The sequence below is a fragment of the Strix uralensis genome, chromosome 3 (genome assembly GCF_047716275.1).
Source record: "Strix uralensis isolate ZFMK-TIS-50842 chromosome 3, bStrUra1, whole genome shotgun sequence".
NCBI classification, from domain to species: domain Eukaryota; kingdom Metazoa; phylum Chordata; class Aves; order Strigiformes; family Strigidae; genus Strix; species Strix uralensis.
Window position 1 is genome coordinate 70,688,234 of NC_133974.1, and position 288,358 is coordinate 70,976,591.

A 288,358-nucleotide genomic window follows, 5' to 3' on the forward strand; every position below is an offset into this window, starting at 1 on the left:
AAAAGAAGCTGTACAATATCTTAGGCTCAATTTTGGAACATACAGTTTAGCTAGAAACCATTCTTAATACACTACTCCCCAAAAAATATTATTTTCTGCATAAATTCAGTGGCTACTGTTCATAAATTTCAACTGAATAACTACTTGATTTGAACATGCAGACTTTTGTTCTTTATGATTTGTTTTGTAGTTATTTACTGTATAAGAACCTTGAAGATATTTAAAGGAATTCACTGGTAACCTAGGTATTTTGCTAACCTTACCAAAAACAAAGGTAAAGGTTGCAAACTAGAACTAAAACCAGTCTCAACAGCAAGCCTAGAAAAACGTCAGCAAATAAATTACTTAGAAGAGATATATCCCTTTGGATCATGCTAGAGATGCTACAGACCTATAAAAACATATTCATGGCTGTTACCACAAAGATATTTGATAAAATAGATAAGCCACAGAAATTTCATCTTACACTCAAAAAAAAAAAAAACCCAACCCAAAAAAACCTCTTTAACTTGCTTATTGTCTCTAACAATTTGCTATTTATCAAACCCTTGCCTTGCGGGTTTGATTTGCCTATGCTGCTAAGTGCACCCATTTATGTAAATAGTTTTAAAAATATCACATGCAACACGGATTGAACAAAAGGCTTTCGATTCAAGGTAAACAGAAGACAACACACAAACTTCCTAAGCTCTAAACTGCTGAACAAATCACAAACCCCCAGTAAAACTGCCTTCCTTGATCCAAGAGGTACAGACCACAAACAAGCAATGAGTTTACATTCAGAATTCTTCATCTGGGAGCAGAAAGTACATTCAACAAGGGGGCTTTGAAGGGCTTATATCTATTCATAAGGGAACACTGAACCCAATTTGTCTAAAGAAACAGGCAAAAAGACCATCTGGTCTCCATAGTGATTGTGCAATGGTTAGGTAATCCTTTTAACAGAGTGGGTAGTGAGCAAGCTGCTGTCATGAACCTCAGAAGATAGACATTCAATTCGTCAAGGCTCGAGCTGCTCCTACAGGGTCCATTGTATGTGTCTGATCCAATACACAGGTCACATAATGGGTGAACGAATAAATTTATCTCAGGGTACAATGTCTACAAAACAGTGTCTCAGTCTGTGCAGGAATCAGTCAGCAGTACAACAGAACAGTCAATAAATCCCACAGAAATAGCCCTGAGGGATTTTTCTCAGCATCCCAGCCATCCAGAAAGCTATGGTAGGCTAAACATTCACGGGCGCTGCGATAGCCAATCTGGGCATCTGTGAGGCTGCACAAAGACCATCACCCTGAAAATCAGCTGCAATGGCTTTCTCTTGCCTCACACTTCTGCGGAGCGATTTTCTTTCTGCTCATTACAATGGCGGGGAGGGGGGGAGTGGATCGAGTCAACTTGTGCCCAAAGGCAGCAATGACGCTGGGGCAGGGGGGCCAGTTGTGGACAAGTTCTGGCTGTGCTCACTCCAAACACTCACATATTTTATACTATTTGAACTGTGGAAGCACTGGAAATTACAGAGCAGGGGACAGAGTTCAGTTTCCCCTATATTTCTCACAGCAACCTACCACCACAGACGACAACGTGCTGTTCTCCTTTCCTGTGCAGAGGGATGAATACTTCTTGTAAGCAAAACCGGCTTCTATGAATATTTTCTGCAATTATAATCAGTATATTTAGAAAGCAGCTCACTGTGCCTGAAGATGACTATTAAGAGTTTTATTTGCTTTCAATTATACCCACATTCCCTAAAAAAGACATTTTTAATCTTCACCCTGGTTCCCCTTGACACATTCAAAAAACACAGCTATGCAAACATACTAAACTGGGAATCCCACCATCCCCACCACACCCAATAATTAACGCAAATCATAACCCCAGAGCTAAAAACATATTTCCCCACCTTGGGGCTTCTCCACATAAGGTTCCCCTAGACTTTTTTGGCTCCGAAAAACAAACACACGAGCTCAGGAGTTGTTCTGGAGAGGCGTCTGCCACCTATATTCTGTCATTAATACCACCACAGCTAGACTGCTTTATAAATACTAGAGGGGAAAACACCTTTCTTAAGATTAAGGTGAGTGCACATACAAGTAGTGCTCTGCAATTGCACAGGTGCTTTCCTCCGCAGTCCTAATCTCTCAAAACAAAGGTTTAAAAAGCTTGACTCTCTAACCATATTGCAAGCAAAACTGAACCATAACATCCCAGTACTAGGTTTGCTTTTGAGATACAAGGAATTATTATATTACGAATTAGTGGGATATCTGAGCCAAAAGAGACAGGCTCCTGTGCTAGTCTCATCTGCTACAGCAGGAACACACACCAAACATGATTTTGCTACTGCCACCCATCTGCTTCCAGTACAGTCACACCAACCAGGCTGAGACTCTCTAAAACTACAGGTCAGAAAATGGGAAGCTCCAGACCGACAGGAGGTGAGCACAGAGCCATAAGGAGACTGAATGCTCCACAACCACAGCCAGCATTGGACAGTGGCCATGTACTAGTTAAAAAAGGCAAGAGATTGTGGTAGCATCTTCCTAGGGAGGTTCAGCAGACTTCCTTGACTGGGACTGACAATCTTGCCACCCAGAATGTTTGTTGTAAGAGTTCAACTAATGTCAGCCCTAGCAATGTTAAGCTTTCGCCTGGATCAAGAAATTACCCTCATCAGACATGAACACATGCATCAAAGCTATCTCTCTGATGTATTTTGATGCCTTTATTCCTTTGGATGGCTGATGACAACGACCCTTCACTGGTAGATATATAGCAAGTGAACTACAAACCATTTAATCCCTGCTGAAGCTTCCCTGAAAATCTACAGATGAGGTACAGGGAACTCGATTCTCACTTCACTAAACATGGCATCAGTGCAAAAATGGCAAAAACAACAACAAAAAAACCCCCAATATGGATTGGTCCAGATGAGGATCCATCATTCCATCAAATTAGCACCACTGAGTGAGAACTCATTAAGAAATGCAGGAACTCATGAGACTCTTTGGAGTTACCAGGAACAATAACTATGCACAGCAGAAAAGCTTAAATTTAAAACCTCCTGTCTTTAAGAAGAAAAAGGCTTTTAACAGAAGAGCTGGAGTAAGAGCTAGAAAATAGGTAAGAGCTAGAGCTAGCTGACACACCCCTAAAAATGAGAGCCTGCAGCTTTTCAGTTCCTTACGACATACCAGGACACAGTTTAAACTTTTTCAGAAGGCCCTTCCTTGAGGAGAGGACAAAAAATTATTCAAGAAAGAAGATGATTAAGTATTTTCTTCCTACTTGTAGCTTACACAGCAACCATGTGTCACAACCTCTTAAGACCTTCTTCAACAGGAGGATTGTTACCTGCACCAGTGTGATACCTTTCAAGAGGGCATAGGACCAATTCTTGAGTCCCTGCCACCAGGCACAGTCCCTCACAGCCACCCACATGGGTATGCCTGCCAAAGAAAGGCAGAGCTTCAACAAACTTTGTGGTGATAAGAAATATCAATACAAAGGCCCTTTATATGCAAAGGGCGGAGTATATCCCATCAACTACTCTCTAGTAACAAAGGAAGAGGAAAGCGCCATGTATGCTTTTTGCTGTTTGAAAACCGTATTTCCACAAGGGCAGGTAAGGGCTCCCAGCTGCAGAGCGGGACTGTGCGCAGTGGAGCGGGGAGGCACGGAGAGGAGAAAAGGCAGCGCCACGGTCTTTACACAGGCAGCTGCTCTGAGTGCGTGGTTCATAAGTGCACCACAGGAGACTGTCATCAGGATTAGTGGAGCTGGGATAATGGAGAATCTGAAAGTATTTCAGAGCAATAAAAAAGGAAACAGAAAGCCCCATCATTTATACGAAGTGATCAACTTCTTTTAATGGCAGATCTAGTTAGAAATGTTGCAGGCTTTGATGTACAGCAACTATGTCAGTGGTTTTTTACATCAGGAAAAGCTTTTTTGTGATTTTTTTAAATTGACAGAGCAATTCCTATTTTTTCTTTCAAACTACTTTTACATTCTCTTTCACCTAATGCTTAAAACACCGTCCATTTTAAATGGCTTATAAAGTCTTAGAAATTGTATATAACTATCTTTCAGATACTAATGTGTTCATAAGTTTTGCAAAGAATCAATGTGCTTTGTGAATTCTTACAGGGATACAGAATTACAGGTTAGAAGTCTTAATTAACTTTTAATCTACTTTGGTTTTTAATATGAAAGTAATAGAGAATGCTAGAATGTGAACCTGCCCTCCCATTCCTGCACTGCTGCGTATGGACAGATACATGAAATTAATGAGGGAGGCAGGTTAGCACAATGCTGTAGCTGGATTAAATGCGGAGTTTCTTACTGGAAACAATTTATTATATTTTTTAGAACTACACTCTTTGGTCACATGCTCCCACAAATCAGAAGCAGATTTCTTATTCCTGCAATCTCAATCATATTCCTACTACAAAAATATACTATAATAATTATACCATGGTATTCTTGGCAGGATACTTTACATTATATACCACTGTATTCAAAGAATGAATAACCAAAACACCACAAATATGCCTTTCTTTAAAAAAAATAGAGCTACTTTGCCTTAAAAATCCAATTTGAAGCCAGAATTCCTCACTCACTCATTAGTCTCTTTAGAGTTACAGCCTCCTGTATTAGGAACTGTTTGGTAGTTCACAGATCAAATTAAACCCATTGTTTTTCCCATTAAACATGAAGTATTCATTATGACTCCAGACACTTCTTTTCATGCTGTAAATCGTATCTACATTGCATATAGACTTCTAATTTCACAGTTTAAGCAAGAAAGGGACAATCTCCTTTTCTGGTTCCTTCTCTTAAAATAACATTAATCCCAACAGGTCTAAACTGCATCACAGATATATTGCATCAGAATTACACATCCCATACCTGGGACATGATTCCTTCTTTTGCTCAACTCATTCTTCTGGGCCCAAGACACTAGCAGTTTAATTAAATTACACTTTATAGCTTTCAAGTTAGCGCAATATGGAAGGGTACAGTCAAGCCTGAAGATCCTTATCATATTACACCAGTGCTGATACAATCTAAATCTCTAGGGACTTATTTTTCTTTGGCAGGAAAAACAAATTTCACCATTTGTAAATCTTATTGAATTTATACACAATGGCTAAAGTGCACATCCATTTAAATAAAAGCCATTAAGCTTGTTAAAAAAAACCAGGAATGCCAGCTAATATCTTGGCTTAATGCAGTAGCTGCAGTAGTTAAAGAGTTGATATGTCAAAAGGGTCTATTTCCTGCCCTTGAAGGGGAAATGAACTCTGTGATCTGAAAGGTCTTTTCTTCTCCACCTACTCTGGTTGTAAGCATACTGGCAGGTCCTGATGCAGATTAATGTGGTGCTTTCAAGGGATTTCAAGGCCTGGGGCCTCAGGCAGGGAGGATGGTGCACCTGAAAGGAGCCAAGATGCTCCAAGCAGGGAAACCCCGGCTCCAGTCTCACTGCCCACCCTGGGCTGTGGAGGAACAACACTTCAGAGACTGAGCTCAGGTCTGCAGACTTCCTGCCTGAGCTTAGACAAACTCCTGAAGAGGTATCTGCATCAGCCCTCCTTACTCGTGATAACAACAGGAGGTGAGACTGGGGCTTTCTGGTCAAACTGGGATTCCCAAATTCCCACCAGGAACATCTGTCCTTTTCCTCTCTTGTTTGCTTCAGTAGAAACCAGCTCATGCTGTCAAATACAACCATAGTCAGCAGGCAGCTACAGGGACATTCTCTCACAAGTACCCACCCAAAACTGTAGGTGCCAAAACATCAGCTTTGGAGAGGGTAGGAGAGAGGTTATTTTTGGACTAGGACACAGTTTATAACAGTGCACTCTGGGCAGCCCTGTAGACCCTACCAAAAGAAGAAGTGAACGGCAGCAAGGACGAGCAATCCCAGGCAGGAACATTAACCCCCAAAGACCCTTTTTAGTGTAACACTTTCCAAGTCTATTGGACCAACTCTTAACCCTTGGCACCAGAGAAAAACTTCCAGTAGCAACCGGTAGAGACAGCGTGCTTCAGGCTGAGGGACAGGGGCTGGGATGGCTGCAGGACTCCCTGCCTGCCACCTATTACACAGTCCACTTCACAAGCAGGAGGGGGAAACCACGCTGCATTTGGCATAGTCTTTTTCTACTTCTCAGTTTACACATTCATAAACACCTGAGGGTGTCAATTCCAAAGTAAATGCTTTCCCACCTTCAGCCCTGGGAGTTCCTAAAGAGGACAGAGGATCTGGGAGTTGGACACCAGAAGTAAACTTGAGACACAGTCCCTTGGAAAATTAAAAGCAGATCTTGATTTTTGCATGCCAAGAGCCCTACAGCAGTAACACATCTTAGGGCTTCCTTTCGTTTACCCCTGTAGTACCGGCATGCTACTCACACATTAAAAGAATAAAAAAGTACACTGAGGATTGGGTTTCCCCACTAAAACATTTGCTTTGCAGCTTCACAGCTACAGAGTGCCCTAGTCAGAGAATCCTCTCTTCCTGTGGAAGGTGATCAGATAAAAAATATCCCACCCCTTGCCTCCAACTAGTAATTTGCTATACATTGTATAATGTTATCAAATCATCCACCCTAAAGGGAAAGAAATACACAATTTCCAGAATGAAGTCGTCAGTGTACAAAATTAACTCCTGACCATATCATCAGCAAGCATAAATGAGGTAGCAAACTTTGGTTGTATTGAACAAGCAACTAATCACCCCTCTTTAAAAAAAAAAAGCACTTCTCCATTTCTTGGGTATTTCCCTCTTTTTTATTTTTTCTGTGCCACAGAGCAGAGCACTTTCACAATTTGTGTACAGTTATGTATTAAAAATCTATGCAGAAAGATCAAAACCTGTGCAGGACCTACCTCTGCCAGATGCAGAAGCTTCAGTTTTCCATACCATCCCAGTTCAGTAGCAGTAGTAGTGTTGACTGAAACTTTTTCCTTTAACATTACGCAAACATATAACTCTTGCTTGGGCACACTGTCTATTTATTGAAAGTTATTTTAAGTATTAGTGAGAATAGACAGAATAATACAAAAGAAAAGATTCAGAGGGATTATTAATCATACTGCATTAGGAAAGTCACTTTAATACTGCAGAAACTGTAGCACTCTCAAACATACTTTCTCATACTTTGCCTTAAAAAAAAAATCCAGCCCTGCCATAGCAGAGCTGTAAAATGATCCTAGTGGTGGTTTATTTAGCAATTCAGGCAATTGAGTTTGACAGATGACCACCAAGAACTGTTTTCTGGAGGAAAACCATTCATCTCGGGCACAGCCGGCAATAGCAGAGGCAGCACGGGGGCTGCAAGTCCTGGCGCTGCAGCAGCCCCCCTCTGCCCTCCGCTTTCAGAGGCTTCCCAAGTCTTTCCCTACTTTTCTTTCAGTTCTCCAGCTGTGGCCGGCAGCCGGCGAGCAGAGGACTGACTGCTCTCCCCCAGCATCTCCCTCCCTGGCTCGAGTCCCCCTTCCCACTCCTGCTTACCTTCCCCAGGGCACTGGCTTCAGCCTCCAGGCTGCCCCAGCTCTGCCGCGGGGACACGGACACGCAGACACAGGGACTCTCCCTGGCCTGGGCATGCCAGGAAACTGTGCCTAACACTTCAAAACGCTCAGCCGTTAGGAACTAAAAACAGATCCTGCGCGAGGCTGGATATATTTTTGTCTGCAGGCTACACACCCTCCTCCCGTTCAATTTTTTCCATTGGTGGAACAGCATGATGCAGACTTAACCAGAGGGTGGTTTTCCACGGGCCGCCTGAAACGATTACGCGGGCCAGCCTGCCACGATGCCGGACAGCCGCCGGGGAATACGCCGTGACTGGGCTCTTGTCTGACCCCACATTCCTCAGCCGCCAGGCTGCTTCCACAGGAAAGCTGCTCAGAATGCTGCTGCTGAATGGAGAGGAGTTCACTTGCCTGAATGTAGCTCCAGGGTCCTCTCTTTTTTTTTTTTTTTGTCTTTTGGGGTTTTTCCCTGGCTTTTTTTCTTTTTCTTTAAACTTGCTAGGAGGGAGTAGGTATTCCTAACATCCTTGTGTGTCAGATGCTGGCAAAAACATAACTTCCCAAACCACAGCCGGAATGTTGTAGTCATGAAAACTCACTCTTAAGAGCGGCTCTCAGTCGCATTCAACGACTCTGCACAACGGCATCACATATACAACCGCAAACTCTGGTGCTCTCTTCCTTGCTGCTTTCTTTTGTCAGATGTTTTATACTATCCTATGGAGAGAATTAGTTTTTTTTTAGTAACTGACCTCTGATAAAACGGATCTCTCTAGATGTGAATGATATCCCGAAGTTTTGATATACAGAGCTAGGCTGTTAAATCTGTAGTCTAGGCACATAAACAATTGCTTTATTATCAGAAAAGTTCAACACTTCATTGATTGCAGCAACAGTTGGTGAACAAACTCAGCCAAAAAACAAGGCATTTATTCAAATATTCTAATAAAATTGCAGGGTCACATTCAAGTGCCAAGCGTGAAAATACAGCCAAGTTACACTGCAGATGACGTATTCAATTGAAAAGAAACACATGAATGCTATAATAAAAATCATTAGTAACCCAAAAAAGCCCCAAACCAATATTTATGTCCACAGAAACAAACTAACGATTTGCATAGTAACATAGGAATTGACACCTGAAAGTGGACCTCTATTTCACTGCATCCACTACCCTGTCTCATTACAGAGCAAACTCCAGAACCCAACAGCTTCGGAGTAATTTGGAACAAAATTCTATTTCATCTCCAAAGCCGTTATAGTTAACTCCTCCACTGGAAAACATCAACTTGGATTTCTTCTCAAACTTCACAGATTGACAATATTAGCACTGAATCTGCTCTCCTCATCACGGCAAAGGTCAAAATCCTTTTTTGAATTCTACTGACCTCGATTAAGTTTTCCATAAGCGAGTTCCACAGGTTAGTTTTTGTAAAACCTAATAGAGCAGTACATGACTTATGCCTATACTCCTAATCCTATACCTGAATATATGTCTGGGGGCTTCACATCTGCTTGTTCTGGTAACAAATTGGCTCTCTGTGAAAAGCAGACTGTTTTCTTTTTCCCATTCTTGGTCCAACTATATTCTCTTCAGTTAGTATTACTTTGGTCCAACTATTTCATTAACAGGCCAGATCCAAGTCCTGGGACTAATGTGGAAGCAATGACAGCTCACGAGTCAAAGCACCAGGTCTCTCTCAGGAGCAATAGTTGGCCTCTGGTCCCATTCCCCTTCTCACACAGAATACTGCATTTCCCCCACGAGTCTACATCTTAGTTGACTAAATAAACCATGTTCAAATGATTCCTTAGGTAACATTAGCCTCCAACAAACCCAGAAGCCTTTCATCATCACCTATTTTGTTGAATTTATCTTTCTCAAAGGTGAATGTTCAGAATTATAAATACTATTCCCAAAGATGCCTCTCCAACACCCTGTCCAATAATAGTAATTCTTCCCTAAGTCAATGGAAAATACCTGGGCTGACATAACCTAGGACCTAGCTGAATCACGTTAGTGCCTCATAATCTTCTAGCAAAGGGTAATAAAGCTGTCCATTGCCTTCCTCTTTCATTTTCAGAGGGTGACACCCAAATGTCAACAGGCATTCTTGCTATTAGTGCAAAGCACTCTACCCTGTATTTTCTCCTTCTTCAAGTTCACTGCATTTTATCATTCCAGTCTTAGGGGTCATTCAGCTATTTACTACATTCTTTCTAATCTACCTGTGTATTTACTATGTCTCCCACTTTTTATCAGCCAGTTTCATCAAGGCATTCCCACTTTTTGTGACAAGCCAAGCAACACTCATTGTTTGGTCTCAAGACTCCAGTTGATATCCCCCAGGTTCTTTTATTTTTGCTTCCACCTTTAACTGATTACTTTTAGCACACTGACACTACATGTTGAAGACATAATTTTCTAACTTCCACTTGACTCACATGGAGCTTTAACTTCCTCCATCTCAGGGCTGCTGTGAGTGCCTCCCCCTGACCATGGGGCTTCCTTCTGCCTTGCTCTTTGAGGAGCTCCTTCGGAAGCAGGAAGGACAGGCTGATAGGGCTTTAGTACAGTCTAGCTCGTGGGTTACAGCATGAGGGCCCTCCATTATTACACCCCCAAAACCTCATCCCCCTCTGTTACACCCCCACATCCATTTTGCCCCCCTTTTCTCACCCACTGCCTTGCTGTTATCAACTTGGGACAACCTGATAATGAAATATTCTCTCGAGATCAACAAGAAGTAGGCAAGCTCCGTGTTGAACACAACAGATTCATCTCTTATTACTATGTGAAATATTTATGTGCCTCACAATCTTCCACAAACGTATCATCACAACACCGCTGGGAAGGAGAAGGGTGTCATTATCTTAATTTTCTAGAGAACTGCTAGGTCACACAGGAAATTAAAAGGTATTTCAGTACAGTAAGAGGGAGCTCCGTAGCTTGTGTTAATGCATGTCTCTGCTAGCTTAATGGCTCTTAACATCTCTGTTTTGCAGAGAAAACAAACTGTAGTTTGCACAGAGAAGTCTGTAATGGAATTAATAATAAAAGTCATGCTTTGGATAGCAGGTTGGCTACATAAACACTCTAGATTAAAAAGATGTTATGAAGGTTGCATGTTAAGAATGTTCTATAGAATGTTTTAAAGCCAAGAACTTATTTTTATAGATGGAGATAAATGTATTATCAAAATTAAAGACAGCTATTTTAACCTATGTTTTACACTACTTTTACACTACAAGAATGTTAAGATTTTACTTTGGAAGTGCTAAGACATCCCATTGACACCACTGTTTTGTTTTCTAAGCAATGGAAATCCACTAAGAAAAACACAGAAAATGCACATATCCCCAGTATTCATGCTAAGATGACAACACACCTCCTTCCCTAAAGTCAGCCCACTTTTATAAACACATGCCATCCCTGTAAAATATCTTTTCCTAGACACAGTCCAGTCTGTTTCTGAAAGGCCAGTTCTCCACTTTGCCTCTTTGCCCTCTCCTGCCTGGCTCACCTGACAGCAATACAGCTGAGTTGTGTGAAAATCTCTGGTCCATAAGGTCTCTCAGCTGCTACTCAACAGACGGGCACTGGATGGACACATGTGGAGAGATTTCAGTATCTTGCCAATCATGGCTTAACCACAGACTGACAGATGTGTACAGAGATTTCCCATGAAATCCAAAGCATGTTCTCATGTTCTCTAAAACAGAATATGTGTAAGAATTAAAAAAGTCTGAAGTAGGAAATCGCGTTTCTGGAATCAGAAATCTCTAATGGAGCTCTCAAGAGAGCTGGGAAGTTGTCCTATGCTAAGTGTAACTGAGCTGCTAAAAAATAATTACATGTTATTGTCAACAAGACAATAACCAGAGATGAGTTTCGAAGCCTTCTTAATTTCATGACTAAAACATCTGAATCACGCAACATCTGCTAGAGAAATATTCTCATTAAACTGTACTAAAGGTCCATCCTTGGTATCTTTGGCCTTGAAGGGGAACTTCACAAGAAATGCAGCAGTTTCCCATTCAACCAGCAGTGAAGGGAAACTTTACACAACATGAAATTCCTCTAGAAGACGTGAATTCAATTTCTGAGAACTTCTCACCTTTCTGCAAACCAGTGCTCACACACTTGGCTTCCTGGTCTCATCCCCAAATGTTTGTCAGATAGAAAAGGACAAAAATAATTGAGGCCATTCATTACTTAATTCTGATTCAGAGGAGTTTGGGAAAAGAGTAAACAGGAACCTATGGTTAGCACGTTCTTTCTTGCCAGAGCACACAGATCCCAGTAGGCCATTTCATTTACTGAATGACAGCACCAACACAGGTCTAACAACTCCGGCTATAGGTCAGAATAGATGTTAAGCAATGAAAAATGATGCAGATGAAAACAATTTTATACACTCAGCTATCACTGAGACTTACAATACTCTAAGTGGCTACTACCTTCCTGTCAGAGACTCCTGTTCTCCCTGTGAAATGCTGTAATACAAGAGATCAAAGGGATGCTCCCCATCCCCATCTATCTGGGGAGCCAGCATGCCCTTGCCCAACTCAGCAGAGAGGGGCTGCTGTCCAGACACTCTCCAAACACAGCTCATGATCCTCTCAAATGGGTTTTCCCAGCATCCAAAACAGAGAGGACCCACTGATACTTAAGGCGTGCGATAAACCACACCTGAGGTTTAGAGCAAGATGAAATTTTCCTTTATTTTTATGTTACATGGTTCTTTAGCACCACTGTAGACATGGGTTTACTATTTGCTATCTATTTTCAAGCGAGTTCTAGAGAATAGTTGGGGAATCAAAGTGCCTTGGTTAATGTCTTACTAATTTCAGTATAATTACATGAAGAAAGATAAAGTATGATCACGTGATGGCAGGACATGTGGCAGAAGCATTACTGAAAAATGGGAAATCAATTAGGAGAGAAAAAGACATGAACTGTGTATGCAGCAAACCCATCTCCTCAATCTAGGTGACTAAGCACACTGGATATGAGAAGCCTGGCCTGCAATGATCAATCAGTATTCCCGCACTGGGTCTAGCTAGGATGCAGTTCATTTTATTCATAGCAGCCTGTATGGTGCTGTGTTTTGGATTTGTGACCGAAACGGTGTTGATAGCACACCAATGTTTTTGCTATTGCTGAACAGTGCTGACACAGCATCATGGCTTTCTCCATTTCTCATTCTGCCCTGCCAGCAAGTAGGCTGGGGTGGGCAAGAGGCTGGGAGGGGACACAGCCAGGACAGCTGACCCCAATGGACCAAAGGGATATGGACCAAATGGTCCAAAGATCTAGTGAAGTTATGCAGTGAGAACATTAGGAGAGTCAAAGTCTAGCTAGAGCTCAACTCGGCTACAGCTGTTAAGGATAATAAAAAATGTTTCTATAAATTCATTAATAGCAAAAGGAGGATTAGGGAAAATCTCCCTCCTTTATTGGATGCAGAGGGAAACATGGTAACTAAGGATGAGGAAAAGGCTGAGGTGCTCAACGCCTACTTTGCCTCAGTCTTTAGCAGTGGAACTGGCTGTTCCCTGGACACCCAGCCTCATGAGCTGGGAGACGGGGAGGGGAAGCAGACTGAGGTCAGCACAGTTGAAGAGGAGGTGGTCAGAGACCTGCTACACCACTTGGATGCACACAAGTCTGTGGGACCGGATGGGTTACACCCAGGGGTGCTGAAAGAGTTGGCAGATGTACTCGCCAAGCCACTTTCCATGATTTACCTGAAATCATGGCTAACTGGAGAGGTCCCATTGGACTCGAGGGTGGCAAATGTGACACCCATCTATAAGAAAGGCAGAAAGGAGGATCCAGGAAACTCTAGATCTGTCAGTCTGACCTCGGTGCCAAGGAAGGTCACGGAGCAGGTCATCTCGAGTGCCATTAAAAGTCATATAATGGACAACCAGGGGATCAGGCCTAGTCAGCATGAGTTTATGAAAGGCAGGTCCTGCCTGACAAACCTGATCTCCTTCTATGACAAAATGACCTGACTATTGGATGAGGGAAAAGCTGTCGATATTATCTACCTGGATTTTTGAAAAGCATTCGACACAGTTCCCCATAGGATTCTCATAGAAAAACTGGCTGCCCATGGCCTGGATGAGCGAACGGTCTGCTGGGTCAAGCCCTGGCTGGATGGACGGTCCCAGAGAGTGGTGGTCAATGGAGCTAAATCCAGCTGGCGGCCGGTCACAAGTGGTGTTCCTCAGGGCTCGGTGTTGGGACCATTTCTGTTTAACATCTTTACTGATGATCTTGATAAGGACATAGAGTGCATTATCAGTAAATTCGCAGATGACACCAAGTTAAGCGGGAGTGTCAATCTGCATGAGGATAAGGAGGCACTACAGAGGGACTTGGATAGGTTGGATTGGTGGGCCAACGTTAACGGCATGAACTTCAACAAGGACAAGTGCCAGGTCCTGCACTTGGGCCACAACAACCCCATGCATCGCTACAGGCCTGGGGAGGTGTGGCTGGAGAGCTGTGTGGAAGAGAAGGATCTGGGGGTTCTAATTGACAAGCAACTGAACATGAGCCAGCAGTGGGCCCAGGTGGCCAAGAAAGCCAATGGCAACTTGGCTTGTATTAGAAATAGTGTGACCAGCAGAAGTAGGGAGGTGATAGTCCCTCTGTACTCTGCACTGGTGAGGCCACACCTTGAGTACTGTATCCAGTTTTGGGCACCTCAATACAAGAGAGATATCGAGGTGCTGGAGCGAGTGCAGAGGAGGGCAACGAAGCTGGTGAAAGGCCTGGAGAACAGATCTATGAGGAGCGATTGAAGGAGCTGGGACTGTTCAGTTTGAGGAAGAGAAGGCTGAGGGGAGACCTCATCACTCTCTACAGCTACCCAAAAGGACATCGTAGAGAGGTTGGTGCTGGTCTCTTCTCACAGGTGATTAGTGACAGAACAAGGGGGAACGGCTTTAAACTCCAACAGGGGAGGTTTAGACTGGACATTAGGAAAAAAATTTTCACAAAAAGAGTGGTCAGACAGTGGAATAGGCTGCCCAGGGAGGTGGTGGAGTCACCATCCCTGGATGTGTTGGAGGATATGGTGTAGGGGAGCACTTTGTAGAGTAGGGCTGATGGTTGGACTTGATGATCCCAAGGGTCTTTTCCAACCTGAATGATTCTATGATTCTATGATATCCCACACCATGTAATGTCATGGTCAGCAATAAAAATGGGGGCTTGTTTTGACAAGGTTGCTATTGCAACATCCGTGACCAACAAGGCCCTCACAAGGGTTAATCTCTGAGACCAAGGTGGCACTCAGAAGCAGTGGTAGCTACCGCTACAGGGAGGCTCACCCTGCACAGCCTCAGAGGCTCATACTTTTAATAGTCTTCTTTTATTTAGAACTCACAGTAAAAGCTTCATTTTTGTAAAACAAAGTGAGAGAGAAATACTGATACACAAGATCAAATGGGAACTCCTTCTGAGCAGTGTATGTTACTTTCTATATCACCAGAGCAAAACTGATGCATGTTTTTTGACAAGCACCCTACTTCAGTGATACACTTTTTCAATACACAATGGACAGTAACAAATTTCAGTTAACTACATAATTTTAGTTAACTAGGTAACTGTATCTTCTTTTACTACAACAGATAGGCATTAAAATGCTCTCAGTTTAGGAGTGTTACTTTTCAGGAACAAAAATCTAAAACTTGGGACAAATCTCACAAAAATAGGAGTGGAAAGGTTTTTTTGAATGCATTAGGTTAAAAAATGCAAACTGAACCCTTCACACATGCCATTAGAAGAAAGCACATCTATTAAACACGTAAAAATATTTGAAGTCATTTGTCATAAGAATATACTAGGAGATCTTACAACATAAATATTTATAAAGCACAGATGTTATTTCACATTGCATTACTACATAGCTTGTTCCATTAACTGATCCAGCAGACCAGCTAATTGCTTGTGCAAGATTGACTATTTGCTATCACCCATTCAAGACAGAAGCGCAAACAGTTGCCGGGGGGCGGGAAGCTTTAAGGCGTTGCTTTCTAACCAAACATATTAAATAATTTTTCATTATACTACTGATCATTGGTTCATCAATTAAGTTAGAAAAACCTGCAGACATAAGTAAACGTTACAGAAGGATAAGTATGGCAAAGTTTCTAAGAAAATTGTGTCAAATCAGTGTTTGCTTCAATAGCCTGCACCAAAAGGCATATAAAATAGATCTTGTTGCATAATGAATTTTAACTAAAGTAGTCCTGTATATGATTTTATAGGAAGTTTCAAGTAATGAATGTTTCTCGTGAAGTTTCAAATCATAAGGTTAATATGAGTATACAGCAAATTCTGCCTGACAATACCTCTAAACCTGTTTGTAGAGAAGCACTTCAAAATGCAAAATAAGGAATTAACACAACAGAAGGAATATTAAAGAAGTCAAATTGGGGGGAGGCTGCCTTTTTTTTTTAAGTCTTGAATGTGGTTTCTCATTATAGCTGGCTGGAAAACCTACTAAAAGTAGTAAATGGCAGTATTAGCAGCTTATTACAATATCATTAAATTAACTAAAAGAAATACTGGGGTATAAAAGCTAGGAGTCTGGCTAACATGTGTTGATTACACCCGCACCCACCGCCTTAACAGAGAGATGCACAAATCCTGTAAGAGGCTGCAAAGCTATTTGCCTGAAGCAGAGCAAACAATGAGAACAAGTTCAACATCTGCCAGGGTGACCAACTGCTCACAACCATTTTTCTGGTCAGAGGGGGCTTTGTTTAAGTTGACAGGTTCCTAATGGTCTGAATTATTCAGCAATTCTCAAAAGACTCTTTCTACTCATTAGAGAAGAAAATGCAAACCACCGCAGCCAGGGTTCCCTTGCTCCCCAGGAGCCGATCATGCTAATTGAGGAGAACATCACAATGTGTCCCATTTTAATCACATGAGTTAAGCAGACTTCTATTATCCCCACCGTACAATGAAAGACGGAGGGCAGGCTTCCGCAAGGATACACACCACAGTATATGTCTCAACATTTTTTAAAAACCCCACTTCAAACAAAGAGGAGATATGTTGCTGATAAGCACTGCACCTACCAAACGAAGTAAACAAGTAAATTATATTAAAGAGAAATCTAAAACATGCTGTTTCAAGCCTGAACACTAAGTGAGCAACAGTAAGCATCTCAACGTATGGGAAGTTATGGGGAGGGGGAGGCAAAATAGCCTGATATATTGATTTTTCTTCTCATCTGCCATATGATAAATGGCAGGTATAAACAAACTAATGTAGCAGCATGAGAGGTTACAGACAAATGACACTCAAAGAGTCATATCATTCAAAGATATTCCCACTTCCAATATCTATAGAAATGAAGGGGAACACTACTAGTAAGGAAGCAGAATAACAGCAGTTTTACTTATGATGGATTATTTCTCAGTCACTTACCTAAACAGGAATCAAACACACTCTGCAGCAGTTATTATCTCATGCAATCCTAGCCTTTCTGAACAGGGAAAAAAGCGCAACAGTCTTACAATCAACAGGACTGTCTTGTTTTCTTCACAGCATCAGGAGACCTCTAAAATTTGGAATCCCTTCAAAACTGTAACACCTGAACAGAGTTCCTCATGTAGACTTTGTAAAGCATATTAGTGTAGCAATTACAAATGCCTGCAATAGACCTCTATTACCAAAACACAGACATGTGTGAGAAGAGATTTACAAACACATTCAAAGTCTATAAGGGAAGACATGCAAATATTTAGTAGATTACCATATGGAACAAAACAACTATAGGGAATTGCCAGTTTGATGGAAGGACAAATGGAAGGAGAAGACTTCAAAATTAATTTTATTACTTCTGTTCCTAAGCAACCACAATGTGGATAAGAAATAGCAAAAATAAATTACCTTAATGCATATAATAGGAGTTTGGGAAATTCCTTTCCTATTCTTTAAAAAGATGCTACAGAGATAAGCCTTTCAATTAAAATGAACAAAAAGCAAGCCAGCAGTTTACATAGAAAAATCTATATTTTGTCATCTGTGTATAAACACTTCCAGAAGCAGAAGATTAAGTCAGCAAGCTAAATGAAAAGACATAAAATATTTTGCCAGCATGACATTGTGAATAAATAACTAAAAGCCCAAAAAAGCAAAGAAACAACACGATGCTAGCCCATTCAGCCATAAAATTCATTTCCAATAACCACATTTCAGCATGCAGCTTAGATCATACATAACATTTTCCTGTTGGAGAGCATGCAAGATTGATTATTACGGGCTCAACTGTCCCATACACAGGCAAACAACATGTAAGGAATAATTAAATCAACAAGATTCCCCCACTGAGCCTCCTACACATGCTTACACTCAGGCAAAGGAGATGTGGGATCCCTCACAAGAAACAAAGGTGTAGGATTATGTGAGAAGCCTAAAACCATCTGCACAAAGTCATGTGGCCAGGGATTTCCTCTTCCCCTTGCTGTGTACAGGGCATCCTTTCCCACTTCCAGTCTGAGCCGCGTGGAGGGCAACAGAGTTGGGCTTAATTCCCAGCTTAGGGACAAAAGGGAATCAGGGACCAGGGGTTTCTGAGGTCCTCTTTGCCCATACTCAGTGCTTTCAAAGTTAAGCCACTTAAGGATGTAATCCTTAATAACCCAATGTGCAGATGTTCATAATGTCTGGGTCACTGTGAAATTCTGCACACCCTGGTCCCAGCCCAGGCTCACTTGCACCCCCTCCAGCATGCTGCACTCCCCCTGGAGCAGAGCTGGCCAGGCATGGTCACCCTCCTGCCATCCGTCTCACAGGCACAGGGGCAAGGGGCTCTTCCCGGCAACCATGAAGACTGCAGAAAAGACACAAGCCTTTCCCCACATGCATCCCAGTTTCATGTGAATTAACAAGCGGAGCATTGGCATTTTTTGTTTCCTATTTTGTCTCAACTAATTTGAGTTCCTTTCTCCTTGCCTGAGGTAGAAAACTCAGATCAGGGAAGAAAAATGTTCTTGACCTCAACAGGATATCTTGTTAGGGTATGGCAGCCTCAAGGACTCTTTCCTGGCATCTGAGAAGGGGGTTACAATTAACGTTCCTGTTGGTTCACTTTTTCCGTGAGGCCCAGAGGGGAATTCTATAGCATTTTTCCATATATAATGAAACATTAACTCTATTTGCAGTAAAGGCAACTCACAAAGCAATGTTTGGATGCTCTTTGACTTTGGTATCCCTAAGCAATTTGCAGAAGCAGATCTGTTTTTCTGAAGTGCTCTACGCTTTCTAAACAACACTCAAGCCTGTGTGAACAGTCTACTCTGAAGCAGCAATTTCTGAGTCCTGCCTGCTTTCTCCCACCTTATCAAGCTGCCTTTCAGCTTCCTGAAATATTACTGCTGACATAATGGCATTACGAAGATAGAGCCCAATCCAAGCCAACCGCAGATAATAAAAAGGCTCCCACTGACTTCTGTGGGCTTTGGATCAGGCCGAAAGCAGTGAAAGTACCCAGAGGATGAAGCCACACCGATCTGCTTTTCATTTCAGTATGGTCCTTAAAAATATGCCTAACTTTAGGTATTGTATTCTTGACTTTATGCTGGGCTGGTGAGGTACACTGAGCCAACATAATAAAACATATCCCTTGTCTCAGCTTAAATTCACATTATTACATCCTTATTTTTCTGCAAATTTGAGATAATAAAGTAACAAAAAAACCCCTAAAATCAAGAAAAGGTTACCTTTACATAAAGCAAATTATCATTTTGCTTAACTGTGCTAAATACAGAAAAGGAACACTCTGCTCACCCAACACACTCACTACATACTGAGTTTATCGATGCTGGCATTAGTTTTGCAATGTATGAGACAGTCTGCAACCTCTTCTTGCAGGCTGTATTTGTGAAATGCAAGATGACCTCAGGGCCATCCCCAGGAAATCCTTAACTCTTCTCTATTCATCAAAGATATTAGGCAGCCACTACCTTTCAGGTCCAATCAAACTTTGTTAAATATCCCCCACTAACATATAAATTGGTCAACCTTCCAATGCAAGATTCATGTCTGGACCTAATGTCTGGATCTCAAGACTTTACTTAATTGTTTCTGGAACAAATAAAATCCACAGTCTAGTTTGCATTTCAGCTCTACGTTTTCAAAGTGGTTCCAGTGTAATATTTTAATTTGGACAAATAGCAACTTTTAGTAATTAGATGTGCTTGAAACTTTTCAAAAATCATGTGGTTAATAAAATGCTTTTCTTGAAATGTGAAATTTTGGAAAAAGCAAACACCATGTAATAATCTGCAATATATTCTGGTGACTTACCATTTTTCAACAACAAACTACTAAGGTTAATAACTATGAAACTGATAAATGAACACATACACACACAGGAACACATGCAGAGCACCTCATTTTCAGTGTGGTGGTCTGTATTTGTAAGGTTAAGATAAACTGTCAGTGCTCAAGATCCCTGACAGGCAGCAAGTCCTCTCTAATGGGGACACCTGTTAGGACCACCAACATCTAAAGAACTGAGTGAAAGTACACCAATAGGGCAGCAACAGTACATTGCTTTTAATAAACCAGATTAATCCTAGTTATATAGTTCGTAGCTGTTACAGCTACAGTTAACACTTCAACATGAACCAGAGTGAAAACTCAGCAGTGACCCTTGCAGAGATTGCAAACATTTTTGAGTTTGTTCCTTGTTACTTTGTGAAGGTACACAGAAATAAATTATTTAAACTATGAGCAATTCTGTTACTAGTAAATAAGAATGGTCAACTAACCAAGAGTCATGCCTTACAGTTTCCTGATGTTCAGAGGGAACCTCCTGTATTTCAGTTTGGGCCCATTGCCTCTGGTTCTGTCACTGGGCACCATTGAAAAGAGCCTGGCTTCGTTCTTTTGGCACCTTCCCTTCAAGTATTTATACATACTGATGAGATCCCCCTGAGTCTTCTCTTCTCCAGGCTGAACAGCCTTTCCTCATAGGAGAGGTGCTCCAGTCACTTCATCATCCTTGTGGCTCTTCATCGGACTCTCTCTGGTACATCTATCTCTCTTTTGTACTGGGGAGCCCAAAAGCGGGCACAGTACTCCAGGTGTAGCCTCATCAGTTTAGGGAAAGAAGAACAGGAGGACTGCTTGTTTGGTGTTTTTTGGGGTTGGATTTGGGGGGGGCGGGGGGTTGCTACTGTTGCTTAAGAAAATTGTTACTGCTGCAGAGGCAGGATTCAGAAGTACTGACAGAAACATGCAAGAGAAGGAAGAGGACCAGAAATTTGTCAAAGCTCCACACCTATGGCTGCCTTCTGGGATGTTTGGACAAGAGCAGAAACAGAAACTCATCTTCACACTTTCTGGCAGAAGCAGTTGAGAAGCCTTTAAGCCAAATGCCTATCACCAATTGCTAGCCACAGTCTAATGGGAAAATGGAAATGTCGGCCAGCCCCTCGGCAGGAGTCTGACTAGAGCTTTCTGGCCAACAGCTGTGCTGCCAAGCTCCCTGTGAGGCCAAAGCTCCTCCGCCTTGGCACGGAGAGAAGCCCAACATCATTATAAACCAAAGCTAGTAAACATAGCTCACTGGCTCACAGATATTTGGTGCCCTTTTTCATGCCTGCTTTCTACATGTTTCTGTGGTAGATACCTGGTCATTACAGATGGTGAAAGAAAGTAGATGCTCTATTTGCATGTAGCATGTTATCTAGCAATAACAGGCAAAATGTCTTTTTCTCCTTGACTCTTAAACACAAGAAGTTACAAATGAACACAAATGGATGCATATGCATTTCCTAAAGACATGATTACAAGTCAAACTTCATTCCTCTGAAGAACATCCAGCTCCCTTCAGAGTACTCTCTACAGAAGACTCTCTCTTATTCTGCAGGTGCAGGCTGGACATCAAATTTGACCCATCACAGTATGCAGCACTTTCCTCCTGCTTTGTACCAGCATAAATGAATACACAAGACAGAAGGTTCTTGAGAGATGTTCCCTGTTTAAATCATTTTATGTTCAAGAACAGAGTGGAAACAGCAGGTCTGGTCTTGCCTTCTGTCATTTCTTCTTATTGGTTGAGAAAATAAGAAACAGTTACAATCAAGCTTGTCTCAAGTATGATCGGCAGGGAGAGTAGTCTTTTCAAAATACTGCAAGCCGGGTTAAATAAATACCCAAGTTCAGAGCACAGACTCAGAGGATGGCATTTCTGGCAAATGTACAACATGGACTAAGAAAACCATATTGTGTTGTTAATCTGGGAAACAGAATTTCTGGTGACCCCAAAAGTACCATTTACCAACCAGGAAATACAATTTCCCTGGAGAAGAGTGTTGTGTGGCTCTTCTGCTATACACAAATTTATGTTTAGAACTATGAATTTCTCCTTTCTTTCTGTATTATTGCATTTCTCATACTACACCGAGCTTTATGTAGGTACTCCTAGGAAGCCCATAAACAGCAACCTTCTTCCTGTGCTCGGCTCGTACCACTCAGCCATTGTACTGCTTTTTCCTTTCTCCTCCCTGGGGACTAGAAACACCAGTTCCTTTCACTTTCCCTTATAATGCATGTCTTGCTCAGTATTATTTTTTCTGTTTTCTATTGTTATTTTGCACTCTATGAGGTGATGCAGCTATTTAGGATCCAAATGAGGTGGCGGATGAAACAGCAACTTCATCCCACAGGCTCCAGGTTGATAGCAGAACTAGGGGCTAAGACTGCAAAATGGCAAACCCCTTCTCAGCAAAACTAAGTGCAAAATCTCATGGATTCATGTCTGGCTGACTAAACCATGAACCCATATGTAAGATTTTTCTTTTAAATGGATACTAGTTTTTTCTTTAAAATAAAGTTTAAAAAAAAGACACTTCTGTGGTATTTTAAAGCAATTTGGTTGGTAACACCCTACAAGTCCACCTGCGTGACAGACGAAGACCGCCATAATGATGCCTGACCAGCACCTTTATGTCAGGAATAACTCCAATCAAATCACTGCAATTATTCTGAAGCAAAGAAAGAAATGCTGGAGAAAAGGACAACCAGGCTGTTTCACTGTGTTGAATTCATCTATTTCATATAGTTTCATCTGTTTCTCTTCTTCCTCTGTACCATTAGCTGAAGGCTGAACCTGTGAGCACACTGGAACATAGGGGAACTAAGAAACTTGCATTTCAAGAGCATGTGGAAGATTTGCAGGACTTACATAAGTCAGTTAGGGAATGGGGGGGGGGGGGGGGGGGGGGAGGAGAGGAGGGATCTATTTCTGTCTAAAAAATGGTCACGCCAGATTTTTCTGAACACAATGAAGGCTATGTGAAATGATGGACTTTAAGGTCTCTTTTTTGCTAGAGTATTCAGTTTTCAAGCTGTCTCTGTCCCTTTAGAAAACACAGTGTAAAGCTGACAAATTGGAAAACAAACCCAAAACATTTCACTTACAGAATATTAATCCAGCGGGAACTTCATGAACTGAACAAATTGAAACTGTGGCAATTTCCCCCTTGCCCCAAAAAACCCCACAACAGATGACAGAAGTATCAAAACTGTCTCATTTTCTCACTAAAAATGCCTGAAACCAGATGGGGTTCCCCAAAGACATATGGTCTGGGCTCCTACTTATATTAAAGTAAAATTCAGATCTGATCATTTTAATCCACCATAGCTAATCCTATTTGCCTAACCAAGAGTTAAAATAACTAGCACAGCTTTCCTTCCTCTGTTGGTTCGATGGGTGGCATCTACTCTGCTTTTCCCTGCTTTAAGCATTCAAGATAAGTAGTTCTTAAGAGCCGCAAGTCATTACTCTATAAAATATATAACATATATATTCTTCCTTCTTCAGCTTTTGGGAAGAAAGTTCTCCATTTTCCTTTCTCATCTGAAGCTATGCCTTAAGAGAATGCATCCCTGGGTTGTTGGGAGGTTGTGTGGGGGGTTTTTTTGCAAAAGCCACATCTGTGGAAGTTTTAGTTACACCACCGGCAGACAGAAGAGGAAACCTGCACCTCTAGTAACACAGGTCATTAATCAGTCCATAAAACTGTTGTCAAGACCTGGACTAAGTTCACAGACTGCTCAGTGTTCATAAAGTATTCACCGAACATCTGTAGAGTGTGTGGGGGAGTCTAGAGCACTTAAGACAATTGATTTCGCCAAGATTAGGTAAAAAAAAAAAACAAAAACCAAGCAAAAAAACCCCACCACTGGTGTTCAGATCATGTACCTTAGTGTGCCTCCTTTTAACTTACTTTAAGAAACATCTTCCACCTGGCAAATTTTAATCTTTTTCCTCAACTCTATCCTGAAATACTCATTGCTGTCATACTCGCTCCTTTTCTTCCACAATATATCCCTCTTTGGCCAAAATCACATGCCTTCCAGGTATCACTTAGTTGTCTCCATACTTATCATCATTTGCTCTTTTCATAAGGAGCTGGAGGCCAGGACACCTCCAGTGCCTATGGACAGGGGTACAGGAATGTTAGGGGCATGATGATTTATAGCTTCTCTCTCCATCAGCAGCAGACCACCTGGCTGGCGTGGAAGGGGCTGGGAAGGAGGGCAGCAGAGCTCCACTTCCATGAGTCTTTTTAAGTAACTTTTGTTAGTTCAGTTAAGTAACTGCATATTTTGATAAACTTTTTCCATTCTCTGCTTGTAGCGACCATATAGAAGATGTTCTGGTCCACAAACTAAAATAAATACATTGTTTATCCATTTTAAATATAATTCAAATTTTTAAAAAATACAACTTGACAAAATTAACAGATTAACCAGCCATGAAAATGTCATGTGTAAATGTACACATTAAAGTGCCAAATTAAGAATTGGCTAAAATTAGGTACAATCATACAAATGTTTAAATAAGAATGATTCGGTATAATGTGACTTAGTGATATGCAAAAAGGTAAGTATGATGACAACTTCTCAGTTCCAGAAGAAAATTCTTCATGGCAAATAACCAAGGAGAACCAACACAGCTCTAGGAAGACAACTAGTACCCAGTACAAAATCAATTTAACACACTCACTACTACCACACATAGGTGACCCTCAGCACGGCAGCACAATTCACTCCAAACCCTCCCATGCTGATGAAGCCCCATTTCCACATGTGTATGGGATTTGAACACGGCAAAAGCCTGCTGTCAGAGACATCAGATGCTGGTCTGGTTTTCTCCTACCCCAAATTAGTTCACATTTAAAACTCTGGTTTACCACCAGGGAGGCAAGTGGGTTGGTTCGCTCTGACCTCCTTTCCCACTTCCCTCCCTAGGCCACACATGAAGGTAATGTGATTGCATAATAAGAATCAGACGAAATGCCATTTACTGCTTCATGCTCATACAATAGCTGCACTCGTTCAGAGGCCTCTTCACACAGGCACTGCGTGAGCAGGCAACACAAATCCCTCCTTTTCCAAGACTGTTCCCCTCAGATGGCAGTTAGATGCAATAGTACTTAACTTTGAGGCACCTTCTATCCACCTGAAAAGACAACTAATGCTTATTGTTGCTATTTTTCCAGAACAGAATAAACTCAATTTTCAAAAGAGGAAGAAAGGTCACGCACAACTCCCAAGGGCAGGGTACAGTCTCTTTACACCCATTCATACAGCCAGGGAAGTGATGAATTTGTGGCGCTGCTACTTGCAATTTAACTGGGCATGAGTCACTTTCTAGATGAAAACAAATACTTTCAGTATGCAGCTAACCACTCAACTACAGATGAGGTACCTCAGCAGCAGAGAAAAGAACATTAAAGGGCTCCATCTTGATACCCTAGGCACCAATTTCACTTACAGTGAAGCATGTACACTAGCATTTACAGGACAGTAATCCCACCGGAGTCTAAAGAAATAAAAATATTGTTATTCCAAGTAAAAATCAACCAAAATTGCTGAACATAATAGCTGCCCTTCATCCATGTACAGCTTTTGGAGCAAACCATTTGAGCTGCAAGGACTGCAAATAGAGACTGTAAGCAAGGCCACTCAGCAGCCAGGCCATGCATTTCCTGGGAAGACGAGCACATCTAGCCCAAAATATCAAACCAGCAGGTGGAGGAGGCTGAAGAAATTCAAGGTCATCGAGGGAAACGCTTTTGTCCTGGCTCTGAGATAAATCAAGACAGTGCTGTCTCAGTAAAGTGCTAGTTGAAAAGAAGACTGGAACGTTAAGGAAAAGCAGAAGATCAATCCTAATGCCTCCCGCTGCCGGATTCCAGCTGCTTGCTGAAGGGGGGACTTTATATATTCACCATAAAGGAACAATGCTTCCTCAAAGAAATGCTTAATTCTTTAGGTCACTCTGCTTCCTAATGTAAACAACCCCAATAGCAAACCAGCACCAAAAGGCATGCCAGTATTTTACACAGGAAATGTTACAGAGATGAACTGCTGACTTTCATTTTAAAAAAATAGCTTAAGGACTGTTATCTGTTTGTTGGTCTGGCCTCTTGGGTCCTCGAATTCACTAACTTATGTCCAAAGAAAAGTCTTTTAAGGACACTTTAAAATATATTGGCACATACTTCATAACGGAAAGTTATTCTTTTGCTCTTCATTCCTCTGACAGACAATCCCAGGAAGCTGCAACTCTTGAGATCTCTTGATCAGCTTCTTCTGTAATCACAGTCAAGCAGCAAGGTCAAAAAGGAAACAGTAGTTACAAAACAATTTTTAACATTACTTTTAATTTTTGACATTTTTTTTTGTCTTTAAGAATTACACTGTATGGAAGACTAGAAAAAACATGCACAGTTTCTCTCAAAAGGGAAGCATTTATCCACTTAGATTTCAAAGTCTGTTCTTTCTTTTTTGCTTTAATGCTTTTTTCCTTCCAGAGAGCAAGAAGAGACCAAAAAAAGAGAAAAGAAATGTAAGTGATGTATTGTGATCCCACCCAGCTTCCTGTCCTGGTTTGCATCAACAGTGTCATGAAATGAAGAATGACATAACATGCAATAGTTCCCCCAGCTTTGAAAAACATATGTTAGGGTGGCGCACACACTCCAGAATACTGCAGCCAGAGTACAACAACTGGAGCACTCAGGTTTCCATTTGTGAAAAAACCTCAGAAAAGCATTTTAAGCACAAGTTTAACTTTTAACACATCTTTATCCTACTGAGGTCCTGTATACTAAACTAGTGCTTAAGGCTTAACTGATGCTTACTCCCTTTAAAAAACACTTTTTTTTGATGAATTTACTTTCACATTCCTAAAGGTGAAATACCAGCTAAACCAAAATTAGCATGAGGTTGCTTACCACAGAGCCAGGATTTCACTCCCAGCTATAAATTTTCTTCAGATTAGCTTGGGACAAACTGTGTCCCCAGAGTCGTGACAGTATTAGATAAATGGTATAAAACTTGTGCGCCCTCACTGCACACCTCTGCCTGCAGTCCTCGCAAGAGGGTTGTGCTGTGTTGGGGGGAAAAGACAGCAAGAAGTCCAAGGGACATTAGCTAAAGCCTGGAACTGCACAAATGAATGACAAGCAGGTTTTTGCCCACTTTCCCTGTAAGGTCCCCCCACTGTTTTTTTCCCCATATTCAAAAATCATGAGGGAAGTTACATGCAAGTCCTTCAAGAGAAGAGCTCAGAGACTCCCAATATGAGCTGGTCCCTCTTCCTCATCCTCCCCAGGCAATGTCCTAAGAACTTGGGGACCTAAGCTTTGCAGAAACCAGTATAAATCAACAACTTTCACTGTTGACAAACTTTTTTTTTCATTCTTTTTAACTATCCCAACTAGTTGGTACTCCAGCAGCTAGCACACTTGGGTTCTTCTCTTGTTTTCATCTGTGGCAATTGTTTTTCCTTACTGATGTCTGAGGAGGCATAGGAGACAGCAAAGGTGGTCGGATTATCACTTAGCAGTCCTAAACTGCAGAACCCCTTATTTTTATATGGATAAAATTATTTTACATGTTATTTCCTGCATTATGCAGCCATTAACTGGAACCTGGAGGAGCTGCATACTGGACAGGAACCAGGGAGAAGGGAGATGATAAGGGTGCTCCAGATGATGACTTTCACATGGCTGCAAAAGTATCATGAAACTCAGTGCACGTGCACTGTATGGGGAGGGGGTGACTGAGAGGAGGCAATAGCTTTAAGTCCCTCTCCATCCTGCCTAATAAATCTGTGTCTGACAGATCCCCACAGGCCTGTATATCATTTTCTCTTTCTGTAATTAGGAGACCAGCTGCAATTCCTTGGCCAGAGCCCAGTCAAACTTCCCAGGCTCCTTCTATAAGCTTCTCCAACAAATAGCACTAAGAAGCAAAGAAACTGAACACAAAATTTAGCATGTGACAAACTCTTCCATGTGTGACCTCTGTACCAGGCAACCTGTGAATCCACATCAGACTGACTTTCGGCATAAGGTCATGACAAGAAAAAAAAAATGAATCTGGACAGTCTATGAACTTAATTTCCCACCCAGCCTTTCCCCTCTTCCTATCTCTCCAAACGTCATCTACCATTCCTGCTCAATTTGAATGAACAAGAAACCAAGTCCCAAGATAAGTATGTGCCATCTATAGCAGGGTAGTTCCTTGTTAATTCTGATGAAGATGCAGCTAGTTAAATATTTACTGGAGGGAAGCATATTGACCCAGAAAATATTTTTACTGAGCATGAGAACTTAATCCCAGAAACAGGGAGAGGCCAGTGTCAGAACTCACTTCCCTTCTCTATATCCAAGATAATGAAATATAGCTTCTCACAATGCTTCCCCTTCCTCTTTCCTCCAAGAAAAAAAATTACTCTTTCAAGAATTTGCTGGTATCTTGAGACTTGCCTCTGGAAGTAGCAATTGCTTGCAAGAAGCTGGAAATGAAGAGTAAATCTAAACGGTGCATGCCAGTCTGCCACCAGTAAGCTTAGGAACCAAGAAACTTTAGCTGCTGTCCTGTGTATCTTCCATCTGCTGCTCCTCCTATTTCCCACCAGAACACTCCATTTAAAATAAAAATTTAAAAAAAAAAAAAATCTGAGATCAAAATTATTCCCCCCAGCAGGCACTGAATTTCTGTGCTATATAGGTAACTGAGGTGAAGATTTGATTAAAGGCTGTGAGCTCAAGTTACCCTTGAAGTTTGGCACTCTGATTTTTCTTCTTTCAGAGAAAAGGTAAGGACCAAGTGCACCTAGGGACTGCTACAGCACTGCATGGAAACTTCCTCAGTCTGACCGCTGCCACTTCCAGTGCTGCTCTGCTGTAGTAGCTCAGGAACCAAGACTTACTCATCCAAGTCCATGCTCTTTGGAAAATGACAGTGGGGATGCTCCTAAATCCATTTCAGAGCTTATTTCACAGCAACTCTGTATAGTTTTCATGAGAAGCAGCAAATTTCATCATCAGCCTAACTCTGAAAATGCCAGACGGTGCTGAAGTAGCTTCTTATCAGCACAGTGAGCTGGCAGTGCAAACACAAACGGCTGAAATCATTACTCCCTCCTGCTCTCATCCTGAGTCCCACATTCCATTTTCTCACTCTACCTTCAATCACATCCCCAACGTGTTCACCAGGGTGCAGTACTCAATATTAAATCCAGGGCCTCTTCAAACCTAACTGGATGGCTAACAATGGGTCATATTTTACATGAATCTTGAGAAAGACCATTCAGAAGAGATAGAAGGACAGTGGAAGAAAAAATGCAGGTAATAAACAACCTTTGATTCACCTTAGCTTTTCAAGGTAGTGATCAGACAGCATGTTAGTTTTGTACAGGATACAACAGGAGCATCATGATCCACACTCCTACAGACTGGCCTGATGCTCTGCTGTTACACTGGTAGCCTCAGTAGCCAGAAATAGTTAAAGAAAAAAAATAAAAGAGAGGACTGCTGGGAATGACAAGTCTCTCAAGCTGCTAGGGAGCGCATTAGGCTGCTACCAAGCCTAGCGCCCTTATCAACAGTCCATGCCATGATTCTTTGCTCTCTCCTATAACAAGATATGGCAGATGACACGATTGCTGGAGACAGAAAATATTGGTAAAGGGTCTTTCTAGGTTTCTTGACAGATGCTTTAACCTCTCCCCAAAGCATGGCAGGATAGTGAAATCATGTTGCTGTGTTCCTCTGGTAGGAGCACACTCCGCACTGGGGTGCAGGAGTGAGCGGGGGCATGGGCAGGCTGGACCCTGCAGCTCCTGGACCCCTTGAGCACCTGGATGGGAAATGGCCATGGGGCAAAACCTGTGCCTGCTGGAGCCATCTCGGACGTGCCAAGGGGGAAGGCCACCATGGCAAACCAGCAGCTGGGTTGGCTGCCCCACAGGGGCATGTTCACCAGGGAGCAGAGGGTGAAGAGGCAGACAGGCGGTGACATGGGGCTACCTGGTGTGCCACAGTAATGTCCTATTGCCACCACCTCACGTGCACCAGGGTTCCCTGAGCATGACCGTGCAAAGATGCCAGCTCCTGGTCTTTCTCGCAAACTCTTAATTCATTACACAGCTCCAGCCCTCTATAGCTGCATGCAGGCACAGCAGATAACATGGCAGAAAACAAGAGCAGACCCCTAGGGTGAGATTAGGCTTCACCTATGCCTTAGAAGATCCCGGGCCCATCCAAAATTGCCCTAAAGAAGTTAGCTGAGGACTTAGGTAATCAATTTGGTTCGCTGCTCAGACTGTCCTTTGCCCCCAGTTATTCATCACTGCCCTGCCTAATTCACCATAAAGGAATTCCTGAGGAACTGCCCTGCCTTCAGGAAGGCTCTGTTTATTCAAAGACAGACCAAAAAGCACCAATAGCTGAATGCTTTCACTTGGCACAGACTGCTTAATTTAAGTAGATTTCTTTAGCAGAGCAACAGCTTGGGGAGGGGGGGGGGGGGGGGGGAGAAAGAAAAAATAAAGAAAAAAAATAGAGAAGAATTAAGATCAGGAATAATAAAGGGGTTTTTTATTAGCCACCAGAAAACAGGCTCCAAAGCTAGGAGAGACCATGCGCAGCAAGTGCCGTGCTTTGTTGCAGACCCGTCAGCGTTCCTACAGAAAGCACACGCTGCAGCGAGAGGAACCATGAGTTCAATACTGCTGGTCCCCTTCAGCTTTAAACTTTATACCACGTTTCTGGAGTGCTGGGGGTGACTGGTGGAGAAACTGGTTCCTGTCCATATCTTTTGATTAAACTTACATTATTTTATCTTATTTTCATATTTTAAGATGGGGCCCTTCCTGTCACAAAATGTCTGAAATATATTGGCTGATACTGGCAGAATACAAATTATTATAAACAACACATGCATTGGCACTCATATTGTCTTTTTAATGTATTATAGCAGTACAATGATATTTCCCTTCCTCATCATTTTCTAACCCATTTTATCCCCACTGCAAGCAACAACTCTACGTATCAAAAATACCAGCTGCTATAAGGCAAACAAACTGTTTACACTTGCAAATGGTATCAGGACTCAATATTTGCAGAGCTGTGGTATAAGATGTTAAATAGAGCTTTCATCGCTCTATTTGGGTAATTTCTGTTTAACCTTTTTATTCCCCCCTCAGAATTCTGAAAAGGAGAGTGACAGGCCAAAGCTGTAGCAAAGCCTCAGAAAGAAAGGTGTACATTTAAAGTATTTCAACTCTAACCCAGTGATTATAGTAGAAACCTAGCATTATATTTCCCAAAACATAACACAGGACAATATGAGACTAAAACTAAATAAAGAGGACATTTGATAGAAAGCCAGGAAAAAATTGGAAGCATAGCCCACAAGTTTTGCAGCATAACGACCTCTCTGATAATATCTTCCTCTTCCTTACGAAGTTACATTAAAACATAGGTTGCATAGACACAAATAGATATTCCTCTACCACAGCCACTTGGCTTTATTATATCACTGAATTTAGCATTTGACACTAGTCACAGCATCACTGTAGGAGTTCTTTTCAAGAAATCTTTCCGCAACATGTTGTTCCTGGCCTGTACCATGTACTTAATGTCAGAGATGCAAAATAATCTTTTCCAAATTATTTGTATGAAAGCTTCACACTCTATCCATTAAAGCAGGAAATGGGATGTTAAAGAAAAAGCCCACACTCAGATTTTCCATAAAACCTTTGCTATTAATACACCCAGATTCACTCCATGCTGTGTTTGTGATTAGAAGCCTTTGCGGAAACATCAGCTGGTTAATAATCATCTACATCTGTCACAATATCCCATTTATGCCTCAGCCTACATCCTTCCATTGTTTTATTAGCTACCTTCAATAAATGATTGTCAGAATTATTTCCTCTTCGTTTGCAGAATAATCTGAGGATGAAAGAGAATAAAATAAAATCCAAAAAGGTGATGCTGACTTGTAGTACAATTGGGATGGCAAATAAAGAAGATTTTTAAATGTCTCGCGTGTTGTTCTGCCAGTAAAACAGGGTGTTTATTAACTAGATTTTACAGCCCAGCCCGTCCCCCGAGTTTTTAAGGGTCTGACCTGACCAGCCCCGGGTGGTTTGCCCTTTCTCAGGGTTCATCCCGGGAGTGAAGCCCCACAAGCCCGGCAGCAGAGGGCACAGCTGCTTCACCCAGGGACCCAGCACTGCCGGCCAGCCGGCCACTGCCCCAGCAGCTGGCAAGGGCTGGAGGCAGCAGGTCTCAACAGGTCCCCAAATTAAACCTCCATCCTGGGGATATTTATATATAAATCATGATGATATAGCTACCTATAGCCTGCAACAGGGACCGAGCGCAGAAATCTCTGCAGATGTTTGTCAGGTTGTTTCAGTATTTTCATGACCGGTGGTCACCAAAATCCCCGTCTGATAAATTCTTTAAGTGGACCAAAAAAGCTAGAGATCTCAATTTTTCCACAGACTGAAATAAATTGGTAGGACAAAAATGCAGTCTGTGACTTTGACAAGAAAAAAAGGGAGGGAAAAGGACAACATACATTTTGCAGGCAACAGAGAACTAGGACCACACTTAGAGCCAGGCCAGTTTCCAGACTGATTTACCTCATTGCAATCCTCATTTTGCTGTTTTAAAGGACGCATGCTACCATTTTCCTACCAGAGGTAACACGTCCTCCTCTGATCACTCAGGAGCCTGGGCGGTGTCCTGGTGGGCTGAGGAAAGGCCAAGAAGCCTGAAGGGGCGCACACAGGCACAAGGCTACATGGCCTTCGCTTTGAAGCCCTGTCGCAGTTTTTACAAGGAGAAAAACCTCTCTCCTGCCTACCCTGCAGGGACCCCTGCTCCTCCCTCCCGGGGCAGGGGAGCAACTGGAGCACTCTGCTCTAAGGCAGTTTGGGCTGACGGGTAATGTTACCCATGACAAAATGCTGTAAGATAACAACTACCACTATTGAAAGTTAATGAATAGCAATGATAACGGAGGTAACATTTCCAGTGTCAGATGTCCTCCTTTAAAAAGCCAGACTGCAGAGTTAGCCAGAGGCAAAACATGTTTCCAGCTGCCAGGTGAGAAGCAGAGGAGAGACAGTTCTTAAATACATACAACGGGTGTCCAAGGGTGATCTGCAATCTGCTAGAATTACTCAACTGATCTACTAAAAAGCCATTAAGCGTTTCAGGCTGCTTGTCAGGCTAGCTTTTGATGATGCCTGCTGCATAGTAAGGCATTTTTGATGTACCCAAAAAAGCAGTAAAAGGAAAGAAAACAATAACAATGTGCAGAGTATTATCTGAGCCTTCATTTGTGAGCAAGATAAACACTCAAACTGCCTCATGTTTTATTTTGCCATTGAAAAAGGCAGGCTCTACTTCAGTTAATTTTCCTGAGTGCTTTAACTAATCAAGTCTTAAACACAAACATTTGACCAAGAGAGAAGAAAGCATGAAAACAAAACAGCATTGTTTTGCACAGTGCGAAGCAGGAGAAGTATTTGTGAAGTGCAAATAATACACCCGAGAAAACAGCATGTTCTGTGCTGGGGGGACGAAATTGCCATTTTCCCTGACCCATGTGGGATGCGACCCACACATCTAGGCTCATGTTGAGCAGTGAAGGTGTTGCTATTTTCTAATCGACAGGTATTCAGATAGTTCAACATGACTCAGAGTTTTTCCCCATAAGTGGGGGTAGAACACCACACTGCCTGGAGCTGACTTTTGGGTAGGTACACAGACAGGGCAACAGTACCTCCTTGATCCTTGCCTGCAAACAAAAGCACTTGCTTAAAACAAAAACCTTTACCAACATACCTGAGAAAGAGAGGAAGAACTGAGGAGTAGCCAGAGGAGACAAGAGTAAGAGAAGAGTATGACTGCCTGATGGCACCCAGCAGGGAAGGGCAGCAGCAGACAGTCAGCTGCACCTCCAGACCTTGGCAGCACTGAGCCCTGCAACCCGCACAGCATTCTCCTGCTGCCCGCGCCTGCAGGGACCACACAATCACTCTCCTCCTGTTACGTGTTCGCTTCTAGTGACGTGTGAGTCCATGATGGCATCGTCACAAGCTACTCCAGTAAGAATAAAACCATACTATTTTTTCCCCCTTTAATTAAGTTCACACAAATGTTCCATTCCAATTTTCACCAAAACTTAGATGTCTCTGAAACAAATATGTTTCATGTCGTTCCCCATCCTTCCTCCTCTCTGTTCTTCTACAGTTTAACTCTGAGCAGCCTCACAGCAGGAGGAGCATGGTTCCCAATGTACAGAAGCCAGTCCACGCCAATCCTGGGCACAAGCAACTACACAAGCAAGCCACATGCAGGCAAGTAACCTCAGAGCCAAGGCTGGCCACCAGCTGAACACCAGGTACGGCCATGACCACTTTTATATGAACATACAAACCCTAAAGCGGCTTTGGGAAAGGAAAGCAGAAGCTGTCACTGTGGTGCAGACCTCCCCAGGCTGGGCCTAAAAGCAACACAGCCACAGTAGCAGATGTCCAATTCCTGACTGCAGCAAAATGCAAGGGAGAAGTCTGTAAGATTGTGCCATGGCCAGGACTGCTCCTCTGCACCCCAGTACCTCCCCTGCACTTCTGCACCCTGGGAGTGACTCAGCAGCCCACCCTGGGCTCCCTCCAAGCTGCACAAAAATGCCCTGGGAGCTGCCCTGGAAACAAGCTACTCTGAAAAACAAGAGCTGGAGACTCACTGCCCATACCAACAAATATTGTGCTTCTGAGCACCATAACCACATCATTTAATCCTTCTCTAGGATCTTATGAGGTAAGGAGAGAGAGGCAAGTACGTCCTACAACAGTTAAAGCTATTGCTTTGATCAGTATTTCACAGAAGAAAGCTGTAAGGCAAGAGCATCTATTCAGACTCCTGATGTCCTTGTCAAAGTTTCAAAATAAACCTGAAGAAACATCCAGTTCCTGCACGCCCACTCAAGTACGCAGCCATAACAGGCAGCAGAGAGTGCCTTCCAACACAACAACTTCTGTGTTGAATAAGCGAATGGGAAGATTTCAGGCCTTACAGTATCCTTCAACACCTACATAACATCTACCTAAATCCTGTTTTTAGATTAATTTCACTTTAATGAACCATGATTTGAGAAACCACAGTTACAAAAATGGAACACACACACCGAACAATAAAGACTTGCTCAAAAGACTACCCGTGCAGGAAGCAGCTCCCAGCTTCAAATACCAGATTCAATACCAGTGGTTCACACCTTTGATCACATTTAGCTTCCACAACAGCAAACTGAAAAGAGTATTACTTAACCTATCTGGAAGGGGTTGTTAAGACTGTTTGATTAACAAGCAGGTCTAACAAGGCCAGCCACATAACTGGACAAGACCATTTCTTTGTAAATACAGCAGGTAACCCCATCTTTATGAGCATTAGCTCAATAGATGTAACATATTCTGCAAATCAAAGATAATTCATATTATAATTCACACTGTTCATATTTATACTATAACTCATCATAAATATCTCTAACTACCATTGTTCATGCAGTCTATCAAGAGGCATCTCAACAGAAGTGTGATTCACAGCTTCACAGGAATGTTGGCGGAAGGTTTTTTGCTATCACTGTGAATGCTGATAATTGTATTAGCCTGAGAATAACTTGCATAAAGGCAGTGCACAGTAATACTAGATGAGTTTTCTGCATCTGAAAAAGGGAGAGATTTCCTCTTCTGAATCCACTACAAATGTATGAACCTCCTGGATCAGTTTCTAATCATCCCTCTCACCACTGTGTAGGTTTACGTTTGTTGCTAACATGTCAACAAGCTGCTGTGGTCTGTGAAAACAACTCCTTGGAAAACACCACCTTGGAAATTTTCAAACTTTTCTTACATAAAGAAAAAAAAAAAGTATCTGTGTTAACCAAAGGTTTTGATTAAACTACTGGTTAAGACCTGTAGGAAGTACAGAGTGATAGATCACAAAGCAAAAATGTCATAAGAAAATTAAAAATTAGAATTAAAAAAAAAAAAAGGCAGTATGTCTTAGCACAAATGTTTGTGTGCTGTTTCTGTGTCAGACAAATGCTCTGCAGTCCCTCACACACCAGAACAATGGCTCCCCAAGTGACGGAAATGGCACCATCCAAGAATCCCAGCAACATTAATACTGCAGCGTTTCCTGAAACCACTACAAGCCATAAACAACCATGAAGAAGTCAGCCTGAAACGCCATTTTGACTCCATCTGTGCAGCAATGAAACAGTGCACGAGAGCCAATATTTGCTCCTACTTGGAGATGGCATGCGGCTCTGCCACGCAGCCCAAACCTTGCCAAAGCGCCGCCCAGACACCCACGGAACGGCTTGTCTGCACCGAGCACCTCCAGCACTGAGGAAGGAGGGGGGTGGGATTCATCTTCTCTGATCTGAGCTAACTTGGTAAAGTAATCAGTAATCCAAGTTTCTGCTACAGTTAGTGGAATGACCCAGACATTTCGGAGACAAATTTGTCCCCTTTTAAGTAAGTGCCAGAGATAGCTGGATGCTCATACTAGCTGTTCTCTGCTGAGTAATCTTACAGAAAACATATGCATGCCTCCTCTCTTGCTATGAAAAGACGATACAAGCTACTCTACAAGGTTGTTTCAGTGGTTTTTTTTCCCCAATAACATACTCATTGACACTTTCAACTGCTACTTTTCCTGGAAATAAGCATTTCCTCTTCTGTGACAAGTTGCACATCTTGCAGTAATTGAAAAAAGGAGAGCACCAGATAAGGGTATCCTGACTGCCTTGAAATAACTCTCCTACTTCCTTTTTCAAGAAGATAAGAAACATCTGCACATATGAGCATTATTACACAAAAGCTACCTCTCTAAGGAGAAGCCTAGTTGAAAATTCAAATAATTTCTCCAGCTAGAAGAATCATCATGGACATAGCCTCGTGTAGTAATTCATGTATGTTACAGCCTAAGCAATGAGGAGGTGCCGTTGATCTGTCCAAATTATGTGCAAGCTTTCTCTCTCATTCAGAGACTAATCTCATAGTTGCCTTTTTGCTCACCAAGTAATTATAAAACACAAACTGGATCGTGTATTGATTTTCTTTCCCATGCTTCCTGGATACTTTTTCCAGCTATTCATCTCCATCAGCTCCTCTTCCCATCTTACCTTACTCTCAAATTAGCGCCGCAGATTTCATCTGCTGAACAACTATTCTCCATCCCCACTCTCCACCCGCAGAAGTCCCTCTTCTTTGACACACAGCTGCTCCCTCCGACCCCTGCCAGCCACCCTACCTGCTCCTCCAGTCCCTGCTTCCCACTCTGACTGCAGCCCAAGAATGAGTCCCCAGAACCCATCCAGTTATCCATGCGAGGCAACGTGGCAGGTCAGGTCATGCCCGCTTGGTTCACCTCAAGCAGCTTTCCGCTGAGGGTGCTGGTTTCAAGCCAGCTGCCCAGGAGCATCTGCAGTGAGTGGGGCTGAGCTCCTCTGCCGCACGGCCCCAGCCATCACAACCGCCTTACTCTCCCCACACCCTTATCTCACAGCATCACTCGGCTGTTGCAACCTGGCCTTTAGGATATGGGTAACATTTTCTGCTACAGTTGCCTTCTACAAATCTCTCATACACGGAGAAGTGAGGACATCTGAGCCGGTGCCTGCAAGACAGCCAGATGGCCGTGCTGTCATCCTGCGGGTTTATATGGGCTTCTCCCACTCACATCCTTGGACTTCCTCTCCCCACCCCAACTAGCAGGAGCATCAACTTCTGTTGTATTTCTTTATTCCGTCTATGCTGTGGCATCAAAACTAGCTTTGAATAGTCTTTGAACAGATATCTTTTCTTCCACTATAACAGCTTAGTAAAGAAAACAAAATGAAGCAGTGAATATGAACTATTTATTACACAGAGAGAGCATGGATGCACTGAAATCAGACAATAAGTCAAGATCAGTTTTTCCCTGCAACAAAGTTATTTGTAGCTAGCTGCCTCCCTCTCTCTGGATAGCCTCTGAGGCTAAATGCACCGTGACACCCGAACTGCCAGTTTTTTGTTGCCCTGAAAATAGAAAGGACAAGCACAAACGCATCCTAACCACTAGGCAAGAGGAGCAGAGGGACTCCAGAGGTGATGTAAACAATCACGCAAGTGCGGCATACAGGTGAGTGGAGAGCAAGGTGCTGCCTGCCCGGCCCTGCTCGCCTTCCTGCCTGCACCCCTTGCACCAGATCTTTCCCCGACCGCTTCAGAGACTTGAACCTGGGAGAAGGCTGCCGTCAGGCCCTTTTCTAAGGGCAGTAAGAATGGCTTAACCAAAAGACAACTCTTCATGTATTTTGACACCCCGCCTTCCAGGGAGAGTTATATTCCCACCAGCTCAGCCCCTGCAACGGGCTCTCCAGCGGGTGCCAGCATCATAGGGGAACTCCAGGACAGACCCCCTTTCCTGCAGCTGCTCCAACTGCTCCTGGCTGCTCTCTGGTGACCCAGACAGAGCTCAGTATTGGCTGCAGCTGCCAACAGAAACCCCACCCCAGACCACTGCTGCTCCCTGATGCGCCCAATACTGCACAGCCCATCTCCAAATGCTCTATTATCTTACCAAAAACATCTGAATGCATTTTCATGTAGGAACTCTACAGCAGCACAAGGTCCAAGACCCCAGTTCTCCTTCTCAAAAGTGCAAGGAGAGAGATTTGATTTGTAGAAGTCAGGTACAGATACAGGTACAGGTACAGAAGTCAGGTACAAGCCCCATCATCCAATTAAACAGATAAATGCATCATAACATTTTATAATTATATCCATCTACCACCTTCCTTTCTTAAGCTAGCAATATCCCTACTGTGTATTTGCACATTACATTGCTGAATATAGGTGATAAACTTCGCTGAACATATGACACGTTCTTGATCTTTACCAAAACAACAGCTCCATCCTGTATCTTTCACACTGGTGCAATTGAGAACCAATATGAAGTCCACATTTTTCCATTTGACCAAAAAGCACACCTTACAAATATGTCACAGAATAAAACATCATGATGACAACAGATAGAAAAAAAAGTGATGAGCTTTGAGAGTAGCTCAATTTCCTTAAAATAAACGGAAATTAATTTACATTTCTTCTCCTCATGCAAATCATAATATTTGTGTTGCTGCTTTTATTTATTTATTTCAGTGTATATTTTTTTTTTCAGGTGTGCTTGAAGGAAGTAGGAATGACACTAAGACTAAAAAGATATAGGCACAAAACAATATGAGTCAGAAATTTTTTAAACAAAATATATTCTTTGATTTCTTAAATGATTAAAGAATAATTCTATCATTAATGTTGTTATAGAGAACTACTTTGTTCATTTACTTAAAAGAAAGGCAGTTTGAACAAATGAAGAAGGAAGGACAAACCTCTTCAGAAAAAAGAATAAAAAATGGAAAGCAGAATATTCTTTCAGTATATAAAAGGCTGTTATAAAGAGATTTGGGATCAGTTGTTGGCCAGCCTCATCAAGAATAGATGAGAAATAAATCAGCTTGATTTTCAGTGAGGAAGCCATTGTATAGATGTCAGGGAAAGCTTTCTAAGTATAGGGACATCTAAGACCAATCCACTTTAGGAAGATTACATATATAGACAAATTAGCCAGAAAAAAAAGGCAACGTGGGAGGGAAATGACGTATTATCCCTTACAATGGTGCTAAAAGCCTCCAGTAACTGACCGTGCCAAAATGAAACAAAAAATGGTTGTTGCAAGTGTCAGCAGGTTGGATCCATTTTTACAGGAAATAGGCAAAAGCAATTATGTCCAAATAAATAATGCACAGTTTACAACTAATGGCTTTGAAACTTTTTAATACTGAATTTGCTTTAAAATAGCTCTTTCAGATTTAGACTACATTTTGGGAAAAATCATAGTATAAATTTTCCATATGCTTCTTGCAGAAGTGTTTGGAAAAAAAAATCCACTAGCTGACAGTACAGCTTTGCACTTTTTTTTTCCTAAAAAAACCTGATCTTCATTACAAAGTTGGTTTTCTGTATGACATACAGAGTATTTTGCTACTTTTTAGCCAAAAACTAAGCTACCACTTCACAGTGTAACACTTGCTCTTTTCTTTCACAGCCTAGACAGAAGCAGTGACTCTGTAACTAAGGTTTCCAAATCACAGAAACACAGAATCACAGAATCATCTAGGTTGGAAAAGACCTTGAAGATCATCTAGTCCAACCATTAACCTAACACTGACAGTTCCCACCTACACCATATCTCTCAGCGCTATGTCGACTCTACTCTTAAACACCTCCAGGGATGGGGACTCTACCACCTCCCTGGGCAATCCATTCCAACACCTAACAACCCGTTCTGTAAAGAAATACTTCCTGACATCTAGTCTAAACCTTCCCTGGTGCAACTTGAGGCCATTCCCTCTTGTCCTATCACTTGTTATTTGGTGAAAGAGGCTCATCCCCAGCTCTCTGCAACCTCCTTTCAGACAGCTGTAGAGGGCGATGAAGTCTCCCCTCAGCCTCCTCTTCTCCAGACTAAACAACCCCAGTTCCCTCAGCTGCTCCTCGTACGACATGTGCTCCAGACCCTTCACCAGCTTTGTTGCCCTTCTTTGGACACGCTCGAGTAATTCAATGGCCTTTTTGTAGTGAGGGGCCCAAAACTGAACACAGTAATCGAGGTGCAGCCTCACCAGTGCCGAGTACAGGGGTAAGATCACTTCCCTGTCCCTGCTGGCCACGCTATTTCTGATACAGGCCAGGATGCCATTGGCCTTCTTGGCCACCTGGGCACACTGCTGGCTCATGTTCAGCCGGCTGTCAATCAACACCCCCAGGTCCCTCTCTGACTGGCAGCTCTCCAGCCACTCCTCCCCAAGCCTGTAGCGCTGCTGGGGGTTGTTGTGGCCCAAGTGCAGCACCCGGCATTTGGCCTTATTGAAACTCCTACAGTTGGCCTTAGCCCATCGCTCCAGCCTGTCCAGATCTCTCTGCAGAGCCTCCCTACCCTCGAGCAGATCAACACTCCCACCCAGCTTGGTGTCGTCTGCAAACTTACTGAGGGTGCACTCGATCCCCTCATCTAGATCATCAATAAAGATGTTAAACAGGAGTGGCCCCAAAACCGAGCCCTGGGGGACACCACTCGTGACCGGCCGCCAACTGGATTTAACTCCATTCACCACAACTCTTTGGGCCCGGCCATCCAGCCAGTTTTTTACCCAGCAAAGCCTCGAGCAGCCAGTTTCGCCAGGAGAATGCTTTCAGTTGTAAATCCTTTCAGTTGTAAATCCTTTCAGTTGTAAATCCTTTCAGTTGTAAATCCTTAGTTTTAAAATTTCACAACATTTTAACTAATGACATGGTTCTGACCAGGACTGTCAATAACCATAACTGTTTGTTGCAGGAGGCAATCCTCAGCACTACAATCAGATTGCCACCTCCGTCCCAGTAGGGCAAATCTTCCTCAAGGTTGCCAAGGGCAAGGGGAGAAATCACAAACCAGCAGTGGACTGAATGCTGACCCAGGTCTCATTGATGGTAAAATCCCAGAGTGTTCAGTGATGCCAAGACTTTGTCTAGGGAAATTATTACAATTTTCCGCTATCGTAACTAGTTAAAAAATCAGGCTGTTTACTGCTGAATGCCACCTGCTACTGCCTGGCAAAGCATGTTCAAACAATTACACAAGGCATATTATCAATGGGGCTTTTCATTTACAAATCCAGAAGTGCTGTGCTGAAGTGGCATTGTTATCCCCAGTGGAGGGTGGTGGGGGAAGAGAGGGTAAGACAGGGAGGGGCTTATGAACAAGAGGGCTTCTCCAGGAAGAACAGTGGCCAAGGGATGGATGGGGCTCAGCTACCCCAAGCTCAATTGCTGCATCTTCTCCTATAGGCTGCACACTTAATTCAGCAGGAAAGGATTTCACATTGTACATTGTCTGTCAAAATACATGCAGAAAAGCAGCAGCTGGTAAAGCATCATATATTGCTTATTTCATCACATTCTGCAAGAACCTGGAAGGCCGATGGTTAGGCTTACAGATCCCCACAGGAGAACCAGGCTTCAGCAGTGACCAGCAGCAGCAGAAGCAAAGCAAGGTCTGGGGAGAATTACAGAAAAACAGTAATTGAGAAGCAGTTTATCAAGGATTGCAGCCTATTTTATTTTTTTAAAGCAAAAATATATGAACTAATGTTTCTTTAGAAAGAAAAAAATTGTGGTCACGCAACCTGTGTTATTCAGGAAATCAAACTAGATGATCACAGTGACTACTTCTGGCCTTGCAATATATTAATCTCAAAAAATTGTCAAATGTCAACTTCATTCTCTGTGTTTTTCCCCATGAATTCCAAAGAACTTAGGAAACCCACCCTTCATCTCCTAGATTTTACTATAAATCTTCCTTTACTGATTCTACAAAAGCCTTGGAAATCATATATCTTTTCATTTCCAACTTCTGTGAATAATCAAAACTTTGTTCAACACTATGGCTTTTATTCCAACACAAATAAATAGCTTCTTGACTTGCACAAAACCTGAAACCACTTTAATCAATCAGCTATATATAGTCTGGATAAATACTGATTTTGAGACTCTGGGTATACGGCCAATCCTGTGCTATTTGCTAATACTTTGATCTAAATTCACATTATTTTAAGAAGAAATGAAAAATATCTGGGGAGAACAAAGACAACACTAAAGAAATTACAGCCTGTAAAAGCTAGAGGATATGTACATTAGCTAAAAATTCAACTTGTTCCAAAAGCATTTCAGAAGACAGAAATACATTTAGACTTATCACAAAATGAGACACAAATATCCATAAATTTATTTAGTTACTCCCACAGGAATTCACTCTTGATTTTCCAGAAATCTACCACTATATTAAGTATATTTAATAGCATTAGTAGACAGCACTACAGTGTCATTGTGTGTGTGTGTGTGTGTGTGTGTAACCTACTGCTCCATTTTCTGTGGCAGCGTTATAGCGCAGGTGATTTATGTCTGTGTAACAGAAAGAGCTATTCTGTAAAAATATCACAGGAAATGACACACAGGAAATAAACCAACACAGACATCTTACAATCATTTCCTAAACCCTAGCGCAGAAATCTGCTGAGCTCCTGAAACAACCCAGATGCTGCTGACGCAAGGAATGAACAAGCACCAAAAAGGCTTCCCTCTCCCAGAATGATTTCTGAGTCTTGAGAGGAGAAAAGGATAAACAAGGCAACAAGCTATGGAATAGTTAGTTATTTGCCACCTGAAAATATGCTTTATTGGGTATTAACTGTTCAGTACTGTCATGGTTCATCTACAGTAGCTATGGACAGATTGGGGGAAGCTGCAGTGGCTGTGAAAACAAGTAAGCTGAAGATGTGTGGTGAATGCCCTAGTAATGGCTCGGGAAAAGAAGGCCACATGGAAAAAAGTCACAGTAAGTCTCATGTCAGAACTTTCTAATCTTCTCCTGTCTGTCTCCCTCATGAAAGGGGGCTTACAAGAAAGGTGGGAATAGACTTTTTAGTCAGGCCTGTAGGGCCTAGGACAACGGGTAATGATTTTAAACTAAAGAACAGTAGATTCAGATTAGATATAGGATGAAATTTCTTACAATGAGGGTGGTGACACTCTGGAACAGGTTGCCCAGAGAGGTGGTAGATGCCCCATCCCTGGAAACATTCAAGGTCAAGTTCAATGGGGTTCTGAAAAACCTGACCTAGTTGAAGGTGCCCCTGCCCACTGCAGGGGGGGTTGGACTAGTTGACCTTTAGAGGTCCCTTCTGACCCAAATCATCCTATCATTCTGTGATTCTATGAACTACCCCCAGTTCCATTCAGATACTATCCCATTAGCACATGTTATTCTGCTCTAATGCTCAAAAGCATGCATTCCCTTCACATAAGCTTCTACTGCATCAGGTGGTGGATGGAGTAAAAATTCAGTCCCTGCCCTCAAGAGCACTTAACTCAGGTTACAGCAAGATATCAACAGATGTAAAGAAATAATAGTGTTTCAGTCAGGTTTGCCAATGTGCAACAGAAGACCACATCCTGGAAGCCAGATGAACTCAATAACATTTTAACATGGATTTCATTAAGGAATGCTAGGATATAGCTCATGAGGGTTTAACTGAACACACAGTACAGAGACCTGCTTTTCATCTAAGTAAATTTTACCAGTTAAAAATAGCCAGAAAATGAAGAAATCTCTCAGACTACCATCTCATTATTGCTCAATATTCTACTATTCCCACTCACTCTTCATACAGCCTTTTAAAGGAAATTAAAGTATACAAAAGTCACATATGCAGATATGTATACAATATATTAAAAAACAACGTATCTGACATCAGTGTCCTAGGCTAAGAATCAATATGAGACATCTTTATACTATTATTTTCTAGGAAAAAAGAGCAGAAGTATTCTACATGAATTTGAATACACAGAGGTCTACACAAGCAGATTACACTGACACACACATTAACTGTAATTATTTCTTGCCATTTTTTCCCTTACCCACTAGAGGAATTAGTAGGGCTGTTTCAAGACAGCAATCAGGAGAACATCCATGTCATTCTATGACATTTTTTGGGTTTTTTGAGACAGAAGTCTTGTCCTCAAAAGATTTCATGTGCAGTTCTACCATTAAGTACATTGAGGTCACACAGCTGGTGAAATGCCTAAAGCCTATCAGCTAAGCAGCAAAGAAATATAAGATTCGTTTACTACTGTATAACTTAAAAGTCAAAAGATATTGTTAATTTTTGTCTTAAGTGAAAGTCAAGTCTGCAAGTAAAAACGCCTTTTCCTGTAGACATAAAAAAGGAAGTTTTGAGAAAATCAATACAAAATTTGCAGTAACTAGGTGAAAATTCCCACTGTAAAGATAAGTATAATTTTCTTCAGGTAACTGAAAAAGATACCTAACACTTTTACTATTACCTACAAACCAATGAATCATAAAATGCACACATGCTGTATAAACACTCAAACCATCTTAAAACACCGTGGGTGAAATCTTGGTCCCATTAAAGCTGATGGCAAACTTCCCACTAATTTCAATAGCAACAGAATTTCATCCATTGTGCCAACTCATAAAGCAGAAAAGGGTAAAGAAAAAGCTTTGAAATATAAAACTAAAACAATAAATAAGATTGCTTTAATCACCACTTCTGATGCCTTAGATCTTCCACACAATTTCTGCCCCTCCTTCTGATATGCCAACAAGATGAAGGTTCAGCGCTTAGGTAGTTGATTTATCAGTCCCTGTGATATAGATTTGGACCATGCCCTGCCCTTTCCACTTTCTCATGCCCAGCAAAACACAACACAGCAGCTCTTACACCAGTTGCATTTTAATTGTTCAGGAAAAGATGCACAACATTAAAACTCGGTTTTGCAGTAACTCAATCCAGAGCACTGCACTTCCTAAAACTGGGGGTGCGGTGCGGTGTGTGTGTTGGTTTTAGTTTTTTCAGGTTAGAGGGAAGTTCCTCAGCAACCAGTGTGCAAGATCCCTTATCAGTGATGCAGGAAAGTGGGTGGCACCATTTGGTTTCCATTCAAATTCCACTCCAGTCCCAAATGAAAGGGAGTTTTACAATTATGTTGTCACCTCTTCAGATACACTGCAGAGACTTTAAAGGAAGAACATTTCTGGAAATCAAATGGCTTGATAGGTCCAAAGGGAGAAATATACCTAAAGGCCAAATGTCTTTCATAAGATACTGGACTCTAACAACAGCTGTTACTCATAAACAAACTACCCACTTCTGGGCAACCTAAACAGCAACTCTATCAGTATATGAAAAGCAGAGCTTTCACTCAAGACCTTAATGAATGAGCTGAGGCTACATTTACTGGTCCAGCCATCTGAAAACTAAATTCTGCAGCACTGAAGGAAGGAACTTCTACCAGATTAGTGTTGCTACAGGGAACTCCAGAACTACTGAATATTTATACATCACGTTTTCTTTTTTTACAAAAAAAAAAAAAAAGTATTTTTAATTATGTTTTTAAAAATCTCAAATTTAGCACACCTGTTTTGTTCAGTTCCATCAATAAGTATTTTTTAAATGTCAACAACAGGCCAGACAGAAGAGCAACTAAAATTTCAGGTCACAACAATGTATGCAACATTTGGACTGGACTAAGCAAATATGAAGAGGCAACATTTTCTTAAATGTTGTCTTTTAGAGAGAAAAAATCCCCCACAAATTTCTTTTTAATATTGTTCACAATGCTTTTATAAGACATCAAAGGTTGTGCAAGGCATGAGCATGTGAACAAGAAACATTCACTCTGTTTTCAAGTGAGGATACTCAATATCCACTAGCTATCATTTTCTTTTCAGGATCTTGTACTTCCAAGACCATTTTGTTACCCTATTTAACATTACCCTGTATTACACAGTTAATGATTTTGAAATCTGTCATTCTCCAATGTGAAAGCATAACATAGTTTTCAAGAGATTAGCTCCATATGCAAATTGAGCTGAAGACTGTAGATAACATTTGATGTACATAATTTTAAGAAGAAAAAAAAAGACCTCTGACATATCAGGATAGAAGATGATATATCAGTAGACCACACTGTAAAGTTTCACAGGACACTGGAAAGACGGAGCACAAATGAGAGCTCATCCTCAGCAGGAGACTACATCTCTGAGCAGACAAAAAGCAGTGGCTGTCAGAACCTTGAGCAGGGATGTTGGTAGTCTGTTGATGACAGTGGTAAGGCTTGGGTGAGAGAACAATGATCTCCCCTGACTGACAGTGAGCTCAGTTAAAATTCTTCTTGAAGAAACACAAATACTTCTTCTGCTCCCATGCTCATATGCAAAGCACCACTGTTTCTGCTCAAGGCCTGGCCAAACAGACCAGGAAAAACCTGGGGTGGTGCTCACTGCTTATCAGCTGCACTACCTACACATACCCTGCCACCTTGCGTTACAGCGAAAGAGGATGAGAGCTCTCCAACACAATGGACAAGCTGCCTCTTGCTGGCTGCAGAGCAAGAGCGGGCACACAGGTAGTTATCCCAGTGGGGACGCAGGTCAGCACCCTGCGCTCCCCTGGGAAGTTGCGCTCCCCTTCCCATAGCATACTCCAACAGCTCCATGGGGAAAAGGTGCCACTGCGTTCCTTTCATCCCAGCATCTTGCCAGCAGTGCCGGCTCACAGAAGTGTCAACATGGATATACCTAACAGGGAGAGCTGCCCCGTGGCTGGAGGGTAGCATCATTAAACTTCATCAGGCATGCCTAACTTTTTGGTGCCATCTTTAGTAAGGCTGATGATCCTTGCTAGTGGTGCAGTCAAGCTATGGAGCAGTGGAGGAAAGGGCTGTGACAGAGAACACCATGGCAACATGGAAATTAATGTACAATTAGAAAATAAGGGAAGGCAGTAACTACAGCTAGCCAGCTTTGGAGATAGGAATATTATCTCAACTTGAAGTCTTTAGGGCCTTATATATTCCTTCTAGGGTTACACTGCAAAAAATGCATACACCAGATTGATTTTTTAGGAAATCAGTAACTCAGTTTTACTGAGTTTATCCACTGTTGCCTGTCAATAAGAAATTGTTTCCTGAATACAGAGCTTAAACAGCAGGCCACAAGGCTTCCCTCAGTAGACTGACGTTTTTTACTGCTTCCTCAGCCTTTTTTGCACTTTTCGTCTTGTACACTATGCCTGAACATCAGTCACAGGGGCTTGCCCAAACCGCCACAAAGCTTCCTTCTGCCCTGTCCCTAATCCTGTTTTGCATGAATTACACTGTTGGTACCAACTTTATGTTATAGAAAGTGGTTTTAAGATAGCTCTGTTCCATGGTTTAAGTGAAGGCACTGGTGTGTATTCTTCTCCTCAAGTTTGATTAGCTTCCTGATCACTCTATTACAAATTTGGGGGTTTTTTCCCCCCTGGGTCTACAAACTTTTGTTTGGCATTTTCTCATCCAATCAACCACATGATAAGACTTTCACTTGGAAAGGAGATAAAGAACCAAGCCTTCTTTTTAATTACTTTAACCTAGGAACAATTTGTTGCAAGAGTCTACAGATGGAGTTATGATCATATCTTAATCGAACATCTGAGTCCACAGTCTTAGTGCATATGCCAGCAATGCTGGTCCATAATTAAACAGCTATTAAAGTAAGCACACAGTGACCTACTTATCTCAATTATGCATCAGCTTTGCTTCAAAAGAGGCTCTTCTGAAAAATCAGGTGTCCATCTTACTCAGGCTATACCACCATTGAAGATCCAGAGTGAATACATACCCATAGATACTTCACTCTTCCCACCTTCAGCACGTTTGTATCTCACACCAACCAGATCTCCTCCTAACTCAGATTTTCCACACCTCACGCATGCACAACAAATCACTCTCCAGAGCCACTTGAGTCAGTGTGTAGTATGGGTGTCCATGCTTCTGTCTTCTCAGTGGTGACAAAGGCAGAGAGACACTTTGAAGACTATGTGCAATGCTCATCAAGCAGGTTCTTTGGTCGCATGAACCAGAAGCCCACAGACCTGGGGAACCAGAGCACACCACCCTGCAAAGGGAAGAATCCAGGTGCCTCCATCGAGTGGGAACTCCAGCCAGACAGGAAGGGCTCACTCTGGCAAAGACTGGGGAAACACACCTTGCCAGGTACCTTCTTAGTGCCCAGTCCCTTCCCAAGCATGCTCTAAGCTGATAAATCAGCACAGGGCCTGCAGGGTATCAATGCCTTCCTCATGAGATTAAGTTTTAAACCACCTCTCCCTCTCCAGCACATACATTGCTGGAATACTTAATGAAGTCCAAGTAGTTATTAACACTGACAGAGTCAGCACAACTCTGCCTGTACGGGCTGGCTGCTGTAACAAAATTCAGCTGCAGCATAAACGCAGGAACAATCAAACTTGTTACTGCAATTCAATGAGTAATTTCAGGTTGTAAAACTGAACAGATGGCACTTGTGAGCTTTATTCAATATCTTGGACTTTTTAATTAGATTCCTGTTCAAGTCAGTCTGCTAGTCTACAGCAGGAGACCCCAGGTTTCAAAATAACCTTAGGAATCCCACTGCTCTGTCTGATAGAAACCACTACACCAGGGAACTGCTGCAGGCCCAGCTCCTGCTGCTTCCACCCCAGGAACCAGTCAGCAGGTAATTAAAAGAGCAGAATTAAAGGGATAGTCCAAAAATGCAGCTACGCCTTAGCCAAAATGCAAATTAATGCTTTAATGCATCACACTGCTTTATAATTTTAGGATGCTCTTGGTATGTTTATCATTAGGAATCTGTATGCCATAATTTTCTCTTCCATGTCTTCACATGGTTCTCAAATTCACCTTCTTCCACTGACAAACTTGCTCTGGGTTTTCAATGCTTTTTGGAAAGCTGTAGGTGATCACAATCAAAATGAAACAAAATGTACTGACTGTTAAAAAGCTGAAGAACGTGCAAGGCAATAAATAGTGCATCTACCCCACAGCACTGAAACATGGCAAAAACCACCAGCAGGCTCTGATGGTTGTACGACCCAATGCCCCATCAGACGTTAAATCTCATTAAATTTTCAAATCAGGTCCAATACTTCCTTTTACCAATACAGACCAAACAAAACAAAAAAAAAAAAAAACCACCCAAGCCCCCAACAGATTGACTAACGTGACAAATTAAGACTTTTTATGAGTGCTGCAGCGCATAAAATCTCAGTGACACTTTTAACCTGAGGCAATACAGCATGGCACAAAACACTGGAACAATAAGTCTAGTTGTATCAATCACAATGGCACACCATCACAGCTGTCCTTTTAACAAAATCAGTTAGAAGCTGATTATTTTGAGGTTGTTTGTTTGTATTACTTTACCTTTTTGAGGAGGGAAAACTCCAAAATTCAGAAGTGCTTCTAGACTGTTGTAATCATGTTCAACATAACACTGATCACTTCTGCAAATGCGTTTTTGTTTTATAATATATCCTGAATGTATAAGCTAGTATTAAAAATAACCTGTCTGTTTTAGAAAATAATGGGCCAGGTACTCTGCTAACCAAACAACAGCAAATGCAGAGCTTGTGCATATTTACTTCTGTGGCATTGGAGCCCTAAGTTCCTTTCAAGTGGCAACTCTAAAGTCATTACAAAATATAACAATAATCCATTATATATTGATTTTAAAAGAGATGAGTGGGTTACAAAATAAACTTTATATATATATATTTATTTTTTTTTCAACTGTTTGAATACTGTATAACAATCAGCTCTAAGAGTCACCTGCCTGGTGCATGTCAGTTGGAAAAAAACCCTGAAACTTGTAGAGTTCCATTGTTTATTCAGCCCAATTTTGCCCTGAAGTATTTTGTCATGCAAGAAAAGCAATCCTGTCCTAGCACAGCATGAGACTGAAACCCTCTGAAACTGCAGCCCTCGCCAGTGGATGCGTCAGACAAACTCCTGGGGAATGAGGATGAACTGGATGCATTGAGGTCCAACCTTACTCCCTAGGACTTTGTGATGCACAGAACTGCCCATAGGCTTAAACTTCCTTCAAGGTGGCTTTGTCAGGGTTATGCAGTGGATTCCTGCTACAAAGCTCAAACACATCTGGATTTTGTGTTAACTAGTAGCATACATGGTGTAGTAGATAGCATAGTATCGACAACAATGTGGGGTTTCTTCAATTAATAACAGTAAACAATGCTGAAGCAATTAAAAATAATGAAAAGTTGAATAAACACTCTCATCACCCTTTTATACAACATCATGATTAAGTCTTTAAAAATCTCTAAAACAACCCCTTTATTTCACATGACAAAACTAAAGGGAGTGGAGGAAACCTGCCCTCCCATAAGCTCAGTTGCACCAGGTCTTTCAAACCCTCAAAGGGTGTCTCTCTCTCATATGCCACACGTAAGATTTGTGACTACAGCAGAAAGACATCTGATGATCACCAGAACTAAACTTTAACACCGCTCTGTCCTTTGGGGACAGTGAGAAATTTTCTGTCTAATTCTGGAATGATGCAGCTGACACTAGAAACTGCTCATCCATTTCCTCTCCTTTGATAGACAGACATCTACCACATCATAACACTCTTAATAGCTGGGCAGGAAAAAGCCTAAACTCCTCCCTCTCCCTCCTTAAGTTAAGTATAGAAAAGTGCATCTGTGCTATTTACAGATTTGGATGCTTGTCTGGACTGAAGCTTTGTAAATACAACCTATTTTGAAGTCAGAGGCATTAAGAGTTGGATGAATGCCTTGAGAGAAACAATTCAGATAGGCCAGTGCTGGTGTTCACTATTGGTTGACTCTAAAACCTCAAAGGCACCCAGCCAATATGAAACGTTAAGATCCAGGGACTAAAACTAATTTTTAGATTGTTGTATCTGGACCTTGGCCTATAACTGTTTCAAAATCCAGCTTATACATTCAGAAATAAACAAACGGACAAAATAAAAACAAACAAACCTTGCATAATTCATTTGTTCTCCACATACCTTGTTTCCCTCTGCATCCTGGGGTGAAAGCATGGGGGGGGAGGGGAGGGAGAGGCGTGGATTCTCAACACTGTCCTTGCCACTTCATGAGCTGAAGACTTTTTTGCTGGAAGTCTCTGTCTCTGTAGCACTGGCAATCTGAAAAACAAAAACTGTTTTGTTAACACATGTATCCCTAGATACATTAGAAATAAGTTTCGTTCTGAACCACTGCCAACTAAATCATTAACCTCTCCCATGCAAAGCCAACAACTCACATGCAAAAAAACCAGCTAGAAACATCTCCACTCGATTTATACCTCACTTAACGTGTTCTGCACGGACCGCTCATGCGCAGCAGCTAAAAACTTATTTCTATATACAAAGGGAAGTTAGAAACTGGTAATGCAACACATTACAAACACACGCTTCAAGAGAAGTTTTTGTTAAGCTGTTCAGGTTTCCATTTGAGAAACATGCAACCTGGAAAGGCAGCTCGAAATGGGCCAGTGACGTCACAGTTCCTTTTCTACAGTGGTGGCACGGACTGTGAATGGTGCCTGTATCACAACAGGACTGCAGTCCACACAGGAGCACCTTCAGGTCTGTTCCCATATGTTCTTATTTAAATCTTCTCACATCCCAGGCCCAGACAGGCTATCAAATCCCAGCCAGGACCTCTGCAAAATAGCTGCGCATCAGCTACAAAGATCTCCCATGGAAGTTTTCTTGCACCAGCTGAGCCAGGCTCCGAAAAGCCAGCCACTGCTTTTGAGCAGACCAATACGGAATAACCAGCTGCTCTCTTGCCCACACCATCTGAAACCAGTAAGACAGAAGACAGCCACCCTTCTTACTCAATGCTAATACACTGAAGATGGTGTCTAACTGAGCTCCCAAAAGCTGGCAAGGAGCACTCCGTGCTCTACAAAGTCTGTCGTTTTCATGCTGCAAAGTGTCAGACTGTATTACAATATTTTCTGTGATGTTTAAATTGGCACGGCTGATTTTCAACAGCTTCTTCATGGCACACAGCACCTTGTCATAAAAATATCCTTATTTCTACAACAGTTAAACTGACATACCACAGAATTAAAACTAACACGAGAATTTTATCATACGCATGCTTCAAAAGGCAAATTTTACTGAAAAGCCTGGTGATGGAGTCAGTATACAACAAAACAGATTCTCAACTAAAATGTCACATGTAAACATGTAGAATAGAAACTAGGGCTTACTCCTCCATCGAAAGCTGTCAAGCATACAAACAGGGAAACATAGTACTAGAAGTTTTCTTTTCATAAGGTTACTCAGTGAAATTAGGGCAAAGTCCCAAACTGACTTCACCAAAACCAAAGGCTGTCCCATTAAAATAAAATGCAGACAAAACAGCAAATAATACAAGCTGCAAAACCACCACACAAAAGTAACAAATTAACAGTGGGCCAGCAAAGTAAAGAGCAGTATCAGGCTGCAAGTTACATCCAAGAGGAAACATGAGTAACAACGTGTAAGTAATATTTTTCTTAGTTGTTACCATAAAACCACTTGTAAAGTTCCAAATACAAAATAGAGACTTGCTTTGCTGGGGGGGGAAGGGTATGTATCTATCTAAACAGAACATTTAGAGCACAGACTACCAAAACCCTCCTCACTGTAAGAGACAGAGAGTCAAGCGCTGCGAGTGCCACAATGATGGTGTTCAGATAACATCACCGTGACTCATGTGTCACAGATCCCTTCTGTCGCAAAGGTCAGAGCGCTGCTACCATGCTAACATGTATTTTTTGTCATACGTACTTTTCCTACACAATGGCACAGCATGGATCCACTCAAAGAGACACAGTGCTTCGTTCACCATGGTACCCAGTTCCCAAACACCAGCAACTAAGACTCAAAAGACTTGGACAGTAGCTTGCTCTCACCCACATGATTGCAAAATCCCTGAACTGAGAAGTGCCTTTTTCCTTCCCATGTTCCAGCTCACTACAGAAAGCTGCTCAGGCATTTTCACCTTCCTGCTGGAACCACTTTTCCAGCTCTTCACAGACCTAGTATGTCACTAAATGCAAGACCCATGTCAGTATATCCATGTAATTTCAACAGTGTAGAGTTAATCTCTGCCCTCATGGGCAAACCTGACCCCCCTGGATTTTTGCTGGTACATAACTATAGTGGAAATGCAGCTGGCTGTTAGCTAATTACAGCCGCGGTGACCTCATGGTACTAACACTCAGTCATCCCAGATTTGTAAATGTACAGCTAAAACATTTTAATCTGGGCAAGAACGGGCAGAAATGAGAGCACGTTTATAGCAGGCAGATGGTGTACTACTTTTGATATAAAAGAACCAATTTATGGCAAAGTAATCAAGACCTCCCTACCAGTCAGGCCTTACTCGGAGACTTATTAAGGACGATATCCTGCTCTGTTTGAAGAAAACTTCCTGGCCAGGGAAGAGGGCCAGATTTTCTAAAGTACTTCCAGCACTCCCAGCAAGCTGCCTCCCAGGGAGGTCACGATGCTCCCCTGCAAACAGTCCATCAAATGTTGAAGGAAGTTTGCCATGGTGAATACAAACTTACCAGCAATGCTCTGTCAGCTCTGTGATACCCATTTCCCCATATCTGCACAGTCCTGAATAATAAGGCTTAACATAAGGAAAATCTGTAGGCCTCCAAATAAAGGGTAGGATGTTGCTGCACATGTATAGAGCTTTATCCTCTCAGGTATCTTTTTTATAGCAGGCTAGGAGGAAACAGGCATCTTACACCAATGATCTTGCAACACTCCTCTTTCCCCTTTCCTAAAACAAGTATTTTAATACCAAGGATTCTCATCAAACTTCTACTGAGGGCAAAGCACTTCTGAAGGAATCAGAAAAAAATCATCTGAAAAAAAAATCTTTCATGTGTCAAAAAAAAGGGAGAAGGGTAAAAAAGAGAAAGTAGTACTTAAAAGATAAAGAACTACTTTACTAAAGTAACAGTCCCATAAACCTCACACATCCCAGGCAGAGGTTCTAGCCTCCTGTATGCTAACAACAACAAAATTCCATGTACTAAACATGGCAAAACCAACATCATAGGCTCTGCCATTTAGTTAAAGACAGACAGGTAGGCATAGCTGTGAATAGATTAGGCAGTAAGTGCTATGGCACCAGAACTTCAGTTTGTCATTAATCTCGTACTCACGTTTTCCTGCTGAATAGGGGGGTACACAAAAATAAACACCAGCAAATGGCTAGCCAATATGGCAGTGAAGTAAAGACATTAGTACAATGGAAAGGCTGTGGATGTTGTCTACCTTGACTTTAGCAAGGCCTTTGACACCATTTCCCACAGCATTCTCCTGGCAAAACTGGCTGCTCGAGGCTTGGATGGGCACAGGCTTTGCTGGGTAAAAAACTGGCTGGATGGCTGGGCCAAAAGACTTGTGGTGAATGGAGTTAAATCCGGTTGGCGGCCGGTCACGAGTGGTGTCCCCCAGGGCTCGGTTTTGGGGCCACTCCTGTTTAACATCTTTATTGATGATCTAGACGAGGGGATCGAGTGCACCCTCAGTAAGTTTGCAGATGACACCAAGTTGGGTGGGAGTGTTGATCTGCTCGAGGGTAGGGAGGCTCTGCAGAGAGATCTGGACAGGCTGGAGCGATGGGCTAAGGCCAACTGTAGGAGTTTCAATAAGGCCAAATGCTGGGTGCTGCACTTGGGCCACAACAACCCCCAGCAGCGCTACAGGCTTGGGGAGGAGTGGCTGGAGAGCTGCCAGTCAGAGAGGGACCTGGGGGTGTTGATTGACAGCCGGCTGAACATGAGCCAGCAGTGTGCCCAGGTGGCCAAGAAGGCCAATGGCATCCTGGCCTGTATCAGAAATAGCGTGGCCAGCAGGGACAGGGAAGTGATCTTACCCCTGGACTCGGCACTGTTGAGGCCGCACCTCGATTACTGTGTTCAGTTTTGGGCCCCTCACTACAAAAAGGACATTGAATTACTCAAGCATGTCCAGAGAAGGGCAGCAAAGCTGGTGAAGGGTCTGGAGCACATGTCGTACGAGGAGCGGCTGAGGGAACTGGGGTTGTTTAGTCTGGAGAAGAGGAGGCTGAGGGGAGACCTTATTGCTCTCTACAACTACCTGAAAGGAGGTTGCAGAGAGCTGGGGATGAGCCTCTTTCACCAAATAACAAGCGATAGGACAAGAGGGAATGGCCTCAAGTTGTGCCAGGGAAGGTTTAGACTGGATATTAGGAAGCATTTCTTTACAGAACGGGTTGTTAGGTGTTGGAATGGGCTGCCCAGGGCAGTGATGGAGTCCCCATCCCTGGAGGTGTTTAAGAGTCGGGTTGACATAGCGCTGAGGGATATGGTGTAGGTGGGAACTGTCAGTGTTAGGTTAATGGTTGGACTAGATGATCTTCAAGGTCTTTTCCAACCTAGATGATTCTGTGATTCTGTGATATCATGGGCCCTTCCATTGCATTGTAAAGTATTCTTCCTTCTATGTAAAGTAAGAGTGAATTACATTATATGCTCAATAGCAACATTCAAGTGACAACTGCTCTCTGGGAAGGGCTGTACAAACTCAGGGTAGGTGCCACTTGCACAAATAGGGAACAAACATCAACTGTTGGATTTTTTTGCTTCTGGTTTGCCAGACATCTTCAGTACAAACTATAGCACCTGGTTAAAGCCAGTGTACAATGACCAGGTGCTAAGCAATTCAGGAACACAACTCTACAAACACCTCCACTTGTTTCAGCTGTAGTACACCTCCTATGCCAAAAGGGAGGTGTGAGATGCTATCAAATCTCAACAGGTCTGGAAAGAAGGAAGCAGAGAGGTGACACTTGTTCATGGGGTTCCCCTGGAGGGTTAGCTGCTTGTATAATGACAACACTGTGCCCTCCTATAAAGTGGACTGCAAACAGCTCTCCAGGATAGTTATGCACAGTACATACATCCAGACCCTGATCTCTTGATCATCAGACAGGAGAGAGATTTTAACTTCTTCTGTGCCATCTATGTTCAACCAACACCGAGTGAACAGCCTTTGGCACCTGTTGTAGCTTTCTGCAACAGTCCATCAGTTTGCTGTATGTGGTTTTCTTGGATTTCTGCCCCTCCCCTTTCCCCTGAAGAAATTTGAGAATAGTCTGCAGATCAGATGTAATACCATGGAAAGCTGTTCCTGCTTACAGAATTAAAAAAGAAAAATCCCAGAACTTTTTCAGCCCCACTGAACAACCCTAAATGTGCCAATGTACTGAACACACAGATTCAGCATATATTCAATATAAGCAGCAGCACAACTCCTGGGAGGCCAAGCTGCCCGGTGGCATACTGAGCATCAGCTCTGCTTACAGGCAGCAAACCCCCAGGTCCGCAGGAAGGGACCATTTGCCAAGTGCATCCATTCGGCCTGCCCGCCAAGGCAGGGCTGGGCCACAGTGCACAGCTCTGCCCAGAAGGCAGAAGCCATCTGCACAAGGAAAGCTGGACTTCACTTCCCTGTGCCTGGGTGTTAGTTTCAGGAAACTTCACATTCCCAAGCACAGTTTCAGGATCTAACCTAACTGCTCTGTCAGACGCAGAACTGAGACAAGCAGGTATGTATGCCTGGGATGATCCAAGGTGTCTCTTTCCCCATCTTTCTTGCTATTTTCAGAATGTATTTCTGAAAGCACTTGAAAGTATTTTTTTATTTTTGCTGATGATTTACATTTCAGAGGCAGCACATGAACAAAAGTGCTGACTTCTTTCCTAACCTTTGATTCCATGAGAAAAAGGAACACCTTGTTAACATTACTTACCATTAATTCACTGATTCTACACAAAACTAATGATTATCATCTAAAGCCTCTAACTCTCTACTCAGCAGTTTAATTAGAAAGATGATCATTGATTAATCCACTTGAGTTACTCTAGAGAAGGTGTGACTGAACAGAGATCACTCCACCCCAGAGAAATGTGTATTCATTAGTTCTGCATTAAACTGCTTTCCTCTTTATTCAACTTCAAAAAAAAAAAGCAAAAACCCACAACAAAACAACAACCACCAAACTTTCAGTATTAAATTTCTGAGGTACTTTTTATTTTACTTTATTCTTTAGGAAGTCTCACATTTTCTTGCCTTGGATTTCATAGCCATCTACTTTTTTTTTTTGAATTATTGTGTTTTTACAAAATAAACCCAGGCTGGAGGTTCAATATGCATTTGCAAAGCCCTGCCAAAGAACTGCAGTCATGAATTAGTTGGCTCAGGCAAGCAATGAAAGATGATGCTGATGCTTGACAGGAATGTACGGAGTGTTACATATATACCACAACTGAAACCAGGTATACTCCCATACAGCAAATGGTTTCAGTGTCCCAGCTAGGAAGACAACCAAAGAGAAAACCTTATTTAAAGGTTTCCTCACTCTTTTTTAAGCTCTCATCAAATTTTCTCCAGCTACAGGCTGACCTACAGCCTGATCATGATTCTTTTACCCCTGAAAAATAGGTAAGCCTTCCTTAACCGTATCTTGCACTCCAACTCACACTGTCCTTAGTCTGGTAAAGCTCATGCTTCACCTGCCCTTACAGTCACAATTCTGTCTGCTGATGCTCTGAACAACAAGAAGCACTAGCAAATTTTCCTCTTTCCATGAAAATCCCCTCCCGGTCTCTACACATGAATAGAAAGCATCCCCATGGCATGACCGTCTCCTTGTCCACTGCCCGGTGACCAAGGAGGAGGCCATCTCCTTCCTAAAGATCCAAGGACAGAATGGCTGATCCCCAGGTGATTTCAAGCAAATAATCCTTCTGCTCCATCTACCTTTGCCCACGAAGGTCTCCTGCAAGGTGGCAGGTAGTGTTGGTGACTCAGCTCTGTGTACAGGAGCAGCCCAATCCTTCTTCTGGTCACCAGAAAGTGACATTAGGAAGGCAGACATGGGGCAGACTGGACAGCCAGGATAGGCAGGGCAGGGAGGGAGGAGCAGAGCTTTCTCTTCCACATCCTAAATTACATGCTTCATATCATCTCTTCTCTTGTGTATGCTTCTTCCTGTACTTGGCATTATTTATTCACTTCCAAAGCACAAGCCACCACACAGGACATATCACAGCCCCGCAGAACTCCCGGTATGTGGTTAGAAAGGATTCTTCCATTGACCTCTGTCAACTTAATACATAACCGATATGTGGCATCAGCAGAAGTCAAGTGACAAAGCTGATACTACATCAGCATGCCATTTTAAGAACATCCAGAATCAATCCATTGTGAAGCCTTTCTCTGTTGGCATGTGCCTGATGGTGGAAAGGTTTTTTTCTAAAATTGTTTATTTCAAGGTCACATCATCATCAACAAATTATGGAGAAAAGAAGATAAGCCTATGTTGTTGCAAAGGACTGGGACCGAAAACTAAATCTTACTGAGGCTTCTGACGGTCTTGCCAACACCCATAGATCAGTTCAATGATGCAGACTTAAGCAGAGGGTGAACTGATGGGGAAAGGACACAGGAATACCAGAATTGAGCCTGATCTATGTGAGGGCCATCACAAAACCACAGCTTTCTAGTGGTGAAGGGATTAGATCCACAGAGACTGCAAGCAAGACCCCATTACCAGCTTGGGACTCAATTTCAAAACATTTTTGCAGTTGAACAGCTCAAAAAAATAAACATTCCTAGCCAGGCAGAGATCAGTCATAAACCTTTTCTGAAATGGAGATGAACTCTCTTATTGTGTATTTAAAGCAACACTATAAACCAGGCCATATCTATATAAAGCAATCCTGTGGGCTTAAAGTAACAGTGGCATTATTCTCTGGCAGAGCTCAGGCTGAATACCCCAGGAAGGACCCACAAATGGTGCTACTGTTCAGGACCACAAAATAATAATAATAAAAAAATCCCTTCATTTCCCAAGCAAAACTTCAAAAGAAATGAAAACCTTTTGCAGAAAAAAGTTAGAGTTATTAGTTAGCAGAAAAAAGCTATTTATGTGAAACCCTCCATGAAGCTAAAAAAGAAAACTAAGAAGTGTTGCATGTAGAAAGGTGAGCCTCAGATTTCCATAAAGCTAGCAACATTATCAACAGGTTCACATTTAGTGGTAGATACCAAATTCAGCACTTAGATATCAACATTTTACAGATAACATGCTGTAAGAAATGCTTCAGAATATACTGCATTATCTTATATTTTTCCAAGCACTTTATTTTCCCTTTTCTAGCACATTCATCTTGTATAGTTTTTTAGTACCTTATGCCATGCACAAGAAAACATCCTGGTATTTTAATTCTGCATTTTCAACAGGACATTCATAACTCATTTAAAGCAACAGAAACGGTGGGGAAAACTGACTTCAAAATATTAACCTGAAATACAGGCCAAAATTCTGTCTTTTTTCTTAAATATGTTTGTGAAAAATTCAGCACATCAAGATAAACATTTAAGGGAAACACTGGAGTTCCTCCTTCTTACCTCTGTACTCAAACTCTCTGGGAAGTCACCCACCATTAACTCCAGCTGCCAGGCAGACAAACATATAATTTACCACACTGATTAAGTCTTATCTAAGGTTTTATAACACAGGATCTTGAACTGCTCAATTGTTTTAGTTCACTCTACAACCCATATGGGTTTTTTCCAAATTAAGAGCATAAAGTTGACGCTGATGATAACATTTCCACTCACACGAGTTTTAATTAGTGGCATTTTTGTTGGTGGTAGCAAGCATGCTTTGAGACGGTCAGTCTTAGTGCTAAGGAACAATCCTTATAGAATATTCTAACAGCCTGAATAGGCTGAAAATGCTAAATGGTGTATCATGACTGCTGCAGGTTGCTAGGACATCCATGGTAACACATTCGTCTTTGGGTGTGAAATGTGAATGCAAATCTGAGGGACGACAAAACATCATTTGTCATTGTGGTTAGCACAACAGATTAGCAGAAAGATTGTAAAAACAATCTAGTCATTTATACTCAGTAAGCAATTACCTATTTGTTGCAATCCTGAGCTACTTCTTAGCCCACTAACTTGGCCAACACTAAAGGCTGGCAAGTGCTTCCCTCTCCCTTTTCACCTCACCTGCCCAAATATAAACTCTCCCTTCCAGAAAAGCTCCTGGCACCTTTCAGGGATCACAACTGAGAAAGCAAAGATCTAAAGCACTTCTCACTTAGGAGGAGTAATTTGTGCCTTCTGAGTGAGCTGAATATTTTTTAAAAGGGCTTAAGATAGGGAGAAGCAAGAGTTATCAATGCCATTATGTGAAAGAACAAGAGGAACATAGAAGGAGGGAACCCAAACTACATGAAGCCGTTAGACCCTCACTGGAGCAATGCTGACATCAGCAGCAACTTCATTCCCACCCTGCAGAATGACTCAGACCTGATCTTAGTCTTGCCATCAGCCTCAGGTCATCAATCCGTGTTATCCTGATTTCTTCAATAGCTTAAAGATAACATGCATTAGATTCTTGGTTTTGTTGTTCTATTTCAGCCTTCATAAAACTTCCCAGTACTATTTTCATGCCTAGCTGTTTTTAAATAAAATCAATATATCCCCCCCTTCTATAGAAGTCATGATGCCAAGAGCTGTGACTCTAAAATAACAAAGAACTATCGGTAAAATCCTAAAATGTAGCAGTACTAGAGCCTCCCTGTAATCTGGGTGGAAGAAAGGTAGAAGACAGAAAGTTAGTTTTCAAACTTTGTTCCCAAACTTCAGGCATCACACCTCCCATCCTAGGCACTCCTGAGAGTTGTATACAGACCAGAGTACAAATTCTACTCCCAGCTTCATCAGAAATTAACTGCATGAATAATGACTAGTAAAACAGTAGTGATTTCAACTGCTTTTCAATTATTGTCTCAAGTACGCCTTGGCATAAAGCTTTACTGAATTTGGAAGACTATTATACGCCCAGATACCTTCTCCTCTGACAAAGCAGAGGCAACAGGAGCTACCCAGCTGGGGGCCTGGTACCACCCATCATACTCATCACCCCAGGCACAGACAGAGGCTGGTGAGGTTGAAGCATGTTTTTATGAAGTGGGAGTATTCGAAGATTTTATCAGCAAGACTCTAACCTGCTCCTATGAGCACGTGCAGATAACAATTTTCACCAACTCAGGTAGGTTAGTAAATTTGCAAAAAGCAGTCTAACTCCCCCCTCTTCTCCCTGAAGGTATAACAACTTTTCGAAGGAACGGCTGGCTAAATAAAGTTGACAAACCTCTCTAATTTTCTGTAATGCGTTCTTTTAAAAACAGTTGGATGTCTTCTGTTCAAAACCTTTCCAAGAGGTTTCAGCCTGAAGCAGTAAAAAAAACACTGTGAAAATTTTTTGTATGACTGACTGAAGGCTGGCAAGAACTAAACACAGGTGAAAAATATGATGTTAGAATATGGGAGGCATGCTTAAAGGTGCTCCTACCATCTCTATCTACCATATTTTATAAATAATATTCTATAATCCAGTTGGAAATGTAAAGGCATATTAAAACAGCTTCAAAACACTAATGGCCCACCCCTTCTGTTATTGTTGACTTGGTATTTTAAACAGGGGAAGGCAGGATTACTGCAGTTTTAGCAATATAAAGTATGAAACATCCAGATTTCTGTGCTGAAAATCCCTCTCTTGGAATCCGAGGCCAGGAAGGGACCACCTGGTTCAGCCAGTCCTGCCACAAGCAGTCAGGCACTACAGAGATCTGGTCTGAAGAGTCTGTGGATCATATAATTCATCCATCTACATCATGACCCACAAGACACTTCATGAGATCCAACATGAAACGTGCAACCTGCAGGAAGGGACCAAAGCCAGAGACACAAAGCGTACAAGAGAGTAAGAGAGACTGGAGACCTCACAAGGGTCCTACTACAAGATTTTCTATACTAAAGGGCACAGCTCTATCGCCAACCCCCATTATACACAGAGAAAAGAAAGGTGAAAAAAAAAAAAAATCAACCTGCTAACTCCTAAAAAGGAATTTTTAAACAAATTATGTATGGCTTATATCACAAATTGCAGCAGGTCCTTTGCCTACCAACCACATCCCTCTGGGTTCCTAAATCAGTGCACCCTACACCACCCCTAAGGCTAACAGGGTGGGTGGGCGGGGGAGTCACAGCCAGAAGATGACAGTGAGCAAAATCCCCTCTAGATATGACCCTCTCCACTGTGCACATGAAGAGAGTGGAAGACCAAGCTCCTAATTTAGGCACCTCAGTAGATTGCTTGCCTGAGGTAAACCAAATTTGAACCATAGAGTATCTTTCCTACCTCTTTTTGAGCACCAACAAAAAAAGTAAAAAAACAAGAGAAGGAAATATTTTTTCCAATGGAAACGTAGTTTAAGAGGCTCATACCCTGGTAAAAACTTAAAGTTATAATGAATTCCAGGATTCATTCAAGTACTCCATTCTTAAAAAACACAATAATGAAAGGCTTACATATGAAATTTAGTAGTAATAACTTTGGGGTCAAATCCATAGTGATTTCTTTGGCAAAGCTTTCACTGACGACACTTAAATGTGATTTCAGTGGGTGTTCTGCCTGAGAAAGGACTTTAGGATTGGCCCACACTCTGTATATTTAAGTCACCCCAGTCCCAGTATTATACAGCGCCAACCAGTCACACAACCTAGCATTATTTAAACCATTTGGATGCCAGGATCTCCAATTGCAGGGTGCAAAAGCCAGCAGGAAGCATTGATCATTCCCTTAGTAGCAAACAAAAATGCAATCTTTTTTACTTGGCTTTCTTATTATATCATTTACCTTCTATAATAGCAATTGCTTTTTTTAAAACATAGATTTGCACAGTATTCAATTTGCCAGTTTCCCCATATAGATGTATATTTACTGAAATAGCTGTTCACAAAATCCAAAGCCCAAGGGTGGAGCCCTAAAAATAAATATATGTAGTTTAAGATCTTTTATATCCATACATGATAAGAAAACTGGTTCTTTTCTGGAGAGCCATAAAAGGGGAAGAATGGGAAAACCACAAACAAGCAAACAGAAAATAAAAATCCTTATCTTTTGCCCTACCCCCTCAAAATTGTAGGGATACCTCAATACAACCACTTGGCTAAGTGTTTCAAATGTTGGTTTTTCAAAGTATTTAGCCATATAAACTACCCTTTTGTTTCTGTTGGCTTCAAATATTCCTAGGCTCATGAATTCTTCCTTACATATTATTATTCAAAAAAATACAGCCAACATTGCCTTTATGGAGCAAGAAAAACCTGAGTATCATTTTCCAGTTAACTCTTCTGGATCTGCATGAAAGTGAAATCAGCAATACCAATTGCAGAAGAGGTTTTCTAATCATTGCACCTAATCACCACCATTTTAAAGTATTTTATTTCTCAAGTAGTACCACAGAAAAATCTCTACAATCACAATGCAAACTCAAGTCACAAGAGTAGTGGAGCACATACTCTAAAAATTTATAATGGTCTACATACCCAAAAAACCAAGAAGCAGTAGTAGGCAAGACTTACTGCCCCACTGAATGCCACAATCCTAGAAATACTGCAGACATAAAGCATTTCTTGGTTTAATTTGAAAGACTTAACTAAGTCAGACCTGATGGTGATCTTCCACCTTCCAAATTCAAGTATTTCAGTGAGCATAGCCTTCACTGGCACTTCTGTGCTGTACTTTTACACTATCACAAAAGGAAATTTTATAATTGTCACCTTCTTAATCTTGCAAGTATTTTTTCAATCTTTTTTCCAGTTTCTCTAATCTGAGTTATCAGTGAATAAATAAGTGATTCACCTCCACTTCCATATTTTCCTCTTATTTAACCTCACACTCAGACAATGAATTTGTGACATAGCTATTTCCACAACAGGTCAATGACTTCACAGCCAACAGCTGTCAATCACTGTCTAAACAAGTTCATGAAAAGGCTGCTTCAAACACCAGCCCCCCTAGCAGGAATAAAGACAACACAAAGCAGTGAGGTCTCCCCCCTTAAATACCACGGGTACATGATTTGCAGGTCTTTCCCTTCGTTCCCCAAGACCTTCCCTTCCTGTTGCATTCTTCAGGACCAGAAAAGCCAGCCAGAAGGAACTCCAGATGACTCCAAACAGAAACATATTTTCCTTTGCAAGCATCTAAGTTTCTCCACCCGAGCTGAGGAATGAACTCTGCAACACAGCAGTGAAATTTTGCACGCCGTTATTTTTCTGAAGAAGCGCTGCCCATCCCAACAATCCCTGGATGAAAAAACAGCATTCAAACTACAAAACCATAAGCTTACAAGTTGACTCTTTAGTCAGAGAAACGTGATTTCTTCCAACTTTAAGGAATGTGACAATAACAGCAAATCTGACCCTGCTTGATAAGTGGCAGGCAATTCTCCATATAAGGTGAAAAATGTGCTAGTGCAGCTCATGCAACACTGCTAATTCCTTGCCTGTTCTCAATATTCAAGAACATAAATGAACATATAAATCAATTTTGTAAGCAAACCTTTTGCACGCTTACAGCTATAAACCATCTAGACCATACTCAGCACACAAGGAATTCTGAACTTAACCATTTCATCCCTTTTAAACACAGAGTGCATTTATGCTTGGTATGTATATCGCCGTAGCACATAAATGAATGTAAGTCTGAGACATCCTGGCCCCATTCATTTCCTAAATTCTCTTTATACTTTACTATTCCCCAGTCATCCTGTGCATTCCAATCCCTGACTAACAAACTTGCTGCTGGCAGCGCAGCCAGCGCACCAGGAGAGCAGCCAGGAGGAGGGCAAGGAGGGGACCGAGGGCTGGGTAAAGCCCGGCAGCCCGGCACAACCACCAGTCACTCGTTCTGCAGAGCCCTCGGGCTGATCTATGGTGGAAGCACCAGCATATCGGCACAGGACTGCTGCTACTACTGTTCAGCATTTTTTTCTTAGCTCTGATCATCCAATAATCTCTACGTAATACGAACAGAAAAATAAGCAGCATTTAGCTAGTTGCATTTAGCATTTAGCAAGATTGCAGGCATCCCTCACTAAAAGACTGACGGAAAGACTTCTATTGATTTCAATGAGCTCTACACCAGGCTGTAATAGCAGAGAAAAACTACTTTATATGATCCCTTTCCCACAAAGCAAGTTATATCATCTGCAAAAGATGTAGCACACCGGGTAATAAAATCCACTTTGTTCTGAAGTCAGACGCAAGCCCCAGTCCCTGCCATTTCACTGTTTTTTACGCAATGGTGTCAACACCATTAAGAGTTATCTTAATAGTCTTGACAAATTGCCCAGTGAACCAGCTGGCACTCCAATGGATTTCTTTTTTCTCTCTTTTTTTTTCTCCTTTTTTTAAGGGATGAAATTTCAATGACCAATAGGGCAGAAAAGAGAGGACGTTCAGAAAAAGTCCCCAGGGGTCTTTTGGAAACCACCCAAAGCTGATGGGATTATCAGGGGACAGAGGACTTTCTAAAAATCTCGCTGGCAATAGGGAGAAAAAAAACCAAAAGGATTAATATAATTAAATTTTAAAAAAAAACAACCACCACCAAACCAAAATCCTGAAGTCCATGAACTAGTCTACAGAAGTTGTACTCTAGAAGTCAGTGACTTGTATGTGAGTCACAGAGGGGAAGTTTCCACACACATCGCACATATACATATAAAATGTGGATGGGGACAGTAGGAAAAAAGTTTGTAATCTTCTTGAACCTTTATGAGAAGACATGGAAAATTTTCATTTATTTTAGCCATAGAAATTTCTTTACATCAAAGAAAGATGATGGTTTCAGATTGCCAGCTTTCCTAGTTTATCTATATTCAAGCAGCTTGCAATACTCCCAAAGCAAGAAAATGAAACATGATGTGCTGAGAAGTCATCACAGACTGCTTCACTGCTAGCATAAATGTAGGCTTCTATTGCATCAAATACTTAACTGCCAAAGAGTGAACACAGCCAGGAAAGGAGAAGCAGAATACATTTAAATGTCTCAAACAACAGGGATGAAAAGTGTGATCGGCACGTGAGTTATACTAGTCTTTCACAGCTTTGCTTATTGCAGGTCCCATGAAGTTCAGATTACTGGTCTGCAGACAGAGCACTACATGCTGCAATGTCACAGCTACTAAGAAACACAGCAAACAGGTATGACTGGCTACAGTGACTTCTTCTGACAGGTTTCTCTCCATCCATTAAACAACAAACACCTTGTCAAAACTCTTCCATTTTTCCTTTAAAACATTTTTTGTCTCATCCGAAGGACCAGCTTCGTGCACCAGGCAGGTCTTCAGCCTCTCCATGACAGTGACCTGACACGCACACACTCTAGAACTGAAGGGGTTGAAAATGAAGGAAATAATCAATGTATATTTACCAGCTAATTATCCTGCATTTGGCTAATCAAGGTAGTATTAAATCATTTATGTTTTCTGACAGTGCCATGCCTAGCTTGTATTTAACTTTCTGCATCTCAGCTTGCACATCTGTAAAATGACAGCACTGTCTGGTCTGCAGATCTTGAATGAACTGCCACAATCTGTGACCCATCCAGTACTGCTACTGCTGCTGGGCTACTTCACTGTTTACTCTCCAGAAACACCTTGAAAATTTTGCATCCTATTACTGACCCTTTATTCCTAGGATGATTTCAATATTTAATCAATTCTAATTATTAAAATAGTCAATGTAGTATACCTTGATTGGCAAGTTACTTTTGAAGAGATTACTTTGTTACTTGACAAGTTTAGACTAATTTCCGAGACGTAACTTGCAGAATTCTACTTGAGGAAGTGCTAACGAATCCACCAAAACCCCCGAAACAAACAAACAAAAAAAAAAGCCCAGCCTTGTTGACATGATCATGCCACATACACTTCACAACCTGTCTTTACTGACATTTATGAAGCATTAAGAACATAGTTCGTAATTCAGAAATTTTCCCCCTCTACAGTTTTGCACTTCAGAAAAAGGTAAATATGTAGTGTAATATAAAACTGTTAAAACCTTAAAATATAATGAGGAGGTTTGTACCAGACCTCATTCCAACCATTCGCAGAATGGACTTTGTAATACAAAGAGAGCCACTGTCTTAGTGGTTTCAAAGAATCATAAAACTGCATGCAGCTTTAACAACAAATACCAAAAAATACATCCACCATCAAGAAAAGAAAGGATGCATCAGGAAAGCTTGATGGACTAGATTAACAGCTTTGGGAGATTAATATGTTTAATACGTTCCTTGGAAACAGAAAGCAAAGAAGGGGTCTACTCTAATTACAATACTTATTTGCCTGCAAAAGTAAAAACAAACCTATCAACAACCACAAGAACAACAAAACGCTTGAGGTGAAACGTGTTTCTTTTTGCAAAATAAGTATAAAACCAAATGGGACTGCTAAACTGGATAACAAGCTGATATTCTTCTGTCACATGAGCTTTAAACCAGGGAAACTGGTAAATATGGACATAATCCCAGGCACAAGTCTGCTACCATCTAAATCACTGGAAATAGTCACATTTAGCACTGTGTATATACTGGGCTCACTGGAACAACCAATACTTTCATTCAACTAAAGTCACTATTATAATTAAAAACATAAAAGGATGCATCAGAAAGAGCAGTGTTACCATGTGGACAGGCAGAGAGCGCCAACATTCACTTGCTGAAGGACGATGGACCAAGAGGCTTTACCACAGCAAGAACTCCAGAGAATTGGCACCCTGCCTTTAGAGCGGTGACCTAGAGTCAAAAGCATCACTTCCTACTCCAAATCAGCTAGGACACAAAATCCTCACCTACTAAAAAACTTCTCCAGAGTTTTCTGGCTGTTGGAGATTCTGTTTTGTTGATTTTTTTTGCATAGCACCTATTGCTTTGCTACATAAAGTAACACAGCTCATGAATTACTACAAGCCAGCAAAGCATCGCAATGATATGCATCTGGATTTTAGGACTCAAACTGTTTGCTGCGTTCTATGAAAGAAAAAAAAAATCAGAATTAACTAAACATTATTTAGTTCTTACAGAATGACTCTTTAAGCATGTTTACAGTCATTCACATCTAAGGTTCATTCTCATTTCCTGGAACTTTATCTAATCTAAATTCCATATGGAAGTTTTTAGTGGTATATGAAGATGCATACAAATTAACTGCACTCCAATTCATTCAGATGAAACAAAACAGTAAATTTAATAGGGGTGAAACTAGAGCTGTCAAATTATGTCTGAACTAACAGAAAAAAAAATCCTGACCTTTTTGTACAAATTTACTCTTAAAGGACCGATTATATAGCCCTAATTCAGAGGAGAACTCTGATGTGGCTTAGTACAAACATGCTTCCAGTTGACTTGCTTTCTATGCGGGGAATGCAAAAGGGAATGTCTATTATCCATGTGACAGCGAAGAGTCCACATGGCTAAACCACAAACTTGGAGCTTTTCAGGGTTTAGCACTTAAAGCTTCACAGATTATGGCTCCTACTCCAAAACCAGCCCAGAAAGCATGGAACCAGGATAAGATACAGTAGCAAGAACTTTTGCTGTACCTTTACTGACACGGCTCCCCCATAAACTTCCTGTGACCTTTTGAGGACACCATGTAATCATTCCTATCTTTTCTCTGCAAGATTTTATATAATATATACCTATAAGTATTATAGATGTGTGTATATCAATAATACATGCAATAATAAGCACAATAATACATATAATAAACAGAAAAAACTTTACTCAAAACAATGATGAATGAATTATCAATTACACTTTGTACTGTAATACTAAGTGCAATATGGTAAACGATGTATTATGAATTCAGCTCCTACTAACAACCTCAACTAAGCAATTCTACAAAGAAATCCATAGAAATGAGTGGAAAAAGCCGTCAGCAAAGCATAAAAGTTCCCCATAAAAAGGTCTTGGGCTGAGGAAGATAACTGCAACAATTAAGAACCTCCTATCTTAAGAGGATATAGAGAATACAAGTGAACAAAAAGTTAATGTCAAGCTCCCATCTTGAGATACAAAACACAGATGCCTGAAGTGTTTACCAAACATGTTTTATTTGTGAGACTGTCTTCCCTATAACAGTGAAACATGAAATACTGCAAGAAATAAAGACAATGACGGCGTGTGGATCAGAGGAAATAAAGAACTGTTCAAAACTAAATTGTTTTAAAAGAAACAAAATGTTTAAATGGGCTTATTGGTCAAGCACAGCTCAGAAACTGGAAGAATCTTTTATTATGATCTTGTGATGGGGAAAAAGCAGTAAAAGGTAAGTTATTTACATAACCTGGACACTTTTTGTGATGCTTCAGCCCTATTCATAGCTGCCAGGCTGAATGTCTTAATTTCTACACCAGTTTTATACAAGTAAGAAGTAGCCATTGATCAAGAATTGTCTCGGTCTGAATTCAGTGAATGGCAATTAATATCTCCTCTCCCGTACAACTGGGATTCATGGTTCATAAAGTGCAAGAGCACAGAAGTAATTGACTAAAGGCAAATTTGAAAGCAGCGATAAAAGCCACCCTTTACACTTGCTCTCAGCCCTCAATACACACTGCCATTTACAATACAAGGTTTAGTGAATGATCTATCAGTATTGGCCTTGGGTGACATTCTTTCCTCACAAATAACTGTGCACGTGGAGATCCTGCAGGACATATTCTCTAATAAAAACGTTGGCTCAGAGACTTGACAGTGACAATTCACCAGAGATATTTTCACCTCAAGCACTACACCAACAAAACCCCAAATGTTTTATGGTGCTAAACCCCCTGTGTGTCATTCCAGGAAATATTTCATCATAACAATATTGCTGATGGCCAAATACTGCAGCCAATCCTCATCCTGACAGTGAAGGGCTGCCACCCAGCAATGCATATTTTGATGTCCTGCGTGGCCTAAATTTAAACATCTCAAGGGACAGGGCTCCCATCCTTTCCCCAAATAAATGCTCAACTACTTGCGAGATCTGACTGTGAAGATGCTCTTCCTTTTATTCAGATTAAACTTGCTACTAAGCTTACTACTTCCAATTTATACCATTTGTAATCCCTCACAGTGTCTTAAGTAACAGCCCCTTCTGCACAAGGGTTATAGCTTTCCAGTATGCCAATTAGTATGTTAGCTCTCTCCCCACAACCATTAAATTAAGCTATCCCATGTTCACATCTTAGTTTACTCCACTTGAATCATCCTTCAGTATGCAATCATTTGTTACTCTCTTACAAAATCTCTCCAAAATGCACACAATATCCTAAACACCATAAATTTTTAGACTGCTGTGAACTGCGTAACAGTTTTTATATATTATATTCCTCCCTGCTGCTGCAGTGCCCAGAACTGAAGGCAATAATCCAGATGTAGCCCTACAACAACTGCAGCAGACCAGCAGTGTTATCCCCTCCCTAATTTCTATAACTCAATTTCTGGTGGTCAGTCTATGTTTCCATAAAACACTAGTTTGCTGTTTGCTGTGCAAGAATATTCCATGTCTTTACAACCTCTACTGTCAACCCCTATGCCTGGTCCCATCTTCTCCTTCCTCCAGTTATTCTCTACTTCAACAATACGCCTCAAATTCAGCTCCATCTCTTCAACACTTAGATCATCAAGGATTTGCAGAGCATCTTGAACTGTTTACAAGTACCAATCTTTTTCCTCATGCCCCTCCAGGGTGATCTTGCACTACTTTTGAAGAACGCACTGGAGGCTGTCAGACACATCCCTCCTTTGCCAATGCAGAGGGCAACCAGTGCTGAGTGCTGGGGTCATGCACAAAGGCTCTCTGGAAGCCTTGTCTGAAATGCTTACTGACGCCACAAAATTAATAAAATCTTTTCCATTACCAGTGGTAACAGGCAAAATCCAAGGAAGCAAAAAGGATCTGTGGCTTTATAATATGCTACTCAAAATATCTGCTGATGGTCATAAGACAGAAAGAATAAGCCAAAAAAACTGTATGATGTAGTCAGTTGGCAACTGGGAAAAATCACACACAAAATGAAATCCGTTCAGCACTGTAAAAGCAGGGCTGTGGGAAATTGTTGGTTCTCCATATAAGGATCCAATATTTTTTCAATTTGCCAGTATAGCATAAAGCACATAAAATCTTAAAATAAAATTCTAAATGTTAACCATGAAGAACACTTTTTACAATATTTCTTAAGAATGTTAATTCTGTACACACAAGTCCCGATTTTACAATCTGCAGCCAGCCTAAATGAAAAATAAGAATTTTTAAATTCTCCATATAAAAGTCAACCACCTTTTTAATTGAGAGTTAGAAAAGTGTAATTGAAAATTACTAACCTCAACACACTCATTAGTGACAAATCCTAACCCCAGATAAACACAGGCCTAATAGGATTAGAGGCATGCAGGATGATGTATGCAGCCCTGGTATGTAAGAAAAGCCAAAGAAAAATCTGGATCCATCCACAGAGCAGGGACCAGACAGAGTCTGGGAGCAGTGGTAGCTCAGTGCCTGAGGTGCACATGTACCCCTCCCGGTACCCCCTTTCATTGCTGGGAACTACTACAGATGCTACTCACAGGCACCCTTAGGACCGCAGCAGCTGGCAGCGTGCCCCACCACTGCCTAGAGATACCTTTGCTGGGCGCAGAAGATGGAAGGTCACCAAGCTCCCATGGGAAGGAAGCAGGCAACAGCATGCCAACAAAGGTCTTCACAGAGCACAGCTACCCTTTTCACATTTTTAACGGTCCTTCGTGACTTCCTCCATGGCACAACGCTCTTCAACAAGTGGGCAGTTTGGTCCATTTCAGCTACAAAAGTTGCACATACAGGTAAGCAGGACGCAGGCATAGTTTCATGGTCTCAAGGTCCTTCCATGAGCATCAAAATCATTGAGCATGAGATTTCTTATTGATCACATGCCACTGGCTGCACATCTAAGGAAGCTCAGGAGTCAATTGTAAATTGGCTTCCTAAATTGTCTCCAGATCCTTTCCAGACAGCAGAATGGAAATAATTAGAGGTGGTTGGAAAATGGAATTTTTGTCCTGCGGGGAAAGTCTGATAGTCCTATACTTACTTTTATCCTGACACACGCCAAAGCGTAAAAGCCTTAAAATATTTAGTAGAGCAAAATATTGCAAGGTATTCTGATATATACTGAAACAGCATCCTGAACACACTTTGACCTATTTTGCTGCTAGAGAAGAAGTTGAACAGCTCAATTACCTGGTGCCAGCTGGGGGTGAGGGGTATGAGACCTGACAGACACCTGGGCCAGGAGGCAGGGAAGCCATGGGAGGAGGGAGCTGGCCAGGGAAGCTCTCAATACTGGAGGGTGACCTGCAGCACCAAGGAAGGGCAACCAGCCCTGTTGCCTAAGGGCTAGACAGAGGCCTGGCCACTAGCCACCCCAGCAGCACCAAAGGGCACAAGGTGTTGCACAAAGGGCGCTTTCCAGATTTGGCAGCGCACCCCCAACGCGATGCAGCACTGGACTGCTCCCTGGCCACATCATGCAAAGTCATAACCAAAGCCTGGGAAGAAACCAGGCCATCACTGCAACTCCTGATGGACAAAGATGCTCTCCCTCCAGCAAGGGGAGCAGCCCAAGTCACAGACCTGGATGGGGAAGACCAGGGGAAGGTGGTGTTGCCTGATCAAGGCTGACAGGTTCAGGGTGCCTTCCTCAGCCCAGGCAGCAAGGTGCAGGAGCCACCACCTTCACCTCTACAGCACCTTCCTACTTCAATGCAACTGGCGCAAGGATGACCCATTCCTCACATGGACACATCACCAGCCCACGTAAATGACTTAGTTTTCTCCCAGAGATCCTTTCTGCCCCCCAAGACCATATGGCAGTCACTAGCACTGTTGACACAAGCCCTCCACACACCTCCTCCTAGTCCTCTCGCTCTGGGTGGGAGACAGGAGGACAGTGAGAATTACACTTAATCACCACTCCCTTGTTAATCTTCTGAAGACAAATTTCAATGACATGTTTTGGAGGTTTGGGCGAGGAAGTTCCCCCTATTTTAAAACAAACCTTTGTTTCAGTCAGCAGTGGTTCATCCTAACTTTTCCTGCTGCCTACTGTGCAGGCAATGCTTGCCCACTACTCACATATGCACTGACTTCTCCACGAAGAGTAATCCCAGAGGTGGGAGATGCCATAGGGAAATTTGCAGAGAAGTGATCTGTAAAAGTTGTACACAAACCATGAAAAGATTAGAAGGGGGATTCACCCTCAACACCTCTTAGGGAGAGGAAGAACACATCTTCCATCCTGTTCTCCATGTACAGCAGTATGCCTTCTGCTACCTAACAATATACTGTTACAATGATAAACTGTTAAACCAAGGACCTAGGTAACTAAGTCAAGTAAAACTCTTTCTTCTTGACACCATGGAGATGGCTGCTTCATGTAAGTCATCCAAGTAGGATGCTTAATAGGAAAACCTTCAGTGGCATCACTCTGTTAGGGGTCTTCTCTGCAGCTGTTTAGCTGACAAGAGCCATGGAAATCCCGAGCAGATGCAAATTCTGCATCATCTGATTCTTGGCTTCAACAACATGCCCGTGACTAGTAGTCCTGATGAGGATGATGCCTCTGTCTGTAACTTGCTCCAAGACACCATTCCCTCAATGTAACCTTCCACTGTACAGCTAAGGAGGTCTCCTTGGCATTTCTTCCTCTTCAGGTCATCTGGCATGCCATCCAAGCACAGCTGAAGCAGACAGGGCCTGAAGCACAAAATGGCTAGACACAGACACCAGAAAAAATGCTTATACCATTGTATGTTTCTCCAAAAGCTCTCTCCAAGCAAGACCAAGGCAGCAGAGGAAACAAAGGAGCCCTTGGTTGTATATGGGGAAGGGATTGATTGCATCAGTTCAAAAGCTTTCCTTCTCCTAATCTTCCCACCTGGAAACACTGCTTCCAAGCAGGTTTATACTGAAGACTACTAAGTCTGTGGGTACAGGGCTCAAAAAACATGGCTTGATGAAGAAAGTGACACAGTCCAGAAGAGATCATTTGGTGTTTTGGACTCAGACGGCCACCAAATCAGGAACTAATTGCTTCTTCCTCTTTTAATGTTTCTACACAGTGAGGCAAACTTAGCATGTTAAAAAAAAAAATCAATTAAACTTAAAGGCAGTCAAAGAGAGGCAAGATACCGAACGATGCCAGCTTCCTTTCATCAAAGATGCAGATTCACAGGGTACGTCTATAGGCTATGATGCCGACAGGTTCAAACTTGTTCTGAACAGACACAAGGAATCCCTGCCCACACTCAGAGATAACCATAAGCCTTTTGAACACTTAGCATGGCTCTGGGCCAAACTAATAAACTCTGAGGAGCCGCAGGGACATCACCTTTAGTTCTGTGCTATTACCTTGGGCTTGGTACTTGATGGCAACGTTCACAGTGCTTCGTGCTGACTCAGAACACAGGCAGAATTCATTCCCAGCTCCCTTCACCACAACAAGCAGAGGGAGCTGCCGTCACACTCACAGCTTTGTCTTCAAGCCTAGACTTCAATCTTGGGGCCATTCATACCCATTACCTGCATTATCAATCTAACAAAAAGCATTTCCGGCCAGTTTTTGACTCCAGTGTCACTGTTTTGACACAGAAACAAAGTTTTTCACCTGAAGGCAATGAAAAGTGTTGAAATGAGAGTCTAACTAAACCAATACACTTGACTTTAGCTTTGAATTACACTGTTTTACAACAGCTTTCCTACTGAAAATTAGGAATTTACACATTTGCGCAAGACTTCTTAAATAAAACAGCAATTTTATTCAAGTGTTTCTTTGGAAATACTTCCTCAACCCTCCGAACAGCACATCTGTTTAGTGGGTTGGGTGGGGGAGAGGAAGAAGGGACAATGAGACTTACACCATGTTTACAGTGGGTAGGGCTGCCAGGCTTCTATCCAGCTATAAGACTTACAGCCTTTGAAAGCCCTTGCGTCTGGTCTTTGACACAAAAATGACATCTCTACAGACAGACAGAGGGTTATGGGACTGTAAAACCAAAGCATATTTTCTTAACACTGCTCCAGAAATATCCTCTGCTAAACGTGTAACAGATGCATGTTCCTCATTAAAAAAGTGTTGCTATACATTATGTCTTGGCTGTAGACAGATTCTGGCAAAGCCTGATACACTGTGGACATATAATTCATGTGTATAGTATGTGAACTCTGTACCCTGCTTCTCAACCTGCTGAGGTCCTGTTGTGGATCTCAGGCTATGGAAATGGGAGTGAAGGGAGAAAGCAGACAGACATGGAGGACCAGTGTGAGGCTGATGCTGTAACTGAGAAAACACCAATGCTTTTGGGCATACTTTTCCCAAGACCATCCCCAGGCACCCAGCTTTTATTCCAATGTGTGTCATGAACTGGAAAAGCAGCACCAATTCCAGCTACCTTTCTTTGAGAGGAAAAAGAAATTAACACTTCGTGGTGACCATTTTGTTCCTTGAGTCATCTCTCGCCTTTTGTTGAAATTTAACTTTTGGTTTCTTGGAAAAGTAGGTCCTAATGATGAATTACAGTATTTTTTTGGCTGATTGGTGCTTAAAACCAGTCCATGCTAAGCATAACTTCGTAATCCACAGGGAGACCCTCAGTTTTATTCCTTGCCTGGTATTCAGACTTCCATTTAATTACTGGTTACTTAGATTTATAGGCAGATTTGCTAAAAACAGTGACTCTCTGTGTGCAGACAATAACCTTTTGATGGGTATGGTAGTAAAACTGAAATTCCTATGTAAACAGGACCAAATTTTAAAAGTAGCTGGTGTAGCTCTCTAATGAAATTGGCAGCACTGTGTGGGTACTTTGTCTTGGAGAATGCTAAATGGTGCATAGCCAGCATTTGCTCCATAAACTGTCAAACAAGAGAACCGCAACCGTTCGGTGATTTGTTTTTCTAATGTAGTTCTCTGCTATGGGAAATGTCTTTTCCATGACCAAATGTAGAAGCTGTCAGGATCCAAAAGAAATAGAGGGGAGAAAGGTGATGTCTAGAAGGTATCTCCCAATAGAGAAAAAAGGTGAAGGACAACATTCCTCAAAGACCCAGGTTTGGTAGCATTACGAAAAAGCACAGCGCTTCGGAAAGAATTACTTTACGGATGCTATCATTAATCGTCAAACATCAATTATGCTACTATAACACTCAAATCTTTCTCTTCCTACATTAGGAATGATAATCATGATTAGAATTAGGAATGATGATAATACTGTCGTTTAACCTTCCTGTAGAGGTGCACAACAATACATGCATCTGGTAACTTTCTTCTGAGGGCCTTCTACTATCTTACAAAATGAAGCAGACTTCACCACCTTAGAAAGGTAGAAAACACTAACAGTCACTTTTCATTACTGAAGAAACACTCTGCAAGTAAGTGATGCCCGAGATCTGCCTCAGCAAATAAAGCAGTACATGAGCACTGGTCCAAAGTTTCCTATTTTGTTCTATATTCCTTTCGTCACTGCTGTTTTAGGTTCATGTCAGTACCACAGACAACAACAAAAAAAGAAGTAGTTTTGTTCATAATAATAGATGGTAGGTAAAGCCTTCACTACTGATGAAAGGATGTCCCTGGGTCAGTGTTTTAAAAGCAACCAATACGGACTGACTTTATTTCAGATAGGCTTCACATAGGTGCTCTGGTGAAGTCTCTCTCTCAATAATGGAAAAAGCAGCACAGCTCTCCTTTTTACTACTTCTGTTTGGACCAAACAGAAAGAAAGTAAAAAATAAAACACAGATTTCATCATCTGAATTTAAACCTCCTCCGACTTGGTCCTTAGGAAGACACATTGCATTTAAGTATTTGTGATGGCTATTAAGGAGTTGATTCTGGAGAAGTCATCAGACACACAATATTTTTGCTGGGGTTCAAGTGTCCACAATGCCCAGTAAAATAATCAAGGCAAGCCCGAGCAGACTGCAAGACTCCTCTGTACACACAGATACTCCCCAATGGTGCAATTGTAGCTGTTAATTAAGCCTCACGGCTATCTATTGCACACTTTCAAGTAGCTGATATAACACTTAGTTGCCCACTACCATACAATTTCCCTTCCTGCTACCAGCCTAGGAACTGGTTGCTCATAATGACAGCAAAGGTAGGACAGGACTACTGCGAAGAATTTGAGAGCTATTAGCAATAAGATGACAACTACAACAAATCTGCTCAACAAGAAGGGTGTGTCAACACACATCAGTAGCCTACACTGCGATTGCCAAGAATTAAAGTTCACGTCGTCTTACGTCCCTGAAATATCAACTTGATTGCAAATTTAAAAATAACAGTTTTATCACTTTGCCAGTCATAAGATGAATCTTAATAATCTTAGTAATGTTGTGTTGACCTTGACCTACTTGAGACCAGTAAGTCACAGATGCAGAGAAAACCAGAAGCCTACAGAGTAATTACAAAAAATAAAAATCACAGTCATGATATGACATGCCAAAACCCTGTTCAATCCCGATTACTAACTGCAATCTATATTATCCTTGGTAGATATTTCTAGATTAAGCTGCCTGCTAGCAGCATCTTCTTTTATGGAATGTCCAATGCATTACTGGCATTAGATAAACCTTACAGAGAGGAGAGTATTGTGAGTGTCGTGTAGATATTTCCCTTTACTACTGTTAACTACCAGATTGTGATACAACTTAAAAATTGTCCCCTAATTCAGAACTCCATGAGCCCAATGCACTTAGTTAAGGCAAAGTTTTTTTACTTTCAGCAATAAAAATGATACTCTCACCAAATAGAAACTACCACAGGAGGGGAAAGATTCATAGCAAGACTATGAACATGAGGTCATGAAAACCCAGACAAAGAGAGAGTTTAAAAAACAAAAGTCAGCATGAGTAATTACACTATTTAAAACAAAACAAACCAACCTTATAGTTATTTATAATAACTTACCTTGTCAGGTGCTATTTGTGCTTTGTGATAATGAAAGAGCATAATAGCGCTTAGCACCATTTAACATTTTTCCATATACAAAGGATTTTATGGTACAGCATGCCAAACGGAGACCACAGTTATGTGGATAAATAGCTATACTGAAACCACTGTTGTCAGGTGACATTGATTTATTTTGTCAGTGAAAATGAATCTCAAACAAGCAGCACTGTATCTGTTCCACCATTGGTTTCTGGCTTTAGCACCACTACTATCACAACTGGAACTTCAAAGCCTGCATGCAAAAAGTGTGATGCAGGTAAATGAGCAAATGTATTCCTCCTACAGAAATAATTAACTGCTGTCATTTTTGAGAATCAAAGTGTTAAAAAAACTTCACTGGACTCCCAATGACAATATGCCCTCTTGCTTGTATGTATACCGTAGCCTAGGAATTTCCTTCCCTTTTTTATCACTTTCCTGAAAAGCTGATGTTGAGTTTAAGGTAACATGGAGAATAAAAAGCAAGGGCAGGCATCTCCCATATACCCTATTTTTTCACCAGCCAGCTGAATACAGTAGGCAACTAGAGGGGACTACAGAGCCAGACAATTAATTTGTTTGGCAACAGGAAACAAAAGCTCATGGAAGGGGAATCCCTTCGAACTGGATCCAATTATGCCTTCTGGTGAGCCCCGGTGGAGGTGAACACCAGCCTGCACGCATCTTGAATGGAAGAAGTGTGATGATCAAATTAATAAGACCCCCTGTAACAGAATGAGAACGATTTTAGACAGCTCACATTAAGACCAAGTCAAACCCGACACAGGCATGTATTCATTGATGATTTCAACTTCATTAGTTTAGACTGAAATGCCTGAAACTAAGCAATGTGTTACTTATCTGAAAACTTGAACATCTTTAAGCAAATATTTTCCCCCTTGAGATCTGATAAAGGTGACTATATACAAAATATTTTAGTTTAAATAAAAAATTCCTGGTGATTTAAAACCACAGAAAAAGAGTAAATTATTTTAAGTTTCTTTTTTCAAACAAGATGCCTTGCAGTCAGTTGGTAAAGCTTGAAAGTTCATAATTACTTAACAAGCTTTGTATTCCAAACAATGGTATCTTAATGGTTCAAGTTTCTCTTCTTTCTGCTGTCATATATGATGATATGTCATATACGATGATCACACAAGTTAATTATAGGGAATTAACACTGCCAAATATCTTACACTAAAATTGCGATATAGTTCTATCAGAAATCACAACAATTATACAGTAATTATTGGTACCACTACCACATTAAAGAGTGATCTCTCTGTGATCTATGGGCAGGTTGCATCTATGGGCAGTCAAGATAAAATTTGCCCCAACTGGCCTAAAGGAACGCTCTGTGGTGGAAGCACAGCTACACCAACATCAGCTCCAGAGCTGGGACTCAGTCTTTCTGCGGTAGGCTGGTTTCTTGAACTAGAATGAGAGGTGAATGTCCTATCTTTATAGAGCTGCATTTAATGTTTCCTTTTAAAAGCTATTTTATTAATATCATGGTGCTTCATAAAGGAAACCAATTCCACATATGGTTAATGCACATAAACATGTCTCCTCCATCTGAAGCAATACAGTTTTTAAGAGGTTTTTCAAGTGACTAATATCAAAACAGATCAGCAATTTAAACTTTAAAGCATCAACTGAAGAAGACATTTTGGCATGTAACACAGTGTCCCTGCAGAATACGTCTATAACTCTCATTTTTATACTCAGAGAAGATGCACAGAGCTTTCTGAATGACAATGATGCAATCAAAATGATTTAATTAGAATAATATGCTCTAGTCCTTGGCCACTGTCTCGCTATAAAGTAGGAATTTCCTCTGGGCAGGCACCGCACACAAGCCAAGCAGTGACTGCTTTTCCCAGCTCCAAAAAATGTAGTCTTACTTCCCATTCCTGTGAGACACCAGAAGGGTCTGCTAACTTCTCTGATGTGTTTCCTTTCTTCTCTAAGTCTAAATCCATCCTAACAGCACAAGGAAAACGGAAGCAGTTGTTACCATGATACAGAGTATAAAACACTAATAAGAGCTACCGAAAAGCATGCACATTTGTACTACCTTCTGATTTACTTTTTGAATCAAAACTAGAAAGTTCATTTCTTCTCCCAAAACAGTTTTTCTTTTTTAATTAAGAGACTTTAAAATCTGAATCTCTCTTTTTCTGGGAAAGGCATGGAAGAAAAAGACAAGACAGACCCTATCACCACCCCAAAGTTAACCCAAACCCTATCTTTGTAAAGATTGGTTTCTCTAAAACCCGATACCAATAATTTTTTTTTATTATAGTAGAAAACTATTTTATACAACCTTTCCTCTACAGTGCTTAAATACTGAGAGTGACAAAGTTAAATTCAATATATTTCGCTTCCAAAAATGCAGTAAGGAAGAAAAATAAGCAGCAAGAACAGTTTTCTTGCTTTTAATATTTATTAAGTATTCAGAGAAATTAATTAGTTTGCCCATATGACAAAAAGTTGCTGACTTCAGTTAGCAACAAACTTCTGCAACTGACTTCAGTGGAGCCCCAATTAATATCCTCAAAGAGAACATTTGTCTTCTCCTTCCTAACTGGAGATAAGAAGTTCACTTCTAAATTGCATCCTAGAGACATTTGACTAAAACTATTTTCCTCCAGGCAAAAAGTAAACATCTATAAACATTTTATACTAACACTGCAAAGCAAAAAAACAGACTAAGCACTATTAACATGCACTTTTTTTTCTCCTTCATTGCATTTATAAGAAACAGGCAGCGATGCACGCCACAAGGCTGGGATCTAATCAGACACAGTAAGGCCCTGTCTAGACAGGCAAAAGTTATCACAATCAGTTAGCGTGGTTGAAGAACTCCATTAAGATGCAGGCCGGCAAGTAAGAAACCACATTAGCAAACGATGCAGCACAACCAGGCAACAAGGCAGCCAAGGGGCCTTCTGGTACCTTCAAAAATCAAGACTCTCGTTGGCTCACTGGCACGCTGGCATGTTGCAGCAGCGCTCCTTCATTACCATGGAGTTTGACAGGCTACAGACACGTGAGCAGCATGCGACTGCATAACCCCACGGCTCTCTGACCCAGGCACAGTCACAGTATCACACTGGGGAAAGGAGCTCACAGATGAGCAAAGAGGAGCCAGAGTGCTCTTCCATGCCGCTGTTCCCAGGCACAAGCTGACCCAGTCCCAACAGCAAGGTACTGAGTGCCCACAACAGAGAAGACACTGTTTACTCATCAGGTGAGCACCTGGTGAGGGTTTTATTCTCACCCTTCATCCCTTAAATGATACCACTTTTGTTTGCAGAAAAACATGCTTCCCTGATATTTGGGATATAAGCGCATACATCCTAGAAATAAGAAACTCTATACCAAAGAAGAAAAACCAAACTAGACAAACCATGAAAGGAATGAAAAATTAAAGATGAGTGATAAGGATTACATCTAAAGCAAAGCAAACTTGCTTCCTTTGCTGTGATCTTCCCCATGACCTCAAAACTTTTAGGGCTTTTCAATATCACCTATTTATTTTGCAAGCTACACATCACAGCCTATTTGATTCAGTGGCAAATGTGATAAAAACACAGGCAACCTATTTATTACTCTTACTTTATTACTCTTTTTCAAATAATTGATTTTAAAATAAAGAAAGAAACAGACAGTTCTAAAGAGAGAAAGGAGACAGTGAGATCACCTAGGAAATTGTTATCTCAACATCTATAGACCATAGAAGCACTTCTAAATCTAGACACTCCAACACTTAATCATGGTCCACAAGAAATAGAAACAAAGTCCAAAAAAACGCTCATATTTGAATTACCACAACAGTAAAACCTATTTTCAGCTATGCTATCCCAAGCAACAAACTACAAGCTTTACAACTGCTGTTAAAGGCCTCACAAACCATTTGCTAAGAGGAGTAAGCATATACTCCTGCAGTTATACAATACGACACATGCGCTTTTGGGAGGGGAGAGGAAGCTATAAACTATCCACAATCCACCAAGGAAAATCTTTCATCTTTGAATCAAGAACAGGCTTCATAATAAATTCCTTCGCTATTGTATTATATAATCTCATTGGTAGCATTTGTCCAAACTTTTCCAGTGCTTTATTTTGTGACGCTGCCATTTACTTTTTAGAGGAGAAAAAAAAATAACCACAGAGAATTTGAGAGTATACACAGAAACAGTTGCACGTTTTCTCCTCCATTATCATTATATTATTATTATTCCATTTTCAGAAGCAATGCACTTCACTCTGGCACTACAAGAATCTCACCTTTGGCTCTAAATGGCATGGCAATCCTGCCAATCTATAAGGGTGTTCCACAGCAGCATGAAGGATCCTTATTAATGTGCCTATGCATGATCAAACACAAGGTCCAAGTTGAATTTGTCACTGAAAATGCAAGCAGACAGCATAGGCAGCTCACTGGTGCGGTTAGTGGGCAGGGCACCCACATCACCCTCTGGAGGCATCTCACTGAAGGTGATTCAGTGAGGTCTTCAGCAGTGCTTGGTGGTAACACCATCAGCGGAGCATGGAAGAGCTCAGATCTGGCTAACAAATGCAGATTTTGGAAGCACATCTGCTGTTAAAAACAAACAAAAAACAGCCCTTCACCAACTCACAGTCAGCCCCATGACAAGCTGCACCATGACCCAAGGGGAAGACTGCCCAAACGCCATAAATCAATACCGTCAAGCTCTGCACGCAAACATATGGCCTACCTCTCTTCTGTAAGCAACAAGTATTAAAAACTAACTATCAGTTGCACTTGCAGCAAGAGTTAATACTTCCAGACAGTCAGAATACTTACAGTAGGGATCTAACATGAGACAGTGAGTGCTCTCCAGGACCCGAGCACCAAATGAACACCTTTTGACAGTTCTTCAAGGGACTACAATAAGGGGAATGGAAGGAGTAACTGCACTACCAACACAATCTAAAACTACACTGCCACTACAAGGCCAGGGGTGGTCGCAGAGCACCCTCTATCTCTGGCCATGGATTTCCACCTCCTGTCTTTAGACCACACTGTTACAAGTGTTGAAACAGGAGCAATTCGGTCAATATACTGATGTTTTTTTCAATTCTGAGCACTAATTTTCAGCCTGATCAGTGACCTGAGTGTTGGGATGGTGTAGCCAGGAAGGGAAGGACAGATTCCCCATCTTCTGCTGCAGCAAAGACTTTGCTGCCTTACGCTGGGAACCAGTTTCTATTTTTCAACCAGCTCTGCGACTGAGAAACACACGCTGTTTATTTCACCCAGCTGATCAGCACCCATTCCTGTCACAAGCCCATGTGATAATTACTTATGACTACAAGTGTCATGACAGCCAGTAAAACTTCTGGCCCACCCTGTGCATTAAGTGCTAGACAGACACATTGTGAAGAACAGCAAAAAACAGTAAGCGCTTACAAACCCACACACTTTTTATAAAACCCTGCACGTTGTGCTGTGCTATCAAGTTGTGCTGTGCTAAACAAGTGTTTACTGTTGTCCAAAGCAACAATTACGCAAACACTTGGGCGCTTGCTTCATGTTTTTGCTACAAACTACTCTATTACGCTTAATGGATTAATTTGCAAAGACTCATTTTTACTCAGGGAGGGAAGGCTCCCGAGGCTATATGCAGAATCACTGAACAGGCTCCCGGGGAGGCAGGGAGGGGGAAAGGCAGCTGGGATCACCTACAGCCACACTGCAGCTCCACAAGCAGTTTTGGCAGCAATACCAAGTTTTGCCAGCTTAAAAAAGCAGCCCTACCTTCTCCACACCCTCTTTCCTCTTCTTTTACCCCCTAGTGAACCAAATCATGGAAATGATCCAGGTTGAAATGAAATCTGTTTTTTGCTCAGTGCCTAGATCCAGTTCACCACAGGACAGCATAAGCATTCATGCTGGTAGGACGGGGAAAAGAGGCAGAAGTAGGCAGGGGTTGCCAGGGCGACACCAGGTTATGCCACCTAAAGTACAACCATATCCTGACACTGTAGCTTCAGCTCCACTACGCTCACCTGACAGTCACTGACAGTGGAGTGCTAAGGGTGGTCCTCCCCTTGCATCTCCCAGCCCTCTCCCCATGGCACTGGGGCTCAGCAGCTCTCCCAGATCCTCCTCTGGGAAGCCAAAGCTGCAAAAAAACTCTGGGGCTGGGTTAGGTTTTTGCTACGCTGGCTCCCAGAGGGTCAGATGAACTGGTGTAAGGGAGAGGGTGCAATGGGACCACAGCAGCTCATCCTCATGCAAAAGCACCCACAGCAAGACATCTGTATTTCCCCCAACTACAGAGTGCAAGCCTCTCTGGGACCAGCCGATGCCTCCCACAGGGACCAGTCACGGAAGTAAACCCAAATACATAAATATTTGCAGGATTGTAAGTTTCACTCGTGCCAAAAACATAAAAGCACATTATTGTAAGTTAAGTTAGATAAAAAAAGGTCACAGAAAGTACTGATTTCCTTTCACATTCTTTGCATATACAAAGATCCCAACGGTTCCAGGGGGATTTTCTTGTATAGCTTTACTGAAAGCTGATTAAAGAAAATGACCATTAATCCCGCTGTTAACTCAAAACAAAACGTTAAATTAATTTCAGGGGGAGTTCTGGGTGTGTAGGGAACCCGGCATGGCACCCTTGGATTCATACATGCAGCCCTCTTGGGAACTGACAAGAGCCCTGCGGACACATAAAAAGGCAAAATTTACTCCATGTTATTAAAACTCGGTACAAAAAGCATCAAACCATCTTCACCAGACTTAAAACTATTTCCACAAACCTAATCTTTGGAAATTGTCATTGTTCACTACATAATTTCCCTTTTCACCTCTTACTGTGGAAGCTCACCCCTCCGATCATCTTTAAACCAACATCTGTGACAGCAAATCTTTTCATTTTGCTCAAATTTTCTCCCGTATTTTCCCAAGCAGCTGAGCCCCGTGTTGCCACGACTGCCTCTGACGGAGCACGGTTCCCCAGCAAACGCTCATCAAGAGCCGGGCCCGGGCACAGGCGTGGGGCAGCCGCCAGACCGGCTGCGGGGGCTCCGGGGGATACCCGGCCTCCCGCCCGCCGCCGACGGGCACCGGCCGCGGCAACTGGGGCGGGGGGGGGGGCGGGTAGGCGCCCGGGACCGGGGATCCCGGCGGCCGGCAGCCCACCCCCCGCCGCTGCCGCCCCACCGGCAGCCCCCCAGGCGCGCCCCCTCCGGCGGCACGGGGCCGGCTCCCCCGCCCAGCCCTGCGCGGGGCGCGGAGCCGTGCGCGCCCGCGCCTCTTTGTTCGGCGGCGCCGGGGGCCGGAGCGGCCGCGCCCCGCCGAGCCGGGCAGGACGCGGCTCAGCCTCGGGGGCGCCGGGACCCGCCGGACGGGGCGCCAGGAGCCCGCGGAGCCGGGCGGCGGCCAGACCCCGTCCCGCGGCCGCGGAGCCGCCCGCTCCCAGCCGCAGAGATGAACAGCGGCGGACAGGTTTCACCACACGAAGACAGCCAGACACACGGTAGCTCCTGCCGGGGACTGACAAGCCCGCCGCCGCCCCCCGCCTTACCTGTCCGCGGGTGCGGAGCGCCGCAGCCCCGGGGACTTTGTCTCCGCGGCGCTCCCGGCGGAGAAGTTTCTGCCCCTACTTCGCTCCTCGCACCGACGGCGGCGCTTCCCCCGCCCGCCCCCTCCGCCCCTCCCTCCCGCCCGTCGGGGGCGGTGGCGGCGGCGGCCCGGGGCGCGGCCTGACCCCGCCCCGCCGTTCCGCCGAGCCGGGCCGGCTCCGCGGGGCGGTCGCACGTCGGGGCCGAGCGGCGGAGGCTGCAGGAACGGCCCGGCAAACAGCGAGGCTGGCGGGCTGGCAGCTGTGCGCGCCCGGGAGGGGCTGGGGGTGCTCACCTGTACCCGCCGGGTCCCTGCAAGGGCAAGCACAGGGTGCAGGGCCCAGGCGTTGCCACCCCACCCTCCTCCGCTTGCCCGAGCAGGGCCTCCAGGGCTTTAGTCGTCGTTTATTTACAAACTTACTGCAAGTCACCCACCCGGTTAATACAGCAGCAAGAGAAATTAAACCCAAGAGGATCCTCACACCTCCCGGGTTTTTCCCCACGCACGTTTTTTAATAGAAGAGAAACCACCTGGGAGAGCTCTTCGGAGAGCGGCTCCCGCAGAACGGAGGGCTCTGGCTGCACAGCTGCAATTCCTGCAGCTCCGTAGGAAAGCTGGGACAGGGCCCTGCGCAGCCGGGTCGGGAGAGCACAGAGGAGCAGGCACCCCATCTGCAACTCTCTGCTGTGTTTGGTTCTTCTGATGCATTTATTACTGTTATTGCACTGTGCAAGCACAGGTCACTTGCATGCTATATTACATAATTAACCTTTGTTATGTTGGTAGCCCTGTCATTCTCTCCCCAGGGCAGTTATGAGCTTGGGGAGAAGGGCTTTATTTTGGGATGGTCAGTTGGGGTTTTTTTCCCCTGACAATTTTTGTTTGGTTTGATTTGGGTTTGTTTACTGATCTTCAGTTTAAAAAAATACCTGCTGAAATTCATATTTATCTGCCCTACTGTCATCTGTGAGTTCTAATCCTGCAACGAGACCTGACTGCATTTGCCCCACTCCTCACTGCTCATCCAGCATACGTAACAGGAGAAATGCAAGACTGTAAAGGAACAATGTATTTCTCATCAAAAGACCAGATCAAAAAATGTTCTTTGCAATGGAGAGCAGCATGGTGAACATCGTGGTGGTCCTTTGCTCCTCAGCTAGTTCATGCCACAGCCAGCCCTTAAAGTTTTGTCTCCTCCTCATGCAGGCTATACCCCATCTGCAGAGAGGTCCATTCCATCAGAGTAGCAAAACTGAGAGGAAGTGAATCTCTATGAGAGGCTGAAGTAAGAAGCAGAGGACATATGTTCATGGCAGGCTTAGCTTCTTAGACAATATACTCTGTTGGTTGGAGTTTTCTGCTGTCTTCATGCTTGCAATTTCATTTATGTAATCTAGTGAGAGATGGAGTCATCAGAATCATAGTCTGCCAGGAAAGAAGAGACTCTTCTGGCCAAACAAGTCCTTTCTGTCAGAAAAAAATACCTCTGCACAGTGGGACACCTCAGTGTATTGTTAGTGAGGGATACGGACAGCACCCCTGCCCTACAGACTAGCTTAGCCAATTGTGATTATGGCATTTCCATGAAGAAATCTGTACAGTGGCTGTAAATTCTTTAAATATAAAGCACAAGTTTTAAGACTAAAATGAGTGGCATCTCCCACTGGTATGCTTTTTCCTACTGATCTTGCAGAGACCATTTAAGCAAGATGTACTATCTAGGGAACTAGGAACATACTTGGTCATCATTACTGATGGAAGGAAGCAGAGGAACATTGCAAAACTAGAATAAGCATTTCTTATTGGGAGGGGCGGGGGAAGTATCAGGCAAGTATCGTTCAAAAATCAGGCTCTTTCATTGTGTTTAAGGTAATCATTCAGAAAAAATTAGCTAACTTTCCAACACAGGATGGAAAGAGTCTGCTGAAGGTTATGCAGAGGAGCTGTCTGCACCATGTTCTGGTTTAACCAATGTCTCCATGGACAGGGGTCTCTCTTACATAATTAGGACACTTAATTTGGGATTGGGGTGTTTCAGATCACCTTCTCCTCCCTGGGGATGGCTTTTCTCCTTCATATGCCTGTAACTAGAGAATTGCTTTGCCTACATGCAACACCCCTCAATAAAGACTTGAGGGACAGACTTTCATCTGGTGTCCATGGTGTTGGCTCTATGCGCCAAGCAGGAGATGGAGCAGAACAGACCCATGGAGAGCTGTTGGAAACAATCAGTGGCAGTACTGCAAGTCATATGAAAAGTCATATGGAAGCCCTTAAAAACTATTTGTTCTTCAACAGCTAGCTCTTGAACTTTCAGGATCATGCCAGGGTTGTGTTTCCAATTTAGTTTTCACAGGCCTGAGAGCTAACTACTTATTTTTAAAACTAAATGGAAGCTTGAAATTGTCTCATTTTCAAATGACCTCAGGAACCAGGGATTTAAAAGCAAACCGAATATCATTAAAAATACTAATACCTGTGGTGTTGGTAGCACTGCAAAAGTGGTGATGGAGGCATTATGCCCCACTGAGCCCAGCACCTTTGTTCTGCTGTAATAGATTATGTTTATGGTAAGCTCATATTAGTAGAAAATCCAGTTTGTAGTGTACTCCAGGGAGGAAAATCTCTACTTTTGCAAAGTCATTATCTTTACATTATCAAAAAAGGTGCAAGAGTCATACCAGAAACTTGCATCTGCTGTCACAAATATTTAAAGGTAGTGTTACCATCAAATGCTACATACTGTACATTCACTCTTAAGACCACCATTAAAATTGCTGAAAACATCACAAAATAGTATGTCCCTTGCAGACTCACATATTACGATGTTTTGCAGTCTCAGGCCCAGTCCTTACCTCATGATTCACTCAAGCAAAACATCTGTTAAAGTAAATGGGAATTTGGCAGGAAAAAAGATAGAGACGGGCCAAAATCAAGATAGGGATAGAAACACTGTGGTCTTTTAAGGCAGTTTGGTTCCTTAAGTGGGCCCAAAGTTTGCTGTTCAGAGCATAATTCTCATGTGAGATTACCAAAGGACTTCCGATGGGCCTTCACTCGGTGGTGTGCTAGCTAAGTAGGCTTTAGTGAACACCATCTGTGGCTGTTCCTTGTGCACACCAGGTTCCCAAGGTACACAATAAAGTGCTATTTTTGTAAGAGTATTCAGTTGCCCCTTTGCCCCCTGTATTCCTGGTTTTCCCTCTCAAGGAACCGTTGTGTTAGATGTTTCTGCGATCTTAACTGCTTTAATCCTTCTCCCTTGGAGCAGCATGTCTGACTGAGTCAGTGCTTGCGTGGATTTTCTCTTGGTGGTTGGTGTTCCTGTTTGTCCTCCAAGTGTCTCTTTCTCTCCCTTTTAAGTAGTTAAATCCTTTATCTGTCCCCTCACGACCTCCCTGCATGTCTGGCTTCTGGGCATGTGCTTTACTTTTGTTCTCTGCTCTCCAGCAGCCGTCCGTGTTCCATTTGGCCGTGGTGGCTGGTCATCGTTTGGTCAACCGCTGCCTGTTCCCATGGGGGCTTCTGGGACCCCCACATCCCCAGCACAAGGAGTGCAGACTCTGGAGCTGGCCATTCCCTAAATTTCAACTCATAAACTCACAGTATTCTGCCAGTCAGGAGCCTGAGACTCCTTAAACGTTTGGGATCCCTTCTATCCCTCCTGCTCTTCTCGTCAATACAGTATGGAAGCACACAGACAATTTCTAGTTCTGTTATTGGAAAATTATATATATGATGCAAATCATCAGATGGCCAATGCTATATATCTTCTGCAAATACACTTTCTTTCAATACAGTTGATGAAACACAGTCTCTAAGAGTATTTGTCTGTAATTAAGACAGAACATGTTTTCACTGAGGGTAAATTAGTAAAGGTGAATTAAAGAATATGAAAATGTTTCTCCTCTACTCTTTGCATGCACACACACACACAAACACACTTAGGGAAAAAGCCTATGTCCGATACATAACCAAGCCAACGTTTTGGCTTCTCTGCCCCCTCTACTGGCTGGCCTTTATGCACCTGTATTAACAAAGGTACATTAAAAAGTTGTATTGGAACTATTGATTATGCTGGCATATTAACAAAATTAGCCACACTAATAAAACTACTGCAAAGGATAAGTAACTTTACCAATCCTGAGACTGACCTCAGACAAGGTTCATGGCCGTGGCATTATTCTCAGCGAGTATTTTCCACGTGACTAGGTATCCAGGACTATATCACTGCAAGACAAAGCCATTTCTTTGCATTGGCAGTGCAAATGAAAACAATGACATTGTGCTCTTGAAAATAATCAATACACAGGCTAATTTCTGCTGAACTTTGTCTAAAGTCTGTTGCAGGTCCTGCAAGCACAACCCCTCCTCCCCTGCACTCACCCTGCTGCGTGCATGGCTTAGCTTACCAGCGGTATGTATTATTTCAGAGCCCCTGGCTGTTAATGCATGCAAACAATACAAGAACAAAAGCGTTTTCTCTGTCCTTTAGCCATTGCACCAGCCAGGACAGTCAGGGAGTAATGCAGAGCGAAGTGTGCGGTGCGTGGAGCCTCTCAGGGACACTCCTGCACGACACCCCCAAGCTGGCGTGCCCTCCCTCGGGCAGGAGAGGCTCACCAAGCCTGTCAGGTCCTTCTCTCCTCAAACCCCTGTTGCCTGCACAGAAAACACCCTGGTCAAATTCTTCCAACAAACTGGCACTCCAAGACCAGTCTGGGATGCTAGGGTTTTTCTGGCATGTCAAATAACCCTCAGAAGCCCTTGTCTGAAACCTGTAAAGCCAATGCAGTTTTATATTGAATTAAATCAGATTCATCTTAAGCTCAAAGAGGAACATTTTCTTTTCAAAAATGACCATTATGTGAGTGCATCCTCTGGTGAAGGCTGTTTGCCTCTTAGGCACCAACGGAGGGGGAATATAAGGAAATGGCAGCCTCTGGAAAACACAAAGCCGTGCCTAATTTCACAGTTTCCAAAAGCTCTACTTAAAAGCTCCCTGTGTGTGAGACAAAGGCAGGCCCCTCTCAGCTCCTTCAAGATGCTAATTTCACTTAGAGATATCAATTTCACTTAGAGATACCAAAACTTCGGGTTTTAGCACATACTTACATTCTCAAAGCATTTATGGGGAGATGACTGGTGGGACTTCATATCAAAATCTTTCTCAAGCTTTTATCACATTTGGACATTATCATTTTTCAAGTCAGAAGTGGCATAACTGCCAGGACTGCTGACATAGCCCCTCTCCTAACCAACCCTTCTGCTGGCAGTGATACCATCACTGGTACAAAAGATACCGCAGTCACAACATATCTTATCTTCCACGGCAGGATGTTTACAGACTCTCCACTTGCCTTATTGTATTAGCACATGCCAACCTGCAAGACAGCTCCTAAAAGGGACCGTGCTCTCCATCACTTAAATTTGGGTGTCAGCATTTAGTTTCTGTGCTCATTCTGGTCTTTTTTTCTCCTTCTATTGATTGCTGTTGTTACAGCGGGCAGTATATAAATCCAGTTCTCCTGTGAATTCATTAGCTCCTTACTGCTAGAAAAAAGAAAATGGTAATCTCCCCTTTCTCCCTTGGTAGCAGCAGACATGACTCCAAACAGAATGAGGGGGCAGATTTATTATACTCTAAAATGGTATTTTTTTATACATTAACTTTATAAAACAAGCATGCTGCTTAAAGGAACTTTTGCATTTGTACTTTCTTTTTGCAATGTCAGAGCTGTATTTATTATCTGTAAAGAAAGCATATAAGCAACCATATGATTAATGTTGCAGATTAGTTTTCCTTTGAGTCCTCAATAGGTGCCAAACCATGTTTAGCATATTAGTTTAAAATGCATAATCAATGCTTTCTTAAAAATTTCTTTCTTCTTGTAGACATGGCTTTGCAAACTGACTAGAACAACTTCTTTATACAATTAATACTATCTGGCCCAGATTTTTGACATGAACTTTGAGGCACAGTAAAAACGTATAATATTATCACTCATTTTCATGGTTTTCGTTCCCCCTTCCTGTCTGTCCCAGCATTCACAGTCATGACAGAGCCAGGCAGTTGTGGCTTGGTTTTTACATTGATTCACTGCTGGCTCAAAAAAAAAGCACGTGTTCTAATTAGGTTCCAGGTTTTAATAGACCAAAGCATGTGCCTACATGGTGTCCTGAACCAAGATGTCATCTGGAGTCCAGCCCTAAACTGCCAACATAAGCCTCAATGCACACACACCAAGTTTCTCTGGAGGCCTCTTATCCAAGCACTAACTCCCTCTGAACCTTATTAGCAAGTGAAGTGCAGAAAGTAGGAAAAGTGTCATGCAAACTCTGACCACTTGTACATGCGAAATAGAAGGCTGTGTGCATCTCAAAAGCTAATGGTTACTTAGAAAAGTAAAAAAAATGAAACCCCACCCTGGCCAGATAGACATGGGTTGAGAGATATAAGACTGCACATATTAAAGGACTTCTAGATATGCCACGTGTCCTAGCTTAACCTAGTATACATGACTGAACTTCTTCCTGGAACAGGAAAATTATCCTATTGCTCTTTCCTATGTACTGTAGCATTTGGACTCATGGAGCTGCCCAGCAGTGACTTATTTCTTCTGTCTGCCAGCAGTTGCTCCAGAAGAGTGCTTGAGCAGAGAAAAGGGTCAGCACTACATGTCTGAGAGGCAGGACGGTATCCCTTTACATAATAAGCCTGTACCACTGAATCCCAGACCACAAATTTCTGCAGCAGGCAGATTTTTCATAATTAAATCCTGATGAGGAACAGAGCCTTTAAAAGGGTTGTGCTAGTCTGTGCTGTTGCTTTGAAGGGCTAGCAGATAATCATGGAGCACAACAACAAGGGTCTAGTTGTGTGTGACCCACGAATCTGACTTTTAATGATTTACAGCAGGCGATCCAGAATTAAGGCAGAGACCAAATTTTCCTCGTCCTCCATTTTAGGTTCACACTGTAGATGTCATTTGAGGCCTTTTGAGGGCTGGCAAAAGACCGACTAGCTGGTTTAGTTTTTTCCCCTTCCTTCTTAGGGGGTTTATAGGGGTTTTCATCACCATTAAATCTGAATGCCTCTTTCCTTTTTGATTTTCAGAGGAAGAGGGGGACATGTGGATAATTCTGGTGGAAAGTTTGATGGAGTTTTTGTCACCACATGGACTTCCTAGAGGAAGGATCTGGATGGAGACAAGGGCTGACAGTGGGTTGAAATAGGAGTGTTTGCTAGGAAAATAGGAGCAAGCTGGAAGCCACAGCCAATGCTGTAATTAGAGCATATCCTGAGCAGCAGCAGTGGATCACACTTGGGACCACAAATGAAGGCCCTGTGAACATGGCAGAGATGACACTTGATGGCACTGACCACTTGCGTTAGGTGACATTGTGATCCTTTTTGCACATCAGTCTCCACATGAAGGGGGTAGTTTTACATGGAATGATTCACAGCCCACACTTGCCAGCTAATTGGACCTTCAGCATCTGAGTCAGGAGGAGGAGCTGGTATGACAGCAGTACCCAAGAGTTTAGGAGAGAATGTACTGCTAGGTCGTCAGACACAGACCTTTGGTAGGCAACTGCCTTTTGTCTTCCTCTTATGTTCACTGAGCTTAATTTACCAGGTTTTTGTCTCCTTTGCTGTTCTAATCATTCATTACCTCATTCCTCTGTCAGTTAGAAACCTTTGAATAACCAGGTTACAGGCATTCATTATCAGTTCGTATTTATTTCTTCTTGACTAAGTAATGTATTCTAGATTAAATTTCTTTTCTGGTGTTTTCCTTCTCACATATTCACAGACAGCAAACATATCCCGACACAGAGAGAAGGATTTGAAAGAATTTCCTCTGGGAGAAGTGAGTTTTTCTCCCCTTTCTGAGAAGATCATCATTGCCATAAAGGCACAGCTTGGTTGTCCTCCTGATGTGGTAGAAATGAACATTGCCCATCTTTGGCATTCCAGCAGAGATACCCCAAGGCTGAGTGAGCATTCCAGGCCACTTTGAGGGCTTGCCAGTAAGGAGGCAGGTCTCTGCTGCTGTGCTCCACCCAGGGCTTGGTGAGCACCAAGCACACCCAGAGGGACAGTAGATAAGTACAATGTCTGGCCAGAGAGAGGGAGGGCTGAAGCCAAGCATACAGGGCTTTTGGAGACAGAGGACAAAGCAAGGACAAGTCTACGTGGGATGTTTTTTACTGGTGAGTCTGGACTGTGTGAATGAGAGGAGAACTTGGCCTCCTTTTTGCTCCTTTTTGGGAGCAGGAAGGAAGAACAGACTATGGTAAGATGATGCTGAGTAGAAAAATTTCTGGATTTAGCAGAACTGGATCTTGCTGGTGGTTCACACAGGCCAGGGCTGACCAGCACACATTCCTTCTCTTTCTCTTAACCACAAGTTCGTTGAGCATGTTAATTTGAGATTGAGGGGTTTGAAGTCAGTATTAATTAGAGCACAGCATCATATCCCTTGGACTGCATGGAAGTTGATGTGACAACAGACCTACGTCTTATCTCTTGGCACTAACCCTCTTTGGTACTATTATATTATGAAGTACACAATAACAGTGAACCCATAGCAACAACAGCATAAAAACCAGATCTGTTAACCACAAAGCACAAGCAAGATGGGGTTTTTTTTTTTAACATTTCTAATTTGCTTTCTGTCTGATTCCTAAGGAAACAAGACTTATGTGAACTGCTGTCTATCTGCCTGCCCATCAGTTTTCCTCTTCATCATTGCTGCTCCCTCTAATTCCTTTAGAACTTTAACCAGTTTCAAACAAATGTAGTGAAAGAGATCCCAATTTAGTGGGGATTTAGTGCTCACATTTAGTGTAAATCTGATCAGGAGATAGAGAAGGGCCACATTAATGCTGCTGGTGATGGAAAGGCAGTCATCGCCATTTGGTTTGTTTGCTCTGAAGGGATTTTGGAGAAGCAGTTGGCCAATTAGCACAAATGTAGGTGGCTGCCTAAACAGCAATTTCTGCATGGCTTCTGAAAAAGCCACAAAACACACTGCTTTCTGCTCAGCTGCTGGAATAAATAAACGTAGAAGACTTGTGAAGGAGCTGGAGGTAGTGGAGAATTGACCTGAGGGAGCTGTTGGTGGATACAGGGATGTGGAGGTAATGGAGACACAAAAAGGAGCTGCTCATACTGTTTTGGGAAGTGGGAAGGAATGTAGGAAAATATGACACAAGTTTATAGGGATGGTACTGCAGAGACCCAGAAAATAACCCACTAGGACAAACGACTTCTCTCCTCCAGCTGCTTCAGATGCATTCCCTTGCAGAATTCCAGCAAAATCCTCCTTGCTATGGACCACAGCCTCATCACTGCAGCTAGTAACTGCATTGTTGAAAAAAACTGTCAAGATTTGACTGCATATTTCATTTTCCATCTTGTATGCGCTTTGGAATCTCTTGAAAGGCACTAGCCTTAAATATTATACATTGGCTTGAGTTCAAAACCCAGGAGCAGTTTAGGCCCTTTGGGGTTTTTGCTTTTTCCCCCTGCTCTCTCAGACTCACATAGTGAAAATAAACTATCTGTCACATGAGTGTATATTACTCACTTCATTATAAAAGTTAGGCTTTCCTTCTGTTCATTTCTTAAGAGGATTGTTAATAAATACATACACATATAAACATATAAATATTAAGATATATAAATACTAAGAGAGATATATAAAAAAATATTAAGATATGTTGGGTGTTGTGTTTTGTTTTTTTTCCCAAGAACCACCCTCTGCATGGTTCTGAATGGTTTCAGGAGGAGTTAACTGATTTGAACACATTTTCCACACATGAGCAAAGTTTGGTTTGACATTGGACATCTTGAAGCAATAACTGAAACACCAAGTGTGTCAGCGCCAGCCTCCTCAAGGGTACAGTCTCTGAACTGAGAACAGCAAAGGCTGGTAAGTTTTGTCTCCAGAAGACCCCAGCCACAACCTCTGAGTATTTCTGGAGAAAAAACACAGAGGGTAAGAGATGCCAAGGAGTAGGAAACAAATATACAACACCCCCACCTATTTCTGCCTACTGAGAGCCTTTACTTTTTCTCACTGCTGGGGGGACCATGTGCATTCGAGGCAGTTATAAAATCCACGGAGTCTAATTGTGCTTTCTGGGCATTCATTTTACAGGTGTGCATTACATCTAGAGGAACAGTCCCCGGAGATAGGCAGCCTTTTAATGCTGTATTAAGACAATCTAATGCTTTATGCATGGGATACAAGCAGCCTGGAGCATATTTCATTATCAGATCCTTTTGCAAACATTGAATAACCAGTCGTCAGGACACTCTTGAAGCTACTAGGTGAATACAATCAACCTTTCTTTACAAATGCAATTACTGAGACTAAGTGATTGGGATTTTTCCAAGCCTCAAGAAGACATTGTTGCAAAGTGTTATCTAAGCTCCAGACCACCTACAAATAAAGACCTCCAAGATTTGCATGCAATTTGTGATCACACAGTAGGTTTCTGAGAAAGAGTTTTGCCACATCAATAACAGAGAAGGTCCTTCCCAACTGTATCATTTACCCCCATAACCAGTATAAAAAAGTCATGCCAATATGTGATTGGACAGAGATGGAGCTAACTCAGAAATGGTGTAAAGAGAAGCTGATACCTAGCATTACTGATCTCGGTGGTTGGAATCAGTTCCATTTTTTGCACAAGCAATATACTGTATAGCCCACCAGAAGGATGTAGAAAAACTGACTTTAATGAAAACATAATCTAGAACTTTCTTTGCTTAGCTAGGATTTTTTCTGTTGTCCTGGTATGCACATGCTTGTTCAGTAACTTCATTATTCTTGGTCAATTCTTATTACTCATAGACCCTATGAGGGTACCAACAATTAAAAAACAAAAAAATCTGTGGATTTCCAATGAATTATTGCATGGTGGTAGAGAAATGTGTAGGCATGATTGTGTGTACATCAGATCCCTTGCTCATTCGCTCACCTTGTAAAACTGCATAAGGAGTGTCCAAAGTCTTTTTTTTTGTTTCATAATTCTGACTTGAAATGGCTGCTGGAAGTTCAAAGTCTTGCTTGCCTACTGAGGTTCGCCTGTGCTGACTCGCAATATTGCTGCCCTTCCCTTAGCTAAGTGCATGCTTAATATATACTCTTTCTTCAATACAAGGAAATCGCATGCACAAATGACTTTAATGCAAAAGGGCGGGGTGTAAGTGTATGAAATATATACATGTGAGGATGCAACTCTGCCTTGCAGAGCTCTGCTAAAGGTCCTGATTTAATGCACTCTATGGTTATTCGGCAACAGCTTAATGGGCCATAAAAACAGTACCGCCTGCTAGGAAGCCTTCTTCACAATTGCCTTGCTATCCAATAACCAATATCCCAAATTAACTGGAAAATAAATGGTATCGTACACAGATAAGGACCCTTTGACTAGCCAACTTCCTCTGCAATCAAAGCATTTCCCTAGTTTTTTCCTTACAGTCTGTCTCTTTTTCCTCTTTTCCATATGTTTTGTTGTCTCCCCCAAAATGTCATGACAGCAAACGGCCCCTGAAAAGTCATTGCTTTCTCTGCAAGCACTCAGAAAACTTCTGTTGCCATGATAATTAGTTTGAATTGGATGACTAACCATAGGAAGTTCTGCCTAGAGCAGGAGTACTGTGAAAGGGCTACATAGAAATGCAAGTATAAGTGAAATGTGACTCACATTTTCTTGCAAATGTGTCAACACAATGCTCTTTTTACACATTAGTGATGGTGAATTTAGCTGCTTAAGTACAAGAATAATCTGATTTATAGCTAAAGCCACATGCATACATCTTGTTGGGCTATGTGGCACCATATTTTTGGCTCACTGTCTTTTCCTAAGATCTGCTTTCCTGGCTCTGAGTAGACACCAAGATCTGCAGTGCACAGATCTTTAAAATCTACATTGTCCCTGAAGTCTCAGGCCATGGAAAGAAGAACTGGGATTCAGGACCTCTGCTGTGTCTTGTGTCACAAGCTCTCTCTGGATGTATCTATACGGCTAAGTTAAATGGTGGCAGGGAACACTTGACTGCAGTTGGTTGCTGGGATTTGAGCTTGACTTTGTTAAATCATTTGAGCCATAACCAGCACAGTTTTGCCTCCCAGACTATCTCTGGACACAGTTAGGAAAAGCCAAGTATCACTCCCCATAGGCAGTTTGGATGCACTCATCCTGTTATGGAGGGCAAGATAGTTTAAGAATATACACACGGTTGGCTTCAGTCCAGAGAGTGGTCCTGGGCATTAATTTACTAGTATAGATGTAGCTCATGCCTCCCTGAGTCAGCAAGCACACAGCAAATGAAGAGTAAAAAGGTGGTGAGATTCATGTTGCTTACCTACCTTACAGTGAATTTGGGAACATAATCTATTTAAGTACTCTGAAATTTTCTATCTGGAACTAAATAGCAACTATTTGTCCTCAAATCTATTTTATATACATATATTATAGAATATAATATCTATTCCTATGGAAAGGCCTTAAAGGGACTGACACATGCTGCTGCTTAACTGAGATTTCTGAGAATGCTTTTTTCCCCGATAAAAATCAAGCCATTTCCAAGCACCATGCTCAGTTACTCTCTTATCTTACATTTGGGTGAGTTCTTGTTTGTTGGGTTTTTTTCCTGCTATGCAAGAACTGTGCACAACAAAGCCAACAGATAATTCATAAAATCGAAGGGAATCACACTAAGTTACACATGCCAGCACTCTCCAGCTCACAGCAAAGGAAAGAGCAGGGTTTTTGGAAGCACTGAATAGTAACTGAAGTGAATTCTGCAGAGTGCTGTTATCTAGGGAGATGGGAAGTGGAGAGGAAGGATGTTCTTGAATCACATGTTATGCTGCACCCAGGAAACTGCAGATAATAGTAGTGCTCTTGATGTTTATAAGGGCTCTGCAGCCCTAAGATACGGCTAGGACAAAGCAGAGAGAGCAAGGGAGTAATCAGATATTACAGGGGTGGGTACTAAAGAAATACCTATCAGAAGATACCTAAAAGCACTCTAGTTTCATTTCAGCATATTTTTTAAAGAGCTGAGATCACTGTAGTCATTTATATTTTGTCTTTGCTTAACATGGCATCTGCCATTCCCCCCTTCTGCATGTGTTGCTCTGTTACTCCTGTTGTCAAACTGTCACAGAAGACTTCATGGGCAAGCTGGGGCTCATTGAAGGTGTTGAAAGGCTTAGAGGTCACATGCATTTGTACTTAAAAATAATTAAGTTAAAAGCTGGAATATAAACACAGACTTTATTCCCAGAGAGGCAAAGAGAACATACATAATCTGTCTATATATTTGGACTAATGTATGGCTTCACTCCCCTCCCCCCCATTTCAGTTTGATTTTATATCCAAATCAGCCTGGATGAGGAGAAAGCACACTGAAAGATGAGCAAAGAAACTACATTAAGCCAGGTGGGTGGGAAATGGTCTGACCATTTCCTTCTCCTTCTTCAAACTGCATGGGGCCAGCCTGGAGGAACATAGGAAACCAGGACAAACTGGGGACCAGATTTGAAAATCTAGACATTTCTCATCCTCAGGTGCTTCTGAGGACCCTAATAAAAAAACAACTGGTAGTAGTTTGCAAGAATCTTTGCTCTTACAAAGCACTACATGGCATCTGCTTTGCATTCTCTTGCTTCCTCTCCCCCTCACTCTGAGCAGCTGTTTTTTTACAAAGAAACCACAGAATGGAAAGTGCAGAAGTACCTTCTTCCAAACACTTTGCGAAATGCTTTTATCAGGAGCTGAGACGTAAACAGACAAAGAGATGAGGGGGGACATTGCTATAAATTGCCATCAGCCCAGTACAGCTGTGGGAACAAGTCAACAATTCCTCTTGCAACCAGTGCCTCCCAGGGCCACGCCATAGAAACCTACTGGAGCTAAACCAGGACCTGCTGTAACACAACTACTGCACAGATACTATGACCACATCTTATTGTTCCTTGGCGTAGAAGTGACCTAGCTTCAAAGTGCAGTATCTGGCTCAACTTTTCATCAAGGCTGTACCTAGGAGCACTGCTATTAATGCAGCAGGGCCTTGGAGCTTTATCTTCCATCCTCTAGAAGATGAAGACCCTGCATCTTCATGCTGTCATGCTGGTTTTAGTCTGGTGGAGCTCATCAGTGCTCAGCAAAACTGCACCAGCGTAAAACTGGCATAATGGAGCAGAGAATCAGGCCTGCAGGCTGCAATTTGTTCTGACATAATAGGATAAAACTATTTGTCTTATACGTATTCTCAAGTGATAGTGCTGATGAAATGTGTCAGAATAAAGCCCTGGAAAGTGAAGTCCTTTTTCTGTCCATTAATCAGGCACAGAATGGATGGAAAAGTGAAAGCTTCACCAGCCAGGCTACATGCTGCTCTCCCAATATGCCTGCGCCGAGACCTGGGTGTGCCCTCTCCCATGTGACAGGGTAGTTTTGTTTCCCTGTCTATTTATTTCATGGCATCTCTGTGGACATCGCCAGGGGGGACACCAGTCAATGTCAATGTCAGTTGGGATGCTATTTTATTATTCGCTAGAAACATACCCAAGAAGTGGATCGGCACCCCTCACCCCACATAACAAATGGGTAACCTACTTCCAGTCCTTACTGACCTACTTATTTGCACACTGATGACCTAGATATAAAAGGCCCTGTATTCCGCTTAGGTCTCTGGGTCCTACCACTAGGAATGAGCTCAGGATGTTATGTGTATGCATATTTCACCAGCCTAAATTTGGTGCTACAGAACCACCCACTGAAAGAGAAAAATCACATTCAGAAGAGTAGCGATCAAATGAAGGAAAACATTAACTTTGCCTCTTCTTATACTTTTAGTCAGGGATCATTTGCAGCAACAGAAAGGACTAGGATGTAAAGAATAGTGATGGATTAGCAAATGGTAGACAAGAGTCAAGAGAATGTGAGAGAGATAAATTGTTATGATTCTGCAATTTAGTAGCCCTTCGTTGATACAGTCTTTACCAAATACTATCATGTAAAGTCTGAAGACCATTTGTTGTTGTTGACAACTCAAGTGTAAATTATGAGGAAAAGTCTATAAGGTGTAGTAACAGACCAGGTGTACAACTCTTTTAGCCCATAGTTATCTGTTATCTGAAACAATTATCTGTTGCTATTATATATTGGACTGATAAAAATTCTGCAGTTACTGACATTTCTATTGTTTGGTGGGCTGCATCCTCAGGAAATGCAAATTAATGCTCCTCGATCAGTCTGGATCACTGGGACAGTCTGGCTGTTGCATAGGATATCAAGAAAATGGACTCATTCACAGACACTGACCTTGCAGTATTTGGTGTAAGAATAATGATCAGTTCTATACTCATTTTATTTGTATCAGGAGCAGATCCATATTGGGATTCACAGTATCAGAAGTGCATATGCAAACTGGGGTTTCCAAACCTCCTGAAGTCTCATGGCAGGAGAACAAATAGAGGCTGTAAGTTTTACGCAGACACATTTTACACACTGTAAGAAACAAATGTCCATCCTCACCTATCTGTTTTCCAGGCCCTGGTGGTCAAGGAACAGTTTTTGTAGCTCACGAAACAAAAGAAACCGGTACTGTCAAAGCATTGTATCGCGCTACCGCTGGTGGCCCAGATACCCACATCAGGGCCCGCTGGGGAAACCTTTCACACTCAGCTAGCAAGGCTCAAGTGGCTAGCTTTGGTTTTGTGGTGAGACAATTTCACTACTTAGTCACTGGACTTCTCACATTGCACTTGCTATATGTAATTTTTTTATTGTTCGTCTCCCTTGGTTTCGGAATGCACTTTAAATCCATGTTCTCAGTAGCATCATTTAAAACAGGAGCTAGAAGCAAGTAAATGTCAAGCTGGCCAGAATGATCTCAGGTCCTTCTGGCATTGTTCTTGTGGACTTCACTGGTGTGATGTTCATACACTCTTCCTCTGCCTTGGCTGTTTATATCTTCTGAACAGGAGCTAATAAGATGCCCTTGGGTTAGCTTCCCCAGGACACACAGTTACCCACTTTTCTCACCATTCTTTCAGGTTGAAAGTGGAAGAAATTAAAAATGAACACTGGCTTTTCTCTCCCCTTAAGGCTCTAGAGCCTGACACAAAGCCAAATTCTATCTTTTTCCCCAAACAGTAACATTTGCTTTTGACAAAATTCTGCTCGACTGACTTGCTTTTCCTGACAAGTACAGTTCCATTCTTTTGAAAAAATTTTATAAATGACCAGGTTGTTACAGCTTCTTACCACGCCACAGCACTGTAACAGTGAATGGGAGAGGAGAAGATCAAGGAGAGGTGTTTGTCTACCTGCTGCACTATAAACCATCACCCTGAACACGCTATGCAGTACTTTTTCCAATTTTACACTACTCCACCCTATTTTATTTACCTATTTTTTTATCTACAGTGATCCATTCACTGAATTTGAATGTGTAGCCAAGGGAAAAAGAGTTTTTCAAAAGCCATTTTTCCAAAGGCACTTGCGTGTGCCCATAATTTGATGTATGACTTTGTGAAAGCTGTCACACAGGTATCCCACATGCTCCAGCACTGATGGATCAGCATACTGGCATGATGACACAAATGCAGTCTTTCACCATTGGCAGCACCTTTTGACCCTGCATTTTAAACCTTGACAATTAAAAGCTCTGGTTTTCCATTAGCCTCTCACATACCCTCTGCCTGTGCTAGAACAGACTTAGAGGTATGATGAATGAGTCATACACCAAAAGTCCAAAATTTTGCAAGGTTCACAAAGTGAGTAATGGGGTGGCTCTACATCACACAGTGACACACTTCAGGATTACATGCAAGGGAAGTACTTCTGCTTCTGTATCAGTCCACAGTAAGGCCATAAGATTTCATTTTCTTAAATACTTTTGCCTGAAAAACAAAGAGCTGTTGTGACAACTGGTCAGCCTATGGTGACAGGATAGCCCACTGAGGTTTCTTCTGCAAGATGGAAAGCTCATCACTATGATCTCCTGTCTGGACTTTAACTCTTGTCACCGTGTGTCACTCTGCTATAGTTACTCAGATGTCTGGTGTGAAATGCAGTTGTGTCCTTTGACAAAAAGTTGCCCTTCATTTTAACCAAGGTGAAACACATCCCAGAGAAATCCCACAAATGCACTACTGCAATGGCATTCCCTCTGACCTGCTACTTGGCAGTCCTGACCACTGCAAAGAAATTAATGTTCATGGAAACAGAGGTGTCCCCTGAGCACCTGGGGTGACTGTCCAGTCTGATAGCAAGACATACTGGGAGCATTGTCAGCTCCTGCCCTTGGTCCATGGGGTGGCAAGTGGTATATTTTTAAATCAGAAACAGGATGGAGTACAGTCACACCAGCTGGTTGCAGATATCAGACACCAGACTGCTTTCAGGAAAAAAAGAAACTCTGTTGCCAGAAAGTCTGTAGGCTGATAGCTCAAATTTCCACACGAGGCTTCTCGATATCAAATGCTATTGTGTCTTTCCAGCAGAACTGGTGCAGCAGTAAGAGGTTCCCTTCATCTCAGACAGGCTTTGCCACCTCACTGAACCAACCACAATTTCTACCCTCTTTTCTCGACACACACTTCTGCCTTTTTTTGTCCATTTATTTCAAAGAGTACAGTAGGTTGGGGCAGTTTAAGGAAAATGAAAACCACCAGTCAAGATGTCAAGTAAAGCCAGAGCATGGATATATGAATAAACTTGCTTTCCCAAAACACATTAGCAACAAAATAAACACGAAACAAATATTTGCTGGAACTTTTTACCAGGGGTAAAGATACATTAGCACAAAGTAAACCTATCCCTATTCAATGTCTGCAGTATGCCAGGGCCTGCATCCAGACCACAGCTCCACAGCTGGCTCCCAAAGGACTCAGCGCTTAAGAGCTCCTTGAAAATGCAACACTGTCTGCACTGCTTCTAAATCAACACGTCTTCCCCTTCAATTAGGTTCAGCAGTTTGACATCGCTGTTACAGAGCTTGATCCCAGCAGGACCTGCAGCCACCGTCAGCCCTCCCATGCCTGCCGCAGGAGTCGGCAGCCTTGCAAGGGACAGCACTGAGCAGCTGCTGGCAGAAGCCAAGGTGATGTTGAAATCCTGACGAGTGCAGAGTAGCACCAATGTCACCTTTCGTGGGGAAACAGAATAATCCCAAATTGGTGTTTGATAATTGCACTGCCTTGTAGGCGAAAAATACTACAATACACCTGGCATTTGTAACACTGCCTAGCAGCCAATTTATGACTGATGCAGTTGCAACACCAATGTACAGATCTGTACTGTTTCTGGGAAAGGAAGGGCAATGTTCCAGTGTTACTCCATGGAGCAACAATTATAATAGCATGACAAATAAAATGTGAAAAGAACAGGTTTTCTGCAATGTTACCAAGGAGGGTTTAGCACTAGGACAGCGCTGAGGGCTGACACAGGGTCTGTGTTCATAGCATGTGTTTTCAGAAGATGATGGGCTCAGTGTCTCCTTTGTTACATGCATTTGGACTTCGTTCTTGTTTAAAGGCAGACAGATCGACAGGCAAAAGTTTTTGACTGGCTCAAGTAATACTGGCTAGCAAATCCTTCTGCTAATGCGTTAATGCTGACCACCTAAACGGGTCATCATTGGCTGAGAAGGGACTTTTGCATGCCATGGGCACAGCACTGCAGACTTGACAGAGAGCCCTCATTCCTTTCTTTTGGGTCGGATCATTGAAAATGCTTTCTGTCTTGGGGCAGACTGGTTGAAAGTTTCTTTTTCTTTTTCTGTTACACCATTTCTCTGTTCGGTGCAGAATTAGGTACTGGAGTCACTGCCTGGCATCACTACTGGGACTGCTTTAAATTCATCACAGGACTGGAGTGACACTATATTTGATCCAAGACAGAGTCAGAAGGTATTTTTGGTTCTCCTGGCTCCTTCATGATGTGATGACTCTGCTCAGTGCTAACAGCAGAAGGATGAGACAAAGATAATGTTACTTATATCAACTGAGATGAGCTTGAACCCAGAGCTCAAAATTCATTTCTAGTCCATTCTGCATGCATACCTCATTACAGTGCAGTGCCAAAGCAATGTGATGGGTGTTCAAACATCACGACGGTGCCTGTGCAAAACACAGCCAAAAGCAGGAAAGGAAAGGAGTCAAGAGAATATACATCAGAGACCTAAAAAATGTATTAAAAAACTCTTAAATAGTAGCAATAACCACTCATTCAAAGAATAAGAAAATTCAATAGCAATGTGTTTCCACCTGCTACCAGTTGTAAATGAAAATATTCACGAAGTTTCACTAAGCTGAACGTGAGCAATTCTTAGTATGAATTCTCACAATGGAAATCCACAGTTAGAGTGGATTGAAATTACTTAATGCTAATTTTCATGGTTATATTAATTAAAAATGCAACTAATTGTTTTGTTTAAATTATTAAAAACTTCAGTTTCAGTTTTACCTGAAATTAAAAAAATAAGTTCACCTCTTTTTCTAAAGAATTTTTTATTCATTTCATCCATTAGGAAGGAAGACCAGTAGGAATATAGATCATATGCTAATTGGGGAAAATAAAAAAAGTCCATCAAGAAATATATTTCACTTATTTCTTGCAAACAGCTGGTTAAAGAGAATGACGAACATAAGGACTTTTCTCTACATTTTTTCTTGCTATTGCAAGCCCGGCTTGTCATTAGAAAATCCCTGATAATTAAAAAGTTTCAAGAAGTTTGGTTCACGAGCATCCTTTTCAAACGAAGGGTAGAACCAATACCAGAGGGCTCGGGCCCTCAGGCCCACACACCAATGCTGAATAGCCAGAGAGCGCAACTCTTAATAGGAGATGCACCGCCTGTAGCATTTGTATGGGTTACTTAGTAACTACCTGTGAATAATGAAGGTGTCCAGAGAGAATAAAGGTCACTTCGCAAATGCTATTAACAAAGGGAGGCTGTAATTTCTCATGAACGTATTTGGGAGCGACAGGTCAGAGAAGGGAAGCTCCCAGCAAGCAACAAAATTTGTGTTAATTAGATAGAGTGCAGGCTTTGCAAATGAACTGAAATAAAATACAATGAGTTGGTTAATGGTAGATGAGTGGGACGTTTAAACAAAGACCTGCTGTGGGGGACTTTTAAAATACAGTCCTAAAACATACAGAGCATTAAGGAATTTTTTAGAACTATAAAACAGCAGCTGATTATGTATAGATGAAAGTTAATGAACCGGTATACTCTGAAGTGTCTTCTTTTCTAGATATGGCTCTGTAACTTCCATTAGCATCCACAGACTCTTAAGTACACAAACGTGTTAGTCATGCATCAAATCACACCGTACATTTTGTTAAGTATCCAAAGACTGAAGTGACTCATACGGTCAAAATTTCTTTTCCCATGTGAATCAGATGCAATGCTTGACAAATCTCCACTGGAAAAGAAGGATGCTGCCTTTTGAGTAATATCTTTTACAGCACCTAACGGCTCTAGGACTCTGTCTGTAAATTAGTCACACTGATTTCAAAACTGGGTTTTCAAAACTGTATGAAAAAACACATCCAAATATTAGAAAGCACTTGTCAGTGACAGAAATAAGGTCCAGCTCCGCGTTGTCCAGCCCACATGTAGCCAGTTTGCGCCACTAAACACGAGCACCCGACGTTACCAAATGGGGACAGCCATGTTTTGCAATCACGTTGCAGAGTGTTAATGACTCAGATCTCAAAGGCTAGAATTAAAACTGTCCTTGTTCTTTTGCAACGAGCCTGCTTTATCCGACATTTTCCCTTCAAAACCTCCCTTTGGTCTCCAGGTTGGGAATGAGTCATGTCACGACTCCTGAGGAGTTAAACAAATCAATGCATTCCACAGTGATTCACTGACAGCGGTTTTGCCATCTTCTGCATATGTTGTAACCCCAAGCAGCGACAATTGTCAGAGGGTTTGTGTTTGGCTTTGTAATTCCTAATTCTGGTTGCTTTTTTATTTTTTTTCCCCCCAGCTTCTCAATCTGTTTTTAATTAAAATCAGACACAGGCAAATGTTGAAAAGTATGAAAAAATTCACTGTTCGCATACCATGTAAGAGCTGCAGAATCTGGTAGCCTTCAAGTGTGTCACTGTGTTTTAAAAAAGGCAACTGACCTCCCTGTGTACATACGTCACGTTCTTTGAGGAGTTTTATTTTTTCTGTGTAAACACGGCCTGTTAATGACGCGTATAATCCTTTCCTTCTGCCTCGAAGGGGGCTGTGGGCACCTTCTGGTGACACAAAGCCTTCAAGAAAGTCCATGTGGAGCTTAGTAAGGCACAGCCATGCTGGGGCCACCAGTTTCAAACCAGTGCTGGGCCTGCAAAAGTAGATGAGGATCAGGTAAAAGGAAACCCCTACCCCTAGGGTGCTCCTGCACTGCCAGGCTGAGCTCTAGGGAGCTTGAGGGGTTTCACCCATGTGAAGAGAACTTGCTCTGTGGCTGTCCTCAATCTTCCTGGGCCTGAGGGAGACTGCTGATATATTTTCACAGCTGAAAATCCATTGAACCTGCCTTCTTGCCTATCTGCTTGCAGACATCCCTCTACTACGACACGCAATAAAAGACACAGAGCTGGCCTGGCAGTCACAGAGGCTCTGTTTTCACTGATCAAAGAGATGGTTTTTTTACACTGAGCACAATACATGTGTATTCTGAAAGCCATCTAGTTGTACAAGAGCTATGGAAAGCAACCAAAGAATCCATACTCGTGAGTCCTTCTTGGAGTTGACCCACAGGCCCACAAATGAGGAGACAGAGAAAAGCTGTTTCTGGAGAGAGGGGAAGGCCAATTTAAATTCAAAAAGCTTTAAATGTGGGGATCGGGTATAAAGATGGAGGAGCAGGAGCCCGGCAAAAGAAGATGGTACAATAGGCTGGAAAGAGAAGTGTGTTGAAGAGGGCAAAGAGGAAGGAACACGAGACGAGGCAAGGTCTTGCTCTTGCTAAGGCACGAAGGAGACCACTGTATTTCTCGCTCCTTGTCCTGTCCCTCACTGCTCGGTGTGGGAAGTGAGTGCTACAGCTGCCGAGGAACACAAAGCAAAGCAGACAGAGCCACTGATTAAATGGAAGAAAAGGCAAATCTGTCCAAGTGAATGAGTATTACTACCCTGGCTGACACCTCTGCTCCAACTAGGCATTTCTGCTAGCTGTTTAACCTAGGCTTAGCTGCTTTGGCTTCAGCAGGTTGGTGTTTCTGGGTCTTTCAGGTTTAGTGCCAAAGGTAAAAGCTTTCTATCTGGGACAAGAAACGCCCCACCTGATGGAGGAGATGTCAGTATTCCCTTCTAGTTTGACTGAGTTATAATAGATCTCATCTGCTTTTCTGTGTCTCTGTCATCTCCTGCTACAATCAAATTGGATGGTCTGTTATTTCAATCCATTTTTGGATTGAATCTTGCCTGAAAACACAGACAGTTGCTAACCAGTATGCCAGGGACCTACATTCCTGTCTCTGCCTGACTGCAGCACTTTTTCACTGCTCACATTACAGCCTGCCCAGTTTGAATATTCACACTGACTTCTACTTCTCCAAGCATGAAGGTCCTCAGGCTGTGTGAAGATGAGATGCTTTTCCCTTTTCCAGTGCAAACAGCTGTGTACAGTAACTCCCCTCCCAGCTCCCCACCTCTGACTCTTCACACAAACAGTAAGGACACAATAAAAGTTCTCTACACACATCCATAGCCCTCCCTTCAGGGAGCATCTTTGCTCATTCTCAAATGCTCCGTAAGTGTTTGTGCACTCTGTAACCACAGCATAATTTTGTGGCATCTCAGAGAGCTGATGGGTGAAGGATTTGGCTTCGCATCCCTTCTCAGGCTTCCTTTACAAAACACCCCAAAGGTCATTTCAACTCTTTACTGGCCAGCTACGTTTCACTGTCTTGTCATATGAAGATCCATGGTCAAAACAGGATCTTTGGTCAAGCTACATCTGCGCAGCACGATGCCAAGTCAGTTCTGGCCATGCTGCTCAGAGGCAATGGAAATGGTAGCAGTCCTTTTCGTGCACAGCTCTGCTTGGGCTAAACTGTCCTGCTAGAAAGAACCTTTGTTGCTGTGCTCACACCAGCAAGCTCCCCTATCAGTTTTGGCTCCTAAAGTCGAGATGGAGCTTGAAGCCAGCTGACAGGGCTCCCAGGTATGGCTATGGAAAGCTGGGGGCTAGTTTACCTGCTTTTTGGCTTGGCCTCTGCATTGAGCCATTCCTCCACGGCCAGCCACAAAGGCTGGTTGAAGCAGCAAGTGCTGCGAACACCCCAGCGCCCAGGCATAAAAGCTGATCTCTTAGTGAGCTGCTAATCCCCAGGCCCAGCTTCAGTGTGCAGAGACATGTGCGGGTGTTTTCTTTCCGCTGGGCAGCCTGCAGATGGGCTCAACTGCAGCTGAATCCTGAGGAATGTAGAAAATTTCTGCAATAAAACTGATAATGGTCACTGCAGGAAAATATGTAATTTCCCATGAAAGTAATGATGGAATGGGCTGTAAAATATAGGCCCAGACTCAAAATGACATTTTTCTGTTTATTCCTTCGACATTTTTTTTTCTCCCTGTTGCTGAATGAAAGACTTCCTCAAATAATAGGGGAAAGGGGTGATCGGACAGGAGCACGAAAGCAGTAAACCTGCCGGTGTCCACCCCAGCCCTCTGAAGCACAAAACCGGTTAGGAAACCCACCCCTCCTCCCCAGACTGTATTTTTCTCGTTTATTTGAAACAGTGTCGAGTGGGAAAGCACAGTTCTGCGAAGACGGACAGAAATGACCGAGAAGGACCCCTTCAGCCCGCAAGTCCCCCGGGCGTCCCTCGGCTACCCGGGCGGAGGCGACCCCGGCCCCGGCCCCGGCCCCGGGCGGCGGCAGCCGCTGGCCAAGGGCTCCCCCCCGTGGTAGCTGCGGGGAAAAAAAAAAAAGGATGAAAAGATTGAACAGCGCACGGGAGGGAAAAAAATGCACTGGATTTAACATCGGCCAGAAGGAACATGTACTTGGGCAAACAGCCCTTGCTTTTGAGTAAGAGCTCTTTTGAGAGGTGTTTTTATTCAAGTTTCCCAAGGAATGCAATCGGTTACTCTGTCTTGTCTAAACTTCGACTGAATTTATAATTTCATTTAGCTAGCAATTGGCTCCCTTTGCCTTCATGTGGAGACCCAGGAACGCTGCCAAAGATCCCTCCCGTCTGGAATCTGCAGTGGCAACGACCCAGCTCCCGGGTTCTGCTTCAGCCCTTCAACTCTTGGCAAGCCCCTCGGCACATGTCGCCTGCTCCTGGGCCCAGCGGAGGGGACCGCAGAGGAAAGGGTGGCAAGTGCTGTGGCTGGGAGAGGAAGATGAGCTCCACCACCCTGCCCCTGACTGGGGCAGGGGGCCACCAGCTGCCCTGGAAAGACCTTGCGGATACAAAGTACCAAATGTGGCAGAGTGCTGCACTTAAACCCGAGTGACAGTCCTCACCCATAAGAACGTAAAGCTGCCATTGAAAAGCATACTTGAAGCATGTGTGATACTTAAAAAGATATTCTGAAATAAATATGAAATGGGTCCTAACAACCTGGACTTTCTAAGAAGATGGATGAAAACAGTTAGGCTGGCTGGAATTATATGTAGCTGGACACTTGGTAGCAAAGGGAACAGCAAAGAATCTGTGTTTTTGATACAGTTTAGTAATCTGAAAAGCCTAAGACTGAAGTTAAGCTTTATTACAAGGCCCTATTCATCTGCATTTGAAAGATGTATGACCCACACTTCCCAGCTGTCTACATCAGAACGTTTTGCTGTGCTGCTGGAGCTGTGACCTCAGATGTTCCTCCTTGACTAACCCTGGAACATGGCAGCTGTTCTGCTAGGAGTGCGCATCAAAAGATCAAAGGTGGCCACACACTCACACTGGCTCTGCTGTAGCCAGTTGCTCTTTAAGGATGTACACAGCTTTGCCACAAAGCAGAGACCAACATTTCCAGGATCAACAACACTCATTATAGCTTTAATGAAGCAAAACTGGTCATTGACTTCAACTTCATTGCATGACCATGACTCAGAGCATGGTTTTACCTTTCCTGTGCGCAGATAGAAACACAGCAAGGAGGGGAGGAAGGACCTACAGGGGACCAAGGCAGGTAAACATGCCACTGACTTTGAAGTGGCCTTTCCAAACCCTAATGGCAGCATTTATCATTTGAAGTGCTACTGCTGCTTAAGAGCCTTAATCTTTCAGCTGGTCTTCATGTGTTTCCATGATTTTACACTGTTCTTTACTAAAGACCAGGAACCTTAGGAACAAGAGAGCTCTTGTTGGGTCTAGCGTGCCCCGGGAACTGCTAGAAACTTATTTAAGATGGTAAATGAATTTTCCTTTTGGGTTTTTCAAAGATTAGAAATAGCATTATTTCAGAAAAAAGCATTGTGCCACTCTGTATTTCTATGCTTGCTTCTTGTTTCTTTTGGGTTCAGTTGTTGCTAGCCTTGAATATTTAGGACTAATTGATTCCCCTTGACTTAACTGGGGAAAGAACCTGCTGCGTTACTGAACAGACTCACATGACACAGGTATCTTCATCATCCAGGACACTCTTTTCTCCCTTGCATTTCTATGTCTACACTGGCTTGCAGGAAGTTCAGTTACACAGGGATGTCATCATGATGTAGACAAGAGCTTCCATATGTGGCAAAGAACTGCGATTTTTCTGCATAGCAGTTTGTGCCTCTGCTGTGTGCTGATATGTGTTTACTATCCTGAACCAAACCTTGGTCCTACAGAAGTTTGTGCAAGTTTTGCCGTGGACTTCAAGGGGCAATTGCATTACAGGAATTCAGTCTGTACTTCTTAGCACAAATACATCCTACAAAACAGTGTAGGCACATACTCTGTACTGTTACAGGAAAAGATAACTAAGTGATTACATACAAGAAGGGCCCAGGACCTGTAAAGCAATTCATTACATAACCAATTTGCTATATATAGGTTCTCCTATTGATTGCCTCCGCCACAGCACATGATGCTTTCCTAGACTGCTTTGATTCATCACCCAATATATGTTATTTAGTGCTTCTGGAGCTCCTGAATTTACATCTATGAATAAAGAATAAAAAAAATCACTGTGTCTGGGCTGGAAAATCTTAAAAACAAACATAGAAAAAAACAATGACAGGACAAAAATTGGAGCCTCATCACTAGCTATATTTTATAAACACTGACGTTTGGGAAATCTAATATTCTGGCCTGGAGATGGGATGGGATGGATTGCCCTTAATGATGAATCACTGCTCCAATACTCCATGCAGAAGCTGATTCTAAAACTGCCTGAGACATGGAGCTGGAATAGGAATGAATATCCTTCTCTTTGGAGATTACCTTAACAGCTAAGTAAATTCCATGCTCTTCTTATTGTAACAGTACTTGAAATCAGTTATGCGAAGTTAAGCTGCAATACTGAGTGGAGAAATGATGACAATTTCAAGGCTATGCTAACAAGTCTTTCTGTGGTAAACACAGGGAGGCTGTGAGAATGCCCATAGAAAAAGCACTGGCTGATGCACAGACTACAGGCTCTATAACAGAAAAAAAAAAAAAAAAAAGATGTTTTATTTCCTTTGAGTGTCTTCCAGATACAGATGACAATAATTGTTCAAACTCTGTGGGGATAGTTTTATTTATGCAAGAGGCCGCTCCTGCCTCCCCTGCTGTGCTCTTTTGGCAAACATAAATGACAGGTCCCATCTCTGCCAACTTGTGGTTTGACTTCTTCAGAGACCCTATTCCTTCAGGTCTGCAAGTTCTTCAGTTCCTACCCAAGCTAAAGAAAGCCAAGGTGCTTAGCACCTCACAACGGCCATGTAGCATCAAGGATGATTTTGTGCAGGGCAGGGCTTTCATCAGAGAAAACTCAGGACAGCACTAATCAGTTGTTTAATATACCCACTGCTGGGGAGTGGGGGATACACGTGGCATCAGACAGGGTCTCCCAGATGGAAACCATGAAGATCTCTGCCTTATCTTACCTGGACTCACTTTTATGTTCTGACTTTCATTTTGCAGTTCTTTTGTTGACAAAGAATAATAACAAAACCAAAATAAACCTCCTAGTCTGGGCCTCATGGAGGTTATTGATTAGAAATCCACCAGATAAAATCTGCTATAAATAAGGTTATTGGGAGGGTAATTCCTGAAACCATCCAAATCTATCGCACAGGACACTTCAATGACGCAGCAAAAGCAAGACTAACAGAAATGTTTTATAGCACTTTTGTAATAAGAATCTGATCTGGATCTCACCTATATTTTTGGCTATTTTTCAAAACAAAGCATCTTGTACACAAACAAGTAAACACTCTTCTGATTTTGGCTAGCTTCCAAAATTTTACTGAAGGTGATAGGTAACACAGTTTAGAATATTTAGTTCCTAATTTTCCAGTTTAACTGGATTTAATAGGAAGCTTTGTGCCTAAATAAGTCAGGGGCTTTATTTTGTTCAGTCTGAACTTACCTATTTGGGATTTCAAGGAAAATATCATATTTGGCTACTACAGGTGCAAATGACATTGCCATTTTTCTGACATCCACTGATGGTGAGAGCTCTACTCTTCCAACTTCTCATGGAGATGGAGCATGAACTCTCCAGTGCATACACACTAAGTGAATACTAGAGTAAAGTGAGGGTAGTAGCTGTGAAAGGTGTCTGGGATTAGGTAACAGAGAGCTCAGGGTCATTCTGATCAACAGGTCTGAGGTCTTTCTGATCCTCCACAGAGCACATCAGCAACAGGCCCCCTGTCAACGCTTCTGTCTACACTGGGACATCAGCACCCTGGGAATGGTTATGAAGCTCAACTTAAGTATTCCCACTGACAGTGAATTCACCACGCTCCTTGAGAATTCAGTACAATAATTAATTATTGCTTTTAAAATGTCAGCATATCACCAGTACATCTAGGTTCAGTGCAGTTCCCATTCATTGCCTGTTATCACTACGACGGCTGTGCTGTCCCCAGGAGTAACAGAGAGCTAGGAAAAGCTTTCCCTCTCCTGTCGAAGCTCATCTGCCATGAAATGTGCCTTGCAGGGCCCTGGGTGGGCAGTGCCTTCTGCCTCACAGCAGCTCTGGCTGCAGCTCCCCGCAGGACGGTCAGGCAGGGCACAGCTCCCGCAGCCAGCAGCAACTGCTGCCTCCTGCTTCTAGTCAGGAACATTTAATTCAGCTGTTTGAGTTAATACTGAATCTACCTGTTTCCCTGTAAGCTGGAAGGTGGAAACTTCTTTTTACACTGGTTTTTCTTTTGAAGTTGATCAAACTGTTTTCTGCTTATTCTTAGCGGTAGTAACAAAACGGTAGAAAGTCTTTTAAAGTTCTGGCAATAGGGAGCCTTGGAGAAAAGCAGAACTGGTGTTAACAGCACGTTCTCCATTTTCAGTGCTGCTTTGCAATTTTCTGACTTCACCAGTTCATTATGTAAGTTTGTTTGTGAGAGAGTACCTGGCTACCATTCCTCTTTTAACCAAAGTAATAGCACGGGAAGTTCTTTGTACGGATGGGGTTTTCCCAGTCAGGTTTGCTATCAGACTTTATGAGTGTTGGTAATACTGCCCATCACTTCAACTTCCAGCCCTGCCCTGAGGTTTAAGAAAACAGTGACAACATCTGTAAAATAAACTCATAACTGATAGTATTTCATTAAGTCTGCAACTCGTATGCGACACCCAGAGCAGCTGCACATCACCACCTATGGAGGGCCTTGTGCAGAGCCCAGTGACACACCACAGAAACTCTCCTTTATAATGTATCCAGGAGCATACACTCTCCCTCTGACTTCATCTGGAATGACTAACTTCAAAACCAGACATGACCTCAAGAACATCTTTTATCGTTAGGAGGAAAAGGTGCCAGCCAAGTCAGAGAAGACAGCCTTGAAATTGGCCAAGAACTAGCCCAAAACAAAGTATGAAGATGACCCTTCACAGAGATTTCCAGGAGGCAGTTAAGGTTATCATATGGAGTAATACAACCTATTTGTTTCTTGCAAGATGGGGAGGGAACGGGTACAGAGCTCTTGGAGAAGCTGAGGTGAAGTGAAGCTGCTGACAGAGGAGCTCTCTTTGCATAGAAGGTAAACACAACAGGGAGTGAGAAAAAACATGCTAATACCTTTTTAAGATGTTGGCTTCCTTACAAGGTTATCATTAATTTTATTTATTGTTGATTGCAGTGCAGCAACTTCTTGTGAAATATCAGTGAAGTTACTTAGCAGTGACTTGGTTTATCTACTTATACATTAGAATAAAATGTAGGTGCCCTGGAAACTTCTGAGAGACTCCCTTATTTAGTATTTGACAAGTATTTGGAGATTTCTATATGAAGGTTGCAACAGAGAATTTAAAAAATAAGATAGATAATTGCTTATGAAATATGGGCAAAGTTTCTCAAAAACTTGGGCTTTTTTGAGTAATAACTAACAAATAAATGACAATTCAATAGCCAGCTGTTGGGATTTCCCTTGTATGAACAGTATGAATCAACAGCAGCATGTACATACACACATAGTTCAAAACCAAGGGAATGTAACTGTAAGCAATCTGGAGCAAGCTGGTATTTGCAAAAGCCTGTGCTGTCACAGCAATGCAGACTGGCAATAGGAACAGAACTGCAGTTGCAGGTAAGATCTGGTGTGGTCAGCTGTAGCAGAGACATGCACATACAATGTCACCTAAATCCAAGCTGTGACCTGAAGAGTCAACTGTTTCTAATACCCAAACAACAGTGGACAAAAGACCTCTCTCTAAACCTACTATTTATTTCAGGTCTGGGCCCTGAACAGATGTTCTTATTCTTGGAATGGATTATTGTCTGCTAAGGAAATGACTTACGACTATCTTATTTGAATGTGAACCACATATTCACATATTACATTCAGTCAGCAAAACCAACACTCTTGCCTGCTAAGCCACATAGTCCACATTAAGTATTTGTTCTAATTGTGCAAATACTGAATTGCTCCAAGTCATCAAAGTCAGCTAATACTGTTTGTAAAGCCAGCGTTGCCCTGATTCAGATGTTTAAAGTTGCTAGAAACTGACTTTTGAAACTTTCCTTTGAAGCTGACTGAAGAGACGGGTGCACTGCAGGTCTCTCCATATTCATGTCCCTTCACAAAGAAGGGCTTGTCCAGATGCCGAGGAAAAGCATGGGGAGGCTTCTCAAAGGGGGATTCATCCAAAGAACAAAAAGCTCCAACCTCTGCCCTTACCAAAGTGCCGGGAGGTTTGCCTATTTTGTTGTGCTTTGTTTTTTTAACCACTTCTTCAACAGATGGACAACTTGTCACACATCTCATCAGAAAAGTTCACCCAACAGGACAGTCAAGCTTCCAGCAGCCCCCCAGTACTGGTACTGCACAGACAAAAAGCCATTTCCCTAAAACAGGCCCTGCCTCTTGGGGCAATTCGTTTTGACATTCAAATTCAAATGATGTCATGGTCAAGCTCAAGCATCTACAGTTCTGGTGGGTCCAGCTGGCCACATACTGAGCATATACCTTATTAAGGTTTGCTAGCAGAGGAGGCTTACAGTGCCCTGGTACTGCTATGGCACACAGCTTTCACTTCTGTTTTTCTGAAAAAGTTTTGGTCTTCAGAGTAATTTGAATGGCAAGAATGTATTTCTTTCATGGCAATGTATTTTTCTTGTACTTCAAATACTGCCATTGTACAGGCAATTTTAAAGGTTATTATTTTTTTCTATGCATTTAACTCATTTCCAGTGCTTTATTTTCTTTGCAGTGTTACTGAATCAAGGACTACTTTTTAGCTATAAGAAAGCAATGTGCTTAAATAGAAAGTTTAGGTAATAAGACTAGTTAATTGATAGAGGGACCTGCAGGCATGGTTCCTCCATCGGTGTAAGCCAATCTAAAACTAAACTGCTGATAAAAAGGTGTTTGTTCTCACCCTCTCCCTGATGTCAGAGCTGGCACAAGAGTTAAACTTTTACACGGGCATGTTTTCAGTCAGACCAGGAAGCCTCATAGGTGTGCAGCTTTTCAAGGCAGGCAGTGGGAGGGTGTGAGCGGGGCAGAAGGGGAAGCCAGGACTGCCCCTTGTGAGGAGCACAGCTTTAGATTAGCTTCAAGTGATCAGGAAACTGCACTGAGACACTGCTGTCTGCCTCCATTCATGCTTGAAGGCACTGGTATGGACTTCACAGTGGTAAGCACTCTGCCATCCGTATGCAACTAAGTAAGATGCAGGATAACAGCGGCACCTGACTAGTAGGGTCTCAAAGGTCAGGGATGCTCTGGGGGCATGAACTCAGATGTTTGCTAAAGCTAACCATAGCGTCAGTGGAACAAAACCCTGACTGTAAATGCAGCATGGCTAGGGTAGCCTTGTCAGGAACACATTCATTTTTGAAATGCAGTGTGCAGTCTTTGCTCACACAAACCTAATTGCTACATGAAGAACATTTTTAGAGTTTAAAATTTTGTCTTTGAAGAAGAAAATAAGAAGGAGGAGAGAAAAAGAGTCTAAATTTGATGTACATATGTTGAGTACAATATATCACACAGAGCAAATCAAAGCCAGCTTAGGTTCAGCTTTTCTGCAGCTTTTTCCTCCCATACCTTTCCAGGATTACTAATTAATAGAGACCAGATGTCAAATACTTTAGGATGGCCTTAAATGCAGGATTCAAAGAGCCTGATCTCCTTATTGCCCTGGGGCCTCGTGTGCAAATTGAATTTAAGCATCACTATTGATTTGCTAACATTTTGTATCCCTCTGCCCTTTAACCTGTTGTAAATAATGATACAAAGAACAAGGTCCAACCATACAAATACCTTCCTCTCTAACATTTTTTGCCAAATTTTCTTCTAAACAGTGATCAGCAATAAGCAGGATTCTAATCAAAGTCTTGCAGATACAACATAAAGGTAGAGAAAACGATGAGAAACAAAATTTTCAATTTAGATCTTTATTATACAGGCCCAAAGCTGTGGTCACCATGCAGTTACACCGTAATGGGAATGATCTTGCTGAAAAGATCTCACTAAACAAATGTAAAGAGACCACAGACTACAGCATTCCAAATAACTGGCACTTTAATTTTTGAAAGAGCAAAAATAAATAAACGGCAAGTATGTCCTTTTCACATATGGTGGGGCATATACATATTCCTTCTTTTCTATAGCTATTCAAGAGACAAAATTAGCAAATACTGCCCAAAAATGCAGACCTTTCATGTGAGGGCTCAGCTAACTTAGCTGTTTCTCTCGCCTTGGCTATTAGCTCAAACACACATTTGGATAGGTGCATATCCCAAAAAAGAAATGCAATGTATTTTTTTGTATTTCATTTCTACTTCCTGCGCTTTCCTCCTCCTTTCAGGACACTAACAGGAAGTAACTGGAGACATCTAGTCAAATAAAAGCTCTGTAACTTTTCCCTTCTAGTTTTTCATGGTACTCTCATAATTTAAGGATTCATCACAAATCTAAAAAGGTTCAGGTGTCTCACAAGGAATTCATCATCTCTGGAATATAGATAGCCACAGTGAAGAGCTGCACATAGACTGCACACATAGTGTTATGTAAAAGTGGTTATCTTTAGAAAAACAAAACATTTTTTTAAAATTTGTAGATCAAAACAAAGCATGTCTTATTCCCTACAGGATTTTCTTGCAACCTGTTCTTCATTTATTTGCACTAGGAGATGCTACAAATGGTGTTAGTTACAATATACAGTCCAATGTCATCTTCTGGTCCAGCAGAAGAACCTGTCTCTCCGATGGACGCAAAACTGTTCATCTGAGCAGATCATCATCAACAGCACAAATATGGTCTAGAAACTCATAGAGTTTATGGTTTTAATTTATAAAATTAAACCTGCCCCAGACAGGTAATACTGGTATGTAAGTTTGCCATCCCTGGGTTCTGTCAGAAACAGGGTACTGAGGTGCTCAGAGCCGTCTCAGTCTGCAGCGCTGGGATCCTTCTGGCACTTCAGACCCAAGATGCGATGTGATGCACGCTAGAACATGGGCGCACTTCTCGCTTAACTCTGCAGAGCCCGGGACATGGTAAGCTGCCAGAACCTCCTTCATCTTGCCTGTTGACAAAAGGAACAATAACTAGTCATCACTGGTTGCTGGAGTGTAATTCCAATTTTTAAAAAGCCCTATAAATGAGACCTTTTTTTTTTTTTTACTAGGCAATAGCAAATGTTTCATAAATACAGATTTGGGATAAAGTTTCCAGTCTCTCTGTTAGCTACAGGATGTTTATGAGGGAGAAAGGTGTTTCATACTGCATGGTTCCTAAAGTATTATCCAGGATTAAACATACCATTATTTTAAAAATATTATTAATTTTCTGTTTCAGTGTCCAGTGGCTTAGTGCTTTAAAATCGTCATTAAAATATTATCTCTGTAAAGAACTGTTTTTTATAGAGGAGCTAAAGAAAGCTAAAATTGTTGTATTGTCTCTCACACACACTGTATACAAGATACAGTGTAAACAATTTAGAGGATTAATAAACAATTAACAAGTAAGAATCCAACAGATTAATAAGTGGCTTACGTAAGTTTGGTGTAGAACTACCTCTAACACGTATTGGTCATGTCCATTATGTATTGATAACAACTATTAATCATAACAACTATAAATCCTTCATAAGTGCCTCACTGAATGGGCTTCACAGAACAAAGGGTGACAAAAGACCACTAGATTATCTACTCTGATTTCCTGCCAATTATAATTTTTCCAGATAGTCCTCTGTGAAGTCCAGGCACTTTGGTTCTCAGAAAACCAAATTTTTAGTATCACAAACTGAGAAAAGGAAAGACCAAGAATACGCCTCCAATATATATTTGCTGCAGAATAGGTAGAAAGAGAGGCAGAAGTACTTCTGGCAGGTGATTCACCCACTCTTTTGGTAATCTCTAGAAGGTATCCACCTTTTTTTCCATGGACTATAAGTAGACTAAAGACCAAACTTTCTTATGGCTAGTATCGAGTGCTTTGTATCCTACCACAGGTATCTCACTATATTCACTTATTTATTTCACAAAGACAATTCACAAAGTCATCAGACCCTATTAATTTTCAATCAATACTGACACAGGCAAAATTAGGAAAAGTATAATTCCTTCAATCTAATGTAAATACAGAAGTCATGCAATAAATTCCAGAATTAATATTAAGGGTTTTGTTACATAGCCTGAAATTTTGTGGAGATATCCAAAGTACTCTTTGCATGCGTAATTATTATTCTTATCATTATCACACGGATAGAAATCACTAAAGGAATAGGGCTAACAGGTAGTCTGAGAGATCTCTTCACTCATCCCTGACCTGTGCCATGCCTGCTGATGTTTGTCTAACGTATTTTTAAAGCCAAGGCTGAAATTTCCATGAATTCCCCCTAAACAACCTATTCCAGGGCTCCACTTTTCCTTGCCACTTACATTTTTTTCCTGATGCTTATGTTAAATCATCCTTGTTGAGATCTAAGCTTATTATTGCTTTCCTGTATGGGCAGCATACACGACAGCTAAATCCCATCCTCTTTAGAGTCACCCATTGCTGTACGAAGGCTGCTGTCATGTCTTCCTTTACTCCTCTCATTTCTAGACTAAACAACCCTTCAACCTTTCCTTGAAGGCCCATGTGTTTTATATCTTTGAGCCCAGTTTGATCTCATTGGATCCTATCTGAGCTGTAGTTCCCGCAAATGGGTAAAGCTCATCCACTGAGACCTTATCAGTGCTGAGTAGAGCAAAATAATTACATTTTATGCTTTATTACTCCCCTTCCTACAGCCCACAATGGCACTGGCCTTGTTTGCAGTAGCACAACATCACTGGTGCATGTTCAGCCTGGGATCATCACGACACCGGGTCTGTTCTGCAGAACTGCTGCTTGCCCAGTTGTTTTCCATCTGTATTTACATGCAGCTGATTATGTCAAGCTGTATGTACAGTTCTGCATTTGCTCTAATTTAAATGCTGGAAAGCTGAATATTTTATAGGCTACTTCGCTACTTTATCAAGGTCATCTTCAACTGCCTTGCTTCCAACATGCTTGTTCTGCTCTATGAATTTATTAAGCATACTTTCTAAGCGTTCATCCAAGCTGTCAGTGAGAAAACCAAATAGTACTAGAACAAGGGAAAACACTTGCAGAACTGCACTTAATAGTGTATCATTGAGAACTACTTTCTCTGTATGATTTCCAAATCATTTATGCACTCACATAATAATAATTTATTCTAGTCCAGTTTCCCTAGCACACATGAGAATAATAACAACTGAAATATTTTGCTGTATAGTCTTGTTCAGATAAAGCAGATAATACTAGTAAATATCTTTTAAAATGAAGTATTTTATACACTTCAGAAATGAAAGCATTATGGAGAAAAGATTTCAAGTGAGAATACAGTCTTGCTGACAACTGGTTTTACATCCATATAGCTGCTTTTATGAAGTATGTGCTCTACTGGTATATTGTTCAATTTAGGCTTAATGGAAGTCTTTCAAAGCCTCTTAAAATTGAGTTTTGTTCGGTGGAAACCTCTACTGAGAAAGCAACAAAGACACTACAATACCTCCTTTGGAAATAAATCAGTTGCACAGCTTCACAAAACTCCAAGTTACAGAATTACTGTTTACTACTTATCTTGCGTAAGTTCTTGATCAGAAACATACTGAATGAGAACTGCTAACACCAACAGGACTGATCATGCTGAGCCTTTCAAAGAAAAGATTACCATTTACATTAATTTTTATGGAGATACAAGCCAACTCCACAAATACAGAAGGCACATATCACTCTTCTTACCTAATTTGGGTTATTTGGCAGACCATTTTGCTTCTCACTCTATGATATATTGTTTATGCTATCTGAGCTACTCACAAAAGTGAAATAACTTGCTTCCTGAGGTGGAGGCAGAGCCCCCAGTTCCTTCCCAGTGATGTACAATATTTTATTTTCAGCTCTGGACTGGAAGAATTGGAGACTAGCAGAAGTTGAAATACAAACTAGTCAGTAAATACAACACAAAGCCCACCTTCAATTAACAAGACATTTGATTTGATTTGGTATTTAGGGATATATCCCATTGGATTTCCAATGACAAGAAGAGAGAGACTGACTTTCCTCTGAAAAATATGTGGTTACAAAGAGACAGCAGCATACAGAGTACACACAAATACTTTCTTCAGTGGAAAAGAAATAAATAGCAAAAGGAAGGATGGGTGAGCCAGCCTGACCTAGGACCGCTCGTGACGTACAGCCCGCTGACTGCCGAGGCTGTAGGATTCCCACAAAAAACTCGCTTGTTATGGGAAATCAAAAGTCCTGAGGATGAGATTAACCAGATGTCTACGCCTCTCTGAGAACAGCTCTAGGGATTTTAAATTATAAAGATTTAAGAGACCTCACCGAGAATTGTAGAATCCAGATACCAAAACTTCCTTCATCTTTTTGTCAGTCAGGGCTAGGATTTCTGACATTCCCTGGGATAAAGATTTTGCTAACCATGAAAGGAAACAACAGACAAACTGCTCAGTCAGAAACACAGATGAGAGAAAACCCAGGGAGCAGCTTGCTCAGGAGCAGAAGAACTGATAACCCTGTTGACATGGAAAGATGTATGTGCCATGGTGACTTCTCTCTTAAAAGATCATCATCGTTCTCTTTGCGATCCAGAAATGAAATCTACTCAGCTTGTCTATTTTGCAGGCAAGGAAAGGTGAACTGCTAAGGGGTGAACCCTGCTTTCTGTGCACTGGCATCACAACACAGTCATCTCCTGACAGAGAAAGGGGGACAAGGGGGACTGCACCATCCCGCTCAGTGGTTGAAGTGTCCTGTCTCTGTGTGGACATGCAGATCTTGCCTATGACACGGGAATGGGCTGCATGTGCTTTGAAGAGCCCTGAGCTCTAATGCAGATAGGATACTGCTTCGTTTCTCCAAGACCACTGAAACCTGCATATGAGGTCACCTGAGTGAGCTTCCCAACCCAGAAACACGGATCTGATTATATTCCTCCAGGGAAAAGGGAGGAAGAGGAGAGGCATTGGCCTGTTGGCACTGGCTGGGTCCTGCCACCACAGTGGGACATGTCTCACAGGCCCAAGGGCAGGCCAGGCTGAGCACAGCCAAACCCTGTGACGCATGAAGCAAAGCTGGACATATAATGTCATAGGTGCACCCCATCTGTGGGAAAAAGAGACAAAGTGGACGGGTTGACATTAGCGTGACCTGAAACCATCTAGGCTGGAAATAAAGACAATGCCTCTGCAGTAATTCTACAGTGGTCCAAAATCCTTGTATAATACTGCTGCATGTTTTTGAAACATCCACGGCATTTTTTTGTTAAGTGACTGCTGCTTTTCTGTGGTGGCGGAAGTTGCACACAGAGATACAGTTCCAATGCGCACAAGATCTCTTCTTACACCTCAAACAGCATGTAGGGGAGACACTCCAGTCATGTGGAATGGGGTGGGGGGCCACTCATCTCACCTGGGTTTGGTACCCAAGGATGGGACTATGCTTAGGTGTCTCATGCCTCTTCAGATGCCCTAAAGGTTTCCTGCCTCATTAGCAAGGGAACCATCAGGACATCTTTAATGGCACTAGTCACTACTGTTTAGGCAAGCAAACCCATGATAAATGTCACGGACCCAGCCAGAGTTATCTAGAGCCAGTCAATGATGGGAGGAGAATTTGTCCCATGCTCGCCTAAGTGTCTAACACAAGCTGCAGGAGCAGCTGTGAGAGGTGTGTGGGTGTCCCACCCCCACTATATAGCACTTGCTCTATACTACAGAGACAAAACAGTCAGCTTTGCAGCATAAATGTTTTGCAAGGAAAAGTTAAGTGAGATGAGTCCCAGGCATTTTTTTCAAAAGCAGAAATAGAAGTCTGTATATAAAACAGTGTAATGTTTGTGTGTTGATTGACAGAGGGAAAATTACTAACACCCAGTGTAATTAAGACTGAAGTTACCAAATAGAGATTAATAGCAAATGAAAAACTTTTCCTGATGTTAGCAAGCAGCATAAAACCTATATAATTTAACTGCCTTTAAATTTCAGTGGAAGTTTATGGGCAGAGAGTAGACTACTGATAATGAAATACCTCAATCTGTTTGTTCCTTGAAGTCAAATGTGTTAGCCTGTACAGTACGGAAATGTTGATGATTGTATATACTTGAATTAAATTATCAAGTCCTGGCCCTGATGTTAGAGTAGACTATATCAAGGTAATAATAATATTTGGAACATCATGTGATGTTATTTATATATTTTGGTGTTATAGCTAAAGAGGCAGTAGGAAATTTGAAAATTATGATGGTGCTTTATATCACTCGATCTAAGGGTTTTTTTGGGAAAAAAAATTAGTAATGTTCAATATCTGTATTATTTCTGTACCTGTATACAAAAAGATTCTTATAGTTTGTTTTTTTTAAACAAATTAACAGGTAAACGTTAAGCAGAAGTATTAGAATACATCTAAGAGTCTTGATATCATAAAGATATCAGGGATATAAGGATAAATGGAAGCTACAATGTGCTAAATTCAAATTACAATTAATTACAATGGATAACAAAATCTCTAAACTTTTCAAGAATTTATTTAGAAATATATTTTAAAACTAACAAGGATCTGCCAGTTTAACAATCACATAAAACAGTTTAAAATATGAGAAAATCCTAGACTAGGCAGACACAGTAGTATATACTATTCTTTAAAACAATTTAAAATCATTAGAAAAAATGCTATATAACATGATTTCAAAATCTGCTTAACTTTAGAAGCTTTTCTGCATTGAATATGGTGGTGTATGTGGTATCAGTTAGAAATGAACAGTCCAGTGACACACTGCATTCTGTAGGTAAAATCTGATTAGGGTACCATGTGATAATCCAGTTGCCAGTTCTCCAAAATACAGGCTGGGACCCAGCCTGTGAGTGGGTGAGTTCTGCGCTGGAGCAGGAGTTTCTCAGCCTTGCAGCAGTTTCCCTGATGTGTGACTGAAAATGCATGTACTACCCTGCACAAGCCAACAACTGTAGCCACCTCTAACCTCTTCACTTTCTTCCTCTCCTTTCAGGTAACCTATGTCTGTTTTTTTTCACTCCATACATCTCCTCATTCAGCAAGAATTCTGTAATCCAAACTATATCCTCATTGCAAGCTGTGCAAACTCTGGCCAAACTCAGTCCTTGGCTTTATCAAATCCAGTGTTGTCAACTCTGGAGAGTTTCTTGTGAGCTCCATGACGTGCTGTTTTTCGATAAAGCTTCTCCTTCTGAAGAGAGCTGCTCATGTGAGAATCTGAGTTTTCACCTTTTAGTTTATTTTTTATGCTCATAGATGCAAAGAAAAGGTGCAAAATGTGATTTTAGGTGCTGATAGGTTCAGAAGAGGCTGAGAAAAACAGAAGACAAAATAAAAGGGATTTCCAGAGCCTTAATTTTAAGATTTCAAGATTTTAAAGCCAGTCTCATAAGTTTTAAAGCCACAATTTTTGAATGTTTGACATTTGCAAGACAAGGAACATCCAAATTTGCTGTCTTCCAGCTTTGCAGGCTAAAGCAGTTATCCTGCTCTGCCTTGCCACGAGGGAGACAAAGATTTACGTTTGTTTTGGGGGATGTCTACACAGTTACGTGACTGGATCTTGACCACGAGCCAACTCTTGACATACTTGCTAGAACACTTCATCTACATTCAAGCCAAACAGTGCTCATCCGAGTGGCTACAGTATGGCAGAGAGTGTGAGCTGTAAACTGCAAACAACACTTAAGGTGCTAATGAAGAGCAGCCTTAATCTCTCCTCAACTGGGCTTGACTGTGGGAACACTTTGCTTCAAGGCAAAGGCACATCCATAAACACAGCAGGGACAGTTCAAGTGAACTCTTCCACGCTGTGCTGAAGCAGCGAGAAGAGGCTCACTGAGTCGGGTGGTGCCGAGAGCCGGTACACATAGCGAGAGCATCCCCACCACACAGCCACACGTCCCACGGGAGAGCCAGGAGCCAACAGCACACCTGTGCCCGTGCTGCGACAGTCCTGCGGGATAAACCTTACACTAACCTGGACCTCTTCGCCTTGCAGAAGCCTGGGCAGCCTATGGGTGGCTGTGACTGATTTAGGAAGCTGCTTGCTGCCAGGGTCCAGGTGAATGTAATTTGTCCCAAACTGCTGCTTTCCCCCAGCGTGAGCCAGTGGGGAGGGGGAGTGCTCACTGCTGGCACCTCTCTCGCCTGACAGGCAGGTTGGGTGCCACTGCCTCCCAGTTGCGGGGCTGGTGCATTCCTGTAACTGGTCACACTGGGACAACGTAGATAAAAAGTCATTGCACAATCACTGAATATCAGCTGGAATCTGCTAACAAATCGTTTGCCAGCGGTACAGAACAGCTCCCTGTACTGTTTCAAAGCAGTAACTGATGGCTGAGCTTCCAACAACATGGAGGAAGAAAGCTGAAACACAAATCAGCATCCCTACCCTGAAATAGACTTTACGCTCTTACACCTCTCTAAGCATTTGCCAGGGCTGTCAGTGTTAGGTTAATGGTTGGACTAAATGATCTTCAAGGTCTTTCCCAACCTAGATGATTCTGTGATTCTGTATCACACCAATGACTGGCAGAGATCCCGAGACAAACAACAAACCTAGATTTTTCTTCTCACAGCTGATGTGTCTTCTTGCTTTTTTACTATTGCATCCCACCTTACTGAGTACCTACGAGCATCTGGTTTGCGAAGGCAATCTCAGGAGCATACAAAACTGTCCACAGTCCTTTGCTATGTGGAATAGGAGGGGTACAAAACAGGGGAACAGAAGACAGAAAGGTCTCAGCGTGCAGGCTCCTCCTATTCCTTTCCATTAACTGGCCAAGTTCTGTCCTAAAAGTTGAGGGTTTTTTTTTTATTTTTTAACATCTTCTTGCTTGCTTTTCCAGAAATTCATTGCTCTGATGACTAGAATATTTTTTTTCTAATTTGCAGCTTACATTTATTCATGACCAATTTCTATCCCTGGGGTTTGGGTCTACTATAAGCAGATTTTCTGTTTTTTCAGGTGTGCACTACTTGAAGGCAGTTAGAGAGACCATGATCACAGTCTCTTTCCCAGGCTTCCTTTTACTAGGTTAAGTCAACATCTGTTAGCATCCTCTTGCTTCTAAGTTTTCCTACTCTTTCCCTAGCCTGCCTCTGAGTCTCTTCCAGTCTGATTTAATATTTCTTGAGCATGGGTAATGAGACTTACATACTTTATCCTACAAAGGCCTGTTTAGGAGCCTCATTGGCAGAGTCCCTTGGGAGGCAGTCCTGAGGGGCAAAGGAATCCAGGAAAGCTGGACATTCTTCAAGAAGGATATCATAAAGGCACAGGAACAGGCTGTCCCCATGTGCCAAAAGGTGAGCCATCAGGGAATAAGACTGGCCTGTCTGAACAGAGATCTTTGGCTGGAACGCAGAAAAAAAAAGGAGAGCATATGACCTTTGGAAGAAGAGGCAGGCAACTCAGGAGGACTACAAGGATGTTGTGAAGTTATGCAGGAAGAAAATTAGAAGGGCCAAATCCCAACTAGAACTTAATCTGGCTACTGCTGTAAAAGACAACAAAAAATGTTTCTGTAAATACATTAGCAACAAAAGGAGGGCTAAGGAGAATCTCCATACTTTATTGGATGCAGGGGGAAACATAGTGACAAAGGATGAGGAAAAGGCTGAGGTACTCAATGCCTTCCTTCTTTGCCTCAGTCTTTAATAGTAGTTGTTCTCAGGGTACCCAGTGCCCTGAGCTGGAAGACAGGGATAGGGAGCAGAATGAAACCCACATAGTCCAAGGGGAAATGGTTAGTGACCTGCTACATACACAAGTCTATGGGGCTGGATGGGATCCACCCAAGGCTACTGAGGGAGCTGGCATAAGTGCTCACCAAGCCACTTTCAATCATTTATCAGCAGTCGTGGCTAACCGGGGAGATCCCAGTGGACTGGAGGTTAGCAAATGTGGTTCCCATCTATAAGAAGGGCTGAAGGAGGATCTGGGGAACTACAGGCCTGTCAGTCTGAGCTTGGTGCCAGGCAAGGTTATGGAGTAGATCATCTTGAGTGTCATCATGCGACATGTACAGGACAACCAGGCAATCAGGCCCAGTCATCATGGGTTTATGAAAGGCAGGTCCTGCTTGACAAACCTGATCTCCTTCTATGACAAGGTGACTTGCTTAGTGGGTGAAGGAAATGCTGTGGATGTTGTCTACCTAGACTTCAGTTAAGCCTCTGATACCACTTCCCACAGAGTTCTCCTGGACAATCTGGCTGCTCATGGCTTAGATGGCCATACTCTTCAATGGGTAAAAAACTGGCTGGATGGACGGGCCCAAAGAGTGCTGGTGAATGGAGTTAAATTCAGTTGGTGGCTGATCACAAGTGGTGCTCCCCAGGGCTCAGTACTGGGGCCTCTTCTGTTTAATATCTTTAACAATGATCTGGACGAGGGGATCAAGTGCACCCTCGGTAAGTTTGCAGATAACACCAAGTTGAGTGGGAGTGTTGATCTCCTTGAGGGTAGGAAGGCTCTACAGAGGGATCTGGACAAACTGGATTGATGGGATGAGGCCAACTGTATGAGGTTCAACACGGTGAAGTGACGGGTCCTGCACTTGGGTCGCAACAACCCTGTGCAACGCTACAGGCTTGGGGAAGAGTGGCTGGAAAGCTGCCTGGTGGAAATGGACCTGGGAGTGTTAGTCAACAGCTGGCTGAATATGCGCCAGAAGTGTGTCCAGGTGGCCAAGACCACCAACAGCATCCTGATTTGTATCAGAAATAGCGTGGCCAGCAGGGACAGGGAAGTGATCTTACCCCATACTCAGCACTGATGAGGCTGCACCTTGAATACTGTGTTCAGTTTTGGGTCTCTCACTACAAGAAAGACATTGAAGTGCTGGAGTGCATTCAAAGAAGGGCAATGAAGCTGGTGAAGGGTCTAGAGCACAAGTCTTACGAGTAGCAGCTGAGAGAATTGGCGTTGTTTAGTCTGGAGAAAAAGAGGCTCAGGGGAGACCTTATCTCTCTCTACAACTACCTGAAAGGATGCTGTAGTGAGGTGGGTGTCAGTCTCTTCTTCCAAGTAACAAGTGATAGGACAAGAGGAAACGGTCTCAAGTTTCCTTTGAAGGAAGGGGAGGTTTAGATTGTGTATTAGGAAAAATTTCTTCACAGAAAGGGTTATTAAGCACTGGAACAGTTTGCCTGGGGAAGTGGTTGAGTCACCATCCCTGGAGGCATAGATGTGGTGCTTAAGGACATGGTTTAGTGATGGACTTGGCAGTGTTAGGTTAACACTTGGACATCATCATCTTAAAGGTCTTTTTTCAACTAAATGATTCTATGATTCTACAATAAAGGCACTGATAACTTCACTGTCTCTACTGGAGATACCTTGGTTGATATGTTCTAAGATGGCATTTTAGCTTTTTTTTTTTCCCACACAGCTGTATTACACCAATGGCTCAGACACATCTCACAACTAATAAACATACTTTGGTTCTCCCTCATTTTACTGTCTCCAAAAAGTAGTTGCAGAAACTGTGTTTATTTCTTTAAATGTCTGACTTTATATTTGTGTTGCTGGATTTCACGCCGGTCTTTCAGCATCTCCTTTGGATGAAAGGTACTGCAGTTACCTGATGAAAGGATCTGCAGTTGCCTGCTAGGGTTTTACCAATCTGCAGAATGAATGTGTTTGCAGTGACTACATGCCCCTCTACTGTCTTAAGAATTGTGTCTTCTGTCTGGATTTAGCCACGCAGTGGAGACCATCAGCTTCCTTCCCACGTGCCCTTCGCAGTTCCAACTCTGCACTGGAAATATAATTTCCAATAGCTGCAGTGCAGGAATCACCTCCCCAGTGAATTAGAAATGTATGAATAGCCATGAAAGGTGAGCATTGCAACCTAGAGCTTCTCTTAAAGATCCTGAAAGTTGCTTGAAAATATCAGTCTACATTTAACTGTAATTATTTATATTTAACTTTAAATAATGCCTTACATAACTTTATGTGCAAGTTATAATCTGTCATTACTTGTGGTTTCTCTGTGACCTTAGCAGCTGTTGATCAGAAAGCCCATAATTCCAGTGCTCATTCTGTCTTGTAGGGCCTGGCACTAAAAATATTTTGGCACCTTTAATTAAAATTTATAAATTATGTAAACAGAATGCCTGTTTCTCCCATAGTCTTGTTATTCTGTAAATGTCTCTGTATTGATGGTAGATTCATCCAGCATTAAGTAAGCAGAAGATACTCTTCCTGGAAGTAATTTTCTTTCAGGTCATTAACTCGATTTTCTAGTCAGCTGTTTCTGCAAATTCTAAAAACATTGATTGAATCTATATTGGTGTTACTGTGCATTCATTTCAGTTATCCCAATGAAATTCCACAACATATAAAAAATGCCTCAGATAATCATTATGGGATGAAAGATATTCAAGGCAGAGGCAAGGCTCTTGCACATGTTGAAGACTATTGGTTGCTGTTATACCAGCCATGGTATCTCAGTGACTTACTATTAAATCCATACTGAAGGTTTAACTGGATGAACTGTTGAGTAGATTTTGTTTCTACATTCACTCATATTGCATTTTAGACATTTTAGAATGCCTAAATAACCTTTTTAACAAAAACTAACTGAAATAGTTCTGTATAATTAATTATTGTAATTAGCAAAATACTTAAGTAACCAGTATTATTCACACTAGTGCAAGAACCAAAAGGAATCTTAATGGAGAAGACAAGAGAATTTATTATTTTACCAGCTACTGAGCCCACCTTTCTCTTCTAAAATATAGACCCAGGCACTCTTCATGTCAACACAGAAAGACCTCCATCACCACTGTTCTTCTCCATTAACTCTGACAAAGTCTTTGATCTGTTTTTAAACAATGGTAGTTGCATTTGCTTGGTATGATTCTTTTGCACATGTGCACTTCTAAAATCTGAAGTTCCGAAAGTTGTTGGGCATTCAATATTAGGTCCTTAAAAATCTTTACGTTTTTCAAACATACTATTGTCAGTAGACACTATTGTTTCAAATAGAAAAATTAAAGTAAAATTTAACTTCAGTTGTGCAGAGACAATATTTTTGTCAAAAAAAGAGAATCACTAGAGGTAGAGTCTTTGTTCCTCAGCTCCATCACAGACCACCCAATCTACAGAAAGTTATTCATCAGCTCCAGTCAGTGGAGGAACGCAGCCTGCTCTGGTTGCCAAGGATCTCCAGAGAGCAACATAGCCAAATTCATATCATTCCTGTCCACCAAAGGATTTAAACCAGAAATATTCTTCCTAATTCTTATAATCTGTTCTTACTGTAACTACCAGTAGCATTTCTAAAGAGATCTGACATTATGCAAAGCATGAAAATATATTAACAAGTTGTTTGAGGCAGAGGAAGATAAAAGAAACTTCAGAGGACAGTTGGTTTCTAATCAGATTAAGATGTCAAAAATATTAAATTCAAAAATAATCTGAAGCCCCTTAACTTGACCTTGAAGACATATTCTGTTTCTTCTTTTGAACAAAAATTCAGCCCAAAGGAAAATTCCTTTACTGTAAGCAAAGCTTTTAGTAAATAAAACAAGGTATTGCGATAGATGTTCAAGATGTACTAAAATGAACAATCTCAATGCCAAAATAGCATTTTTTAAAAAAACCACAGAAATAAAAAGATGGTAATTAACTTATTAACTGCTAGGTTGTGCTCTTTGGCTCATACCACTAATAGAAAATCTTACTATCGGTACTTCATTAGTAATTCTGCTATTATAAAATGAACAAGTAAATATTTTTCTCTAATTGTAGAACATGTTTCTGCAGTGATATAAATATTTGGAAAAACATATGTACTGTGGAGAACAAATGCCTCTGACCAGAAATAAGTAAGTACAATATAATGGAGATAACTGAGTGAGAAGGCTTAATCAAGCCACAGAAAACTTTATCCCTGTAGCTACTTTAATTATTGAATTTCTACATATGTGAGTATAAGATTGGTGAAATATAATATTCATCTAAAATATATACTTATTATATTTCTTGAACAGTTTCAGGCTAGGAAAATTGAGTCTGGTGCCTTTAAATACAACTTCTTTGGAGATTCCTAAGAATGGAGAGGACTTTCCAAAACTGTCATTTGTAAAGGGTGTTTTTTTGGTTTGTCTTTTTTTTTTTTTTTTTTACAAGTGCAGTGCTGCCAAATATTTTTACCACTAAAGAAATGCTATTTCAGCTGCATTTGAGCAGAGTAATAGTGGTAGCTAATGGCCTATTCAGTTAATCACAGTTATTCACTCCCTGAAAATGCCTCAGAATATAATAAATGTTTTGTTTTCTTTGTGGAGTCTTAAATTACAGGCATTATATAATACCCATGATATATAACCTATCAGTACGAATACAAACTGAATCCAAAACCACTCCCCTAAAATAATTCTAATATTTGAAGCCTCCAAAGTAAAGAAAAATGTTGTTGTTACCCACAGAACTACTGAAATAGCACTGATAGCAGGGTAAGAAATGGCTATAAAGAAAGTTCTGGTTTAACTAAAATGTGGCTACTTGTCATCCATTTACAGAGGTCTGAAATAACTATTACAGAACATTTTTTAAACAAAGGAAACAAGAAACATGCTCAAATAGCTGAACCACATAAATCCTTTCCTAAAGGAAAAAAGGCTGCAGATGTAGGGTTGCAGTTTGGCCCATAAGAGACAGATCAATCATAAAGTTTTCACTTTGAGATCAATGCCCTCTTTGGGTGTTTACCAATATAGGATTTACATTGTTCACCTCTTTTTTTACATTCATATAGGTTGTAGAAGTTCCTGTCAGACATAGATCTGCTTTGCTGCTCAGGAAAGATTGTATTTATGACGCTGCATGTTGACTACCTGTCACAAGGGTAAGGTTGTCGCTTGTTATACCTCATCTCTTTGTGGTTACCATTATATTGATGAGGCACAGAACCCCTTGTAGCTTTTTCATGAAGTTTCTTCCAGATGTATTTTTGAAAGCTGCAGAATATATTTTAAAACAATGTTACACTTCCGAGGTCAGAGGATGCTGTGTTTTTTCATTGCAATTGCTTTGCAGAAAGGGTTAGATTACTAGCTCAGAAAAATATTCCCCTGGCTACTTCAAGGAGTGAAGACAACCTCTGAAACAGTCTTCTGTTGGCTTCCTGGATGGAAGAAATCATCCATAAGAGCACACAAAAACTCAAAAGGCTTTCAAAATTAGGATACAGACAAAGTTTGGTATTAAACACCTCTTTTATTTCTCCTGGAGAAAAAGATACTCAAGTATTTGCTGAAGTAGTAATCTGGCAGGCCATAAAGCAATAAAAGACACTGCACTGGTGGTGGTGTTCTAGCTTTAACTTTAGTTTTGTAGAACTGTTAAGTATTTAGTGATGAAAAGAAAGTCAGATGAAAGTGATTATAAATAAAGAGATTTCATGATTCCTAGGAAAGGAAAAGCAGACAAATACTGGGGGAGGTTCTAGGATTGCAGCCTCAACCAGCTCCAGAGACTAATCCAGGACACCCCCAGGCAAAGGCAATCCAAAGGGGGAAGAGTTCAGATTAGAAAACAAGTTTACAGAAGGGCAGCGCTGAAGGCACAGCAGCAAATTAACCTAGTGCAGAGTAAGTGAGCAGTATGCTATACTAGGAGATATTTAATTACCTTAAAGCCCCAAAGGAGTAATTCAAAAGGTATCAGTAAGTACACACAGCTTAGCATGTTGGGAGACCTACAAAGAATTCACCATGCAAAGACACAGGGAAAAGAAAGAATATTAAATAGATGGAAAAAAAAACAACCTGTAAATGTGTTAGAAAAAGAAATGCAGCATAGAACAACCTTGCTAATTCAAAATAAGCTCTGCCCGATAGAATACTGCTGCCATCACCTGGAGCTCAGCACAGGCTAATTTAACATCTGAGTGTGGCCTTTGGTGGCTGAAATGTTGGTTACCTCAGGTCATCGTATGACAGCACAGTGACAAACAGAAAAGTTTAATTACATCCTACAACAGAACTGCTGCTTGCTCACCAGAGAGGTGGGCACAACCAAAGACCTTTCATCAGGTTTCTCAAAACAAGATAGTTGTAATTCTGATGCTTTGTGTATTTGAGGATCTTGTATGTTGGTGATAAAAGAGATTTGTAATATCTGATATAAAACTGGGTGAGGTTGCAAGCACTTTACAAGATTGGATTAGAATTCACCATGATCACAGTTATTTGGATAAATGTTCTGAAATTAATGCATTAGATGCTCAAAAGAGAAGTGCAAATTACCACAGAAGGATAATTCAAGTGTGCGAGTATAGAAAGGAGATTTGCTAGGCAATTGTACTGCAAAAAGGATCTGCAGGGGAGCTATAACTATCTATAAGCAAATTATAAATCAGGATGATATCCAGTTGCAGAAAAAGGCAGCCTGATATATATTCACAGTAATACTGTAAGCATATCAAGTAATTATTTTTCCCTTACCAGCAGTGGCAAGGCCCTGACTGCATTACTGTGTCCAGCTCTGCCTACTGGGCTGTTGGAGGAAGGAGACAGTTGGAGGCAGTCCAGGTAAAAACCACAAAAAATGTTAACAGATGTAGAACAAGGGAAGGTTGAGAGAATTATATTTTGTAGTCTAAAAAAAGCAAAGACTAAGAGAAGACATGATAACATATTTAAAACATGTAAAAGTTTGTTATGAGGACAGTGACTGCTCTCCGTGTCCATCATGCGGCAGACAAGACTTATTATGCACTTGCAGAGAAAAGCCTTCTAACACAAGGACGATCAGCCCAGCAGCTGATTATCTACAGGTATTACAAATAATGCTGCCACAGGAAGTGATGTGAACAGTTGAGACAAACACCTGTCAAGATGAGGAGAGGTATGTGTGATCCTCCCCAAAGCAGGGGAACAGCCCAGGTGATCCCGTGTGAGATCCCATCCAGCCTTATGCCTCATGTTTGGCCACAGAAACAAATCAGAGCTTTCCATCACAGACTAAGTACCACAATGTGCACAACTGTCATTTGTCTTGCGATGCCTGCAGGAAGGAGGGAGCCTGCAGGACAAGGGATGCATCTCCCAAAGACCCATTTAGCTAATTAATTCAATTGGCTGGAAGCAGCAAAGCGCACCCACTCAGGCTCCACTGCACACTTTTACTTGTTCAACATGCTCATGCCCAGTAGTAACTTCATTTACTCCACCTTTGCTACCAACAGCCCTTTTCATTGGTCTATAGGGACTGATACAGAGTAATTAGGTATACACTGCTGTGCAGCCATTGGAGAAATAAGTTGAACAAGCTTTAAAAGAAACAGGCAGGGCTGAGGCTGTAGCGATGCCTGGCAGGGATCAGACTGGTCATGAAGATGGCAGCCTACGGAAGGCAAATGGCATGCAGAGGAAACGCAGTGTCGCGCCCAGAGCTTGTGCTGTTGCGATTCCTGCGATGGTGGCACAGCTGGCAGCTGCTGGTGCCGAATCTCTGCCGGGGTGGGCAAGCTGCTCTGCCATGCAAGGCCAGCGTACTGCAGGGGCCAGCACCCTGAGCCACCAGCAGGGCTGCTGTTCATGGCTGGTTGGGAAAACAGTTTCAGAAACCCCCATATAACAGGGTGAGGGGAGGACAGCCTTCATCTGGGGTGAAGCCCTCAAGTTTTGCCACCTTTAGAAGAGTCTGAGGAGTAAAGATCAGGGAAAAAGGGCATGAAAGGTCCTATCCCCTCAAAGAAGGGCAATTCCTGAGTGTGCAGACCCTCAGAGTGCCTTCACCCTGTACACTGGTGGATTCACAACAGGTCTCTTGCTACTAATATTATTATTTTTTTTTGTTAGGAAGCATAGAATGCATCTTAAGTTAACAGGGATTTTCCAAAACAAATCCACATGTAAACTGGCATGAAGGGGTCATCAATTCACAGAGGAAGAGGCTGCACTGCCAGAAGGCACTGTTGGGGTACGCTGCTGGAGGCCCCTCCATGGGTTTTTCCCTGTACTGCAGTCACACACCCTGCACTACAGCGCAGCTGGCGTAAAGCACCCTGCCTTGATTTGAAGCCTCCCCAGTGGAGCAAATCCATTTTCCCAACTACACCGTGTGCAATAGGAATGCAGAACGAAACATTTCCACTTTTCTTGTCAGTGTTTTAACCTTAAACAAAATTATGGATAAAAACAAACTACTCTCCATTAAAAATAAAATAAAATGAAGAGCAATGCAAACACAGCCAAAAGCCTACTCTTATGTTTGATCACTTGTAAAGACTGAATAATGTACTGTGTACGCTGAGACCTCACATGACAACGCAGACTATAGCTCTTACCCTGGGAAAATCAAATTCATGGATAAATGAGATTAAATGGATCCTGTCAATAACTCAGTTGTTCCTTCTACTTTCCTGTCAAGCCTAACAGCTTTCTGAAAAACTTCCTCAGGTTAGAATAAAAAAAAAAGTTCATACTTCAACCATTTTTAATGATGATTTAAATGATTTTCCTGGTATGATGTCAGAATTACTATAATTACATTAGTTTTTACTTACAAATGTAGACAACTAAGGAGACTGTACAGTTTACAGGAATTCAGATTTGAATGTTTTAATGGTCCCTGCAGGGAAAAAAAACAATATAAAAAAAATAGTACAATACTGATACAGAAATGCTTGTAACACGACATCCTGATTACGTTCTATTCATTTTCAAGTGTACTGAGGTAACATTAACATTTGATTGCCTAATGCCCTTTGAAAATCATCTAACAGCTGTTTTCACACTTAACCACCGCTGGGGGTGCACCTGTAATTCTAGAAACAACCAACAAAGCAACACTCATAAGAATTATTTCCTCCTTTGATTCCTCAGTCACTCTAGAGCCTCTGCAGACTGCATTTCCATGGGTAATGATGATTCATGAAGAATAATTCTGAAGGTGAGTTCTCTATAAAATGATGTAGCTAAGTGGAACATTACTGATTTCCAGAAAACGCCCGGTTTTCTTCATTTTGTAAGATTGCCCTATTGGGCATCTACTTCAGTCTCTCCACTGAACGCCGGCACCAGCTAAATGCTATGAATTTATTAAATATTCCTTTTTCATGCCATTTTTAGATTGCTGCAAGTTGAACAATTATTACAGACATTTATGGTGACATAAATAGTGAAGAAACTATGATAACTATGGACTGAGGATACAGAAAAGAAACATGAGCTTCCAAGGACAGAAAAGTTGCCTGTAACCTCCCAAATTACATGAAAGCATCAACGTCTTTCTTAAACAGTTAAGTCAAAATCTCCCTGAAAACATGCAGGATGTTAAATGAGAAGGCATCACAAAACTTCCCATTACCAGTAGTGGCAGTAGGGCCCAAGTCTGGTCCTGGCACTTCTGTTATGAAACTTAACTTCCATACAAATCATGTCTTTGTTTGAGTCTTCTTTTGTTTAAACAGTGCAGTAATTCAATAATACAGTTTCAAAGTTCATATAAAAGCAGATGAGACAAATTAAGGATGCATAACTATTTACATCTATATTTTGACTGTCCAATAAGGACTTAAAAGTGCTGTAAATTTTAGTCTGTTTAAAAGAGTCAAGCTAAATATCATACTGGACTAAAAGCAGTCAGACACCAGGAAGATGATAATTAAAACTTCAAGGATCTTGGCGACAAGCTATCCACTCAGACAATATCCAGGCTAATAGACACTCATTTGTAGGTATTAAAATATGGTTTAATACACATAAATAAAAAAATTACTAAAATCTGTCTCAGTTAAAAATCCTGCAGCCTGGAAAACATACTTGCTTTATTAAAACCTAATTAAAAGCCAGGAAGGTATCATATCTCACAGTGCTAATGAAAAATCTGCCTTTTGCTTCTATTGAAAATGTGAAATGCTGCTGAAAGCAGATTGAAGGAAGAAGAATCTCAAGGAATGATTTGTGAAAGATAATGCACAGAGTATTTCAGAGGATTAAACTCCTTTATGTGAAGTATATTGAAATTCGCCAAAAGTAACTCCATCAAGTAAGAGCTCACTGGTGGGAGGATAGTTTCTGCATAACATTTTCCTACCTTAATATAAAACTTAGGGAAATCAAGCCAGTTTGATGAAAAGTCAGTTTTTTTAAAAATCTGAATAGCATTGCACATTCTAGCATAGAAAAAATGGTTTCATTAGAAAAACGGCACACACAAAGAGTCTCACAAGCTCATCTACCTTGAACCACAATGTATGGAAAATAGAAATCTGAGAAACAGAAGCGTGAACTGAACAAAAGGACAAACTAGTGGTGTGTTTTAACATATTAGACTTTAAAGCTTGTCACTGCTCTATTAATCATGCTTACACCAACTAAGCAAATTATCAAATTTACATAAGTATTGTATTTAAACTCATCTTTCATTATTTACAAGTGTTGTTTACATTATTTTCTGTTTCTCCATATTTGCCTTATTTACCCCTTTTCATGTAGGCACTACTGCAACTATGCACACACGTGTGTTTGAATTTAAGCACGTAAGAAATTCCAGTTATTCTAATCAGAGTAGTCACATTTTATGTGCTTTGCTGGATTAGTATCTAGATTCTTAAATTTCGTATTAATCATAAAAAGGAGTGGTTAAAACAAACGGCACAATCAATGGTAGAAGCAGTTCAATCCACTTTTCAAAGTATTAGTGAGAAATCAAAGGCATTTATTATTATAACAATTAAAGCCCTGCTGAGTGTCTAAATGAGCACTCACAGCTGATCATATCTCCAATGGACATATTTTTATGCTCTTTTTGTCGGCATTGCCCTTCAACCTCTTCAAATGTGGTTTGATCCTGAAAACTGTCAGGGATGAAATAAAAGTGTACAAAAGGCGGCAGGAGAGCTTTAAATTATATACCATATTTAAGTAATGTTTAATTATTGCTTTCAGCTGGTCACTATTGAAACCTTAGATGCACAAAGCAACTGTGCAATCAATAGCTACCAAAACAACATCCATCCCATCCACCATCAGCTTACACATAATATAAAAGGAAACAAACATGCTATCTGCTCTGTAATAGCAGTGTTATTTGAACTGGCAGGAACTGGTCATAAGTTTTCTTAAATTCATCGACCTGTCCCCTGACACAGAATGGTCTAATAATTTCCAAACCATCTTTACTAGAGGAGAATCTAATCTAACCATAAATACTTCATTTTGACTAAATTCTACTACAAGCTTATTTTCCTATCTATCTGTTTATATATTTGGGTGGTTTATTTTTTTCCTACTATTAAAACTAACTTTATACTCTCTTGAAATGAGTACGGACAGGTACTGATCATTAGGCAGAGTCAACAGGTTGGACTCGGCTCTCTGGCCATTTTGAGGGGTGCCTTCCTCACTGTCTCAGGGGGCTGGCTGAGCAGGACAAGCATCTGCTCTCAACACCAGAGCTGATGGCCCCATGCGTCACAGGAAATTACTGAGTGCTTCATTTCACATCAAGCAGGAATTTGGGAAACAGGTGAGGTAGACATCTCCCCAGTCTGGGAACAATTTCTATAATAACTAAGCCTTGCTCTCCATGGTGACCTCTGGTTGTGTCAAGTGTTGAACGTTTAAGGTATACTTTAGAATAATACATTTTTGTTAGGGATATAGAACATGCCTGGAGCACCTATGGGGAACTGTGATGCCCTGATAACCACAAAAACCCCAGTAATGCAGACCCTTTTCTCTGGCAGTTCCTTTCATACTTTCACATGCAAGCTCAAACTTGCAGAATAACAGTGTAAAATATGAATGTTTTATAGAAGACATATATAGTTCCTGCTCTCAAAATCTCATCCCTTTTCTATGCAGTAAAAAGTCTGCCGTACTGGAAATTGAGAATTGGATATAACAATAAGTTGACTCCTTCCAAATGATACTATTATTTCTCCTGGGTCTCTCACGTTTTTATAAGCATCTTAAAAGAAAGACAGGAGGGCTGTAAAATAAAATGAGAAGCAGCAGTTTTTTCAAGGTTTGTCTAGAAGCCAGGAGAGCTGTTTCTCAGCAGGACAAGTCTGAGATTTTGTGTTTCAGAGAATCTCCTTTGGGAAAGATCAACCTGCTGGGGCTTTGTTGCAGGCATGCCCACTGGCAGATAAGCAACAGTAGGGTGGGTGGGTGGCTCATAACCTAATGACATGAGCATGTGAAAAAAGTATTTTCTTGATATTTGAGTTATCTTTAAGAAAGCTAACCTTTGGAAATTGATACTATTCACTGAGTAGTACACCCTCTCCTGAAAAACCCCAGGGAAAGCTTGCATTTTGCTCTGACAGGAATGAGAACTTTCTGCACCCGCACTTACTTGGCCAGCAAAGAGGTGGACAGATTACTTCCTCATTCCTTCCCACCCCACCACTATGGCAACTTGCGGTTTCCCAGGAGAGCCCACATATCAAACATGGGTGACAGACCTGCTGAGCAGCCATATCCACAGCACAAGCACACAGAGCAGGAAAGCAGCCGCTGAGCTGCAGGTGCTCCTCCTGATGCTGTGACCTGATGTGGGGGCCAGGGAACCTTAGCACTAGCATTTACAGTGGCAGTGCAAAACATGGAAAACTAAAATTACCTTAGAAAGTCTGTTTAAGTTTAAATTATTTTCATTTTTGTTTTTAAGTTATTTAAATCAGTAAAAAGAAGAGTATTTTGATAATTTATTTAGTCTTGTTTTCCATTTGTATATTTTGTGTTTGTTTTTTTTTTCCTGTAGCTAGGTTCACTCTTACTAAAACAACCACCTAAACATACTGATTTGGAATTAAATAGAACCATTATACTTTTTGCTGAGAGGATATAGTATATCAACGTAAATTTGTTTAGCAATTATATAGTTTAATACATACTCAGATCTTGACTTCTTATATCTAAGAGAATTATAAATATTATGTATCTTATTTTCAAGGTGATAATTGTTCATTTTCCTCAATTCTCATCCTTTGAATCTATGTACAGTCATTAATTGTAAACAGTATTTGAAGAGCTAATCAAATTTCCATTCACTTTGTAGCCACCTATGCAATGAAGTTTGTCTTTAGCTTTACACAGGCAATAAAGTTTTCTTTGGTACATCCTTCATCTTTTCTTTGGTATTCCTTCATCTGCCACATGAACAAAGTGACTGTACAAAAGTCCATCCATTTCCTTACTTCCCCGACTCCGCTCTGGAGAGCGGCCTTTATGCTCTCCTGTTATGCGTGTTGCTGCTGTGCATCTCCACCCAAGCTCTCTTCAAACCCATCCCCCTTGCCACTTCTCCAGTCACTATTCACTAAACATTCAAATGCTGGTTCTCTTCTGTCCAGCAGGAGCTGGATAGCCTGATCTAGGAAATCTGCAAGCTGGGAGACTTCCTTCTCACTACTACAAGAGGAGTGCAGAAGTGGAACTCACAGGAGGAGGAGGAATGGACCACGTGAGATTTTACTGTACTGACATGCCCTCAGTAACACAGTGGCCAGATGGTAAAGAAGAATCCAAGATGGACAAGCGACAGTATGAGGTTATGACACAGCTGCTACCCTTAGCGCCATACACAGGGACATCTGTTCAGATGTGCGTGCTGGACTTACTGCACTACCCTGATAAAGGTAAATCAAGCAGCAACTAAATAGCATAACTTCTACCGGATCAAATCTGGGTATTGCTGCATGGAAAGTACTCTTTGCACCTCCTTCACACAGCTGATTCTAACAAGAGGAAAAGCCCTTACAGAAGTTTCTTTCTTTGCTGATATAAATACAACTGCAAAAATCCTCTTTCCTGCTCTTTGGGACAAATTAAGATTTCTGTTAATAGACTCAATGAAAAAAAATCTACTATCTTGGGTATTTTTAAGCAACTGTTTTAAAAAACACCTTATTGAATCCGTATTTGACAAGACTTCATGCCCATGTAAGAGCTGAAAGTGCATTCATACTCTAGAAGCCCAAAGAGGTGTAAAACCAGATTCTCCTTTACTTCCTTCCTTTCATTCACAATAAAGAACATAATTTAATCCATACTCTGTAGCTGCAGAGAATACTACAATCACATTGTTCTTGAACAGAGTGAGAAGATATTCACTGTAGTATGGGGGAAAAAAAAACCCAGAAAGAATTAGAACTTCAGAGAAGAACCACTGAAGATCTTAACAGAAAGATAAGTAAGAAATTAGTCACTCACAACACATTAAAATCTCTAGTTTTCTGGCATTTCCTTTCACATTTCAGCATTGTAAGAGTAAACTCACGGACTGCTCTTGATGCATTGAGTACAAAGCCCTGTGAAAAAAATGAAATGCGAAATCCAAGTAGCATTCCAACATACTAAAGGTAACACTGGACTATGGAAACCAATGTAGTACAACATTCTCATAAAGGCAAATCTCAGCTGACCTCAAACTAATTTTATTACAAATTAGATAAAGATTTTAGTAAAGCAAAGCAGACCTCAAATCACTTGTTCCTTTAGATGCAAACCTCGTTTCATCACCCCTCCTCCAACCATTGCAAATTGGTAAAAATGAGACAACAATAAGTTGGTACAAATAACATTACACTTCAAACCAATTGTACTAGCAATTAGACACTGCATTCCCTGTGGGAGAGACAGGATTTGAAGGGGGTCTGTTACTGAGAGCTGCCAATCTCCTCCAGAGTAGTACTTGATTACCTGTCAGTACACTGACTTCCTACACAGCTGATAATAAAACAACACGAGCAGCCTAAAAATGATGGAAGTACCTATCTGCTGAACCTTATCACTCACCACAGTCACATTATCCAGAAACATCAAAAATGTATGAACATATTTACAACATTCCTAATCTGAAAACAAGTTTTATCAATACTTTACTGGGTTAGAATATTCCTATAATCATGTCCGGAAAAGGATCAGATATATTAATCTAAATACATGCAAGTCCATGAACATTACTCTACAAAGAAAACTGATCCCATTGAGGGTCTATGTAAATATAGGGGAATAATGTACAAAAGATGATAGCATCAAAATCTTCTTACTAAAAGCTGTGACAAATCTACAAAGCATCTCAATCCCTAACCCCCAGCACTAGAGCAGATGGTTTTAGGTAAAAGCTCTATACCCAGTTCTTTCCAGAGGCATACTTGGCTGCTCCCCTTCCAGACATGACACATTACATGGTAGGAAAAGAAAAAAAAAAGAGTCCTCAGCATAATAAAACTTACTAAAAAGTAGTTAAATTGAGAATTTCTACATGCAAAAAAATTAATATTCTACAGATAATGAAAAGCAGATTCCCTCAGCTACATTTCTTAACCGAGCTCTCCTGACCATGTTTCTCTGATGGATAAAATAAAAAGTATTTCAGGATCAAGCAGACTAAAAACACTCTGACAAAAAGGAGCCCAGAACTCGTAAAAGGAAACAAACTTTTAAAAGTTATCCATGTCCTTGAACTATTTTGTAATGGGCCAGATAAAACTGGTAGTTAGTAGGCAATGCTAGCCTGTGGGAGTGGGGAGGGAAGGTGGCAGCCATCAGCAGAGCCTCTGTGCTAATGCAGGTTACCGTCGGGAGTGGTTTTTGTTACGGTCAGTCCAAAAAGCAGAAAAATATCTAACCATCGACTTTCACAGACCCTTCTCATAAAATATCATGGTGATAAACAACTAAGATCCACCAATATTTTTTAAAGTAGGCTTTGATCTGTGAAAATTATGACTGTGTAACCCCTGTTAATTATAGCAGGTGCTTAAAGGCCAGGTGTGTAGGAACTTTTACATTACCCTGAGCCTGCATGCAACGGAAGGAAAAACTTACCCCCTGTTAGCATGTACATGCACGAACCAGATGGAAAACAGTGCACTGAACCACAACAGTGAATTATTTTGAGAATCCTATTTGTCATACGGTACCTCACCTGAATAGGCCTTAAGAGGACATCTGGTTTCCATATATCAACAACACAGTGGACTGTGAAGAAACAGCTACAACCAAGTATGTTCTGTGCACCCTCTGCTGGTTTCACAGCAGCAAGCAACCATGTCTCAGGAAATAAATTTAATAAATTAGAAGCAAAATCCACGGAAGAAAAGCCATCCTAACTGAAAGCAACAGTAAAAAGAGATACCAAAATCACTTTCAAAAATTAAAATAAATACTTGCAAAAACTTTTTATTTTGAAATTACAAAAAGAAAATTAATTATTGGGCAGTGTCCCTTGCTCACAGATATTCATTACAGATTGCAAATTACCGGCCCTGTGTTTCTACTGTTGCTTCTTGAGTCTACTTGCGTTTTTCAAAAAGACTTTAAAATAAGCATTTGGTTAGTTTTCAGTATTGTGTTATTTTTCAAGAGAACAAGTCAAATAGACTAATCAAAGATCTTAGCAAAGAAACTGAAGTCAGTGATTACTTTTAAAGTAATCCAGATATCTTCCTACCAGCTTTTTCAGCTGTTTTTCATTACAGTTTCCAAACTAAGACAGACACCCTACTCTCATAAACATAGGATTGAGCATTTCTTCTTTTCAGAATCACTTTTTTTCCTTCAACATAGCTTTTACAAACATCACGGCTTGTAACGATAATTTCTCCTTAGTTTACAAGGCTCCTCTTGACTGTTCACAGGGTTACCCGTGAACCTCCATGGTCTGTAATGCTGACATAACCCAAACTCTTGCACGTTTGAAATTACCAAAACCTAAAGCAAAACAAAATGCCCAACAGTGTCAACCCTCAACAGCAGCCAGCTAATTAGGCACCAATTCTACTTTATAACCGAGTGAAAACACACATAAACCCCAGTAACCTCACTGAATATCCCTCACAAATCCTTTAACTTCACAATTCTTCAAAACCACAGTAATCGCCCTTCAGTCACTGCTGACACTTCTAAAAATGTATTTAATCAGTACTAAAACACTAAAGAACAGAATATAAAATCTCAAGTTCGTTGCATCACTAACAAAATCAGTAAGTTCTTAGAAAATGTTATAGAATATGCAACATTTTGCACCTTTGTGAGAGGAGCATCGATACTGTTTAATTTTCACAAAACCAGGATCTCTTGAAAGAAAAATCCCAGGATGCCCTGCCATGTGACAGCTTGCTACTGCCTATGAATTTGATTAGAAAAGTGTTCATCATTTTAGAGTGCAGAATAAGATACTACATTGTTAACTACAGGTAAGGTGATTGAGCTTCAAAGATCTCTCCTGTTCCTGCACACAAGTCATTCCACAGTCCTGCTAGAACAGATTTCCCAGTTCCTGTGCTATTCTGCTGTTGCTTGGCTGCTCATTTTTGCATCCTTCTCTCATCCATTATGTTGTGATACGCTCAGATGGAAATAAATGCAGAAGAAAGTTAATAAACTACTAAAATTTTTTTTCACGGAACACTGCACATAGAATCAATGTACAGAGATACAGGAATAAAGAATACAGGATAAAAGGTAAAAGAATAAAAAAAAAACTAATTCAAATTTCTTATACTGCAGTCTGTACAGCCAGAACTTAGACGTTTTTAAATAGAAATACTGTGATGCAGGAAAGATTTAATCACCACCTGAAAACAACAAGTTTAATGGTAGTGATGGTAAGGATCCTGTACTCCACACATCAACTACTGTGAGCAGGGGATATGCAACTCCTCTCACCACAGTTGCATTCAACTAGCTCTGTTTTATGTAGGAGAGAATTAGTGAAAGAGCAATAGTGTTTTGTTTTTAAAGAAGAGACAGAAAAAGGCACATGTGGAAGGGAGCGTTTGCCTCATGTCACAGACAAGACCTAGCAATACACAGTATCTGCATACTTCATGGGCTACCACAGGGTTTAGAGCTTTCTTTGGTATTTCAAGCATTTGGAATAAGTATGTCAGAACTAGCCACACTTCACAAAAGGGATAGCCAGCTGCTGGCCTTGTAACTCATATAAGGTCCCCAAGCCCCAGTACAGATGATAGTTAACCAGGGGAGCAAGTCATCCAGCTGCTATTCTTGTCTTCCTATATCCAGGGGCTTGCTGCAAAAAGGGGTTCAAAAACTCAATCAGGTGTCCTGGTAAGGCAGACTCGCTCTTTTTGTCTGCTCCTCGCGCTGCACATACTCTGAGGAGCTACTCTTCACAGAAGTTGCCAGTATCTTTTGAGAACACACTGGGCCTTCCCTCTTAAGAAGGTGAGAAAGTAGGTTGCAGTGGCTGGCTGGACACCACTGCTTTATATAGGTGGGGAAAGCATAAAGGAATAGCAAGCGTATGTGGAAACTGTTCCTTCAAAACTCATCAAAACTTCGGATTGAAGACACTGGAAACCATGCTATAATAACCAGCTTTGAAATGCTAGCTGCAAAGAGCTTTTGCCAAGGAAATGAGTGTCAAAATACAAACTGGGGAAGTTATTTTGTCACTCCAGTAGAGATTTTGTGCCAAAAGAAAACGTACCAAATTTCCTATTTCAAACTCCTTAGAAATGGAGAAAAATGGCATCAGAAAGTTTCAAAAGACCACTGGAGTAGACCTAAGAACATCTTGGTTAGGAACAGTGATGACAATGGGATGTAGCACTTCTGTGCCAGCTGTTGATACCAAGCATGGTGAAGACCACATAAGGAACGGGAAAACAAATGCAAGTGAATAGTGCATTTGAGGTATCCACTGACAGCTAGTATTTCAGAAGGTCTGATCCCTGGAAAGTTTCAGAATTTAACTCTTGGCCTTTTCCCAGAAAGTAAGACCTGGAAGTAGGAATCACATGCCTATGTCATCTTTGGATACAATTCTGCTTCAGAACAATCCAAACAAGCACCTACAGCAGTTTAACCATCTCTCATCTTTCTTGCTTGTAGCAGGGTTCCATTCAAGGAGAGCACCTGGTTCACAAATCTGACTTGCCAGCAATGATTAACTCACAAAACAACTTAGTTTAAATATTTCCCCTATTTATAAATATTAACCATGTGACAAAGTTCAGTATAAGAAGACTATTCTGTTGCCTGCTGTAGTAATACTGTTATTGGGGCTCAGGCAGAAAACCTTGATCCCCAGGTGAGTGGGAGCCTTGTGTCTATATGGCTCAAGACAAGTTCCCCCTCCAGCATCCGCCTGTGAACCTGTAAGGCACAGCAGCTTGCCTGCACACGTTTGCACTCCATGCAGTACCTCATAGCCCACAACAAAAACTTGTGGTAGGTGTTTCTTTCAGCCAGGTGCCAAAGTAATTAAGGCTTTGTCTGTCACAGTCCACCAAAGCACCATCTTCTACAGTATAAGGCTGGGAACTTTATACTCTCACATAACAAAAGAGATCACGAACAAGACTGAATCTTTCCCATATACGCAGCAATATTTTGTTTCACTTAAAAAATAAGATCCTAACCACCAAATGGTGTAAAAATCTGGTATAACCAACCAAATTTTCAGAGCAAGCTAAATTTAGAACCCTAACTTAATATTTAAGTTTAATATTCACCTGATTTTCAAAGATGATGTGCACTTACATCTACATGTGAACACACCCATGTCTAGCTTTGACTCCTTTGACACAGCAAAAGTGGAAGACAAAATAAAGATGTGTTGGCTTCAAGTACACCATGAGTGTAACATGTACAGCAAGAGGAAGAGTTCATACTGTACTTTGTGTTTCCTTTCACATGGTGTAGACTGTAAATACTGTGACTAAGCTTTCCAGAAGCTTCTATAAAATGGATATATACACATACATCAATAGTCAATAATAAATCCTAATGTATTGTGTATCTTGTGGTATGTAGCTCAAGTCAATGCTAGACAATTTCAAAGCTGTATTAGAAGATGCTTAATAGGTCCCAATTTTGAAAGAATTTAATGAGACAAAAGAACAACAGTGAAATTTCTTGGGAAGGATCTCTAAGAAAATATCATTTTCAAATAGATGGCTTTCAGAAAAAGCCAATCAGATGGTAAAACAAACCATGAATTAAAACCTTTCCAGTTCTCTAGTAGACTTTCCTTGAGTCTTATTTTCTTACCCATAAAATGCTAGAAATGTTTAGAAAATTGCTTTCACATATTTTTTCCTTTTGGATTTATGTTTGCTTGCTTTTCTGTATCAAGATGAGAGACTTTTATAACAAATTAATTCTCAAAGTTGGGAAAAGAGAAATTCTTCATCATTTTTAGACAATTTGTTGGTTAAATTTCTTCACTGTAAGAAAGATTAAAATATCTGGTGACAATGTAAGGAATGGAGAAGGGAAATGCAAGACATTGTGCAAGTGTTGTGTGGCACAGCTCCTGAGGTTGCTCTACCTTGTATGTAACTTTTCAAGTTTCATATCAGACAGCATAAACTGCTAGGTGGTGTGAAAAATGTCATTTTAGTTACGTTCTTGACATGCTGGAACCACACTATAATGACAAAAATATGTGATTTTGGATAAAAATTTTATTTCTTTTTTTACATGTCATCCATTCTTATTTCTATTCTAGTTAATACAGAAATGTAAGAACTTTTCGTTGGAGAAGGAAACTTATTGAGGAGATTTAGGCAGCGCATTCTAAAATTAAATAAAACTTTATTAACCTAGTGCATTAATTTTTCTTTAAATCACTTGAAGAAAAAAATGCTATTTAAATAAAATACAACCTTTCAAAAAAGCAGTAAAGCAGATGGGGAGAAGAAAGCTAGAGAGCATAATGGATTCTAAACAAAGAACATTGACCATGTAATTACAGGGCTGCTCTATGTGCTGCAGTGAAGAAAAAAAATCTACTTAGAAAGTATGATCATTTTGGGAGAGTCAAAAGAGAAGACCAATATGTTTAACCAGCTTTAATTTGCTTGCTTTCTTTTACTCCATTAATTTCCTAGCACAGGACTAGACAAATACAGCACTTGCAATTTTTGTTTCAGACATGTTGTACAATCTGTTCCACCATACTCTCAGAATCTCAGAACAATCTTTATTAGGGCTGCCTGCTCATAAACACTTATGGGGAACAGGATTTGAAATGAAAAAGAATTATCCCCTAGAAGTCTTTGGGCTTAAAAGCAGTAGAAAAATCAATGAAACTACAACCAGATAATCTACCACCTACTTTTCTAAAGGCCGCTGAAGAAGCAGCGGAGACACACAAAACAAAGCATTTGAAATTCTGGATCCAATGAAGCCAACAGCAGTGTCCCACAGGTAAACAGGTAAAGTGACGCTGTATATCACATACTGGTTTAGGACTGAGACAGAAGCAGCATTATTTTAAAGTCTCTAGAAACAACATGAAAGGTAAAGTAGTAATTTTCATCAAGAAAACTCTATTTTCTACAGATAGCAGAAAGCAAATTATACTGTAGCTAGGATTTTCCAAACCAGGATACTATTGTGAAATGCACCCTTTTAACTGCTGAGATACTTAAGAGTAATTGGTAATTATCTCTGTACTAAGTAGACATTCCTCAACAGCAATGTTTCAGATTGGTGATTCACACAATTTGGTAATCTCCTCTGGATTTCTCTGATGGTTTTGCCCCAAACACCACTTCAACTGTCTGTGTCTGTATTACAATCATGTAACACATATGATGTATTAGATATTAGACAAACTACATACGCATTAATCAGAATATCCTCTAATCAGTGTTTAGAGTGGAACCCCAAACAAGATCAGTATTTGGACTGGGAGGTAACATAAACAAGAAAAAAAAAAATCTTGGATTTTACACCAACACCTTGGTTCAGCACGTTCCTTACAAGGTAGTTCTTCATCATGCTTTTACACCTAGGTTCTACATTATCTACTACTTTAAAATACCCAAATAGGTATGTTATGATTTGTATCAAGTTATTTCTCCAAGAACCTTGGGGTCTTTTTCAGGGGTTTTTTTGTTTGTTTGTTTTGTTTTGGGTTTGAGGGTTTTTTTCAGTTTTGTTGGGGCTTGTTTGTAATTAAGGTACAAGTAACATTAAGAAAAATGCTCAGGACTACTTAAAATCTTTGGATGCTTGCTTGTTAATTAGTGAATATTTGATCAGAACATGTGCATTAACTTTTATTAAATCTAAAAAAAAGGTTTATTCATGCTTTGTAACTGAGGTTTTATCTGATTTCAAATTAGGCTAACAGGCTATTGCCTCTGAAACAACATTATCTATCCACTAGTTTACATACAGATCCAACCTGTACAGCATTTTTGGTGTCTGCTAGAATTTGCCATTTCATGCCACCTTCCTGTTTTTCCATAGTGGTTCTGATCATTCAATGAGGATTGAAGGTGTAAAGCATGTATAAAGTGTACACACAGAAACTGCAGACAGTATGCACACAAAACTTGAAGATTACATTGCAATATTTTGTATAAATAGCATCTATCCTAATCACTTCAAGGTTTTACATTTTAATGAAAATAACGGGTGCCTCATTTATCACTTCACAGAACTACAGCCCATCAAGTTCATATTCTTAATATGGTGAATTTTTTAATCAACATGAAATTTGAGAAGATGCTATTATTTTGCTTTTAATGAATACAAAATTCCAAATTAATCAGCAAGCATTTCAATTTGGTTTCAGTATTTTACTTTTAATCACTGATAGCTCACAGTAAGGTTCTCAATAGTGAATTAGCTATATTGGTAGTCATACTGTACAAGAAATCCGTGAGTTCCAAGAGAAAGACTTATGATTGTCCTAGATTTAAATAAGTCAATTACATAATTCAAAGGTATTTCTAATTTGTGGTAAGAGGAACTCTGTGATGGCACCACTTGACAAAATAATGTATTGCAAGCATGTGAAAATAAATGAAAAATGAACTGGACAGACTAGTATAACTTTCAAGTAAAATTTTTGAAGTTGAGTGTCCATTTAGTATTTATGTATTTGCACCACTGAAATGACAAAGATTTACCTGAAGAAAATCACTGAACCCAAAATTACATTTCAATTTCTACAGACAAAAATTTATTGATTTTGTCCATGCTTTTGTCTCAAGTTTTAAATATATGCTCCTTTTCAGAGGGAAAAAACTTAAGGCACACTGCATTTCACTGCATTGCTGAATGAGATCTGATTACCTCAGAAACAGCATAAATCTAAATTTTTTCCTTTGATCAACTAAAGTGACAATGGAGGAGCTTCCTTTGTCTAGACAAAGATGGATTTTTAGAAAGGAGTTTTAAACACTTAGATTATTTCTACTTAATTCCTGCTGTTATCAAGAAAAGGCTACATTTCTTATTTTCCCAGATGTAATTATAATATGGTCTCTCCTTTAGTGTGGAAGTGACATTCAGATCCAAAGTCTCTGCATCTAGGGCCTATCCAAATCCTACCAATCTACATCTGAGTTACATATAACCATTTAATACTCTTCACCTATTAAGGATTTTTTGCTCTGCCTTGCACACAAGTATAACACTCCAACACAATTATAATGCTCCAGTATACAAATCAAAATGGCTGTGAAGTTTACCCTAGTTTTAGAAACACACCAAGTCATCTACCTTAAAGAATCTCACCATTTGTCTGCATTTCAACAGAAAGCTTGATACATGCTAATGTGAACACATATCCATTATAACACAGATATGCATACAGAAAATAATTCAAGAGGAAAATTGCAGCATTAAATCAGAAAGGAAAAAATGTTCAACTAACCTATCTACAGGTTAAAATACTTTCTGATGAGACTTTTTTTTTAATAAAGCACAAAATAGTCCCTTGTCTGAGGGCATTAGTATGTTTTCATCTGATAGGAAGAAGAGAAAATTAGCATTAGTGAGTTAACTTTAAAAGAAAAATTACAAAGTGCAGAATAAGATTAATGAACCAGTGACTCCACTAATATCACTGTTACTATGCGAGTGCTGAAACGTGCATTTTAAACTTCTTAAAAAGACAAAATACATTCATCTTCAACTGCACAACATATCTTAACCACCTCTTCATTTTTAGGAGTACATAGTCCACTAGTACTTCCCTTCCTCTAATCTTTGGTAGCAGAGCATCTAAAAGATACTAAGAGTATTCAATGAGACTACCCTTTTCTATCAAGTTTGTGCAAGATAGAAAGGAATACAAGAATTTTACAGCTTACCAACTTCATCAAAAACCCTATTAACAGACTTTCATACTATCCCATCACTGACAAGAATCACCTTTCAGATCCTATACACCTCTGCTGGAAGTTATTAAAGAGATGTCATTTATTTTTCAGTAGCTCTACTTGACTTCTGAACTATGAAATATCATGTACATACATTAATAAAATTCCAAATGTTTATTGAGTAGCCAGAGAACTTGTACAGACTAAGCGGAGTGAATAACATCACTAAGACGACCCTTCAAAGAGAAACATGTCAGTTATAATTAAGAAAGTCTTGCAATATGATATTCTCTTTGCCACTGCAAAGTTTCTGCTGATGTGAATGAATGCAGTAAAGCAACATGGCGGAAAGATGCTTTTGCCATTCTTGTTCAAATAAACCACTTCAAATTAAAAAAGAATACCCTGCCTTTATGCCTTTTAAATCAATCTCTCATCTACACAAGTAGATGGTTTCACAGCACATGCTTACTTCTGAAAGCTCAGCACTTGAAAGGAAACTGTGACTAATGTAAAATTCAGTCAGCAATAGCTGTCAACAAGGGAAAGATCCTTTCACTACCTGAATTAACAAAAAATTGTCCTAGTTAGCCTTTATGACTCCTGTGAACAAGTGTATCTGTCCCGCTCTCATTATCAAGAGACAAAAAAGTCACCCTTATTATGATGTTATTTTTAAATACATTACTGAGAATTCAAAGAATGAAATTTGGGATTCATTTTTACCAGTTTCAAATCAAATGAACCAAAGATTTGAGTTAGGGGAACATGACATGAAGAAAATGAGTACTTTAAGTGTTGACCGGCATAATGTTCCCTTACGCTTGTTCAAAACTGCTGACACTGTATTTTGAGAGAATTCTACAATAAATTGGCTTATTTTATAAATACCTTCTATAGACAATTTATTTGATAATTTTCCAACTGTGTAAGTAATGCCTGTGCATGCCACACTACAGGCTTGATTACAGTATTCCTGTCTTGCCTTATTCAGGGTAAGAGTACCTTAACTTCATAAATAAAGCCATTTAAATCACTGAAATGGCTCGAAGAATGGTATTGTACTCTACTGAAGCAAAGGAGTCTAACAGAATCTATTCCCTTGAGTTTGTAATAACAATGTGAAGCACTACATATAAAATGAAAGTGTACCAACATTTCACAGAAAAAGGCTTCAGCAAAGAAACCAAGTCCTTATAGCAAATGAAGGCTATGTTTCACATTTGTAATCTTTACGGACATAGCATTCTGCTCAAATACAGTACAATGAAAGATCAGAATCACAGGCTGTTAAAAAAGGTAATAAATACATAAACCAACTTACTGATGCATAAAGTTCTCAAGGAAATGTGCACGCCTAAATGTATTGTGTTGCCTGCAAAGCTACCTGAAATATTTTTCAATATGTATGTTACTTAAGTAAATAGTAGATCATCATCTTCAGTTGCTAGAATCGACACCTTTAATCACTAGAGCAAGCTTTAAACAGGCAGAAGCCAGAACTGCTGCCCAAATGCCTGGCCCCATCTTCTTTCTGTCCCATCCTCACTCCTTTCTTTGCATCAGCAAAAATTACATGTCACTACTGTGAACCATATCAAGGAACTGGTCTGAATCTCAGGACAGCTCCTTTCAGTGCATGTTGTTGGCTTAATCTACAGTGAGAAAGGGAAGTCTTCACTCAACTCTGAAAGATTTGAAACTTCCTACTGACAAGATAAAGAAACCATACTGTTTTGGTAATATTAAGTCCCTTCTGAGTTTCTGAATACAGCTATTTTGGTAATATTTGTCTGCACGCTACATTATTAAAGTAAGAAATAGAACAGTTCTAGCTGTAAAAATGATGCAACTGAAGACTACAACAAACTTTTATTCTACAAAAAAATAAAAAAGTTGTTAGAAATTGATGGTATAACACATATATACAGTAGCCGATTTATTAATGCTTGAAATATGTTAACAAAGGTGAAAAAATTAATACATTGTTTTATACCACTACCAACCAAATTGTTTAACATCTCTGACCTCGTAATTTACCTAAACCATCATACTCTGAGCAATTTAGCATACTGCCAGTCCAAGCTTAAAAAAACAAAACCAGCTTAACTTTCATTTTTAAAGAGGCATTTAACAAAATGTTTGAAAAGGAAAGCTACTGCCAATATGTGTTTGATTCTGAGTATTTGTCGTCTATGACTGAAGCTTTTTCAAACTGCACATATAAAAATGAAATTAAGAAAATACTTTAAGTTTGAAAAGTATCCTTACAGCTATTTTGTGAGTTTGGACTTTCACCCACCCATATCTGCCTGACCAGAATACTACTAGTAAGTGGTGCAGTAGCATCAGTCAAGTTCTTTGAGCCAGAGTCTGCCCATGAAGGTACTTTTACCTTAAACATTGTTCATCTCAACTCCCGAGACACGTTCTGGTAATAAACACATCAGCAAGGTCTATTACAAAGCAATAGTTATTTAATGCATACCTCACTACATCCTAATGACTACTACTTGCACAGTAGATAACGAATCATTCATTCAAGTCCACTCTTTCATTAAGCTGACAGTTTGTTTACTATCCAGAATAAAAGTCCCTGTAATTGAAAAACTGAACCATGACACAGCATGAAAAAATACCCCACCTCCCAGAGGGAGAGGGCAACACACACATGCGTAACTTGCTTCTACATTCAAAGGCATGCTTATGCTTTACACTTGTGTGACATTCTCATACTTTCATCCCTTTGGGGGAAGCAGAAGGGGAATTAAAACTTGCATGTTAACGCTCTAATGATAAAGATCAAAATTCTCATCTGAGCTAAAAATGTTTCTTCTACCAAAGGGGCGTTCATGTAACAGAATCTACCCTTGGATCCTGTTATGTAAGAGAAAAACAACTTTCTCAAAACTGAGTCAAAGGATGCTTTCAGACACAGAATTTTAACAAAAGTTATGTTGAAAGAAGTTGATGAAATGCACTTAAATGGAACAAACTGAAAATCTAGCATTATCCTATAGCCTAATCTTTCATCAGCAATTTGATGGATACACGAGCAGCGAAGTAGGTGAAACAGGAGAGGATAGAGCTACTAATTTACCTAAGCAGCCAATTAATCTCAACAATTTAACAGGAGGTTCTACTTCAATATTAAGCCATCAAAACACAAAGCCCCCCCTTATTTCTGTTAAAAACATGTAGGGTTTTTAGACCAACAACAGCTTTTACTTTTCGTGCAACATTTCTGGACTTTGAGTCACTAAAAACAAATAACCACAAAGTACTGTGACACTACCACTACCTATCCAGAATACCAAATATATTACAAAATAAGACAATGCAAATATTTGCTTAAGTTTTGGCTTCATGCATATCTGCATTTTAAAAAGTAAGCTAAAATCCTACTGTATATTCTTACAGTATATCATGTTCCACCTTCTAGAAGTAGTAAGAACATCATAACAAGGAGCATGAGACGGTAAACATAAGCTTGACAGTATTGCAGTGAAATAAGTTTTGTTATCTTACTACCTAAAGAAGGTGAAAGGCAAATTTTTACAACCTAATTTCACTTCAATTTTATTGAACTGTCTACAGTATTCTGTGAGTGTGTGCACATACACAGGCACGCACAGAAAAAGTGGTATCTACAAACAGGTTACACAAATATTTACATACATATGTTATTTACATCAACTAATATGACTGCATGATTTTCGATGTAAAAACCATACGCTTCTTGCACATATAACTGTTGCATTGGTCTTACAAAAGTAATATAAACCTTTTGCAACAACTAGCTAAGCACATATCATAGCTGATTCCAAGTTTTTAGAGCTTGCAGGTTTTTAAAAAAATACAATACCTAGAACACTGTTATCAAACAAATATGCTTTATTGGCATCTAAAAACAAAATGCACCCAACATTAAAATGTACTTTTTCATTTTTTTAAACCCACTGCAGTACGAGGAACAAATCACAAACACTTACTTTAGAGAAAACAGAGACTATAGTGTAGATTTTACAAAACCACTTTTAATCTCTGTGTTATGCTCCTTAAATAACATGGGCCATTTCTTTTTCTGCCGAATTGTAGGAACATAAGATATCACAGCTTTGTCTATACTTTAAAATTCTGCAGCAGCCTAAAAACACGGACAAGATACACCAGCACCTGTTTTCAAGTATAACAATTTCGATAGCCAACCTAAGGGTAGTATCTAAAAAAATCCATTTTCTTCCATAGGAAGTCTTTGTTTGACAAGCTGTTATTTTATCTTTGTGAAATTAAAAGCAAGTGGGGGGAAGTTTATGCTTTATCAGAGAAATAAAAAAAAAAATGTTTACCTACCATGTTCAAATTAAGAACAGTGTTCTATACAAGTCAGTTGTACAGTTATTTAAGTGAAAGATGAACATGAACATCAGATTAACTTAATTCTGGCAGACAAAAGTGAACTGCTACGGTCCAGTCAGCCATTTATCTATTACAGAGAGATGACAACTTTACAAAAGGTATCTTTTACCTACTGAGTGATGATTATGTCCCCTCAGTTTCTGTGCTTTCTACCACTGGTTCACTTTCTATATCAGCTTCTGTGTCACTCTTCTCTTTGTTTATCTCGACGGAAGATGACAGTTTTTCATAAAGTTCTGGATCGTCCTGCACCTGTGCAGTTGGTGGCTGACTTTCTGTCTCTGTATTTTCACCGTTTACCTGGGGCATATTCTCAGCTTTGCGTTGGGAAGTGGCCCCATCAAAATATTCAAAAACCCGTGGATGTGGAGGGGGGATCCAGTTGTTTGACATTCTGTCTCTTCCAAACCTGTTCCCATTAATTTCTCTGCAAAAATTAAAATCTCTGTCATCCCTATCCCTCTGTCTTTCCCAGGGTCTTCGGCGGTCATCAAAATCTCTGTGAGCATCTTGTTCAAATCCTCTATTCCAATTGGGACCACTTCTACTATCAAACCTATAGTTTACATGCCGAAACCGCTCTCTGTCTTCATGGAAGCCTTTAGGGCCACCATAAACAGGGAAGGCGTGGTGCTCTCTTTCATCATAATCTCCTCTCTGTCCCCAGTGCTTGTCTGAATTGAAACCAAAATGCTCTCTTCGACCAAGGTTATCTATACCTGGTCTTCCAAAATTTTCTCTCATGTCTACATGTGGTCTTGCAAAGTGTTCTCTTCCATCTACTGGAGGCCTTCCTATACCCTCTCTTGGATCAACTGGTGGTCGTCCAACAGAATCTCTGACATCCACTGCAGATGGTCTGTTAAGATTATCTCGGTTTTCCACTGGAGGGAAGCGATAATCTCTGTCTCCTTCCTGCTGAATGTTATCGCCTCCAAGTGGTAGTCTTTTCTCTGGGTTAGAAATGCTATCAATATTTTGTCTTCCTGGTGTTCCAAAAGGTCTTTCTGTTTGATTAAAAATATCTCCTGGAGGAAAAGGACCTCGAGGTGGTGGGTGAAGAGATGGATCAAGGATTGCTGGAGGAGGAATGGTACGCTGCGGTGGCATTCCTGGCTGCATTAATGGAAACCTTGGTCCAGGCGAATGGGGCATTAGGCCTGGACGGATATCTATGAGAGGCATTCCTGGCATCCTTTGACTACTAATATTTAAATGAGGCATGTTTTGAACCCCAGCTGGATGCTGCATTGCCAGAAGTCCAGAACTACTTGAAATATTTGGTGGTGGCACTCCCATAAGTCCAGAACTACTTGAAACATTGGGTGGTGGCATTATAAGCAGCCCAGAGTTGCTTGAGACACTCGGTGGCTGTACTCCTGCCAAAACTCCTGAGCTGCTTGAGACATTGGGTGGCTGCATTCCTGTCAGAAGGCCAGGGCTGTTTGAGACACTGGGTGGATGCACTCCAGCTAGAAGCCCTGAGCTACTTGAGACATTTGGTGGTTGCACTCCAGCCATAAGTCCAGAGCTACTTGAGACGCTGGTTGGCTGAACTCCGCCAGCAAGAGAAGAGCTACTGGAAACAGTAGGTAGCTGCACTCCTCCTGCAAGACCAGAACTGCTTGAAACAGTTGGTGGCTGCACTCCTCCTACAAGTCCAGAGCTGCTTGAAACACTGGGTGGCTGTACTCCCCCTGCAAGTCCAGAGCTACTTGAGACACTGGGTGGCTGCCCTTCTCCAGTAAGCCCAGAACTGCTTGAGACGCTGGGTGGCTGCACTCCAAGTCCAGAGCTACTTGAGACATCAGTTTGCACTAAAATGCAGCAACAAGAACAACAGTTAACAGAAAATGCCAGTGTAACACATAGCATTCAAAACAAAATGTAGTTTAATCCATATTTAGTCAATGCATTCAGTGATGATACTGCTGACAAGGTCTCAGTTTCTATAATGAACATACATCCCTCTAATCACATTAGTGATAAAGAGACATTATGCCACAGAAGTTAACATCTCTACATAGCAAAGAATGTACAGCAGCTTACAATTGCAAACCCCACAGCCATCACCCAATTTATGCAAGGGAAGTATTAAAATCTTTGATACAATTCTATACATGTTTACTATCCTACCCTCTCCTGCTCCTTTCCATTGTCACTCGTGTAGTAAGAATGCACTTTTAAGGAGTTTTCTAAAGGGCTCCCAGTCTCAGCTTTACTTCCCGAGTCTACAAAGAAAACATCCCTGAGCATAAGCTGCTAGAAATCAATGATCAGATGATGACAAAGATGGCTCCCACCACTCCTCCAACAAACTGAAAATGACACCCAGCCTAAAAGTCCTACTCTGTATTTACTAGTGCAATGGACTAGGATCTGCAAAAAAACCCTCAGAGGTATGCTGTTTCCTGTATGCAATCATATCACACAATAAAGACATTTCGTACCAGATCTATTGTTTTCACTGGAAGAAATCTGAAGGTCTGTAAGATGTGATCCCTTTTCATCCGATTCTGGTTTGTTGATTGGCAGAGGATTAAAAACACTTCCAGCAGATAACGTTGGAGTAGCTAGATTGCTAGTAACTGTGCCAACTGGTAGAACAAGGCTAGTAAAAGGAACATCCTTCATCGTCTCTTGTGCAATTGGTAATGGAGGCTGTACTAAAGCTGCAGAGAAACAACAGAAGTGTACCACAGTAATCATATATTCAAGCCTTCAAGATTAGTTTGGCAGAGGTCAGGCTGATAAATCAGAATAAGTGAAATTGATTACCCTAAGTGTTACAGTTTTTGATAGTAATTTCTTATCCTCAATCAGCACCGTAATATTTTTTTGTAGAGACCATGAACTGCAGGCAACCTAAGAAATCAGTACTCTTTAACAGATATTTTTAAACATTAAATGAATTCACTTAAAAGGCTAAACAAAATTATAAATTATTCAGTGACTAACACCAAATAGCTCAAATAACATACATCTGGTACAGCTAGGTTCAAATATTGAACTATGCACACAAATAATAAATAATTAATTTGCCATGGTTTTTTTTTTCAGTAACTCCACGGTAGCTGTAATTTTTCAGTCAACTTGAAAAGCTCTGTAAATCTTTTTCTCACTACCTGCTTAAACCAGCTGAACAACAACTTCTGTGTTGCTGTTTTCCATTACACAGAATTAACTTGCTTTTGATTAAATAACAAGTAGTATAACAACTAAGCTTTTCATAACACACAAACAACTATTAGAAGAATCAAACTTACGTGTTGGGACAACTGGTGGGACAACAGGTGGCGGGACAACAGGTGGTGGAACCACAGGTGGAACTGGGGGAGGCATATAACCTGTATGGAAAAAAAATGACAAATTATTACAAGGTAAGCAAATAAAGTTTTACAATAAAAGCTTGCCTACATTATTCATCCTGAAAAGCTGCATCACTGAAGACTAGCAAACGACAAATGTATGGGAAAAGGCAGCAGTGGTTATTGTTTTCAAAAACAGCCCCATCTTTACTGTAGATGATCTGCATGTGCATCTTTAGAAGTGATTTCTGGCAACAATATCCAAAGAAGAAAATTCAGAGTTTCAAAATTTTCCAAAGCAAGCAGATTATTCTTAAGATTTTTAAATTTTCATTTTTATCAAAGTTCAAATAAAATTCTGCTGTAATTACTATTCTCAATATTATTTTACCAGTGTATTCTGTCAAGTTAGACATGAGAAATCTCATACTAGATTAAAGTTAAGGATTCAAAGGTCAGTTGTCTCAGACAGTAACCACTAGCTGACAGAAAACTACACAAAGCGTGATGTACATAGCAGCACACAAACTGAGTATACTCGTTACATACTTAACTTCATTTTTACTAACTTACCTGGAGGTGGCTGTGAAGGGTTGAAACTTGCTCGCAAGAAGGGTGGAGGAGGAATTGCGCTATAACCAGGAGGAGGGACAGACATTGTGACGGGAAATGCAGGTGGAACCAAGCTAACAGCAGGCACAGCTGGAGCTACTGGAATCTTTTTTCATGGGAAGAAAAAACAAGCAACTTCAATACTTAACAGTATTCAGTGACATTAAAAGAGGGATGAACCGATCTGACTGCAATTCATGTTAAGCATTAAATGTACCAAAGGCTTGTATATATTCTGAACACCCTGAAGAATTAGATTGCATTCTGAAATGGTACCTACACTACAGGTAAACAAGGACACTGGAAGAATCCTATGCTATCTTTTCTTTATTCTAAAAAGAACAGAAAAATACACAGTTAAACACTACACTTATTCAAGAATAAAAATTTACTCATGGGAAAGAAGTGAATGCAGAAAAGGAGAGAGAGAAAAACAAGGAAAATGTAGATAGTGCAGCAATTTCAGAGCACTTAGGAAACAGTGATTCTATTCTCATTAGAAAAATTTACGTATTTTAGAACAGCACTGGAAAGTTGAGTTTAGTGTATGTAACAGACCAATAATCCTGACAAAATCCTGAAAATTACTTAACATTTCTCAAACCTCTGTTCGAGCTACATGCTTTGATACAGTGCAACATAATTACAAGTAATTAGTGACAGGATAAAAGCTATATACATGTATAATTAAATATATACTGATCACAGCATACACTAGGAGACAGTTGAAATAAGAAGACTGAAGACAATTTTTGTGAAAAGAAAAAAGCTCAAAATTCAATGCAAGGAAATGCAAATATTTTAACTGTCATAGTAATTTTATCTCAGCTCAAGTATTGGAAATGTCTATATATGTTAGGAAAGACAAAATAGTAATATGAATACAAAAAATTTTGCATTAAGGAACTGCTTCTCATTTTACAATTTCATATGGGTCATTATAATAAGGATTTAAAGAGTTTGACAAACAGCATTTGTATTTATACTTTATAAACATGTGTAGCGTAGTATGCTCAAGAAAAAAGACACTGTATTCTCCTAGCCTTCCACAATACCTTGTTAATGACTGGATGTTTTAGGAGAAAAAAAAAAAATCCAGCAGAGAATCAAAGACTCATGAATTACTGCATAGAGAGCGCAACAGCACACTACTTGAATAACCATGTCCCCTATGAAATCCTGCCCCAAATTACTGAGAAAATAATTAAACTTATATTCAAAGCTGATATGGGGAAAAGCACATAGGTAGAGAAGAAACAAGAACAAGTGAAAAAAAGATTACTGCATTTCTTAGCTTACAGAAAGATGCTTTGCTCTATAAGCAAAATACTTTCTGTAAGCTCATTTTAATTTCTCCTTAAAAAACTAACATGCCACTAATTTTTTAATTATTTTTTAGGGTTTTGTTTTGGTTTTTTACAATTGCTCAGTCTTTAGCATTTAAGCCTTCATTTGAGTTTGTACACAAGTTTGGGATATGCTGCGCATGAAACAAAAGCTTATCCATTGCAACTGATTCTACTCTAAAATATTTCAGAAATAAACACACATGCACACAGAAATTAAGTATTTTTTATTTAAATACTTTAACTCAGCATCAAAGTTTATCTGTACTGAATAAAAACTTTGTCCTCCAGTTTTCTGGGGTTTTTGCAAACTCAGACCCATACAAACCTGCAGCATAGTGACTGGTTGTGTGTAAGCTTCTGTCTGCGTTGTAATAACTGTACTCTTATCAACTGCAGCACTCTGTGTAGTTTGAGTATTTTCTTTAGCAGCTTCTGAGCTTCTGGCTGTTTCCCATTCTTTAAAAAAAAAGTAATTAGTAGGTTATTTTTATTTAAATACTAAAAAGTCCTCTTCCTCCTTAAAACATAAATTTTAATCTGGGTGTATAGATTCATTACAAATGACCCTCAAACTTATTATGAAAAGAAGCAAGTGCAATTATTTATTATATATTTTGAAGAATGCAAAATATCTTTAATCATCTGTTTAATTATGCCTGTTTACAATCTGATTTTTCAGAACTTGCAGAGTTTTTTCACCAATCATTCTGTTAATAATTTGTAATACAGAGTATGCTCCAGTTTTCTGAAAACTGGTGTTTGCCAACATATCTGTGTTATCAGCTGGCTACTGTACAATGACAAAGAATCCTCATGTTAAACAAACCTCACTCCAACCCCCATTTCTTCCTTCTGCCACTTCCTCAAAAAGTTTTGTATTTCAAGTATAACATAATGAATGTATTTCAATAATGTTCCATGTTTTAATTGTTGTGCCATTTATATTCAATTTTTACTCAAAGCAAGACTGCATTTTGAACTGAAAAATCATTGTCGCTATTATAAAACAGTCTTAATCTACTGTTTACTTCAGTATAGTCCAGTCATTTGGTGCTAGATCCATTTCAAGAAAACACAGTACTCATCAGTCTTTTACAAACCTAACAAACCTCTCAATTAACAAACCTCTGCATTTCAGAGTAAGGTCTAACATTACCCACTTTCCTGTCTATTCATCTTTATGGAGGAAATACCTTAAGGTGCAGCTAAGCTGTGCCTATTTGGACAAGTTACAACTTAAGTCTTAAACATGATTATAAGACTTTTCACAATCACAAGCAGATCATAATTACTATGCAAATTAATATTTTACAAACTTAGAAATGAGTACACAGCAAATTCATAACTTTAAAAAAAATGCTAACCTTTATTCACTTGCTTAAATTAATTCACCTTTGTCACTAATTCCTCATTATCGTGACAATCAACTACTCATCTACAAAGACAATCTGGATTTCATTATTACAGTGCCATTTATATTGTAAGCAAGTAGCTGGTATAATTTAAGTAAATTGAAAAAGAGTATGTTTTACCTAAACCAATAAACTTTCTGAGGATTTGCAATTATCAAAATAAACACATTTTCTAACTATCAGAATCCTATTAATGTCTGTACCTGTATTTACTGTTTCCTGGTCAATCATGCCACCTTCAGCAAAGCCCTCCAAATCATCCAATTTTACTTTCTCCCAAGGAATATATGAAACTCCCAGATCCACATCCCAGAATTGCTTGTATTCTGTTTTGACACCTTTATTCAAAGCCCAGGCAATCTGAAAATAAAACCCAACCAGATAATCCGGTTAAATTATATAACCTGTGAACAGAATATTTCAGATAATTTCCTTCATTTTTCTGTCACTGCAGATCAATCTCCAGTGTCTCTATTTATTAAAACTTCAATAAGTTCTTAATTTTAAATGAACTTGTAGGAAGTTTACTTGGCCTTTGCACAGGTATGTGGAAGATTGATTACATCAAAAAGCTTAAAATTTTTTCCACGTTAGTTCTAACATATATATGGGGAAATTAAACACAGTACTTCAAGGACTCATCCTAAACCATCAAAGAAGGTAGAAAAAAACCCCACAGCATTTAATCATATATTTAGCTCTATAAGAATACTATCAAATTTAATATTAAGTGATCCACATGGTCAGGTACAGGACTTAAGTTGTTTACAGTCTCGTACTCTTACCACTAGCACATACAAGTATCAAGTCATAATTTCATTTTACTCTCTTTGTAATGCAAATCTTGTTAAAAGCTGCATTTCACACAGAGAGGAAAGAAAACAATTTACACCTTATTGCTTCATTCTTCTCCATACTGTACATTGGAATGAACAGCTCCTAAATGACAAATCATATTAAAGACTGTACTGTATGTGAAATGGACAGCATCCTTAGATTAAAATCAACTTACCTTAATAATTTTAGATCCTATTTTATAGGACCCAGAACTAAGTTTCTGAAGAGCACGATAAGCATCTTGTCTATGAACCATACAAACATAAGCACAACCTCTTGGGGGAATCATCTATGGAAAAAAAGCAACGGTCTTAAAGTAGGAAAACCAGCACTTCAGATTACATAACTACACTAAGTGAATACCAGTAGAAAGGCTTACACTGTAAACAACTGTTACCTTAATCAGTACTAGTAACAATTTTGAGCATCAGCAAAACAAGAGTGATATTGGCAGGGTACTCGGTTATTTTCAAGAAGCAGCAGCAAGCTGAAGAATGGGTGCTAAAAATTACATGAAATATTTGAACATCACGGAGCAGACAAGAACTGGGAGCTATGCTATGACAACTGCAGAAAAGCAGCACTCCAAATTCACCACAAGCTGAGCAACAACCTTTCACAGAGGCACAAACTAGTGATTAAAAATATCTAGCATTTTTGAAAGGTAGAGCCCTCATTCCTGAAGTGTCATTTCCACTAGCTTTTTGATGTTTTATTTAGGAAAGAAAAGTATGATGTGGCATGGGATCTTTCAAAGTTTGCAAATTACGCATGACAACTGCTTATTTTAGTCAAAAATATAGGTGTGCTTTTATGTTGTGTAGGAGCACACAGTAACATAACAACAAAAATATTTAAGATGGCAGATTTTAATGCAGTTCTTACAAAAATATGTTTAAGATATACAACTATGTTAGCCTAGGTACTTAAAGCTTCATGGAATGCGTAGCATGAACTATTTACAATATGGTTTGCCTCTGAAATGTAAGAGACACTGGGACATTATGGCTGTTACATTAATCTCCTTTGAACTTTCTTAATTGCTAGTCCCTGCAAATCAAAATGAGGTTTATGTCAGACTATGGGGCTTTTTTGACTTGTGAAACTTTTTAAAAGACTCTGAAATGCCACAAAAACTGTATTAATACGGTAGGAAAAATAGTAAAAATATTATCCAAATTGAATGAAATTGCATGAGAAGCACTTTAAAACTGCTGGAGCAAGAGACAAATATCAAAATTTCTCTCATGTAAATATGTTATTTTAGGAGAAAAATACTTTCTCTTGAAGCTGAATTATAGGCAACACTGAAGTACGACTCAGCATCTAAATCTAAATTGCTCTAAATCATGAGAAATAGATCCAATTGTAAGAATCTTTAATTGTCATTTCTTAGACTAAACACTTGTTTACAGTACAATTTCTTTTCTTCTAAATGTTTTATCCACACTGATTCCACTTAAGGAACCCTTTGTATGGAACATAACCAAGAACAAGTGTGGATACAGATAAGTTTGTGTCCATTAGTTCAAGGAAAAATTATACCCGCCCCATGCCACATCACAAAAAGAGAAAAGACATAACTTCTTGTTTATTAAGATCCTGCTTTAAAAAATGGTGTAAACCGTTAGTGCTTGGGAAAAGCCATTTTACCATGAAGTGTACTGTCTTTAGTACTTCAAAAGACAGTACATGGAAACCAACAAGCAAGTATCACAGCCAGTTTTTTAACAGTGACAAAAAAGTCTCCTAAATACTAGCTTAAGCTGCTAAAAGGAATTCAGAGGAATAAGCATGTTTAAATTGCTAGTCTGTAATCCCTGAAAATGCGTGATAACATGCTTACTTACATTAATTGACTCTATTTGTCCAAATTCTTCAAACAAGTTAGTTAAATCTTGCTGTGTAGCCTTCTTGTCTACTTGACCTACCCAAAGAGTAGTACTGCAAACTGTCAAGAGAGACATTCACGTCAATCAAAACACTAGAATGTTAGTTTATAAAATACTCTATAGCATGGATATAAAAGACTTTAGAATTACACAGAGACCACTCATCAAAAAGCAAGAATAGTAAATCTATTACTTACTATATAGAGATTAAGTACATTAACAAAAATGTTAAAGACACCAAACAGATACTCAGTACAAGTGTTCATTTTTCTTCTAAACAAAATGTTGTTTTAAATGAAAAATAAAATTCTGTAATAATTAGCTAAGGAATTGCAGTAGAAATTACTTCAGAAAAAAATCATTTCTATTCCATGTTCCATAAAAACATTCCTGTAGGATTCAAAGTCAGTTTTAATGAAGACTAAGTTCTAACTGGCTTGAAGTGTATTACAGAAGGAACTTAACTGCAGAATTATGCACTGCGTTTTCACCTGAAAGAAACGGAAACTGTACTTTCACTTTACCTTGGGGAACCGTGCCAGAAAAACAGACCTGGCTGAGGCCCACCACTGAGCTGAAGATGTCCATGATACTTCTGACTCTTGTCAATGCCACCACAAGCCCAGATTCCTGCAATTTGACTCCCAAATGCCTACCCCCACTCCCCTCACCAAATACAAACACTCACTGACATGAGCTAAAACTTCCTCCCCCCATATATACATGGTTCCAATTCTTTTGTCTCCCAAATATTACCCAATCTATGTGTGCAAGCCATGACAAACTCATAGCAGTTATTTCAACTTAACACAGGGTGTTCTAAATCAGATTAGGCCAATATTGGTGGTTTTCCTCAAATATCTTACTCCCCTGAGTAATCCACTCAGGATCTTAAAGGATTTAAGGCAGAACAAAACCAGATAACCTGAATCTCTTAGGCCTGCCCTATCCTGAATCAAGGAAATATTCTTTCTTCATCATCATCTTGATATATCACACATCCTTCCTGTACCAATCTTGGTGCACCAAACTGGATACCAGTGTTGTGCATTCCTCTGTCAACTGACATTTTCAGTTGACAGCAGTACTGAGAATGACTAGCCTTAAGATTTCTCTTGGGCAAAACTTGTTCCTCACGTGCTTGTAGATGGCTGTTTTGTTTCTCATGGTGTTAAGCTCTATGAAACAATTCTTCAGACCTCAGAAAGTGCTAACAGTGGCTGTCACTGAAAAAATTTCATGAAGTAAAATGCTTGTCTGGTGAATTACCTATTTATTTATTTACCCCCCCAAAAGTTTCCACACTTCACTTAGCCGCCTTAATATTTCCTTTCCATGAGCCAGGTCACTTCACAGGACCTCAACTGCTGTCGTTGTTCATCCGGTTACTTAAAATCCCTGCCTCCCAGTTCCCATCCATTCTGATTATAGCTCCCTGCTGGGGAGAAATCTACACCATAAAACTGATTTGCCTCTTTTCATGTGAAAAGCTAGAGAAGAAAAAAATATACATCTAAACTGTAGTACAGTCCTGAGTTTAAAGCCACCTTGGAATGATGTAAAATATTAATGTGTACAGAACACTCTTTCCTTTACAAAAATGAATTTTGAACTGCTTAACTTGTTAGATAAATGATATAGCGTAAAAACACAAAATAAATGCAAAACTACATCAGAAACTGTGTATAGACTATCTAAACAGAGTTAAATTCGGGAACACAAGTTTATTACAAAAATAAATTAAGTACAATTATGCATCCCAAGAATCCAGAGTCCTGCTAACAGCAGCAATGGGATATACCAACACAGTAGCAGATGACTTATACCTAATTTCCCTGTTTCTAGCACTCATCTCAAAATACATTCCCTTTGATTTAAGCAACTGTGTGGAGAAAGCTCTTCTCCCTGCTACCTTCCTTCTTTTTAGTATGTGAATTTAGTATGTAAATGACAGCAGTGCACAGCAGTACACCGCAGAAGCTGAAATCCAGTTGGGTTTTGGATGCTTTCTTAAGATGCAGCCATTATGGTCTATCTTATGATAGCAAATTACTTATTTCACATTTCCACCTGCCTTGGGTCTATGTTCCTGGGAAAAGCTATTTAAAAAGCACTCTAAAAGTTTAACAAAACTGGCCTCTATTTAAAATATTCAGCAAAGTGTCCAAAGCATATCATACTTAAATGTCTTATCAGCACACCAATTTTCAGATCGAGCACTGACCATCTTCAAATGCCCCACAGAAGACAGCATTAAAGAGAAAGTAGATTATAACTTAGGGACAGCCCTTGCCACCCTCTGTTCAAAAGTAAAATCACTTGCTTTCCTCTAAGATGAAATGATGTACCTGCCTAAGTGGTTAAGAAACATAAGAAAACAAACGTACGAAAAATGTTACAGTTACTGTATTTTGTGACAGTACTCAAGCTAAATCTTGTTCCTTCAGTGGAAAACAAAGCCTTTTTTCCCTTTAATACTGCATTATTAAAACAGTAAGCGGGTGCCACTTACCACTTAGTGTTTTTGACCGTATAGGAGGCAATCCCTTTTTCTGACGTTCTTTTTCCCTTTCCCTAGCTCTTCTTTCACTGGAATATGACCGAGATGACTTTCTCTTCCTTTCTCTTGATCTTGAGCGTGAACGTTTTCTGTGTTTACGCTTACGAGAACCAGACCGTGATCTAGACCTTCGTTTTCTTGGTGACCTATAAAACACTTAATTTCAGTATGCTGAGTTAAAAAAATTAAATTCTAATATAGTTGTCTTTTAACTACAAACTTTAAGCAGGATACAGACATTTCTGTTATATTCACTTAAACTGTTTCAGGAAATAAACTTAATGCCATTAGTGTGAGGAACAAAAAATACACCTTGAGCTTGAAACAAAACAAAAAACATTCAAAGAGTTCCATAACGTATCTGTTTTTCTGGCACAGAAAACATGACCAGCTGCTAGTGTTAGTTATGTTTGTTACCTGAAGAGGTCTTTAAAAAAATTAAAGTAGACTACAAATATGCAAAATGAACTGTCATACAGAAAGTCTGCATCTAACACACAGTATTAAATGAATATTTTTTTTCATTACCAAAAACTGCTCATGACAATTTTGGAAAATACAGAATTGGGAATGATAGTCACAAACTGCAACTTTGTTTCAGAAAACCTTCATTTACTTAATACAAGTTAATTATAAAACCTTGAACGAGATCTTGAACGAGTTCTTGATCTTGAACGAACAGCTGATTTCTTTTCCTCTTGTTCAAAAATCTCTTCTTCAGCAACATCCTGTCCTTCATCTATATCCATGTCCTGAGATCAGATGTAAAAGATGTTGAATAAGATTTAATAAATATACTCACAATATATATGACTATACTAAAGCATACATCCATATTACTCATTTTGAAATCATCTTAGCATACGTTTTCCTTTCAACTTCTGTAATCAAATTTAATATAGGTTCTACCTGTTGTTGAATATCCATTGAATCATCTACATTCGTTTCCACTTCTAAAAACTGCTGCTGACTACTCCCTTGTGACGGTGAAGCAGAGTGCTCTGAACCAAAATTTCCTTCTTGATTCTCCTCAGGGCTTGCCTAAATAAAAAATATATCGTTAAAAGCCTCATAATTCAAAATGCTTACTGTGTCAAAACGTAATACTACATGAAACAACTGTTCAAATATCTCTGAAAAACTATTTATCAAGTTTCTCTTATTTTCACACTTCCCATTAATGTGAAAGCTGAACTAGATGTCACTCCATTCCATACCTTTTTTTGTATCCTTCTTAAATACAAAACTTTGAAATAATTAATATTCCTGACTATAAAAAATTACTATTTGCTGAATCAAAAAAACAAAGTACACTATTTGTTGCTTGATTTGGCTGGCTTGAAAACAAAAACTCACAGAACAAACAACAGTGATGGCAGTCATATGTACAGTGACACTGAAAGATACCCATTGGTCACCCATGCACACCCATTAATAAATTATATTTTGTTATTAACATAATGGAAATATTTGTAGTACCAGTTGAACTAGTTTAAAAAAATTACATTTAACTCCAAACTTTCTTACAGTGCACAATTTAAGTCAAGTAATTGCTACAAGATAAGGGAGGGTGTTGAGTCATTTATGTCAGTATGTCAATTACAAGACCTACCAAAATTAAGAAAAAATGTAAAATACTAAAGGTATTGTTGATTTGCTATAGAAAAAACTATAATGACCTAAACATTGGATTGAAAGTACAGATTTGGAATAAATATCTGTAAGATATGGAAGAAATTCAAGAAATAACAGTAAATACAATGAAAATACTCAGAAATGCTATCAGTACAATTTTGAAAAGTAATTTTAAACTTATAATTCAATATTGCAGGTAAACATTACAGTGATTCTCATTACATTTTCACTTTAATTAAACAAATGCTAGATATTCTGTCAGGAGAATGGTAGAAAGTTAGCAGAATGACATGTAGTACCAAGGTTTTTTTGCTTCATATTTTTACAGCTTATAATCACAATTTCCAGAAAAAAAAAAAATTCTACTGTAATTCATTCAATGTATTTTCCTTCTAACATTATCTATTTCATCTCATTTTCCTTTTAGTTAATTATTCTTCAACAATCTCTTTCTTGATATCAATCCCTACGTTTCTTGTTGCTCCTTTTGTCTGTCTTCTATTCTCTCCTTGTCTCCCTCTGCTCCTAATCAGATGCTTAATAATTTTTTGTGTTTTATTTTTCCTTCTCTTAATCTTTCTCACTGATGATTAAACATGAAATTAAAGAAAAATCTTTCTTGTAGCACAGTGCAGTCATTACACTGTAGTTCCAGTGGAAGTTTGTGCCTCTTAGCTGCTATCAAGGTGAAAATAAAACTTTATCTCCATATTGACTAGACAGGAAGCTGAGCTGACCTGAAGGAAAACAACTTCTGGACTTGGAATAGAATATCAAATAATAAAGGGTGTATAAATGTACTGTAACTTAATTCCATGTGAAATTAATTTAAACTGTAATTCTGCTTATTTTACAATAACGTTGGCATTCAGCACTTTTGTTTTCAAATTAGTTACTTTTAGATACATGGCATCAGAAACTCCTAAAACAGATGCACTCTTCAAAGCTATATTCCTTTACAATGTCTTTTCATTATTTAAAGCCAGAAATTGCTAGATATCCACCAACATCAAAAACTATTGAGTCTGTGGCTATGTTGTACAAACTTTCTCAGTTACTGCACTTAAATGAGAAATGAAAATAAAACATAGTAAAATAAAGCAGTAGAATAAGAAAACAGTATCTAGTAAAAATCAATTTACTCTTCTAAACAATTAAAAACTCAAAGCCACAATTTCAAAACTCAAATGGCATTCTTGATTGAAAGCTGAGTGACTGCACCTTTGCATAGGTTAAACGAAAATCCCCAACAGATGTTTGTTACGTTTGTGGTCCCTTAGATTTTCTTTCAATCTAGAACTTCTGTTTTACTGTAAAACTAGATCCAAATACTTCACAGAAAATCCACTTCATATGTGGTCGGTATCAAGACAGAACAAACTTTTGGGTTTTTTTCTAATGGGATCAGGAATCGGGATGAGGAGGGGAAAAGAGCTGCTAAATAACGAGGACTAATTTCAGAAGAAATAAACTAATTTACTTCAATGTAGAGAGGACCCAATTCACATAGTAAAGAAGGAATCTTGGGTTGTCTTGAGCATCGGTTCTTAATCATTTCTCAGGAAATACACGACTCTATTCCTCAGCTCAGATTCTTCAACAGAATGAGACATTTATTAGCCAGGACTTAAAGCTTGGGAGGGTAAATTAAAGTTATCTGCAATCTCTATTCCGTCCTCTTGATGGTTCTGCAGCAGCAGTTTGCACGCTGCTCTCCTTCACAGACAGGAGCATAATCACTTCAGTGCTCACCTTCTTTCTGACAGCAGGGAAAAAGTTTTTTTTCCCCCATATAAACACAGTCAGTCTGTAACTCAGCTAAAGAGTACTCTTCCCCAAGATAAGCAAAGTGTACACCCCACACAATTGGTGGTTATATTTGGGGTTTTTTTCTGCTTTAAGCACTTTCTTCTGCTTATTCCACTTACTCTGAAAGCTTCTGTTAGATGATTTCATTCTAAGAGAAGTGTCAATAACAAGACAATTTTTTTGTCCTGGAGTATGAATTTTTATCATCAGTGGAGAACATAATTCTTATGACAGCCACAAGATGGAGTTCTTACCTTTTGAGGCTGCTGTTGCTCCAGAAGCTGTTGTCTGAGATGTTCTAAATTTTGTTGCTGTAGCTGTTCAGCTAGTTGGTGAAAAAGTGAGTTGTTCACAGATTCTGATACTAAAGGCCTAAAATGAAACAATTTAAATCAAAAAAAAAACCCACAACAGTTTTTGTCTTGGTTTAAACAGTTGATAAACATGTCTTCACAAGCAAGTTTCAAGTTTAACTAAAAATGTAAAATAATGAAGACAATGTAGCTGGAGCCACCTTCTGTTATCATCATTATCACATTAACGCAATGAATATAACTAACAAAGTGAAGAACATTCTAACTTTGAGATGAAGTCAACAAAACTTCTGACACACAAACTTATAAAGTATTTTTAAATGTATATGTTTCATTACTTTAGTAAACTGTCTTTTCTCTTCCTACTGTTTTAGTATACTTATGCTCTGAAAGAAACACTTTCCTTACTATTTAATCCTAGTGCTTAACTAGCATCAGATAAATTTTAGCATTTTCCATAAGAAACATAGCTTGATCTTACAGTTGGGATGTGGGAGTTTCCTTTTTAGGCTCTTCATTTTGTTCAGATTCTTCCCCAAAGTCAAACCTGTCCATCAGCTTCTAGGAGAAAGCAAAATAAGCATTACTGAGTACTCCTTGTATGTCCCTTTATGTATATTTACTTTTCAAAAGAAAAATGCCCTTACTGCTCAACTTTAAATAACTTTGGCAAATAACCTGAATCGAAAATTAAATGTTGTACTGCTATTGCTACCAAACTCTTGAATGCATCAAATACCAAATCTTGCCAATGCCTTTCTTGAGCTCTGGCTGCTGTTACAACTATAACTACATGTTCTTTCCACAGTAAATAATAGCTAGTTTGTAGGAAGGCTTAAATAAAGATTAATTTTATGTAATGGTACCTTTGATTAGAAGAAATTACTATGAAGAGGTCAACTATTCAATCCTTTGGCATCAGCAAACTGCTCTGCCCATATCAAGAGAAGACCTACAGCTTGATTACTTCGCAAAGAATTACTGTATTTTCACACACACGTGTCATTTAGACAACCTAAATTCCTTCAAATATACTGTTCCTTGAAAACAACTTCTCATGCAGTCTGCAAAAAAAAAAAAATCAAAGCAAGCAGTTATAATGTAAGAGGAATAAGCCTCTAGAGGGATAAAAAGTATTGAACAGGAAAAAAGAAAAACTTGGATAAACTTCCTGTATTATCTGCAAAGATGTCTATGCTGTAGTTCTGCTGAACAAAAAAGTTTTGTTTATTCATTTTTAAACAGCCCAGAAGCATTTCAGTAGCATTTCACTTTCTTGAACACAAAACTAAAGATCAAGTGTGAAGCAACAGATCATTATCTGTCACTGAGATTGTCTTTTTTTCAGTAACTATGTATTGAGAGAGCAATGCTATGAAAGCCATGCCCCTGCATATTTACACCTTGGAAGTTTTCTGAAAAGCACAGTTAATGCTGTACTACAAACCTCCATAACTTCTTCTCAAACCCTGGTCAAAACCAGAAGAAAAAAAAAATAAAAATCAAGAGGATGAGAACAGGGCAGTCATTTTGAAATACCAAGGCAAAAATGTCTCCAGTAACAAGCCATGACGATTCAGAAGTCCATTTGCTTTCTCAGGATGCTCTATTTACTCTCAATTACAGGAGTCCAGCAAGAACAAAGCATAAGCTAAGAGACTGATCAATCAAGAATTTTTAGAACTCTTCTCCCAATGAAATAATCTAATATATATGAAAGCAGGACTGAATATATCTGAGAAAACACAGCAGAAACACAGATCATCAAGCTTATGTGAGATGAGATAGTAAAATCCAGAATAACTTTCACCATACACATCTAACCCATTTAAAACAAGGTGGCTGCCTTTTTTAATTTTTTTTGTATTGTTAGAATATTTTCAAGTAAAATATTTGCAAAATGCTGCTGCTCTGAAAAAAATATGCATTTTAGAAAAACAACCAGTCTCATCTTTAAAATATTATTGTCATGCATCTTCCATCATGACAAAGTAAAAAGGAAGATAACAGAATATGTACTATTTGATATGAGAAAAGGAATAAATGGAAAGTAGTCAACAATTTATGATATGCAAAAAAATTTCATTAAACTGGGGCCAGAGAAAACCAAAGAACTTCCAGCCAAGATATGCAAATATGCAACATGATTTTGGTTTAAATTTGTTTTAAATAACATAGTAGATTTTAAAAGGAAAAATCTAAACTGCAATATCTTGATTTTTAGATAAATTGTAACAGAATACTCTCTACAATAAAGCGATAGAGATTAAAACAAATTAAATATTAGGATACCTAGGTTAACTGACCACAAATGTGCATGTAAAATTATAGAACTTTCCATAAATGCTACACCTGTTACTTTAATTATCTAAGAGAGTATGTTCAGAAAAAGCAATGGGAATGATTAAAGACATGAAAAAAGCTTTTTATTCTAAAGGAAACAAAATTCTTCTTAAGGATCAGGATATTCTCTTTAGAACTTAAAATAAAAAGAACATAAATTTATAGGAAATGTGATCAAAAATCTTTCTTTACCATAACACAAGGATACAGTCATGTATCAAGATTACAAGACACACACATTTGATGTGACATAAGAAAGGAATTTTTCACATAATGCATATTAATTTGGGCAATTTATTACCACAAGATACTATGGAGACAGAAGAGCTTGAAAGCAAAGGATTGGAAGAACTGCCAGATTTATTAAAAATAGCGATTTTTTAAAAAAGATGGATACTTAGGTATTCATCAGAAATATTTTCCTGCATTATTTGTATTTGTTATCCAATTCACCATCATTGTATCATGGAATGAGAACTAAGCTTTACAGTTTTCTTTGGATCATGATGCTTACTGTTTGTCATAAAAGCTGTCCTTTTTTTATGTCTGCCAACTCAGAACAGTTGCCTTTTGGACACTCCCTTCAACCACCTAAGTATTTCTATATCCGCATCATGGTCGCATCGTCCATTCGCTAAACTTCATCACAAGTCTGTTCAGTATCTTCTACAGAAACTACTCAATATTTCTAATTATTACTTTCAGAAATTGCCAGATTCTCTAATTTTGCTGCTGCAGCTTAAGATGTTCAGGATTGGTCACTGTACCTCAGGTAAGAATACTTCATCAATTTCCACTAGATGACAGTATCTCTTCTGTCCCATTCTTCATAAATCTAAAGATCACAGGACAGTCCAGGTTGAAAGGGAACTCAGTAGGTCTCAAGTCCAACTTTCTGCTCACAAAAAGCTTAGCTGTGAGCTCAGATCAGGTCACTCAGGGCTTTATCCAGTTAAGTCTTAGAAACGTCTCTGTTTCCAACAACCGAGACTGCACAATCTTTCCAAGCAACCTATTCCAGTGCTTGACTATCCTCATGGGAAAAAAGTTTTCCTTGTAGCCACTCTGAACTCTTTAAATTTCCATTTCTGTCTGTTGTCTATAGTCCTGCCACTATGTCATGCTGTGAAGAGCCTGGCTTCACCTTCTTGCCAACCTTCCCATAGGTGCTAGGGAGGGCTGTTGTTAGGTCTCCCCCAAAGCTGCCTCTGCCCCAGACTGAACCAGCTCCAGTCCCTCAGAGGGTGAGTATCCCAGCCCTGACAAACTCCTTCCAGTTTGTCAATGTCTTTCCTGTACGGGGGCAGGGGCAACAAAACTGAATGTGATACTACTCTAGATGCAGTCTAGAATAGATGGGACAATCACTTCCATCAGCCACCTGGCTATACTCCACACATCCCAATATGTTGGCCCCTTTTGCTGCCAGCCAGGGCACTCTCCTGGTTCATGCTCTGTTGTTATAAGTATACTTGTTAACAACTTATTTTCACATAAAGACCAGAGCCCCAGAGATTAAGCAACTGTATGTATGGTACTCAAAGGCTGTTAATCGCTGCTTATTGTACTGTTCCCACACCTTGGGTTTTGATACTTGTATCTCTTAACAGTATTGTTACCTGCAATTGAGGCATTTTGTGTTAAAGACAGAACTACTGCAAGCTTTCTAAAATGCATACAAAAACTTTAGAACTTCAGAGCATCCTGGAAGATCACTACAAAGACCAAGATTTGTTATCGGAAACAAAGCATATCCCATAATTTTCCTTTTAAAAATATGGTTTATATTTTTTATTTTATTTGGACATGCTATTTGAATTTTGTTACTAGCTAGTCTGAAGCACCTCCAGGCTGGCCCTGCGAACTCAGTGTTCATTAGCAGTTGCAGCATATCTTTTGCTTTAGCTAAATCCAAATGAATCTACTTTATGCACTCAAGATTGCTCTGCAATGTGAAATGATGTGTGGTACATGTAAACATTTAAAGGATACACCTCAAAAGCATGTTCCTGATTCAAACTAAAACACTGGGTTTAGTTTGATGCTTCCAATAAAAATAAATATTGCCTTTTTAACACTTTTTTTATTAAGGCTAACATGTTTAGTAAAAAAATATAGAATTATTTATATAATAAAATGGAAGTAGAGAGTCTAATAAATAGAACTATATCATGATTCATGGTCTTCAGCTATTGAGAAGTGGGACTTGGGTTGCAGGTGATATTGGTGCTGAGAAACCAGCAAAAAAAGCAAGGAAAATTATTATCCCCAAAACTTATCATTGCAAAAATAGGATTGCCCATTAATACATACATATTAATATGTACTTTTCTATGATACCTAGATCCAGAAATCCTCAAACTTCATAAAAAGGAGAAAATAGGTATGGTAGCACCAATGTTCTATTTTAAAAAGAAAAAAATTCTAAAAGGGAATGCTATTTCTGCAAAGCAGCCTAAATAACCTTTGAGTAAAAGCCTCAATGGGTTAACAAGACATATGTTATCAGTTCATTCACAGAGATGCTATAGAACACTGAAGAAGGAATTTGAGATGCATTGTAATCTAACACTACTGGTATAATCCAGAGCTGAGGTACTGATAGATCACATACTACAAACACAACTCTTCCACATCTTACAAAGACAAATCTACACAACTGAAAGCTTGTAAATTAGCACACTGCCACAAGAATTCCTTCCACAAACAATCACCCCTTCAAGGTCCCAGAAATAACAATCATATACATTCACTCTGCTGTCAACTTTCATGACAACAAGACTCCTGCATACTATTAGTGGCATAAGCTAACTAAAGAGCATCTGGCTGAACTCACTCAAGGTATATAAGCATCTCATCAGAATGCCAGTTCCTTCAATTTGCTCCAGGTAAGTTGTCCAACATTTAAGACAGTCATACCTATGAGTACACCTATCTACATAAATGCTGGAATTGAAGTCTGTGAAATAAAACCACAATACAACATCATATCCTTAATTATTTTTTGTATCTAAATATTAAGGCAGTCCCTATTAACTGATGCATTCATTCCCTGAGATTATACCCTACTGGAGTTGATGGTTGAAGCTGTGATACAGCATGAGTACAGGCCATTTTTTCCTGACTTACTTTTACAGCTGCATTACTTCATTAGTAATGACAATTCTCTATTATTCCAGAGATTTGAGTTTAGCTAAGCAAATTCTAGAAATATAAGATAAATTGTCCTAATTTAAACTCAGCACTTGTCAAGTTCTGAGCAGCTGATTGCCTGAAAAACAGATTATCTGGGTTAGGAGGGAAAAAAAAAAGCTTTTTTGCTTCTTTGACTTCCTTATTCTTACTATTTATTCACTCCAGGACAATCCTATAGAGATTATCTAGTCACAAGCTGTTTCTTCCAAAGATAAGGGAACAAGATTTATTTATTTTTTAATCTCTGAGTACCATGTTCTTCCTTTTTTATTCTATCAACATTATACTACTACTACTGTAACTGCCAGCACGGTTATTGCTCCCTGGCATTTAACTATGTTAGTCTTCTTAAATTCCTGCATTCTGGTTTTTGTTAGGTTTTTTTTTAAAGATAGGCACATATGTTGCAACACACATGAAGTTTCTTTACCTACAGGATTTGTTTTTTATGTTTTGACATCCTTTAAGAAGTGTCATGCGACTAGTTTTAACTACAGTCATAAACTTATTTCTTCACTTACTATCACTTTGTGGCTGAGGTTAGAAGTTTTCTTGGCATTTATAATGCAAGAAAATTAGAAGTTGAACCACGTTTTACTCTTTATAGTATATTCATGTGTTTTAAAAATCTCTAAAGTCAAACCATAAAATCCGAAAGATGACTCCAATATATTTTAAAAGTAAGTATTTCTTCAAATTTCTATTATTCTACTTCTACCTTATTAAAAGAGACACTCTGTTCCAGTGGATTAAGTGTGTTAGCAGCAGCTGCTGCAGCTGTAAGTTGTGCTGTGAGGGCCTGTAACTGAACGACAAGACCAGCATCCAGAGCTTGAAGTAGTGAAGGCTGAGGTTTCTGCTGCTGTATCTGCAGTGTCTGTATCAACTGCTGAAGCTAAAAGAGAAAAGGTAACAAATGCATTAAACAAGACCATTTTTTAAAGAGCAAAAACCAAAAAATAAACTAGTCTTTTCCCCTTCCAGTTAGGAAAAAGAAACCTCAGGAATGCAGTATCATCTAACCTATGGCTATTATTTCATCTTAATTTGTTTTCATTTATGGCAAATTTTGTTCCCACTTACTGGCTAATTTGTTTTCTGTGGCTGATAAGACATGCAGATGATTCTTCCTCCTAACTTGCTCTGACAGGTTGTCATGATGACCAGTCACCACTCAGGATTTCCTGCTTTCTAAGGTTCCCCCTCTTCTGTTTCTCCAGTTTGATTCCTCCTCACCTGAAAAAAATCTGTTAGCCTACTCCAGCTTCCTAAGGGCCCACCCATATTAGGAAAATCTGTATGTTGTAACATTTGTGTAGAGAGAATAACTGCACTGTTGCAAGCTCCACTTTAAGCTGATGCAACATGTCAATATGAAGAGCTTGCACTAGTGTCTCTGCATTAGTCACAAGGAAAAACCTCATGCTGAAACTCAGGTTTGCACTGATAGAATGCAATTCCCTTGCTATGTTAACAAAACATAAAAAGCAAATTAAGCAAGAACTGGGAATATAATTTGCCTTCCTGCAATAGCACAGACTCTGGGCTCTGTATAACACTATCTTAGGATAAAAATAGCTTAGATGTAATGTTGAACCAGAAGCAGCAGCTCTGGGGCAACAGACGTACAGTAACAACAAAGTATGTTACAGTAAAAACAAAGTATGGGTAATGCCAAAAGACAGATGTTGAAAAAATATTTTGGAAAAATAGCGTTGTGTTTCAAATACTATTTAAAAATCATTTGGGGATTGTTTCAATTAAACAACTCCACTCTTCAACCCAGGAGATGTCTCGATCCATACTGCAAGGAGTACTAAGTATTATCAGAGAAGGAACTTTCAAAAGTGTAGTGAATAGACCTAAGAAATTTCAGAGTGTATCAGGATACCCTAAGAGTCTCTTCCTTTAAATCTAGAGTAGAAAAACAGAGTATCTTCCATAGTTTTTTTAGAACAAAGGTACAGTCCAATCGCCTGGTGTATCTTGTTTTCCTTACTACAACTTCCTATTTGTATATAATTTTTTAAAAGGAGCTGTTCCAATGAGGAAATAAAAGGCTTTTTCATGTGCAGATCTATTCATCTGTTGAATACAGATGCCCCCATAAAATTGTACAGAGTTACCTTAACATGAAAGGAAAAAATATTATCGCTATGGAAAGGAGCCCTCCTGAAATACCATGGAGTTAGAGGAAAGAGTCCTTTGACCTTCCATAAGGTAAACCCCTGGAGCATCACCTTTGGGTATTTCTGGAAAAAAAGTTGAGCAAATCCAGGTAGTTCGAACTATTCTGACAGAAGACCCTGATTATCTTTACATTCATATTCCATCTCCTCATGAGGTTAACCAATGAACTCTTATAGGGTTCAATCCCTCCCTTCTCCCTAGGGCTCACTAGAAACTCTGCATAATCTGATTAGGTTGATCTTCTTTTCCACAATACATCAAAAATGTATGATCCTTTTTCAAGATTGTTTTAGAGCTACCTTCTGATAGTGTGAAACAACTCTTCCTATTCTTTAAAAAACAGTTATACATATACAGCAGAGCCTCTGAAAATGCTTCAATTATTGCTCTACCTCACCAAGAGCTTTCACTGACTACTGCAATAGGCAAAGCTGAAGAGCTCCCCCCTCCTTTCTTGGCCGATCCACAAAAGATGAGCAAATATGGCTGGTCCACCTCGTGCGTTGCTCTGAGCAGGAAGGAATCAAACTGAAGAAGCAGAGATGGAAGTCCTAGAGTGGGAATATCCTAGGTGATCACCATTCTAGCTGTTTTCACGTTCTTGTGGGTCGCATCCTTCTTACTCTGCCCTCTTTTATGTCTAGACTCTCAATTTACCTGCATGCGTTCTCATCCATAAAACACAATCTTAAGATGAAATCAAGGACTTTGGAGCTTGGGGGGTGGGGGGTAGTGTAGCTTGAAGAACAGTTGCACTTCATCTACCAATCCTAGAGATCTGCATGTACGTATTTATTGGGTACTCTGTCTCCACATTTCTGCTTAAAACCACCTTATCCCTCTTCCAGAATCCATTCTCTTCCTCACTTTACCATTTCAAGCTAAACATCCAAAAGTTATTTCTTTGTGATCTGCTGTCTTTAAAACTCTAATTCCCTGCTCATCTTCATAATATTTTTCTTTTGCTTCGTCCTCCTTTTTTTTTTTTAGAATGCTCTCTAGGTAATAATCTTTAAAATTATGTTACTGACTTTCCATATATTTCCCATTCTCATTTCACATCCCTTCCTTAAGAGCCATTCCACCGTTTCCTCCAATTTCACAAAGTATCCCACAAACTCATTTTGTTCTGCTTTTCAGAGACCCATCAACTTCTTTCAGTGTAATCAGATGAAAATACTCCCTTTGCTTGACTTATGAACAGACAACTCTGCTTAGCTGAACACTGTAAAACAGTCTCACTAAGTAAAATTGTTGTTATTGTCAGTATCGGTGCTTCATAACAGCTCACTGGTGACTGCTTCTCATTCATATGTATGGAATATTTGTTTAGTACCCCAGCAGGTAAAGCATCCCATTCCTCAGTCTAAATAAAAATTGTAATGCCAAAGTTATACTGGTGCCAGAGTTCTAGCATAAACTGAAAAACAGTGATCTACATTTTTGCAGAAAGCTGACTGTGTGAGCTCAACTTATGTGGCTGCAGGTTAAAGGGACGGGCAATTCAATGTATGGTGCACATCAAGCCACTTTTTTGGAGTTGAGCATTTAGAAACTGAAGAACACAGTCACTTCTAAGACCTTATTTTTGAATGCTGCAAAATAAAAACTGTATTTAGCTGATGGAAAGATAAAGAAAAGAATCAACACACAATGCACTTCCAGCATGAGCACATTCTCATTATATAATTCTGTATAATGTTTCGCTTCTTGCGGCATCCATCAGAGAAATATGCTTAAACTGGCACTCTCTTTTATACCTGTATCTATGAAATCTTAATGCTGGTCTCGATTTAGTAATCTACAATATTATATAGAAAAGTATGTATTACAGACCATTTTATCTGAAGTCACATTCTGTGATAATGTTAAGGAACAAACAGGGTTGGTTACAAAAGGTAACAGGAAGTTTTGGTTAGAACTTCCTTGTGATTAACAACCCTCATGGGATAGTTAACATGGATACTGGACACAAGACAGAGATACTCATGAAAGCAGTATTCCTTAAGTGTACCTTAAAGACACAAAGTATCAAACAGTGTACAGTGTAACTGTCTACAAAAGATTCACCTGTTGGCCTTGAGGACTCTGTAGAATCTGTGCAACAGCAGCAAGGGTATCTGTATTAGCAATCTGAGATACCCAAGGATCAGGTAAACTCTGCACCACATTGGCTGGAGTAACTGGAGTCACAGGTGTTCCTAAAAAAAGAGAAAATCCAATATGCCAGAATATTTTAATGTTAGAGATGGGAAAAAAAAAACAACCTGCTGTAAAAAGAAATTATAAAGCGGACACGAACATTCCTATTTATTTTCTACAGCAAAGATTTCTGTATTGTAAGAAATCATAAAGATACTATAACCTTCCTAGGACATCAAAACCAGTTATTAAATACTGAGAAAGCACCATATTAACACCAATTTAAACTATTTTTCTGACACACACAGAGCACACAGAAATAACACAGACTTACATCAACATTCCACAAGTAGCAGGGTTACTTTCTTGAAGCATAGTTCACAGCTCTTTCTGCTATTGAGCTATGGTAACTACTGACAAAAACACTGACAAATGCAAAATAAATAGGTTTCACACAGCAATCCAAACGATTTACTGGAAACAATATATACCAAATGGTAGTTGTTAGCAATCTACTCAGAACCATCTGCTAGTCCAGAATTTACTGGACTTGCACCTTATCCTCAGGAGGAGCCTTAACGATTCTACTAAAAATTTCAACCTGCAGCAGCTGAATTCATGAGGATTGACTTTTTATCCTTCTTTTTTTTTTCTCTCCAAGTGGAACACTGAGACGAAATCAGCAATCTGTTAATAAGATTCATGCCATAATCCAGAATAATCCTCCAACCCTGAAAATACTCCTGCTTTTAGCTCAGAAGTAGAGATACACTGGCGAACACTAGAAGTGAGTGACTAGGAATACTGTTTTAAAAGACAATTTGCATCAGAATTCAGAAAAGCATTAAATCTATGACTTCAACAATTTAAAGTAATCAAACTAGTGAAAATAAAAACTATTGATATAGAAGATGCAGTAAATCCAATCACATATTTACAGACACCATGAAAAATAAGGTGGATTTGTCCACCTCCCTGCTTCTCAGCATGGGATCAGCAAAAGGCAGGTGCCAACCCCAAATTTCTATATGTAAAATTTCCCATACGTTCCAATCTTGAATGAAAAAATCTCCACAAAATGAAAAAGGTTGAAAAGCCAGTTTCCCACCATCCACCTATGTAAGGAAGATGCCTTAGAGCACAAAATGATCAAGTCTGCATGTCTAATAATATTAGTGTTTGTTAACTTGGGACATGCTCCATGAGCAGTTTTTTGCCCACATGATTCTCCAGCATGTTCTCTGGCCCACAGACTTCAGATTCGCAGGAGAGCGAAGTATGTCACTGGCTACAGCTTATGTTGTCAATATGTTTTTTTCCACTCAAAATCACTGCCTGTTGGCCACCAAAGTAAATGACCACTGTCTGACATGATTCAGCAGGCTCAATCCTGTGGGCAGCAAAAAGATATCAATGTATCATTTCTCTCAACTGTTGCACCACTAATTAACAAAGATTGTATTAAGTGCTGTGTTAGGTTTTTAACTCTGTCAGTGATCTACTTTTTTGACTTTTGAGTGAAAAACTAGGTCTTACTGCACTGTTACTCAATCTAAATATGTTTATAATACGCAGTTGGAAAGTAAACACAAGAGGCTGCCCCTTGGCTTTGCTACTTCCCTAATCTGGACACTGGCTATAATATATTTCTTTCTAGAATTCATTTGATTTGTCTAAAGGACACCAGTGAGATTTTTCAGCACATTAACAGCCAACATACCAAAACTGACACAAGTGTTATGATTCAAAGTATGACTTTAACCTGTATTTGTTTACCTGGGGTATTGTTGCTCATAGCAGCTGTAGTGCTGGGCAAGACAGGGGTCACAACTGGAGGAGGAATTCCTGCAGCCATATCCAAGAGAGGCTGAATAATTTCACTCTTGAACACATTATTCTTCTGCCATAAATTTAACACTCTAACAATTTTACTCTAAAATGAAGAAAGGATAACAAGAGATCTGAGTCATGCTTATCTTTCTTGTTATTTTCAGTTACGGAATTCTTAACAAGTAATGTCAATCTGTCTAGATGGAAGCAGCTTTTGGTTTACAAACAGTAAGAACCATAGGAACAGTTATACTGGGTCACACCAAAGATGTCTAAACTATGAACCTGAGGCTGACCTATGTAAGATGCTTAGGCAACAGTAGAGACACTATGCACATAGTGACAGTCTTCTCTCAACAGAAAATACAGTAGAACAAAACTAAAACTCTAACACTTTTATATCTTTACTCTTAGAAGACAGTATAGAAAGAAAATTACTTTAAGGAAACATTTTAAAGCATTACTAGTAATTAAAGCAAGGAATTATTAGTCTCCTAAACTTTCATAGTCAACATATGTGAATGCAATTCTGATCTATCTATGCAACAAAATTACTTATGCCAACTGAAAAATGGACACATACTAGTAAGACTCCTAAATACTTTTATTAGGAAAGTAGCTTGATATTTTGCAAGCTCTCTTGACGAAATGAGGAATTTAAACTGGAACACAATTCTCTGTCTACTGAAATTACATAGTAATATTAAAAATGTGGATCATGGAGAAGGAAAAAAATTGAAATTAAAACTTCATACAACTCCATCAGATGTAACTCATTGTTCAGTTTGCAAATACATTTCTATTTCACTGTTTTAATCTGCTTCCAAATCTTTTCTAAGCTTCACTTGTACTCAGAGACAAGATTTTGCTTGATCTTGAAAAGTTGGATAGTAATGTATGCGACAGAAAAAGACACCTTGCTTATTTGAAAAAAAGTTAGTTGTATTACAAAGAACAGAAAGTTTTTCATAGTTTGTTTGCTGTCATGAAGATGGTTTAATTATTTAAACTCTATAAAACATGAACATGGAGTACTTAACCACGGTGTTTAAACAGGAGAAGAAAAAAAAGTCTGTCTGCCCAGAATTCCAGGCGGGTACTTAAATTTAATAGAGACAAGTGCTGAATTTTCACTCCATGGAAGATACAGTTTAGTGTTCCTTTAAAGAAATCTCTGAAGGGTTCCCATTCAGCATTACAGTATGAGAGCCTTCCTACTTCGAAAGTTTGTTTCATAAGGCAGTCCCTCACAAGTCCATCATGGGCTCTAACTTCCCTCTTCTATCCAGAATAGGAATTTAAAACTACTTCTGCGCCTTAGTATCTACCTCCCCCTTGCATTTTCCATGGCTGAGCCAGATGATGGAATCAGTGGGTGGTTTTTTGCTACTTTAAATGAAATGCTACTATACTTCTACTTATTTTTCAAAAAACAAAACAAACAGTTGTGTTTCTCCGTTATGCCTTTTCATCAGATTAAACACCAAAATGCTAGAAAACAGGTACATAACCTTGGTATCTTTGACAGCACAATTTTCTGCTGGGTCAGGTATATGGTAATAACTTTCACAGCACAAAGACGTTCCTATAATACTGAATCCATGTGCAACATAGCAGCAAGACTTCAGACTGCAAAATACATTTTCCCTGAAGTGAAAAATATCCTAGAAATGAACTAACAGGAGCTTTACAGACCATAATCAGACTATGTTTTACTATTCCTCCTCACATCAAACACTTCTAATGGGATACATTAGTTGCCATGCATTGAAATATCACAGAGTAAGTGGCACTATTTCTTACCCTGCAATAAGTTTACTATATTTTCTTAAAGTCAGACACAAACTGAGTACTTGCGCCCATCCTTGTGCCAGCTCTCCTTCTTCAACAAGTCAGACTATTTCCATGTTAATATAGTTTCCAGAGTAGTAAGCTAAATGATTAAACAAAACAAACTAATACTGCTTAAGGAATACACCTAAATGAAGAAATACATAAGCTAACTTTCATGCCTATGTGTATGTGAAACACTGAAGCAGCTCAAGTTGATCATGCAAACCACCTAAAACCAGACTGGAAAAATGTCATTTCACTTAAACAACTTCTTCAGCAGCACCTCAGAACTCAGCTGCAGAAGTAAAAACACATCCATAGCAGAGTTTTTCAACCACTTAAAATTTCCAGATCCCAACATATTTACCTGCAGAGGTCCTAACTCCTCTAAAAAAGCAGGAATCCTAAAACAACTACGAAAGACATGCAATGGTTGAACTTGCCTTAATAACCTTTCATGGATGTCTTGGGTTTTCAGATCTTTGGTTGAAAAATACAGTTGTAGGATGGCATGCAACTATTCAAATAAGAACCTTTCTCTTCCTGCAATGTCCTGCCTCACTACTTGACTTAATGACTATTACACAAATTTATGTGGAATTAAGGGCTAAATCCTTTAGCATTTCAGATCTTTTTGTAATTTTTCAATTAAATAAGAAACTTTAGCGATTGTAAAATCAGTGACAAGTATGAAGGAAATTAAGCTGCCTGCGCCCTCTGCTATTTCCAGCCAACCTATTTTAAAGATAGCTTGATAGTGATCTTGACTACTATGGTCCAAGGGAACAGCTGAACTATTGGGTCAAACTGTTCAAGTTAGGCCTTATTCAGCTGTTGGTAGATTCAGTATCAAAGGAAAAGTAACTTCCAAAATAGTTTGCTGTTTTTCTATTGCTCCTTCAGTCCACAACACACTAGTTTGTACTGAAGTTACTGCTACCAAGAAAGATTATTTATTCCTTGACACTATAAGAAACCTGCTCATTCATTTTCTCACTGAAGAGGGGAAGAGGACAATAAAGGACTGACTACAACTCCCTATCCTACCAAATGCCCACTTAATTTTTTTCCCATCAAAATACATGAACTCAAAGTGACTCCAGTCTTCCTGAAAACCTTTTCGAAATTTCAATTAATCTAACTGGATGTGTCTTCCCCTATCCCTATTCAGAGAAGCAAAATTAAAAGAAATACATATAAATGTGTAAGTCTATAATTAGATCCACCCTAGCAAACAAAAAGTGAGATCAAAATCTTTGTTCTTTATAGATAACATACTAAAGATTGTTTCAATTAGAAAAAAAACTATGATGAGTGGCTTACCTTGTCATCCCCAGGACAACGGTACAAGTTCTGGAAAGTGCTGATGATGTTATTGCTGAATCTTGGAGCAAACACATCCTTTTCTTGTCCAAACTGATGCCGGGACTGTCTTACAATGGAGTCAATGACATACAGACCAGGTACCTTGTATTCTGGTTTACACTACAAAGAATAATAATTTAAAATGTGCATACGTGAAAAATACCAAAACCCCTTAATGGCAGATTAAGTATGAACAGTCCTCTCTAACTTTAAATGGGTCGAAGTATTACCAAAATGTTCTCTATTTAATGAATTATCCTGAAAAATGAAACTCTCAAAAATAGCTAACCTTTAATGTTTGAATTATCACATTTATATGTATTCTGCAAATCCGCAAATGGTTTAAAATCAAATTACTACCACTAAAAAAATATTTTTAGAATATATCTATTTAAAAATTAGCACATGAACCACATACTCTTTTTAAATGCATGCACCTACTTTAAGAGAACAGCATAAATCATGACCAAATTCTTAATAGTACATTGGGACTGGCTGTAAATACAATTCAAAATATTTTTGTCCTCCTTTATTATCAAAGTCAACATTAAAGTTAACATTTGTTTACTTTATTTTACATTGTTGTAAGTAGCATGTGGTATATCCTGCTCCCACCAGAACAAGAACATATTTATGTGGACATCTGTTTGGCTGAGAATCTACCACTGATACTTATTTTAAAACGGTGGAAAACTTGCATTTACAAACAGCATTGTATTTATAAAGCATGCCTGCTAACTACAATACTAATTACTTCGGTAATTTTACTTACTTCACAATTAAAGCTCAATTTTTTGACTTTTAATTGCAAAGTAATTGTACCAGACTAGCACAACCAGTTTTAAGACAGAATGAAAAGTAGTACAGAAGTCATAAGTGATAAGTCATCACCAGAATGTACTACAACATGGATTCACTTCATGAATATTGGTTGTACACACTTATCGCACAAGGTACTACGGAAAACATGGGAAAGTACGCCCATCCCCTCTCTGGCCCAGATAGTCTGTAAAGATACTATGTAACACACTAAATTCATTATCTCTAATACAGTGCCAAACAAACTCTTCAGACTACTAATTTTATCATAGCTTGGATACAAACGTCCTGTTTTGAAAAGTGCTGATTTGCTAGCAATTGCAACCTTAATAAATCATTTATTTAGGCTCTAAACATGGTCCAGTGTTTTTAAGTATGGCATTCTTTATTTTTAGGAATGTGTCCTTTTAAGAATAAATGTACATTATTAAAATTATGAAATTAAAAGCTAATTGCATATAATACACTGTCTTCAGAGAACCACTTCAGTGTATTCTAACTACTCAAATTTTAGCAAAATTGTTACCAAAGAGTATTCTGCATACAGAACAGACACATATATGACTTTTCACAATAACGAAATTAGTAAAAACACAGATATTTAATAAGAAAACTCAGCAAATATGCTAGGTGGAGTGTTTAAAAACATGGCACATGCAGAAAGCAAGAAAAGATTATAAGTAATATAGCAATACAGATGATGAAAGAGGAAAATAAAATAGAAATAAAAAATTAAACAAGCATGACACCTGGGGCAGTGAGTCTGCATATCCCCAATCTGAGGTAAGTTTTTTTTTTTGGTTTTTTTTTGTTTGGTTTTTTTTTTTGTTTTGTTTTTTTTTTTTTTTTTTTTTTTTTTACACAGTACACATTCACTTACTTTCCTAGTGAGTCTAAGCAATAAGATAATTTGATTACTCAAAGAAATTATTCAAGTCTTGCTCTCACAGTGGAATATCCTTACATATATGGAATATGGTCATTTGACCCCGAAGTGACATCTTGTCAGAGAATAAAACAGCCAACAAAACCAACAACAGAGCAGTGAGTTAAGTGTCATAAAACAAAGAATGTCACGGACAATTATTTCACCTGAAGTTTCAGTAACCTCATGAAATTAATTTTGAGGAAAGAAAATATTGGGAGTATGAAAGAATCAACAGTAAACTAATTGAGATAGCACTGACATCACTCTGGACAAGTTTATGGCTGATTTTAATGGAAAATTCAGTAGCTTTGAGCTTTAACTTGAAGTGATTGCTTCCAGAAAAATAATCCAATTATCTTCCAAACATAAAACTTACGTCCATAAATATCAAATGGCTAGAGAAGTGCTTTCATCTACTTACCTCTGATTCTACTAAAATAAGAACTATTTGATGTTAGTAATAATTTGCATGTTTCACTAAATAGTTCATGAAATACTGAAAAAGACACATCAAGCCCGAAGGGAAACATCTAACCCAGAGTGATCATTGACAAGGTCATCCATAACAATATATATCTGCCTTCTCTAAGCACCAACGAACAGAGCAAAACTCCCTTATCAAGTAGTACTAGACACCAACCACAAATGTGCGAAGATAACCCATATTCTTAGCAGCTTGTGGAAGGGTCATGAACAACCTGTCCAGTTCCTGACAAACTACCATTCAGAGGATAAATCTTCTCTCGTGCCTCTGAATTCAGAATTGCCAATCACAGTCACTGCAACTAAAAAGCAGTATTTGGAACTCAGGCAATGAGGATTAATTTGGGGACATGAAACTGCAAAGTGCTACTGATCAGAGATGGGGAAGATGTACACCTGCTCTCATCCTCCTATGGCCACATGTAGTATTAAACAGGGATCGGAAGATATCGATCCTTTTTCTTAGAGATGGAAAGAAGTCAAAGGCAATGACCCAAAAGACAACTACTTGACAAAACACCAGCAGTGATGGTAAAGTATCCTACTAGTCTTTACTAGTGCCATGAAACATACATATGACACCTTTTCCATATAGGACTGGCATTCTAGTACCTAAATAATTCATTCATGAACTGTTCTGAGACAAGAAGCTGAACCCTGTTTACACTGTCCAACCACTGCCAAAAGGCACTGCATCATACACAGGGCGCCAAGGAATAAAAGGTAATGAGAAAACCAGGTTACTGACACAGAACAATCTAGACTGCTTCGTAAAATGGACAAAAGACAAATTGCATCCAACATTGCACTATTAACAGAGTAACTTCTCTAGCTTGTTTGTCAAAATAAAAATGCATTTTGATCACAATTTACTCCTATTTACAAAAAGAGAAGAAATTCAGTACCTAAAAGATCAACTGAACAATCAAGTACAATGCAGACAAGGAGGAAAGACTCAGAAATTGGAATCCATGCATTTCCCACTGGACATAAAATATCCAAGTTTTACCCAAGAATAATTAACTGTTACAAGAAAACAAAACTCTATGAAATTCTTTGTTATTCAGAATTTGTAAATTAACACTGCATCTTCACAAAACATAATTCCAGTCTAGCCATATAAATATTTTTTGTTTTAAATTACTAGCAGGAACCACTGACTGAAATGCTACATCTCATGATCCACAAAAGAGGCTGAATGGTCATCTTTCCTTCAGCTTTAAAATCTATGGGAAAACCTAGCAGAAAAACAAAAGCAACTGTCACTCACCAAACCACTGTCAATTCTTTTGTTGTTAGCAGTTCACATGGGCTACACTGACAGCCTCTTTTAACATTAAATGAACGCATATAGAGGAGTAGTCCTAAGACAGTATCCACAGTCATTCAGATCAAAGTATATCATAACTACAAAACAGAGACAAAGTATTTGTCTTTCTGCATCATGGGTTATGGTCACCTACTGATTATTAGCAGAAATTGAACGTGACTAAAAACTGAAATAAACTAACGTGTCATAAAAATATTAATCCATATGTATACCCAAAACCCAGTCGTCTTCAATACTCTGTAATTCAAAATTTTTCTCAGTGCTAACAAAATACCTGTGACTGACTTACCTTTTGAATGAATTTCTCAACACTCTGTACAACATGCTTGTAGAACTGGAAAATAAAACAGTATTTCAACAGAGGAGAAAGTCTTGAGATGCTTATACTTGTTCAAGTCATGCAGTATTCATTGTAAAACCAGAATTAGAAACCTTGGTTGATTAACCAGCAATCCAAGATCTACAGCTGAGTGTGCTGTCTTCCTTAAAACATTTAACAGCATATAAAAAAAGCTAATCTCACTTTTTCTCGCCTTCTGAAGGTTTTTTTACACTGGATTTTTTGAAAATAACGTGTACTTATTTAGTGAGAGCTAAGAGAATAATGTAATTGTTCATTCAAAAACATTATTTCATTGTACATGACTGAAGATGTTAGCCTAGTGTTACTAAGCATAGCACTTCTCTGTATTTTATTTATTTTCCAAGTGTTCACTTTAATAACCTAAAAACATGAGTATAGGAAGACCTTATAACATCTACTGAATACTTTTTCTTTAAAATTGGCCTGTTTGTTTTTTGGTGGGGTTTTTTTTGGGGTTTTTTTGTTTTTTTGTTTTTTTTTAATCTCACGTGTCATCACAATGGCTCTACATCATCTCAATAACTGCTCTACAAAATTAAATGTTGTTATTGAAATTATAAGAGTGGAAGCAGGATTTCCAAGTTAAATACATGATAAAACATTTTGGTATCAATTAATTGTTTAATTTATAGAATCATTTACTATCATTTACTACTCGTTTATGTTCAATACAAGTTTTCAGCATTTTCATTATACTGAAACACAGACTCTAATTTATATAGACTTCTCATATTTAAGCAAGCCAGTGAATTTCACTCTTCTGTCATCAAATTGCTCTCTCTCCAAATTACACAAAATCCCAATATGGACAGATTTCATCATATGAAAATGTATCTGCATTCCCAGCAGAAGAACATAGGTAGGAAGAGCATAAGTTTATGGCTTTTAGCTTTTACCCTATCCTCTTTTCCACCTGTCCAGCTTTCACTGAGTTTCCATTTGTTCTAATGCTTAACACTAACGGCATACTTCTTTCCTTCACTTATTTTCAGTGCTATTTTCTGCTGCTCCATTGCTGTTTGGCAATTAGTTTTACTTTGTGGCAAGAAAGTCTTTAATTAGTGTACTAATGCTAAAACTTAAGTACAATTCATATCTAAGCAACATCAAAAATAGAATCAATGAACACCACCATGAAAAGGTAGTCTAGGAATTTATAAAAATGAGATAAAACTTAAACAACTGTATTGATCCAAAGGCCAACATATCTTGTTTTGGGCAGGGGTGTGGTGTGTGCAGAATTATAGTTTTATATTTATTCATCTATTCTCAGGAAATGTCAGTGTTTCCTTTTTAAACTGAGGAAATAAACTGTGTCATTCAGACCTGATTGAAGAATCAAGTTGGTGTAATTCTCTCTCGCATACAACAACCAGCAAATGAAAGTCACACAACAAACTAAGGCTTCTGTTGTGCTCCTGAAAATCCCATCACTACATTTGATCATAACTTGGAAACCACACAGAACAAGAGAGGTGGAAAGTTTTGCAGCAAGTTCTTTAAGCTATTCAGTTATTCTGATGCAGATGCAAAATGGAAAGGAAGTCAAAAGATGTCAGCCAATTTCTTACCTTTATAGCCTTGATTGCTGCCTTGGTGATCTGTGTCATTTTAGCTTTAGAAATGGGTGGCTTATAATCATTTAGCGAGTACAACTGCAAAAAAAAAAAGTTATCAGAAATATATTCTGCAGTTTTAAGCAGTATAAAAATATATTATTTTTCCACAAGAAAATGCCACTTTTAATTTTCATCAAGTTTTAAATATATATTACACAAGAAAAGGCATCCCCATTTAAGAAAAAATTAAAAGGTCCAATAAAATATAATGTAAGATCCAAAATGCTTAAAAGATAACAGGTTTTTCTTTGCAATGGTCACTATACACCTAGTTTTACTAGCACTAAATACAGCAGACACCTGCAGGTGAAGTTACAAAGGAAATACATATGATATGCAAACATGTTAGCTCTCATTAAGTTTTTTCTTCTAGGGCAAAAAATTTAATACACTTAACTACCTTTATGGGAGCATAACAGATGCTTAACCAAAAACTTACTATATTGACCATCATAGGCCTACTGAATCAAATATTTTTATTTTCCATTAAGCAAAAAAATCCATCCCAGTGAGAAAGAGCGTGTAGCAATTTTATCACTTAAAACAGCAGATTTGGAAAAAGATAGACTTCATATATATTCACTGCATTAATTCAAGAAATAATATATCACTAGTATTACAAATGCTTAAGCAAAAATCCATCTGAGTTCTCAATTCTAACACAGCTTTGTAACTTCATGAATGTCTAACCACCAAAACAGCCACAGTATACAAGTAGTGGAGTTTTGCAACAATTTTCTCCCAGGATGCAGTAATAACTATTCTTTTTACTTGTACACGCATCTCCTAGCAGAAGCAATCCAGCATGACAGATACTCATCAGAAGTTTGCTGCATAGTGAGAACTGTACATTAACTAACTTCATAGCTATGACTGATAAGTGGTAATTGGAAACAACTCCTTCCTTCACACTGAGTCAGGACTCCATCATCCAAGGCTATTTATTTGCTGTGAAAATCTTCGATCATTCACAATATATGGCTTTGAACAAAATGCTGCTCTCTTCTCCTTCAAACCTAGGTGTTAACAGAGGTCTGTCTAGGATTTGTTGCTGCCATACATAAAAAGACCAGATACAAAATGCCAAAACAGTTTTAAGGACTTAACTTGCATTGTATTTTTGTCTAGAACATACATGTTTAGAAGTATATTAGCTCAAAAATAGAGCCCTGATAATTGGAATGACCATCCACAGACAGTTTTTTACTTCCTTCCTAAAGACAGGAAGAATCAGTTTTTCCATAAAATGGTCTTTGAAACAGAACCAAAGCCAAAAGACTACTCTCCCCTCCTACTACACATCCTGAGCAATACAATATATTGAACTAGATTGATATCCATAAAGATATTAAGAGTATCTTTAACTTCCTAAGATTCATTCAACTTTCAGAAAATGGCTAGCTCAGAAAACGTAATTCAATAATTTATCGCTCTGAAGCTAGTACGTAGGTATTCTTCAGTTGTATTTCAGTTTCCACAACAGGATTTCTTCTCCCTGCATACATGAGATACTTTCTTCTATCCTCTCCTGTCAAAACCAGTTTTAAGTAAAACTTTGCATAACTATCTAAAGACAATATGAAAAAAATTGGTTTGTCCAAGCATAAGTATCGGTTTCTCAGCTTGAAAGGATTTCCATTGAAACAGTGAAATTATAGCCAGTTCACAGCTAGACATCCATTTTTAAAACAACTGTTACTACTTCTCACTAATGCTAATTGCTGTTGCAAAATATTCTGAATTACTTATGCACTTCTTACACCACAAGAAGCTTCTAGAATCCAAATACATAAATGCTTTTCATCACCACGAGGGAAAGGGAGAGGAGGGACAGAAAATCAAGAACCTCCCATCAGTTTCTTCTCTGTTTTATACTCATAGTTCAGTGCTCAACTTCCAGTTACACACAGGTGATTTACCAGACTGTGGGTCACTCCTCCTGGCTACTGCCTTGGCTGTATGATGTACAACTACAGCTAAACTACTTCTGGGGCCACTACAGTGCCAGAAACATTTTGCTTGCACTCAGGCAGTGCCTTAGCAGACTCAGTTTGGGTATTCCTGATCAGCACTCTCAAAGCCCAAAATACAAGTAAAATCAATTCGCAGCGAATGTGGCATCAGCCTAGATCCCAGCAGCCACCCTGCCAATCTGAAAACAGACCCGGAAGAGATAGGAACAGTAGCTCCTTCACCTATGACATACACAGCTATGAGGAGGCAGAACTGCTGACTCACATAGATAAACTGGGACCACACCTGACCAGTTCATCAACTTTGAAATTACCAGAAAAAAACAAGGGAACAGAGTGGTTCAAAGCATCAAGTAAGCTACAACACAGTGCTGGGAAACACAAAGAGTTGCACAAAATTGATTCTGAAGCACCAGCAGCATGCAATCAGGTATCTTGGTACCACACTTCCAGAATATGCCAAAACCCAACAGGATCAGATCTGTTGCTAGCATCCCATTACTTTCTAACAGGTAGGAGAGAGCCCAATTTAGCATCAAGTTTAAGGACAGATAATTCAAGCTGAAAAAAGAAAAAATGAACCAAAATAAACAGCAAAATTAAGAATATACTTCCGTAGAGATAGGCTTTTTGGACAATGGACACACCTGTTTTAACAGCAGTTTAAAGGAAAACACAAATCCCAAATTTAGTCCCTGGAAGAAGTCAAGAAAAATATCATTCTTCTGAATTATTTTTCCTTAATTGTCTTTAAGAAGCCTTTAACTTTCTATAGATACATTTTGTTTTGAAAAGTACATTCACTTGGAAAACTGGTCATTTAGGTCTATCAGTGCATGGCAGAAACCCGAAGCAGCAGCATTTGTATTTGGGACAAAGTGAGGGCCCAGTGTGAAGTATCTACCTCCAATTTTGCAACATTTAATGCAACACTTGCTTTTTGGTTTTGAAAAAATTAATATTAAGTTTTGCTTACAAACTCAAGAAATGTGACATTTCTTAAAATTTCTTAACTCAATCTGTAAGTATTAAACAGAATATAACTACAGAAAACATAGGCATCCCCAGCGTAGTTTAATCCATACGAAAGAGGGCCAAAAAACCCACCCACTTTTCTGAATACAGATATCCTAACACGCACAAACATCTTCCTGAACACCTCCTGACAGCACACGTTCTTCGCTCTATCTTCAGCAAATTCATACATTACATTTATAATAGTCAAGCAGGAAACCCTGTCCACTTAGAATCATAAAATGATTTGGGTCAGAAAGGACCTTTAAATACCACCTACTTCTAACCCCCTGCCATGGGCAGGGACACCTTTCACCAGATCAGGTTGCTCAAAGCCCCGTCCAGCCTGGCCTGGAACACTTCCAGGGAGGGGGCATCCACAACTCCTCTGGCAACCTGTTCCAGTGTCTCACCACCCTCATCATAAACAATTTCTCCCTTACATCTAATCTAAACCTACTCTCTCTTAGTTTAAAACTGTTACACCTTGCCCTATCACTACAGGCCCTGGTAAAAAGTCTCTCTTCATCTTATAAGCCCCCTTTAAATACTGACAGGCCTCAATAAGGTTTCCCTGAAGCCTTCTCTTCTCCAGGCTCAACAACCCCAACTCTCTCAGCCTGTGTATATGGAGACGCGCTTCAGCCCTTTCATCATTTTCATGGCCCTCTGCTGGACCTGCTCCAACACGTCCATGTCTGTCCTGTGCTGACGACCCCAGAATTGGATGCAGTATCCAGGTGGGGTCTCCCAAGAGCAGAACAGAGGAGAAGAATCACCTCCCTTGACCTGCTGGTCACACTTCTTTTGACACAGCCCAGGATACAAGTGGCTTTATGGGCTGCAAGCACACAGTGCTGGCTCATGTCCAATTTTCCATTTACCAACATCCCAAAGTTCTTCTCCTCAGAGCTGCTCCCAATCCATTCGTCCCTCAGCCTGTACTGATGCTGGTGATTGCCCTGACCCAGGTGCAGGAGGACCTCGCACTTGGCCATGTCAAACTTCATGCAGTTCATGTGGACCCTCTCCTCAAGCCTGTCAAGGTCCCTCTGGATAGCATCCCTTCCCTCAAGCATATGCACTACACCACTCAGTTTGGTGTGATCTGTAAACTTGTTGAGGGTACACTCAATTCCACTGTCTACGTCATTAATAAAGATATTAAATAGATATTAAATAGTATTGGTCCCAATGTGGATCTCCTGAGGGACACCAATTGTTACAGATCTCCATTTGGTTACTGAGCCATTAACTGCAACTCTTTGGATGCGGCCATCCTGCCAACTCCTTATCCATCCAATAGTCCATCCATCAAACCCATCTGCTCTACTGCTAAGCTGGTAGAGAAGCAAGACTTAGTTGCCTCTCTAGTAATGAAGACTTTGTTTTTTCATCTAGCATAGATGATTTTTAAGACAGTAGGCACTTAAAGAAATCAGATATTCTTGAAATCTAGTTAAAGAAAAATAAGTGCAGTTTATTCAGGATTATAAAATATGAAAATAAAAAGCTAAAAATATTTGTATTATTTTTGCTTTTAAAACTTATGCTTATACTCTGGCTCATTTTTTTCTGTATGACCTTTTGTACAAATGCTTAGCCAAAGGTTTGCTATAATTATTTCTTGATCATGTTTCTGTAAGGCATTCATGCTCACTGGCAGAAGATAACTGCTTGTCCTCATATACAAGAAGCCTTTAAACAAACTATGAAAAAACAGCAACATGGCTAAATAGTAAAGTCAGGGAAACTATCTGAAGTAAAATGATATATTTCAGAAAATCTGAAATGGTATCCAAAAAGGGAGGGGGAAAAAAAGCTCTAACAGCTCTAAAAGCTCTCTCATAAGCTCTCACAGGTAATGTACATGTGAAAAAATACAGCATCCAAGTTTGAGAAACAGCAAAAAGCATAAAAATAAGCCCTTTTCAGAACAGAAAAGGAATAGCAGATCTATTAGAGTGCTCTTCCATGGCCAGAAGACAATCAGCATGTAAAGGAGGACTCATGGGAGATGAAGCCCTACAGAAAAAGAACCCTCCCCTTCTCTTTTTAGATCTACACACTGAGAAAAAACTGTGGAGACTTCCCATACCAGAATCCCCCTCAAGTGTGTTTTTAAGAAGGTAAAGAACAAGCTCACAATGTGAAAAATAATGAAGTGCTAGAACAGAACTCAAGAATGAAAGACCTAGTTGTGATTTGGGAATTCTCACTTAAAACAGTCTTAATCTTTTAGCTCTAAGACAGGAAAAAGCAACATGAATTTCTGACAAAGGTTCAAGGGCAGAACTAGGACACAACAGATCAGTTAGGTTCAATGTTTGTACCAGAAAAAACTTGTTTAAATTACTCAAAGAAAAGAATTAGTGAGTGCACAGATAATTCCATGCAGCTATTTTAAGGAAAAACCACATCCCAGTCTCTTGTCCTTCTCAGAAAGACTCAATGATCACACTCCACCTGGAGTACCAAAAGACATTTAAGAAAGATCTCTCACAAACAGCTCCAAGAAACTAAGCTCTCCAAAACAGGCCCTTGCATGACAAATAACCTGACCAATCATTCCTTAAAGACAGCCAGAAAACAATCTGAATAAACAGTCATTTTGTTTATAGTAGAGGGAAGTCCCAATAGAGGACTTATGCTGGGGACTGTGTCTGTGCTGTCACATGTATCCTGGATAGGACAAAGTTGGACTATCAAAAACTGCAGAGGAACATCAGTGATGCTCATGAGTAATAAAAAGACAGACAAATTAAGCATGAGTACACATGAAGTAGTGGACACTGGCTTTGAAGCTGACTATTGCCATTCAGGAATGGGATCTGCTGATACATGAGACATTTCTTTGAAAGCATCAACTCAACAGTAAACCAGAAAAATCTCAGTAGTAAATGCAGCAAATGGACTTGTAGAACCACAACATTATTTAGGCAACTACTAACCTACAGGGCACTCTCAACCTCTCAGTACTTCTGGAATTTTTGCCCTCCCCTCTAATCTCAAAGGCTGGCAAGAAATAATTATGGATAACGAAAACTATAGAGAAGCTTTTAAGTGGAGAACAAAAGTGGCTAGGACTCTTCAACCCGCAAACAGGATTACCGAGGGGATGGCAGATATCAATACAATCTGAGTAGTGGAGATCAACTGGGAAGGATGGGAGTGGAGGAGTATACCAAATGAGATGAGCAGGGACCAAGTGAGAGCCAGACTGGTGGATGTGGCTCCACACTGCCCAACGTGGTTTTCCTTGGCCTGGGAGGGCAGCTCTATTGTGCCTCGGAAAGGACCTGACTCACTCCTGGACTGTTATCACCAACTTGCTAAGTCTGTGCCCACATACCATAATGAAACACACCCACTCTTTTATATAACTGTATAAAATACAGTCAGCTATCTGTGTGCTAGTATAAAATACAGCTCTCAGTTTAAAAGAAGTTATTCAAATGAAGTTTGAGCCTTATCACATCAGGCAGCTGCATTTTTTCTGCAATAGAAATACAGTTCATTTAAGAGGGTCAAAAGCGAGACACTGCAGTCTTCAAGTGGCAGACAAAACCAGGAGAAATTTCAAAGGTTTTGAAGCACGCTAGGCACATTTACAATACAAGCTAGAAGAAGCAAGCAAAGGAGTAAACACACAAACCATTATTCAAACTTAAAAAACCCCATGCTTTACAGCTGAGCTACCATATGATTCCATGAATTAAGAAAAAAATCTGCCCAATTTCATTCACTAGCCATTTACCTGCTTTGCTGGATAAACATCAACTCTCATAAAACACTTGCCCAAAAACTGATCCATATTTCTTTAAGCATCTGATCACTATTGCCAGATATTATAGCAGCCTTCCAGTCCTTAAAGTAGGCCTACAGGAAAGATGGGGAGGGTCTCTTTATCAGGGAGTGTAGTGATAGGACAAGGGGTAATGGCTTTAAACTGAAAGAGGGTAGATTTCAATTCGATGTAAGGAAGAAATTCTTTACTGTGAGGGTGGTGAGACACTGGAACAGGTTGCCCAGAGAAGTGGTGGATGCCCCCTCCCTGGAATTGTTCCAGGCCAGGCTGGACGGGGCTTTGAGCAACCTGGTCTAGTGGAAGGTGTTCCTGCCCATGGCAGGGGGGTTGGAGCTAGATGATCTTTAAGGTCCCTTTCAACCCAAAGGGGTATATTATTCTATGATATCTGACCGCCAATGAAACCTGTTTTCTCTTATTTTCATAAATTCACAGTTGGAAGGACTTGCATAGTGAAAGCATTTGCATCACTTCTCATGTGAAAAACCATTAAGTACAGAAACATGTGCACTGCTGTAGTGAGCACTACAGTTTGGAGTCTCTTTTTAAAATGTATTCTAAGAGAATAAAAATTTCTCTCAACACTGCACATCTATCACCAGTTGATGATATACACACAAATCAAAATCCAATTCAAAAACCACCTCACATGTTGTTGGATCAATTTATTTTTCCCTTTCATTTAGTAATTGATTTTGCACCAGAAACTAAAAAGCATATGCTAATCTAAACAAAACCAATATTCATCTCCCACCTATCCTAATATCTAAGGGGGAAAAACAGTCTACTGGTATTTGCCAGGAAAAGAGCACTGCTGCAAAGAGCTGTGTATTCACCCAAGGGTCATTCTGACACAAAGGCTCTCCTGAGAAAAGTCACCACAAACGTAACATTTGGGAAAATGATGCTTCAGTAAGACTAACTGATTTGAATACACTGAAAAGTTAAACCTTGATAAAAAAAAAAAACTATAAAAATCCATTACAAAATTATACAAAACTTTGTTTTGTACTGTCCATTCTTGAATTATGGCACATCAGCCAGGAAAGTGAAGGTGAGACATTCCCTCTCTAAAGGTAGATGGCATTATCACACCCAAAAACTGAACAACAGAAAGAAACTGCATGTTTGATACTGAAGAAAACAAATCATTTACTTCCAAAGAACACAGCTGTTAAGAAGGAACAAAGACTAAACTTCTACAGAATTTCATGTGGCAGCAGGGTGCGGGGGGAAGTCTAACACAATCATAGACAAGTCATGAGGAGTCTGACTGTACTGGTAAGAGAAACAATTTCCAAACCGTTGGCTCAGTTTTTGAAAAAACAAGTGTTAAATAATCAAGTTAGAAAGAACATTAAATGCAGGATTCCCGTATGACCTTTTGGGAATAATTTTATTTTCCTCTGTGAGAAAAAGCATAGCAAAAGTAAAGAGAACATTTTCAAGTTACTGTGAAAAGTGCCAGTGATTTTTCAACTCAGTACATTTAATAGTAGTATACATTTGATTGCAACGTCAATGAAAATGTAATGTTCTATCAGATTATTCTAGAAAGATGTGGACAAGACTGAGCTGCCTATCTCAAGTACTCTAGATGAGTGAACATGCTCAGCTCCAAACATTGCAAACAATACTGGAAACTACAAAACACAAATGAACATTAATCTTCCTAACCCATTTATAGTCAAAGAAAACACCTGATTAATTTGCAGTGAATCGTTGTGGGGGGAAGTTGTTTTACTGCTTTGCTGTACGATGATTCCATTGAGCCATGCTCTATGCACATCACCATTTTGATAATTAGGTGGGGGATAATCAATAAACCTTTGATAGAAGTATGCATGTTTGATTAACACTGAATATAAATCACAGGAAATCCTTAAAGGGAATCCTTGAATCTGAATGGCACTTCGGGGACAAAATGAGTCCACAAAGATATACTTATCACCAAATTCTGTCTCAATGCAAGCAATTCCCAGGGTAATGATCTTACAAAGTAAGGATCAGATGCCAGCCAAATGGCCAGGTAAGAACACAACAGCTTATTAAGACAGACAGCACTGAAAGTCTTCAAGATGATCAAAGTAACAGATTGTTTTAAGGGTGGATTTTTGTTCTGGTTTTATAAGACTATCTCTAAACTGCTTTGTAAAAATAAATGTGGCTATTTTGTAAGTTCTCATCCTAACACAACTGTACAGAAATGTGACAGACACACAGAGGGTCAAACCTGCATCACATCATCCAAACTATCAGTAATTCCTCTCCCCTCTCTTTAGTAGTGTGCGTAACGGCTAACCAATTCACCTTGAAGTCATGCCTCAAAAAACTTCCCCTATCCATCTGTGCTTCACTTCCCCAGCTTGTTGGCCTTGTGTCACACCAAAACATTCAGTAGCATGACTTACTGCCATAGGAAGGTGAAAAACCCCCAGCATGGTAGCTTATATTGTTAATCAATCTACTGCTTAACAGGAATGTGGTCCTGGTCCTCGGGTGTGGTCGTGGGACTCATGCCCATTCAGTGGCGAGAGGAAGACCCTCTCATCATATAGACAGCAAATATGCCAGGTTCCTTCTCCAGTTTCTCCAAAATCTCCTGAAATTGCATATACACTCCCTTTTTTATTTACCCTCCACATCCAAAGCCTCACCAAGTCTTGGGATGTTCTTGTCAAATTTCACCCACCTCTAGTCAGCTTGGCCATTTTGAGTGTCAGGAAGAGCAGGATGTTTGACAACAGAGACCTGGCAACTGTTTCAAGCTCCCTAACCATGCCTCTGGGCTGAGCATCACTGCAGAGCACCCACTCCTACTCAGACCCCACCAAGAAGTGATGGTTGCTATCAAGTCTGCTTTTCTCTGTCCCTCTCTGGTTCCCTCTTTCTAAATTGTTTTTATTCTTAACATCCTTCTGTCTTCTCATAATAATTTATTTTTACTTTCTCTTTTTTTTTTCTTTTTCTTTTTTTTCTTCTCTCCTAATCACTCCTCCTTTTCTTGGAGCTAGGGCATGGTAGAAAATGTCTTATTTACTGATGCATACCACTAGGTCAGAGAAAACCAACAGAAACAGCATTCAAGAGTTGATGTTTATGGAAGGTAATACACAGCTGCCCTTTCAGTGATACTTTCTCTGCATATTATTTTAGTCACCAGCAACCCACAGCTCAGTGATTCCTGAGACAGCACCAATTGATCTTTTTCATAAAATCTCTGAATTCCCTCCACATATGGAATTCAATTTTTTTCATTTTTTAATACATGTAAAACTTTAGCATGCCCAACATCTTTTGGCAAAGGCACACAGTTTAAACAAAACCTGTGCAAAGAAGCTCGTTTTGCTTGATTTGAACCTGTGCTCATTGGTGACACTGGGTTTACCTAGCTTATGCATTAGAAAAAACTGATTTCACTCTTCTGTATCACCAGTACTACAGACTCCTATCTCATCATCTTCCAGTCATCTTTGTTCCAGCCCAAAAAGAATATTAATATTTACTAATTTCTCATACAGACCTGCTCCATTCCTTTGATTATCCCTTCTGCCCCTCTCTGTCCATGAGTTCTGCCAACACAGTCCTATGAGGTGCAAACTAGACTGCACATGGCATAAGATAAAGATGTAATGGCAGTATAACGAGTCTCTATTTCCTTCCTAATTTCCAGGATTCCGATTGATATTTTGACTACTGCTGAACTTGGAACAGGCATTTTCATTTCAGTTGCAAGATCTTATTAATTACCAAATTATATCATTTCAGTGACCATCACTGTGTGCATAAAGCAGGTGTTGTCTGTTTCATACTATCTCCGCAGCCTGCATTACCACATTTTAGGGTGCCATCTAACAGTACAGCAATGTCCTTTTGCAATCGTTCATGGCTAGACCTTAAGTTATTCAGGATGCTGATACTGAACACTCTCAGCAAACTTTTTTGCCTCATTATTCTACTTCTTTTCCACAGCATTTATGAATACATTGAAAAGCATGAATTCCCAGCACAAACCCACATAAGATTCCACCATGAAAAAAGGCAATTTATTTCTACACATGAACTTCTCCCCTATCTCCCCTCTTAGCAGTCATCTATCAATGTAAGGATGCACTCTGCACAGCAATTCAACGTCTTTTCAAACTTCTGGGGATGGACCTTCTCAACTGCTCTCGGGAAATTCAAGTAACATCACCTGGTTCTTCCCTGTTCACGTGCTTGCTAGTTCTCTCAAAGAACTCTTATACATACATAACATGTTATTTTCTTTCATAAGAGTCACACCAATTCTTCTTCATTTTATGATATTGTTAGGTGTTGGAAACGTGAGAAAAGCAAAACAGTGAGAAATCTGTAAAACACACATTTCCTTGACACAGGATGCCCAGAGCAAGCACAGGACGGGATGGAGGTCCAGTGATGTGCGTTTGTCATGGCGCCAAGGAGGAATGCAAAGCGGGGTGTAGGCCGTGCAGTCCCATTCTTTCACTCATTTCAAGGACAGATTTATTTCCTGCTCTACTTTTTTCTCTTAAGGGATGATTTTTGCAGTAGCCTGCTGGCCTCGTTCCTCATCCTCCCTTTTTTCTCACAAAAACCCAGCCGCACTCCTCGCATCGAGCCGACCTTGTTTCTCATCCTCCCTTTTTTCCCCACAAAAAACAGCTGTACCCCTGGCACCAAAGAACGTGCTGTGTCATTACTCAAAAGATAATGGCTTGACTACAGTCCCACCCACTCACACATACAAACTAAGATAAATACTACCCCAAGTTGTTACCTAACTTGGAGGGACAATAATCCAACACCAAATCGGAGGGACAGATCGACAGGTTTGTGCTCTCGCCACCCACCCACCCCCGCCCGAAGGGACGCCTTTTGGTAAGATTTTCTCGCTATGCCAAGTACATAACTGGGAACTAAGTGTGAGTGATTGCAATCGTTTTTCTTTTGTGTAGTGCTATATAGCCAACCTGCAGTTTGTGCATTTATTGTAGGCAATCTTAAAGAATCTGTAGATGTTGCATAAAAATAAACCGTACTGTTCGTGAATCTGACTGCTTCTCTTGAATGCAACCAGACTTACAGTATATGGGCGTTTGGGCTGGGTCAGACCTATAGTGACAGCCACTGATCCACACTATTTGTGAATCTGATGGCTTATTTTGAATGCAACTGGACCTACAGCATACGGGCTGTTCGGGCATCCAGGTCAGACCTATAGTTACAGCCCCAGTTGGCATACCTATGAAGAGATAAGTCCAGTCACCCCTAGCCCCTCTAATCTCTCAGGACTGGCTAGAATGCAAGGGGATTTCTCTCTTACCAATTTTATTCTCACCCTAAATACAACAGATATTCACCTGTGTATTGTTTCAAACAAATTCAAATTCTGCTGCTTCTCATCACTTCCAATTAAAATACATTTTCTGTTCTTACATTCATTGAAAACAAACAAAAAGCCTTAAGACCCATTTTTTAGTATCATGTCCTGAAACAAGCATTTCTTCCATACCACTCTCTCCACTGCAGTCAACCAATATTATCTGGAAATAGATGGGAAACTGTCTTTACAAGGATTTTGTATGGATTTGTTGGACAATGAAGAGAGTAATTTCCTTGTGCATCTCCTTCAGAAGTAACAGGTTCCAAATGCAACAAGTTACATAGATTTACCTAATAAACGTACATTAAAGTATCATATCCAAGAAAGGACCAGGCTGGCAAATAAAGACAATTATAGTCCCATTTTTGTATTTTCTTCTGATATAACAATGTCATGATTTGAGCAGCGAAAAGCAATGGTGCTGAGAGCTAAGAAACTAGGTAAAAGGCAGTATTCCAGTGTATATACAAGTTAGGCTTAACAGCATTACTTATACTCCCTTTACCCAACATCATTTTAAATAAACTAAGTCCTATTTCCAAACTGGAGAAAAAAACATGGGCTTGCTCAAAGATTTAATGAGTTATATAAATTATACATTGACAATAGGGGAAAGGCAAAAGAGCAGGTTGATGTCATAGATAAAGCATTGAATTTCTGCTCTTTTTTTTTTTTTTTAATTCTGTTAAGAAAAGTGGTCTTCAGGAGAAGGATTACTGAAAGTCTTGGAATTCATCAGCATATTTCAAATTTTGATTGTTCAGTAATGCAAACAATATTTTTATCATTACAACTGTAACTCAAGAAGTGCTTAAAAAGTTAATTCTATTGTAAATATCTGTAAAATGTTAATTCTATTGTAAACAGCTGTCATTTACAAGGCAGTATAGTACACAAAGCTAAGCTATGGTCTCAGGTTTCTCACATGAAGACCAGGCAACATGCACATGAAACATCCTCTGTGGATGGTCAGTTGCTTACAGAGCAAGTTATTGCATCTCCACAGAAGGCAATGGCCTACTATGCTTCTACAAAGCCCAGTGCTTAATTCCAAGACCTTTCACCACTCTTACTCAACAGGCAAGAAACCCAGACAGCCGTTTCCCTACCAAAATTCTGAATAAAAATTAGAACAAAGTATTAAAATACAGCTTTGTTAGTAATATATCCTTTTTCATACCTCTGGCCACATCTTACAAAGGCAAGAGAAGTGTGGCTAGCAAATCATTTCTCATGTAAGACTAATTTTGCCACTAGAAGGCTTGAAAGCTATGAGTACTTCTGGTCTCGTGATCCAAAGGAACAAATATTCATACGTACAATGTTACACTGTTGCAGCAACTAAGGAAATAAACATTTTGATACTGATACTCTACCATTCAGACCAATCTCTTAAATATGAGATGATGCCCAGAAGCAGTGACAGGTATATCAATTACCTGTAACTCTACTGAAACATTTTCACAGTTTTCTCTGGCTGCTACCAGGACACAACACTAACCAGACATCATCCATAATAATAAATGTCTGAAATTTCGATGTGCAAAAGACAAAATAAATACTTAGAAGTCAAGTCTTACATATTACCTTAACAAATTAGGTTAATCTCTTCCACATTTCAATAGCATTAAAATAAATCAAATCCAATTGTATATACAAAAATAGTCACTGAATTGCTTACCAAATATTTATATCACCACACTGCAAAGAACAAGAAAAGAGTATTGTCAGTTAATGCTTTAAAAAAAAAGGACAGAATCAACAAATTTCTACTATGTTGCATTTCACACACTCTCCTGAAATTCAACCTCTAGGAAAAGTTGCTTAAATTACATGATCCCATCCCTCAGTGAATAGGATTTCTACTTGATGCTGACTAAGACCTACCAGTGAGAGCTACTATTTAAACCAAATCAGCACCTTGTTGCTCTCTGCGCTGCACAGAAATGTTAAAATATATACCAAAGATGGGCATATAGGATGACCAGAATGGTAGATGCTCCATTCTGCATAAGGTATTTCAGTTTAGAGGGGAAAAAAATTAAAAGTTCTTTTCCTCTAGTAATCAACCAAGACAACAGGAGTTGCCAAAATCCAACATTAAAAAAAGCTCAAAACAAGAGAGGGCTGCAACTCAGCAGCAACTATCTTAACTGTTTTCAAACACTTGAAGTGCATGTGGCTTAAATTAACAAACATAATAGTCAATATGCTTAGTATCCCCATGTGTGTGTTCCTTTTACTGTTGCACTTAATTGATTTATAAAAAATTTAAAAGCAACTGAGAACACTCACACAAAAAGCTTACCCCCTACACGTCAGTTGTATTATACACCACTCTTCACATATGTTTATGTTTAAAGAGAACATCTGAATATTCATCCTAACTGAGTGTATAAGCAATTAAGTGAAATAGGATGCAAAGGTAATACAGCAGTCTCTCCAGTCCATCACATTTCAGTGCATGAAGAAGGCAGGTGTTACCATCACCACCTTTGCTCAGTCCTTCTCCCACACCTTTCATTTTGAGGAAGCACAATTATGACTTTCAAACTTACTGAATCTGAACAGTTTGAGATGGAACAACAAAATTCCATTTTTGTTTTCATCTATTTGGGCCAAAAGGCATATTACAACAGCCCATTTACAATTTCCTCTAAACCCTCTTCATTATTACTTTCAAAGAAATGAGTTCTGTTGGTAGTCTGCTTTGTACAAATAGACTATGAACATGAAACTGGAATTTAAAGAAACCACCTGAATTCAACTCTAGTCTCCTGAATTGCATGCAACTAGGAAACAGATGTTTAGTTCAGAATAGCCTCTAGAACATACTTCATTTGCTCCTAGCCCTTTACAAGCCATAAAATACAATTCCCCTTTTTCTCTTCATAGTAACTTAGGATGTTTCCTGCATAGGAACAAAAAGCTTAGAAAAACCTAAGTGGACCACATAAAATAGGTAGGCAAGACTGAGCACTTTACCAATGCCCAAACTCCCAGCAACAGAAAGTAAAAATTGATCAAAAAGTCCAGATGATCTCTGAAAGCATACCACGTAAGAAATAAGGGATATAACAGGGGTATTTCACTTTCTGTCATTTTCTCATCATTCCTACCATATGGCTAATTTCCATCAGTAAGTTTTTATCATGATTTTATAGCTAATTCTAGATCACCAGCAGGAAGATCAGCTTCAGGCACAATGTCAGTCTCTGTAGATTTCCAGAGGTGAGCTTGTGGGCTGCCCGCAGTGGAGAAGTGCCCCTTGTTCTTGTTGCAACACACTGGTTTGGTAAAGTGTGGCACAGTATGGAGTTAAATGCCTTAGAAAAGTCTAAATACAATCACACCTCTGCAATTGTGAGATACAAAATATATGTGAGATACAAAACATGAAAATCAAAGACTCACACGTTTTCTCTGCCAACTGTTTTTAGGGCTTACAACAAAAGCTGTCCTCTCTTATTGATTTCAAAATGTTTTCTCCTTCAGATATGGTTTAAAATCCCCTGCATTCACAATGAAACTCCATGATTTATTTTTTTTTTTTTTAAATTATGGTTTATAGTCGGTTGGATTTCTCCAACCAATATATATGTTATATAAATGTTCCTCCTTTACTGTTAAGTGTTCCACTTCACTTTTCTGAAAATTAGAAAGTAGTGGCTACTACTGAATACCTGGTTACCAAGCTATAAAGATCAACGTGTTAGCTGAAGCTGTAATTTAAAGCAGATTCAGAGAAGAACCTATGACTTTTCTCATCAACCAGCTTTGTTTTGTTAATATGTATAGGAGATTCAGTATTCTGAAAAAACAGTCTGATCAGATCTTTCCCTAGGCTTCCAACAACCTGGTTAATACATTCTAAGCTCTTCAGACTTAACCTCTGGAAAATCCAAAGACATTCATAAGTATAATTATTTCTCTTTCTAAAACTGCAGTCACATCAATATCAAAGTATGAGAATTGCATTTTTATCTATTGTACTGATTTCTAAATTATCCATCAGGAGAGCTCCATAAAGTCACACCATGAGGCCAAGATTTTTAAACTAACAATTTTATAGTGAGCAGCAATTTACAGTATTTTGTACTTCTTTAAAGAAAAAAATGAGCTATAGAATAATAGGTATGGAAAGCAAAGGATGCACATAATTAACTCTACTTTAGCTTTTGAAAGTAACTAATAAATACTAAAACCAGAAAACCAAAAAACCAAGGAAACCCTAACCACTTGACTCCAAATGAACAAGTATTTGGAAACTTTGAACCCTAGGCCAAACACCACAAGAATACAGATCTTCTAAAATATCTTTCTCAAAAATGCATGCTATTTCAATTAAAAATTCCAATTCAAACATGTAGGACAGCTGTTCATTGCCTTGCATAAAACACCTTGTGCAGCTGTCATCAGTGTTTATAAAAGAATATTTACTCCACTCTTTCAAGACTAATGTTATAGACAGAACTTGATAATAAACAAGCTCAAGGTTACCAAAACAGGTGCCTTCAATCTCTCAGCTGTTGCTAGCCTACACTGTTTTACTGCTCAGCCACCATCCATCGCTACTACTGCCTCCCGGCTCTCAGCTCTGTCTCTCCACTTTTACACAGCTTTTGTGCCCTCATTGTAAACAGGAACCAGAGCACTCTCTGCCGACCCTCAGAAACCATCAACAGCAAGCACAATAACAAAGGTGCCAGGTCTTACCTTCCACATTTGTATTTTATTAAACACAGGCATTACATTTCTGAATGTCAAAGCATCAGAAAAATGCCTATCAGCTACCCGCTTGTATAATCATAAAGCTAGGAGAAAGGATAGCAATCCAATACTACTCATTTGGAACTTAAAAAAAAAAGTCCCATACAATCAAAAACTGTACCCAGTAAAACCAGGCAAACTCTGTAGGCAAACTCTTGAAAAATCTTGAAAAAACTATGTATATCCATAGTTGCCATTTTTGCACAAATGGTAGCTTATTTGCCAAAAGCATAACAGCACAAAGAGCAGGCTGTTACAAGAAATACACATTTATGGTGGGGATAAGTCTGACAGAGGATCATGGTAGCAAAGCACTCATTTCCTCTTAAATCCTCTAAATTTTAACAATCCCTTTCAAAACTCTATTTTAAAAAAGTCTCCTTTTGGTCAGTAGAAGTGGCAAGTACAGGTGAAGACAAAAACTAGTACAGCAGTAGCTGAAGATCCTTTTTCCCTTAACAACACATAGCCTACAATGTAGAAGCAGCTGCTAAATAAGGTTAATAAAATTACCTAGCTGACTGCTGCCACTGTCAGTGCTCCCAGAGAAATACTGCAGAAAAGTAGCTCCAAAGGAGCGAAGAAATTGAAAGAAAGAAGCGCACCTGCAATTAATGAAAAGTTCTGATACAGGAACAAGGACTAACATTGTTTATCGAGTTCAATGCCAAGCTCACTGAACTCTGGATACGCACATGAACAGAGGGTTGCACACCATTGTCCCAGGCCTCACAGTGGAGTTACACCAGCAGTTGTGGAGACCAGGAACGTGGGCTCTAACCAAAGCTGAATCAGCCACTCGGGATAAGTATCTTGGTGGGTGTCCAGAGGTAGAATGATGAACCAATTTTACAGATGAGAAAAAAAGTGGGCCTCTTCCTAAGCGAAAAAAGTCCTCATGAAAGTAATCAAGTGTCTAGATCGTATTTTAAGACCTGCTCTTTTTTCTGTAAGAAAGCCATTTGGATTACTAGACTTATACAACTGCCACAGGAAAACAGACTGCTGATGGCAAACTCAAATAAGACGAGTTAAGATAATTTCAAGTACTTTGCCAAAGATTGTAGCCCTAGGCATGGTCTTAGCGAGTAGGTAAAAATCAAAGGATCTGAAGTCATGAGAGTTCAGAAGTGCATTTGATTTAAACTACAAAATGGTTCTCTGCTCTCTAAATGAGTGGCAAGCAGGATCAATACTCGTAACTATCCAGTTACCACTCAAGAGTGTTAGCAGAATCCAGAGATCTACATTACCCTCCCAGGCTCACAGGGATCTAATCTAGACCACAGATTAAGAAGATATGTAAAGTGTATATATACAAGGCAGAAATATAATCAATGTCCAGCCTATACTACTTCATGAAAGAAATGAGGTCCTTGAGCAAGACAGGCACAAAAAACCAAACCCCTAACATTCTGGGCCTTAAACACAGCGTGCATGATCATGTCTTTACAAGGCCAGAAGTCAAGATTCTGTGACTGGTGCAAGTCTAAGGTCAGACCAGTCTTTGAAAATGTGATATTAAAACTGCAAATATTTATACAGCACACATGGAGACATTTAATCAGGTGAACATCAATTTAATATTTGCTGTATCTTGGAGAGAAAAGGGCTTTCTTTCCCTATGCCCTTTCAACAAAAAGCAAATAGTTGAGAGCCAGCAAAGTTCAACTCTTGCTGGGATGCAAAAGAGTGAAATATTTGCATTTCACCGATACTGCTCTTAGTGTTCCTGACAGCAAAAGGAAAATTAACAAATCCTTAAATATTTTGCTGTATCTTAAGGGAATTCATGCAGTTTATAAAGATTTGGTGTTTTTTCTCTGAGAAGCACTATGGGACTATAAAGCAAAATAATACTGAAGACCTTTTTCACATCCACCCCAGAGGTTAAGAATGGAAAACAGAGACAATTTTTTCAGACATATGTGTGTCCACATGCACATACAGATATCACCAAGTTAACTTTTTCTTCTGAGAAATAAGAACAGAGGTAACCCAAAAGCTTTCACCCCAATTTGCTACAACAAAATTTATGAATATCAGACCATATATGAATATCAGACCGGTATCAGATAAACAAAGAAGAAGAAAACTTTAAACATATAGTTGCACAATCCTTCAAAACAGTAGAGGATATGAAAGATGGCTGTACTTTTTTTATGACTGGTAAAACAAGAGTGAGAATGAGGAGGAAACAGACACAAGTTTTTTTCATTTTCTCAGCAGCTAGGAAAAAAGCTCTCTAGTGTTTCAGGCTTCAGCCAATGTGAAATGTGCTGCAGAAACTAAGAAAAATACCTTGTCAGGGATTAGCTTACATGCCCTTTGACCATTCCTCATACGTAACAACTGCTACTATCACTATTTGCACTAATCAAAGCTCTGGCTCCCCATTTCAAAGAGCATCCTTTTTTTCACTCTTGCCAGCTATTCAGCATCAATCTCTATTTAGCATCTTCATGAGGCATACCATTCAGCTTTTTTTAACATCAACTGGCATTCTTTTGTGAAAAAGCCGCCTTGGTGACTTAGAATATGCCATTTAAATAAAGTAGTCTAAAATAGAATATTTGAGTTACACTTCTGTACACCTATACTCCAATGCTCAGTAATTACAATGTGGGTTATTTCCAAGGGTCACATTTCTGAAATAGTAATCGACTGAACTGTTCCCCACTGCCACTTAAAACATACCTTCTAAAGAAACATCATGATAAAGGTGACCAACAGACAATGAAGTGCAAATCTAACAGGCAATGAACTGCTTCTTATCATCTTATGTGGCTCTCAACCATTCTGCACACCAAAAGCTCATTGTGACTCTACTTTATGACAAGCTACGCAAGGACAACAATTTTCATTGTTAGTAACAGCTGAACCCCAACCTAGCAACGCGGTGGAAGTTTTAATTGCGAGTCTCATACCCTAGAAGACATTTAGATTAACAAGAGAAAAGGCATAGGAACCCACATCACTCTTTAAGCAAGCTGTAATCACTACCTTAATCTTACAGCACTTTATGCCCACCCTTATCTTGAAACACTAAGACAGAGCGTATTTCTGTACATCTCCATGATGACAGTTTTCCATTCAATTCCCTTGTATATGAAAAGATCAGCATCCAACTGTACAGAGAAGAGTCATTAAACTTTTTATACAAAACATGCTCAAATGAAAGTGGCATTTCTGAAAGGGATCAGAAGACACATGACTTACTTGTTCCTGGGCTTCAAGGGAGAAGCTTTGTCTTACTGTTTTTCTCTTTTTTTAAATGTAAGATTGTCCTTTTCACAATTGCCTCTCCAGTATCATAATATATTATGTTGCCTGACAAATATAAAACCTGTAATTTTTCCACTACATTTCAGCTCAAATTTGTAGCACTGGATGATAAAAACTATTGTTCACCGGATCCAACAATGTAAAATCTACAACTAGGTACATTTTTGGATTTTTTTTTTGGCTATCAAACTGTCCTAAGTAGGTCTGACCACTGCTAACCTTCTAAATGGCTGTAGTTCAAACCTGCAGATGCCAGTTTTGGCAACTTATAAAGTATTGTAATTTTCAATGATTTCACCAAAATGTGCATAGCTTATGCATTTTTTTGTTTTGTTTTTAAATAAAGAGCATACAAAAAAATCTGTAAGGGCAGCATCATGGACAACAAGACTTAACGAAGCTGGTACGTGACTAAAGTTATTGAGAAACTTTAAATTAATAGAAATGCTATGTTTAATTGAATTAGATCAGTGACTTACTATTGCAATTTTTAAAGAAACAAGCATCTAAGCCGAATTTTCCCTTTAAAACTTAAATAAATGTCCTTCCAAGATTCCTGTTGTTTAATACTTAAAAATACAGTTAACATGGCTAAACAAAAGTATTGTGTTGTACTTAAAACTAATTTGTGATCTCCCTTTCCCCTAAAATAAATTTCAGTCCTACTGCTATTTATGTCTGTAGAATTATTTATATTTATTTTACAGATTCATATCAAAATAAATAAAGAATCAAATGTGTTTCAGAATTAAAGCATCCTCTGATCTCCTTTCAGACTTGTCTGCACACATTCTTCCCATTATAATGTGAAAAATAATTTGGACATACAAAGATTGACACTGCAAGAAGGACAAGTATTGCAAGAAAACTCTTGAGAGTCTAGCACCCAAAACCAACTTCAGGTACAGTACCTAAAACCAATGTGAGAATGGCTAGATTTGAAGATGACAGCAAACATAACAAATTTAGTATATAGTCAAAACTCAGTATACTAACAAAGACTGAGTTTTAACTAGAGAAGTCTGCAACTAAAACATTACCATCTGAGTGCTGGAACTGTGATGGTACGCATGCTTGTCTCTAGTTCATTTCAATTCCTTTTTGACAAAATACATTTTATAGAATGTATAAAGAATTGGAAACATTTCAGTCATTTTTTTCTGTCAAGACCTGTCCTTGACTTTGAGGTTATGTTTTTCAGAAAAAAAACTCAGGGCCTGAATTGAGACCTGGAGGAAAATGACTCTGCAATGGTTAGCCTTCATGATGTCAACTGTAGCAAATGATAAACTGTGTGGTATAAAACACTGCCAATTACCTCAACAATATACTAAGTCAGTTGTATAGTATTCTATTTTTCAGTTGCCAAGCACTTTTAATCAAATAGTAAAACATCAACCATTACATGAAAACAATACTGACCATCTTAAATTTAATCTTTTCCAAGACTTTAAATGTTAGGACTAATTTTATATATACACGACTAGGTACAGCACTGACAATGTCACGTATCATCACTAGACACTGAACAGCTTTCCACCACAGCTGGCATTACTTCCAGTAGTCAGAGTTCAAATAAACTTGAAATATTTCTTTCTAATCAAATTAACAACAAGCCTATATTAACTACTTCAATTCTGACTATCACATCAGATAGCTAATAGAAGATATTGCTCAGCTCACACACACATTTGGAGTAAGCTATACTACCTAGATGGACAGCTGCCTTTATTTTAGCTTCACTGCAGAATCCAAACACAACTCCTTCATTTAAAAAAGCCCAACCAACCAAAAAAAAAAAACCCCAACCCCAGAAGTACTCAACCTGCAGACTTAAGTGTTTAAAGGTATTTGGAACGTTCTTTCTAAAATGTCATCTGGATTTCACCAGTATGTTACCTAAACTGTTGTAAAATTATTAGCTGAATGCAAACTGTTTAAGAGAAAGTATGGTAAAAGTTTTTGTACAATTTAGTCTATCCCATCTACTGCTAAATTTAATTTACATCTATTTTAAGCCAAAAATCTCTATAACAGAACTCTGACATCGTTTCTGGAATATAATATGACCTTAAAACATAATGTAAACAAAGAAAAGGATTTTTAGATGTGAAGTAGAAATATTCTGTAAGTTAATCAAAAACATTTGGGTACAGCACAGACTACAATCTACGGACTCATACACTTCAGCTCCTTTAAATATTTATTAATCATTTCACAGTTCTAAAATCCAAAATGTTTATAGGTCTGTTAGACCAGAGACAATGATTGAAAGTTAAGTTAAAGTCAAGTTCTGCACTGGGTACAGAGATGTCAGAGTGCCTAGCAATGACACTTCGGATTCTCCAAATGTAGCAAGTCTTGCACCAATTACTTCCAGGATCAGGGGTTTAGTCATAGCATCTTTAAAATCTTCTTATCAGTGTAGTCCAGCATTCAAATACAGAGAGATACAAGTTAAAACAAAACTGAAAGAGAAGTCACAAAAATAAGTCTATTCATAGATGCTGTGTATTTATACCATAGGAAATAAGTTGGTTAAAACGTCATTGCCTGATCTTTTGCATTTTCTTTTCTGACAACCCAAAGTTTACTGTTTTTCAAGTATTCAGAAGATTTAAGGCATATTCTAAAGCTCTGCTCTTCAGTACGGTTCTCACCTTAAGTCTCGCGAGTTATTTTTACAGTACTTATACCTGAGTGCTCAGCAAGTCAGCCAGAAGTTGTTTTTCAATATGAAAGTGAAGACTTTTGCTCACACTAGTAGGTGTATGTGAGAAAAAGGTTCTAATCTACTTATGTTCTTCAGTTCTTGTGACTAGACTCCTCCTTTTCCCCACTAAACAATACAGCACATAAGCCAATCAAATAATAAAATAGGAAAAAAATAGTTTCTAGTATTTGCTTTCCTTCTAGCGGCCACAATGTGTCTTCTTCTACTTAAGAATTCGAGATGCATAAAGTGCAATGCCTAGAATTGCACATCAGTTACGGCTGTTCAATTGCTCTTGAGTTATCAGAAGTACCTGTCCATTTTAAAAACCTATCTTATTGTGACTTGTAGAAACAACATGGTTGGCACGTTGTTCCACTACAAATCAAATTAACATTTTAAGAACCCAAACCAGCACTGTACTATTTCAGATCATTAAAACCCTACTACATCCCCACTGGGGGTAGCAAGAGGGCAACCCGAAGCTCCAATATGTGTGCATAGAGGTATACATTGTAACCAGAGCTGATACTTTCTACGGTTAATATAACCAAAAATCTATTCTTTACGACGTATGACTTCCTATGAAGAAAGCAGGTATTTATTTCCCTTGCTTTTACCTTAACTTTAAAATATAAATGACACAAACTCTCGCAATGAAGATGAACAAAGCGACATTGCCAGAAGAACTATCTTGCAATAAACCAAACATTAACTACCGGCACAAAAGGGAAGCCAGGTGCTGTATCAGTACCTGAGCCTGTAAGCGTGTGTTTGTGGGTGCCGTAGCCCACTCTCAGCACAGTGCTTTGGTGCAGAACCTGAGCTCCGTGCAGCACGCAGGAATGTCTGTTTCCATCCATCCTGACCACTGCGAATATACTGTTCTCGAACAGAGAGACGTGTCTCCAGGCCTTTGTATTCCCATCCCCAGACTGAAAACACAGCTCCACGAGGCGTTAAGAGCGGGCGCGCGTTTAACAAGCGAGGAGGAAGAGGGTGGGAGAAGAGGCAAGGGTCGCGGGGAAGCGCGCAGGCCCCGCGCCTGGCGATGCAGGAAACCCCCCCCCCCCGACGCTGCGTGAAGTTGGCCGGGCATCACCCGCCCCACCGCACGCCAGGCGCAGGAAAGCGGCCTCCCCCACCGCGGCCTCCTCCCGCTGCCTCCTCTCCCCTCAGCCCGCCGCCACATCCATTCTTCTCCGCTCAGTCTCCCCCAGCCTGACGGCGGGAGGAGGAGTGTGTGTGTGGGGGGGTGCCTCCATTACCCTCTCCCCCCTCCCGTTTCCCAGGGACAGCGACAACGGCCCGCTCCCGCCCGACAAGGGGCGGGGGGGGAGCACTCGGGCTGCCTGCGGGAGCGCTCCCCCACCTCTGCCCCCCCCACCCGCCGCGGCCCCCCCCGGTTCCCGCCCCCTCCCCGCGGCGAGGCGCGCGCAGCGGGAGGGGGCAGGGAAGGCGGCGGGCGCCGGGGCCCCGCCCGCTCCCCGACCCCGAGGGGAAGAAGGGGGGGGGTGGGGGGGGTGGGTTACACACCTCGCTGTTAAAGGCTTTCACGGCCTCCATGTCGCGGCGGAGGCGGGAGCCAGGCGGCTTCTCTCCGCTGATGGCGCCCGGGCCGGGCCGGGCCGCGGCCGGGAGGGGGTTAGTCTCGGTCTGTGTGTGCGTGTGCGCCGCGCTCAGGGGCCGCCGGGCCTCCTCGCCATGGCGGGTGGCGCAGGGGGCGGGCGCGGAGGGACGCGGGCGCCGCTCGTTTCCGTCTCCTCCCGGCAGCGCGCGGCCTCCTCGCCCCGCTTCCCGCCCGGCGGCGCCGACGTCCCCTCCCCCGCTCGGCTCCGCTCGGCCGCGCCGGCAGGAGATGGAGGAACAACGCGCGGCGGCTGCGGCGCGGGCGCCAATATGGCGGACACACGGGGGCTCCTGGCGGCGCCGCTCCGAGAGGAGCCGAGAGGGGCGCAGGCGGCTACAGCGCCACCTGCCGGGCAGCGCCCGCCCGCCCGCCGGGCCGCGCCACTGAGGCGCTGCCGGGATGGCGGCCCGCCCGCCCCCCGCCCCCTCCTCCTCCTCCTCCTCCTCCTCCTCCCCAGCGCCCGCCCTGACGCAGCGGGCCCGGTCCGGCCCTGCCAGCGGGTGTGAAGGGAAGGGTTACGGGAACAAGGTGTTAAACGGCGCCGTGTTTCGTCACCGGGGGCAAATCCAGGAGCTCTCGGGGCACCGTTGTGGCCGTTGCCAGCTGAAGGCCGGACACCGGCAGAGGCGGCCGCTTGCCTCCTCATGCCTCGCCCGCCAGAGCCTCACCTCCCTGCACAGCGCACGGCGGACAGCACGCAGGCTTGAAGGAAAACAACAGGGAAGAGGATCAGTGGGATACAGAAGGAAGAAAAATTAAAAAAATCACAAGCAATTAGCAAATAATATTATTTATCAAGAAGAAAGGAGAAAAACACCGAAATCATAATGCAAATCAATCACAAGTCCCAGTGCACTCACTACATGAATATTACAGCTTGACAACCTGACACCAAAAAGTCTCCAAATCCAACCCCAGGCGTTAAGGCATTACTGTTTCATCACCCAGGGCATATTCCCAGGTTAAGTTTCTGACTGTCCTCTTCCTGGTGAACAGCAGCACTACCTGCATCACCTGCCACCATGCCAGCCTGGCACAGCATCTGCCTCTCCCTGAAGCAAGAACACCTCCCTCAACTGAGAAATCACAGCAGCAACCGCTGTATCAAACAGGAGGACTTGCTTCCAGGGCATAGATTTTTCTTCCCTCAAACACAAAGGCTGCCACGTGACTCACCTTCATGAGGCAGAGCCTCAAGGAGCTCAGAAGCGTTGAGGATGAAACCTTAGGTTTGTCTTTAGCTGCTGTTTTTATGTTCTTTCAACTCGTACCAACACAGCAGAGCTATGACAGCATAAATTAGGCTCCAATCTGAATTGCATTTCATTATTTTCCAGTCAAGACTCTAGGCCACGCTCTGGATAGACCCTCCTGTCCTCACAAACACCCCTCAGACCAGAGCCACAAGGGCTCTTCATGGACAGCAAACATTCCCACTAACAGCCAGAGTCAGCAACGTCCAAACTGAAGCGGGCTTTATGCAACAAACAGGGTAACTTATCTTAATTTATAAGACCAGCATTTGAGGCAGACCTGGAATCCTACAGCTCCATTTTTACAGAAACACAAGAGAGATTATTAAGTCTTGTTACAAACAGAATTGGAAGTTTTTCTCACCAACCGGCTTACTTAGAGAAAGAGCCCATCTCTGGCAATCACTGTTGTTGCAGTATCAGGCCACCAAGAGGGTCAGGAGGCTAGAGCAAATGTTAGGAGAGGATGAGAGGACTGGGTCTGTTCAGACTGAAAACAAGATAGCCACGGAGTAGGGAGGGCACCCAGTGGCAGCTAATACCTGCAAAGTAAAGTGGCTGAATAAGTGTCCTTAACATTTTTGATCATTCTGAAACAACAGAACAAGGCTCTTTAACAGAAGTACACAGCAGGAGATCAAGAGGCAGTGGTCTTAAATTAAAGCAGGGGACCTTCTGACACAAGCAAAGGAAAACCGCTTCCATTGTGAAGATGGCCAAGCAGTGAAGCGGGTTCCCCAGAGAAGCTGTGCAGTCTCCATCCCTTTCCAAGGTCCCATGGGATAAAGACCTGAATAACCCACTGACATCTCACAGCTGACCCTGCTGTGAGCCTGAGGTTGGACTAGAGAGTTCCTGAGGTCCCTTCCAAGCTGAGTTAACACTTTTACTGTATGAACTGCATATCTCAGTGCAACCTTCTGGCAGTCTTCTGCCAGAACCAGCGCCCCTTCACAGATGATTTAAGAGAAGCACACTATGCTTACCAGGAAGGGCAAGGCCTCTGTTTCTCTCTTGTTTTTTCTTTTCCTGTGGGAATTAAGAGTACATAAAATGTGAAGAGACAACTCTGCTCAGATTATTGTGGAGGCTCATTCAATGGGATTCATTGTGTTACAAGAGTAATCGGTAAAACTTTTGGCTTTGTACTCATATGGAAAACTTACTGAAATACTGTAGTTACAATCCTCCAGGATCTGGTAGCTTTCCTTTTAGGTGAAATTGAAGCAAGTCTAGTTTTCCATATTAAAATGGATGGAATACCACACTGTGCAAGAAAAAGCTTTGCAAAAACTATTTTGAAATTGGCCTCAAAGTGACCACAAAACTCCTACGCAGTTGCTTTTCCAGAACATGTATTCCAGAAGCATAAATTATTCCAGTGAAAGAAGGGGAAGAGTGAATAAAGGAGAAACCAGAGAAGGAGGGGTAGGATTTACACTTAGAGATATATGCACAAAGCCTTGACCTCAAAAGCACAGTGCCTGAATTTAAAACTAAGATGTCCTCCCCCCATATTTAGCATGTTTGCTGTATGTCTGTAATAAACATTTAAACAAATATATTTACCACTTAAAGAGTTTAGGTAACAAAGCCTTTTAACAACCCTATTTAATTCCAGCAGTAAAAAACAGCATAGGAGCACAGCACATCCCTGATCTTATGAGGAGCCAGCTATCATCCAAGAATAGGAAATAGCCTACAGAATGAATACTGTAATACATCTCCAAATGTAACTAAATGTTCTAAATTAAACAAACATACAAATGAGGTAATATCAAAACAGTATTAATTCAGAAACACCGTCTCATTCTGGGGCAAGGCCACCTTGCCCCATGAGACTGTCTAATTCAATGACTTGCACTATTACTCATAACATTGCGAAGCTGGGAGATTTCTCATTGTTTGTGGAGCAGAATGAGCGACAGCTTGCGGTGCAACACAAACTTTCTGTGGTTCCAATGCTCTGCCCAACTGCCGAAACTCATACCAGAAACTTCAATTTTGCAAATAAAATCCCACTTGCTTTTCAACATGTCAGTGAATTACATGTGGGATTTGCAATGATGGGCACATTTCCTGTGAGGATGCAGACACCTAGCTTTGCAATTCTGAAAGAAAAGCAAGACCGTACAGATCTTTAATCTGCTATTTAGTGAGTTTTTTCCATAAGAGAATGTAAAATAGGCATGCTTGCCTTTTTCCTTCTTCTGACAAGTCCAAATACAGACTTAATAGATCAAACAACTGTCATACTGGCAAATGCCCTTAAGAAATCCTCCATCCAAGTGAGTAATTCCCTGTTGTTTCCTCTCAGCAGAAGAAACCACATGCAAGTGTTAGATTCAAAACCACATGCAAGTGTCACGAGGGAGAGCTGGTGTTGCACTAGGTACAGAGAACAGAGCAAAATAGATCTATTATTAGCCATTTGTAGCTTCAGGTAAGAGGATGTCACTAAGTTTTGTTTGCAGTAGCTTTCTCCATACTTTTTTTTGAATGCACAGCTACAAGCCATCCTCTATGCACAGTGCCAGTCTCTGCTTAATTTTTCAGTGCGTTTTCAAAGAGCTGCTTACATTTTTGACTGAACTTTAGCACATTTCTCTCCTCTGTCCTTCTTCACTAACTCTACCTCATCATCATTCATTTGCATTTTCAGTTGCCATTCCTCCTTCACTATAACCATTATAAAAGCTCTTATTTTGTAACTAAAAGTATAGAAATAATTTTCTGTTGAACTTTTTCTGAATTTGTTAGACGTGTGTTCACATAAGGAGTGCTTTTTTTCCTAGTACTTACAAATTTCAGAGACTGTAAGAGAAATTTTGAATCATTGTATTTGTACCTACATGTTCCTCATGATACCCTGATAACTGGGAACCCCAGTTAGTTTACTACACAGTTCCTTCTGGTCAAGCTTGACTTACTCCAAATATCTTGTGCTTATCCTAGCATTATGGTGTCAGACTCAACACCACAGAAATCACCTCAAGACTACTTTATTGGAAAAACACATTCAAATGCAATTGAAGCTTTAATTTACAGGCCAGCTTCTGCTCTTAGATGCACACTCTGTAAGTCTGTGTTGATTTCAAAGAGAACTGCTTTTATCAGGAAAGCAGAAGAAAGACTTAGAAATTACCTTCAAGTAACATTTTTGAGACTTGCTTATAAGAGTTTTGAATAACCTGGTGCAAGTGTGCTGCTAATACAAGTCACACCTACTGTGGTATTTCCAACATCACTAAAATAAGTTCAGCCAGGAAGCATTTTCTAATGCTTTCTTATTCTGTATGACGTTCTAATCTTGAAGTTTGAACTTTGTGCCATCCTGTTTCTGATTATAGTGTACAATTACAAGGTAGAGTGATCATTGTTTCCTATAGCTGCATAGTCACCATTTAGTTCTGCTCCTAACAAGACAGTTCTTTTAGAATAAAGGTCAGACAGTGGTTTTGCAGCAGCAAGTACAGCATGCTTATCTCATTTTAATGTAACAGCAGAACAACAAGGATAGAACATCCTTATGATCTCAGCTTGCAAATATGGTAAAAGACATAAATATTTTTTGGCCAATTCCAACTACAAGCATATCCATTTCTTTCTTGAGGGAAGCTCAAACTAAAACAAAATTATGAATAGTTTTTCAATAGATATATATATATATATAAATGTATGTATTGAAATCTTCTTGAGTTCATTTCCAGTACTAAAAAGTAAAACTTTCAAAGATATACTTAAGTGTTTAAAGGAAAATTCAAGGAGGATTCATTGATAAATGTCAGACATTATAAACAGCAAAAGACTGTTATTTGGGGTGATGCTGTTTGTAGAGCAACAAGCAAACCTAGGGTCAAAAAGCCAGAAGTGAGAACATTGGAGATGGACTGAGAATACTTTTTAATTAAAAAAAAAAAAAAAAAGGAAAAAGGTGTTTACCAGCTGGCTCATGTTCCCATGTTCCCTTTGACATACAGACCTTGACCAGCAATTTGGATCATTCCTCCACATCATGTTACGTTCTCTACCCTGCCCATACATACCAAATCTCCAACTTGCAATGATAAGGCTGCGAAACCAGAGTTCTTTCTCCCAGTCTGCTAAGACAGTCTCATTACAGAGCATAACAAAAGTGAGTACATTACACTAAGAGTAATTTCCATCATTTCTCTCTTCACTGTCTCAAGCAAACAACGTAGGAAAATGAGCAATTTTTGTTCAAGCTTTTCTTTTTATTTCCTTCAAGCTTAACAAATGTGACATAGACTATCACATTCATTACCTTAGAAAAATTTACATAGACAGATGTCCTAGGCATAGGCCTTTGCCACAGATATATATTAAACTGGATAAATTTTTCTGCAGTGGTTGGTCCAGACTCACACATGCATCTCTATTCTGATAGCTACCAAAGTCACAATCTGTAGAAGACAGAAATGAAGGAACAGCCAAGATTTATTTCATACTGATTAAACCTGACTGTCTGCAATGCCTAATCGACTACTGAGAAAAAACATTTGAGGAAGAAAGTCCCCAGAGATGAAATATACCTTCTTATCACATGGACAGTTTTCTCATCATGTTCAGCTGTTAAGCCTGATTTTCCAGTTTCAGAAGTTCTTTTCTGGCAAGTTATAACCTCATTACAGTCATATCAATTGCACTTTTTTTGTCTAAAAAGATGGAATTCTTATCTCTTCCATTACCTTTCAGTAAACAGTAATTCCAGTTAGCGAAGTAAATGATTTCCTTTCATTTACTTCCTCTGTTAGATCTTGGACAGTGAGGCTCAGTTCATTAGCAATTCACACAGCAATAGGAGAGATACCAGAACTCTCTGGTGGCACAGACTATACAGAAAATCTGTTTTCTTCCAAAAACATGCTTGTGCTTTACAGAAGAACAAGTCAATCTGAATGAAAGCCTTGCACTAGAAAAGTTAAATGAAAACGAGCAGAATACAGATGATTACATATACACACACAAGGTGTTGGACAGCATAAATGTGCAAGGAATTTTAAATTTGAATAACTGCCACTTTACTTGGGGTGATAAGGAAAATCCTGGAAAACAAATCACTGGCTACTTACAATTTTTGCAGAAGAAACTTGCATAGCTATACTTTCTTTATCCTTTTATATTCCCATTCCAATGTGTTTACTGAAAACCCATACTAGAATGACAATATTTGCTATTTACACTATTAACTGTGTTTTTAAATAGTATATATTCCTGGCATAGCAGTTAGTTCCATGTCAACAGTCAGATTTCTCTCCAGATGTCCCAATAAAAATTACTTAATTCAATTAAAACATATATGGTTGGGATAAAACAAGCATGAGAAAACTATCATCCTTTTTGAATGTTATTAGACAATACCATCAGTATGCTTCAAGCAAGGCATGAGCATATGTTTACTAGTTTTTGCCATTAGTTAGACCATCAGTAAGACCAGTAGATCAGAACTAAACAGAAGGAATGACAGCAAATCCCTTTCTTCCTCCTCCAAGGATAAGACTTACCTGTCCAAGCCTAAAAAGACAATACAAGCATTTAATAAAATTGCTCAGCAGGTATTTAAAAAAATCACAGGGTATGCAGGTCAACCAGGTATCCTCCTCTTTTGAAAGTGTAGGTGTAAGAATAAGCAGCATCCCTGATGTATCAGGAGATGATAGTGTGGCACACATACAGCTTGACAGGAAGGAATAGACACCTTCAGTATGTGCAGAAATCTTTGTCCACTAAAGTCAAGTGGTTAATAATGTCTAGAAATACCTCTTAAACCTTCACCTATCCAAAAGATCCAGGAGTCCACAGACACACACTCCTTTCACATCTTTGTTATCTCTTGGCCAATAACCAGTGCAAGACAGTAACTAGCAAAAATATTTATAAACTCCATCCAGGGAGGGAAATGGTTGCCACTTGAGTATAGTTACTCTTAACACTCTGAACATGGTGCTTATTTGATTCTCAGTAACTACATATATATATATATACACACGTGTGTGTGTCAATATAATTGCAGCTCTTGATTATGAAGGATAATTAGAAACTGGGCAAATCACAAGTACTGTGTGGCTCTGTACAACACCACCTAAACTGTAGCACAGGCATTGCTCTCTCAGAGCTACTATACTCATCTGGGTTGAGCTGACACAGACACAGTTATTCAGGTGTGCCAGCACTGCACTTCCCAAAGGCTTGCAGGCCATCAGGGGGAAGTTAGCTCCTCCCATGCATCTGCACTACTCAACTCTGCAGATGCAGATCCCTGGATTCAGAATTCAGCTCAGGATGATGACAGACTTGGGAGTTAGTTGGCTCGGGTCCAGCAGAGCTTAGCAGTAATGTTACCAGGTGTGTCTTTAAAGTTGTCAAGAACAAAAGCAAGAATATACCTCCTAGATCTGACTGGTCCCCAAAACAGTCTAGTTAAACCGGTGTGATACTTCAGTTCATTTCCTTCTCTGGCTCACCAGAGGCTCTGATCTCAGAGCAGGGAAGAGAGGCTGTTACCAGAAAATGGGTGAAGTATTCTGTGAAGTTCAGGGAAGTTTTCATTCTCTAGTTTTAAAGCCAAGATAAAGGAACAACCTTTTTTGTTGTTGTTCATACATTGAAACAGGTACAAAGTTGCATTTTCCCATGGTAATCTATCTATCATTTGGAGGAGAAAACCCTCCAATATGGTTTAATATATAACTCATTTTGAAAACAACTCACTTTAACAAACAAACAAAAAAACCCCCAACTTATGCAATTGCTACAGTTTCCCAGTCCAAGACTGTGCTTGCCCAAACACAAGCTGTAGAAAAAACACCCTCTTGTGAGCATTAACCCCAGGACTGCATAAAATAATACTGGAAACAGCACATTGGCTGCTGGTACCTGAGCTAGTGGAATCGGGTACATTGTTGGCGACAGAGAGCAAAAGACATACTGCCTCTGTAGGAACACTGATATCTACTTCAGTATAGTCCGAACCACTCTGTTTGCTTTAGTTTTGATACAGGACAACTTGTAATCCACCTAGCCTTTTTAAGTAAATACCTTTTGCCAACAAGGTATGCTTTGCCATGCTTGATATCCCTAAGTATGCTCCACCTTCAACACTCAGGCTCTTAAAACTTATACTTCTTAAACGCATTTATAGCCTTAACATAAGATAATGAGAAGTATATGGCCTATATAGCCTTTCAATTCCATATAAAACTACAAAGGCACAGGTGAAAAATATTACTGCTACAAGGATGTAAACACCGAGAAACTATATTCACTTGTTATAAGACTTGTTCTTAGTGTAATCAAATAATTGTGATTGTTTTTACTAAGTAATAGCAAGTAGAGCTTACATTGATCAGAACTTCTGGAACAAGGTATTCAGAAGCTCTTTGTCAGCTTTTTTAAGGCTTTGCAGCTGTAAGATCTGGACTGTTCACAAAGGTTTTTTGAAAAACAACACAGTAGAAACCGTCTTGTCAAGCTTGATGTATTTTATGGTGGTCATTCTCTTTAAGGGTGAGCCTTAAGGAACTAGCACTAGTTCACTCTTCGGTCTTAACTGAAAGATTATTTTGCCTAGGTAATAGTACTACAACAGGAACATCCAAGAACATTTTGTATCATCAGATCTGTTCTTGATGTGCATGCATTAGTCGAAGAATTGCTCTCATTAAGCAGTGATAGAGCTAGCCCAAATCACTCAGAAGTTGCTAAATGATGCATTCAGAAGCAGTAGGGCACAGCAGAGGCAAGGTTTGGATACCCTGGCGGAGCTTTTCAGCTTAACAGCAAAGCGATGTTACAATAATGCTTTCAAGTCACACCTCACTGAATTCCCCCAGAACAAGATGTAAAAAGGAAAAGTAAAGTTTATCTCTCCAGACCAGAGCCCAGCCACTGGTGGAATGAACTGCTACAAGCCAGGTGATACTTCTCAGTCTTATGCTTACTCTGCAAAATTCACAAAACAAGATTATATCATTTAAAATATTCTTACATAACCAGAAAAATGATATGTACCCTACTGGCCAAAAGACCTGCATTCACTCATGACCAGATTCATCATTTCAGCTTCATATGCATCTATTCAGGTATAATTAAACTGACAAGAAGCTAACCTACAATCTGCAGAAATATCTGTCTCCTGAATGTCTGATCTAAAACCACTCTGGTGATAATAAGTGAAATACAGAAAGTTGACAAACAGCATAAATAATTTAAAAAGAATAAAATAGTAACAACTTTTGCCTGAGTTTAAAGATGTTTTCAAATGCTATCTTGACTTGGTTTTGCTGTATTAAAATCCATATACAGAGAAGTACTAAGATTTATTATTTTCTTCAGATAAGAGATATTGAGTTGTTTCTGAGAAAAGCTTTCCTGAGCCTCAGTTTTCTTAGCATGCTGAGAATATTTACTAAATGCATTAAGACAGCAACCCTAAAGGGCAATTTGCACCAACCAGCAGTTGCCACCTTGCAGGTTAAATGGTTTACAAAGCCCTGCACTCCTGGCTCCAGACTTTTTTGGGTCACAGCCTGTAGTTGCTTCTCAACTTTGTCACACTTCTTTACCATCAAAGCTTTTATCCAAAAGCCTCAAGAAAGAGATACAATTCTGTGGAGCTTGATCAAGAGCCACTGTGGCGGATAACTCAGCCAGCGCCCAGCCTTGGACATCCAGCTGCTAACAGGAGCAACTCTGATGGCAGTTTTAGAAGTGGGAAAGCTGCTGGTAAAAGGCATTATTGTGTTCTAGCTCTGGGCCTAGACTGCATTTAGAGCCCTGCAGACTTTTTTATCTTTTCTCTTTTTTTTTTTTTCTTTCTTCCTGAGAGACTAGAAGCCAGCCCCTGGAGGCAGTCCCCGAGAGCCAGCTCAGCGCTTGGCGGCCCCAAAAGCGGCGATCGTCGGGCCGTCGCCTTGCTCATGGTTCAAGACGGTGCTTACAGCGGGCTGCCTGACCCCGGCGCTTCCCCTCGGAGACACAGCATTTTCCCACGCCTTCCTCAGAGCGGAGCACCCCCCGCCCCAGCCCCCGAGGGCCCAGACCCACCTCGCCCCCGCGAGACCCGGGAGGGAGGGCGGCAGGGCTGGCCGCCCGGCTCGCGCCGGCTCCCGCGCGGCGCAATGGCGCCACCTGGTGGCGGCGCGGGGCAGCAGGCACGCGGACGGCCGGCGGGTCTGGAGCGGCCCGGCCCGGGGGAGCGGGAAGGAGCACGCCCTCGGGCAGACAGTTTCTTCACAGGTCTTTTTCCTGGAGGGAAATGCGGTTCCCTTCCCCTCTGCATACCTGCCCCTGGTATTCCTTCTTTCCCTGCCCAGATAAACCCCTCCACACACATACCACTCAGAGCAACTTTGGCTGCAGTCAGGAGCCAGCAGCTCCATGCGATGCTTTCCCACAGCACTCTGCAATAAAAATCTGGAAGATTGGACCTCCCTGTTCGCCCTCAGGTGTCGACCATCCTTCACACTCCACTCTCCCAAAAATCAGTACATCCTGTCCAATGGCATGGCTTTAACAATGCAGCTGAAAAAAGGTGGTTGGTTCAACATTAGCAGGCCAGCTAAACATATTTATTTTTTCAGAAAGCCCTTCTATCTCCCCCTTTCATTTCCCACACGTGGAAGTGATTTAAAAGGGGAAAAAAAAAAAAAAAAAGAATCACCGTTCTGCTAAAGATCTAGACTAATAAAAGATTGACTTTACTTGCATACTGCTCTGTTATGCTAATTATATATGCCACATCAAAACAAAAGCCAGATTACCAGCAAGAAATTTGCACTTCAGCTACTGTTTTTACTTGTTTTTATTCAGTTTAGGTATTCCTGCATGCATTTGCTTTGGCTTGACAACAAGATCACACCCAGAGTGCTTTGCATGCTGAGGACCAGAACTTGTAAACTCAGCTTTTGTCCATCAGTCACTGTGTTCATACAGAGCACTGCTGAAATAAATGCAAGTTGTGAACCACCTCTGCTAGAGATACCCTGCAATATCTTCTCCTAGTCATTTATTGAGAAATGATACAAAGTATAAGTAGATACAAAATGGGAACCTGACAGTCCATTAATGCCTCTATAAACCCATTCTGTTTCTTAATTTTAATGCCTTAGTTCCCTCCTCTTTGATTTTTCTCACATTCTGAGATCTCTGGTTCAGTCACAGGCTACCTAAGGACTAGGATAATGACTGCTTCTCACTCAGCATAGAGACAAAACTCCAGTCTTAGTTTTGGCCTCTCAAAGCTTCTAGTCCTTAGCGCTGGTGAATTTTCAGGCTGTTTTATACAACTCTGAATACCCTGATTTAGCATCAGATAGGGCTGAATCTGTAATATAACGTAACCAGGCTGAGGCTATACGTAGATAGAATGCATGATAACCACAGGTATAAGGTCTGTCAGCTGTAGCACCTGTATTTGCTTAATAAGGTCTGACAATCCTGTAATTAAAGCAGTAATTCTAACAAATGGAACTCAGGCACTAGTCATTTCCGCCTGACAGTGTCTCATGGCAGTGTGGCAAATGATGATCTGAGTACAATAAAAAAGAAAAACCCATGTTCTGTGTATGTTAAAAACCCAACAAGTTTTAGCCAGTGCTAGAAAACTGACAACAGTAATAAAAATAACAAAAAGAATAATTAATAACAAATGGTATGATAGGCAACCATAAAAAGGAAACAAGATTATGTTACTGTCCAAAAATACTCCCAAAATAATTAAATTCACAGTTACATATTTATCAACTAGTAAAAAGGTAATATATGGCAATCAGATCTGCCAGACATGCTGTAGTACCTGTAAGTTATAATTACTATCAACCTGATTTCTGAATCTTTTGTTGAACAAACTTTTGAAAGAGAAAAGGAAGTACAATATGTCTCTAACTCAACATGGTTGTCTGTCTAGAATGCTCTCTGGACAAAGAAAGAAAAATTAAAGAAAAAGCATTTAATACAAAATTTGGCCCTAATAAGTCAGTGCAGTAATTCTTCTCAAATTTAACATCAAATTGTCTGCTTGAGTCCATGGACCTGAGCAGTCCTCTAAAGTTTTACATAAATGAACAAAGTGGCATCCAATTATAGGATCAGACTCTGCGTGACTGTAACTGATGTTGACAATTCCCCAGGACTTCTCTTCAAATCTATTTAAGAAAAGATTAGCTAGACCTGCAACACAAGGAATCAGTCATGGGCAAAGCTAAATTTCATGCTTCTGTTGCTAGTGATACTAAAACAAGCAATGACCATTCCTCTAATAAGGAAGGTACAATAAATGCAATTGTACACATTTTCTTTACCTTAAAATTTTGGCAATTTGCCAGTCAATCCTTCACACAGAGTTTGCTTACCAAGAAGTTAGGACTAAGTTTTCATCTGCAGTGAGTTATCATTCTTTCTGTATTACCTGAACTAGATGTGGACTCTCAGATTTGAGGGAAAACTGAAGAAGAGTGGAAAGAAGAAAATGCTACAGTAGAAGAACTTCAGAAAGCAAGTCAATACTAATTAGACTGTAGTTAAAAACAAACAAAACAAACCTACAAAAAAAATCATACTATTCAGATCACTAATTCTGCATTGTTTCCCTCCAGAGACCACTTGTATGTAAAATTCACCGCGCCAAGGGAATAAAGATGGCTTGCGTTCATTTTACAGTTATTATTTACATGGCTAAATTGCATAACCTTGAAATAGTCCTACACATTTATTTTAAGCATCATTACTAGCTATACAATCCCTCTCCTAAAACATGACTCCCGAAACCACAATGTAACACCTTTTATTTCCAGACTAGAAAGAGCCCTAACTGGACTTCAAACTACACTGTTAATGCTAGTTTTTGAATTTGGTTTTGAGGAGAAGAGAAATACAACATCAGTTTTTCCATGGAGGTAAAAATGATAATTACACACAAAAAGAAAACAGATGGATTTAATCTGTTCATATGCAAGGAACATAATGAAGAGTTCTTCCTCCTGAGCAAGAAGCCTGACTGAAAATTGAGGTATACCATAAATATTGCTTCAAGACAAAAGCATTGTTTTAACAAAAGCCTTAATTGAAAGCTACACCTAAGATGTTAAGAACACACTACAGGATGATCACTGTGTCCCTGCTAGGTATTTATCTTTTTTCTTATTCTCTTCTCTACCAGTTCCCTAAAAAGGCTGAGTGCTTACCTGAAAGAAAAGTCTCTCCTGGAATAAAACAATTAATACCCAATACTAGCAGATGAACACCACTCTGCAAGGAGTGATATTTATCCAGTCACACAGCATTTCCCTCTGCCACAAACACATCAGTATTTACCATTAAGTACGGGAAAACAGGAGAGGGTGCATTGGTTGTTCCAGAACAAGAGGAACTGTAGTGCCTTGGTTCTAGAGAGATAAACACCCAAAAAATTGCAACATAGCCACATAATCACAAATACAGCTTATGTTAAAAAGAAAAGTAACATGTAGAAAAGCTCAGCCAGAACTATTTTTCTGTTTGAATGCTTTGGTTTTGATACCTGTAGTAAAGGCCTTTTTTTTTCCCCCCTGTCCTTTTGAGTACAATTTCACATATATCTTTCTCCTCCCAGTCTATCACAGTAGTACAATAGCTTCCTTAGTAGAAGGTAGAATAAAGAAAAGTGAATCACATCTTCCCTATCCACAAGAAACAAAAGAGGAGCTTGCATTCTACCTGAGTTCCCATGAGAAAAAAATCCTTTTCTCACTCTACATAATTTATGTACATAGTAATGTCTATGGAAGACTAAAATTTGTGTCTTGCTATATCTCAGAAGACAACTTAAAAAAACCCCACCTGTGTCACCATCTTGACACCCAAAGCAGATGAAGCACTTTCCTCACCTCAGGCACATGGATTACTAACAGCACCTGTTTCACTGAAAACACTTGACATACTTTACTCACTTCAGTGATGTTGGTCAACCACCTCATTGACTCATGAGCATGCTTAACTCAACAGAAATAATTCCACCCTGATTATTCATCCCAGCCTTTGGGAAAGTACTACTGAGCCACAAATAAGCATCTTTTGGCATAGTAGTTTGTAACACTGCATATTAAGTGCTGATTGACCTTAGTATGGCAGGCTGTAAGCTACAGCTCTTGGAGACAAGTTTTACACAAAGTTCAGCTTTCCCTACCATGAGGTAACAACGGTGGGAGAGAGCAAAGAGCAGAAGTAGATTGTTTTTCTATTTCAGTTCCACTTGCATTCTTGAGCACCATTGGATAGTAAACTAGCAAAGTGCAACATAAATTCTGCAGCAGGTGTTGAGCATGTAATAAAAATATCAGGGCTTTAAATGTTCTTTTAAATTGAAGTACTTTAAACCATTAACATATTTATAAAGGAATATTACAGCAACAAAAAGAGCTACTCTGTTTTCATTATAACTAAAACACATACCATATGTTTTACAGGTATTTAAAGAGCAGATGAGTACAAGAGCTACCTTGTTTTAGTGCTTCTCATGTCTTCTAAGTGGCATTGTAAAAAAAACCCACCTTAAATAGATAACTTAATCTTCTTGATGGGAATAAAAGAGATAGGTGACAAAAACCTACTTAGAGAAGGGATAGTTTGGTTTAGTGAGATGATTGCTTATTTTAAATGGTAAGCTATTAGAAGAAGGCATTGTTATTTAATGTGAGGAGATTAGAGGGTTTGATTTGTTTGTAAGTTTTATCTTTTCTTTTAGATGCTCAAAGTCAAAGGCCTCATTCTGAGGTTTTAAAGCTGAGGGGTTCTGATGTGTGTGTTACTACTAATAAAAGCTATAGCTTGTCTACCTCTACCTGAAAGGTGTTAGATCTGAAGATGCAGGAAATTATGCTGTGGTTATGCTTAAGAAAATGTTAGTGTGTAAGTCTTGTAGAGAAAAAATGACAGTAATGTTTAGAGCTACTGTATTATTGGTAGTCTTCTATACTGTGCTGCTAGGTAGCCTTCTTGCTTGTCACTGATCAAAATGAATTTTCTATCTCGAAGACTGATGTAAAAGAAGAAAGTAGATTAATGGTTTATGAATATAGAGCTATGCTAGAAAAATGAGCAAGAAAAGGGAAGTGCTAAGATTGTCTAGGGAAAAAAATCATATTCAAGGTACAAAAAGAAAAAAACATGTGCTACCTAATTTTTTTACTGTGTAGTTTAATTGGTCTGTGGTTTGTGTAGTAAGTAAAAAAAGAATCTAGTTAGTATGTTCAATTTAGATACCTGTAGTGACTTGATATGCCATAGCAGACTTTTATTGTAACATCCAGGGGTTTTTTATTAGTTTGCTTTGTTCAAGCTGCCTGTGCGTGCTGTGTCCTTGTCATGTTTAATCATCTCTAAAAGCTGAGATGGGACTGTCTGAAGTTGTAAGTAATGAAACTTTAAGACCTGAAGTTTATGGTAATCCATGTGTTAAGAAGAATATAAATTAACTCAAAAATCCTATCCCTCCCTGATGTAAAATACAGCATTTCACATGAAAATATTGACTTATCTTCAAAGGCAATACTATCTTTAACCTAGCTGAATGCTTCCGAATTCTATTACCTGTGAGATTATACTTGCTGGGAGTCTTGGGTTGTTTTTTACTTTTGCTTCCAAATCTCAATGAAAATACTGGAAGTGTGATGTAGGAAGTAATTAATATTCTCACAGAGCTAGTTAGTTCATTACAATGTTAAAGGATTTCACCAGACTGTGGGTATCTCCAGGCTTGCTTTATTAACAACTCAGAGTTGGGCCATTGTCTCTGTGAGTGGCAACAGCTAACAAAAAACGCCCTCTCTATATATGATACAACATACAATACAAAGAGTCTTTGGTGATTTTCCAGGAACTTTCAGCTCTTAAATCATCATCAATTTCAAAAGTCCATTGTATTCCACAGTTTTGGCTAGTTCCTATCGTGCCATTCTAATTCCTCTTCAGACACCACTGTTCACTGATGCAGTCTTCGGTCATCATGGTTACTTATCTTCTGAACAATCTTCATCATAATTCACTTTTATACTTCTGAGAAAAGACTCAAAATGTTCTATTTAACATATACTTAATCTATGTCTAGCTTTTCATTATCTAGCTTTTCTAAGTTGCTTAAACTGTCAGTATTGTTCCTAGAGCACCTGTGCTCTATTAATTAAACCTATAAAACAATATCTATTTGTTAATTATTCCTGCTATTAATAATATCCTAAGAGAAAAGAGTTTTCTAAAGCTTGTTCCTTTTACAACAACACAGGAGAAGTTTAGAGAAACTAGCTTAATTCAAGCAAAAAATGATAACTGAAGTATAACTATTTAAATGGATATCAAATGTAGTCTTGGTAATAAAAAAAAAAAAAAAGAAGCTGTGTAGTCCTTGCTTCAGTTATCTCCTTTTGGAATACAGCTACAGCTATAATATGCATTACATGGACAAACTCCGTATAGAGTTTGAGCTTTGGATACAGGTATTTTCAAAAGCAGTGCTATTCCCTTTTCACTGCAGATTTTCTATACCCAGCTTTATATAAAACATCACCAATGTTTTCTTTTGTGCATTTTATTGTTCAGTTCCAGTTTATGCAGACTCAGTAGTTCATATAATCACTGAAAGATTTTTGCCAGCACAGGTGGGTTTTCTTTGTTGTTATTAATTGAGAATGAAAGTCCTCTGTTCCTGGATGCATCATTTGAAATAAGATGCATGCTTTGGAACAGGCAGGAAGAGATTAATAAACCGTGTATTCTATTCACCATCATCTGGTCTTCTAATGTAGCATCGTAAGTAAGCCCCAGGGAGTTATTCTGTCCTGGCAGGGTTTATCGCTATGTGGTACATGGATTGAGCAGAAGAGATCTTAGCCCAGCACAATAAAGAAATTGGAGCATTATGGGCAATAGCTATGCAACCTCCCAAATAAAATAATAGGTCACCTTGCAAGTACTAACCTGTCGGAGCCTTAACCTGTCATATTATGATGTTGTTTTTATTGAAGTTGAAAGGGTTCCCTGCAGAACAAATATTGTGTGTATCTTCCTTTAATTCTTTTTCCCTTAAAAAACAAACAAAAAAACAAAACAAAACCCCTCAAAAACCCAAACAAGCAAGAAAAAAAAACCCCCAAAACCCCAAACAGCTCTCTCTCTTCCCAGTACTTCACTGGGATTACTGATTGTGGTGGGGGTGGATATCTTTTGCTTGAGGCCCTTGTTTCAAGGGTGGAAAGTGCCTTTTCTGTCTTCGTTCTTCATTTTTAACACACAGTTATGCTGGAGGTTTGTCATCTTGAGAGCTGGTTTCTTTTTCTCACGGGGGGAAAAAAAAATGAGAGTAAGTTGTCACCAAAAGTCACTCTAGGAATAGTAAGAGTTGGATGTTTAGTTACAAATCTACACTTTTCATTTGGTGTGTGGCTGTCTCTGATGGGGGCCAGGCTCCCCCCAGGACAGCGTTGGGTAGAGGTGTCAGACCTCTGTTGCTGCAGGCTGCCCTGGGGTAGGGACCTGTGCTGGGGTAAGAGGCAGAGGTGACTGCTGTAGTTAGTCCTGTGTAACTGAGTCTTTCTGCCAAAGTCGAGCTATCAGTGAAAACTGCACGTAATGCCTGCCTGGTTTTATCTGTAGTCCTAAAGCCAGAGCACCTACCCATCTTTTTCTCTGCCTGTGCTGCTGGATTCAGGCAGCTTACACCGAATAAGGCAGAATGGGTTTTCAGTCTTGGTTACCTGGAGATCCTCATCCAATAACCCCAAAGACAGGGTGTCTGTTACACGTGGGAATTCAATCCATTTTATTCTCAATAAAACTTGTGTATTCATTCCCCTAAAGGGCCTGCTTGTAACTTATGTTCTGTTCCTTTGCAATAAAAACAACAAGAAAATCCCGTTGAATAATGCTTATCTGATGGAGGAAAAGGGAAGAACAGAACAAAGCTTGATATGCACACTGTAAAAATCTGTTATAGCCCCCAAAAGTGATACATGGGTGTGCTCCCGTCTGCTTTCACTCCTTCACCTTTGGAAGTGGATAACCTTTATTCTGGTACAATGTTACTGTGTTAGATGTGAAAAGGTCCTCTGACATCACATGGCTAATTGGGGCTCCTCAGTGAATAGGATCTGGCCTTTTAGCGGTGTCCTGAATGCACTATTGACTTGCTGACAGGAAGCCCTGCAGCGATAACAAAGGAAGAAATGATTCAGCAATCACCGGAAAGCCTCCCTTGATTTCACATCTGCTAGTCCATCTATTTCCATGCTGGCCGAGCTGCCTTCACATGAGGGCAAAGTCTCTCATTGTTCAGTACTTGGTTCTTCTCTTTTTTCTTCTTTCTTTTTACTTTAAAAAGTCACATTTTCCACAGGCAGTATCAAAACCAAAATAAAACAACTGCTAGGGTGATGGAGTGTCAAAAATTATTAACTACTGCTAGCTGCAGCAGAAAATGGATATGTGAAGACAAAGTGCTGCATTATGAATGCCAGGGCGATTTCCAAAATTAGCTTGAAGTCCAAGGGATTAGGGTATTGTCTTGCCGAACTGTGGCAGACCATGACTGTCTCTAGGGTGACTCTGCTGCAGCTCTTTAATAACAAAATCCCAAATCCTGCTTTAGATAAGTTGTTACTGTAACAAAGAGGCACCATTCAAAGTTTAAAATGCTTTTGCTTTGTATTAGAGTACCCAATGTGCTTAGGCAGCTAAGAAAATATTAGGAAATTATTTTATTTTAAAAAGAAAGCAATAAAGCCAGTCTTTCTGTTGATCCATGCTTCTTGTGAGAGTACAGTGTATGCCAGGATGCTTAGCATGACTAGGAAAATTCTTTTCCTGTATTTGGACAACACATACACCAGGGCATTTTTATACTTATCTGGATGAAGTCAAAACATCAAAAGTTCTGGTCAAGATATTAGAACACACTCAAAATTAATAAATATGCTAGGAAGTGCATAAATAATAACAGCTGTCTAACCCTGATATGTTTATTTTAAAATACATAACACAACATAAAAGTTACATGTCCTTGTTTTGATGCAGTTAATGATGTAGGAACTTACAAATTACTGTATGAAATCCAAGCAGTTGTCCATATACTTTGTCATTTCAACTCTTAATTAAAACAACAAGTTTGAGGTATCCCTGAAGTTGTGTTCTTTGCCCTAGTTAAATCAAAAGGAAGGTACCATATGCTCTGCCTGTTCACAGAGAACCTGTCCTCTTTCTGAAGCAGCTTAGCTTTTCTACATTATGCCTTGCGTAACACTTTGCATGACTCCTTCTCTTGCAGCTCTTTTATTTTTTTGAAGTGTCTGTGTTTTCTGTGATGTTGTATTGCTGCGTGGTTTCTGAGATTTTTATCTTCCTTATTTAGGCCTCTGGATTGGTTTCCTTTTTGTCAGGGGGTGTAGGAGAGGTAAGGATTGTTCACTGAGTCATCCTTAAGATCTGGTGTGAGAGCTTGCTGAAGACCCAGGGAAAATTTTGGCAGACTAACTCTCCTGCGGAGGTGGTGGGGGTGCAGTTCTGCGTTGGAGGCACTGGAACCCAGCCAAGGCATGGCGAATCTTGGATTAATCCTGTCTAGGGAGAGCATAAGGTGATTATATTTAAAATAATGAAGGTAAATCCTAACTTTAGGCCATCTTTGAAAAACAGTAGTAGTCACTTGCCACTGTAGGACTCTCTGTTTTACCATTTGCCCTCCCCCAGGTCACCCCCATCCTACCATGGACACTTTCCTCTGTGGTCTTAACAAGGTGGCAACCTCTGTAAATTTTGGCAGATAGATATGTAAAAAAGTGTTAAACTGGTGTTAATCTACAAGTGAAAACTTCACCCATGTACTCCAAAGTGACTGTGTTTCCAGCTGTTTGACATCCAGTTGTGATCATTAATGGGATTTTCCTGGAGGGTGGCTATGGACCCAGAGAAGGCACGAGGCAATTCCTAGCAGTGCACTTCCGCTGTTTCCAGCAGAAGTCACACAATTATTTGTTGGGAAGCATTACAGGACGGTTTCAGAAGTCTTCCAAGTGTTTTATGGAGGAAAATGTGACTCAGGAACACAAGCCCCTAGCTGAAGGGGATGTCAAGATTTAATTATGGCTTTCTTACTGTGTATAAAAGGTCAAGCCCTATCTTATGGAAAGTTCAGAATAAAAATAATCATAAAACCTTAGGAGAAGAGCACCAGGGGATAGAGGGGAGAGAGAGAGCGCACACATTTACAGAGCAGGATGTTCCCTGTTGATCTGGAATTCAGCTGTGAAAGTGAAATGAGGATGTAAAACACCATCTTCATTGCTTAGGGACCCTCATTTTCCTATCTATGAGAATTGTTTGAATTATAAGTGTTTCTTCATCAAGTCTGGCACTTTACCCTCATATATTTATTGTTTTACTGTTTGTTCCCTGTGCTGATATCAATACAAACAAAGTGCCAATGGATTGTGTGTGCGGAAAGGCGCTTTTCTATGGGACAAATTTAAACATTTACTTGCGCAGTTGAGTCTATATATATACACACATGCACACATATATAAAAATAGAAATATGAAAATATATATTTCTGTAGATATAGTCATAGAATGAATATAGGTCTATGAATATATATATCTATATTCATAGAATATGTATAGATAGATCTATGAGCATATAGATCTATATATAACTGTACCGATAGATATGATCCCAGGAAAGACGTGGTATGATTTCAGAGCAGCCTCTCGTCGAGTCGAGGCAGGCAGACAGACGGAGGGAGGGAGGGATGGAGGGAGGGAAGGGTGCCGGGCTGGGAGGGGCTGCGCGCAGGCGGGCGCCCGGCGCTGGGGGGCAGCGCTGACCCGCAACGCGCCGCCGCCCGGCTGAAACCTCCCGCGCTGAAAAAGCACTTGGAGTCGGAGGGTGCTGACGGTGCTCTGAGGGGCTCCCTGCACCTGAAGGGCAGGCAGACGCAGCCCCGGACAGACGCCTCGCATGCTTCACCCCCTTCTTTATTTTAAATGAGGAATCCTCTTTTTCTTTTGCATCCCTCATGCACTCTAACCTGTTAGAGGAGGGGAGGTAGCTCGCAAACCCTGGACTGGGCTCTGAGCAGTTAATGTGCTGAGCCGTCCTCACAGCCCATTTTTGCAGAATTATGTCTCTGCCAGAAGACGAGAGGGCCGGTGGAGGCCCAGCGGTGGAGGCCCCCAGGCTCCCCAGAAGGCCTGGAGTGTGCGGATCACACCAGCACCCCAAAAAAGGAAACATCAGGGGATAGCTCTGGTTGCCCCAGGTGGCACAAGCATTGTTCACGTCCAGTTCTCCGTAGGAAGTGTGTAATAATACAGTGATGACTTCTGTGCTTCTGCATACTTCATCTTTACATTTGTAGCAGCCTAGTGAATGCTGGAGAGAGCCACTATCTTCTGCTGCGTCTCAAAGAGCAGTCTATTACAGGAAATTGCACATTATGCTTTCTCATGGAAACATTACTTTTTTCCCCCATATGGTGATATTTTTTCCATGAATTCAAAGTAACTTGAAACTTATGGCTGTTCTCTGAATATGTGAAGTATTAGCCAATTTGACAGAAGATGTATCCCATATAAAGGAAATTTTCGATCACAGAAAGTCCATTCTAAAAAAAGCTAAATATTTTTTGAATGCTGCTCCTAACATGAACCTTTTAGCTGCCCTGGAGCAAGAGGGTAGTAAACAGTGGTAGATATGTTCTGTAAAACTGTATATGGCATCCAGCTTTTTTTCTGTCTCTAAGGAGGCTCAAATTCTTCAGGAAGCATCTTCCTTTTTCTTTTCTTTTTTTTTTTTTTTTTAATTGCCAGATTAGTTAAGTGACTTATCTGTTGTTTCTATCACGGGATTTTTTTGTTAGTGACTTTAGTTTGTTTCAGTGGGAAGTAATGCTTTCTTTCTCTAGAGGTCCCCGGGGAAGCAGATTCCCCTAGTCCCTATTCGAGTAACAAAGCACAGCGATTATACAGACTTCATTTGTGTATGTAAAGATCGCTCCCGGTGCTAAAGATCCCTGTGATCAAACTATCTCTGCTGGGATTTCTTACATTGTGATTTCTCGCATTGTGTCTACTCCTTTCAGTTTATAAATGCAGTTCTTTTTCCCATGTGTAAAAATGATGCTGTGGAGGAAGTTCATTTATGTGTTTTATTTTCTGATGGAAGAAGTATATGTTAGTTGTTTATTTTTAGGGTGTTAGAACCACGAAACCAAATTGTGAATGTTTTCTTTGGTTTAGCAGTAATGATATATCTGGTACCTATATGATGCTGTTGGATAATGTTATTTTGTTTCATACATGGGGAACTGAGGCACAGCAAAGTAAAATGAATTCCTGGAAAACACCCAAGAAGCACATGGCAGAAGCTGGAAGACAATCAAGTATTCTCAGTACTAGTCATCTGCTTTGTGCACAATGGTTCTCCTTCATTAAAACTGGAAAGATTTTCTTTTCTTGGGAATGATGAGATCAAGCATTGTGTAAGAGGCATTTAAACTCTAACATAGCTCCAGTTAGCTGAAAAAAGAATGTAACAATCTGCACTTTTAGAAACATAAGTAACTTTAAACATTTTACTAAAAAAGAATTTGATGTAATGGAGGGAAAGAAGGACGAGAAGATGAAAAATTAAGGGAAAGGATGAAGGAAATATCAGTAAAAAAAGTGAAATTGCTGTTACTGTATCACTATAATAACTAACCTGTTATAAGGCTTTGTGAGCTTGATACAACTAACCTGATAAGGCTTCCTTGGCCTATTGAAAGAACACAAAGCTTGGGCTAAAATAGATTTCGTAGGTACCTTCAGTTACAGATTCTCATTATTCTTTATTTCTATAGTAAACAGGGAGGTGGACTGTCCTACCTCTCCTGCTGTAGGTGGTCCCACAGCTACAAAGTGCTCTGAAAGGCGAAGGGCCCTATTTACAGGACAGGTGACATAACGCACATGCTTATCAGCCATGACTGAATAAGGCTTTTGATCCTGGCCGGTCACATTTTTCCTTTGAACCTACAAGCCAGAGAAAGTGCCTTGTGATGTTGGAACTGTTTTTTACAAAACATCAAACCTCCCACTTCGGACATGAGAAAACAGACTTGGTCTGTTGGACTGAAAATAGAAATCCCTCTCCTTCCATCATTTGCTTCTCTGATCCTGTGCCAGTAGGTCACAGCAAGGGTGGTTGTCATTATGGTACTGATGCATCCCATTTCTTGTCCTCCTTCTCTTGTGACTCAAGGGTGGAGTGTTCCCCAGGACCACTAGCCTATCCTTCTTATAGCCCTCAAAGGATTTTTCAGGGGGGCTGGCATTCCCTATGATATGTCATACTCATGCTGACTGGGGCCAGGCTAATCTGCCTTTTTGTCTGCACAGAGCAGTCATGTACATCATGAGGTGCTTGCTTTGAGCATCCAGTGATCCCCATACCGCTGTAGGAGTATATAGCCAGCTTCCAGCAACTGGAATTTCTGCCTATCTGTGGGCTGATATTTTGGTGTGGGCAACCTGACCAAAATATTAGTAAGAGTCTGCAAAGCGATTCATATTATGGTTTATCCTTACTTCTTTTGAGAAAGAAATGCATCTCTGAAGAAGTACTCTAAGGCAACAAAGTTCAAAATTGCTCTGGGACTGCTAGAAAATATTGGTCCTTCAGAAAGTGAAAAAATATGCCAATCCTGGTGGGATTCAACAGGCAACTGGTTAATAACTATCACCTTGAAGAACACACAATGCCAGTTCACTGAGAGAGTATGTTAAAAGACAAGATGAAATTTTATTTCCTTCTCATTGCTGTGAATAAAATTGGGAGGGATCATCTGTTATATTAGGGGCCTCCAGTCCCTGTAATGGGTCATGGGATAAAGAAGACTTTGGTAAGTGGAAACTCTCCAGTATTCCAGGAAGTTACAAGATGATGCCCAAACACGCATATGGAACACTGAAGGCAAGAGTATGACATTTCTATAACTATTTCCTTGTGTGGCAGGTCTTATCTATGCTGTTATGGCCCTTGTGCAACACTGACAAGACTAAAGACAAATATTTTCAAATGGACTCACTCAGTCTGGGACATAGCTGGTAGTCTGGCTGTGCTCAGGCAACCAGAAAGTGTACTGGTTAATACTAGTGTGCCTTAGCAACAGGGAAGGGAGAGAAGGGCTGCCCTGTGGCCATGCATACTGGAAACACGGGGTGACATTCATGAATTACTGATTGGAAAGGTATGTGCTGCTTTCCAGGCCAAATTGAGCTAGAGATCTATTATAGTTATTTCTGGTGATCACATGAGTTTGCTGGCAATACATTATTATTTAAGAATGTAAAAGGATGGCTGTTCCGGTCATTTTAGGAATAATTTGTTCTTTACAATTTCAGTGTTACATTTCCTATAAACATTTATGTTGACTATAAAAATGTAGTTGGAAAGTTTATTTTAGTAAATTTCTTTTAAAATGTCTGGTTTGGGTTTTGAGTTTTAAAAAAAAGTCCCAAACCTTTTGTTTTCCAATGTTTCAAGCATTATTCAGCTCTAGTAAAAACCTTCAAATATGTATATATTTTTAATTTATAAATGTTTTTGAACAACCACTACTGCATGGGGAAAAAAATTCTCAAGTCCTTAAAGATACAGTTGTGGGGGGTGAAGGTTTGACAAACTAACTGCCCATTAGCAGCTTGAAGGTGTTTTTTGAAAGTATAAAACAGTGTAAATGAGAGCGTACTTGTTTTTAATCAGTCAGTGTACATTCAAAATGCCCACATCCAGCAGTCTTAACTAAACTAATTCAAAACATTGCCAACAGAGTTGTTAACTTAGGAAGAAGGGTTTTAAACCAGGTTTGATGGGGGAAGAAGGACTGAGGGCTAGAGGTGAGAGAGGAAACACTGCAAAGGTTGGGAGATGTACCTGACAGAAGGCTGTAAGGAGGACTTCAACACTCCCACTCAGAAGGGAGGATGCTCAAAGGTTTACTTTGTATGTTGGTGCACTAATGCTTTGAGCCTGGATGGCACAAAAGAAGAGCTGGAGGTCCCTATGCTGTCACAAGGCTGTGTATGGATGGATTGTGCAGTGTCATGATAGGAGTGCTCCAATGCTCTCTTTGAAAACAGCCCTTTGAGTTGGTCAAGCATGTCCAAGTCCTACAGCTGTGCCGGGTCAGCTCAAGGATGGAGAGGATGCAAACATCACTTAAAGCCTTTTCTCCCTGTCTCAGCTTCCAGTACAGCACTATTGAGTCAGGTCAAAGAATCTACTGGATTTCATCCAGATTGCCCTTATTCTTAGGGCTGGATTTACTAGAGTTTAAATAACAATGAAATGTGAACTGATTTTGTCAATCTGGCTGCTCTTTAGGTCTCAGACTCCTTTGTCTGTTTCTACTCCCATAACAAGCAACCTTTTCAAAAAATGATACAACCACAGATCTGGCAAGCCAGGATGCTGCTAAAACCAGAGCATGTAAGAGTTAGATCCCAGGATGTCAAAACTGCTGGCTTATGGTCTGTGCTAAAAATCCAGCTGTGGAAAGTTGTGGTATTCTTGCATTATTATCAGTCACTCTGGTTGATGGTGGTTTATATGATCAGACCTTTGCATCCAGAGTCCTTCCTAGAGCAGCCTTTGCATGTCAACAGCTAAAAGAGCTTGGCAAGCTAGTAGCACAGCCTAAATATGTTCTGGCCCCCTCCTCTGAGCTAACTTTACCAGGGATGGGAGGTGGTAATAACTCCAGTCCCCAGCTCAAGGAAGGCTCCTTCTAAGTGACACTGAGAAGTAGAGCTCATTAGGAGGAGAGAGAAAACAATTCCCTTGTGACTCAAGTGCCACCTCTGACCACCAGTTGAGGAATATTTGGTGGGATGCTTCAGCTCCTCCTGCCTACTGGTGACCCCAGGTTGACTCTGGAGGAACTCTGGAGACCTGTTACACAGCTGAGTCTCCCTATGCCCATGTAGCTGATGAGATATGTGGGATATGCACATGTGATGGTGCGTGAAGGCCTGGAAGAAATATGAAAAAAGTTAATGATATGAACAATGTGAAATGGGGTGACAGTTCCTTTCTAAGCACACCGTGAGTGTCCTGCAAGAGTGCCTGGGCATTTGTAAGGTGTTTACATCCTCCCTCCCCTCCAACCATCTTGCTAACCTGTTCAGAGCAGAGATACCACGTTACAAGGTGGCTCCTGGGAACATTCAAGTTTGGGAAAAAAATCTATGAATTCCCCTTCTCAGACAGACTTTTCCAAACCCAATATCCACTCTTTTTCTCCCTAATGTTCTTTTTTTCCAGCACTGGTATGGTCTGAAACAATGCAAAGGAAAGTTGTTCATTTGAATACCAAAAATTTAAGAATGCTCTGATATTCACAGAATGAATTATGGCCTTTGCAGAGTCTGAGATATTAGTCAGAAGTCAGGGATTTGCAGGAAAGTGGGCTGCTATGGAGTGCAAAAAGCTTACCTGTGGCTTTCTTTTCCCCCAGCAATGGATACTTCTTAGAGTAAAATCAGAAGGGAAGCAGCACAGGTTGCAGTGAGACTTTTTTTCTGTTGCCATGTGAAGTGGTGCAAGCTGGTGGAGGAGCCAAAGGCTGTAACAGTTTCTTTGGCAGAGTTTTATCAGTGCAACTTGTCCATGGTCACTAGTAGCCTGCTGTTTCTAGTCTATGAACTCCTGTCCACACATGCCTATCTATTGAGCAGATTCTGAGCAGGCAAATGATTTTTTTAGAGCATATATAATTTGTATAGAACTGGGGAGGGCATTTACAAAATGGAGAGGAACTAGGGATAGAAGAGGGTTTGTCTCTGCAGGGTTTTCTGAAAAACAGAAAGCTGAAGGTGTCAGAGGAAAGAGATAACCCAAAACAGCCTCCCCTTGTTCTGTGGGAGGCGGGTCACACTGGCTGCCGCTGGTGTGCAGTCACGGGGAGCCCTGCGGGGGTCTGCGTCTGAGACTCTCTGCTGTTAGAGGCTGTGGATGCACAGTACTAGCAGGCAGTAATTGTTCTGAAGTTAGAGGGACATTACTGATCACTGACATTTTCCTGCAAGATAAATCAGCCGTGGATTTTACTCTTGTCCTTTTTTTCTCGATGCTTTGATCACTCTACTAATTCATACAATGAAGGTTAATGTGCTGTTTTTTAGTTTATTTCTAGTTTTGAGGTCCTTAAGCCAGTATCATCTGCTTGACATGCACAGTATAAAAAGCAGGAAAACCTCAGTGGAAAGGTAGTTTTGAGTTGATGATCAGGAGATTTTCTGGATTCTGAAATCATTCGAGTCATGGTTTTGACAGGAGTACTGCAGCATGTGGAAAAAAGATGGGGTTTTTACATAGCAGCAGCAATGGTCATAATGTAGTGATGTTATCTGGAGGTATCATGTTCAGTTAAGTGCAGCTGGGAAATCTGCTGTACAAACACTCTGACAAAAAAAAACCCTCAACCAAAAAACACCCTCCTTGCATTCAGAAGTTTCCCGTCCAAGTAGCTAAGACAGAAAAGAAGGCAGTCATTGAAGTGTCTTGGGATTGCTGTATGTAGGAGGAGGAAGATAGTTTGCTTAAGCTACATACATATCTCTTAGATGGCTAGAATAATATAGAACCTACAAACAAGTATAAATCTGTCTCTTCCATGTTTATGGGGCCTCTTCATGATCTGAGAATACTTTTTCATCAAAATAGGACTGCACCAGGTTGAGCATCCAGTTACCACACCTGTGTCCAAAAAGCTTGCAAAAGCAACACTTCCTCATTCAGTTAGCATTGGATGTGGCTGATGGCAAATTAAGTGATGAGGAACCTCTACAGCCAAGGAAAAGGAAAGGCTTCTCTATAGGAACGTTTTCTGTTAAAACTGGGCTGCTGCAACAGAAGCACTATTGTATATATTGTTTTATCTTGTATTTACCAGGAGCTGTCCAGAATATGAAATAATGGAATTGTGTGGGCTCCAAAGCTATGTACAAAATTTCAGCAGAGGACTAAGAATGATTTTGTTGACTTATTTGTAAAAGTAAGGTTGCTTTCCCATTCATTGTCACATGCTGGTGTGTATTTTGCAATTCTTGTCTGCTCTTAAAGTGGCTTGGGGTGAAGTGTTAGGGTGGGGGTCAGTAATCCACCATTTCTGGGATGCTGGCTCTGGTTTTCATGCATCGGCATAGCACTGTTCATAATCCTCTTTCCCAGCTCCCTGCCCTTCAACACAGAGAGATGTGAAAGTCTTCCAGACAATAGCTTCTGTATTCTGTAAACACACCAAAGGTCATAAAAATATACAGTGCTAACATTAGCTTCTGTTTTTCAGCCTCTGTTACCCCCATTTGACCCCATACGATTGCCTAAAAAGGTGAATAGTCATCTTCAGGCTTAACAGTGAGAAAAAAGTGAGTATGATCACTTCTGTAATAGGAGAAACCTTTTCTCAGTAGGTGTTATTGGTTTCAGGGAGTTTTGCTTGCTTTTTATGTTTCTCTATCTTGCAAGCACTGAGGACAACCATAATAGGCTTCTGCCCAGACTTTTACTTGAGTAGTCAGAAAAGTCTTCAGTTACCTGTGATTAGATACGGTTGTTTTAACCCTTGGTTAAAGTTTGCATACAGTGCTGTCTGAGGTCAATCACTTGACTGTATAAGTGACAAATGTAGCAAGAATGGGACATTTAGCAAAGTCTAAACACTTAATGGCACAGGCCTGCCCTCTGCCACTCTGATAGGGTTTGTTTTCTGTAGGTTTTATTCTGTGAAAGTAATGAAAGGAATTTGTGCTCTCTTTAAAATATTTGATGAGCTCTTCTGAGAGAGGCATTAAGTAGCATGTCAGTAAATTGAAATCAGGCCTGTAAAACTGAGCTTTGTTTTTTTGTGGCATTTACTGATTTCCAGGCTCTGTGCACGTCTCCTTCAAACCTGGCAAGGCAGTGAGGACATCTGTTTCTGTGAACAAGCAGAATGCGCTTGGCCTGTGAGCTGAAGGTGTGTTTCAGGCTGCAGTATCATGTTTTTCCTCTACGAGCTTCCAGGAAACATAACTTCTGTGTGTTTAAGGTTGGAGGTAAACAATGTGAAAATATGGAAAGCTATTCCTGCTGTTAACTTTTTCCTCACTCCCCAAGTTAGAAGTGTCTTATCTAACCTCTTTGAGAACAAGCAATGTGAAGGTGCTAACTTGCCCCAACCTATTTAAAAGGATCCAGAGATCTATAACCTTACTGGAAGTTGATATGTCAAAGTTGGAAAGAACTACATCCAAAATTGGCAACTAACATTTCAAACCCTTGATTTCAGTGTCTTCTGTTTGGAAATGTATAATCTGACCTGCTGTTTTATTTAGGATTGAGAGGTTTGCCTTTTTTTGTCTTGTTGCCTCTGCTTGGCTGTGAGGATGACATCCTGGCCCCACTGCAGTCATCAGTAAAACTCTCATTTGACAACAGTAAGAGCAGGATTGGACTCCCAGTGCTCTGTTGCTTGCTCACAGTGCACAGCAGGCTCCTCAGCTTTTTAAGAGGTTGGTCCAACTAGGATAAATCCCCCCCTAAAAATGGATTTGGGGACCCCCCACCTCAGCCCAGTAACTGGAGTCCCAGAGCCCTAGCTTAGGCAGAGGCTAATCCACAGAGCTGCAGTCCAGGACAATGGCCACAGGACTGCACATCTCTCTGGGATGGCAGCCCGGGGCCTGGCCCAGGGCAGGGAGCTCACCTCCAGCCCGTCACCTTCTTGCGTGGAGCTGTGTTGCCTGGAGGCCTGGGGCTCTCCAGACCATGCAGGAGGGTGGAGGTTGTGACCATTCAGGCTGTTGCACTACTGGAGCTGGTGCTGCCATGGACAGTAGCGTTGTATTGTACAAGCAGCACTTTTGCAATAAAGCAGGGCTGTTCTCCCTCATCTTGTGTATTCCCTGCTCCTTTGGAGTCATGGAGAAGGAATGGCTTTGCTTAGGCTGTCTTAACCCTTGCAGGATCTCATCCCTTTTATTTGGCCCAAGTACTTCTTTTACATGAAGCTTGCACTCTTCCTGGTTCAGCTCTATACCTCTGCCTTCCTTGTTAATTCTGTCTTTGCTTTTGGACTGACTTTAAATCCAGACCATCATTATTTAGAGATGCAACTCCACATCCCCTTAAAATTCTTTTAATTCTTTAGTTTTGGACTAAAAGCAATAATAGCTTAGAAAGAAAAACAAAAAGAGCGTACTTCATGTAATCCAAACTTCAGCTCCCCCGATTTTTGGCTCCACTTCCCCAGCTTGTGATGTCAACAGAAGTCTTGAAGATTAAGAACACATATCAAATTTCACTGATGGCTTAAAGTTACCCTACTGGGAAATGTTGCAGACCCTTTTTCCCTCTGCCAAGTAAAATCTTAAGAAGTTTAATAAATAAATAAATAAGTCTGAAGAAAGTTAAGGCTTTTACTGAAATGAAACCGATGTGGGCCTCCTGAGCAGGGTGTAGTGTTCAGCCGCCTTCTGGCCAGGATTCGTTAGCCTGCCCACCACCAGCAGTGCTGCCCCATCCCATGGTATCAGCACAGCTGCCACTCCCACTGCCTAATCTAGACTTGGACTTCATCTGCTCTGGTTATCTGCCTAGCTGCTCTAGATTTGCACTTTCTCCCAAACTGGGAAGTCCTCAAGAGTTTCTCTTCTCTTTTCTGTCTTCTCCCCAGGTCATCAAACAAGAACATCTACATTACTACTGTGGGTACTCTTGGGCACCCATGAACTTTAATGTTTTGAAATGATTGGGGGTAAATGGGGAGTTTGATTTCTTTAGAAATTAAACAAAGCTAAATTTTTGAAGACCCATAAATGAGATTGTGAATAAGCTTAATGTAGAATGGAAGTAGTGGTGTGTGGTTTTTTTCCTGTAATATGTTTATATACAGCCAACACACGAAGAATTTAATTTGTTTTTAAGGAAATCATATTGTGAAAAGAGAAACTTTTCCTGTAGCCCTTCTAATGTGGTGAAAAACACACCCAACCTTGCTCTCATCCGCACTCAGACACACTGCGGTAAGCAAGCCAGAAAGCTCAGTATGTGTTTTTGTGTTTTGACAGTGGCACCAAATCTTATACCTTTGCTATGCAGTCACTACTACTCCCACACGCTGCTTGTTATCTACTTGCTCCTATACTCTAGGATAAAAATCATGCCCTTTGGAGATTAAGGACTAATTTCAAAAGCGATCCGGATAAGGGCCCAGGGAGCAGAGGGTCCAGCTTCTGGGATGGCTTCTGCTTTCCCTCTCTCAGCACACACTGGCTGACATTAATGGAGGGGGCAGAGCCTCCATTCCCTGTTGTATTTGCATCAGATAAGGCAGTAATTTCTGACTTAACCTTTCCATGGGAACAAACTTTCACTTCATTAACACTGGTGTCATTAGCGGGATGGGGTAATTCACCGTGTGATCCAGACCCAGCTGTGACCTGCATGGAGCCATCCAGTGGCGGTGCTAATTAGTGCCTTAGTGCCACGGGAACGCTTCTCCACACTTTGGCTGAGGCCACAACTACTTTCGCTTGAATCACTAAAGAACCATTACCCGGTAACTAATTTTGGCCTGTAACTGCTTTGGCAAGACCTCCAACCCTGCCGCCGAGGATCAATGACATCCTGTTGTTATCTGTCCTCTGGGCAGCTGCTAAATTCCCACACCAGCTTCGGTTTGCTGTCTCCATGGAAGGACAGCACTCCAGGCATTGCAGCATGTCCCTGACAGGGACATGTGTAATTAGGGGCTGACCAGGCAGAAACGCATCAGACCTCAGTGACAGAAGCTCAGGTTGGACCCTGGAAATATTTCTTCCTTTTTGGCTCTTTTTTGATCAAGGGGGAGGAAGGGGGGGAGCAGCAGTGCTGAGGCAGGGCTAACAGCTTTCTCCAAATTCGCGGAAGACGCAGCCTGACACTTTTATGTATTCTGCCTCTGATCATTTGGCATCTATGTGCATGGCACTGCAAGGAGCTGCAGAGGAAATGCCTACGGTGAAGGATTGCTAGGACTGCAGAGGAGAGTAGTGTGTTTTGGCACGGGTGCAGAGAGGGTTTACCCAGGAGATGTAAGAAAGCTAATTTAAACTTTCTGGTTAGCTGGATTTTGTAGTTGGGCAAGGCCTTGAATTAGTGGCCTTAAGTGAGCTATTACCTACAATGAGAAAGTATCTTCTTGCCAGGAGTCCAGAATATTAATTTCTCTTGTGTTATTAAATTATGGTTTGGTGTCTATTGTCAAGGGTCTTTTAGCTATTTCCCTAACATCTGCTGTATTAGATACTTGAGGCAGCCCCTGTTGCCTTGAAAACAGGCCCCTGCGAGCTTCAGTGTGTGCACACACATCACGAGAGCGTGTCCTGACTGCTGGTGTTTCACTGAAACCTGCCACCAGGTTCATCTCTATGTGCTGCTGTTGACAACAGCTAAGCTAAAAGCTGTCTACATTAAACTTTTGGGGAACACAACAGGAAGAATAATGAGAACATTTTTATTGGAAAAAAACAAAGAAACAAACTACCAAAACCCCCCAAACTCCCAAAAAACTCCAAACCCAGTGTTAGTGCAGAAGTAAAAATTGCTCATCCAGCTCTGATTCTTAAACCTAGTTGCTGTAACAAGTGGTCCCAATAATACAGTATTCAGAATGCTTGCTTCTGTAATTTTGTACTGAGGATGTAGTCTCTGTGTTGGTGTTTGGGTTTTTTTGGGGTTTTTTTGTTTTTTTCTTTTTCAGATGTTTAGCTTGTATTTTTCTGTGAGAAATCAACCCTTTTCCAGTGGAACCTTCAGAATTACAGTAGGCAATACAGTAATAAGTCAAGGAAGGAAAATTAAACAGCTGGTTTAAGACTAAAATGCATAGTATCTTTTACAGACAGATTATCATGTAAAGATCTCCACACAGTTCAAATAAGGCTAAATAAATGTATTTACAGGCCGGATATCTAGCATCCAAGCTGTCAGGTTTCAGCTATGGGACTGGGCTTTCCCTGAGGTAGAAGTTTATCTACTGGTAAAATAAGATGTGGCAGTGAAGCCTCTGAAGTGAAGAAGAAAATCAAAGCCCCTGATCATTTGCTGTCAGTAAAACTTACATGTCACTGATTATAAGAGGTCTATTCTGTGGTTCTGGACATATTTGTCTGTGTTTACACCTGACCTTCTTAAAATAGGTTTTTTTTCCTGGTTTCTGTACTTCACTGAAGTCGTGCTCTGCCGTTCGCTTTACAAACCATCACCATATAACATTTAACAATTCCAAATCGATTAAGTTTAGTGAAGGATGAAGTGATCCCCATTTGTGTGTGTTTTTCTGAAGTACTGCTGACAAAAGCTGTGTAAATGTTAACACATGACTACTGTTTATGGTAGATTAAGCTTGTTCAGCATTTGTCGGTAATGTACCCAGTTTGCAATTAAAATAAAAGGATTTTGTGCTGGGGTTGTTTTTGTGATTTGGGTTAATAATTAACCTAATCTGACAAAAACTATCTGGGAAAAATAACTAGACTGGACAGATATGTGGCAGAAAGCTCCTCAGCAGGAAGAAGGCAACCTTTGGAAGTGAACAGTAAAGCTACTATGTTAACTCTGCGGAGACTCAGAAGCAGTTTAGCTATATTCTTTTTTTTTCCAACAGCAAAATATAGTTTAAACTGTCTCTTTTTCTGTTGTTCCTGTGAGCAGTATGCTCCCATTTGCCTACCCCTCCAAGAACATAGCTCTGTGTGATAGCACCCAAGCCAATCTGTGCTATGCAAGCTGTTGTGCCAAATCAGGAAATTTTAGAGAATTTGTGGACCCTGGGGAGAAAGCTCTGTAAAGGCTTTGATTCATGAAACCACAACAAAGCTGCTGTGTTTCTGGGCTAATTTCACTACTGTTTTACCTTTGTAGTTTACTTTTAATAGAGATAACTTCTGTATGAAAAAGGCAAGCTAAGGTGGTCAGTGTCTAGCAGTCTTGTCAGGACAAACTAAGAGGGAAACCAGTCTGGATTTTTAAGCTACAATATGAGTGGAAAAGAAAGGAGGATGCTCTGACCAATGGCACACTGATTGAGGGGAAAGGCAAAACGTGTGGTATGATGTCTTGGATTTTCTGGAGTCTAACAAATTCTTGACCTGTCCCTGCATGTTGCTTTTTTGTATTTATTTTTTTTTTTTTTTTAAAAAAGAAAAGGCTTATGTTTTTCATTAGCAAGGGCAGTGGAAAATCTGCAAAAATTCAGGACCAAAAAAACAAAGCAGATTAAGTCAGTGGGTGGTCTGTGTTCACTGCAACATCTTCTCATGTCTGGACACTGAATTTGTTGTAATCACTTTCGCTTTATAAGCATATATCTGGGTGGGAAGGGAGTGGGGGAAAGAGAAAAGTAACAAATGTTATTTACCGAGACAATATGTTCCTACTAATGCTGGTTTTAAAAAAGAAAAAGATGTTTCCGGAAAGGAAACATGAAACAGTGTATTGTTAAGAATCACCTTGTTTATATTTTTGTATCACAGCTCAGTCTCAGTTCTTTTGTGTCACTAATTTTAATTTCACTTTTAATTTGCTTTTGTTTCTTAATTCATTTAAGCTCATATGTTAAACACTTCTGGTTCCTTTAAAAAACGCTGATCAATTGTAAGTCCTAAACTCATGGATATTTCATCTCCTTGTTAGCTAGAAGAGGCAGAATTTTCTTGCTTTTGTTATTTAGGGAAATGCCTCCATTGGTGTGCATTTGCCAGTAGAAGGAGGCTTTTCAGATGCAGAATGGGCAGGTAGGTGCAGCCCTACACCAGTGGGCAAAGCTTCTCATGTTACTGGGCAGATGTGCCATATAAGCAACAAAAATCTGAATTTTTTTTTTTTTTTTTTTAATTTTTGAAGAAGAGCAATGAAACTTTTTTTAAAGGGGACTTGAGAAAGCCATTTTGTATTTAGTGTGTATCTCTGTCCAGGGCTGCCTTCACTTTCCCTGCACAGCAAATATAGTACTGGGGTCACTTTCCTGTGCCAGAGATGGATATCATCCCATGGGGTCACTGAAGAGTTTCCTCCCTTCTGCCCACGGGTACCAGGCTCTGTGCAAGATTATTTGAACAGGCGTTTAACAAGCATTCAGATTTTAATCTGATCCTCAGCCTTGTACTGGCTCCTGAGTCCAGGTGTGTGTGCTGGACACCTCTCCCTGCAGTGACAGGACAAGGCCTGGTGGGTACCCTCCCTCCTCCTCCTCCTCCATGGGGAAGCCCCTTCACTCTGCAGACTGGAGGGCAGCATGGTATTTTCTGTCATACATGCAGTCTGAGGTGACAAGGTGGTAAGGTCCTGCAGTGTGCAGTTTCTATGTAGCCTGAGGGTATCAAGGCAAACTTTACTGTACAAACTCTTCAGCAGATGGCACTTTGCTTGTAGATATAATTCCACATTTGCAAACACCTGCTGTACTACACCACCTTCTACATTATTGTTATGACCTTTTATAGAGCTTTCTCAATGAGTTACTTCTTATTTTTCGGTTGCTAGCACAGCAAGCTGGACTGTGAAGGTGAAACTGTGATAAGAGCATTTTCGTTCTGTTAATGGGGTAGTGCTCTGTATTGCTGATAGCTGAATCTGACTGCCTTGCAAAAATCATGCTGTAGGATGTTCCTCAGATAATGTAATTTTGTTTCCTGTTTCTTCCAAAGCAAGAGCCAGGATTTTTTTACATCTACATGCTCTGTACTCCTCTTTCCTTTGGCTTACTGGATAAAGGTGAACTAAAGTAACAAATCAGACTCTGCTTCACAGATAGGTGAAGTTTGTAGCAACTCTGACCTAATGCAGAAGCCAATTCCATTATTAAGTTGCCTCCTGAGATTGTTTTGTTCCTGACTACTGTGTCCTACCCCAGAGCTCATATTATTCAACTCCTGGATACTTTTGCACACTTTCTTGGTGAGTGTTTTTTTGTTTGTGTTTTTGTTTGTTTCTTTGTTTTGTTTTTTCAAATAATAATAAAACCACTTTGATACACACCATAGTGCAGGGCAACTTGCAGCAATATGTAGTACGCTGTTCCTGAAGCTGAGTAATCCTCCCCAGTTGATGCATCCCCATCAGTAGCAAAGGTCAAATCCCACTTTTGATACCATATCCTCTAGGGGTTGCAGATGCAGAAGCAGCGTCCAATTGCTTTGCACTACCTTGTGTACATTCAGGGATGTGTCTACAGCCCATGTACTTGCCTGTGTGCAGCAGCAGCATCAGTCTTGCTGCTTCTGAGCAAGCTGTTTGCAACCACAAGAGGAGATATTTTCTGTCTAGAGAGCTGCTCACCTTCTCCTCAGAGGAAAATGTAATGGGTGATGCAGGAAAGATCCATATTCTGGATGTAGGACAGAGGCTATTATTCCTGAATAAAAGTAAATTTATTTTTAAATGTATTTTTCATTCTTTGTAAAGGATAAATGACTCTTACATGTTATTGACATCACACAGGATTTCCAGATTCAAATGCTTTTAAAATGTTGTGTGAATTATATGCTGTGCTTTATGACCTGTATTATATAACATCTAATTCAAGGTGTCCCACAATTTCTCAGGACCAAAGAAATGGATGTGAGGCCTTGTATATAAATATCCTTGCACCAGGTGCAGAGTGTCATTTGGTGTTGTTCTGGTTTTTGGTTGTTTGTTGGTTTTTTTTAAACTAGTTTGGAATATACCTACTCTTGCATGCAGCTTGTGTTAAGTGTACCTTCTTTGGTTTCATTAAGGTGTCCTTCCTCGCATAATTTATATCAGTATTCAGCCCTCTACATAACTAAAATGGTGCAAAAGAGCCTTAAGATGAATGAAGGCCAAAGAAAGGCTATTTTTGCTGGACTGTACATCTCTTCCTGCTTTGCATGTTACCACCAATTATAACAAATTTAGGCGGACTCAAATTCATATGGAGTCTAAGTGCCAAAGCTGTGGATTTAATTGTTTGTAGGGTATATCCCTATAATTTATAGTAGAAGTTTAGTTAATTGTAGAATTAAATGACTTTGTTTTCCACTGCTGTGGGTCTTTATTGAATTTGGCACAAGTTCAAGTGGCCTTGTAGCATCCAGCCTTTGCTGGATCATAAAGCAAAGACCCTCCCTAGGAACACAAATGGAATTTCTTTCCACCACTACAGTGAGATTAATGACAGTGTTAGAAGGGTTTTTTCTCCCCCTTTGTCCTGTAAATCTGAGCTCTATTCGACTAAACTGACTTTTAAAGAAAACAAACTAAAACGCAGGCTGCCTAAATTCTCCTGAGGCACCATTCAAGGGGCAGTATTTTGTTCATCCCACAAACCTTTCATGGCACTGGGTTTTAGGCAGGAGATGTATACAGGATCAGGCATACTGGCAGAGACTACTGGGGTTTGCAGTTGTAGGAGAAAGGGGCCACACATCAGCTGATGCTGCTGATGTGGTGATGGATTAGTGAACAGAGAAAGGTTTGCATTGTGCTAAAAATGAAAGGATTAGCAGCTGCCCTTGTTGAGTCAGGCTAGAGGGAGGAGGATGAGGAGAGCAATATGCTGTGGCACTGGTCTCTACTAAATTTGCTATCAGCATCCTTCTTAATTGATAATCTCCCGCCCCTTTCTTCAATGAGAAAAATACTCCTGGAGACCTTCTTTCATATCAGAGAAGGAGAACTTTAATTTTATTCCTTCCATTTTGCTTATGCTTTTTAATTATTACTCTGCTGATTGCATTTTTAACTCTTCAAATATTTTTAATTCAAAGTAATTTCCAGATAGAAAAGATTTAGAGGTGCTATCCTAACAGCAAAGGCAGATCCCAGCCTGAAATAACAACCAGATATGGTTGTGCTTATGGATTTATTAAATGCTACAACTGTGTGTCTGGACAGCATGTCATCATTGAGATCCGTTACTGTGATGTGAGGCTTGAATTCAGATCCACCTCTAAAAATAACAAGCCATAGTGTTTTTTTTTTTTTCTCCTCAAAAAATAAGAGTAAATTGGTTGCTTATGTTGGGTTTGAGCACTTATTTCCTTAAGGCCCCTGTTTCACTATTTTGATACAGTTCAGCAACTGAGTCTGGCACAAGACCCGTTTCAGTAATGCCAACAGTTAGCATCATTGCTGATAGACTTTGGTAAGAGTCAAGAAGCTTGCTCGGATGCTCACTGCCTCTTGCTGTTTGCTCTTCTCTCTGCTGGGTGCTATCACCCCCAGAGACTCGTTGAGAGGGAAGGTGTTTCCATACCCGCTCATGGCTGTGTCGGAAAGGGCTGGAGTCGAACCTTAAATCACTTCTGAGTATGGCTCTGAACTCACTTACTAGGATGTGAGTGGGAGCAGCTGTGTTACCATGTAAATCCCACCTCCCAGCTCTGCCACCAGCCTGCAGCCACCGAGCGGGTGGTGGGGTACGCATCGTGACACGTGCTCCCCAGATTTGACACAGCTCCTGGGGCTGTGCTTAGGTGCTTTGCTGAATTAGGCTGCTGTCTCTTAAAGGTCTCCCAATACTTTTAGATGACATTTGACCAAATGAAATTGTCTTCTTCACGGAAGTGGATTTGCATCAACCAGGTAGATACCTTTGATCTTAGCAGAGAACTCAGTCTAATAGTTGGAGGTGAATGAAACCCCCTTTTTCAGAGTTGCATTGCAACCAGTGAAGCTTCTCCCTGATGAATGAACCCAGAGTTAAGGATTCTTCTGTAGAAAGAGAAGAATAAAACAGGACTTAAATTACCTGACTCTCAGGTGGTGAGAACACAGTGGCTGGAGCACATGCAGGGCTCACCATTTCTAACTGCTGCAAATAGATTGGAGGAACATGTAGTGCTCATGGGGGCAGCAGATTTTTATGCAACCCAGTACTTCTACTATGGGCAGCAAAATTGGGCTCATACTAATACAAGATAATGATTTGTGGTATTTTTTAAATACCTGCAAAGAGATTTGTGGATTAATATTTGTATTTTACATCTAATTATATATAGCTTTTAACAAAGAAAAACCATGAAATTACTAAAACATGTCATAGTGTGGTAGAGCAGGACAAATTGTTCTGGACCACTTTTCATTAGCAAGTGTGCAACATCTCTTGGCATTTCAGATTTCTTTTAATTTAAGTAAAAATACAAGCCCAAACTTAAGAGCCCAAATTCTGAAAATGGAGCACTTAAATAAAAAGTTGCTCCATTAATTTCTTTTATCCTATATGGGTTAAGCTCCTGAGAGCTTTTCAGAAAACAGGGTGATTTGCTTCAATGTTTCACTATGAATTAAATGTTTAATTTGGGTTTACCCATTTGAAAAACATTGTCTCTATAAGACAGTTTGCTCACGTGGAGAACTTTGTTTAACATGATGGTCAAAGTAAAAGAAGCCTTTTGAAAATAGCTTGATTTAAAAAAAGAAATTGCAGAGGGGAATTAATGAATGTAAGTGCTGTTTAAAACAGATGATTCTTCCTGTTTGAGAGCAGAGGAGTTTCCTTGCAGTGCCTGGGGGTGGTCACCATGTGGGGTCCGCTCAGCCACATCTCTTCTGAACAAGGGCAGAGAAACATTTGAAGACAAGAGTACTCCTGCTCACTTGTCAGAATCATGATTTGCTGCCTTATTTTCTGTCACATAATTATCTAGAATATTTGGGATCTCCACCTGAAAGGAGACGAAGAGGCATTGTGGGTACACGCAGGAGCACTGCCTAGGGGAAATGATGAGAAGAACTTGCCAAGTGAGAAAGCATTTCACCATTTGTACTCTCAGAAAGTTGCTTGGGAAGTTAGGACAGAAGGAAGCTATGAAGAATTTGGCTACTTCTCACTTCCAGATTTTTCTTCTCCTTCAGGGAAACAAATCCATTTTAAAAGCTGAAGTTGGAAAGAAGGGAAGAATTCATTCAATTTCATGCCTTATCTTGCTGTCTTTAGATTGCAAGAATGAGTTTTTCCCCATCTCTAAGTATTATTGTTGCACAAGGTTTTCATTGTGATGGGCACCTGTCAACTGTAAAGGGCATACCTCAGGGACAGCTGTAACTGAAACTGCAAAAACAGTGAATCTTAAAGAGTTGGAAGGGATCTCTGATACTGCCTAGTTCAACCTCTTATGCAAAGACTAGGTTATGCCACTACACCAAGTCACTGAGGTTACTTCTGGTTGAGTCTTGAATACCTCCTGCATGGAGATTACACAGCTGCTCTGTGTGCCTGTGCTGGTCCTCCAACACCTTCCTTGAGAGGACAGTAAGGAACTTCTACAACACTTCTCATAGTAAACATGCACCCAATGTGCAGGGAGGTGCCAGTAGTCTATCTGCAGAGAGGCAAGGCAATGGAGGAGAAGATGACCTTTTTTATTTTAAATCCCTAAAAACACAAGAAGGTTTTTTAGCCTCAACAAAAGGGGGAAGTTTATTTGGAAAACTTATTAACCTGTTCTCATTGGAATATTTATACCATGTGGTTGAATGCACAACTTATTTACATGGCTACTATTACTGTGTTAGTTAAATGTGTGAGGGCAAAGAACATGTCTAGAGTGTGAGTTTTTTGACATAGTTTTCAAGAATCGGATGGCTTTTATTGAAGGCAAGGAATAAAACTCACTCTCACAGAATCACAGAATCGTCTAGGTTGGAAAAGACCTTGAAGATCATCCAGTCCAACCATTGACCTAACAATGACAGTTCCCAACTACACCATATCCCTCAGTGCTATGTCGACCCTACTCTTGAACACCTCCAGGGATGGGGACTCCACCATCTCCCTGGGCAGCCCATTCCAACACCTAACAACATGTTCTGTAAAGAAATGTTTCCTAATATCTAGTCTAAACCTTCCCTGGCGCAACTTGAGGCCATTACCTCTCGTCCTATCACTTGCTATTTGGTTAAAGAGATTCATCCCCAGCTCTCTGCAACCTCCTTTCAGGTAGTTGTAGAGGGCGATGAGATCTCCCCTCAGCCTCCTCTTCTTCAGACTAAACAACCCCAGTTCCCTCAGCCGCTCCTCGTACGACATGTGCTCCAGACCCTTCACCAGCTTCGTTGCCCTTCTCTGGACACGCTCAAGTAATTCAATGTCCTTTTTGTTCTGAGGGGCCCAGAACTGAACACAGTAATTGAGGTGCGGCCTCACCAGTGCCGAGTACAGGGGTAAGATCCCTTCCCTGTCCCTGCTGGCCACGCTATTTCTGATGCATTCTGATGCATTCTCACCTGTATTAGATGAATATACCATCAAGACCAAAGTCCATGGAGCTTGCTGAGGTACTTGGGTGGATATGAAGTTAGGGCCACAAGGCTGTGTTTAGTAATTCATTTAAATTAATCCACTTAGAAATCAAAACCAAAATCAGATGTTGTGATTTCATCAGAGAGAACGGACAATGACTGAAGTCCTGAAGAGGTATCCAGAGTCCTTATATCTATGATTTTCAAGATGGAGACTGAAGGAATAAATTTGATAGAAGAACAACAAAAAAAGTCCTTCAGATCATGGTCAGTAATCTGAGTTGTTTGGGAGATGGATGTGAGCCAACAGCAGTCTTTCCAGGAGTTACCCATGGGATCTCAAATTCATTCCTTCCTCTGTTACAGTTCAAGCTGTTTTATAAAGTACCCCTGATTTTTTTTTTTTTTTTTTTTTAAAAAGACTGACGCAGGCTGAGAGGCTGAGAGTGTGAGATATTTGGCATTCCTCCTTCCCTTCCAAGGTCCAATACATTTCTTTCTCCCTGTGGAGAAATAACAAAGGAAAGAAGCACTTCAGCGTGTGCTCCTGATTCGCACAAGCTTCTCTGTGCAATTTGACAAACCAGGCTGGGGGAGCAGCTGTTGCCAGCCTGGATGCAGTCGGTTGCATCCAGCCAGTATCTGAGTATGCTTATGCTAAGATTAATCATCTTCTAACATTAATCACTTTCTACCCCTTTAAAACCCCATGGTGAATTGTGGTGAATCTTGCTTCCCCAGTAACTGATGGAAGCTCTTTCATACATGGGCCCAAGGTAGCCTTCAGATGGGCTGGTAGAACATTGATGTGGTTTCTCTAGGGCAGGCAGGCCCCTGGACACCTGAGTACTCGTGGTGCTTTACCAACTGTGTTTCTTATGCTTGTTTTGGCTATCAGTGCCTTTCATATGGCTCAGGTGCCTATGCCGTACTGCTGAATATGTTCATGACATGTTGAATTTCTGCTGACTTCAAGGCAAATCTGGCCTTTTAGCAAGTGCAGTAGAAGACTATGAAATAAAATTTAGATGTTATGTCCTGTATTATCTTGAGAGGAGTTTAAATTATTTTTACATAGCCTGAGACATACCTGCTGCAAGGAATGCTGATGGTATTTTTTAAGTCCTCATAGTCACCTGAGAAAATATTTAACATTTCTGCATTCTACAAGGTTTGAATATGATCTTTTTGAAGAATTGTACTTATGCACAGCCCAGGCACCAAAACTGCTGGGATTTTATGACATTTTCTTTCACCTTCAGAACTATAATTTTGAACAACCTTCTTCAGTAGATTGATACCAACAAATGAAATTTTCAGCAATGGATCTCAGTTCCTTCTTCTGCATACAGGTGGTATCTGTTAGCATTGTTAGGACATTATGAACACAAAAGGCCAATTTCTTTGTCGGGAAACAACCTTTCCTGGATAATAGCTGAATAAAGTATTAACGTGTATTAATCTTTCCTTTAGTTTCAGTGATAGTGAGTCACTTACCTTGTTTTTGTCCGTCATTCAACAGCAAAAGAGAAGGTATCTCAAACTGTGTGAAGTCTCCAGTTTTTATTAAATGAGCTTCTGGTTGCCAGTGCTCCTTCAGCATTAACTCTGGAAGTGACTCCCCTCTCATGCCACTTTTGAAGAGTTTTTAATTTGGAATAAATTATTTCCTATACATAATAAATTACATCATTTGAGAATAAATACATCAATTTTAAAAAAAATTTAAATCTCATGCTGTCCAAAAGACTTGCTTTTTCTTTAGCTCCAGGAGCTGATAAAGCTACTGCTGTGATGTAGATGCATAAGTTTTCCATATGAGATAGGTACACGTGTAAGTCCGGTTTGTGCACCTGTGGGGAGGATCACCACAGTATCTTTGAAAACTTCACTCTCCCCCTTCAGATAAATGTATTCTGCAGTACTAATCTTCACATACTTTACTCACAGGCAAATGGAAATGGGGAAAAGAAGCACAAAGTATTTTTGAAAAGCCTCACAATCTGTTGGGAGTTGAGCAGACTCATTGACACTGTTCTCATGCTCTACTCAGTCAACTGACACAGTACAGTGCCACAAAGGTGGTGAATTTTTAAAGTGAGGTTACAAAATCTTCAGGAGAATAGCAGAAGATCCTACACCTCTGATGATAACACTTTGTCTTCATTTTATTGACTTCTGACAGCCAGCCATGATGGACTTTGAAACTCCCAGATCTGAACAGCCTGTTTTGAAATATAAATCAAAATCCCTGTCTAATGCAAACACCATCTAAGAAGATCCTGTCAGCATACTTGGCCTTGCCTTGTACTGCCTTTCACTTGTAAACCTTTCAGAAAAATTTGGGCAAGCCCAGCTCTGGCTGAATGCCTGCTTCTAGCCTCCTGTGTTTGCCACACTGCTTTCCCAGGCTGTACGCGGTTTTCTCATGTTGTGCTCGTGCAACAGTGATTACACCAAGCATGGTGGGTTCTCTGCCCTGTAAAAGAGTTTCCTCTAGAAAACATGTTCTACTCATGCCTATGGGATAGGCACATGCTGAAAAGTTTTTTCTAGCTTGGGACCACAGAAGGAGCACAAAGAGTTTTCCCCCTGACTATCTGAAATGTGCAATAACTGTACTTTAGGTAGAGATTTTGAGGAAAAAAGGGAAAAGAACAGTGGAGGAAGGAAATGCAGCAAATAAGCTAGGGACTTGATACAGCTTGTGATCACCTCCAAGTATAACAAAAGCAATCATCTTCTTTATTTCTCTGCTTATGTGGTTAGAATTAAAGGAGTCTTTGATATACAGGCTAAACTGAAACCAGATGGATGATTTAGTAAAACAACCAGGTACTTCATCAAAAGGCAGCATGTTAGTGCTTTTCATTTATCAAAATATGTGTCATTGATACATGGAGTAGGACAAAGTATATTAAACAAAAAGTCTATATTACAAATACAGACAAGAAGTGTGAAGCCTTATTATCTGTTACCAAAGACTCAAAGTTAGAGATTGCTCACCACTATTTGGACTAATGGTGTAACTCAACACTGATGTTCTTTCAGGAGGGTTTAGTTCAAATGTTGTTTGGGATCTAGAGATGGTAGCTAGCTCTAGTGAGCAATGTTACTGCAGGAATCTGGCTCAGGTTCAGGTATGCAGGAACTTTTAAGACTGTTTATCCAAAACCCTGAATCACCCTCACTTGCATCTGAGTAGTCTTGGCTGGCAATCAATCAGGAAAGCAGAATTCTTCACCAGCAGAATGCTAGAGGCAGGGATGTGTTTTACAGACAGGGAGGATGTGAGATGCCATTGCCGGGATGGGAGGAAAGGAAGTTGTTGCTATGATGAAGGAACACAAACAATCAAGTCACTTTGTCTTTGAAGATAACAGACCGTGAACCTAGACATCTCTCCAAATACTGTAGTTGCCTCTCTGGCAGTTTTATTAGTTTTACTGCTTACTTGGTTTTTGGGAGTCTGTTCTTCCTACCATTGCTTGTCTCCCAGCAAGTCTATGGACAAAATAAAATTGTTGCTAAGGGGATAGAATTTGTATGAATTCAGATGCCAGTATGGGATATGGCAATAGAAACTAACATCTGATGTCTGCTGGGATTACAGTTACTTTGAACTATGGAGACTGCAAAACTGTAAAGCTCTGGGTTCTGCAAAGCTCCTTGGCATCCCAGGACTAGACTTGCAAGGCACAAGTGTCAAAAGGTTTCAATAACCTATTCTTTCATATTCTTCAATAAAAGGAGGGATTTGAGTAGTAGTCACAGTGAAAAGATAGGTGAAGTATAAAGAAAGAGAGAAACACTGGGGCTTCAGAACTGGAATTAAAGCATTAGAAGTCTATCTTGGCTCAGCTATTGGCTTGTTGTGTGGCCTTGGACAGCCTAGTTTATAAAGCGGGGAGGGGAAACTGGAGCAGGAACATCTGAGGATTAAAAGATGTTTACAGAGTGCTTTGTACTTGCATCATTTTATCTTTTCAAAGTGTTTATTAATTTTGAGCTAGTCTCTTATGCCACTGTAACAGCACTGAACTTTCCTCAACTGGATCTGCTTCTTCACAAAAAAATTCACATGTACATAAATAAGACACAACACTCCACACAAGTTCTAACCAGTTATAGAAGATTTAGTATCATCTCGTAGGTATTCAATGTTGAAAAAGACTGAAATCCCAAGGAGCGGGAATAGTCTTTATGGGATAGCTGTCTCATGAAGGATTTGTTATGACTGCATTTGTCAACTGATCAGTTAAGGAAATATTTATTTGACTGAGAAATATATTTTATGTATGTTTTCTAAGTCTGTCATTTTAATTCATATTAATTTAGTGACATCCTCTGTGGCATGAAGTCCCAAGAGTCTTTTGCAATAGATGTTTCTGAGCATTCAAGCCCTGCTTTTCTGTATGAGAATAGAGTGAAAGTAGGTGTTAGTAGATCATATTTCCTTCAGGCATTGCTGTGCTTGTTTCAAGAGACAAGAAGCCATGTGTTAATCATCATTACAGTATGAAACTACTAGCTGCAGTCAATTTAAGAGTTCATGCAGAGTGATTCTCCTAAACCCATTTGTCTGCATGTCCTGGCTGTGTTCCCTCAGAGACAGTGGCTCCCTTGAGCCACTCTGGTAAGATAGGCTGTGAAGAGCATATGAAGTGGAGGAGGAAAACAACTTGAAATAATGCTGATTACTGCTATTATAGTGAACAAAATGCAATAGGTCAAGGGGCTGAAAAGATGCAGAAAGAGTTATGTGTTATCAGAAATATATGCTATGAATGCTCAAGAAAAGCAGGATTCAGTCATAAAGGAAAACCTTTGAACAGAATGAAGACTTTGTGAGCAGTTGCACAACCGTAGTTTACAACAGAGATGATACTATGGATGCAGGAGATCACAGTTATTGTATGCATACACTGAAAGCCTGGAATTCTTTGATATGCAGTGGCTGTAAAGGAAATGTTGCTGTGCTCATTTAAATAGCTGATGGACTTCAGGAGCTCTGGGGGCCAGCTACTCTCAAAGTCTGAAAGTGGTAGCTAATATCTTCCATCATTAATGACATTGTATTACTATTTGCTTTTGCAAAGCAGCTCTGAATATTCAAGTAGTCACATAGCATGTGTTTTGGATGGCTGGAGCCCTTGGTGTAGGTTTGTGGTACCACCTTTACATTTCACTAACTGCAGTCATTTTCAATAAGTTTGGGGAGTAAACTAGCAAGGTCAGGGAATGAACATACCTGTGGAGGAGAAAGGTACACCTGGTTCCCATCAGGCATGAAGTCACAAGAAAAACCCCTTCAGACTCACGTGCCTTGGGTCAGAGACCCACATTCAGTGTTGATGTATATGGATAAATAGTCTGATTTCCACAAATGGCAAGAGGCACAGCAAATTACAGACATAGATGAGGTTTGTGTGACAATCAGCAGCTCTGAAAAGCAGGTCCCTGGTATTAAGTGCTTACCATCAGCCACCTAATCCTGAAAATGTTGGCCAAATGCCACAAAACTGTGCTTCTTTTAGGAAACAGAACCTGTTTTTTTTAAAAACTCTAATCTGTAGTGCTGAAGCTTTGTAAACAATCTCAGCTATTTCCACTATAACATTAATGAGTAAGTCATTTACCAAGGGAGAAATAGATTGGCTTGATTTTTCTCTCATTGCCCTTTCTTCTGTGGTCAAGGTTGAAAGACTAGAGCTGAAATGATTACTAGAGGAACAACATTCTCTGCTTCTGCCTTTCCAGCTAGAACACTTGAAAGAGAAAGTGCTTCTTGTTCCTGGCTCTCATTCCAGGGGGTTAGGCTGTTCTCACCCCAAACTGTTTTTTGATTTTGCTTGTAAGTGCTTCCCTTGTGCATTTTTACTTAGTGCCTATGTACAAATGGGATAAAATGTGTTCTTAGGTTGTTAATGCAGATTGCTGTGGGCATGAAGGGTATGAAATCTTCATGATCCAATGGTGCTCAAACACAGACTGAGTGAGATTATTCTGAGGGAAGCACGGCACTTGAATACAAGAGCACTGTTCAGTCTCTGTGTCTGTTAGTGTTATGGTATCTCAAACCACCCCTAAATTTCTAAGGCTTTTTCCCATTCTCAAAACATTTATTCAGGAGTAAGATGAAATGAGACTGGGATGGAGCATAACATTCCCAATGGATATATGTGTTGGTTTTCTCTAAGTTGCTTTGTCTTTGTAATCTTTCTTCCTGGCCAACAGGCTCTAGTAAAGTTTAAAAATCTGCTTCAAAACGTTGTGCCAGTTCCAGGTGCCTTAGTATTTTTCAGTAGCACAATCACCTCGTTATTCATTGAAATGATTAGTTACAGAAGATTAATTTTAAAAGATTAATTAACTAAAGATTGACAGCAATGACGGTGGATCCATGGGAGAGCTGTGCAATTTCATGACAGAATTTAGACATGGAAATTGAGGATATGATTAATTTATTTGATGCATCCCATGAAGAACTTCTGAACCTTAATTTTGCCTGCAAACTGCCGAGATGCTCACCTATCACTTTCTGTCACTGCTGCAGGCTTGATCAACACTTACACTGCCGCAGAGGAAGAGATTCAGCTGGTGCCTTTGCAGGATAAATATTCTAACAATTCCTTTCTGTTACATAACCAGTGGTACTAGATGATCTAATAGCTGGCTTAATGATCCAGTAAGACTTAAAACCTACCTGGGTGTGCATATGTTTGGCTTAGCATGTGTCACTAAAAGCACTCTGCAAAGCGAATTGCCTCTCTCTTTGTAGTTATGAGTGTAAAAGCTCAAGCTTGATGAGAAATTTGCAGTATCCATAGGTGGTGTTTACCACCAGCTTAGTAATGTCAGCGACATCTTTGTCTTAGCAAAACTCTCAGGAAGACATTCTGGGTGTGCTGTTGTCAGGGTCCTCAACTTTCATTGCCCACAAATGTTCAGCACTTGGTAGGGCAGGTCAGTTAATGAAGAAACAGCAATGAGGAAAACCATTCTGGCCAAGAAAAGAAGGAAACCTGCAAATGGAAGCCCCAAGGTCAGCCAAAAAAGGGTAACTTGAGCATTATTTCTTTGGGCTCTCTTGTGAAAGCAAAAGGGCTCAAGGAAGGCACTGCTCTAATGACTGGAACAGCAGAGGGAGGAAAGTCCTCAGAGCCTTTTCCTTTCTTGCCTTGTATTTATCTCCTGCTGACCATCACAGGAGAAGGCTTTTGAGGACAAGGATGTCTTAGTATAACAGGAAAAAAAATGCAGAAGCAAACACTTGCCCGGGCACTGCTCCTTTCAGAGCTGGTATTGCCCAAACAAAGCTGAGTATATCTTCTGACTTGCTGGCGTACTGGAAGATAGTACATACTAGTATATAACCAGAAGGTGTTTTCCTCAACTGTTTTCTTTCCCTGAAGCATATACCTCAGGGGACCCTACAGTTTTTTTAAACATGCAGACTGTATGTGGTGAAGTAAGCCACTATCCCCACATGTGGCTACCATATAACCATTTTTTCTCAGACAAATCCTCCTTTTCTATCCTTTATGTCCCATTGGGGTAAATAATTAATATTTAAGTCCCTGTCTGCTATTTATTTATTATTTCTTGCCAACCTGACCCAGGTGAAGCAAGTTTGGGAGTACCAGACCGTTCTCAGACAGGAGGTAGGAGGCAAGTGCTGATGGCTAGGAGTAATATAACAGGTTGAAGATGAACAGCTCATCCACATACAGCAGATGTAGATGTTCCAGCTGGGAGCCTTACAACAGAACAGAAGGATCTAGGGATTGAGAGAAATAGGAATGCCCCAGGTTGTGCAGGGAGAAGGGGTTGAGAGAAATAGGAATGCCCTAGGTTATGCAGGGAGAAGGTGTTGCAGATGGGAGGTCCTCTGAGGCAGGATCAAGGACAGCAGGTCAGAGAAAAAGCAGAACTGAAGCAGGAGTTGGGGAGCTGAAAAGCAGGAAGGTGTTAGGGCAGTAAGAAGAATGGGGGCCTGAAACAGTATGTATGGGGTTCATAGTGACCTTAGGGTTGGGTGGGTTGGAGAAGGGAGTTAACAGGAGCAAAGAGTTTTGGGGATGATGAGGTTGTGTATGGGAGGAACACTGAGAAAAAGGTGTGGGAGGCTGGATATTCAGTTTGGGAAATACTGGGAGGTTCTGAAGAAAGAGCAATGGGGATATTTGATTTCTTGGGTACTCTGGGACATGAGAAGCTAGAGGCAGAGTCTGTGAGACAGGAGAATTGGGACCGCACTCTCTGGAATGTGAGGGGCTTGCAGTCAGGAGATGACAAAGGATATCCTAACAAATTTCCCCTCAGCTTCTTCTATGGGCTGATGGTAGGGACATCCACTGAACTGCTCTCCACATGCTCTCTCAGCCGCAGCACTGCAGGACACCATCCCCTGAGTGTTTCCTACTTCCATTAGAGTGGCAGCTCAATTAATTTTCAATCATGTAACGTGTCTATGGCTAAAAGAGTGGTGGCTTCCCCTGTAAAGAGTTAGAGATACATTTTAGCTGTTAATACATGAATGTAATATAATACAATATACCATGTGCTATAATATAAATGTAGTTTAGCTATGTGATATAGCAACTTAAAACAAAAAGAGCCAGCAAAATATCCCTCATGTAGTGGAACAGGAGCCCTTCTTTTCCTTCCCCAGTCTGTCTATAGGCAATCTAAGAAAATTATAGAAGTTAATCTCTATTTCACTGGAAATAAAATTGCAGACAAATGCCCTTCAGTAATGCATTCATACAGATTCCTACAGATAAAACTCAACCGCTAGAAACTGAATGTCCATTTTACAGGTGTTTGTAACACTGTTGAGGTCACCTCCTCCCCTGTGGAGAGACCAGATACTACCCAATAACACTACCTGAGAAGATAATGTCAGTTAACAGAAAACCTGTTTAGTTTTCAGCAAATTTTACTGGTTTTGATGAAGCCAGTCTTGCTCAGAGAAGAAAGTTTTGTAGCACTGTCAACTGCCATATTTCTTGAGAACATTTCCCTTCCCAAAGACTGAGAGCCCATCTCTGTGCAAAAGCAGCGAAACTGTTTCTCTGTACCAGGAAGAATGAAGCTCACCCTGAAGGAGCAGTCTGCAACCCAGTTTCTGAACTCTGCTGGTGGTGATGGAGAACTGTTGAGACAAATGCTCTGGTGAACGCGTAGGCGAGGACATCATCTTACTGCTGGTGCTCAGCCTGTAACCAGTGTGTGCTTCTCTTTTTTGCCTAATTTGTAGTCTGTTCACCTCAAGTTTGTTTATACCTAACAAGTAGGTTTACTACTTGTTTGTACTTCGCTTAGTTTGTTTGCATCCAGATTACAGTAGGTTCACTGGCAAATTATACCCAATTTGCAATCTTCATATAATTAAATGATTTGTTAATACCTCGTTTGCTATCTGTTTACAAAATTTGACACAGAGGCATTTTTTGATATTGTGCAGGTCCTGATGAGAAGGAGAGGATCTTTACACAGTTTCAAAATGTATATGAACTGTGGCTTATTTGGCTAAGCTCTTGAGTAGACTGCCATGTTAGAGGAATAAAGAGATGTGCCATATATTTAAGGTGGGGAGAAAATGGATAATTCAACCATAAGAGTCAAATCATTCTGCCAAGAAAAACCTACTGAAGAGGAAGTACACAGAGCTATAATTATTTGCATTGTAGATAATAATACCAATTATAGTTCCCAGCTGGAATCAAGCCTCCATATTTTGGCTTCTGTACAACCATGGAGTAACAGTTCCAGTCACAACAAGTTTCAGCCAAATAAAGACAAAGCTCAATTAGCAAACCAACACAAATCTGCAGAAGCATGGAGTTGGAAAATAGAGACTGATGTTTGGATATAGTTATATATGGCAGTTCAGTGACAATTAGCAGCACTAATCAACATCTATAATTAATGTTATTTTGCAAACAAAAAGTTTTAACCCTTCCCAAAAGCTGAATCAAAGAAAATCTCTTGTTGGACTTACTAGGAACCATCTGCATAAGATTAAGTCTATGGTCTAGGTGAAATTTCCAACCCACTAGGCTTTTTCGTAAATATCATGTTATCACTTCTTCTAAAAGCCCCAGCTTCTGAAATCTACTTTTTGTGGGGGAATCACATTTTCCTTAAAAAAAAAGAAAAATCAGAAGCAAGGAGTATGCTGGCAAGTGCTGGGGTAAAAGGAGATCAGGTTGGTTTGAGGGAAAGGCAGATGAGGCAGCTGCATTTGCAGACTGCTGCGGTATTGTGCCTGGCACAGAGCCCTGAAAGCCAGGCTGGCTAGGACTGACACTGTCCAGGCAAAACATCAGGGGATCCAGGGAAACAATAATTCCAAAAGGGCTAACCCCCCTCCAGCCCCCCCCAAACCTTCCACGGCAGCAGTATCAGCAATCCTGGCTTTCTGAGGTTCTCCCCCCTCTTCTCTCCCCATAAAAGTAGCTTTGGTCCCTCCCACCTGGGGTTGCAAAATTAAATTTTGCCTACACAACTGAAATGCTTCATGCAGTTTCTGACCCAGATGAGGGGACTAACTTTTCCATGGGATTGAGCAGTGAGGCGCTCACAGAATTTAGGACCACAGAGCTGGCTGAAAACCACTAGCCTCCTTTCCATAATTGAAAATGTTGAAGCAAGGGCATCAACCTCCTTGGGAGAGATGTCAAGCATTCATGCACGTCACTGCTCACCATGGAGATGGCAAAGATCTTGGCGCTTCTTGTACTACTGCTTGGAAGAACTAATGTGCATATATTTCAAACGACTCCGATGGTCCAACCATCCTGTACAGAGTCCTCAGGTCCTGGGAAAGCCAACTATGTGTCAGTAATGGGAAAGAGTAAGGTACTAGGATAGGATAGATGAAGAGAGAAATAGCGTGACTTGTCCCTGTGGTAATACATACAACTGTGGTCAGCTCTCTGGAGCAGTTAGTCTTGACTTCATCTTTGCAAGACACTTTATTATTTCAAGTCAAACTCAGCAAATTCTAAAAGATGGTAGCAATAGAGCAACCCAGGGGCTTCCTGTCTTCTTGTGGCACCCAGCCCTGCCCATTGCTTAGTGTGCTGCTTTGCACAGTGCTGATTCCTCTTCACACTCCCTGTGTCACTAACACCTGCAAAAGCTTCTTTTCTAGGACAATAATCCATGATGTAATCATAATGGAATGTAATTTTAATAACCAAATGACAGATGAATAGATATACCTCTTCATACCTTCCTTTTCTAGCTGGTAGGAGAAGACATAGCCTTCTCTTCAAATTCCCACCCTTTAGGAAGAGGAAACACTTTCTTCTTCTCCTGCATAAAGTATACAGCAAGAGGTCTCTCCTCGTTTCCCTAGTGCAGTTGTGGTCATCCAGAAAGGTGACCTATTTTTGTCTCCTATTAATGCACCCTTTGGGAGACAAATGAGTTTGGCTACCTTGTACCTCTCGGGGAATCATGCATGCTCCCACTTTCAGATTACATCTTAAGGCTTCAACTTGTTTGTTTACTGGCAGGGTTAACTCAACAGGCCTAACTGGATTTGGCACATACACACCCTTTATCTCTGTTGTGACAGCAGTTAATGAAAGTGACTCAGAAAACAGCTTCTCTAAAACAAAGTCATGTTTATTTGTCAAAGGATCATCCAAAGAAGTGGCCTAAACAGCAAAGAACCATAGTTCAGCTTGACCTGCTTGTAGGTCTGGCTCTTTCCCTGCTTGTTAGGGAAGCCTGCTACCTGCTACGCTGTTTGACTGCCCAAAGCTCCTCTCTGCTCACTATTAGTGGCAGCTCATCCCTCCTCCTTGCCAAGCCAGCATCCTTAATGTGTAAAATCCATCCTGACCTCAGCTCTTGGCCTGAAGAAGCATCAATGCTGTCTGCCTGAGAGGAGCAAGCCTGAAGTAGATCTCTTTTCTTCAGAGGCACTCACATTGCCCCTTTTTTCTTACTCACTTTCTATTAACAGTTTAATTGCATTTTAACTTCTGGTGCTAGCAAGAATAAGATATTGCAGACAGACCTACATGATACATGCAAAACAGTACACTTTTTTCTTATTCAACCCACCTAGGTAAGAAAAAAGGGGATGCTTCTCTTTCTTACTTTTAAGAGTAGGTGGAAAAGTATATCTTAGTGTAAAACCCACTATGTAAACAACAAAAACTCCTTCCACTTATATCCACTTAAATGCCATGGAGCCAGATGAACTCTTTGTACAGTCCTTTAAATCGGTGAAAGGTCTGTGCAAGTTTACTACTGCAGCTGTGCCTGGGAAATCCTCAGTGAGTAGCATTTCCACTCATGCAGCACCGACACTAATGGGACCACAGCAAGAAAAGTGGTACCAAATCACAGTCACCAAGGAGCATGGAATTACTCACAGTTGTTTGCAAGATAAAAATCTGTATTTAAGGTTTCTCTAAAAGACATTCACATTAGTGTTGGGCGTAGCCCCTAATTCTGAGTATTTGATTGCTGCACTTTTGCCCATCACTGGTAAGCACAGGAACTTAAAAGAAACATCCCCTCTTTGATTAAGAAGATAGGGTGCTGTCCCTAATCACTGCACAATTAAAAATAATCATAGTACAAAAAATGTAGTCGTACAAAAAAACTGTAGTACTACTAACCATAGTACAAAAAAATTACTAAAAGAAAACATACCATTTCCTCCACATGAAGAAATTAGGTCTAGAAACTCATGCAGGTATTGCTGAAACTGCTTTGATGTTTGTAACTTCCACACATTGCGAAGCAAGCAGGTCAGAGACTGTGGCTTAAAATAAACAGGCCTGAGCTGAAGAAAAGGAAAGTTCATTAAGTTCCTCTTGCAATGCCTATCTATCCTGTGAAGCTTTGGGACAGAAATTCAGAGGACAAAACTTTAGAAATATGTCTGAATTTATAAAAGGAGAAACAGAGCCAACAGCTAAACCAAGATACTTCAGGTCACTGAGAAAGAAACACTACAGGCATATAGCATATTATTGGTAACACTAGATTTGAGGTCCCAAGACTAGTTTTATGTTTAAGAAATGATTGCTGCATGTTAAAAAAAATAATAAGTTTTTAAGGATCTGTTTTCTTTGTCCTTCTCTTACATAGTTTCCTTGGATATTTGGCTCATAAATTTGTAGAGGGAATGCTTCACCCATATTAAAAACCTTACTTCAGTTATTAAAAGCAAAGCAGAGTTCATTTTTTTCAATATTTGCCTTTTCATTCTTTTTATTTTGTATTGTTCTTGGTGTATTTTCATTGCTTACACTTTTGGTTTTCAAGAGTTAATGCCAGGTTATGAAAACAAATATTATTTTTATATTCCAGTAGTTAATAAATGCAGTTTGTTTACTTCCTTTTCATTATTATTTTTTCCATTGTTCAGTTTTGGGCACAGAGTATAGGAAAGCTTTTATTTGAGTATCTCAGGCATTTAGTGTTCTTTATATAGTTGTTAATTCTGTATGCATACTATTAAAAATGGTTGGTTATTGTGACATTCACAGTCATCACTATCCTCAAGTTATCCTTGAATCCTTGAATGATGTTATTTTTGTCATACTCCCACCCCTGGTCCTTTGAAAGTCTGAAAACCCCTACTTTATTGAGATGTTAGGGGATGCTCAGTGTCTCCCTGAGCCCCAATGGCAAGTAAGATTCACTGGGGACGTGCTAACAGTCTGAGAACAGATAAGTTTAAGAAGAAAAAAACATCAGAATAATAATTTTTGGCTGTGTAAGAGATTGCATACATTGACTTGTAGGCAGCAATTGCTTTATGCCAAGGTTACTATGCCTGATTCGAACCTCAGAGCAGTGTTTGGGCATGGGGGAACGAAGGGTGTTGCAGGACCATGGGCTTATTTCAGCTTCAGTTTCTGAAGCGAGGCTTTAAGTAATTAGCTTAGGTGTTGGAATATGATGTTTTAATGTATTTTCTACAGCTTGTTTTCCTACTAAAATGTAACTAAAATTTGTACCCTAAGGTAACACTGTTGAATATTAGCTCTTGGTTGCCCTCTGGTTCTAAAGAAATACCTTCTCATACTAATTTTTTTCTTTGCTGTTGCTCAGAAATCTGCTGGCATTTTAAATCTTTTATGAGGTGATGTAATTTGCCTGAGAAGAAAATAATTCTGACCTGAAATGTGACATGGAAAGTGCTGGTCCTGGAATACTGTAATTTTTATGTATGGAATTTATTTTCATGTTGATTTTAAAAAAGGAAGAAAATAATGACAGAAATAACAAATAAAAACATTATTTATATTATACTTTCTAAGAAATAACTTTTCTAGAAACTGAACAAAGAATTGAAAGCTACTCTATATGGTGATGAGGAAAGGCTGGCTCTTAAAGGACCTGCCCACCCGTCAAAAAAAAAAGGCAGAACAGGGATTTTTTAAAATGCTATCAACTAACATTTTATCTTCAAATGATCAAAATCCAGTTTATCTTTCTGACAGAGAAAGAAGATGCTCTTCCTCAGCATCTTGTGATGTGCACATTTCATGTCAGGACAGTTTCCCCATGCAGATCAGCATACAGCTTATGTATTATGCTCAGCATGTATTTAAGAGTCAGGTAAATTAATAGACTTGCTCTATTTTAAAAGCATCTACAAGTAAATAAGGAATACATTTCTTTAAGAGCTGAGATATCCTGATCTCCATTTTTTGCTTCCCTGCTTCTGAGCAACTACACAATTGTTTAAGCTTGCTGATTGTCCAAACATTATCTACAAACCTGTAGCAAAGCTGTTGTGATTTAAGCACTTTTGGGCAAGTCACTTCTGTGCAGTTCCACTCTAACACAGGGTGGTCCCATGCTTAGACAAGAGAACCTTATGTGACATAAGGTGGGAGACATGCAGTAGTGAATTAAGCTCTTTTCAAATATTCTTTCCAGTTATTAGTGATGAGGGGTACTCAGTGTGTGTGTGTGTGAATGTGCATGTATGTTCATGTGTCTGTATATATTTATGCATTAGATATTATTTATATTTTAAACATTTCTCACTTTTCTATAATGTGCAAACCCAAATCAGTACAGTACAGAATTTTTCTTTCAGAATTTATTAACACTCCAAAACCGTTATTGGTAATTAGAGGAAGATGCCATTCTCCCATTCTTTACAGATGTCCTTTACAAACTGCAGTGGATTAAATTTGTTATTATTATGGTCTAATAGCTAAATTATATACTTAATCATTTAATATTGTTATATGTGGCAGACACTAACAGTCTTTAAAAGGTTTCCTTCTCTCCTTGTGTCAGGAAACTTCTCTGTTAATCATTTAAAAAACCATTTCTGAAATAAAATGTAAACAAAACATTATGTATCCAGTAGTAGACCTAACAGTTAAACTGAGCAGCTGTTTTTGAGATAAGTTTCTTTTTGCCAATTTCAAATTCTCTTTCTATCAGATACCACTGGGACAACTGTCTCAGTGACATTTCAGTTTTTGGTTTGTTTTTATTGATTTATTTATTTCCTTTCTCTGTACAGAAAAAAATACAGTGAAAACTGATTTGCAGGAATATAATTTAAAGAAAATACTTTTTTCTCCCTTGTCACTTGGGAGGTAAACCAATTTTAGTTGTTCATTATTATTTATAAGGTACACTACTAATCAGAAGATAAATCTTCAGATATTAGTTATTCTATGTGAGAAAGTTGTCAGAAAACTAGTTAGGTTTACTGGTCTTTCCTCAATGGTATGTCAGAACTGGCATATAAGAGCTGCTGTTCATTGTCTCACAAGGGTTATGGGAAATACTATTTTTCTAGAAAATTAAATTCCCTCCTAGGCTAAGGATTATGCCAGCGATAGCTTTTTTCCCTGGAAGATCCCCACCGTAATGCCAGCTGATATTCCAGTGGTGTTAGCACTGGAAGCAGTAACATAGACCAAGTTCAGATGGTTTTCAGTGCTTGACTTAAAACATTGCTAATGTTGTCTAGATGGGCAGGTCACTACTTCAGAACAGTTCTTTCATGCCTGTCAAGTAACAGAATTGTATGTTGTAAGTATATCCATGTTGTAATTATCCAAGTTTGGTTATGCCTCGCTATGACATTTTCAGTGACAGATCATTTTCGATATTGACCCAACCCAGTCAGAAAACAGTCCCCTGCAGAGAGATTTTGCATCTTCAGTTTATGTCTGGCCTGTGCATCTGCCATCTGGATGATCGCTAAAGCCCCACTTATGTCACTTGCTAATGTAGGGATTTTGACTGGTATGGGAAGAATTCAGGACATACTACAAATACTGCAATATATTAAACCTATTGTTGATTCTGTAGTGTTTTAAATTTAGATTAATGAGATTACTGCATATTAACTGCAATAATCCTTTACCATAAGATTAGGTAACTAACAAAGGTGTAAGAAAGCATTTGTAGGTCAGGGAGAGAGCTTGGGCTGTCTCTGGGATGTTCTAATGAAAATCACCTTCCTACAGCTCCAGCTCTAAGGCACAGAGATTCTCCTGGTCTTCAAGCATCTATTACACCACAGAGGAAATATTTTAATTTCCAGAGAACTGACATGCCCCATTCTTCCTGTCAACAGATGTGACATTGGTGGGATTTAGCTATGTGCTACAGGACTGTTCTATAAATGTTTTGTTTCTAGGGTTCAATGTTAATGGCAAAGCATGTTTATGCCCTGCTGTCTATGGAAGCTTGAAAATATATTACAAAAGACATGTCACAATCTTTACGAAATACTCAAGTGTATTATTATTGCACTAGCACTGTCCCTGTCCTTTTCTGTACTTGAACTGCACCAACATTAGTGATGGTGGGAAGCACCAAAAGCCTGGGAAGACTCAGAGTGCTTTCAGCCATTGAGTGGCTCCAAGCTGTCCCCCAGGAGGAGGGGAGCCTGGCTTTGCTCTGACAGTAGGACTTAACTGTGCTGCAAGGAGAAGCTCAGTTGCTGAAAGCATTTTAAAATAAAATCATTGGAATCTGTGACTCCTTAATTTACCATGGAAATAAGTAAGTGCCAATTCAGGGATGGTGGAATGGACCACCAGCCTCACCCCACAATTTGTGCTGTCCTTTAACCTACACAGACATATGGGGAAGCATGTATGGACACCTGCAAATCCTAGAGGGACAATGCAAACTGCAGTGAGTCACATGTACTTCTGCTATAGTGAAATGTGGAGACTCCAGGCAATGGGAATTGCCAATTTTATGATATTCACTGCTGTTCTCCATGTGCTAGTGCACAAAGAAATATTTCCCACGGTTGAGTGTGATATTAAGTTCTGTGGGGAAGAGCAGGACATTGTGGGAAAATATGTGTCATGTCACATACCTAATGCTTGGCAGGTCTGAGGTAATAGTTATGCCTAAGATAACAGCAGCTAGCACAGTGGAGGTAGGTTGGGCATGCAAAGTATTCACTATACCCTGAGGTCCTCAAACACTCCTGTGATTAGATATGCCCACCCTCAGATCAAGTAAAGATTAGAGGAAAGGTGTAGCTGGCACATGTATCAAAAAAGAAAAAAAAAAAAAGAGTCCTTAACCTACTGACTTCACAAGCATAGGGAAATAAAAATAGCAAACTGAAACTCTTCCAGAAAAGACAGGTGTGCGAATAGTTCCTGCTGAAGGGAGGTGTAATGCTGTTTACATTGCTGCTCTTAAGCAAGACTTCACTTCACCACCTCCCAGAGCATAAATATTGAGATTTTTAATGAAAACAGCTGCAGGACATCTAAGAACAAGGATAGTATCTTTGGATCAGAATATATTGACACAGGCTATGTTAACCCTATAAGTCTGGAACAATTAATGAAGTGATTTACTTTTTCTGGTTCTATACTCAATAGCAGAGATTAGCAAGGCTAATCTAAAATGTTTCTATTTTAGACATTTTTCCTATGTGTAATTCCCTTTACATTTTGATAGCTTAAGATAGATGAAAATACATAGTGACTATTGTGGGTCAAAATGCCCAGCTGAATAATTTAGCAAAGCCTGTTTTTAATTAGATCCTTTATTCCTCCAAAGGGAGCAAATTTGGGGGAATCTTCTAGAGACAATAATGGCAGCAAACTGGTGTTGTAAGATCAGTAAGGACTCTGTCTAATCAAGCATGGAGAACATCTTGAAAAGAAACTTCTTAGGAAAACTGACACTGGTGAGAAACTGGAGGTATTATGCAGTGAATGTACAGGAGATTACATTTGTAAATGGACAATTACAGTGAACTTGTAAAATCAGAAAAATGTACTTCTGTGCATCTTCATCCACTATTTGCAAGGTGTAATATCCAAAACAATAATATAGAAAACAGTTCATACATGAAGCCATTTGGGATGGTTACCAATATTGCAGTTGAATTCTATTAAATTGCTCACAGGACTTGCTGTCCCATCCAGTCTCAGCCCATCCTGATGCCCCGGGCTGGGTCTGCCCTGGTGCCCCTGGATACTTGCTCCTGGCTGAGGCAATGGGATGGGCCCTGGTTACCAGGTCCCGCCTGGCCACCCCCATAGGGAGCCCCGGTGGTCCTGGGCACCCAGCTCCTGGGAAACTCACTGGTGCTGGAGTAGTGCTACATTCACTGTGTGAGAAAGGAACAAACAAATTAACCTAGCACAAAGTACCAGAAGTGTTCAAGAGAAATGAGGACCTGGTGTGCTCCCAGCCCTATGCCAGCTAGACATCCATCTCTGGTTTTTTTTGCCTAACAGCCATTCCCTGCTCCAGTGGCAATAACGATGCTGTATCAGATGCTTCCAATTATCCTCTAGTGCTAAATATGGATTTTTTAAAAATAAAATATAGTGCTTGAGAAGGGATGCAAATAAACCCCAGCATTTTAATCAATTACCTTTATCAACCCTTGAGAGAATGAAATGCTTGAGCTGACCCTTTTGGATCCCAAATCAGTCATCAGTGTGAATACACACATCACTGCACTGCATTAGCAGGGCAGTAGAGTAGATCACACTAGAGATTAACAAATGCAAATTACTAGGCAAGAAGGACCAATGACCGCACCCACTACAGCATGGCCCATTATTTTATTTAATATGCACACTTATCTCACAGAAAAAAATAAGACTATATCAGTTAAACTAACATTGAAACCAAGTACTAGTCCTTGGTTATGTATCCTGAAGGCATGGCATAGGCACTGTGTAGCTGCCTGGGACACGTGAAGAGCATGAACTACATTTCAGTAAAAAAGTGAAGTAACTGAATTTTGTTTTTCTTAAGAACTACATATCAATATATTTTTTAAACTAAGGACATGAACTGGGTGGGAAATTTAAACTCAAGGCTTCCAAATTCAATATAACTATTACCTTTTTTCTTTTTTTTTCTGTATTTGTCAATGACCTGCTAAAACTTTTGAACCATTTCGGCTACTTTGGAAAAGCATAAAGATCTTAGAGATATGAAGTTCCTGCACATTTAAGGAAAACCAGTGCCTGGAGAGTGGAATAAGACCCAGAGAGGTGTCTCCACTGAGGAAAAGGCTGCAGCATAAGAGTCAATAAACCATTATTGACTAATGGTGACATGGGCAGTGGCTGGCTGGCCAGCACAGAGACAGCTCAGAGACAGCCACAGTATCTCCTGCCCCTCCACAGCTATTAGTAAGAGAGCACTATGTGGAACCAGGGGTCTTTTGAAGTGGGGCAAATTAAGTGCTGATGAAAAGGGTAAGCTGTAAAAAGATGCCTGGGAAAAAAAATGCAAATTTCAAAAGGAAAAAAATATTTCAGCAGTTTTCTCTTCATGGAATAACTCACTTTTCCCCGGTATTTTAAAACATCACAGCACAGGAATTATTAAAAAATTCTCTATCTGATATTGTAGCTCATTATCAGGCTAAGTTACCACGCTGTCTTAGTGAGCAAAAAAGTATTTTTCGAATGACTGGAGGTTTCAGAGAACCATAATTCACACTGCCTGAAATACAGCCCAATTGCTTTTTGAAAGGACCCTTTCTCAAATGATTCCTGGCACCTCTTGGGTCCAGCTGGATCAGAAATAAAATACAAATAGCCTCTCTTTGAATTCAGTGTTTCTTCTCTGGCCACAACGTCAATTAGGAAGTCAGCAAGGGTGTGTACGTGTGTGGGTAGATAAATGAATAAATGAGATGACTTTAGTTATTCCCATAGATTTAGCTGCCACCTTTGTGACGATGAGTCTAAAAATCTATTTCTAACCTCTCCCACTTTCATATATAATGCTGGATGTGTCATTGGTGTCTTCCTCAATCAAACCTTCTCTATCTCAGTTCCTCCTGCACCCCACCTGGGCTCCTGCCAGGTCGCATAGCTTCATAAAAGCCCTGAAATCCATTCCCGCAGCCACCAATCTCATTCATCCTATGACTCGTTTTTATCTTGGCTATTGCAGGTTCATTGTTTCTCTTTGCACAGTCCGTAAAAGCCTGCACTTGCACAAGTAGTCATGTTAGTTACAGGCACTAGCGATGTCCCATCTTTTTACTGACAGATGAGAAGGAAATCAAGTGCAATGAAATTGGCAGTTTATTGTTTGTTCACCTTTGAGAATCTAGTCAATTTTATTAACTCTGATTTTCTTAATTAATGCATTAGGGGTCAGAACATGAACAAGCTGAGGTAGCCTCTTCATATTTCATAATATTGGGTCAGTTGTGGGAGGCTCCAATTTACTTCCTGTCTGGCGGCAGTGGCCTGTGTGGCTCTAGATACCTCTTTGAGTGACAGAGGATGGAAGACAGGGTTCAAGGGTGTTATTCTTGATATTATATTTCTATAAGGAAGCAAAGGATTTTCTTTTATTCCCACCCTCAAGCTATCTAATAACTCTCTTCTTTTTTTTTCCTTGCTGGACCCCCAGAAAAGGAAAGCAAAAAGCATATTCACTCAGATCATGCTAACAGAAGTGATATACCCTCATATCCAATAGAGGGCCTTCTGTCTGTTTCTTTATGTGGAATTTGGGAACTGCTATCAAAAGAAGTACTACATATTATACAGTATTTCCTGAAGAAGCTAGTGAAGACCCTGTTGTGTTCAATGGTGTTCATACTTCTACAATATCTCCAACAAACTTGCCAGTTGAATAGCCAAATCATACAGACATTCAAAGAGCTGAAGGGCACTGCTGAGTCTGACACACCCCATGGTTGGCAGTTCTGATAAGGAAAATCATGATCATTCAAATTTCAGTTCCTGACTTTTTCCACTGGCCCATTATCATTGACAGATGATATGGTTTACAAATCCCTTTAAAAAAAAAGAGATGCATGGAAATTGCATTTAAGAACAAGCCCATAATAGCATTTTCCAAGCTCATCCTTCTGATTGTCCTGTGACACTTGCAGAGTTAAAAGAAAAGAAGAATTAATTTCTATAGAAGAAGACAAATCCTAGTATTTATGTTCAGCTGAGGATTTTGGTAGGGCTGAGGAAATAGGCCTCGACTGCCAGGCTGTGAATGGACCCATTTTTTCTCATCCATTCCCTGCAGCAGAACACAGGGAATGGGACAGCAAACTGTGCAGGGTGCGCAGAGACCTTGGGCTCAAGCAGAGCACTCCCTAGTTAAGCTGTTCTCCTTTTATATCTGAAAGCGTCTCATTGCTTTGAAAGGGTTATAGTCCTCTGCAGTCACTGAAGACATGGCTTGGCCATGGATCAAGCATGTGAAGAACGTGTGACCTTCTCAACATGGAAAACTCGAGTAGCAACACAGGAAAGTTGTACTGGGAATAACTCCCATGAAGGGATATATAATTCAGTCAGTGTTTGGAAGTGGGAAAAGATGAGCATATCACAGACAATTGTTATTTTTTCAACCTAAATTTTTCAGGGCTCTTCCTGAGTCCTTGGGGTGAACAGCTATCACTGCATAATGAGAGGAGGACACTCCATTGTTCTCACACATAGAGCCAAGGGAGGAATTCTTATTTCTTCATTTGCTTCCATAGACAGGCTCTCCCCTCAGTGACTGAGACAAGAAACAATGTTGTAGCATCATAATTTGAAAGGGCAAGGGCAAAAACCTTGCTCTTTGCATCATCCTCCCTTACGCCTCCAATGTGACTGTAAACATCTGGATGCCATTTTTTGCCTGTCTACTTATTAGGCACATTCTGCAAAGGAGGATGACTCTGATGCTGTAATAATACTGACCTGGAAAATTGGTCTGTAGAGCTTCTGTATGAAATTCTAAAACCGTCTTACAAACATTAATGAAAAACATTTCACAACTTTCTTGTCAGACAGGTAACTGTTATTGTCATCATTTGATGTCTGCAAGAACTGGGACAAAGACTAGATGAGTTGTTCAAAGTCAAGTGACAGAGCTGAGAACAGCATCCAGCTCCCTGTGCCACAAATAGATAAAATGTGACAGCTTCCCAGTCCATTTAATTTCAGTAGCAAAACTGGCTAATGTAATGATGAAGAATATAAAAATCAATTTTAATCTGTGTGGTGACATAGATAACGTTTTTTCAGTAGGAATTGTATGAGAATGCTTCAGAGAAGCCACAGCAGATACAATGGGTGATTTATCAGTGCAGTGCCCCTGTGTAAGCGGGTACATAGAAACACTGGGCTTCTGTTTCTGCATTCTGTGTTGATCTTTTGGTGAAAGCCAGTGTCTATCTGTGCAAGGGTGCACTAGTCTATTGCTTGATCCTTACAATTGCTGGAAAAGTCTTAAAAAGAAGTCTGTGTTCAGGGTTTCACTACTGACAAACCTGCTTGGGCTGGCACAGTCCTTTTTGCTGTATATAGGAAAGATAGCGAGAGATGGTTGGTTCATCCACGCCTGAATTTTCTTGCAGCAGAAATAAGCAGTGATTCTGTTCCAATGTGACAGTCACCACATTTTGTTTCACTTTAAAGCAATGGGTGAGGTTTCTTCAGATACTAGGCAAGTTGCGTCAGAGCAGATTAAAATGACAGCTTTTTCTACAAATCCTTAAGGATTAAGAACATTTATTTCTAAAGATTAAATCCCAGCAGAAAGACAGGAGGAGCTTGTTTTTAGCTTGGAGCAACAGCACAGCTGATAGCAGAGACACCAAATAAGAATATAGTCAACAAGGTTAGGAAAATGTATAAGAGCAGAATTAGATCTCATGATTTTTACTTTCTTTTGTTCAGTAGCTTATTGCATTGCCATATGTTTACAGTAAAGAGTGGAAACTAAGGTTATACTTTTATTTCAAAAATATTTTATATTCTCTTTTGAGTTAATTAATTATAAATATTTTATAGGGGGAAATAATTACCCTCACTTATTGACCATGCATTCCACTTACAACAACTAAATTTGTGCTGAATTTTGGATGTTTACCAGTTTGAGCTTTCCATGAGTTGCAGTACTGTAAATTTAAAACCAGATGGTGGATTATCTTTAAAATAATCTTGTTATGAAGTTCCTTCTATGATCTTGTCTTATTTTAATTCCTTGTATACCCAAGAGTCTTTTTTTCCCATGAACTCTTACCAAATACCAGGAAAGTAAGTTGTGTGTATTTGAGGGGGGTGGGATATTGTATTGTCCTCACTGAACTGAATTACCTCAGGACCAAGCAGGTGTTAAAGTTTTCTAGAGTTTGTGAAGAGGTCAACTGCACTGAGCAAACACCAGTATATGCTACTGTATGTCTACATCAGAGGTGTATGTTGATGAAGCTCCTTAGATGTAAGAACAATTTTTTTAATCTAGCTACTTTTTGGGAGTTGAATTTTAGGCTATAATTTGCTCTGTATTTCTTCCAGTATGGTCAACTTGGCCTTTTTGTCTTCTGAGAAAGATGTAATGGCTGGGAATCTTCCAGGTAAGATTTGGGTTTAAAATCCAGTTTGGTTTATATGTAAGGACCCAAATAAATAGTTTTAAGGAGAAAAAATTATACTAGAGTCTTATGTTCCTTCCCACCTTTTCTCTTGTTTTGTTTGGTATGTGCTGATGCTGCCTTACAACCTCAGGGCAACTACATTTCAATTGTGTTTTGTTTGTTTTGGAACCCTTTGGGGTTGAAAAGATATATTCACCTTAAATGGTAGTAATTATGTGTCCCTTCTACTAAACAGAAAGAATGCTAGTACTTGCTATGGTCTTCCAACGCACAATAAGATGTATTAGCATCTGTCTAAAAATTGAATCTACCTGATCTGTATTTTATTGTCATCTGGTACTTGTATTTCAAGAAAATCTGATGTATTAAGAAATTACTCAGTATCCTGAAGAGAAAGAACAATTAAATCTAGTTGTGGAAACTCACGGCTGTCAGTGTGTCTGTAGCAGAGGTCCTCCTCCATGGCAGTGTTATACAGCTTAGAGATTGCAACCCCATCTAGATGTGCAACGCTCACCCACGGTGTTTCATGTGGGAGATTGCCTGAAAGCACTTTGATGTGATAGGGAAAGAATTCAAACTGAAATATCTCAAGCTGATGAGCTTTCAAGTAAGTATGTTGCTGCTCCAGCCCATTTGATTTCTTAAGATTTCAGTGCAACTCTGCAACCTCTTTGGGAATAAAATCTTTGACAACACTAGCGCAAAGAATAGGATGGAATCTTCTGCATGTCCCTGTGTGGCTGTGACAGCATCAGTAAAACATGGAAGCAGATATTAAGCATTTAGCAGCTACTGTAAGAACCACCTGTTGGCAGGGCAGACATTACAACATTGATGGATATTTTGAAAACCATATGTATCCCACAATTTGCCCTGTCACCTTCCTAGGGTTCTCACAGTTCTCCTGCTGTATTTTACTTGGGAAAGGGGTGGCAGGAGGTAAAAGCTTGGCAGTGATTGTTTTGCCAGTGTAGTTGTTCTGGGTGTTGAAGAATTGTTGCTCTCTCCCTTCGAGTGTCAACACTGAAGTACTTTAACAAGATTCTTGCACTTTGACAATTTGTTTCTGAGATTCAAAGCTTTTCCAAGTGATCAGGATTATGCCTAATGCCTGTGAGAGAGATGCATTCATGGCATCCCAACATCTTGGTTTTTTGACTGTCCCAATTATCCATCACTCTGTTTTGGCATTCATACCGTGGTGATTATTACTACAGACACAGTTAAATTGTAAGTATGGTGAAATAGGCCATTGCAGTAAATTTTATAATCTCACTAGACAGACACCCCTGTATCAGATGGCTCCAGAGGGGTACAGTACCTCCTCTGTTGGTGCTTGTGCCTGTCCTGTGCAGTTGCTGCTTGTGCAGCTGTATCACTCCTACTGTAAACAGATTAGCTGGTCCTCCTTGTGGAAATAATACTGCATCATCAAATTATGTTTGCTAAATGATCTATGCTTTGATATTATGGAGACTATTGAAAATCTCTAAGAATGTATGAAGGCATAGTAGGGGTGAAAGAAGTAAAAAAAGCTGTAACTCAGTCTGATTCTGTGATAGAAGATACTACAGAAATGTAAACTTTGAGGATGAATAATTAATATTTATTTTCCATATTTAATTAGCATGTAAGTCTATCACATATGTCTAACATAAGTCACACAGATGGGTTGTGCTGGATTTCCTTAGTGCATAAAATAATTTTTTTTTAATAATACAGATATTATTCCTGTTAAATATTACACAGCTCTTCTATGACGACTTCTTCCAGGTGGAAGTATCATTCATGATAGTAACATTAGATACATCACTCCTACTTGTTAGGCTGGAGGAGGTCTTTGATTAAAAGCTCAGCCCTATGAAGAATCATATGTCTTGGACCGCTACTGACTCCAGATGCAATCTGAGCATCTAAAATTAAATGTTTAGCACTTTTTAGAACTGAACTCTGCTTCTCTCAATGGGGTTGTGGACTGAGGGGCAGGTGATAGTGTTGCAAGTCTCACACACCCAGCATGCAGATAAAAACTGGGAACTCTGCTGGTTGGTTGTCTAATTTCAAGGTCTGACTACCAGATGATAGCTGAAGCTGAATTTTTGCTTTACTGTGTGTCATACACTGAAACAAAAGAATTCCTTTTCCATTCACTTTTTTTGGGTTTAGCATCCCCATGTCTAGAGCTCAAGAAACATTTGTTCCAAAACCTAGTTTCTTTGTGTCAGAATCTGGAATAAGTGTTCTCAACTCAAATACAGTCTTAGGAACTCAGATGTTTAATACAACCAAAATGTTGTTACCCCACAGTGAGCTTTCACTGACTCAAATTCACACAGGATGTGTAAATGCTGTACAACTGATGCAAAAAGAATTGGATGTGTATAATTACCATTCTTTCTATATCATTTCTGAATCAAAACTGTCTAGACCAACATCAGAAAAAACTTCTTGCTGCAAATTATTTGCCTTTTCTAAGAACTTATTTCTATTTTTTTTTTTTTTCTGTAAAATAGAGGTGGAACCTCTCTGCTGCAGAGAAGTACCTTTCTGGCCTTCAAACACAAAGAAACATTGCATAGCAATTACTGAACTGGATGTTCCTCTCTGTCTTCCTGTACATTAGCACGTTGACATTTCATCAGTGACATGAATTTTCCGCGTGACTTTTATTTAGTTATTAAAACCTGCCTGCATCTAACTGTTTTAAAATTATCTAGTCTCTGAATCATTATTATGCTTTAAAATGCTTGCAACTGTGAAAACCCATAGACAGATGTTTCCTAATGAACAGTGTGTGCCATGGCCAGTTGCATGTTAACAGCGGAAATACGAACTTTTCAAAACAATACACATTTTGTGGTCGAGTTTCTCCAAACTAGTGAGTGTCCCCACCAAAAGCAGTTTCCTGGCAGAACATAAGGGTACAGCAGCTGTTTGAGCAAAAGAACCCCACCCCTGTTGCTGGGGTGGTTTTGTATATCCTCAATAGATTTTTTTTACAACCACCCAAATTCAGAATGGGAATTCACAAAGTAGTGTGCAGAAAAGGATCCTTCATACGCACTAGGTATGGGACACCACTGCATCTGTGGTGTCATTAATTCTGTATGACAGGCTTCTTGTTTGGGAAGCTGAGTGAAAAGTTACTTGTCTGGGAGTCAGGAAAGATGCTTTTCTGAGTCCGTACTTCCTTAGCAGAGTAAGCCTGACTTTCGGAGGAGTGCATATATTAAGATTCCATTAAATCAACTAGAAATATTCAGCATCTCAGCTAATTCTTTCTAAAAAAGCAAAACAACCAGAAGTGGTTATTTCAGTTTAAGAAGTTGATTTTGTTAAGAAACAATTGGTGTTTGGGTGCTTTTAGGTACAGAAATGTAGTATTTATTACAGAAAAGAGCTTTAAAATCCATTTCACCCATCATTAATTACAGTCTTTGTTTATGTGTTTGTCTTAGCTCCTGTATTTATCACAGAAGATTAACAAAGTCGGTGGATTACATGAGATACTTCACTGATCATCAGTATTTTTCTGTTACTCATTAATCATATTTTTTTATGATAAAGAGGAGAAGGCATACACCATGTTGGTACTATGATATTCTAAAATGATGGCTGAAGAGATTCCCTTACATGTACCAGAAGTTTACATATTTCTTTGGGTTCTGCCTAGAACAGAGAGGCTTTGGAATTTTTTTTTTTCAGAAGTAGTGAAACACAGGTATTTCTTTGTCTTCTTTATTCTAGGCAGCACGTAATAAGGAAAACAGATTTTTAAAATAATCGTTATACTTCCAAACATATTTAATATGTATGTATTTGGATACATAATATTCACATTTGTATTTTGTTTTATTACTTGCTTCCCAGAACAAAGAAGGCAAAGAAACTCATGAAAATACAAGCCAAAGAAATGGCATGTGAGAGTGTGTGTGTCTGCATGCAATAATTTATATACTAACTTCATTACATAGTAATACAAACCATCTAGTCAGCAATGTTCCCGTTTCATTACACTGTGCACAGAAAAATTGTGCTTTATATTAGAGATCTTGTTATATTCATTGCCATCTGAACCTTTCGCCTTGTTCATTGTTCTGCTCATCTCAATTTAAAACGCAGTTCCGATTTTGATCTCATAGTATTATAAATCCAAAATAAGTCTAACAACTTCAAAGAAGTTTATTTCTGCTTTACATAGTTATAACTAAGATACAAATCTGACCCATAGGCACATTCATTTTATATCGAGTTAAAACATGTACCCTTACTATTGGCAGATCCTTAAGGTTAACAGACATACATGTGCTGTTAAAATAACAGCTATGGTGCTGCTTTTCTGTTTCTTTGTTTTTGCATCCAGAGCTATTTTTGGTTCTTTCCCCTTTGACACACATTCCTGGTAACAATTAAAAGCGGCTCTTCTTAGTATAAAATTAAAGCTGATAGCTGAGCACTTTATGTATCAAATACATTTTCTGTTTAGATTATGATTATCGTACATGGAATAGAAATGTGAGGGCTGATTTTCCTTTTATTTACAGTGGTGAAAACCAGCAGAGATGGGATGAAAGACGGATAGGGAAATGATTCTGGGAATCTATTCATGTTTGATGCTTAGCTATCAAAAGAAGAAAGTGATGCAGAAATAGGGACTGCTTGTGACTTTGTGGGCTCTGAATGATCCCTGTCCCTGCTTGTGGAAAGTCTGCTTGGAAGGAAAAGCAATGCACAAGGTCATTCACAGCTTTCCCCTCTTGAAGGAGTCAGAGATGACACTGCACCACATTGCACTAACAAGGTTTGCCTTGACCTAGGTGGGGATGTAAACTGTCTGGAAAGGGCTGCTATCATTGTCCCTGCAGACTGTCACACTGGAGTTACAGGTCCCATCTTCCCTTTGACACAGCTGTTGCCCTTGCAGGTTGAGATGGACTTGATATCTGTGCTCTGTCTTTGGACAGACTCTACCCCAAAGCTGAAAGGAGAAGTGGATGACCTTGGCCATCATAAATTTCTATAGTGGACCTTTAATCTGCCTTAATCCCCAGGTGCTCTTACTGATTTAAAATACTGAGTGCCCCTGCGTCTAATTGATTTCCTCCAGGAACTTACGAAGGTGTTCTAACCTTTTTTGGGGTCAGTTTCAGGGACTCGGGGCTCTCCTCTTTTCATACAGCCTGGGCTAGCCAGTAATATTTCCTGGGATGATTTTAGCTTTACTCCCTGGATTTGAATTTCCAGGTGCTGGCAACAGAAGGTTCTTAGTGGAAGGTCCCTGGGATGTTGACTCATTTCCTCTTTTTTTCCATTAGGGTCCAGATTTTTTGACTTCCAGCATGCTCAGACAGGAATACTTATTTAATTTAACATTCCTGAGTCTAGGCAAAATGCCAGGAATTTATTTTATCAGTAGGTGGGGTGGGCAGATGGTGGCACAGCTTTGGGTATTTGCCAGTGGTTGGCAATTTCATTTGTTTATTTTTCTTTAACTGTGCACTCTGCCTAC

At 40.2% G+C, this 288,358-nt stretch overlaps 1 protein-coding gene across 10 annotated transcripts; it reads right to left on the minus strand.

Moving 5' to 3' along the window:
• Positions 1-51,461: 51,461 nt before the first annotated feature.
• SCAF8 (SR-related CTD associated factor 8) lies at positions 51,462-217,704 on the minus strand. 10 transcript variants are annotated; one of them, XR_012628167.1, is made up of 22 exons: positions 217,323-217,704; positions 192,790-192,873; positions 191,144-191,188; positions 187,253-187,414; positions 184,043-184,199; positions 182,195-182,325; positions 178,653-178,829; positions 172,878-172,957; positions 172,337-172,454; positions 169,548-169,679; positions 169,278-169,390; positions 168,591-168,784; positions 166,037-166,137; positions 164,362-164,475; positions 163,553-163,709; positions 162,263-162,393; positions 160,550-160,694; positions 159,935-160,015; positions 159,119-159,340; positions 156,778-158,485; positions 136,704-136,768; positions 118,007-119,155 (listed from the first exon to the last, which is right to left on the minus strand). XR_012628167.1 is itself a non-coding variant. In XM_074862787.1 (21 exons), exons 1-20 carry the CDS (start codon positions 217,350-217,352, stop codon positions 156,792-156,794), a joined length of 4,068 nt encoding a protein of 1,355 aa, XP_074718888.1. In that variant the 5' UTR covers positions 217,353-217,704; the 3' UTR covers positions 51,462-51,594; positions 156,778-156,791. The 10 variants fall into 10 exon arrangements, 9 of the variants coding, with proteins under 9 accessions (XP_074718888.1, XP_074718887.1, XP_074718889.1 ...); XM_074862787.1 differs by lacking the exons at positions 118,007-119,155; positions 136,704-136,768 and adding an exon at positions 51,462-51,594; XM_074862786.1 differs by lacking the exon at positions 136,704-136,768.
• Positions 217,705-288,358: the final 70,654 nt, after the last annotated feature.

What these genes read in the sequence shown, in the direction of transcription:
- SCAF8 (XM_074862787.1), bottom strand. Translation starts at nt 217,352, where the DNA reads ATGGAGGCCGTGAAAGCCTTTAACAGCGAG. An exon ending in TAGGATCTAAAATTATTAAG is followed by an intron (nt 163,710 to 164,361) that starts GTAAGTTGATTT and finishes TTTTATTTTCAG; the next exon opens with ATTGCCTGGGCTTTGAATAA. An exon ending in CAGTGAAAACAATAGATCTG is followed by an intron (nt 158,486 to 159,118) that starts GTACGAAATGTC and finishes GCTGCATTTTAG; the next exon opens with TGCAAACTGATGTCTCAAGT.